The sequence below is a fragment of the Ammospiza nelsoni genome, chromosome W, assembly GCF_027579445.1.
Source record: "Ammospiza nelsoni isolate bAmmNel1 chromosome W, bAmmNel1.pri, whole genome shotgun sequence".
NCBI lineage: Eukaryota > Metazoa > Chordata > Aves > Passeriformes > Passerellidae > Ammospiza > Ammospiza nelsoni.
In genome coordinates, this window is record NC_080668.1 from 14,757,397 (window position 1) to 15,045,754 (window position 288,358).

The 288,358-nt window shown below is 44.2% G+C and overlaps 2 protein-coding genes and 1 long non-coding RNA gene across 7 annotated transcripts; 2 read left to right on the forward strand and 1 right to left on the reverse strand.

The window, feature by feature from the left end:
• Positions 1 to 53,624: 53,624 nt before the first annotated feature.
• Positions 53,625 to 104,293, reverse strand: LOC132086179 (DDB1- and CUL4-associated factor 12-like). 2 transcript variants are annotated; one of them, XM_059491651.1, is made up of 9 exons: positions 104,032 to 104,293; positions 103,047 to 103,301; positions 87,363 to 87,569; positions 86,120 to 86,180; positions 84,239 to 84,327; positions 83,531 to 83,596; positions 76,709 to 76,871; positions 55,584 to 55,768; positions 53,625 to 54,832 (listed from the first exon to the last, which is right to left on the reverse strand). In XM_059491651.1, exons 1-9 carry the CDS (start codon positions 104,101 to 104,103, stop codon positions 54,674 to 54,676), a joined length of 1,257 nt encoding a protein of 418 aa, XP_059347634.1. In that variant the 5' UTR covers positions 104,104 to 104,293; the 3' UTR covers positions 53,625 to 54,673. The 2 variants fall into 2 exon arrangements, with proteins under 2 accessions (XP_059347634.1, XP_059347633.1); XM_059491650.1 differs by having other exon boundaries at positions 84,239 to 84,432.
• A 3,167-nt stretch (positions 104,294 to 107,460) lies between these two features.
• On the forward strand, positions 107,461 to 194,415 carry LOC132086111 (ubiquitin-associated protein 1-like). 4 transcript variants are annotated; one of them, XM_059491565.1, is made up of 9 exons: positions 107,461 to 107,635; positions 124,373 to 124,413; positions 161,919 to 162,043; positions 176,579 to 176,638; positions 178,559 to 179,485; positions 187,709 to 187,744; positions 188,177 to 188,374; positions 189,817 to 189,918; positions 192,353 to 194,415. In XM_059491565.1, exons 2-9 carry the CDS (start codon positions 124,380 to 124,382, stop codon positions 192,491 to 192,493), a joined length of 1,623 nt encoding a protein of 540 aa, XP_059347548.1. In that variant the 5' UTR covers positions 107,461 to 107,635; positions 124,373 to 124,379; the 3' UTR covers positions 192,494 to 194,415. The 4 variants fall into 4 exon arrangements, with proteins under 4 accessions (XP_059347548.1, XP_059347550.1, XP_059347547.1 ...); XM_059491564.1 differs by lacking the exon at positions 107,461 to 107,635 and adding an exon at positions 107,667 to 107,758; XM_059491567.1 differs by lacking the exon at positions 176,579 to 176,638.
• Positions 126,283 to 133,526, forward strand: LOC132086113 (uncharacterized). Its single transcript, XR_009420360.1, has 2 exons — positions 126,283 to 128,474; positions 130,513 to 133,526. It is a non-coding gene; the product is annotated as an uncharacterized LOC132086113 (long non-coding RNA).
• Positions 194,416 to 288,358: the final 93,943 nt, after the last annotated feature.

The following is a 288,358-nucleotide window of genomic DNA, read 5'->3' on the forward strand; positions in this document are numbered from 1 at the left end:
CCGGGGGCCCCTCAATACATACCGTATCCTCCGCACACCAGCTGGTCCTTCTCTGTCTCCACAGGAGGCAAGCCGAGACAAGCGGAGCCCCTCCAGGAAAATCCCGGGGCGTGCCTAGGAGTCTGTTCTCCCCTGCCTCTGTGGGGACAGAGACCGTTCCTTCTGCCTGGCTCGCTAGAAAGTTTTGCGGAGATAACCAAAAACTCCACAACTTTGTAAAAGTTGTAAAGTCGTTATCTTTATTACAGCGCCGGACGCATGAGGAGGTTACTCTCCTTAAAAGACATGCGTACCTCTGGGAACTCCAGGTCCCTTTTTATCTCCCTCTCAAATACATATGCATACAGTTTCACAATAGGTTCATACATATTCATTTTTACTAATTTTGTGTGACATTTGCCACTAGTTCTTCTTTATCAGAAAGAATTCCTAGGTCAGGTTGACCTGCTCTCACAGCATTCTCTCTGTTTCTCTTTATCACCCTCTGTCTTCCCTCCCCCCTTATCTCTGTCCTTCACTGAAGCAGTTTCTCTGAGCCTAGGTTTTTGCAGTCAGGCTACATAGCTATGTTTTCTAACCACAGTCTCAAAGATGTACATTTCACCTAAATCAAAATGGATTTCTACTCTGTCTCATCTGGCCTCACTCGGCTGCTTCAGATGTGGGTAGAACTCCCCTCCCCCCCCCCGCACTGTAGGTATACTCACTCACTTGCTCTCTTTTATACACCACGCACTTTCACAATTACAAACACATTTACATTAACCACACAATGCATTGACCATACCATGTCCGGACACCACAAACACACACAGGTTCACTCGACCCACCGCCCAGGGTCACTGGTGGTTCGCTCTATCAAACAATGAACGCTCTACCGGCCAGGCTGCCTGCAGGCACAGGAATGAGGCTGTGCACTCAGACAACTCTGAATGACTTACTCAGCAGTCCTACCTCTCTTTCTCTCCCCCAGAGCCCCTCGATGCATACCGTATCCTCTGCACACCAGCAGGTCCTTGTCTGTCTCCGCAGGAGGCAAGCCAAGACGAGCAGAGCTCCTCCGTGAAAATCCCGGGGCGCGCCTCAGGAGGTCCATCTTCCCCTCCGCCCCTGCAGGGACAGAAATTCTCCTGCCTGGCCTCACCATAATGATTTGCGGAAGCAAAAAAACTCCACAACTTTTGTGAAAGTTCTAAAGCCAGTATGTTTATTACCGCACTGGACACATGTGGGATTTGTTCCACTTAAAATTACATGCGGTCTTCTGGGAACACCAGATCCTTTTTTATCTCCCTCTCAAATACATATGCATGCAATTTCACAGTAGGTTCATACATATTCATTCTACTGATTTCATGTGACATTTGCTGCTAATTTTTTTTTTATCAGAAAGAATTCCTGGGTCATTCTGCCCTGTTTCCCGCAGCAGCCTCTCTGTCTGTTTCAGAGTTCAAGCCCCCCCCCTTATCTCTGTCCTTCAGCTGAAGCATTTTCTTCGAGCATAGGCTTTTTGCGAGATCAGAGAGTCAGATTAAACAGCTATGTTTGCAAGCTACAGACTTAATTCAAAGATGTATATTTCACCTAAATCAAAATGGATTTCTACTCTGGAAAATTTCCTTTGTCTCAGTAGGGGGTCTTGGATTGTGCCAGAGGGTCACAGAGACCTGATGAAGACATTTCTGATTTCATCCCTGGGAACACTGACCTAATTCAAGACCACCGACTCAATTCAAGAGAAGAACTGCACACGTGTGAAGGACTAATAACCTCATTTTAATACAAAGCGGGAGGAGGTGCTGGAGTTATGCATATGTATTATTTTGGGAAATAAATAGCAGGCAAAAATACTTGTGTGGTTCAGTCCCACATTTCAGGGACGATCCCCATGGTACCACCCATCAGCATAATAAACATACCACCTTCTAACTTTCTCTAGTTAGAGAGTCTTTGTCCGTGATTTTTGGTTTTAATGATTCAGCACAACTCATCCTGGCACCCTGACTACCGGTGCTGGGGTGGATGCTTAAAGGAAAGGTTCCCACTACTCACCATACCACCGACACCACATGGAGCAAATGGACTGCCCTCATCACACAGCACAGCCGTAATGGAAACCTGAATCGCCCTGGGATTTTGGAGATAATTGCAAACTGTTCGGAAAGTGAAAACTTTGGTCTGACTGATGAAGAGGAACAAGAGAAAGTGACATGTGCTTAAGAAGCTTCACCATACAACCAACTACCAGCAGAAGAAACACGATATGCTCTTGTCACTGACGGTTCCTGTCACATCGCAAGGATGAAACGAAAGTGGAAAGCAGCCATATAGAGCCCAACATGACAGGTTGCACAAGCTACCGAAGGAGAAGGTGGATCAAGCCAACTTGCTGAACTCAAGGCCGTTCAACTGGCCCTGGACATTGCTGAAAGAGAGAAGTGGCCAAAACTATACCTTTATACTGATTCATGGATGGTAGCCAATGCTCTGTAGAGCTTACTGGAAAGGTGGAAAAAGGCTAACTGGCAGCGTAGAGGAAAATCAGTCTGGGCTGCTGCTGAGTAGAAAGACATTGTCTCCTGAATAGAGAAGCTACCTGTGAAAGTCCATCACCTAGATGCCCATGTCCCCAAGAGTCAAGCTAATGAGGAACACTGAAACAATGAGCAGGTAGATCAGGCTGCAAAGATATACGTGTCAAAGATAGACTGAGATTGGCAATGTAAGGGGGAGTTGTTCCTAGCTCGATGGGCCCATGATGCCTCAGGTCATCAGGGCAGAGATGCTGCCTATAAGTGAGCATGAGACCGAGGGGTGGATCTAACCATGGACAGTATTTCTCAGGTTATCCATGACTGTGAGACATGTGCTGCCATCAAGCAGGTCAAGTGGGTGAAGCCCCTATGGTATGGTGGGTGGTGGTCCAAATATAAGTATGGGGAGGCCTGGCAGATTGAGTATATCACATTACCCTATACGCGCCAAGGCAAGCGCTACGTGCTGACCATGGGGGAAGCCACCACTGAATGGTTGGAAACCAACCCTATGCCTCACGCTACCACCCAGAACAGCACCTGCACCTGGAAAAGCAAGTCCTGTAGAGACATGGCACTACTGAGAGAATCGAGTCACGCACCAGGACCCATTTCCAGAATGGCCTTATAAACACCTGTGCCAGACAACATGATATTGAATAGATACATCATATCCCTTATCATGCACCAGCTGCCGTGAAAGTTGAACGGTGGAACGGACTGCTTAAGACTACCCTGAAGGCACTTGGCAGGGCAACCTTTAGAAATTGGGAAATGAACATAGCAAAAACCACCTGGATGGTCAACATCCAAGAGTCTATCAATAGAGCTGGTCTTGCCCAGTCTGAACCCTTGCACACAATGAATGTAAGCAAAGCCCCTGTTGAACAGATGAAAGGTATTTTAGGAAAGAGTGTTTGGATTAGTTCTACCTCAGTCAAAGACAAACCCATCTTTGGGATTTTTTTTTTCTCAGGGACCTGGTTACACTTGATGGGTAATGCAGAGAGATGGAGAAGCCCATTGTGTACCACAGGCAAAATTGGTCTTAAGTGAGAACTGCATATAAAGTTTCATTGTGTAGAATTTATTGATTTGGGTATGATGCAGATAGTAATAGAATAAGGGGTGGATAATGTCTTAGGTTTGAAATAGGGGTATTCTATTCCTATCTGTTAGAGGTGGGGCAGTTATCTTCTGTTAATTGGGCAGTTTTCTTTATCTCTTCCACAACCAATCCTCCCTCCGGGACATAGCTTCTGTTAATGGACCACTGAGTCTCACTGCATGACTGATAAAAGTTGCATCATCCCATTGTGAAAAGCTCCCCCCTAGAGGGAGGAACCAAGCATTCCTACCTGGATATAATCAGAGAATTGGAAGACCACAAGGACCCTTTTTCCACTGGATTCCCAGCAGAGCAGCTATCTTTTCCACTGTATTCTGAGGAAGACCAGGCCTATCTACACCACCACCACACCTTCAGAGGAAAACTACACCCTTCTACAGGATCACTGCTTCAACAGAACTGCATCTGTCACTCCAGGAGGACTGCAGCCACCATTTAATCAGACTGCTACCAACACCCTGACCCACAGGGTGTCAGGTCATATTCTGACTCTGTCAGTAGGGGATTTTTTTGTTTGCACTATTGCATTTGTATTTTTTTTTTAGATTTCCTAATAAGGAACTGTTATTCTTATTCCCATATCTTTGCCTGAGACCCTTTTAATTTTGAAATTTTAATAATTGCGGTGGAGGGGGTTTGCATTTTCCATTTCAGGGGAGACTCTTACCTTCCATAAGCAGACACCTGTCTTTTCAAACCAAGACAGAAGCTTAGAGATTGTAAAACACAGCCTTGTGAAGAATTACACCTGTGCCAGACTTTTTTGATATGTCAACCAGGAATGGCCCAAGTGCTTTTTGCCCCCTCTAAAATGACATAAGTTCAGCAGTGTATGTCTCCCTGTTTTGTCAGTGAAATGATGGAATAAATCTTTTCTTCACACTTCAGCTGTGGATAGTGGCCATCTTGGTGTTACCTGCATATATTCTGTTCACATATTTAGCGTAGTCGGTGACTGCCAAGAACGGCCATGCCATGGCCATGGAAAACGCTGGGAACTGGGGAGGCTGTGACAGTGACTCCCCCCATTTTGGGATGGCCAAGCACAGAGCATTGGACTCCTGTGGCCACTTTCCTAGCGACAGTGGCTCTACTGGAGGCATGGCTTGAAGCTGATGATGCAGCAGCAGTTACTCTGCAGACAATCAGATTGGTTATGTGTGAATTACCATGGAAAGCACCATGGAATTCTACTTGCAAGTCAGCAGGGAGATTGGGATGATTGTTATTCACTGGTCTTAGAGCTCTCGACCATGAAGTTATAACCTTACAGTGGGAGAGCTGAAAGAGAACAGTGCTCTAAAGGATGCAAAGGAATTTGTGCAAGAAGCATTTACTGCTCAAAAGAAATGCTGTTTTAAGCAGCAATGTCTGGTGGCACACATTGCGAATGAACATAGGCAAAAATATGGGAAAAGTAAGGTCTCAGCTTCTCAGGTTTGTGCTCTTATTAAGAACCCTTCATGGGATCCCAAGGCTTGGAATGGAAATATTTGGGTGGGGTTCTCAGACTGTGAGATTGAGTGTGAGCCACACTCAGCAGATAAAGAGGTGGTAGAAGCATGACCCCTCGTATAAATGGAGGGGTAGCAGAATCTGCCAGACAGAGGAGCACAGGTCACTCGGACCTATACCGCAAAAGAGTTATGGGAATTTTTAGAGACTTATCAGCAGAAGAGTAGGGAGAACACACTGGCATGGATGTTATGAGCTTGGGGGGGTGGTGCTGCATCTCTTCACTTATTGGTGGGTGAAAAGGATCTATTAACTCCTATTGTCACTAAACATGTCACACTTCAGCTGTGGATCATGTGCACCTTGGTGTTACCTACATATATTCAGTTCACACATCCTTCTATCAAATCTAAACTTCCCCAGACAGTGTGAGGCCAATTCCTGTCATCCTTTCACTTGTTACCTGGGAGAAGAGATTGACCCACACCTGCCTACAACCTCCTTTCAGGTAGTTGAAAAGTGCTGGCTGGTTCCAGCAAGGACAGGGCTAATTTTCTGTAGTATCGGGAGGGGGGAAGCAGGGGAGGGGTGTCACAGACATTTTTTTCATAAAAATCCTCTCTTTGGGATTTTTCCTTTCTGGGAAGCTGAGGCCCCAGAAAGAGAATGTAAACAATAATTATCTGCTACTGTGGAATGCAATAGGTGCACCTGTGATTGGCTCATGTTCCATGTGTACAATTAAGGGCCAATCACAGGACCAAGCTCTCTGGGACAGATTCACAGAGAACTCTCTTGTTTTTAGATTCTATTCTATTCTATTCTATTCTTAGCTTAGCAGCTTCTGAACTTCGCTCTCTATTCCTATTAGTATAGTCATAATGTAACTTATAAATTAATAAATCCAGCCTTCTGATCATGAAGCAAGATTCTCGTCTATCTCTCTCACCCTGAGGAACCCTTGCAAAGCCATGTAACAGAGGGGGGTGTAGTGGCTAAGACATTGAGGTTAATGTATATCATCCCTCATCACTGCTGGCGGCAGGGGAAAGGGACTCTGTCTTCCAGGGAGAAGGGGTTCCTTCCAGTCAAGAAAACTGGAGGACTGAGCTGTCTGATATTGTTTATTGTTGGTAATGTTTGTCTGTGTGAATAATTTCTTTTCTTATATCCTTTGTTATTAATTTTGTTGCTGTTACTGCTTATTATCTTATCTCATTGCTGTTTCCAGTATATTGTTCTTATCTCAACCCATGATCTTTGCCTATTGTGCCTCCAATTGGAGCGAGAAGGAGAAGTGCCGTGTGGTTTGGAAAGTCTCAGTGGGAGCACTGAATTGGGGACTACCATACCTAAACCACGCCAGTCCCCCCTGACTCTCATTTTCTCGAGATGAAACAACCAGAACTCCCTCAGCCACTCCTCACAGAACTTGTGCTCCAGACCCTTCACCAGCTTCATCGCTGTTCTTTGAACACACTCCACCACCTCAATGACTTTTTTGCAGTGAGAGGCCCAGAACTGAACACAGGATTTGAGGTATGGTTTCACCAGCATCCAGTACAGATGGACAATCACTTGCCTGGTCCTGCAGGCTGGTCTATTTCTGATACAAGCCAGGATGCCATTGGCCTTGGCCACCTAGGCACACTGCTGGCTCATGTTCTGGCAATACCTCCAGGTCCTTTTCCACCAGGCTGCTTTCCAACCACTCTACTGCCAGCCTAGAGTGCTGTAGGCAGTTGTTGTGATCCAAGTGCAGGACCCAGCACTCTGCCTTATTGAACCTCATACAATTAGCCTTGGCCCATCGATCCAGCCTGTCCAGAGCCCTTTGCAGAGCCTTCCTACCCTCCAGCAGATCAACATTCCTGCCCAACTTGGGGTCATCAGTGTCGTAGGTTGACAAGGAAGTGAATTTTCTCGGGAAGTTATAGCCAAACCAATCAGTGGTCAGATTTGAATACTGACACCTGATGCAACCACTGAAGACATGGATATGCCTCTGAGAACACAGGAGGTTAAAAGCAGAGAACTCTCAGAGGACTTTCTCTTTTGTTCCAGTCAGTGAAGAGTTCAAACCTTCCCTGCCCAGCCACAGGCTGGGTGGGGGAGGGGAACCCATGAGGCCTTGGTTGAGGTAGGCCAGGAGCCCTGGATAGAGAGGAGGGGTGAAGAGAATGGAACCGGGCTGGCCCCTGCAGGACGGAGGGGTGGAGAAACAGTGGGATGTCCTGGGCAGCCCCCCTCAGAGAGAGAGAGAGCCTGTGCCACCTTGAAATTTGATGTCATCTGCTGGCAGCACAAAGGCAGAGGAGAAAGAAAGGTGGGGGGGGGGGAAGGTGCCTGAGGAAGTAAAGGGAGTTGACCACATCCTAATTGATCAGCATCGAACTCCGATTTATTGATCCCACTTACACACTTTTATAGTGGTGTTAATTAAGCTTATACATATTACAAAACCCGAGCTCATCATTGGCCACAGATTACACACCAACCCCTCCTTTGTTGCCGAAACCTGTGGTTTTCTTGTTGAGACTAATACTTGTTTTTCTCATCCTGTTATTGACTTTTTATTTATCATTCAAGGCCTCCATGTTTTCCACCATGCCTTTCTCACCACTTCCTCAAGGACATGGTGTTTACTGTTGTTAAGGGAAAAGCCTGAGAACTTGCTGCTTACAGCTGCCTTTTACTTTTTAACCAGCTGTATATGTTCATGGCCTTTTTTCCTTCAAGCCCGAGATTTTAACCCTTTCTTAGACAAAGAAAACCTTGTGAAACACTAATCCTCCTTGATCTTAAAGAGAAGAGAGACAGCCCAGGACCTGAGATGTCAGAAGAAGATGAGAAAGAATCCTAGGTGGGAAGAGATGATGGAGTGGCCTTTGGCTAGACTTTTTCTTGTATAGCCATAGACTGAACCAATTTTCCTGTGACACAGAGACTGCATTTAGGGGGATGCAGTGGTTTGAGCCAAGAGAGTGACCTGCTGTAGTGATTGCCAGGGCAGGAGAGAGAGTGACCTGCTGCAGTGACGTCATGTGCAGGAGTGAAGTGAACAGAGAAAGATGAGGAGGGTGTGGTTGTGCCCTCTGTCTTCAGGGAAGAAGAAGATCTCTGTTCTCAAGACCCTCGGCCCCAGGGGAAGTTAAAATGGGGGGACTGTTGTCCCAAAATGAGAAATTGTTGTTTCTTGATACTTGGCAAAGCATCCTTAATAAGAACCCTATAAGCAGTTTTGGTCCATGGATGGTGGTGAGAGCACTGTACATGGAAGGAGGATATAACAATGGCAGATGTTTTCTGCGCAGTGCCATGTGTGACATGGAAATGTTAGCGTTCAAAAACACATAATCACGGGGACTATATGCAGTGCTTTTTATTAAGAGCTCTGGGAATCGGGGTATATTCAACCCAAATCTGATTCCGACCATATATATCCGAAATGATCATGTTTTTATACTCTATCGTTATATAACTTTCATGGTAATTATTAAACTTATATTGTTCTATTGTATACATAAATTTAGCCCCTCTCTGAATTTCCAACATAGTTTCTCATTATTCTTCTTATGGTTATATAATAATTATATTTAATTACTAAACAATCATCACATCTAACAATTATATAATTTATCATACTGCTTACGCAGGTGCAGTTGATCTGGGAAAGCATGAAGCCTAACATTTTAGATTCTATCTTTAACTTTTTCCAGGGATCCACTACCAGAAACATAAGAGGTTTCAACTGTGTTTTCTGTGGAAGACTATGGTACAAGAGAAACTCCTCTCTCCCTTGATGAACTGAGAATTGATTATCTGAGAGGTGGTAACTTGACTGAGAATCCAAGGTTTTGTCTCACTGCTTTGGTGGAAATTGTGTGAGGGGAGGAAGAATGTTTTGGAAGGTTTTCATTCTGAATTTTGTGTGCTCCTTTTATTGTAGTGTAAGTTAATAAAGTTTTTTTCTTTATTTCTAAGCTTGAGCCTGCTCTGTTTCTGGTCACATCTCACAGCAGCTATTTGAGAAAAATATATTTTCATGGATGCACTGGCACTGCACCAGCACCAACCCATGACAATCTGCAAACTTACTGAGGGTGTACTTGATCCTCACAAACAGATCATTGATAAAGAATCTAGAAGTTTCCCTGGCCAACTCTTAAGGAACTTGAGGGTGTGTGGGTGTCCTGGGTTGACTATATGATGCTTTTATCCCCAATCATCTTGTTCTGTTTATGATGAATAATAAGTTTTGCACCTTTAAGAGTTGTTCCAGAGAGTGAAGGGTGGAGAGAAGAAGCGTGCAGTTTGTTTTCAGACACTGCACTCACTCCTCCACATTCCTGCTCCTGGACTGTGTTGTCTGCAGATGAACATACAGCTGGACAGAGCTCTCCTTTGCTTTTAGTTAGTTTCAGCTAGCTAAGACAAAGAAGTTCCCTGGACTGTGGGGGTTTTTTTCCCTTTTTTTCCCTTTTTTTTGGACCCATTTAAACCTACTCTGGACTGAACACCCAGAAGAGCACCGGCAGCTCACACCTGTGGCCCACTGGGCCGGGCCTGGGCCAGGGCATTTCCAGCACTGGAGGGACTGATAAGAGTCTGAGTGAGCTGAACTGCAACCCAGGGAAGAGACTTTCTGAGTTTGTCATCTCTTTTGGACCAGCAAGAGGTTTTATTGTTTAATATTGTTTAGGTTTTATTTTTAAATAAACAGGTTTTTTCCACCTTTCTACAAGGAGGTATTTTCTCCCGGATGGGTTGAGGAGAGGGGCCGATTGAATCTGCTTTCCTAGAGGAGCCCCTTTGGGGATTGTCTCCAAAATTTGCTCTGAACCAGGACAGTGGGATAGACCAGATAATTGTTAGTTAAAGGTCCCTTTTAACCCAAAGGTCCCTTCTGATCCAAACCATTCTATGGTTCTATGACTTCTTGGGTGTAGATGGCTCAGGGCTGATGATAAAAAACCATTTTTGACTGTCAAATGTTACTTTACACTAGTCAGTCCATAAGCTAACAATCAGCTATTTCTTCTCTTCCCATTGTGACACTACTAGAGCATCCTGCTTCTTAGTATGCCACTATAGGACACGAAACAACACGAGTACACACACTGCTGCTCTCAAGGTGAAGAAAAGGGAAGTTTATTTTCTGACTTTAACATTTATAGTTTTCGAAAAGTGACAGTGGATTGGAGGGTGAAAGTGCCACCTCTCCAATGACACTGGACAAACTAGCAGTTTATAAAATTTCTCTTCTTCTATAAAGGAATGCAAAACAATAAGTTATTTAAAGAAAGTGTGTGAGAAAGTTTGCTACAAGAATGTAAACATCAGAAGGCTTAGAAAATCTTTAAAAATCAAAACAACATTAGTGGAATACTAAGCAGATATTTTTGGAACACCTCTCCTTTTAAAATGATGCATTAGTGCTTTTAAAACTGTCTGCAAGTGGGCCAATACAATTGCTAGGAAATGTTCCTTAAGAGGTTGAAAGTTATTAGAAGCAAAAAAAAAAAAAAAATTCTTTTGCTGATATAGCTTATACCAGAATAAATGTAAAGCAATTAATCTGTTCCTTTTCTAATTTAAGTTACAAGCAACTCAAAATTTATTAGTCAGAGACACCAGATGTTAACACACAGAACTTGTTCATTCTGTTATAAATGAATAATGTGATGTTTGACTCACACAATTAAATGGCAAATATTCTGTATATGTTAAGAGAAGTTTTGTAGATGTATAATTATGTTTTTCCCACCTTGCATTGTTATCGTGGGATGGCCAGGGTAGTAGGGGCATTTGGGAGGGTCAGCTTGTTACTATGACAACACCTGACCTCCAATCAAGATACAACCCATAATACACCCATATTACCAGTAAAGATGTCAGACGGGACTTACAGGCTTGTCCAAGACTTGAGAGAAGTGAATAAAAGAACAGTGAATCGAAACCCAGTAGTACCTAACCCCTATACACTATTGAGTAATATCCCCCCACCACACCAGTGGTTTAGTGTGTGTCGTGGTTTGAGAGGAAGTGAGTTTTCTGGGATGCTGTGGTCAAGCCAATAGGTGTTCAGATTTGAATATTGGCACCTGGTATAGCCCCTGGGGACATGGATACGCCCCTAAGAACACAGGGGTTAAAAACAGAGGACTCCCAGGAAACCTTTCTCTCTTGGGTTCCGGTGGGGAAAGAGTTCGGATCTCTCCCCTGCCCAGCTGCCCGCTGCTGGGCAAGGGAGGGGAAGGCATGCAGCCGGGTTAGGTAGGCCTGGCCCCGAGGATGGAAGGGTGGAGAAGCACCAGGAGGCATCGGGCAGCCACCCCCCATCCCCCTCAGAGAGAGAGAGAGAGGGGGGGGGGGGAGCCTGGGCCTGTGCTTGTGCCACCTTGAAATTCAATAGCAGGCTGGCTGAGAAGGAGAAGGGAGGGGGTGCGGTGAGAAGGTGCCCACAGGGCAGCATGGGAGTCCATGGGCAGGAAGAGACTGAGATTTTTAACCCTGTTCTTGCATGATGGAAACCTTACAAATGCTAATCCTCCTGGATTTGAATGAGGAGAGATATAAGAGATGAGATAAGAGGAAAGAAGAGAGAAGTGGAAAAGAATCTTAGGTGGGAGGAGATGATGGAGTGGCTTTTGGCTGGACTGTTCTTGTATAGCCATGGACGGAACCATTTTTTTTCCTGTGACACAGAGACTGCATTTAGGGGGGAGGCAATGGCTTGGAACCGAGAGAGTGCAGTGACGTTATGGGAGTGCATGAACAGAGAGAGCGGATGAGGAGGGTGGTGGTTGGTGCCCTCGATCTTCAGTGGAGAAGATCTCTGTTCTTGAGACCCCTCGGCCCCAGGAGGTGAAATTTGGGGGGGACACAGTTGTCCCAAAAGTGAGAGGCTGTGCGGCTGTGCTCTTTTTGGAACTGGACAAAGCACCCTTAAAAGGAAAACCCTAGAAGCAGCCCTGGTCCATGCGCAGTGGTGAGAGCACTGAGCATGAAAGCAAGATGTCACAATGGCAATGATCTCCGAGCAGTGCCACACGTGACAGGAAACACAAGAGGTCTCAACTGTGTTTCCAGGGGAAGCCTATGGCACAAGGGGGACTCCTCACTCCTTGATGAACTGAGAATTGATTATCTAAAGGGTGGTGATGGACCGAGAGTTGGTGATCTGAGGGATGGATGTATTGGAAATTTGGTGGGGGGAGGAGGAAATGTTTTTGGAAGGTTTTCCGAATCCCCAAACCTATTCAGTCAAGCACTAGAAGTACTACAACTTTTCTCCATCAAACCTGAGATAAAACTCATCCAATATGTAGATTATTTGCTTCTCTCAGGACAGGAAGAAAAAGATGTTTAAGAATCTACCATAGCATAGTTAAATTTTCTGGGGGACCAAGGACTTCAGGTATTCAAAAGGGAAACTCCAATTTTTAGAGCGCAAAGTAAAGTACCTAGGACATGATTTGTCAAGGAAGCAGGTGACTGAACCGGGAGAGAATTACGGGGATAGTCTCACTTCCACAGCCAAATACTGAGAGAAGTTACAAGGTTTCTAGGTTTGTTGGGATATCGTAGGCTATGGATTGAAGGATACATGCAAGCCATCAAGTTCTTGTATGAAAAGTTAGTAGAAGAAGAGATTAGGCGGGAAAAAGTCGATGAACAAAAGTTTGAATCTTTAAAGCAAAACTTAGTCAGTGCACCAGCACTGAGCCTTCCTGCCTTAGACAAACCTTTCTATCTGATTGTCGATATAGAAAAAGGAGTAGCACATGGATTACTAGCCCAGGACTGGGGACAATCCAGGAAACCAGTGTCCTTTTAATCAAAACTGTTAGACCCTGTCAGCCAGGGCTGGCCAACCTGCATTTAGGCAGTGGCAGCGACCACAGTACTCATAGAGGAAAGCAAAAAATTAACTTTTGAGGGAAAATTGAAAATATATACCCCACACTCAGTTAGAAGTATCCTAAGCCAAAAGGCTGAGAAATGGCTCACCGACTCCTGAGTGCCGAAGTATGAAGCCATCTTAATAGATAATGATTTAGAGCTAATCCTGAATAATCAACTCAACCCTGCCCAGTTTTTGTATAAGGAACTGTCATGGTTTAGGCCTGGCACAGAGCCAGTGCCCCCATGAGTATACCCTCTCCCTGGTGTCTGCTGTGAGATGTGACCAGAAATAAGCAAAGCAGGCTCCAGCTTAGAAATAAAGAAAACTTTATTACCTAAACTACAAGAAAAGAAGGAAAAAAACTATAAGGGATAAAATTGAAAACCTTACAAAAAAACACTTTCCTCCTCCCCACCACCAAAATTTCCCAATCCTATACATTCCCCCAAATCACCAACTGCCCAGTCTGGCACCACCCTTTAGAATACTCAAACTTCAGTCCATGAAGAGGAGAGGAGTCCTTCTTGCACCATAGGCTTCCCCTGGAAACATGCTGAAACCTCGTGTGCTTCCATGTCACTCGGCACCGCCCGGAAAGTCCTTTTGCCGCTTGTGGCATCTTCCTTCCATGCTCAGTGCTCTCACCACTGTGCATGGACCAGAGCTGCTTTTAGGGTTGTCTTTTAAGGATGCCTTGTCTCACTCCAAAAAGGCACAGTCTCTGCTTTGGGACATCTATCCCCCCCATTTTTTTCCAACCCCCTGGGGCCGAGGGGTCCCCACAATGAACCCTCCTGGTTCTGAGGCACTGCCTCCCCCTAAATGCAGTCTCTGTGTCACAGGAATAAAACTGAGTCTATGTCGCAGACATTTCTCCACAGAAATCCTTTTCTTTCATATTTCTGTGTCTTCGGGAGCCAGAGGCCCCCGAAGAGAAGGTAAACAATTATTATCAGCTGCTGTGGAATGCAATAGGATTCACCTTGATTGGCTCATTTTCTATGTTTATAATTAAGGGCCAATCATCAGTGCAAGCCAGGGGACTGAGTCCCTGGACACAACTTTGTTGTGGATTCTTTTCTATCTATTCTTAGCTTAGCTAGCAGCTCTGCAAACCTCTCTCTATATTCTTTTTAGTATAATTATAATGTATTATATCATATATTAATAAATCCAGCCTTCTGATCAAGATACAAGATTCACCGTCTCTCTCTCACCAGCAGCGACCCACTCAGGCCGCTGTAATATCTGGTGACCCCTCGTGTCAGAGCAAAAATTAATCTGATAAGACCAGAGGAGCAAAATTGCTGCACTGGGTAAAAATCCTGTATGTGTAGCATTTGAGGGTTGCTTTGAAGTGACCTCAGAAAGTGGATTCAAGCCAGGAGCTGAAGAACCGAAGATCCTGATTTGGACAGAGTTCACAGCCAAGGCTGACCACAAAGAGAATCTTTCTTCTGGAAAATCATCAGGAAAGATGATGGAAAAGAGCAGCAGACCTGTGGAGCTGGCCAGAGCAAGCTGGACTCTTTCAAAAGGTACTGTTCACTTTTCTATCCCTGATGAACCAGCCCTTCGTAGCTTGTGGCTGTTTGTATGGCAGACCCATGCCTTGCCAGAAGAGATTCAATTCTCCCCTTCAGAGGAGAAAAAAATAGCCCTCTGGAAACATTGGTGCAGGGAAGATGGTTTCTTTTTGTCAAAAACAGATATCTATGAATTCTTTCGATGGGCAAAGCTTTTTGGGTTCTTTGCTGATGTCTTATATGCTTTAGATGCTTTTGTCTGGGAGTGCATGGACTCGATTATCCAGTGCGTCTACCTGGAGGGACGCGTGTTGCCTTCCATCTACCCAGCATTTATAAAGCTTTTCCCAGTCCTGAAGCGCAGAGCAGCTTGTTTTCAGTGGATCTCTAATTGTTATGGCCAAGCTCCGTTTCCACCACCTTTGGCAGAAGACGCGGTGGGGGAGGACATTTTTCTTCCCAGCCCCCCCTGCTTCACGGCGGGGGGGGGCGAAACTTCGCGGCGCGAAGAAGTTTTTTTTACTCTTGCTCCGGAGCATGCTCAGATGGAGTTTCCTCCTTACCCCCCTTCTCTCTCTCCGGGGGGATGGGAGCGGCCGCTCAAGCCAGCGCCGGCCTCTCAGACTCCGCCTTCAGAAACAGGGGCGGCACCGGTCTCCGAGATTTCCTCCACGGCCCTGCTAGAGCCGTCACTCCAGGAGATCCCGTCTCCGCCTCTCCAGGAGGTCCCGCCCGCGGTTGCACCGGCCTCCCTGCCCCCGCCAGAGCCTGTGTCGGAGAAGGCAGAAGAGACAGCACTTCCGTCGATTGACCTGTTGCTAAGCAACGGCGACGCTCCGCCGCTTCTCCAGGATCCGCTGGTGCCCGTGCCGTGTCTGCCGCCGCTTTCAGAGCCCAAGGATGCAGCACCAGCGTGTTCCCGCGTGTCCCCGCCGCCTCCACAGCAGACCCCAGAGTCAGCAGCAGAAAACGGAGTTGAGCCCGCGGGACCCTCGGAGCAGCCCGCGGCGGATCCCACGCTCAGCGCGGTTCCCCCCCCGGTTCCGGCTCCCTCCCCGATGCTTCCACCGGACGTCCCAGCAGTCGCTCCGGCGGGGGGTCTCTCCTTCCGTGGAGCTGGGGCTGCCCGCCAGCTCACTGTTGTGGCAGTCTGGCTGCCGGCTTTCAAGCTCGGCGGTTTGGGGGGTGGTTTTTCGGGGATTGTCCCATGGAGGCCGCCGCCTCTCTTGTGCCCCAGCGGCGAGGGGGAGGGGGCTCCCGAAAGTTTTGCCTTTGGTCCCCAGCCCAGTGGGGGTGGTGCCGTGATGCTGTGGGAAACAAACATTCCCAGACCCGAGATGAAGATTCTCGGGGCAGCTTCTATTTCCCTGCTGCTGGCATGCCTCAGTGGTTTAGGGGAAAGGAAGCGTCTCACTGCCCGTGCTGCCATTGTGCTGGCAGAAAGGTTCAGGCCTGCAGCAGGAATGCAGAGCCTTCCTTATGGGTTTGGCCTGGGATGCTGGGCTCAGGAAATTCCTGGGCCGGGCCCGCTGCGAGGCCTCTTGATGCTTCTAGGGGTTCTGGTTTGTCCTACCGGTCCGGGTCCCCCTGTGTGAGCCAGTTTTGGGGTTCCTGGTCCAGTATGGGCCAGGGCCCCCAGGGCCTTTCCTTCTCTGGCATTGCTCTGCTCTTTTGCTGCTCTTTTGCTTTAAAGGACATTCTAAAAATTGTTCAAATTGTTTCAAATTGTTTAAAATTGTGTTATGCTGTTTCAGGACCAAAAAGGACTCTCAGATGTCCAAAAGAAACAACTTCAGCTGATGGACTGTTCCTGAAACTCAGCTGCATGGACTTGAATTCTCTTTGCATTGTTTCTTGCAATTTTCTTATACTGTAGGATTGTTTTAGTGAATTATTAGTATTCTATATTTTATAGGTGAAGGAATTTCCTGTTCATTCCACATCAGCATTTTTCTTTTATTTTTATACAATTTAGAAAGGTGAGATGTCGCAGACATTTCTCCACAGAAATCCTTTTCTTTCATATTTCTGTGTCTTCGGGAGCCAGAGGCCCCCGAAGAGAAGGTAAACAATTATTATCAGCTGCTGTGGAATGCAATAGGATTCACCTTGATTGGCTCATTTTCTATGTTTATAATTAAGGGCCAATCATCAGTGCAAGCCAGGGGACTGAGTCCCTGGACACAACTTTGTTGTGGATTCTTTTCTATCTATTCTTAGCTTAGCTAGCAGCTCTGCAAACCTCTCTCTATATTCTTTTTAGTATAATTATAATGTATTATATCATATATTAATAAATTCAGCCTTCTGATCAAGATACAAGATTCACCGTCTCTCTCTCACCAGCAGCGACCCACTCAGGCCGCTGTAATAAGTCTATGGCCACACAAGAAAAGTCCAGCCAAAAGGCCACTCCAATCATCTCTCCCTCCACTCAGCCAGTCTTCTCCACGTCCTTCGGGCCTAGTTCTTGGTTATCTAATTTCCTATCTTTCTTCTTATTCAGCTCCGAGGAGGATCAGCATTTTTGCAAGGTCCCAATCATGTAAGAAAAAGGGTTAAACATTTCAGTCTCTGTCTGTCCCAGAGCTCCGGCACTCCCACACTCGCTGCTGCTCCGGCTGGCACCTCCTCACTGCATTCCCCCCCCTTTTCCTCCTGGGCCGGCCGCTATCAAATTCAGACGCCGGCTCTCCTCTCTCTCTCTCCTGGGGGGGGGATGGCTGCCCAATGGCTGTCTCTTGGGGCTCCTCCACCCTTCCATCCTCAAGGGCCTCCTCACCCCCCATCTCTGTCCAGGCCCAGGCCTACCACATGGCTGCCCCTTCCCTGCCCAGCAGCAGCAGCTGGACGGGGGAAGGGATATCCGACCTCTTCCTTCGAAGTCCCAAGAAGAACCTCCCAGGGCCGAAGCTCTGGTTTTAACCCCTGTGTGTTCTCGGAGGTGTGTCCAAACCCAACTGGCCACACCAGGTGCCAATATCAAAATCCGCGCACCCATTGGTTTGACCACAGCATCCCAGAATTCCCACTTCTTCCTGGTCTAACCACCACAGGAACCAGATGAGGAACTAATACATAATTGCCTAGAGGTTATAAACTATCAAACTAAAATAAGAGGGGACCTAACAGATCAGCCACTTCAAAGAGGGAAATGATTGTACATTGATGGATCTTCAAGGGTAATCCAGGGGTACCGGGTGTCAGGGTATGCTATAGTAGGTGAAGAGTTAGTAGCCATAGAAAAGGGAAAGTTACCTTCCAACTGGTCAGCCCAAGAATGTAAGTTATATGCCCTAAAACAAGCTCTGGAAATATTAGCACAGAAAAAGGGGACAATATATACAGACTCAAAATATGCTTTTGGAGTAGTGCATACCTTTGGAAAAATTTGGGAAGAGAGGGGGCTATTAAATTCAAAGGGAAAGGAACTGATTCACTAAAAACTTATTTTAGAAGTGTTAGAAACCTTACAATAACCAGAGGAAGTGGCAGTGGTATATGTTAAAGGACATAAAAAAGGGGTGATTCTAGAGGCACGAGGGAACAATTTAGCAGATTTAGAAACTAAAAATTCATCTGAATCAGGGACAAAAAAACTAATGATGGTATTAACCCCCATGAGAGAAATCCAAGAAGTTTCTGTGTTCATTGGGACAAAAGAGAAAAAATTCCTTAAAATAGGAGCCAAGAAAGATAATGAAGGGAAGTGGAGATTAGCAGATGGGAGGCAAATGTTGAATAAATGTCTTGCCAAGAAAATGCTAGAAGGCATGCATGGTAGAACATATTGGGGTGCTCAAACGCTAAGTGATCAATTTCTCAGGGACTGAGGCTGCATAGGAATTTTCAGAATATCTAAACAAGTAATTGAACAGTGTGTGATATGTCAAAAAGTCAATAAGAAAGTTGTCGGGAGTTTAGTTCAAGCATGGCTTAAAGAAAAAGGCCATGAAGCCATGCAATTGAGAGAAAAGTAACAGGTAGCTGTGAAGCAGTTCCCAGCCTGACTTCTATAAACAATTAGTCTCTCTCAGGCATCATTGTATAAACAATAAGGTTCTCAGGCAGTCTTCCCATAACAAATGTAACATCCTCTCTGGGAAAAGATGGCACCCTGGGAACAGATGTGGAAGTTTTGGGAACCGTTCATATCACAGTGGGAACACTGGTTTTATTTTGTGTAAACAATCAACGGTATTGTAAAACAAAAGGAGTGGTTAGAGTTTTCTCTGTTAGCCTATTGTAAACCTGGATTTTGGAATATGCATGAAGTTAATTAACACTGTTATTTAAAGTGACTGATCAATCAATAAATTCGGAGTTCGATGCATTATAGGATGGTCGTTCTCCCCCTCACTTCAACAGAAAGTCATGAGAAAAACACCCAGAAGAGGGCGAGAACTAGCCTTACGGCCCTTTCAAAACATCCAAGTAGACTTTACTGAGCTTCCCTGGGTACAATGGTGGAAATTTTTGCTAGTGATAGTAGATCACTTGACTCCTTGGGTAGAGGCGGTACCCACTGTGAAAGCCAATACCAGTGTCGTGAGTAAAACACTCCTAGAATCCATCATTCCCCGATATTGGATGGTAAACAGGATTGATTCAGACCAAGGAACTAATTTCACATCAAAGATATTGCAGAAAGTTGTTCAAGCCCTGGGAGTAAAATGGGACTTGCACACTCCATGGCATCCACAGACTTCTGGTCATGTGAAGAGGATGAATCAAACTCTTAAAAGAACTCTAGTTAAGCTGATAATTGAAATCCAGATGTCATGGATCAAATGTCTCCCTTTAGCCTTGTTAAGAATTAGAACCCAACACTGGTCAGATCTGGGGGTCTTGCCCTATGAAATGATGTTTGGGTTACCCTTCTTGACCTCACCCCAGAAAGTTGCCACCTATGAGGAAGGTGAAACAAATGCCAAGAAATAAGTTCTGTCTATAGAACAAACCTTAGAAGGGCTAAGACATAAAGAGGCAATTCCTCAAACTACCACCCTGGATTTCAGAATCCATAATATTAATCCTGGGGATTGGGTAATGATCAAGTCATGGAGAGATCAGCCTCTAACTCCTCAGTGGGAAGGTCCCTTTCAGGTACTGCTTACCACCGAATTGGCTGTGAGAACTGCAGAGCGGGGATGGACTCATGCCAACAGAGATAAAGGCCCAGTAGAAGAACCCAAAGAATGGACCATAACATCCAGATCGGATGAGACAAGATTGACTCTCAAACATAGACCGAGAGACAACCAGAGAAACAAGATGCCCAATAAGTAGAGTAAAGCTTCCACCAGCCAGCTTGAGAACTGTTTTCCTGTTTTAATGGGTGAGAATTACAAGCATCTGTTGAAGGGAAGTACACAAGGGATTGTAAGAAGTAACGGGGCAGCTTCCTTAAGAACCACAAGTAAAGTAAGACAAGGAATGGAGGGCAAGACGGGGTTGGCCCCTTTGTTCACCACCAAGAAGATTCCATAGCCCTGCTGCGGGTAGCAACCCTGTAGGCATGGTAAGGTAGGGGCAAAAAAAGGCCATACTGGACCTCTATTATTCCTCAATTGTCTTCTAATACAAAAGGGACTAGAGGGCAAGACCAAGTTAGCCTCTGTACTTGCCACTAAGATCAAACCTACTATGGCTAGCAACCCCATAGGCATTGTAATGGGAATCAAAGTCATACTGGACCTCTGTGATGCCCTTTTGTCCATTTCAAATAAGTGTGCCTAGGGAAAACCTGAGATTTTTTTCTCCGGTTCCCACTGTCCTTGCCCACATCAACAGATGCTAGTATGACTCATTCAAGAGAGAAAAATATTTTTGAGTTAATTGTTTGAGCCAGGTGACTTATAGAAAAGGAAAAGGGGGGGGTTTGTTATAGACAAGTAATGCAATGGTTGATTCTCACAATTAAAGGGCAAATATTAGGTATATGTTTAGAGAAGTTTTGTAGATGTATAGTTAAGTTGCTCTGTTATCATGGGATGGCCTGGGTAGTTGGGGCATTTGAGAGGGTCAGCTTGTTACTATGACAACACCTGACCTCCAATCAAGATGTAAGAAAGTGATCTCCACCACTGGACAGCGAAGAAAGAGTCGATTGACAAGACTTTGGGATGGGCTAAAGGGTTAAAAGGCAGAACATCCATTGTGTGAATGAGCACATGGTGATAAAATCTTTTGTTCCCAGCGCTGTAATATTTTCTCTATTCAGTCTTCCATTGTATTTTTAATAAGGTTTTAATAAACCTTCTACATTTTTTGAAAGTGAGTATCATTTCTCACAATTCTGGGATGACTAATTAGCTCAGCTGCAGTGATAGAGACTTTTAAACATCCTTGCACCATGTTGCACAGTGCCTCTTGCAGTGCTTACAGAGCATCTGCCTTTATCAGCTGGATTTTTATAGGCCTAGTGGAATCTCAAACAACCCTTACTCCATGTAAAATTCGTGCCTGGTGAGCTGTTCGGGTCCAATCCGGCTAGCTATGGACCCCAGCCCACACGATCTTACATAGGATGAAAGGCAAAAGACGAGAAGCGCTCTTCGCCACATGGGGACAAAGTCCTATTTTATTTCCTTGATAGGAGACACCAGATCATCCAGGTGACTCCCAAGGTGGAAAAAGAAGAGAGTGATGCCTCATGGTAGGAGACTTTTAAACCCAGGGGAATGGGGGACAGAGGAAGAGGACCACAGCCAATGGGATACAAGTGAAGAGGGGGTGAGGGGAGGAGTAAACAAACCATCACCACTGGGGCCTTTGGGGTGGGGGGGAAGACCATGTGATATAAGAGGGGAATCCCATGAGGATACAAACATACTATTCTGTGCAATAATACAGAACCCAGTGCAAAACAACTAAATAACTAGTGCAATACAACAACTCCAGATAATATCAATATTTCTGTAATTGATTGGTAATTAATAGCATCGTTAAGTAGAAGCTTGGATATTGTACCATTTGCTGCTTTCCTGCAAACTTCGTCTTAGGATAAATTACAAGCATTTTTAGCCTGTGATATTTTAGGAGAATGTTTTGAATAGCATGTCCATGGTATTTGCCAACTCTGGTTAAATGTCAGTCATCTGCTTTCAATTATAAAAAGGTTGTTTGTAGATGTAGCAACAGGCCATTGCAGGAACAAATCAGTGATCTTGAAAGACCTTGGGGAACTACATGCTGATCAGCCTCCCATCAGCTCTGTGAAGTTGATAGAACAAATAGTATTGAAAGCCATTTCCAAACATATTGAGAACAAGAAGGTGATTTCTAGTAGTGAGCATAGATTTACACCGGGGAAGTAATGTCTGACTGCCCTGATCACTTTCTTCTATGAAATGATGGCTTTGGTAGACGGGGAGGGGATGTTGTTCACTTTGACTTTAGCAAGGCTTTCAATGGCATTTCCTATAACAGCCTCATAGACAAAATTGATGAATTACAGATGTGGTGGTTTGACCTTGGCTGCATGCCAGATGCCCACCAAAGCCATTTTACAACTCCCCTCCTCATCTGGACAGGGGAGATAAAATATAACAAGATGCTCACAGCTTGAGATAAGGACAGGGAGAGATCACTCACCAATTACTGTCACTAGCAAAACAGACTTGATTTAGGGAAATTAACTGAATTTATTATTAATAACAGAGTAGGATAATGAGAAATTAAAAAAAAAACGCAGTCTTAAAAACATCTTCCTCCCACCCCTCCCTTCTTCCCAGGCTCAACTTCACTCCCTATTTTTTTTTACCTTGTCCTCGAGAAGCACAGGGGGATGGCAAACACAGGTTGTGGTCAGTTCATCTGTCACAGCCATCTTTTGTGAAAAATCCTTTCTTTAGGATTTTTCCCTCTTCTGGAAGGCTGAGGCCCCAGAAAGAGAACGTAAACAATGGTTATCTGCTGCTGTGGAATGCAACAGGTGCACCTGTGATTGGCCTATGTTGCATGTTTACAATTAAGGGCCAATCAGGGGCCAAGCTCTCTGGGACAGAATCAGAGAGAGCTCCTTTGTTGATTCATTTCTTTTCTATTCTTAGCATAGCAAGCTTCTGAACTTTTCTCTCTATTCCTTTTAGTATAGTCATAATGTAACATATATATCATAAAATAATAAATCCAGCCTTCTGATCATGGAGTCAAGATTCTCCTCTATCTCTTCACCCCTGAGGAACCCTTGCAAGCCCGGCAACATTCATTGCATGTTGTCTCTGCTGCTCCTTCCTCCTCATACTCTTCTCCTGCTCCAGTATGTCTTGGGAATGTGTTTTTATTCCATACCATTTTTGTTTTGTGTCTGGGGATGGTCACTGTCCGCCCCTTCCCCGGCTCTGGGAGTATGGGATGGGTGGAGGGGAGGGACAGTTTTCTCTTCCAGTGGGGTGATCGGACTGTGGGCCACATAGTGTGGTGTCTCTGACTGGACATACTTTTGCCTTGTACATTTTGCCTGTTTCTTTTTGTTGTTTTTTTTTCCTTCAACACTGACTGGGCTTACTGGCTTGCTTCTCTGCTTCTCTGCTGCTTTGGAGCCCAGAGCCAGTGTGTGCCATGCCGGGACCTGGGAGCACCCCAGAATTCACAGAATTCACAGAATGACTAGGTTGGAAGAGACCTTAAAGATCATTGAGTCTAACCCATGCCCTAACACCTCAACCTAACCATGGCCCCAAATGCCCCCTCCCCTGCTGGGGGCCGCCCCCTCTGCACAACCTGACCCAGGGACCAGCCATCCCTGGTGAGCTATCCAAGGGAGCGACTCCCTGCCCAGCCTCGTTGTTCTCTGCTTCTGCTTCAGGGCTTCTTAATACACTGTAACCCAACACATGGACAGCCCGTAGCTTCGGGCATGGCTCCGGAGTTTCTGCTACCTTTTGTTTGCTACTCCTGGTTGTGCCTGCCTCTGCCATTCCAGCTGCTGCTCCAAGGTTCCTGCTACAGCCCATTTGGCCACCTGGAGGTGAGACAGAGTAGAAATCCATTTTGATTTAGGTGAAATGTACATCTTTGAGTTAAGTCTGTATTTTGAAAACATAGCTATTTAGTCTGACTGCCTGTTCTCGTAAAAGCCTAGGCTCAGAGAAACTGCTTCAGTGAAGGACAGAGATAAGGGGGAGGAGACAGAGAGAGACAGAGACTGCTGTGAGAGCAGGTCAACCTGACCTAGGAATTCTTTCTGATAAAGAAGAACTAGTGGCAAATGTCATGTGAAATTTGTAAAAATGAATATGTATGAACCTATTGTGAAATTGCATGTATATGTATTTGAGAGGGAGATAAAAAGGGACCTGGAGTTCCCAGAGGTACGCATGTTTTTTAAGGAGAGTAATCTCCACATGCGTCCAGTGCTGTAATAAACATACCGGCTTCACGACTTTCACAAAGTTGTGGAGTTTTTGTTTATCTCCGCAAAACAGAGGGGCACTGAGATCGGCTGCTCCTGGGAGGTTGTATAGGAAGCCCCTTTTGCATCTCTTCAGTCTGCACATCCGCCATTGCCCACGTGGAGAGAGGCGGCTGAGCTTGCACCACAGCGCCCCTTGCAGCTGTGGGGGGAATCATGGCACCTGCCCTGCCCTGCCCAGCCTGGAGCCACCAATGCCTCTGCCAGCTGTGACCGCAACTGCACTGAAGGGGAAGTGCCTGCAGCCAAGAGAAGGCTGCTATTGGGTTTGTGGTTTTGTTTGTTGTTGCTGCTGTTGAGGTTTGTTTGCCTTGTTATACATATACATACTTGTAAAAAACTGTTCTTCCTTTTTCCCATATCTTTGCCTGAAAGCCCCTTAATTTCAAAGTTATAATAATTTGGAAGGAAGGGGGTCACATTTTCTATTCCAAGGCAGGTTCCTGCCTTCTTTGGCAGACACCTGTCTTTCAAACCAAAACATAGTGTGTGGTCAGTCCCATGCGAGACAGTCTTCCATGAACTTCTCCAACATGGGTCCTTCCCATGAGCTACAGTGCTTCATTAACTGCTTCAACACGGGTCCTTTCCATGGGATGCAGTCTTTCAGGAACAGGCTACTCCAACATGGGTCCCCCATGGGGTCAGAAGTCCTGCCAGCAAACCTTTTCCCAGTGTAGGCTTCTTTCTCCACAGGATCACAAAGTCCTGCCAGGACCCTGCTCCAAGATACTTCCCATGGGGTCATAGCCTCCTTTGGGCACATCCACCTGCTCTGGTGTGGGGTCCTCCATGGGCTGCAGGTGGATATCTCCTCCACCTTGGACCTCCATGGGCTGCAGGGGGACATCTCTGCTCTGGCACCTGGAGCACCTCCTCCCCCTCCTTCTTCACTGACCTTGGTGTCTGCAGAGCTTTTCTTCTCACTTATTTTCACTCCTCTCTTTTCTGGTTGCTGTTGTGCAGCAGTTTTTTTCCCTTCTTAAATATATTATCCCAGAGGCACTACCACTGTTGCTGATTATCTCAACCTTGGCCACTGGTGGATCCAAGTTGGAGCCAACTGGTATTGGCTCTTTTAGAAATGGAAGCTTCTATTAGCTTCTCACAGAAGCTACCTCTGTAATCTCCACTACCAAAACTGTCATGAAAACCCAATACAACAGACTAGGTGTACGGACAGTGAGGTGGATTGAAAACTGGCTGAACTGCTGGGTTCAAGGGGTTGTGATCAGCAGCACAGAGTCTAGATGGAGACCAGTCACTGGTGGTGTATTCTAGAGTTTGGTCTTGCCACCACTGCTGTTGAATATCTTTATGACTTGGACAGTGGAGCAGCGTTGCCTCAGGAAGTTCGCAGGTAACATAAACCCATAAGGAGTAGTTGATACACTAGATGATTATGGTGCCATTCAGAAGGACCTTAACAGGCTGGAGGAATGGGATAACAGGAATCTCATGAAGTTCAACAAAGGAAAATATAAAGTTATACACCTGGGAAGCAATACCCCCATATGCCAGTGTGGGCTGGATCCAACCATCTGGAAAGCAGCTTGGCAGAGAAGGACCTGGAAGTCCTGGTGGACAATGGAACATGAGCCAGCCATGTGCCCTTGCAGCAAAGGCCAAAAACATCCTGGGCTGTATTAGGAAGACTGCTGCTATCAGATTGAGGGAGGTGATCCTTCCCCTCCTCTCACCATTTTGGCACTGGTGAGACACATCTGGAGCACTGTGTCCTCTTCTGGGTTCCACAATACAAGAAAGACATGGGCATACTGGAGGAAGTCCAGTGAAGTGTTGCTGAGATGATTAAGGGACTGAAGCGCCTGACATACAGGTACAGGCTGAAAGCGAGAATTGTTTATCCTGGAGAAAAGAAGGCTCAGGGGGTTCTTATGAGTCCTTTATCTCATGGCAGTGACTAAAGAAGATGAAATCAGACTCAGTGTTCCTCAGTGATGACCCACAAATTGAAAAACAGAAAATTGCATTTAAACATAAAACTTTTCTTACTGTGAGAGTGGTTAAACACTGGCACGGGATGCCCACAGAGGTTATGGCATTTATATCCTTGGAGATATTCAAAACTTGACTGGACATGGTCCTGGGCAGCTTGCTCTAGTTGACCCTACTTTGAGCAGGGCATTGGACCAGGTGATTTCCAAAGGTCCCTTTCAACCTCAACTATTCTGTCATGCAGAAAATACAGGAACCAAGCATTAGGGGATATGACTTGACTTCTCTGACTATTTCTTATTCCAAGAGTGTGTTAGTAAATTGAGAAAGGTGACAGGAAAATCCATGTCATATGAGCCAGATTTTCCCCTGTAGTCACTTTCTATTGCTCTGTGCAGAATATTGAAGCTCTGGATGTTTCTCTTCCCCTAAGCTAAGTGGAGAAGCCTGGGTACAGGACTAAAAGTTTTCCCCAAAACTGTTGCAGTAATAAGCAGACGGGACTCAGTTTCTTCATGCAGAAAAGCTGAATCTTTATTGCATAGCTCATATTTTTATAGGATTATCAGAAGCCACCGTGTTAGATCTAATTGGTAAACAATACACTGACACTCAGTTCATTGGTCAGTAAATGGCATTTTGCATGTGTCACCCTGTTCTTCTAAGTTCTTCTAAGCCTTCTGATGTTTACATTTTTGTAATGGAGTTTCTCACACACTTTTCTGTAAATAATGATTGTTTTGCATTCCTTTCTGGAGGAGGAGAAATTTGATGGACTGTTGGTTTGACCACTGTGGCTGGAGAGGTGGCAATTTCATCCTCCAATCCATGGTCACTTTTGAAAGTCTATAAATATTGGAGTCAGAAATAAACTACCCTTTTTTGCCTTGGACATTTCGGCGTGTGTGTGTTGTTCATTTTGTGTCCTATTGCGACATGCATGCCCATAAAATTTTTCTGTTTCTAGATTGTTTACATATTTTCTTCACTGATTCTCATGGGACAAATTTCTTGGTTTTGCAGGCGCAACTTATTTTCAATCACAATAATAGATTGTTATGCAAACTGACTTTCATTCTTATGATTTTTTCACATGGGAAGTTACAAGCTAGCTGCTCACTTAGCCAGAGTAGCAGGGCCTAAACCATATTTTTACAAGGCCTTTCTTTTGTAAGGTATTACCTATATGCAACACAAAACCAAATGCACTCAAAGTACAACAGCAGCAGTCTACTGTATATACACCAATATCAGAGTCATAGAATGGTTTGGGTTGGTAAGGACCTCAAAGGTCATTTAGTTCCAACCCTCCTGTTATGAACTGGTTTAAACACAGAAGAGTAAGGAAAACGAAGTCTTTGTGAATAAAATGGATGAAACTCAGAAAGGTTCAAAATATACCCAAAAAACATGATTAAAACCAAATGAGGTTAGATTTTGGTGCCAAAAATTGATATATTTTATTTAATAGTAAAGAAGGCAAAGAAGAAAGAAAGAAAGAAAGAAAGAAAGAAAGAAAGAAAGAAAGAAAGAAAGAAAGAAAGAAAGAAAGAAAGAAAGAAAGAAAGAAAGAAAGAAAGAAAGAAAGAAAGAAAGAAAGAAAGAAAGAAAGAAAGAAAGAAAGAAAGAAAGAAAGAAAGAAAGAAAGAAAGAAAGAAAGAAAGAAAGAAAGAGATAAGGAGAAAAAGAGGTGTACATGGGGGGTAGGGGGACAGGGAGAGAGTGACAGGGGTTAGGTAGAAGCATATCACCCTTCCAAGTGTCCCAACAATGTCTTGTTGCTCCCCTCCATCTGGTCTTCTTGGTGGTGAGAGTCCCCCGCCACCCCGCAGCCGCCGCCAAAAAATATAGAAGCCAATGGATTAATATACATTTGGGCCAGGTGGGAACACCCAGGTGCTTTCCCTGGGGAGGCCAAGCTTGACACTGTCCCTTGCAACACTGTGGATCTGTTGCATCATGCTGCAGTGCTCTGGTGCAGGGTCTGGGGACCTTTTTGGGGGGTTGTTTGGTGGGCCATGACACCCCCTCTGCTGTCCTTCACATGGATGCAGCTTTTACCAGGGTGAAGGGGCCCCATAGCTGAGCTCCTTTGCACAGTGGAGGATGGGCCTTCACTGCCCCAACCAGAGGCTTTTTCACTACACACCCAAAGCCCCTCTCCCTCCCATCCTTTGGTGTGAGGGTCCGTGGGAACCTGGCAGGTCATAGCCCTGGGGCTGTGGTCTCCATCCCAAAGGTGCTAAGCTTGATCCCTCTGTGAATGTATTCTTCTCCTCCTGAGTTATTTTATCTTATCTCCATCAACAAGTAGTGCAGGGCCCCATTCAGGGTTTTGGTGGTTTTCTCTGCAGCTTTTGTGCAGTTTTGCTATAAAAGGCAAAAGTCCTTCATGAAGATGTTTAAGCCATAAATGATAACATTTCAGTTTCTGACACCCCCTGTCATGGGCAGGGACACCTTCCACTACACCAGGTTGATCCATACCCTGTCTAACCTGGCCTGAGCACTTTCAGGGATGGGGTATTGTCATGGTTTTGTATGAGAGACATTTAGGGAAGTGTGAAAAAAGCGTATTTTATGATTGGCTTTTCACAAATATTAAAATGAATATGTGTTGTGTTAGAAAGTATTAATTCTCTTAAGTAGTGTGTTAAATATAGTTTTAGGTTATAAAAAATGTTAAAATAGAAACTGTGCTATGTGGGATACTTTTTTAAAGAAAGACTTGCAGCAAGATAGTAGCCACAGGACACCTAAATCTTTCAGAGGAAAAGAATTTATTGCCCTCTTATCAGAAGAAATTAACTTCTTCCCACCTTGAAGGCGCCGTTAGGATTCAGAGGAAGAAAGTGATCAGACAGAATCCTGTATTTGAATGGAATTTATGCATCATGTATGAGATGTATGAATATGCAACAGGCTATTGTTTTTAAGGGTTAATCCTTTGTTAACGGGTGTCCTTTTCCAGGCTTATGCTGCCCAGAAAAAGGTACCCAGAAGTCCTTAACTCTTTGTTTCTATTGTCTCATATTGTCCTAATTCAAATTGTCCAAATTATTATTACTCTAATTGTATTCCTATTTTTATAACCATTTTATTATTATTATCAAACTTTTAACATTTTAAAAACAAGTGATTGGCGTTTTTCACAGGAAGTGATGCAAAGCTTCCAGCCACTAGAAAGCTGGACGCGCCTCTGTGAAAAACACATGTTAAACACAAAAGAATCCCAGAAACTTCCTCTTTTGCTTCCCGCCTTGGGACAGGTAACACAGCCTGCCAGACTCCCATCTCGCATCCAGGTCGAGCTGGGCGCCCGTGCCGGGGGAAAAGGGGGCACCGACCCCCTCTCCGGGGTTCCGGGGGACTCCGAGCCCTATCCTGGCCTGGCTGGGGCCTCAGCAGCTGCCAGGCAGGAAGGTGGGGGAGGCTGTGGAGCCCTGGCCGGAGCAGGGCTGGCCCTGGCTGTTAAGATCTTGCTGCCAGATCCCCTCCCCCCAGCATGGCTGAGACCAGAGGCAGCCCTGCAGCCTGTGCAGAGTGGTCCTGTGGCTGGAATTGAACGCAGAGAAAACCAAAGACCAACCATGAAGCCGATCCCGACACAGCCCAGCTGCAGCTCCCTGCGACAAGTTACCGGTGGGTCAGGTGACCATTTGCAGGGCCCAGGTGACATGTTAACCTTTTCAGTGACTTAATCCTCCCTCGAGTGAGAGAAAGGAACAAGATGCAAGCGTGTAAAGGAACAACATGAAGACACTGAGGTCAGTGAAGAAGAAGTCAAGTCCCAGATGGGAGGAATGAGGAGATGCCTTGATCTTGGGGCTGAAATCCTCTTGTAAGCTATGGAGAAAAGACTCTTTTTCCCTATAATGCATGAAACTATGGGGAGATGAAGGGTTCAAATTGATATTGAGCAAAGGCCTCCATGCTAAAGTAAGCAGATGTTGAAGTAGCTGTAATCCCATGAGAAGTTTAAACAGTGAAAGAGAGAAGAGTGCCTTCTCCTGTGCCCCCAGAAGAAGATCTCTGTTCCCAGGGATGAAGATTATTTTAGAGATAGATAATGAGAACTTTTGCCTTTGAACAGCTCATCTTTAAAACAATACCCCATAAGTCAACATGGCCCGTAAACAAGCTGTGAGAATGCTTATGGAAAATGGGAGGGACTTTACCAATGGCAGGTTTTCCCAGGTTGCTGTTAGTCGTGGAAATTGAGAGCCACAAGAGAACTGTTTTTTCCTCTTGTGGAGAAGTCTCCATAACATTAATAAGAGGGACTTCTCTCCCTAAGTGAACTGAAGAAAGACTATTTTACAGGTGGTAAACTGACTGGAAATTTTAGGTTTTGTTTCTTTACATTGTCAATGGAAAAGAAAAGGTTGTGGGGGGAGGAGAGGTATCCTGAAGGGTTTGTTTTGATTCTTATTACTTTTTTCTTTTAGTTACTGTTAATAAAATTTTATTTATATCCTTTTAAAGTGTTGAGCCTGCTCTGCCTTTCTCCTAATCCCACCTCACAGCAGGAAATGAGTGCACTGGTGATTGGCCAGCACTGAAACCCACCACACTAATTGGTGCACTGCCCGGGAAGTCTCAAAATTGGTGAAATCTCAAGTTGGTGAACCAAAACCACTACAGGTATCCACAACTTCTCTAGGCAACTTGTTCCAATGCCTCACCACCCTCACAGTAAAAAATTTCTTCCAAAGATTCCTAAGATCATTACTCCTACAATTTCTTTACTGGAAAAGTCTCTTATGAAGTGGTTTTATCAGAGAACAAGATCAGAAGTTTCTATAGCCAAATAGCTCTCTATTGGCATCCTTGCTGGCCTGGTTGCTGCATGGTGTCCAGCAGTAGGATGCAGTCTGCCATCATAGCACATGAAGAAATAGATTGTGCTTTCCCAGGTGTTTTTCTTAGCGCTGACCAACTGTTCCTCACCCTCTTGGCTCTGAGACCTCTTTTAGTGCTCATATACATTTAGAAATTAGCCACCATTGCTCCCTAGGTGAATATTTACCGAGACTACAGCAGCTATATGGGGAGGAGTTTTACAGCAACAGTGCCAGTCTGTGTCTCCCCAAAGGCAACCTTAAATCTAGTTACATCCTTTCCAGTTATCTAGAATTTCTGAAATTTCTATTGTAGATGAGTCCATGTACCTAATGTTGAACATGCGTGAGGCACTGAAGTGGGTCTGTAGAGAGAGGAAACCCCTGAAACAGGGAAACTTGATAACACAGGGAAAAAAACCACAGACACCAATTATAGGGGCCGAAAATCTTTCTGCTGAAACTTCAGCATCCCTGGAACACAACCTATGCTTTGTTTATGTTTTTGGCACAAACAGTCCAAGCAACTGTCAATCTGACCTTCTGACTGCAGTTCAGCACTTCAAGGCCTGTGGCTTCTTTCTTACCACTCCCAGCTCGTGGTACACCTTAATGAAGAGGGAATGGTAAGACCCTCTATGTAGGGTGGTACTTTGGAGCAGCTGATCAGTAGGTCCCAAATGCCATGTTGACTGCATGGTCCCTTGAGCCTTGCAGGGGGCTGAAGCCATCCTGTCATTTGTTTGCCAGATGTGAAGGCTTGGGACAGACAGAGGAGGTTGGGAGACAAAGCACAAAGGTACTTGTTTTTTAATATAGTCTGAATTTGCTCCCTTTCAGTGTCTGACAGAACGGGCTGCCCTTGTCGAAAGAACAGTTCAAGCACTGCATTCCTGGCATCTCTTCATTTATTAATCCATTTACTGAACCTTGAAAGAACCTCGAATTGAGAAAGACTATCCTGACCCTCCATTAAGAAGCAGACAGGATGAGTACAGCTATGGCTAGGAAGAACTAACAGAACAGTGTGAAACTATTCCCACAGTACTATCTTGTTTTGGCTTTCTTGTTCTGCCACAGTGGTGCCACCAGCTGGCAAGAGCTAAGATCTCATCACAAAGATCAGGAACAAAATACACCCAAGAAGAGAAGTGATGACATCCAAGCAAACCTGCAGAAGTTGGGCTGGGAGTTGGAGGCAGGCAGCAGTTTGAATGTTGAAAGGGATAATGTCCACTGCCACTGCATTTGTAGCATATGGGAAAAGAAGCTGTCGATAGCAGCAGCATGGAGATGCTGTAGGCTCCAGGCTATTATAAATTATGAAATCGAGAGCCAAACTTATAAGAAAATTTAACAAAGATTTAATAATTTGTCCGTGAGACCGAATTTCGGTCATCATAAACCACCACAGCCAAGGGCAGCGTTGAGCCTGGGTTCGGCGCTGGGTGAACACAGATCTGACCTCCGAATGTCAGAGTCTCCCCGTGTTCACAAATGCTGCTTCGCGCAGTGAGTTCTTATACAGTTTTTTTCTGCCCCAGGCAGAGATGACCGAATGTTCTTTGTGTCTCTTCACATGCAGAACCGGGGCTTTACATGTGCAGAGGTAGACAAAGGTCCAGTCCAGGTGTCTAGATGTTGTGAGAGAACTTCGGGGAAGTCAGTATTCACATGTAACAGGGTTTTTGTTCGCGGGAGAGTAAAGAACACCGGCCGGATCATGCCTAAGGTGCATGATCCCTTCACCCTTGGGGGTAACTCACTGTATGCCTTCTTTCCACAGATCCAATAAATTCCATCCAGGGCTTTCCATATAATATTTATTTTCCCTGGGTCTCCCCAGTATTCCCTCATGCCCTCCAAGGATTGGAAAGGGTTGGCTCCTGGATTTTTGATCCAACACAGTCCCATTCTTTTGTCCCATTCACAATTTGTTTAATTCCTCCAGCTCCAGTACCCCAAAGGAGGTGCTGGTTGCCAGACCTTGCTTTTTGTGTCTGAGTTCACCGTCAGGGTAGATACACAAGGAGTGTATCCCACCATCTCAGTGTACTCCCTTCCTTCCCAACTGATACAAATCGTTCAAATCACCCTTTGGTCCAAAATCCACCCCTCAGGTCTCTGTGCCAATTTTGAGACCCTCGGATTGTCCCATTTCAAGCGCTGTTTTGGAGCCAAACCTTCCCCTTTCCAAGGCCATTTTTCTGCAGACTTCAGCCCCCCCACAAATCTAACAATTTGACAATCCCAATTCAGTTGCAATCTCTTGCATCAAATCAATGAACAGGTTCCTGTCTGGGGAAGGTAGTTCCCCATCAGCATATTGTTTTTCCAGCATTTCATATTGTTCTCCCAGTGTTTTCAATCTTTCCGGTTCAACTCTTTTCTTCCTCAATTCTGACTCCCTTCGCCTCAGTTCCTGAGTTATCTCTCTCATTTTCTCCTCAGGATCCTCATAATTTTTATTTCTCGTGAAACAGACAACCCGATCATATTGCAGGCACACCCTGTTGTCATTCACCTGTGCCAAGTCCAATATGAGTGGGTCTTTGTTCAAAGTAAATTTGCTGTCAAATTTAGTATTTCTCACCATCCAGTACATTTTCCCGTTCATCATGCATACCCCCAGCCTCGCATTGTCGTAGCACAATGGATTCACCTGGTGATATGCGATAAAGATTGATTCCGTCTTTCCCTCAACCCACATGGTTCAGGTACATTGGTTACAAATGAGGATTAACATTGTTTCCACACTTCGTTTTCACATTTGATGCTTGTGTTTATCTGACTGCCCATTCCTTAGCCCTGCCTCGGGATTGATACACCAAATCCCGGTCTCCACACAATTTCACCCGAGTGCCATTCTTCCAACAGTACCTGCCAGGTTCCCTGAGACATTCCTTTGAGGCTTGGTATGATGAGTGTCCCCCATCCCCTGCGACTGGGACCACCTGAGTGCAATTTCCACACTCATCTGCGGAGCTCTCATTTCCGCCTCTCCTTGGGACCTCAGTGCGCAGACTCTGCGTCCCGCACACGACTAGGCTCAGGCCAATCAAGATTCCCACTAGGCGTGCTCCTCTGCCTTTGCCTCTGCCCCCTGGGGTGCCACCAGCGGCGAGGAAGACCATCTTCACAGCAGCAGGAGTATTCTTCGGGGAACACGCCCTCGGACCTAGCTGCATACCTCCTTTTAAAGGCGCCCCACCGTAACACTCTGATTGCATCGGAACTGCACGGTACCCTGATGGATTTCCGGCACTCCACATCCAAAACTTCTGCTTGTGATCTAAGCTTCTCGCTCACCCCGTTTTGAAAAATGTGAAACCACTCTTGTGAGTCCAATTCAATGATTCCCAAATTGGTGGCTAAGGTTAGGATATGGTCAGTCAACTCAAGCTCCTCCTCCAGACACTGAGTACACAGCCCCTTTGGCCTCTGTCCCCTTCTACAATGAATGACAAAAATCCCTTGACAATATTCACACCTAAAGTGTATAAACGGATAGCATACACAGTCAGACGGTATACAACTTATCCACTCGCCATCGGTCATTTACAAGGACGTTGGAGTCTGAGCTTCAAGTCACCTGGGGAAGAAGAGACCCTCCACTCAGGCGCTTCCTCCTGATGTTCGACTTTCTTCACCCTAGACGCGTGTGTCTAGCCTTTCTCCGCTGTCCGAATGGCTGTGTCTGTTGTCAGGAGCACAAGAAAAGGACCTTCCCAGCGAGGAGAGAGAAGCATCTCCTTCCACACTTTCACAAGCACTCTGTCACCCGGTTGGATTTTGTGAATAGTGAATCCCAGAGGAGCACTCTGGGCCACTATCCCCTGTTTTCTGATTTCTTGCAAATTCTTGTTGATTGCAACCAGATACGGTTGAATCTGACCATCCTCAAACCTGGGGTGTCCCACCGGCACTCCATGTCTATATGGCATCCCATATAACATTTCAAATGGTGAGAGCCCCATCTCTGAGTGATGCATGGTTCGGATATTAAGCAGTGCCAAAGGCAGGCATTTCAACCAGGACATCCACGTTTCTAAAATTAATTTAGATAACTGTGCTTTCAAAGTCTGAATAATTTTTTCCACTTGTCCTGAACTCTGGGGATGCCACAGAGTGTGGTATTCCCAGCGGATGCCTAGTGCATCAGCCATCTGCTTAATAACCTTCGATGTGAAATGTGTTCCTTGATCTGAATCAATGCAGTTCACCACCCCATATCGGGGCAAAATTTCTTCCAGTAATTTCCTCGTCACTGTCTGAGCCATTGCCCGTGAGCTGGGAAAGGCCTCCACTCAATGAGTCAATTTGTCCACAATTACAAGCACAAATTTGAACCTCTCCACTTTTGGCAGCTCTGTGAAATCAACTTGAACTCTTTCAAATGGTTGGTACGCAACGGGACAACTCCCCTGGGCAGCCTGTTTTGCTGTTGACTTGTTAACTTTCTGGCAAATCAGGCACCCTTGTACCTCTTGTTTGGCCAATTCGTAAATTCCCTTGCACCCGAAAAATTTCAAAAATTGTTCTACCAGGGCTTGTGCCTCCCAATGTGTTCGCTGGTGCAATTTTCGCAAAATCTTTCTGGTAATACCTCTGGAAACTAATTTTCTCCCATCAGGTAATCTCCACTTACCTTCCTTCAATTTTCCTCCGATCTTCTCATAGCATTCGATCTCCTTTTGGGAGGGCTGAGGAGGATCGTCAGGAACCTCAGCCCCTTTGATCTCTGGGGTACTCACCATCATCAATGCCACGGTTTTAGCCTCCTGGTCTGCCAAGTTGTTCCCCCTGGTCTGGAACTGAATTCCTGGTCTGGTGTCCCCTTACATGGACCACCACAATTTCCTCCGGCCCCCTTAAGGCTTCTAAGATTTGCCAGATTAATTCTCTGTGCATCAGTCCCTTTCCCCTCATGTTGATCAGTCCCCTTTCCTCCCAAATTTTCCCAAACCTGTGAACCACCCCAAAGGCATACCTTGAATCTGTAAAAATCGCTCCCTTTTTCCCTTTCAGCCCCTTCAATGCCCTCAGAACTGCGTACAGTTCGCATGCTTGTGCCGACCAACTCGCGCTCAGGGGACCCGCTTCAATCACCTTTGCCGTTCTCCCATCCACAACTGAGTATCCTGATTTCCTTTTTCCTTCGACTACTCTGCTCAATCCGTCCACAAACCACTTTTCTCCCTCGTCCAATTCCTCCTCCTCTAAATCCTCTCTGATTTTGGTTTGCAATTCAACCACTTCCACGCAATTGTGAATCAATTCCTCTGAAGCTTCCCCGAACAGAAACTGCACAGGGTGCTGTGCAGTCGTTGTTCTCAGTTCCAAGTCCTGCGAGTGAATCAAAATGGCCTCATACTTTAACAACCTTGCATCAGTGAGCCATTTGTCTGCTTTCTGCTGTAGTATGCCCTGCACGTTGTGCGATGCAAATACTACCAGAGGTGCGCCGAAGGTTACCTTCTTGGCCTCCTCCACCAGCAGAGCCACGGCCACAATCGCCTGCAAGCAGGTGGGCCAGCCCCTGCTCACCGGGTCCAAAAGCCGGGACAAGCAACCCACAGGTTTCCTGACCCCCACCCAGTCCTGCGTCAACACCCCATGTTCTGTGTGACTGCTCACATCCACGAACAACTGAAAGGGTTTTCTCACATCAGGGAGACTCAGCAGTGGTGCTGCTATGAGTGCCTCCTTGACTCCCCTGAATTCTTCGTCTGTCTTTGTCCATTTGATCCGGTCTGTGGTGAGTTTCTCATATAGAAACTTCACCTTTTCGCTGTACCCTTCAATCCACTGCCGGCAATATCCCAACAACCCCAAAAGCTGCCTGACCTCCCTTTTTGTCTGCGGGGCTGACAAGGCAATAATCCCTGCCACCCTTTCCGGGTCCAGTTTCTTTTTGCCCTTGGTTAACCAATGTCCCAAGTACCTGACCTCAGGCTCTGTGAATTGCAACTTTGACTTTGAAACTTTCAACCCCTTTTCCCCCAAAAAAGTTCACAAGCTCGATTGTGCTCATCCTTACAACCTCCTCCCTTGGACCTGCCACCAACAAATCATCTACATACTGTAGCAATTTTGTCCCTTCAGTTGGTACAAAATGACTTAAAACCTCTTCAAGTGCCTGTCCAAATAAGTTTGGAGAGTCCACAAAGCCCTGAGGCAACGAAGTCCACCTGAGCTGCTGCTTTCTGTTTGTCTCCATGTCTTCCCACTGAAACACGAAAAAATCGCAGCTGTCCTCAGCTAGAGGACAGGTCCAGAAAATGTCCTTTAAGTCAATTACACTGTACCAAGTGTCATCAGGAGAGATATTGCTCAACAAAGTGTAGGGATTTGAAACCGTGGGGAACAAAGTCTTAGTTCTCTGGTTCACAGCCCTTAAGTCCTGCACCAGACTGAAGCTGCCATCTGTTTTCCTCACCACCAGAATTGGGGTGTTGTGTCTGGACATGCACGGCTCCAGGGTACCTTTCTTTATTATTTTGTCAATCACTGGCTTCAAACCCCTTCTCCCTTCCATGGAGATGGGATATTGTTTGACCTGTATCGGGTCTTCTGGTCTCTCAATCTCAACCCGTATCGGCTCTATGTCCAGCCTCCCAGCCTCCCCCTGAACATACCACACCCTTGGGTCTATCTTTCCCTCGTCTTGGATGGTGAGTTTGTAAATTCTCACCTTGAGCCGGGATTTTTCCACTGCCAACCCAATTTCCAGAGCAACCATGATGTTCTGCCCTAGCAAATTGAAATCAGCATCCCTAACCAACAATATATTTCCTTTGCGCTTTTTATTTTCCGTTTCTATTTCTACATTTTTTATGATTGGAACCTCAAAAGGTTCCCCTTTTGCTCCCGTTACCATCATGGAGTCATTGCTCAGAGAGCACCCCTTTGGTATTTGTTGCACCGTTGTCCATTCCGCCCCCGAGTCTACCATAAACCACATCTCTTCCCTGTGGGGTCCCACTTTTATTTTTATCAAGGGCTCCCTCAGTGTTCCGGACCCCAAACTGAAAATCCCCTGACACCCCTAATCTTCCTGAAACATTGCTTGGTCCTTGGCTTTGTTGGGACAATTCCTTCGGATGTGTCCCTTCTGTTTGCAGTAAAAGCACTCAAAATCCCGCCTTTGTTTGCTCGGACCCTTCCCCTGTGACAACCCCTGTTTCTTCGCCGGTGCCTTTTTCGCCACGTCCTTACCTTGCTCCTGCTTTTGTGCTTCCCTTACTGCAGCCACCAAAAACGTGGCTTAGGATCTTATGTTTCTCCTCATCCCGTCTCACGTAGACTTTCTGGGCTTCCCGAAGCAGTTCCTGCAATCCCTGTTCCTGCCACCCGTCTATCTTTTCTAGTTTTTTCTGAATATCTTCCAGAGATTTTGCCACGAACTGTGTTTTCAACAACACCATCCCCACCGGAGAGTCGGGATCTGTTCCTGAATACATTCTCAGACCTTTGCGGAGCCTCTCCAGCCATTCCATGGGGGTCTCATCTTTCCCCTGGCACTCTCTGAGTACCTTGCTCATGTTTTGCCCCTTCAGTACTGCCTCCCGGATACCCTGAATGACCATATTTCTCAAATTTTTCATTTTCTGCCTTCCCTCCTCCGTCTGGGCTTCCTAAGATGGTTTCTGATTTGGCCACCTTTCCTCCCCAGCCCCCCCGTAGGGTTTCTCTTTTCCCAATCTTTGATCGCGGCTTGCCGGATCATGTCTCTCTCCTCGTTGTTAAACAAAGATCTTAGGATCGCTTGGAGATCCTCATAGGTGTAGATGCTGGTTCCCAAAAACTCATCCAACCTTTCCGCCACCCCCAAAGGATCATCCATCAATTTTCCCATCTCCTTTTTGAACACCCTCACGTCACTTGTGTCAATCGGGGTGTGTACATACCCAATCACCCCCGGAGCTGTCGGCACTTCCCGTAAAGGGTAGATGCCGGGCGTCTCCTACTGATCTCCACTGTCCCGCATGGTTGCCCTCCTTGTCCGCTGCCTCGTCTGATGGGCCGGGGGAGAGACATCCTTAGAGATGGTTACCTTTCCCTCCTTGGTTTTTGGAGAAGCCTGCGGCAGGGGCTGAGCCGCCACCGCTTGGCCATGTGGGAAAGCGGATGCTGCCGCCTGTTCTGGTGGTGGCGGCGGTGCCGTCGCCTGAGCCTGCTGAACCCTTGCCTTGGGAGGCATTCTCGGGCACTGCTTGTACCAGCACGGGTTCAGGCTGTTGCAGGGACACAAGGTAAGGGGGTGGAAGATTTTCCAACGGCTCCCATTCCTTTCTCGCTTTTGCTGCATGCCGGAGAGCTCGTATCGGGTATAGCCCCGTACAAGCGTGCCTCCACATTTTGGCATACTCAGTTTCCTCAGGATCCCGCAGGCGGCGATTGAACACGTGGTCATACAAAGACTCACAAGTCCACGCTTCAAACGTGCCAAAAATCGGCCAAACCACATATTTTCTGATCTCCCTCCCTCCCCATTTTTCCATGCAAAAATGGACCATTTTCTCCTAGGACTTCCCCACCCTCCTCGGGCTTTCATCCCAGTGTTCTAGCATCCATGCCAGGGGACTATCTGTTGGGATTTCTGGTAGAATTTTCCCGCGACCCTGGGGAGGTTTTTCCTGGGTTTTTCTCTGGAGTCTGCTCTTTCCCAACCCCATTTTCTCAAGGATTTCTATGATTTTTCTTACCTTCTCCCTTTCATTGGGATGTCTGTCGCGGGTCCTGTTTCTTTTTCCGATGTTGGTTTCTCCAGTTTGCGAAAAGCCACCAGCCTGACTCAGTTGAGCAGAGAACCATTCTGCTGACTTTTAGACTGATTTTTACCTGTTTCCTCCGGATCAGAAGGCAGACAGATTCCTAGAATTTTCTAGGCTCGTCTCTTCCCCCCTCCTGATCTCAACCGTGACTGGTTTTCCCCCTAGACTCTCCCCGAGCCTTGGGTCTCATGTATGTCAGGCAAAGCCTCCTGCTTCCCCCGTGACCAACCACGTCCCTCGCAGGATGGTGGAACTGCGATCGTGGGGTCCACACTCGCCCCGTGACAGAGTCATGTCTCACACATGCGTCTGGTCACACTTCACTCAACCACACGATATTTACGGTTCCTTTTCCCATGTGGATTTCTACATGCACGTCGATTTTTCCGAGTGAAAAAAAAAAACCTTGGGTCTTGAAGATCTCTCTGGATCATTCCGAGCTTGCTGAGAATTGGGCCCGTTTTATCCCCCTTGGCTGTGGCTCCAGTTTCAGTTCTTTGTGAATTTGATTGGTTTTTTGGACTCCAATCCCGCTTGGGCCGCTGAAATCAGCGGGGTGCCTCCTGGGTGGGAAGGGGCTCCCGAACCCCAATATCAAATCACATTGGGGTCACCAGATTGTTATAAATGATGAAATCGAGAGCCAAACTTATAAGAAAATTTAGCAAAGATTTAATAATTTGTCCGTGAGACCGAATTTCGGTCGTCATAAACCACCACAGCCAAGGGCAGCGTTGAGCCTGGGTTCGGTGCTGGGTGAACACAGATCTGACCTCCGAATGTCAGAGTCTCCCCGTGTTCACGAATGCTGCTTCACGCAGTGAGTTCTTATACAGTTTTTTTCTGCCCGAGGCAGAGATGACCGAATGTTCTTTGTGTCTCTTCACATGCAGAACCAGGGCTTTACATGTGCAGAGGTAGACAAAGGTCCAGTCCAGGTGTCTAGATGTTGTGAGAGAACTTTGGGGAAGTCAGTATTCACATGTAACAGGGTGGCGCCGTCAATCATCATGGTAGATGTAATCTTCGAGGCGATAATCACTCTTGTGTGGTCCTGGTGACCCAGGGAAGCCGGTGATTATCACCCTGGAAGTTTCTATTCTTACATTAAAGAACCCGATGTTTTCTCAACGTAGTCCAGGAACTAGATGCATATGAATAAGACACTGCTCCCAGCCAGGGTGGTCAAAAGACATAGTTTGGATCTTGCAATATTTTATACATTAATAGCACGAATTATCTCCATCATATACTACAAGGCCAAGGAGTACAATAGATCTTGGTTCCACAGCCAGAAATAACAATGGCCACACACATACATGCCAAGCATGGCCAGTGAGAAAACGCTGAGGGAATCTGGACTGTTCAGTATAAGAAGTGAAGACCATTGCCATGAAAGACTTAAAATCCCTTTCAACAAAAACAGATGAGTAGCCCCACAAACTGCTTCATCTACACAGTGAATAGGAAAGCAAGGGGATCTGCAAGACACAGGATGGTGAGGCAGAGTGGAAATTTTCCAGAGCAGAAATCCATTTTGGTTTAGGTGAAATGTACATCTTTGAGTTAAGTCTGTAGCTTGCTGTTTAGTCTGACTGCTTGTGCTCACAAAGGGCCTGTGCTTGGAAGGACTGCTTCAGCCAAAGGACAAGAGATAAGGGGGGAGGGAGGGGCAGACAGAACAGGGCAACCTGACCCAGGAGTTCTTTCTGATAAAGAAGAATTAGTGGCAAGTGTCACTCGAAATCAGTGGAATGAATATGTATGAATTTATTCTGAAATTACATGCATATGTATTTGACAGGGAGATAAAAGGGGATCTGGAGTTCCCAGAGGTATGCATGTCATTTTAGGGGAACGATTCCCACATGCATCCAGCGCTGTAATAAACATATCGGCTTTACAACTTTCATAAAAGTTGTGGAGTTTGTTTCTACAAATCAATGGAACAATATAAATGAATGCAAGAATTAGCTTCTGGGGGAAAATTTGGACTCTTTACTGCTGAGATTTAAGCTAGACACACATCTAGGAGGAGCTTGAGGAGTACTGACTGTCTTGATACTTCCTGAGGCCCTCACCCATCCCCAATCCGTTTTGGTCCCACAAGACAGTTGACAGGCCTCACATCATCTGAATGCTGTACTTAATGGATCATCCGATGCAACTGGAGAGTTAGTAACCCTGATTGCCAGGGCCTTTTCTATAGCTTAAACTATCCCTTCACCATCTTCTTATTTTCCTATGAGGTATAGGGGTATAAACAAAAGCATCAGCCTGACAGGGGCCTTGTTCTGTGTTAAAGGGAAGCAGCACCAAGAATAACCCTCTAGGAATAGAGCACAGTTCAAGCAGTTCAGATACAGCTTCTGCATTGAGGGGTTGGCACAAGCTCATCCAAATCCATGGCTGTGACATGATGCAAGTCAGGAACCACTACTACCAACACCTTCTATCTTCCTTCCACCATACATCTAACCCATCATCTCCTGCCTGTCTCCAGGGCCATGAGTGTTTCTTTTTTTGCATCTCTCAGTTTTGGTATAAGGCCAGTAGGATGACAGGATAACATTCACATGCTTTTTAGACTCTCCTTTGTAATGCCTACTACAATACTACAGAGCGGATATGGCAAATCAAGACACATCGTCTCCCATAGCTTGCATACAAAGCTGCAGTTTGTCCATGACGATGAAAATTAGCACCGTGGGGTGAAGTCAAGTGTGAAGATGGGGATGCAGAAGTTGCTTTTAGGCACATGATTTTAACCTTCAACATAAAGCTTCGATGTTTTATGGACATTCCTCCTCTCCAAAAAATAACCTTCCCAATTCTAGGCAGACAAGAGGAGACAGGGAAATAGGACAGTTGGACAGAGGCCTCACTCTCCTAGGCAATTAAAATATGGTGAAAGATCTAGTGCAACAGCTGCATTTTCAGTACATAAGGTCTCCCCTAAAACCCTTAGTCCTAGACCTAACTGTCCACCTACAGGTATCTGTGCTGTACAATATTTTTTAGAAAAAATAACATGGTTAAAAGGAAACTCTTGCCTCAGAACAAATTAGGTACCAGAAGAAGAGAACAGAAAGGACATGCTTTGAAAAGCGTAACAGTCCCAACTCTGCCATTAGATACATTTACTATAGAAGCAAGGAGTGTTATTGCAGCTATACAGAGAACAGGACTGATGTATAAGCTATGAAAAACAGGAATATGTTGAGAACGTACCCTTGGGATATCAATCCACTCAATGGTGAAGGAAAAACAACAGTTTACTTTGTTTCCTTTGAATCTGTCATGTCAACAGAGAAGCTGGACTGTTACAAGGAGAAACCCAACTGCCCTGGTTTTACTTGCAGTGGGATAATTACAAAATCAAGGAAACCATCAGCCAAGCCAACAAACTATTCAAATACATTTTATTTAGAGATACACATACTAAGATGCACAAATACTTTTTGTTCACCAATTTTCAGATCACGCAACCTCAAGTAGTAGAAAAAATCAAACTGCAGTTAATTACAATTATCTATGTAACAGGGCAGCAGTAAAAGACCTGTATGCCAGACTACAGCATGTTTAACAATACTCAGACGAGAATGTACAGATCTAGGTATTTAAGAAGCACATGGGGCATTGCCACATACACTAACATGCTTTTTCAAAGAGCAACATCTTTCTGGTATGTGAACACAGTAACTTGGTCAATGCAAGATGGAAAATTAGGCTCTTAATAGATACATAGAATCATAGTATGTCATGGGGTTGGGATGGACCTTAAAAATCATCTTGTCCCAACCCCCCTGCCAGGTATCCCTGCAGGGATACCTCCCACTAGACCAGGTTGCTTAAGGCCTTATCCAACCTGGCATTGAAAACTGCCAGGATTCGGGCATCCATAACCTCTCTGGGCCACCTGTTGCAGTATCTTACCACCCTCACAGTAAAAAATTTCTTCCCAATATCTAGCCTAAATTTCCTAATTTCTTTCAATTTTTACTCATTACTACTTGTCCTGTCTGCAGTTCCTGATGAGGAGTCCCTCTCAATCATCCCTATAGTCCCTTCAGATACTGGAAGGTTGCTAAGAGATCTCCACACAACCTTCTCTTCTCCAGGTTGAACAGCCCCAACTTTCTCAGCCTGTCTTGGTAGGGGAGGTGCTCCAGTCCTCTTATCAATTTTGTGGCCCTCCTCTGGACTTGCTCCAACCGTTCCATGTCCTTTTTATGTTGGGGACCCCAGAGCTGGACACAGTACTCCAGGTGGAGTCTCACAAGAGCAAAGCAGAGGGGGAGAATCTCCTCCCTTGACTTGCTGGCCACGCTCCTTTTGATGCAGCCAAGAATTTTGTTGGTTTCTGGGCTGTGAGTTCACACTGTCGGCTCATGGTGAGTTTTTCATCAACCATCACCCCCAAGTCTTTCTCCCAGGGCTGCTCTCAATCACTTCTCCACCCAACCTGTTGGTGTGTCTGGGACTGACATGACCCAGTAGTAGGACCTTGCACTTTGCTTTCTTGAACTTCATGAGGTTCGCACAGACCCACCTCTCAAGTGTGCCAAGGTTCCTGTGGATGGCATCTCTTCCCTCCAGCATATTGACTGCACCACACAGCTCAGTGTCATCAGTAAATTTGCTGAGGGTGCCCTCAATCCCACTGCCCATGTTGTGTCCACGTCCACATTTCCAGATCAAATTAACAATTTTCCTCCACATGGTAAATTATGAGTTGTGACTGACATGTGGAAAGTAAGCTGTAAAAATCACTGTTACATTGTCCATGTGGTCAAGCAATACACAGATGACCTAAAATGATCAGTTCTTCAGAAGAGTCCAGAGTACTTAATTGCATTTAGCAAGCTGGCAGAACTGTAATCCAAGATCCAAGCTCTTTGCACCCACAGAGTTCTTCCACGTAAGAAATTTCAATTCTCAAATTTCAAGAACCCCATGTTCCACTTGCAAGCACACAACCAGATCATGTATTGTTGAATTTACTTTTTAATTTCCATCTAAATGGAGGGAAAGGTAGGAAGTGGTGCTGATCTGAGAGTATAGCTGCATTAGTTTAAAGTTATATTTAAAACACATGGAACTTGGACTCTTCTCTCCTGTGTATCTCTCAAATCTAGGAAATTCAGCAGGTTTCACTGCTCAGTGCAATCCCTATTTTGGTTTTATATAGGGATAGTGCTGAACAGTGCTTGGGAAAGACTGGCAAGGACTGTTGTGGAACTCTCAAGGCTTCCATTGCTCAAACACTATTACCAGCCCATCTCTGAGCATAGCCAGCCTTTGGCATTACTGCTGGCCAAAGCTAATAACTTTTGCCTTTTGAGCACAGTTAATCTCATAGTCCTACAATAGCAAAGTTTTTTCATCATCCATGAAATATGTAAAAGACAAAATGTCTGTGGAGAAAGCCTTTAAATGGGACCAAGTCGGCAAAAAAGTCACCAATGCACCCTCAATTTTGCCTTCAGTTTAGTTATAACACCGAGTAGCAGCCAAAGATGCCAGTTCTTTAGTTGACTAAAGCACCACTGATCAGTCTAACAAACTGGATGCAGATGCAGAGCACATCCACTTCCTGATCTGCTGACATCCACTTTATAATATGAATGCAAGAGAATTTCAGCTTCTGTAGAGTATGCAGGAATGGAGTCTCCTCTTCCAAGGTAGGCAGCCAGACACTGAAGTTTATGGTAAAAGCACAGAGCGATCTTTCTACACAGGGCAACAGGTTTTCTTTTTATTATGACTCAATATTTTTCAGACTAGGCCAGCAACTTTGAAATTACTGTTAAAGGTGAACTAAGAAGAAATGGGAGGAAAGTGCTAAAGATTAGAAAACAAAGTTAAACCAATCTGTTCTACTCTTAAAAGGAACTGTGGTAAAAGCAGGACCTTGCTGAATTTGAAGAAACTCCAAAGTTAGCAAGAACTAAAAAGAGAACTCCAGATTAAGTCTGCATTGGGGTACAGGGAAAACAGATGCAGTTAGCACAGGAAATACACATACATTAGAGCTCTGTGACCATTTATTAATGTCAATACACTGATGACTAATGATGCTGATTCTAAATACAAAGGTAGTCTCACGAATCAACAGAGCGTGGTAATGTACTTCAGTTAATAATGGATATGCATGTCCATGGAAGGCCACAGTAAGTGAAGAAGTGTTCCTGTTTCTATGTTCTTATGAACGAATTACCCTTAAAGCTGGGAAGGGACATTCTGTATCAATCACTGCATCCTCTATCTGCATAAGAGACAGAAACCTAGCCCAAACTCCAGATGTCAGATTAAGAACAAATATATCCTTTTCCAATTTAGAAAACAAAGCCAAATGTGTAATGTCTTTGTATGAAAAATAAAAACTAAAAATACCAACCCCCGCTTTTCAGAGAGAAGAAACAATTTACAAGGTAACTGAACACTGAGCCCCATGTGCAGAGACTGGTTTTACATATCTGCAATTTCCCACTGTTCCATTTGCAAGTTGCATCAATAATTTTGAACAGTTTTACCTGACAATTAAAAATGCACACTGTAATATTTGAAGAGAGTTGTTACTATTTCACTTGACAGCTTCTGTGATAGTTCAGGATCCAGTGCTGTTTCTGACACAGCTCATGAAAGAAACAACAAGCGGAGAAAAGCTGTTAGATGGGTGGATTTTCAGGGGTTGTTAATAAACATCAGACTCTGGATTCAGAACAAAAGCCAACAAGTGTCAGCAAGCCCTGATTTTTTTTTCCAAAGGCTTTGGATCTTATTAAATATATTTGGAAAAAAACCATTAGAAACAGTTCACTGTAAGACATCATACCCTCAGGCAAGAAGTTGTGACCCCTGCACTTTTTAAAACATCTTGTGTAGTTCGTGCATCATATACATCATAGGCCATGGGTAAGAGCCAGTATTTGTGTACACATTAACATACAAGTGTAAGAGACGGTCTGAAGTTTCCCTCATTTGCCTCACAATCGTCACAAGGACAGAGACTAAGACCCTGAAGACCCTGACTGGAGTTCTGGCCTGGTTGAGGTGGATGCTTGCTAAGTGATTGTTTGCAGGTGTGCTTGCTGTGCTGCCACTGTACACTGCTTTGAGCAGGGCCTAGCAATTACCGGCCTGCTCTGTATGCTTACACCTGCTTCATGATACCTGCTCATCACAATAGCCCATGAATTTCCCCACCTCTCAGCCAGATACCACCTGCTTTAGAGAAAGTCTAACTTTCTGAGGTAACTTTGGTGATCCCCCACAGAAAATTCCTCATCTACCTCATGACCATTCTCAAGGATGGAGATTGAAGCCCCTCCCCCAAGGACTGAGACCCTTAAAATTCTAACATGGGGGTACTGGGCTGATTGAAGTGGGATGTCTGCCAAGTGTTACCTGCAGATGTGTTCGCTGGACCACGACTGGTTTCCCATGGAAACCAGTCCTGAAACAATGGGTCCTGAACTGGACTGTCTGTACTTGCTCTCAACTGACTTATTCTCCATTGTCCTGTACCTGTTCCCCTCCTGGCAGAGGACTATAAAAGACCCCTGAGCTAACCAAAGACTCCAAGATTCTCCCCAACGTGACAAGACGGATCTATTGGCTGGACCACGAGGATTTAGTCTCTCCGTTGGTAGCTATAGCCCCCCCCCCCCCCCCCCTTTTCTCTCTCTATCCTTTATTTCCTTTCTAATCCTTCTATCGCATTTGCTGTGGGCACTCAATAAAAGGTGCATTTGTTTTGATTAATACTGAAATCCCCTTCCTGTGTTGTTTTTGCACTCTGAGATCAGTTAATGAACCATCACAACCCCTGCTTGTACTAGCAGATTGTGACAACAAGCACGCACTGATAGATGTCACAGGTAAGACTGATACCAAGAAAAAACAGTGTATTGATTTGTGTCAACACCACATCCTAACACAAATGGAACAAGCCACAAGTAACAGTACAAACCTGTTGCAACTTCAACACATGCATCTTAGAAAAAGACAGTGCATGTACCCAACCCTAAGAGAGTGATGAGTTTGAGATAACTTTACAAAGATCAAGGTACTAGAAGAGGAAGGCACATTAACCTCTAGTTAGACTGTTTTGGCATAATTCGGATGAGTCATAGTAATATACATATACCTTGAGACTGTGGGAGGCCTTGAAAAGGAAAGGAGACCAGGTAAATGGGCAAATAAAAAATATAAGTTTAATGAGATTTTAAGATTCAGCACCTGAATTTTCCCTTTTAATAAGGGGATCTGGAAAAGCAGTTCCTAAGAAAACAACATATTGATGCCTTCATTTTTGTTCTGAGGTCAAAGAATCAATTTCTAGGACTACAGAGACCTCACACTATGTTGCAAGGGTTGTATACACCCTCTCAGTTTCAGTCCAATGACTAGAATTTGTATACAATCAAGTATTTTACTTGGTGGTTTTTTAAGTACAGAAATGGTCAGGCAGACCAGATTTTCTTAACTCTGCCAACCCTGGCACTCCATTTTAGATCTGTCTGTGCTTTCTTAGACCACAACACTCCCAGCAGGATACTAGAGGGAAAGGCCATTAGAAAATGGCACTTAATTTTAATTGGGAAGATTCCTTTCTGTCAAAAGCATTCTCCTAATTAGCCAAGTACCACAAGTACCACATTAAGAAACCCAGCATCACAAACAAAAAGATACTTCCCAATTTAAATCCTTGAAAGTTAACATGAAGAAACAAGAATTATGGGGATATCTACTTGATTTCTCTGAAAATGTTTCTGATTAAGCCTTTTTACAAGTACCTCCTGAGCAATGAATAAGTATCCCCTCTATATTTTTTAATTCCTTAGGAGTTCTGAGAGCAATATCAAACACTCTTGGACTTTTACCATTTTTCTTGTGCCCCTTGCCCATCCTCAACATGCACTGAAGTGTCCACTTGCAGAAGCAAGGGAGAGCATAAACAGGAGATTCCTTCAGATAAGATGTGGCTATATTCTCATTTCCATTCTCCCTTGTCTGCAACACAGACAAATTCCTGGTGCTTGTGCTTCAGAGACTAAGTTACTGAAGGTACTGCAACACTCAGAAATGCATTTTAAGTTGAGGTTCTGGCTGAAGGGTGGCCAGAGAGGCACACAGGGATTTTCACTTGGCTTTAAGCTAGAGAGCATATGCCTGGCTAGCAAAGGAGTCCAGAGCTCAGCATGGGCTGGCCAGAGGATCAGCTTGACCTGCATCACACATAGCTCTGCAATGGTGCTCCTAGGAACAAGCTGTACTTCAGTTCAGTAATTTAGTCACAGTAGCAATTGCAATAGAAGCTAAGAACTTCTCATACACCTTGAAAATGTAGATTTATGGAAAATAAAGTTATCAGACCACCAGAAATAGATCTCAGAGCTCCCACCTGGCTGCTGAAAGATGCTGCTGCTTTGCCAAGATGCAGTGACAGTTCATCTGTTCTTGGTTTCTTACAAGCAAAGAAAACAGATGATCTCTATCAAAGACTGCTTTATTTCACATTTGCACCAGGTAAGGGATATTAATTCACAAGGTCCATAAGTGCCTCTCATCTGAGGGGCAGAAATTAAGACACCAAACCACCACTTGACATAGCTGGATCATAACTGTAATCTGTTAATTTTGCAGCTGCAAGGTATATACAAAGCAAGTGCTCAGGTGAAGGAAGAGGATTAAATTCTGGAGAAGAGTAACTGAACATAAATATCTTAAGGATTAAGATACAAAAAGCAGCCAAAGACTTAAAATAGAGGCAGCAAATATAGCCCCATAATGCAGTTCAGGAGTTCCCCTCATTAAAGAAGTCACAAGTTGCCCACAATGTGAATGTAACCTTTGTGGACAGACTAAGTCAAGTAAGATCACTAGGTACTCTTGCTATGATCTTAAAAATGGATCTATGTAGAAAATGAACAACTGAGACTAGGATCCAACACCTATTAACTGTTATTTGGTAATTTATTCACCTTGGACTAACACAAGCAGCACAGATGAGGGGAACCAAACAAATGGACTCACTTCATTATCGCAATCCCAGAAAGCACCCAAGGAGAGCACTACCAATTCTCCCTATCAGACTTGACTGTAAAAGGGAAAAAAATGGAGGAATTATCAGAAATAAGGTGAAGAGGGTGAACACCACCCTCATTTCTCTGCTCAAGCCAGTACTGCAAAGTAGCTTCTGCTTCCTTAGGAAGGTCTATCACATAACACCCAATTGTTACTGAGACATTGCTACCCAGTAGAATCTATGATTTTATTCGTCACCTCATTCCTGGTAATTTCTCCATCTTTCTCCCTTGTACAGTCAAGTCAACCAGGGATAATTTTACTACGGAACCCACAGTTAAGTCACTGGGTTTGATTACCTGTGATTATGAATACTGAAAATGCAATACCCAAAGATACCCAAATTAGCATGGTAGTTCACTGAAAAGAGCTGAGCAATAAAATTAACTAGTTTCTACACTCATTGGCAGCACAGAAGATCTTTTCTCTGCTTCAAGTGCCTAATGTGAGATAAACTAGAGTCTGTTCCCCCCCAGAAATAGACTGTTACTGTGTAATCCTCCCATTAGTGAAACATGTACTAGGGCAATTACCCAGTTCTCCAGTCTGAGCAAGCCTCAAAGGTCTGCCCAGTTAAAAAAAACCCCAACAAATTAAAGGTCTCAAGCATGGCTTGACAAAATGCCAGCAAGCCCATTTCTGCTTAACAGAGGTCACCTCTGCAAGTACAATATTGTAGGAATGTGCCCCCTGTTGACGGAGTGACCAAATTATTCTTTGTCTGCTTAAAAAGGCAAAAAGCCCAGGAGTTTCTCTCCCAAATTAAGTACAAAGACACCTCATAGGACCTTTGGGACTTTGCCTCAGACCTGGGGCTGTTGGACTGGACAGAGGCCAAGAGGTCCCGCCTAGGTAATTCACTAGAAAAGGAAGAGAACAAAGGAAATAATCACTTTTGTGGGGTGTTTTAGCAGGAGCAAGGACCTCTTGCCCCTGCCTCGGTTTTTCTCCATAAGAGCTTTGTTATTTTGCCTTTTATTAAACCTTTTCCTGTTTCCAACACTGCCTCAGAAGCCATCCTGCTAATTTTATACCCTTCTGGGTAGCTGAGCTATCTCGGGTGTGATGGGTTTCGCTGAAAGCTCATAAGACCTGGCTCGAAGAGTAACACATCACAATATTGCTACAGTAAAAAGCTGGGATGATTTGGGGTGGAGGAGGCAACCCCAAACAGAACATTCAGATGGGCGGGAAAGAGCAAGGGTGGGAACTTGTTAAGAAACATTCAAAAAGACAGCCTGAAAATGCAAATGCCAATGGGTCTCAGCAAAGCACAGCAAGACACAGTGAGCACAACTCAGTCACCAGACTGCATTTCATGTCATCTGCTATTTGAACACCAGGGTGCACTCAACTTGCCTCCATGAAGAGATGAGAGATAGTACAGTCATTCCTGCACTTCAATGGAAAACCACTGCTTCTCACACCATGATCCTGGATTTCAACTGATTTCTAAACCAGTAGGGCAAAAAAATCAATTCAAATAAGAAAACCTGTCTTTTCATCCCATTTCTCCTATGACTTCTATTTGGACAGCTGGCATATCATCACCTTTCTCTGCCTCTTTTTCTAACCTTGACTAGACCAAAAGTGACATATGATCAACCACAAAATACTCTGAAACGTAACATCTATAATTCTATATTGCTACAAGCATTTAAAACCACTGAAAGAGTATTATGGCAGGGGGTTCTCAGGGTCTATCCAACCCTGGCTGCTGTAGGTGTCTGGATAGCAAAGTCCTGCTAAGCACAACCTGTCCAGGTCCCTCAGGCAGGCCCCCAGCCGCAGGCAATCTTAGCAAGCAGCTCATCTCTTAAGTGAGATCAGCTCTTTGGTGAATTCAGCTCTTTAGTGATTTCAGCTCTTTGCTTGCTAAGTGCCTCAGCAGACATGGGGAGAGAGAGGAGAAGGCTGTATGAGGTTCCACAGATGTGTCTTTATTGGCAGCTTCTGCGAAGGGTGACAGTGACAGCTCTTCTGCTGACCAGCGCAGAAATAGGGGTTTATATAGGGTATAGGGGTTTTGGGAAACAATCCAATAGTAAGGGTCAAGGCGAATATGACCTATGGTCTTATAGAGAGATAACAAGGGTCTGAAGGTGGAAGAGGGGCTTCTTTGGTCCAGTCATCATGACTAGGCATTTCTTATCTTAGGCAACTGACAACCAGGGAGGCCTTGCAGGCCCTGTGGCTGCTACAAAACAGGCTAGAAATTAAGTTCTCTCTGGCCCAATTTGTGTTCTTGCAGCACTTTATCTAGTTTGCTCCCAGTTTTTTGGGGGGGATTGTCATACAGCAACAAGGATGGCTCCCTCCCCATGAGAAGTTATCTTTGCAAGAAAACACCATGAAAGCAGAATACACAGAAGCATATGAAACTTCAGAAATTTTACATCATTGTCCAGATTCTTCTGAGAATTGTCCAAAGCTTCTTATGCAGAAAAAAAGTGAGGAAAAGGGCACTCACACTACCAAGCTTTAGGACCACACACTGAGGTATTTGTAATCAGTTGGCAGAGAGGGACATGTTCCAGGGGTGCCACGGTGACCTCTTCAATAACCTAGAGACTCTGCTGACTCTGCAGAAAGATCAGCCTCCATGTTTAGAGGCTAGAGCTTAGTTCATAAAAATACCCTTTTTGCCTCTTCACCCAGACCTGGAATATGCGTCAGATTTATAGATCAACATCAGGGCTAGGGTTACCAGATCAGTAGTTTTCCTTTGGCACTGGTGACACTAAGCACCTAACTAGTTGTTTCAGCAGAATTAGAGAACACTCAGAGTCAAGTGTCTAGTTTCTTTTGAAAAGAGGGGGGAAAAAAGGCACCTCAAACCAAGCCAAACAAAACAACTAACCAGAAATTGTTCCCTGTGACAGCATGATCTTACATGGTAGCCGGAGGAATAATCCCAGAAATACACATCCTGCCATACTTCACCAAGATTTGTTTTTCTCTGTATACTTCCACTTTTCAAAACCCCTAAAATAACCAGAGGTAAATTGCCATCACAGAACAACACAGGCACCATTACATCTTTAAAAAATAACCAACAGTTCTAAATAAAATAGTAGCTCCTTTGCTACTCCATAGTTTATAATTTCACCATGAACTGATTCAGTTTAAGCAACCAACCCACAAGGGAAGTAGAATTATGAAACACCATAAAAAAGATCTGTTTGTGAAGTACCCATGTCAGTGCTCAGTGTGAGTAAATTATACTTCTGAGACAGGTGAATGTCTGGGAGACAACAGGATTTTTCATCAGGATGGGAGGGAACTGCATTCCTTGCAGGATTTTCATCCAAGTGTCCACTACCAACCAGAAATTAAGCCCAAGTCTCACTGCTTGGCATTACTGATGAAAATATAGAGTACAAAGATGAGAGGGACCACAACGACACATGCGGACTAGTTCTAGGCAATCTGGCAGGAACTGCACATTGGGGATTAGAGCTACTCTACAGTGGTGGCTGTGATCTCCAGCAGACAGAAGAACAGAGCATGTCCCAGCTTTGTCATTCTTCTCAGCTTCAGCCAACTACCTATTTGGTACCACAGCAGTGAGATACAGGCACGCTCTGCTCCACTGGTGACAAGGGCATGGGAAAGGCATTCATCCCAGCAGAGGACAGAGGTATCAGTGACAAGCCAAGCTTGGTGCCTGCCAAAAGGCTAGGAGGAGTACCCTTGAGTCCTGCATTTTAGTGAGTATTAGGTAAGACCATCACCCTGGAATGCACATGCTTCATGGTTGGACCTGAAGGGCATTGGACCTATTCTCCCCACCCAGTCCCACATGAAGTTTGTGGGAGTTTGATCGCAGAAGGCAGCAGGGGATTCAAGGAAACCTGAGCCTCTCCTACAGCAAGCAAGATGACAACAGATGCTGCTAGCTCAATGTGAGCTAACAGCAAGTTATCTTGCTACATGGAAAGATTCCAGCTAGCATTAGACAAGTCCAAGATGCACTCTTTACCCTCAGAGAAAAAAACCCAGTTTATTTATTCCATTGGCATATTAGAGGAGATGGCCAAACAGAACAGCTAAAATGGGAAAAGCTTCCACAACCTGGGACAAAAAGAGGTCCCGGGTTTTAGGCAGTTTATGAAGAACCCATGAGCTACCACAGCAGCATACTAAGGAATCTTGACTCATCTGAAAAATTGATCAATTTAGTTCATTTTGAAGGACAAGAATACTCATGTCCCTAGCCCTCATTTCCTCTCAACACCTCTGCAGGCCCTCAATGTAATGTCATCATGCAATAGCCCCACCGCAGAACAGCCTATACAAACTCCAGTTGTGCAAGCTGATTACTGGGAGAAGCAGAAAAGGAACGATAGATAAATTTTCTTTTGGCACTGCTGAAAACTGCAATTCAAATACAGATGCATTTTTTAAAACTCCTGCACTTTGGGCTTGATGGGCAATACCCCAGAGGAATCTATCCCTGGGCTCCAATGAGTACATATTAAAATGACCATACTCCTCTATGTATAAACTGTGTCATTAGACTTGTACTTTTAAAAAATAAGATTAACCCAGACTAGGGCCAGGCTCTATAGATAAGCTACTACTTTATCTCTTACAAATATTTTTAATATTTTTAAATTACAAGCAGTCCTCACTTCGGGTAATGGAACTGACAAAATATCTGAAGACACACAGCCCCTAGACTTTCACAGAAAGTCCAGCAGCAACCATGCTATAAGAAGGAATCCTATGTCACAGCAAAGAGGAGGAGGCAAGGAGGCACGTGGCTAAGACAGCCTAAATGTGGGAGAAGAATCGTTTGGAGTAAATACAATAAAAAAGGATTTAAAAATGCCTTCATATAAAAGACTAAGCAGGTTAAAGCAAAAATAATGGTTCAAAAACATGTACAAGACTGTTGGAGACCAACAGAAAATTGCCTAAAAATAACTTGCATTTAAACCAGAAGTCAATGGCATCACACAATTTTGTTTTTAAAATGGTAAAGAAAAGTAGAAATCTGTGTCAAGACCAGCATTTATGAAGAGTTATCATTAGCTCCAGAGACCAGCATAATTCCCATGAAGTCCTGATGGAAGGGGGCCTCCTGCCACAAAGAGTTTCGTTCCAGATGAGTCGTAGCAGTGGGTATAAACAGCATTTGGGAAGAAATGTATGTCAGAAAAATAATTTCTCCAGGTTTCATCGTGATTCTGTTAAAGGAAAGTTTAGATTATTACTGCTGCCAAACAAACCCAAAAACCTTGTTTCACAAAAGCAGGTTGTTTCCAGAGCCTAAAAAGGGATCTTCTCTGTTAATACTCCTGAAGCTTCAGACAGATCAATAACAATGTTGTCCTGAAGATTTTTCTGGGGACATTGGAGCCAAACATTGGAGAGGGGAGATGAAGGGTAGGGAAGATATTTTCATCAGTTTTTAAAGTTACATCACAGTGATGCAAAGGATAATGGAGAAAAGTTAGACAAAGCCATTAACTGCTTTATGATAACATACAGGAAACTGAACTCAAGTGCCTGCCATGGCATTACCTCAGGAGGACAGTTTCTAATACTGCACACAATTAAATCTCTCTTGCTTTGAGTACCACATTAGAGTAGCACATTTTTAAAGGAAGACAATGAATTTTGTGTTTGAGGTTCTGAAAACTAGAAGTTAGATTGCATTAGAAAATATGAAGATATAAAATCTAGTTCATTTATGAATCAGTGCATAAGAAAAGTACTCAGTATGCCTTACACTTGAGCAACCAATCATTCAATACCCTTTCATAAAGCTTTTATAGAGAGCAATACTGCAGCACTTCTTGCTTTTCAAGATTACCGTTATTAGCTACATGATCACTGTTTGACTGGGACAAATTTCATATAATAGCTTCCATTACTACAAAAAGAACCAGTGTAAACTCCTGTGTAAAGGGTTTCCTACAACTCCAAGATACTCACCAGCCAACCTTTCCCAGTAGTCAACTTTAAAATTTCACTTCCTCCTAATTTTTGCTTCTGTCCATAGCAGGCATGTGAGGGCTTTTCATTCAAGAACCTCTGGGCTCGAATATCGTAAAACAATAGGGAACCTTGCCCCGTTCCCACTGTGATGATGTGCTCGTAAAAGCTCACTGATCGAATACCTGTCAAAAAGAGAAGGGACATACAATGCAGTAATGAAAATGGATGCTTTGGCTCTGCGGTGTTGCTTCTTGATGTCTAAAATTTTCTTTAAGAGGAGCTACCTACTAATAGTATTCTCCATAACACACAAGTTTGGGCCACACACTGCTATGGAGCAGTGCAGACAAATCTCATTGATGCTATTGAAACAGCAGCTTCAATTACATATACTACTTCTTTTCTGATGCCATCAGATACACTGATGATGTATAGTAAGAAGCTTAATTCTCAGCAGGCCCCAGCTCTGACAGATAAACAAATATCACAAGCCATTTAGGATCAAAAGTAGTTTTGTTTTGCTCACAAGCCTCTAAGTGAACACACCATGAGTATGTGAGCAGCAGACAGAGGAAAGAACACACTGGTTCCCTCCACAAGCTCACACCCTATCTAGCTATCTGCCAAGATGTGATAAGTGACTATGTGAGAAAAATTACTGTTCCAGCTGCTATCAAGTGCATTTTGCTGGTCAAGAGGCTAGCTGTAAGCAAGTATAAGCACTTGTCACTTTGCTGCTAAGACAGATCAGGATTTTAAATAATTTTGAGGCTGTCCCTGCTCAAACAATCTCATACCAGCACACCTTACTTCGTAGCTAGTACTTTTAGCACTTTACCCAGCAATAAAAACAGACTAAGAATACTACAAGCAAAGCACCACCATGTTACACCAGCACATGGGAAGCTACAAGTTTCCAATCCAAACAAAACATTCTAACACAATTCAGTTATGCTATTAAATTGAGCAAAATAATACATTTTGTTTCCACAAAATCTTAATCTGAAGCCTCATCTTCAGATTAAGATTCAGATTAAGCTTCCTTCCCTTGGAAATAGTCTTGAGGAGATTCTGTATGTAGGAAAATGTATTTGCGAAATGTCCTGTCATCTCTATTGTGCAAAAGGTTTGTTCAGTATAAGTACTCTAACACAAACAACTCTTCTATGCAGATTAAACCCCACATCTATGCTACTCTTTGTTGTACAACATAAAGGCAGGTTATAAACCCTACAGCTTTTTAAGCCCTCTTTAAAGTTCCACTGAATTACAGCCTAAACAAGCATTCAAACAGGAAGGGAAAAAAGTGAGTTAGGCCAGATACATCCATGTGTCAACTGCTGTCACTGTACCAAGTGAGGCTAGATGTCACAAAACTTGTGACATACTGGAATATAACCAGCAGTACATGTGACAGCAGACATCCAAGGGGTGTAGATGTAGTTTACCCTTCCCCTCTGTACAGAGTCCTAACTAGAAACACATCCTCATTCTTCCATCTCCACAACCTAATGTTACATCCACAGCCACCAGCATCTGTTAAACACACTTAGAACAGGCAAGGTCACATTGTTGTGTTCTAGATATGAGGTGAAGTCTTGGCTGCAGGCTTAATAGGTGGGAAACCATTGTGCAAGTCTCACACCTGCTGAATCTCTAATTCAGAGAACTAAAAATGCATCTGAGCAAGTTGGGAGACATCTCTTCCTCTTCATTGTTGTCCTGAACCAGGTTCTTTCCCCTGGTGTGCAAGAAGCCAATCCTCACAGAGTCAATGTATTTGATTTATTTACAGCTCTGACCAGAAAGGGGTACTGGGTTGTAGATCCACAAAACCAGCACACTGAGGCACACAAAGGCCTACTTAAAAAGTTACAACATTAGGCTATTAGCACATCTTACTTAAGTCACTACTTGCCTAAGTTTCTATTGGCTTATCCTTTCTCTGTTGCGATTTAAAGGCATAGTGTCCCAAGAAATCATGGCACATGCTCGATGAGTAGTGGTCTTTTTGTGAGTAGAGGGTGCCTGAGCTAGGGATGTGTTTTTTATTATTATAATGAGCAAAGTTCATCATTAGGGCAAGTTCTCACCACAGAACCAGTCAAAACAGGGGGTTGATTGTCTCATCATTAAACATCCTGTATAAGAAAGGTATTATCTTCTTTGTTTTGCCTCCTCTTCAAGGACTTAGACCATCAATTTTCTGTCTTCTATATTCCCATGGTTATTGCTTCTATTGCTTAACTGCTTTGGATGGAATATGAAAGAGATGGCATATACTTTTCAATGCAATTAATTAATAAAGCTATAAAATACAAACCAACTGTGAATCTTTCTCTAACAAAAAAAAAAATTGAAGGAAAACTGAAGGAATCCATTTTGTACTCACTACTAAGTGGATGTTTAGGACAGGCCTTCAAGAACAGCACTTCAAATTGGCTCCTAAGGGGCTGAAGTACCTCAGACTAATCATTCCCATCAAACTAAAAGCACCACCTGTGCCTAGAACTTATCACAGTAAGCTCTTCTACATTTCCAGCACTCTACCACCTGTAGGCCTGGACTATTTGGGTCAACAAATTGAGTCTTACTCCTCAGAGGCAGGGAGCTCTAAAAATCCCAGAAGGAAATGAAGATGCAGTAGCACGTCCTACACAAAGAGTAGACACAGTCTGTGCTGTGAAAACTTTGTCCACCGCATTAACATTGCTGCCTTCAGGATTATAAAGTCACAGGCACACAACATTGCTCTGCAGGCCAATCAAGCAGAAAGAAGTCACTCTCACAGATCAAGAACTACAGTCCAGGGCCTGCACTTTCCTGTATAACTGCTAAGAAAAGCAACTCTTACAAGATGCACTAAAAAACATTCGCTACCTTCTCACATAGAGGAGACAGGGTTATGCTAGGTAAAAAACACCCTCAGTTTCAGTCTTACTAAGTGACATTTCTCTGATCTGCTTTTGTATACAACATTAATGAACTGAAGTTAATATGGACTTACCATGTCCAGCAGTTGCATTTAGAAGCTGAAAGCACATTCAAGTAACACTTCAAAGCACTTTAAAAGTTAACCCAGATTTTAGTCTGCAAATCAATAAACAGCCTACTTTCTAGAGGTGTTGCACCATTTCAAGTCCCAGTGAGATCAACAGAAAGTTGAAACACTCAGTATTTTGGGAATTAATATTACTTAAGTGCCTCCACCACTACCCACACACACCAAAAAAATCTACTTTGCAGAATAGAAAACAGTATTGAACAAAGGTTTTCTCTAGATATGAACTAGCACCCCAGAGATACTCTCTACACATAGGTCATCCTCTCAGCAGGGATGATCACATAATTAAAGACAGAAGTTTTTAGCCACCAGTCACCACTGGGCACCACACTCCCTTGTCCTGGTATTTCTTCCTTATGATATTAAAGGGTGACTGTTGGAACCCTGGATGCTGAGACTTTCTGTGTTGACAGGCACTGATCCCCAGGAGAGCACTGCATTTGACCTGAGGCCATGGAACTGGCTTCCAAAATTGATTGATAGCACTGAGACTACGGGTGTGTAGTTGGTTAGAAGTGTGTAATATCACAGGGTGGAAAACTTAGAGTTTTGGGTTTTTAGTATGGAGGTAGATAGAAGACAAGATGGGGGATTTTGGGCATTGTCTGATCTCCTTCTTGTTCTTCATCTACTCCATTTTCTGCAGTGTTGGTGGCACAGAGTGGTTAGAAAGAACTGCAATGCAGATGTTGCGTGGACAGACAAGTAATTAGTAATTGGTAGAAAGGTAGAAATAAAGTACGTTTTAAGAGTTAATTGGACAAAATAGCTTTAAAAGACCTTGAACCTGTGAAAAATGTTTTTGTGATTTGTGTCAATTGGCAATGGAATCAGCAAATGCTTGTATCTGCTGTGTCGAAAGTGTATGTGTTCCCTGGGATAACTAAAAAGAACAGTTTTGAAACTTTTTGACCGAATAGCCAAATAAAGCATTGAAATAGAAGTATAGTAGAGTAAAGAGATGAGGTAGCAAGATGACTGATGCTTAGAATAAAATAGAGGAAGTTGTGGTAAAGCTAAGGGATATTGTAACAAAGCAACTAAATGCGTATGTATAATAAAAACCTTGATGCACTTGACAAAAATCATGTAGCAGACACCAGTAAGACCTCCCTCCAGACAACCACAAGAATGACAGGAAGCCATCGACCACCTGGAAAGATTATGAAATTGCTGACCGCAGCTTATTAATATTTGTTGATTTGGACTAATACAAGCACACTGGAAAATGCTTTGTAGGCTTAAAAACAGTATATATACTCTGGTGAACTTGTAGTGGTGTGTGCTGTGAGTGGAGCAGTGACTCCTCAGCCACCCAGCGCTGCTTGCTTGCTTTCTTTAAAATAAAAGATGTTATGAACAAAAATTCAGTTGATTTTTTTCTGTGAGAAAAAGGTTACCACTACTGCTGGGCTGCTGCCTGTGTTATGGTAATTACGGGTCATTGTTGTTAATGGTTGTTTTTGTATTAGTAAAAGCCCTGGCTGGGGCGAGGTAATGGCCCTTCTCCGAGACAGTAAAGGGTGGGGACCTTCCCGAACAGTGAGGAGAAGAGACCTGGGGGGGGGGGTTATGCAAAGTGACTCCAGGACCAGCATGCTGTGGGGGACTACGGCTCCAAACGTACTTAGAAAACCCCAAAAACAACGAGCCAAATAAGAGTTGAGAGACTGGAGTGATGTCGGGACATGAGGAGCCGAGTGCTGAGCCTGCAGAGATGCAGAACACCTTCGGAGTCCCTCTCGCCCTGACCATGGGAGTCGTCCCCAGCGCCGAGACTGAGAGGGACGGCGCCGGGAAAGTAACATCGGATGCGATCACCACGCCCTAAAGGCTCCCATGAGGACGTGATTCCCCAGCTCTGCACCTAGTGGACAGAGCTGCGCTTTGTCCTCGTCCTCTGGGTCGCCCTGGGAGAGACGACGGGAGACTGCAGCCCCGCCGAGCTGCCCAATCCTGAGCTGATCACTTTTTCATAAAGGCATTAAAAAGGAGAAGAAGTCTCCTGGCCCTGTTTATTTCAGCTGGGGCGCTTGTCCGGGATAGCCACGCCGCAAGAGGACTCAGGACTGGCCATCTTGGACCTTCAGGATAGCTGGCTACCAGGACCAGAGGGATCGGCTCAGGAGCAGCGACACAGAGGAGCACCGGAGCACCGGACTGGTGAGAAATCCGGTGGCGGGAGTGGGAGACGAGCGTGTGTGTGTGTGTGAATGAGACGAGAGCCGGCAGCCGGACCTTCGAAGTGAGAGGGGACCCCTTAGTACTGAGTTTTCGGCCTTTCGCGAGAAAGCCAGCCAGGAACAGGGGGCGGTGCTTGGAATTAGTGTGAGTGAGTCGTCTCCTAAGGGGGAAAAAAGGGCCCCCTCCCTCCGGGCGTGCGGAGGGAATATTTGTATGAATGGCACGCACCCAAAGTAAGTCCTGACAGACGGAAGTCAGGCAGATTTGTCAGTCTCGAGAAGGATTCGAGTAAGATTTGTAAGTCCCGAGAAGGATTCGGGTAGCTCACAAGCCCTGCAGGCAAAGTAAGTCCTGACAAAGGGAGTCAGGCACAAACCCCAGAGAAGGAGGCTGTGGTTTGCTTTTAAGTCCTGATACGGTGAAGCATAAAAATTGGCGGGTTAGGCAAACTAAAAATCAGGCAGTTGTTTTTCCTGACTGAGGGAGTCAGGCACGACCCGGATTCTTGGGCCGAGGTTTCGTGTGTTCAAGTCCCGATAGATGTAAGACCTGACGTTGGGAAAGTTGGGCAATCAAGAGATCGGGCAGTTGTTTCAGTATAAAGTCCTGAGCATCAGGCAGAAATTTGAAGTTCAGTGGAGGAGGCTGAAGCTCCTCAAACAAGGTTTTTTTTTGAAATTCCCGGTCAGTAGAGGTACCTTTGGGACTTTTTTTATTGAGACCTGGAAAATGGGAGGGTGTAATAGTAAAAAGACTGGCAAGAGACTGAGGGATATACCTCCCAGTAGTCCCTTAGGAGAACTGTTAGTAAAATGGGATTCTATAGAGGCCACGGAGGGATTAGATAAAGTGAAAATGATCCATTATTTTATGGAAGTGTGGCCGGAATTAGAGGTGCAAGGAGGATGGCCTTGGTGTGGGACAAAGGATAAGTGGATGTGCCAACAATTAAATAATTATCTGACAGCTCGAGGAGATACTGATCCTGAGCAATTACTGTATGTATCTTGCTGGGTAAAGAGCGCTGTTGAGGATGAAGGCGTACGAATTTGTAAGGTACAGAGGAAGAAAGAGGGGAATGAAGGAGGGGATGATAGGACTAGTAAAAGATGGGACCCCCAGGATTATTTGCCTCCTTCTGCCCCTCCACCTTATAATCCTCTTCTTCAAGCACCTCAAATGGCAAGTCCTGTTCTTCCCCCGGCTGCCATCTCATTACCACCTGCTAAAATTCCTCCTTCTACCTCTTCAGCTTCTGCTATGATAAACCCAGTATCTCCTCCAGTAACCACTCCCTCACCACCCCCTTCAGCTCCTCCAGTTCCTTCTGCACCACCACAAGTGCCTACTCCACCTGCTGCATTCTCCACCCCTTCTCCAGCTCCACTTAATCTCCACTCAGGCTCTTCTCCCCCTCCTATTGCTGTCCCTTTACCTCCTCCTATATGGGACACAAATGCCTCCTCGCCCAGTAAACAGCTATCAGCAAACACACCTGCTGATGGGCAGAACGTTCAGGGTAACCCAGATATCCCTCAAAGTAGTTTGGCATCTGAAGATGGGCCATACTGTAGCACCAGATCCAAGACCTCCAAGACAGAGAGACTCTTTCCCCTCAGAGAGGTTCCTATGGGAGGAGTGGCGGGAGGTGTTGGCTTTGTGAATGCTCCCCTAACTGCTTCTGAGGTGAGAGGATTCAAGAAAGAGTTGGGGCATTTAGTTGAGGACCCAGTGGGCATAGCCAACCAAGTGGATCAATTTCTAGGTCCAAATATCTACACTTGGGGGGAGATGAATTCCATCCTGAGTATATTATTTTCCCCAGAAGAGGTCCAGATGATTGGGGCGGCTGGCATAAGAATTTGGGAGAAAGATAACCATCCAGGACCCCAGGTGCCATCAGGTGAACAGAAATTGCCACTAACGGATCCCAGCTGGAACCCTAACCAGGAGGAGGGGAGGAAGGCCATGAGGGAACATAGGTCTTTGATAATACGAGGGATCAAAGAGTCAGTTCCCAAAGGAACTAATACCCAATTGGCATGAGGGTACACAGGAGAAGGATGAAGCTCCTGCTGCCTGGCTTAACCGCCTAAGACGGAACTTTCAGTTGTACTCTAGAATAGACCCAGGCACCCCAGAAGGTCAAATGCTACTTAAAGTCCAATTTGTTACCAAATCTTGGCCTGATATAAGGAGAAAATTGGAAAAGATGGAAGATTGGCAAGAGAAGGACATAAATGAGTTATTAAGAGAGGCATTGAAGGTGTATTTAAGGAGGGAGGAAGATAAAGCAAGGGCCAAGGCTAAGATCATGGTTGCTGTAGCTAGGGAAGGTGCAGGGGCAAGCAATTCTATACCACAATCCAAGGTAACCAGAGAATGGGCGAATCCACCACCAGGAGGAGGCAGAGATAGGCCAGTACTGACAGGTGCACGAAGGATTGAGAGACCTCAAGTCCCTTTGAGAGAACGACAGTGCTATTACTGTGGGGAGGCAGGACACATCAGGAGGTTTTGTAGAAAGCTCAGTCTCGATGAGGCAATAGCCAAGGAACAGGATAATTTAGGAAGGATTCTTAGGGGTGATGACTAGGGGTGTCAGGGGCTTTTTACTATAAGGGACCTGATGCAACATCTAGAAGAGCCCTTGGTAAACTTTGAAGTGGGATCCCTAAATGAAGAATTTAAATTTTTGGTTGATACAGGGGCAGATAAGTCCTGTCTCAACAAAATACCAAAAGGTATGGAAATTGGGAGAAAATTTTGTGAAGTATTGGGTGCGGAGGGGAAACCATTTAGAGCATCAGTGATTGAAGAAGTGAAAATAATTGGAAACTCAAGGCAATGTGAAGCTAATTTTCTTTATCTGCCTAACTTGGAAAAAAGTTTGTTAGGAAGGGATCTGCAAGTTCATTTGGGGGTTGGGATTGTTCCAAGGGAAGGGAGGATGGTAGTACAAGTGATGAAGCTATCTCAAGGAGATGTTGCAGAGATAAATCCTGAGGTATGGGCTGAGGGGGGAAAGAGAGGCTTATTAGACATTCCACCGATAACAATAAAAATGCAGGATGATACCTCACCCATATGGGTTAAACAGTATCCGATTTCCCTAGAAGGAAAGAAGGGGCTTGCTATAGTCATTGAACAACTGTTGCAAGAGGGAATTTTAGAACCCTGCATGTCACCACATAATACCCCTATACTGGCAGTTAAGAAAGCTGAAGGGAAATATAGGCTGGTACAAGATTTGAGGGAAGTCAACAAAAGAACCATTGCCAGACATCCAGTTGTGCCCAACCCATATAGTCTCCTAAGCAGAATTCCAAGAGAACATGCTTGGTTCACTGTCATAGATTTGAAGGATGCTTTCTGGGCGTGTCCTCTGGCAACAGAATGTAGAGATTGGTTTGCCTTTGAATGGGAGGACCCGAGTACAAAAAGGAGACAACAGCTAAGGTGGACCCGATTACCACAGGGGTTCACTGAATCCCCCAGTCTCTTTGGACAAGCTTTAGAGAGTTTGTTGGAACAATTTGTCCCTGAAGAAGTGCAGATCCTGCAGTATGTTGATGACCTGATGGTGTCAGGAAAGGAAAAAGATCAGGTCAGACAAACTAGTATTAAGCTTTTGAATTTTCTAGGGGAGAAAGGACTAAAGGTTTCCCAAGGGAAACTACAATTTGTGCAATCAGAAGTAACATACTTGGGGCACATAATAGGGGGAAGGTATAAGAAATTAAGCCCTGACAAATTTCAGGTATTTTAGCTCTCCTGGCCCCAAAAATGAAAAGAGATGTGAGAAAACTCCTGGGCTTGTTCGGATATTGTAAGTTATGGTTGGATCAATACACACAGAGTGTGAAATTTCTGTACAATAAACTAGTGGATCCAGAACCCCTAATTTGGACAGCTGAAGATGATCAACAATTGGAAAACTTAAAAAATAAATTGTCTTCTGCCCTGGTCCTAAGCTTACCAGATCTCAGAAAGGGCTTTGACCTGTTTGTGAGTGCAGAAGGAGGTATAGCCTATGGAGTATTAACTCAAGAGTGGGGAGGGTGCAGGAAACCTGTGGCGTACATATCCAAATTGTTAGATCCAGTGGCTAGAGGCTGGCCAGTTTGTATACAAGCAGTAGCAGCAACCGCAATCCTGATAGAGGAGACCCAAAAATTGACCTTACAAGGAAAAATTTAAGTGCATACTCCTCATGATCTTAAGGCAGTACTGAGACAGAGGGCTCAGCAGTGGTTAACTGATACCAGAATATTAAAATATGAGATAATACTAATGAACACAGAGGACTTAGAATTTATCACATCAAATGCCCTCAATCCAGCACAATTCCTAATGGGAGAGTCTATAGAGAATTTAGAACATGATTGTCTTGAATTGGTTTACCTCCAAACAAAAGTAAGAGAAGATTTGGAAGATCAGCCTCTAGCAACTGGAAGAAGTTTATTCATAGATGGCTCTTCGAGAGTAGTAAATGGAAAAAGAGCTTCAGGTTATGCCATTATAGATGGAGAAACATTACAAATTGCAGACAAAGGGAAATTATCCCCAAACTGGTCAGCCCAAAGTTGTGAAATATATGCCCTGAAAAGGGGACTGGACTTACTGGAGGGGGACCGGGGAACCATTTATACGGACTCCCAATATGTCTATGGGACAGTTCATACATTTGGGAAAATATGGGAGGAACGTGGGTATTTAAGTTCGAAGGGAAAAAGCTTAGCCCATGAGAACCCAGTTAGATCAGTATTAGAAGCTCTACAGAAACCTACAGAAATAGCAGTGGTCCATATAAAGGGGCACCAAAGAGGAGACAGTTTTGAAGTTAGAGGAAACCGACTGGCTGATCAGAAAGCCAAAGAAGCAGCTTTAGAACCAGGGGATCCAGTAAAAATTTTAAAGGCAAAAATTACACCTGAAGAAGGGGAAAAAGGGGAAGAACCTGTATTTAGTGAAGAAGAATTAGAAGCTATAAAAGATTTAAAGTTACATCAAGGACAACGGGGAGAGTGGTTAACCTCAGATGGACGGGTGTTTTTGAATAAAGCACTGGCTCGGACAGTGCTAACAGAACGACATAAATTAACTCACTGGGGAGTCCAAGGACTATGTGATCATTTCTTAAGAAATAACCTATGCATCGGTGTATATAGCCTGGCTAAAGCTGTTACAAGAGGGTGTGTCATTTGTCAAAAAGTGAAACAGAAAGTTATGAGAAAAGTAGCACCTGGAGGAAGGGAATTAGCTTTGAGACCCTTCCAAAGCATACAGATAGATTTCACTGAGATGCCCCCAGTGCAAGCGTACAGATATTTACTGGTTATAGTTGATCATCTCACACACTGGGTAGAAGCCTTCCCAACCAGAAGGGAAACAGCTCAAGTCGTAGCAAAAGCAATCCTAGAGAACATTATCCCCAGATATGGAATGGTGAACACCATAGATTCAGACCGAGGTCCACATTTTGTGTCCCAAACATTGCAAAATATAATTGGGGCTTTAGGAATGAAATGGAGGTTGCATACTCCGTGGCACCCCCAGAGTTCTGGGAGGGTGGAGCGAATGAACAAAACTATCAAATATGTGTTAACTAAATTGATTGAAGAAACAAAAATGAATTGGCTGAAGTGTTTGCCCCTAGCGCTATTGCGCATCAGAACAAGACCTCGGTCTGACATAAGAATTTCACCTTATGAAATGATGTTTGGGCTGCCATCCTTGTTAACACCTTATAGCACAGGAGACTATCTGGAAGGGGAAGAAGCTACCAGAAAGTATTTAGAAATAATTGGAAGAACTCTGGAAGGACTTAGAAAGAAAGGATACCTTCCCCAAACTTCCCCTCTCGACACAAAAGTTCATAACATTAGCCCAGGAGATTGGGTTTTGATAAAATCATGGAATACGGGAACATTAATGCCTAAATTTGAAGGCCCCTTCCAGGTGCTCCTAATCACTAATTCAGCTGTGCGGACCAAAGAAAAAGGTTGGACTCATATTACAAGAATAAAAGGGCCAGTCTCACCCCCAGGTACGGGACCAGATCCAACATCAGCTTCTCCTTCTGGCATTGGGCCAGACTCCCAGTTTTTCCCTCTGGCATTGGGGCAGAGTCCACACCACTCACCTCCGGGCACTGGATAAGGATTCATCCACATCACAAGTTAATTCACCTGAGTATACTGTGATTTAAAGTTGACTCTCAGAAGGAAGAGTCAAAAAGACTGAACTGTGTGGAGAAAAAAAATTGGTACCAAGAGTTCTAACATTGCTTAAAATGTTTCAAGACTGTTCTGTGTAAACTATGTTGGTAAAAAGTTTAAGACTGTAAATAAGTAATTCTGGTTTAAGTTTCCCAATTTAATTCTAAAGACTCCAGGTTAATCCTCTACAGAACACTCCCTGCGGGGGGAAACCAAAATTGGTAGGGAACAGACCAAGAGAGGTTTAACCAGAGAAGCGGGTGGAAGGGACTCTAAAGAGCTTGGAAGCTTCTTCTCACTAAAATTCCCAAGGAGGCAAGGCCGGGTGGGCAGGCTGTGCAAGATGACCCATACCAGACTCTTGAGAAGGGTAGTAATGATGGCTCTGATTGCTGGTGGTGCTCTGGGAAGCCCAGCTGAGCCGTGCAGTGAATGCTACCAACCCTGCTATGAGGAGGAAGTGAGCTCCTTGTCGAGAGTCCACATCAGTTCTAACCCTGATTGTGTTAACCTCTCCCAATTGGTCCTTTATAAGAAAAATAAGAGAGTGTATTGGAGAGCATACAATACTGCCACTTTTAGGCAGCCACTCCTAGGAGAGTGCCCCATAAAGGGGAAGCCTGGTTGTGCTTTGAATGTGATGCTGCTGAAACAAGCTCAGCAGATCTAGTAAAAAGAAAAGAAATGGTGAAAACGGTAAGAAGAATTGTTTGTAACAAGTATTTAGCAGTGGAGTATTCAGTCACCCAGTGGATCCCAAGAGATCCAAATAAATTAGAGTCTGTTGAAAAAAAGGAAAGAGACAAGTGTACTCACCATGAAGTTTATGAATGTTATGAGTGTACTGAAAAAGAGATAAACCCCTTTTGGAATGCATTTCAGGGGAGCTCTTAACCCCTAGATTTGATCTCTGATACCACAACACACACCAAATTGTCAGGAGACTGGTCTGGCAGTTGCATGGCTATAGTGATAAAACCAATTTTCTTCTTATTACCCAAAGAAACTGGATCAAGTTTGGGAGTTCCTATATATAATGATTTGGGAGAAATTAAACAATACAGGCAAAGTGAAATAGAAATTGAGAAAATCCAAAATTGTAAAAGCCAAGTTCGGATCCCAATATCTATGTTAAACAAAGTCATCTGGCTCCAGGCAGTATTAAAAATAAAGAATTCAATGATTAGGAACATTTCAAACGAAATAAAAAGATTAGCATGTGTAAATAATCAAGAACAAACTCCTACACTTGATCCCAGTTGGTGGGAGAACCTGGAGATTTTCAGAAAAGATGTATGGGAAAAGGTAGTTTTTCTCGCTGTGTGTGTACTTGGAGGATTGTTCTTTTTACTATGCTTATTTATCTGTTTCAGTAAAATAGTATTTGCCGTGCAGACCAACCTGAAGAAACCAAGGAAAGTAACAAGGTTAAGTAACCATGATTACCAAAGTGCACAAGAAATTTATAGTCGATTCAAAACAAAAAATTGTAAGTTGATGTGAGCTTAAAATCTAAGCTCGATCAAAGAAAAAGAGGGGGGACTGTTATGAACAAAACTTCAGTTGATTTTTTTCTGTGAGAAAAAGGTTACCACTACTGCTGGGCTGCTGCCTGTGTTATGGTAATTACGGGTCGTTGTTGTTAATGGTTGTTTTTGTATTAGTAAAAGCCCTGGCTGTGGCAAGGTAATGGCCCTTCTCCGAGACAGTAAAGGGTGGGGACCTTCCCGAACAGTGAGGAGAAGAGACCTGGGGGGGGGGGTTATGCAAAGTGACTCCAGGACCAGCATGCTGTGGGGGACTACGGCTCCAAACGTACGGAGAAAACCCCAAAAACAACGAGCCAAATAAGAGTTGAGAGACTGGAGTGATGTCGGGACATGAGGAGCTGAGTGCTGAGCCTGCAGAGATGCGGAACACCTTCGGAGTCCCTCTCGCCCTGACCATGGGAGTCGTCCCCAGCGCCGAGACTGAGAGGGATGGCGCCGGGAAAAGTAACATCGGATGCGATCACCACGCCCTAAAGGCTCCCATGAGGACATGATTCCCCAGCTCTGCCCCTAGTGGACAGAGCTGCGCTTTATCCTCCTCCTCTGGGTCGCCCTGGGAGAGACGACGGGAGACTGCAGCCCCGCCGAGCTGCCCAATCCTGAGCTGATCACTTTTTCATAAAGGCATTAAAAAGGAGAAGAAGTCTCCTGGCCCTGTTTATTTCAAAAGATATATAGAAATAAAATTCGGTTCAGCTATCAAAATTTTATATCAAACCTGTGTGTCTTGTGATTTTTGGTGCCTTTTTTTTGTATGCTAAGTCTGAGATGCAGACAGCGTGCTGAACTTCTGATAAGAGAAAAATAAACAACAACCTGAAGACTGAAAAAAACAGAAGTCCCATCTGTCTCAATACTGGCACAGAATTTTGAAGGGGTCTCTCCATCAGGAGGATCCTCGGGGAGGGTTTCCACAAACTGGTGCCCCTGTGTAAAAGTGCGAACTCGGCAGGAAGAGATTGTGCCAGGACTCTCCTTGATGAAAGCCAGGAGCCAGAAAAATTCCTCCAGAGGTGAATATCTCGGCGTCTTGGACACTTGGAAAACCCGGTACAAGGGAGCCATATTTCTGTGAGTTGCTGGTTGGAGCACGGACAGATACCCAAGGATGACAGACCCATTAGGGTCGGCTAAGCTGTCAAGGAGCCAATATGGGGGGTAACGTCTCGAAAACAGAGGCAGATGTCGTTAATTGTAGTATATGGTAGAGATAATTAATGCTGTAGAAGTAGATATATATGTGTATAAAATATTGTGAAGATTCAGAGTTATGCCTCTGACCACTCTGGCTGGGAACAGAGTTCTATTCTTATTGTAACCAGTTCCAGGACAGTGTTAAGATAATATCAGGTCTGTTACCATATGAATGGGACGATCCCGGGCTATTACAGACGATTTCCTCTGGCACCTACACCTGGGAGATAGCATCTGGACCTTCCTGGAATGGAATGTCTCGAGGAGCTCACGTGACCTGCACCTGGACATGATTTCATCGCAGTACTCAGGAACTGGTATCATCCTAGTACATGTGAAGGCAGCTTCTGCCTGGATACTCAGACATTCGTCTGCATCTCTGGATTGGCCTTTGTCTGTTCCTACACCTGTATGGATCCAACTCTACATGTGAAGGGACACAAAGAAATATGTGGTCATCCCTGCCCCAGGCAGAATAAACTGTATATAAGCTGGCCACTGGAAGCACTCAGGAGTACCTCTGGGGAAATGCTGTCTCTCTGTCAGCCGCAACCCTAGGTCACCCAGCGCCTGTACCCGGGGCTGATGCTGTCTTGGCTGTTGTGTTTTTTTTTCTTTTTTCGAAATTTCTGTTATTGATCTAATAAATCTTTGTTAAATTTTTCATAAATTTGGCTACCGATTTGATAATTTATAACATTAATGATCTAGAGATAATGATGAGGTAGCATCCAGTCCGGGTCTCTAGACAGGAACTGGAAACTGTGTTCTCCTGGGTGAGGGAGGAATTCCCCAATGTTACAGTTACAGATTTATTTGACCCAGATCTATGGGAGGATGTTAATATGGAACTCTATCATTCTGCGACACGCAAAGACCAGAAGGCTGCGAGCCTTCTGTCAATCTGCAGAGTTGTTTATGAGGTAATTCATGAGGCAAAATGCCAAAAACCTCTTGCAAAAAGTACTTTGCAAACACCCCAGGGGCTGCAGGGTGTTCCCTTGCAGGCGGGAGTGCCAGGGCCCGCAGCCCCTTCCTCCGAAGCTGCAAAGACTCTCCAGGAGACTCCACAGCCCCCCCCTCCTCCCTCCCCCCCCTTAGTCCTGGGCAAAACTGTCCCCCCTGAATCACAAGAGGAAGGCGTTATGCGTTATCCCTGTGAATGCAGGCACGGAGTCGTCCCGATGGATAAGGTGGAGTTCTACCTGTTAATTATTGTAATCACCAGTTGTTTTCGTTAACTACTCCTTTTGTATCAGTACTGTCCTGCCTAAAAGCCAGGTTGATAGCCCTTCTCGGACAGTGAAAGGAGGGGACATGAGGGAGGGACATCAGAGGGCATACAAAATAACCTCGGAACCAGCATGCCACGGGAAAGCCACCCCACCAAACTTACCAAAAGACCCCAAAAACAACGAGCCAACACAGAATTAAGTGATCAAAGTGATGTCTGGACGCGAGGAACAAAGTACCGAGCCTGCAGAGATGCTGAGAACCTTTGTTGCCCCTCGCCCTGAGCAAAGACCTCAGCTGGAGCCAGGACCATAGGACAGCAAACCCGAAAGTTGTAAGACGGAGTATACCCTCACTGCTCTTGTGAGGATGGGACCCCCAGCTCTGCCCCCTAGTGGACAAAGCTGCACACTCCTCCTCCTCCTCCGAGTCGCCCTCAGAGCGACGACGGAGAGACCACGGATCCATCGAGCCTCCCAATCTTGAGCTGATCACTTTTAATAAAGGCTTTAGAAAGGAGAAAAAGTCTTCTGCCCTGTTTATTTCAGGAGGGACCTCGGGGCCGTTTAAAACTCAAATTGCTCTTGGGACCATCGGATCAGGCAGATATGGCATTTTTTGAATCATTTACAACTGCGCATGTCTCAGGAGCAGCGGGATCCAGAACACACGTTTCTCCACCCCCCTCCCCACCTTGGGGGATGTTCCAGGCAGCTAAGCCTGCCTCCGGAGCTTCTGTGGCAACGCCCCTGCCACTTCGCGGTCCACCCACAGCTCCTGCCCCCTCCCATGCCCTGAAAATGACGTCAGAGGCGTCTTTCCAGTCCCCCCGTTCAGCAGGGGCGGGCTCGGAGCCCGATGACATCATCTTAGTTCCATCCCCATTTGCTTCTGAGCCCCAACCCACGGCACAATGGGCAGGATCGAGTGGGTCCGACGTCATCCCCCCCTCGCCCCCCCTTCCCGCCAGACTGCGCAGCCTCTGAGTGTGCCCGGGGCCTCTCCTTCCTTCGTCCAAGCGGCAGCTGCGCTGTGGGGGCTGCCAGAACCTACAGCTATGGCTGTGCCCCTGGACTCGTCACTGCTCACTGCAGATTCGGGACTGCCTGCTGCAGCCCGAACACAGCTCTGGCACGGCTCAGCAGCACCGGCACCGGCAGCGACTGCAGCTGCAACAACCAGTCCCTCTGCAATCCAGGGAGCAGAGGCTGGACCCAGATCGGGATCCTCGCAACCAAACTATGCAGCAACAGTGCCACCAAGTGGAACAACAGTACCACTGCAGCAAGTTCAACCACACTACAGACTAAATATCATAGTCTCAGAACCTCTGCTTGAAACACAGTTAGGCCCAGCCCCATAAGTACCTTTTCCAGTTCCCTTCTCAGGTGAACAGAATATGATGAATATATTCCCAGGTAAATGGGAAGTGTCGGGACAAGACACAACAGCTGCAGCATACGTTCCAAAGACTGGTCAGGAGAACAGAGATCAAGCCATGAGTGATTTAGGAGCACAAAACCCACCAGCTCAAGATATCAGCAGCGAAAATATAACCATCACAGCCTCACGAGGCATTCCTGTACCATCACAGGCCCCATCCGACTTTTGGACCACAACAGGCAGCACTCCAGTACTTCACATGCCTGCCCCAACAGCTTGGTTTCCAGGGCAACAGTCCAGCTCCATGACTCGCCCTCACCTTTTCCCATTTTCAAAAGACTTCATGTGGCAGCTCTTCCTCCAGGTCAGGGAATGTGCTCAGGAATTCCTACCACAACATGGTGCACACTTTCCTCAAACCTCCTTTCCAGGGCAAGATGGCAACACCCTTTCTGCATCCTTTGTAAATACTTGCTACATATCTATATCGGTACCATCTGCAATGCCACCAATGGCAGGTTCAGCCATTGCACCCTCTTTTCCCCTGTGTGCACCACCACAAATGTCCCTCCCCATGCCTCAAACAGGAGGGTGAGGGATGCATGGAATGCATGCAACCTTCAGGCCAGAAGGTACATCCTGGCAGATTACAAATCCACAGAATACGGGCATGGATATGGTTCCATTTAACAGAAATGTCTCAAGAAATACGTCCGGTTCAACAAACTGGGCAGACATCAGGAAGAAAGCACTGAAAGAAAGAGACTTTGATATAGCAGACACAGATAGCATCACATTGCCAGTGAGATACGCAAGATGAAATGAAAATCCTAGATGGGAACCTCTGGATCATGATGTTGTCAAAGATTTGATGGAAGCAGTGAAAAATAATGGTTTGGGATCCCCATACTTCAAACAGCTTTTGAGAGGCGCATTCAACAATTATGACTTGATACATTTTTTCATTGTAGGTGCATTGCCTCGACAATGTTTACAGATTCACAACTCCTGCTGTGGAATGCAAGATGGCAGAGGGCTCTCCTTCAACTGAGAAATAGTTATGCGGGAGGATCACATGCAGCTCTCACACTGGCTCAATTAGCAAGAGATGAATCCCATGACAAACATGAAGATCAGTCAGCCGTGTTGCCTCGAGATGCGATTGCGGACATTAAAGAGGCGGCATGAAAGGCAATTTTGCAAATTCAACCAGTTAGAACTCCAGAAGGCATTTACACAGAAATAAAGCAAGGTCTTTCTGAGCCCTTCACTTCATTCATCTATCATCTCATGCAAGCAGTGGACAGACAAGTAAGTGATGAAGCGGCAAAGCCACATCTACTTCGAAGCCTCGCTTTCGCAAATGCCAATGCAGAATGCAAACATATAATTAGTGCCATGCCTGGTCAACTAACCATGACTGAAATGATAGAGGCATGCAGTAAGGTGGGCACACCTCAGTACATCGCAAAAGGCCATGTTTCAAGAGTGGGAAATTTGGACATATAACAAAATATTGCCCAGTCTGTAGGAAATGCGACAGCACTGAATCATTGCCCAAGATGCAGAAAAGGGAGACACTATGCAAATCAGTGGTATTCCAAATATGACATAGATGGACATATTTTACCGTGAAAAGTGTTTCCCAGCAAGTGAAACCACTGTGTAAAGATACACATTCATTAGTAATGATTCAACTACCCAAAATTTCTCTGAAGACAGAACATTTGGGAAACTTCAATCACATCCTATCTGCGGGGTCATCAGCTGATTCCCCAATGATTTGATGTTTGGGGATTGCTGGTAGTGAACTTGTAACCTCTGTTATTTCTGTTTTCTATAGGTAATACTGATAAATAGAGATTGTTGTTAATATTACGTGAATGCTTCAAAAAGGGTTGTCTTAACCCCTTTGAACATTTGCTGCTAATATATTGACTATGTAATATGAATTTACTGATTTTTGTAATAAGAATTATTATTAAGGTATTGTTGTGGTATTTACAGCCAGCTTTCATATGTTTTACCATCCCTTTGTGTGATCACCTACAAGACACATGTCTCTTCAGGATCCTGCTTTTTGTTTTCTAACAGCTTATACATTTTCTTTATCCAGACTGCTAGTCTCGTGGCTTTCTTCAGTTATTATTACAGAAGTACTCCAGCAGAGAGTCCAGCTGTAACATTAACTTCTTTCTTTGGGTTTTGGTTTCGTACTAGGTAATCAGTCTCTCATTCAGCTGCACTTCCTCCACCTTCACACTCTCAGTGTCCAGATCCAGGCTCATAATCCTGCTTGTGACCACTTTCAAATCTTTGAAGAACAGGTTTGCTGTGTTTGAAGAACCTCTATCCTGAAGGAAACTTGGGAGGGATTCAATTACTTGATGGTTTGATTGGTTTTTAACCCTAAGGTTTTTTACTCATAACTGCTATTTTTAAGAGCCTTGTTTTAAAATGTTTTAAGTGACACTCACCAATTAGAGTTCGGGCTCTGGCCAAGCTCTAGCTCTACTCAGATGGGATGATTGACAATAAACTCAGATGTTTTCTGCATAAAAAAGTATTCAAGTCGTTTTGGCTTGGAAATTTGACCCTCTATATGACAGCTGAACTTACTTTTAAAGTGAGCTTGGAGAATCATTATCTGGACATGATGTTCCAATTCTCTACTGATCTGAGGTTTATCAGCTGCTGCAGACTCTGAGATGACAGTTCAGTGTTGCAGTGCTTAGTAATTATATCATTTCACATGTGTTATTGATTATGTGCATTATCTGATTGATTCCTAATTACTGTTAGTGTCTTCTTTACTACATGCATTGTTTTGCTCTGTTTCCTCATTCTCATAACCAAAGAGTGTTAGTAATAGCAACTTATGTCATTATCTTACATGTCTCTATGCAATTTTGCAAAACAGAACTGATCAATACTTTATTTCTCATAGCATGGCCTGTTCTGCACTTCCAGGATTTTGAGAAAATCCTCCAGTCCCTGCAGGGACACGTGTTTGCTTGTGTTTTAACAGGTGCAGAGTCCAGGTGGATTTCAGTGAAGAATGTGAAACTCTATCAAGTGCAAGGCAACTATGACCACTCCACAAGCAGAGAAGAAGTCACACAGATGTGGCTTGCACAGATTCCAACCCTTGTGTTTCGCCCACAGAAGATTGTGGACTTTGGGTTTCTTTATGGGTGTGGAAATCAGTGGTACTGTAGAATTTTTGTTAGATGATAGAGGAGTGATGAAGGATTCCCAAACTAGAGTTCCAACAGGAGTGTTGCTGGCAAGATGTTCAAGTGACAAACATGAGCTGGTAAATGACCTTTTCTCATATTATAGAAACTTCTGTATCTAAAAGAAGCAGATCCTGACATTTATCTAGACAGCACTGTTCAAAGTCCAGTAACTACATAAATAAAAATTTCCTAATCCTTGCCTACATGCATTTTTTAAAATAAACTTGCCCAATGAAGAGATGAATGCCTAGAGTTAGGTTAAATAAGGACTAGCAACTTATTACTCTGAGATTAATATGGTTTCAAATGGGCATCACAACACAGTGCCTTCTCATGCTTGAAAATAAAGGGTATGGGAAGAAGCATATGTGGCCATGTACCCTACAAACCTCCAGGCTTGACCCAGGTGTAAGGTTCAATTGGACATGCTATATTCACATCAGAAAAGGAAAACAGCACTAAAATCTGCAAACTTTTTTTTTAAGAGTAAGCTTTTGTATATTTAAAGCAAATAAACACACACACTGACAATTAAGTGCCTTACTCATGACTTTAAAATGACAAAGCAAGCATTCACTCACAGCACTGACTCCCAATATGATAGGACAGAGCAGACAACATGGGTTTTTTTCTGTCCCCAGAGAAAAATGTGAGAATAGACAGTATAAGGTGGTGCAAAGACTGGATTTGCTTTGAAATTAAGTAAAACAGAATAAGACGCAGTAAAAAATAAGCAGAAGTAAAATGCACAGTGAAGTTCAGTAATAAGTAAAATGCATACTTTTAGAAGTTCAGTAATATTTAGATGGTGTGCAATTTAGTTGATCATAAAAACACTGATGTTGTCCTTCATTAGATTTCAGAGTTGATTTTACATTTGGTTTGTTGGTTGCTCAAGGAATAATGTCATAAAAACAAAACCTATATATGGTATTAATAATTTAGTCTATCACATGAAAAAGCCTTCATATTTATTGGAAGCTTATCTTACTGCAGTCTTAAAAGCTACTTCTGCAAGCAAACCATTTGAAGCACCCTTTGACAATTTTCTTACCACTGCCTCGTTCTTTGGAACAGATGGATTTTACATTGTGAGAAGGCTGCCTTGGATCCAAAAAGGAGACATGTGCCTGTGATCCTACTGCATACACTGACCACTCCGGACCATAAGCCAAACACACATTCTCCCTGCAGTATGGCAACTTTGTGGAAAGTAACTAGAAACAAAGGAAAGACAAATCAACAAATTATGATAAGAGAAAAAAAAAAACCACTAATAAAACAATTCTGTAATTCTGTAAACTATGTTCAAGGAAGTTGCAGTGAAAAAACCCAAAATGCAGCTATAAATAAGTTCATCACAACTATAGAAGTTTAAGAGAAAAGCAACCTGACTCAGAGAAAAAACAACCCCTGAAGATTAGATGCCTTATCTGAACAAAACTGAGATGATAAAGGCTGAACCATGTATTATGCAAAGAACAATGGACATTTTGGCATATTGTTTTACATCTTTCTAAGCTGGTATTTCTTCAGCAGGTGTACAGAGACATGATCTCAGCTGAAAAAGCTTACTTCATACAGTAGTATAGATATTTGTGGGTTTGATCTATAATTACACTTAAATAAGTGCAACTTCCTTTATGAAGGCTACTAATTAAGTATCAATTATACTCTCTATGGAACAGCTCACTTCAGCTCACCCAGAACTGGCAGAAAGTTAAGAGCACTTCTCACCCTTAAAAATAAGGTGAGTGGGAAGTTTCTTTCCCCAAGTTCTAATATTTAGGACATTGCATTTTACTTAAAGATTTATGTGTTTGTCATGGTTTAGGAATGGTATTCCCCAATTTAGTGTTCCCACTGAATCACCCCAGACCACACACCGCTTACACACTTCCCCCCCACCTCCCCCTGCAGTGGGCTGAAGAGGAGAATTGGAGGCAAAAAAAGGTAAAGGTCATGGGATGTGATAAGAACAATTTACTAGAAACAGCAATGAAATAAGAAAATGAACAGTAACAACAACAATACTAAAAGCAGAGTGTACAAGACAGGTGAACGATTCACATGCGGTTGCTCACTACACGGAATCCAGCACAACCTGACCATACACCCCAGAAAAACCAAAAAAATGCCACCCTCCGCTGTCCCCTCTGCCCATGACATGAGGTGGTATTAAATAATCTCAGGGTCTGGACTGTGCCCCTCCCAACTGCTGCAAAAATTAACCCTGTCCTGGACAGAACCAGGACTTCATCCAACCCTTATTCTATACCATCTAAATCACACACAGATCCTACAACTTATAGATATATACACACACACAAGTGTCACAGACATCTTTTGTGAAAAATCCTTTCTTTAGGATTTTTCCCCTTTCTGAGAAGCTGTGGCCTCAGCAACAAAATGTAAACAATGGTTATCTGCTGCTGTGGAATGCAACAGGTGGATGCGTGATTGGTCTTGGGTGAATGTTTGGATTTACCGACCACTCACGGCAGAGCTGGGTCTCACTCTGTGCTGAGACACAGACCTTTGTTTATTCATTCCTTTTCTATTCTTAGCTTAGCTAGCATTCTGAGAACTTTCTCTCTTTTTCTTTTTAGTATAGTTATAATGTAATATATATCATAACCTAATAAATCCAGCCTTCTGAACATGAGGTCAACATTCTCGTCTCTCTCTTCACCCTGAAAAACCCTTGCAAGCCCTGTAACACACAAGCATGGGTACCATTCCCTTAGTCAATGGCTGTCCATTCAAAATGTCTTCCAAGACAGGAGGACTGGTGTGCTGTTGGCTGTTTGCTGCATCAGGAGCTCATGACTGGTGTATCTAGAGCAATCGATCCTCATTGTCCATGGTAGTTATGGCACACAGTGACAGTGGCATTCAGCAACCAATATTAAACAATTCAACATTACAGGCTGTTCTCACCCAAAAATCAAATCTCCTTGAGGTACACATTGCATTCCCCCATCTCTTTGCATTACGTGCCAAATGCACCCAGGTCCTTGAGCAAAAACAATCCCACAGATGGATTTGCCTTTCCTTGAGGCAGGACTGATCCAAACTGTCTTCCCCAACACATTTCTCATATGCACCACAGGGACTTTATCCCCTTCTATGGTATATGAAGGTTTTGATAGGGCAGAGCCAGCTTGATTGGTAGAGGCTCTAGTTAACTAACCAGGTGGACTTCACTAAATGTGTATACCAATGTTTGAAAAGCCAACTTCTACCTGAACAGTGATGTCTTGCTACAATTCAGCAGACCAGATAAGTTTCCCTTTATGCTGCCAATTGGTCTTTTTCCATTGGTCCAGCCACCCCCACAGAGTATTTTCTACCATCCACGAGTCAGTGTAGAGGTAGAGTGTTGGCCACTTCTCTCATTCAGTGATACCTAAAGCCAGCTGGATGACTTTCAGCTCTGCAACCTGACTTGATCCAACTTGTTGCTTGGTAGCTTCTGCAACTCGCCATGTACGGCTCTAGATGGCTGCTTTCCATGTTTGATGTATCCCTACAATATGGCAGAAAGCATCAGTAAAGACAGCACATTGCTTTTCATTTTCTGATATCTGATTATATGGTGGGGCCTCTTCAGCATGCCACCTTCTTCTCTGAAATTTTTGCCTTCAGGTGAGTTTGTAATGACTTTCAAGATTGCTGGATGATTGCGGTTTTCTATTTGAGTTCATTGTGTGATCAGAGCAATCTACTAGCTCCACATGGCATCAGTGGCATGATGTGCGGAAGGGACTTTTCCTTTGAACATCCAGCCCAGCACTGGCAGTCAAGGTGCCAGGAGGAGCTGTGCTTCAGTGCCAATCACTTCTGAAGCAGCTCAAACCCATTCATAAGCTGCCAGTATCTCTTTTTCAGTTGGGGTGTAACAGACCTTGGATCCTTTGTATCCCCCAGGGATCGTCCTCGAGTCTTTCTGGGTACTTTTTGCCAGAGGCTCCAGGAAGGATGATTCTCCCCAGTTGTGGTATAGAGCACATTTTTCACATCTTGTCCTGTCCTGACTGGCCCAAGGGCTACTGCATGAACACTCTCCTGGTTTAATTTGTTCAAAAGCTTGTTCTTGTTCAGGACCCCACTTGAAATCATTCTTCTTCCAGGTCATGCAATAGAGAAGGTTTACAATCAATCTGACTGTAATCTGGAATATGCATTCTCCAAAAACCCACAGTGCTAGGAAAGCTTGTTTCCTTTCTGCTGGTTGGTGAGGACATAGCTGCTATTTTGCTTATCATATCTATTGGAATCTGATATTGTCCATCTTGCCATTTTACTCCTAAAAGCTTAATTTTCTGGGCAAGTCTCTTGACCTTACTTTGCTTTATGACAAAACGTGCTTTTATGAGAATCCAGATTATCTTCTCCCCTTTCTCAAAAACTTCCTCTGCTGTGTTGCCCCATATGATGATGTCATCAACATATTGCAAGTGTTCTGGAGTCTGACCCTTTTCCAATGCAGTCTGGATCAGTCCAGGCAAATAGTGGGGCTGTGCTTCCACCCCTGGAGTAGGTGGTTCCAGGTGTACTGGATGCCCCTTCAGGTAAAAGCAAACTGCAGCCTGCATTCTGCTGCTAAAGGAATGTAGAAAAAACACATTGGCAATATTGATGGCGGCACTACTTTGCTGCCTTGGATTCCAGTTCATACTGAAGTTCCAGCATGCCTGGCACAGAAGCACTCAGTGATGGTGTGACATCGTTCAGGCCATGATTATCCACTGTCAGTCTCCACTCTCCATTGGACTTATGTACTGGACACATGGGGCTATTAAAGGGTAAGTGGGTCTTGCTGACCACTCCCTGGTGCTCCAGTTCATGAATCATCTTGTGGATGAGGGTCACAGAATCCTGGTTGGTGCAGTATTGTCAACAGTGCACTGTTGTGATAGTGATCAGTACCCTGTTCTTTGACCCTCAGCAGTCCCATAGCAGAAGGATCCTCTGAGAGACCAAGCAAGGCATTCAGCTGCCTAATTTCCTCTGTCTTCACAGCAGCTATCCCAAAAACCCAGCAATGTCCTTTTGGGTCCTTGAAATACCCTCTCCTGAGGTAATCTATGTCAAGGATACACGGGGCCACTGGGCCAGTCACAATGGGGTGTTTTTGCCATTCATTCCCACCCAGGCTCAGTTCAGCTTCAAGTATAGTCAGGTTTTGGGATCCCCCTGTCACCCCAGAAATAGAGATAGATTCTGACCCTACATATCTCAATGCCATCAGGGTACATTGTGCACCAGTGTAAATTAAAGCATTGTACTCCTGTGGGTCTGATGGGTCAGGCCATTATATCCAAATAGTCCAGTAGATCTGATTATCCCTTTCCTCCAATGGGCTGGAGGCAGGGCCCCTCTAGTTCTGGTCATGGTACTCATTGCTCACTTCTTATAAATATGATCAACCACAGGTCCCTTCAAGAGGTTTGGAAGTAACATCAGCACCTTCCCTTCTGTCTGAGGGAGGACCTGCTCACTGGAAACTGAAGCAGAATTTTCCTTGAAGAATTACCCATGGTGGTTGTACTTCCTCTCAACTCACGTACCCATAGCTCCTAGGGCAGAGGTGGGTTTTCCATCCCACTTCTTCATGTCCTCTCTGTGGTCATGCAGGTAAAACCAGAGGTTACCTACCTTGTGGTGTATTCCCTCTCTCTCTTGAGAAGGGGCATGCTTGCTCTTAATAGCAGAGACTCTGGCCTGTATTGGCAGGGCACAGGACATTTTCTCTTTAAATTGCTGGAAGTCCTTGGACAGCTGAGATGCAGGCCCAAAGGGAGGAAGAGAGACTTTCCTTATATTGCCAGAGTTGGGCAACCAAATTATCCACTGTTTGTTCTTGTTCTGTCCATGACATCACTGCCAATGAGTTGGCATATGACAATGGCATGCTCCCATATGAACTTGTGTCACATGGGTTGTGTGCCCTAAACTTCATCTGGATCTACAGGGGACTGCTTGTTATTTGAATCTCTATAGAGTACCTCCAGCACAGCTAATTCTCTCAGGTACTGGATACCTTGCTCCATGGTGTTCCACTTGTCTTGGTGCACTGACAGATCCTCCTTGAAAAGATATCTTTCCCTCACACTTGACAGGAGTCACCTCCAGAGGCTGAGGATTTCTGTCCTTTTTCCAAAGCTGTTGTCAATGCCTGCATCCCTGGAAAGGGATCCCAGTTGCTTGGCTTCACTATCCTCTAATTTCCAACTGTGGGTTGTGCTATCCCAGCATCAGAGCAGCCGGGTCACCAGGGGCTCACCCTACTGGTGGCTGAAATATTTTCATATATCGTGCAGCTCACCTGGGGATAGGGATTGGGTGATTACCTCTGTCCCTGCTTCTTCCTCCTGTTCTGAGGGCCCTACTTCCTCTTCATCCTTCACTATGCAAACTGATTTGGTCTTGCATTTCTTTTTCTGTATAGGTATGACTGCTACTGGCATGTGTTGTTCCTCTGGTTCAGTTGCAGTTTGAGTGGCCACAGTGGCAGTTGCTCTGCTTTTCTCCTCCTCCTCCCCCTGAGGGTGCTGTCTAGTGACGAGTGGTATCTGGTAAACAGTAGCCAGGGCCCAGCACATTGCATTACTTTGTGCCTCTCTGGAATCACCACAGCATTTTCCTTTCAGATATTCTGCCACTTTATCAGGGTCCTGTTAAGGGGTGAACTTCCAAACCATTGGAGAACAGAAGTCCTCCGAAACCGTCCCATTTTCTCCCACATTCCATGCCACTCATGACTATCCACCCTCCGGGTAGATCTCTGAATGACCATACAAGAAGTCTCTTTCATAATTCTAAACATGTACTGAGTAGACATAGCAACAAGAACATGCGCCTTCCTTAACATCCAAAGGAAATTCAAAATTCTCACAAGCTGTTGTAACAAACCTGAAGGAGGAAAAGGGTGTGAAAAGCTGGGGCAAATCATCCTCCCCTGTTCTCCCTACAGACAGTACAATTATTAATGAAATCCCAGAGGTAGCACCCAAGGCAAATGCAGGAGAGCAGCACTCAAGACACATCCTAAATGACCCTCATTGCCCTTGATGTTATCATGTCATAAACTGATATCCCACAGTACAGCAATAAAGCAATTCTGATCCCTCTCCCTGCTCTGAAAAAGAGCACCATGAGGAGTACATGGGGGAATATATACAGGGTTAGGTACCATAATGTGAACAGACCAAGCAAAAGTTGTGACCAGTGGCTCTGTACCTAATACAAATGCTTAGATTGAATTTGTTTCCAACCTGCTCTGGTCACATGTGTTGTTATCTCAGTGCTTCATGCCTCACATTGGGTGCCAAATTGACTGTCATAGTTTAGGAATGGTATTTCCCAATTTAGTGTTCCCATTGAATCACCCCAGACCACGCACTACTCATTCACTTCCCCCTGCGGTGGGATGGGGAGGAGAATTTGAGGCAAAAAAAGGTAAAGATTGCAGGTTGAGATAAGAACAATTTACTAAAAACAGCAACAAAATAAAAAAAAAAACAAATAAGAATAATACTGATAGCAGTGTGTACAACACAAGCGAACGATTCACAAGCGATTGCTCACTCTGTAGAACCTGGTACCACCCAACCATACACCCCAGCAAAACTGGAAAAATGCCACCCCCTTCCATTCCCTCTACACTTGGTGTGAGGTGGTAGTTAATAACCCCAGGGTCCAGGCTGTGCCCCTCCTGGCTGCTGCAAAAATTAACCCTGTCTTGACCAGAACCAGGACAGTGTTTTACAAACACTGCTGCTCTTTCATCAAGCATTTATAGGAAATTAAGAATAGTGAATAACCTTCAATGCAAAGCAATGTTTTAAGTTTTACACCAACAGAAAAGCACCTTTGATAGTGTGTGCTCTGCTTTCCAAAGATGAAAATACCCATCCAAGGACACAGCTCCCAGTTCCTATTATGAAAAAAAGAAATAAAAAAGAAGAAAAAAAGTAAGAGTTAGTTTTTGTATTATAGATATCCTTACAAACTCACACTCCAGGTTGCTTCTCTAGTATATTTTATTTATATGACTTTTTTTTCAAATACATATGGACAGTTTTAGTGATAGTAAAAGATTTTAAAATCACAGAAAATTCGGGGAGCTAGAAAGAAAGGCTTAGTAGGCTCTGGGAAAATATTAAAGGTAGGGCCTGGGAAATGTTAGGCCTTGTATTTGCTAGATCATATGAAACTGCATCTGTCTAGTCAGTATATGATAAATGATATAATTGTTAGATGTGATTAGATATAATTATTGTTTAAAGAATCATGAGAAACTATGTTAGAGGTTTGAGGGGGATCACGAGAAATCCATGCTTAGATGAAATCAATGTATACAAGAGAATCATGTAAGTTTAATAATTAATATGTACATTATATAATGATAGAATATAAAACATGTTCGGCCCGAAACCATGTCAGAGTCAGATTTGGGTCTGTGTACCCCTGACACCCAGAGCTCTAAATAAAAGCATCTGCATATAATCATTCCATGATTATGTGTTCCTGAACGCTAACATTAGGACTACTCAACTGTCTTGCTTATCTTACTGACCTTGTTCTTATTGTTGAAAGCCAATGCTCGGACTTTGCAGTTGTCAGGATTGGTGTTCTCCTTAGGAATATCCTTCAGAGCCCTGTACGCTATGTGGGCATAGACAGGAACTTGAGAGAGATTATGCCTGGCATCAGTTTTGGACAACACATCCTCTGTAACTTCCCAGAGACCCATCGAACCATCCCGGGAACCTGAATAAGTAGTCCATAACAGCACTTCAAATATACATAATTATCCTTTTTAGAAAATGAACTGCAATAAACAATGAAGTCTTAAAAAGAAGATACTTTAGATTTATTTAATCTAACTGAACACACTGTTGGTGCCTATGTATTAATTATTATTAGCAAAATCATGATTTTACTGAGGTGTTAAGTTCATAACATTGTGAACTTATTGTCAACTGGTTTGTCTACATGGTTTCCATTCAGCTAGATCACCTCATCTGTTTTCAATCTGATTGAGATGCATCAAAAAACCATGATCCTGTACAACAATCACCATTAGAGATTCACATGTAGAATAAACTCAGAGGCAATTGAATAGCCTATGTGTTCAGCCTGAGCCTGGCTTACTGAGGCTGAGATTGACAGTCTGTTAAACCAATACAAAAACCTACAAGAAAACTCAGTGGGGTTTATACCAATTCTAGACAGTTTGATTTCTGACAGTATGCTTATGGATATGTACACATACATTAGTGAACTGAACAGAAACATATATTTAAAACCACAATTTGCATCAATTTAAATAAAATATACTGTTAATTCAACTCATTCAACCTCTTGTTTAAAGAATGTAACACAGGAACTGAGGCCAAACAAGCAAGAATTCGTTTTATTTTTTGACTGAATTTGAAGATAATGATACAAAACATGAATCAGTAAGACCAACAATACTGGATGAAGAAAGTTAAATGTCTTTGGTTCAAAGATCAATACAGATTTAATCCAAGGTCCTATACCCATCCCTTCTGGTGTTTAGGCAACTCACTTCCATTTAAGTCAGCTCTGATAGATTTGACATGTACCTCCATTTCTTCCCTACACAATGTCACTTAGTGGGTTTTTTTAATGCGGATATTTGGGTTAGAGAATTGCAAGGATCAACTCAAGGGTTAGCTTTTGTTTTTTTTTATATTACTGAATCATCAGTTGGAGCATTTGATTTTTATATGAGACTGTTAGGATTTTCTGTCACCTGCAGTTTGACACCTCCTTGAATGGAATACAAAACCCTCTCAGCACAGAAAGACCGTAAACTAATACATTAATTCAATGGCATATTGCTGCCTTTACTCAAGGTAAGTAATACTTTATGAAGTTACACTGATTATCCAACTACACTGACTAAAAAGTCAGTAATTGACCTTTTCTATTAGAACCTTCTGTATTAGTTCCCACAGTATGTGTGCCTATATATGTACACACACACACACACACACACACACACACACACACACACACACACACACACAACTTTGCTGATAGCTTGATAAAACAAACTGAGTTTTCATTAATCAGTCTTCCATAGAATTTCAGGAAACTAGTACTGTTCAGCTGTATCTTGAAATTATTCTGGTGTAGAATCCTTGCCTTGAACTTACTGTGTTAAGACACCCTCTCATGTCAACACCTACTGTAAAGACAACAGCATTCCCTCCAATACTAGGGAAAAAAAGTACAATCTAGACCAGGGCTCAACAAATGAAAAAAAAATTAAAAAAGCTAAGTTCTGTACTAAGACCAAGAATGGTTTAAATAGGCAAAGTAGCTCCAAATGGTTTCAAATCCCTTCTAAAGGTGCTTCCCTAAGACCTATCAAGTGCTGTACATCAGTATAAAATTCTGGGAAAAAAAAATTAAAAATTAACATTACCAGAAACAGCCATAGTGTCACTTATCCATGCAATTGAAAATATCCAGTCCTTATGTCCATCCTAAAAGAAAAAAAAAAAAAGACGGATTTTCTGTGCCATTATATTCTGCAGTGGTCTCAAGGCAGACAAAAAAATATCAAGAATACTTAAGTGCAAACTCAGAAAGAGAAGACCTATGCTAAAAACATATAAATAATATTCCACTATCCAGCTGTAGCAGTTTAAGTACCTAACAGTAATTTTAACTTTTATTGATTTTGACATGTATAATTAATAGAGAGCAATTAGGCAATAGAAAAACAGATCTCTGACCAAGGAAAAATTAATCTCAGTTCTAAGGACTTGGATTTTTTCCATTTTGAAAGCAGTGTTCTTTACTTCTATAAAGTAGCTGCTTACTTTTATTTCCTCAAAGGCACATCCCTAAAAAGAAACAAAAAAATTATGTTTGAAATATATGACCTACTGATTAAATTTTCAAGAATCTTTTACTCAGAAGGTGAGAAGCCTGTGTATAAAAAAAAGACCATAAGGGTCCAGTTCTGCTTGAAAAACTGCAGTCACAGTGGCACACGAATAACAAGTCATGCAGATCTTCAGATTCAAGCCTTTCTGCAGCTGGTTATCTGCTACTGCAGAAAGTCTGACCTGAGCTCTGCTGTTGTAGTTAATGTCTATGCGAAGTCCTGAATCAAAAAGGAAAAATAAGAGTGAAGTACTTACAGGACACCACTATACCCATTTCAGCCGTTTTCTTTTTAAGATTGGCTGTTTTAAAAAGGCCTCATGATGTTTCAAAAATAAAACTAGTATCAAAGTCTATCAAAGTGCCACAAGCCACTGGGTTAGAACTACTCCTCAAAGCCAAGTTCCACCTGTGAAATAATACATATATAAGCTGCACTGGAGAAGAGAAAGCCTTGAATCATCTTTACAACTTCTCAAATGAGCTTTTTCACTAAAGCTAAGTTTCAGAGATCATCATCACCCCAATTAGACTTTGACAGTAAAGATTTTGTTACATTTTCAGTGCTTAAAAGTAATCTGAAGTAGACCTGAATGAGGATAAGAAAGAAATCTGACTTAGAACCCTGAGAATCCTCTCATATATTTATGTACTCATTCATATTTAATTCACTCTCCACTACAAAACTCCCAAATTTTACACTTGCTTTGACCTTACGCACTTCAAAGTAGCAATTCTTGGGACAGAATAAAATTTCCCCAAATACTCCCACTTACATCTCCCACACACACAGGATCAAGTGTAGGCAGACGATAAATTGCAAGACTGTTGGGGTTGTCTCCACCTGTGGCCAGAAAGGTCCTTGAGGGGTTGAGCTCAATGGCATGAATACCACATCCCTGCTGGTTCACCATGGCAGGTTCACGATCTTTCAGAATAGGAATCTTGGTAATTTGACCAGTCTGGACATCTATTACAAATAACTGGAGGAAAAAAGCAGATACAAATCATTATCACACAGATAAGAAAACCAAGGTGGTCAAATATCCTTTCTATTTTGAACTAACATTCTTTTAAATGTAGAATCCACAAATGTTGCAAATATGGTTGAAAAATGTATACATTCCTTCTTAAAACAACTAAATTAAATAATTGTGGGTTTTACTTTAATCATTCATCCTTGTTTTGGCTAGGATAACATTAACTTCCTTCTTAGTAGCTGGTATAGTCCCGTATTTTGGATTTAGTATGAGAATAATGTTGATAACACACTGATGTTTAGTTGCTGCTCCATAGTGCTTACTTTAAATCAAGGACTTCTCAGTTTTCCATTCTGTATAAGCGAGCAGGTGCACAAGAGGCTGTGAGGGAACATAGCCAGGACAGTTAACCCAAACTGGCCAAAGGGATATTCCATACCATAGAACATTATGCTCACTATATAAAGCAGGGGGTTGGGATTGGCTAGGAGCTGCCAATCACTGTTGGGGGATGGGCTGGTGTGAGAGTCTGTCCGAAATATCCCTCATCTGCCTCACAATCATCATTGGGGGACCACTGAAGAAAAGACTCCCCTGTCTAGCCCTGTAGGAGAAAGTCACATGTCAAGCAGGGCCCTGAGACCTGAGAGCATTGCTAAGTTATTGTTTTCACAGGTGTATTTATTGTATGCTACACTGAGCTCAACAAGAAGAAGGACATTCTGACCTTTTTGCAACAATAGCTCTAGGATTTTTCCCCACCTCTCGGCCTGGCTGGACTTCTCCTGAGTTTCGGGGTGGTCCCCCAAAGAAGACCCCTCTTGCTTGTTTGCAACCACCGTGACAGCCAAACTGAGATGTAAGAAGCCTTTTCACCAGAGAAAAACCGAGACATGAAATCCCTATGTGAGAAGGCCCCCTCCAATGCTTTCCAAGAACTGGGACTGAAACCCCCAACCCAGGGGAGGTGTGCGGGGGGAGGCAAGCTGACCAAAGCAAGATGGATGTTGCAGGTGTGAGCAGTGGACCACAAAGACAATGGCTCTCGCTCACTGCTGAGAACATGGACTGTGTACCCTTTCCAAATACCATTTCCTCCGAAGATACAATAGACTACCTTTGATTCGGTTTCAAGATCTATTCCCCTTCCCCCATCAAAAAAGAGTATAATTAGAGTCCAGATGAACTGCAACCCTGAGATCTCCTCGGACGCGACCTGGTGAACTCCATCGGCTAGACACCAAAGGACTTCGCCGTTCTACATTTGGTAGCTATTCACCCTTTTCTTTTTCCTCCCTCTTTTCCCTTATTTTTCCCCAATTCCTCCCCAACACATTTTGGCTGTGGTTATTTCAATTAAGGTGCATTTGTTTTGATTATCTCTGCAAACCCCCCTTGTACTGTGTCGGTTCTTTTTGCACCCTGAGATCACAAACCGCCACGAAACCCATCCGTGAGGATGGCTCGTGACAGCTGGGCATGGGTCAGTGGGTGGTAAGCAAATGTATTGTATGTCACTTCTGTTTCTTGGATTTTATTTCTTTTTTTCCTATTATAACAATAATATTTTACTTTATTTCAATTACTAAACTGTTCTTATTTTAACCCACAGGTTTTATATTTTTTCCAATTTTCCTCCCCAACCATCCAAGGAAGGGGAGGGGAAGTAAGTGAACAGCTGTGTGGTACTTAGCTGCCACCAGTTGGAGTTAAACCACAACAGTCCATTTTGGCACCCAAAATGGGGCTCAAAGCATTGAGACAATGACAGATCTGACCAGAGCATGTTAAAACAAATTTCTTATAAGCATTCATTATGTTAGTTTAATAGTCATGGGTCACAATGTTGATTTATTTACTCTCACAGTTGTTGCACTTTTTCTCAGAGTTGTGTTGTGTGACACTTTACTTCCAATATGTCTTCCTGTGGTGATGTTTATCATCCTTGAGGCCTGGACCAAGGCTATAATTTTGTTGTACTTCGTAATACTTGCCTATGATATGATAGGAACCACTGATCATGAAACTAACCTGGTATGTGTCCTCACCATTGCCATCCTATCTGTACCTCAGGAGCCATCTATTGGGAACTATTAACAGTTACATCTTCTTCCTTTTCTCCTCGAATACATCTTCCAACATCCATCCTGCCTTCCTGCTTTCCTTCTCCTCCAGGATGATTACAGTAGTATTTGAGAATGTGTAAGATTTTAAATAACCTTTCAATACACTTGCAACCAACCTGGCCCTTTTGCTAGGAGCCAGCATGTTGCTGCATATAGTTCAGGTCTTCTTTCAGATTAAACAAATATTTAAGAACATCACCCAGAGATTTGCCCTGAGGCTGAATAGTTCTGAGTGATGGGGTATGCAGGATAATATGGGCAAGTGCCTAGGACAGTGAGCACCTCCAATGTTTTTGAACCTCACCCCTGAACAAGTGCATAATCGGGAAGATGTGTGTTAATGTCGTTATAAACAATTCTGTGGGTGAAGGTGTGGGTGCTAGTGTCTTTGAAATGTGTCTTAATGTCTCTACTGACTTAGGGCAGCAGGTTTGTTACAGAGCCCAGACAGCTTGGCTCCTGAAACAGACAAGTGGGGTCTGCACAAGGCTGAACTTCTGAACTTTGGGGTAAAACACTAGGTTCAAGGGGGAATATGAGGTAGGCAGTTCGGGAAGGCTGTACCTTCCTAGTACCTCCGCCAGTGGGGAAAGGAAGAGGGGGCAACATGCAGCTGGTAGTTTAGCATAAAAGGAGGCTGTGTCCATCGAAATCCCGAGAGAGAAAACCCTGCAGGCATGTGCCCCAGTGGACTCTCTTCCTTTATTTGAATAAAGTTGCAGGACTCCTTTGTCTCCTTTATGGACACTAGCTTTTCATAGTGTGAGAAACAACTGCTCGCTTTTTAAAATTTTAAAGGTTTATAAAACCTTAACAAAAAATACAACAAAAAGACGAAATAAGGAAAAATTACAGCTCTGGGAGCCCCCGTGACTATCAGCCTCATGCTTCCCTACAAAATGGATGCTCTGCCGTTTATACTGCTACCCCCTCCTAGTGTCTTGTCAGTCGGCTCCTTCCTTGCCATCTAGTGGTGGAGATCACTTTCTTACATCTTGATTGGAGGTCAGGTATTACTATAGTAACAAGCCAACCTTCCCCAAATGCCCCAACTACCAAGGCCATTAACAATCTGGGGGGGGGGGGGGGGAATGACATATTAAAGTAACATAACTATACATCTACAAACCTTCTTTTAACATACATCTAATGTTCACCCCTTAATTGTGAGAGCCAACCATCTCATTACTCCTCTGTAACGATAGAGTGATTTTCTGTACACAGTCTTTGTGAAAAATGCTTTTTTATGATTGGCTTTTTGCAAATATTAAAATTAATATTATATGTGTTATGTTAAAAAGTTATACTGTATTAATCTGTGGAAGGGGCTAACAGCGGGCCTGTTAGCTAAAGGAGCGAAAAGAAGCTGATAAGGAGCTCTCTCCAAGGCTGTATCCAAGGAGACCAAGAGAAGTGATTAATTGAAGAAAGATAAGAAGACAACTTTGCAGCTGGACGAAGTATTTTTAGAAAGTTAGTTGAAGTCCCTGTAACTTTTCACCAATAGTGTTATGTTGATTTATTGTAGCCAATAGTTAGGGTAGAAGAAGCATAAACAATTGGAAAGTGTATAAAAGGTCAGCCATGTTCAATAATAGAGTGGCCATCTGAGACTGCTTGTGGTCTCTGCTTTGTGTCGTGACCGCCTCAACAACGACATGAATCCTTTTCAGTAGTGTGTTAAATATAGTTTTAGGCTATAACATAATGTTAAAATAGAAACTATGCTATGCAATATACTTTTTTTAACTAGTTCAAGAAAGGAATGAGATAATCCAGAAATTCTTCACACAGAGATAACAGCAAAAAGACACTAAAATCCCAAAGAGAAGAATTATTGTCTCCTTATCATAAAGAACTAGTCGCCTTCTACCTCCTTCCAGACACTGAGGAGCCAACAAGATGAAGGGGGGGAAAGTTGACAATAACCAGAGAAATCCCTAGTTTGAAAGGAATGTATGTATCTTGTATGAGATATAGGAATATGCAACAGGCTATTGCTTTTAAAAGTTAATGCTTTGTTAGCAAGCTATGCTTTCAAGAGGAAAGCATCTGAATGTTTGTAATTCTTTGCTTTTATTGTCCTTTATTTTAAGATTGTCCAAATTCTTATTGCTCTAATTTGTATTACTATTTTTATAACCATTTTATTACTATTAAACTTTTAAAATTTTAAAACAAGTGATTGGCGTTTTTCACAGTCTTGTTTAAAGCGGTGGTTCTATGGAAAGTCTGGTCCTCCTGTGGAAGTTCGGGTTCTCCTCTGGATCTGTCCAGTGGTGGTGGTGGTGTCCCAAACCCCTAGACCTTGAGATTACATTGTGGTCAGGTTCAGGTGGTACCTCCCCTAGGGCGGGGAGTTTCACAACGGATTGATGTAGTCCTATGAGTCATCGGATATTTTTGGAGTCCCTGATGGTCATTCCAGCTGCCTATTCTGCTGTTTCTCAGGCAACCCCCTCTCCTCACAGGGTCCCCCTTTGAGATGGGAAAAAAATTCCCTGAAGAACCCAAATCCATGACACCAGCTCTGGGAATACAAAGACAATCTCTCCCTCTCTCATGTCAGCTGTGGAAAAACTGTCCTGGGAGTTCCACCAACTCAAAGAGGTTATGCCCTACTCTACACCTGTAGGGACCAGCATCTCAACTATTACCATTAAGCATCCTCTTACTCAAAAGAGAGGATATAGAAGGTACACACCATGGGGTACCTTGTGGTTTTGCCTGTGGGACCACAGAGAGGGCATGAGGAAGTAGAATGGAAAACCTACCTCAATCCTAGAGGCACAGGTAGAGGAATTGCAGGGAAAAACAATCACAAAAGAGGGTTCTTGCAGGAAAGCTGCTGCTTCAAGCTACAGTGGGCAGTTTCTCAGGCAGAATGGAAGGACTGATCTTACTCCCGATCCTACAGAAGAAAATTCCAATCCATTTCTACAAGAAGTAAGTAGAGAATCCTATGATCAGAACTAGAGGGGCCCTGCCTCCAGCCAGGTGGAAGAGAAGGAAAACTGGGTTTACTGGACTTGTAGATGCAATGGCCCAGCACATCAGACCCACAGGGGTACAAGACTGTAGTACATACCAGTGCACAGTGTATCCTAATGAAATCAAGCTATAGAGGGGCAGAACCCATTTGCATTTCTGGAGTGACAGAGGGATCATAACATCTGACTGTATTGGAGGCTGAAATCATCCTGACTGGGAATGAATGGCAAAAGCAGCCCACTGTGACCAGCCCAGTGGCTCTCTGCATCCTTAGCATAGATTACCTCAGGAGAGGGTATTTCAAGGATCTAAAAGGGTACCAGTGGGCTTTTGGTATAGATGCCCTGGAGACAGAGGAAAGTTATCAGCTGTCTACCCTGCCCAGTCTCTCTGAGAACTTTTTAGTGGTGGGGTTACTGAAGGTTGAAGAACAGCAGGTGCAGATCGCTACCACAACAGTGAACTAGCAGTAATATTGCAATAACTGACACCCTGATTCCAACCCATAAGCTGATTTCTTAACTGGAGAGCCAAAGAGTGATGAGCAGGACCCACTCACCCTTTATTAGCCCCATTTAGCCAGTGCAAAAGTCTAATGGAGAATGAAGACTGACAGTGGATATTCGTGGCCTGAACAATGTCACACAATCACTGAGTGCTGCCATGCTGGACATGCTGGAACTTCAGTAAGAGCTGGAGTCAAAGGCAGCCAAGTGGTGTCTCAACTGATATCACCAGTGGGTTTTTCTCAATCCCTCTGGCAGCAGAATGCAAGCCACAGTTTGCTTCCAGTACACCTGTAACCAACTGCCCAGGGGTGGAAACAGCAATACCATCTGCCATGGACTGATCCAGACTGCACTGGAAAAGGATGAAGCTCCAGAACTCCTGTAATACATTGATGAAGTCATTGTGTGGGGAAATACAGTAGAAGTTTTTGAGACAGGTAAAAAAATAGTCCAAATCCTTCTGAAAGACTATTCTGCTATAAAACAAAGTAAGGTCAAGGGACCTGCCCAAGAGATACAGGTTTTAGGAATAAAATAGCAAGATGGGCATTGCCAGATACCAGTAGATGTGCTCAACAAAATAACAGTAATGTCTCCACCAACTCACAAGAAAGAAACACAAGCTTTCTTAGGCATTGCGAGATTTTGGAGAATGTATATTCCAAATTATAATAAGATTTCTCTATCAAGGGACCAGGAAGAAGAATTATTTCCAATGGGGCCCTGAGCAACAAAAAACCTTTGAGCAAATCAAACAGGAGACAGTTCATGCTGTAGTCTCTCAGGGCAGTCAGAACAGGGAAAGATGTAAAAAAAATGTGCTCTACACCACAGCTGGAGAGAATGAGCCTTACTGGAGCCATTGGCAGAAAGCACTGGGGAGACTCAAGGTTGACCCCTGGGATTTTAGAGTTGGAGATGCAGAGGATCTGAAGACCACTGTGTTGGTTTTGCTTGGCCTGGTTTTTGGTAGCGGGAGGGCCATAGAGATGGCTTCTGTGAAAAGCTGCTGGAAGCTTCCACTATGTCCAGCAGAGTAAATCCCTGATGGCTCTGAAGATGGATGAGCCACTGGCCAAAGCTGGGCCAATTAGAGAGGTTGGTAATGGCTCTGTGATAACATATTTAAGAAGAAAGCCAAAACAAAGTGGGCACAATAGTTTTTTTCTTCTAGTCAGAGAAGAGGAGGAGGTGAGAACATGCGAGGGAAAACAGCATGGAGATTCCAAGGTCAGTGAAAAAGGAGGGGGAGGAGGTGCTCCAGGCACCGGAGCGGAGATTCCTCTGCAGGCCGTGGTGAAGACCATGGTGAAGCAGGCTGTCCCCCTGCAGCCCATGGGTCCACAGGGGATGCAGAGATCCACCCATAGCCCATGGAGGAGGCGCCCATGCTGGAGCGGGTAGATGTCTGGAGGAGGCTGTGATCCAGTGGAAGACCTGGTGGAGAGAGGGGGCCCCTGCTTCCAAGCTGGAGCAGCCTGTCCTTGGAGGACTACACCCTGTGGAAGAGTGCCCCATGTCGCAGCAGTTTTGGGAGGACTGTCTGCCCGCAGGGGACAATTTATGTTGCAGTAGGTGCGGTACGGCTGCTATTCAGGATAGTGGGCTCACGCTGAAGAAGGTTGTTGCCCTGTTCTAAGTTCTTCTAAGCCTTCTGATGTTTACATTCTTGTAATGAACTTTCTCACGCAATTTTCTGTAAATAATTATTGGTTTACATTCTTTTCTGGAGGAGGAGAAATTTGATGGACTTGGTTTGTCCAGTGTCATTGGAGAGGTTGCACTTGCATCCTCCAATCCACTGTCATTTTTGAAAAGTCTATAAATGTTGGAGTCAGAAAATAAACTTCCCTTCTGTAATATATGTTATGAAATAATTCATGCTTCAAGAGAGAATGTATTTTATAAGACTGTAAAATCCAAACGAGTCCACAAACAGCCCAGAGACAGATAGATACTTCGGAATGTTGAAATTCCTGAAGGCAGCAGAACAGCACCCCCCCCCCCCCCCATTTACCCATGAATAGATGTATAGATGTGGCCAACGCGATGATCGTCATCCTCCAGAGTAATCAGGAGACACTCAAGAGTGATCATCGCTCAACTGATACCATTGATCGAGATGATCGAAATAACAGAAGTCACCAGAAAGATACACCGGAATACCCGACTTCCACTGACACGATCAATGCCTGTCACTACTCAGGAAATCGTGATTGTCCAGCCCTGCACAGTGAAAGAAACTCTCATGCATATGCAGGATTACAAAAGAAATCGGGGCGCCTCTGCCTCAGGCATAAAAAACTGTATAAAACAGCCCCGCTGGAAATGGCATTTGTGAACAGAGGGAGGTCCGGTGCAATAGATGTCATACCTATGCTCACCCAGTACCGATCCCGGGATCGATGCTGTCTCTTTGACTGCGGGTTTTTGAGGACGGTATTTTGGTTGTGGAAAACAAAATATTTCGTAATTTGATAATTTGGCTTTTCGATGGATCATTTATAAGACTTATGAACAAAAATTCAGTTGATTTTTTTCTGTGAGAAAAAAAAGATACCACTACTGCTGGGCTGCTGCCTGTGTTATGGTAATTACGCGTCGTTGTCGTTAATGGTTGTTTTTGTATTAGTAAAAGCCCTGGCTAGGGCAAGGTAATGGCCCTTCTCTGAGACAGTGAAGGGTGGGGACCTTCCCAAACAGTGAGGAGAAGAGACCTAGAGGGGAGGGGTTATGCAAAGTGACTCCAAGACCAGCATTCTTTGTGGGACCCCCGACTCCAAACCCACGGAGAAAACCCCAAAAACAACGAGCCAAATAAGAGTTGAGAGACTGGAGTGATGTCTGGACGTGAGGAGCTGAGTGCTGAGCCTGCAGAGATGCGGAACACCTTCGGAGCCTCTCGCCCTGACCAAGGGAGTAATCCCCGGAGATGAGGGCCTGCTAAGACAGCCAGCAAAAGCAGGAAGACCTGTCGGGGTCCACCGCGCCCTAAAGGCTCCCACGAGGACGTGATCCCCCAGCTCTGCCCCTAGTGGACAGAGCTGTGCTTATCCTCCTCCTCTGAGTCGCCCTGGGAGAGACGACGGATGCTGCAGACCCGTCGAGCCGCCAAATCCTGAGCTGATCACTTTTAATAAAGGCATTAAAAAGGAGAAGAAGTCTCCTGGCCCTGTTTATTTCAAGACTTTTTTTTACCTTGGAGGTTCCAGCATGCGTGTCGTTTTATTTCATGTCCTATAGCGACAGAAGGTCACGGAGAACTGTCTCCAGTGGGAGGGACCCCATGGCCTTACAGAGGAAGGACTCCTCTCAGAGCAGTGGAAGAAAATCTTCAGGTGACGAACTGACCAAAACCCCTATGCCCTGTCTCCCTGCACTGTTGGTAGGAAGGAGGGAGGGGCTGGAGGGAAAAGGTGTTTTAAGGGCTCATTTTACTTCTCATTATCCTCCTCTGATTTTGTTAGTAATAAATTCACTTTGCAAGTTTAAGTTGAGCCTGTTTTTCCCTTGAATTGTTTTCTCCGGGTCCTTATCTCAATTCATGAACCCTTCATTAAATTTTCTCTCCTTTGCCCAGATGTGGCAGGGGAGGGTGAACAAGTGACTTTCATGGGTGCCTGTGTCAAACCACGACAGATCCCCATCCAATTACTCTGCTGATGCTGTTTGGGTTTTACCCTTTTTTTTTATATGTTTTCTGTATTCTTCACAGATATATTTGTAGCCTATTGTATTAGTGACTTGTTTTCCCAGTACTTTCCTATGGCCTTTCCCTAAGCAGAAAGACAAAACAAATTCCAGAGCTCCAAGCCCCAGGGGGGACAAGGCCCCATTGATATCTTGGTTCTTCCTGGGAATCAAGGCCAAGAACAACTCTCAGAGATACATTTTCATGAACAAAGTACAGCTAGTGCTGAGGGGGGAACTCCAGAGAAGAGGCTTAACCTGGGGGGAAACTGAATCACCACTTTGTTGTATTCATATTGTTATTATCATATTTTTAGAGTCCCATACCTTCTGAGTGGTTTTCTCACCAGCAGCTCTTCACAGCATGTCAAAGGAAGGGGACCAGGACACCAGATGGTTCATCACAGGTCCAGTTTATTGAAGAAAGCATCAAACACTTATACAGCAAATAATAAGCTTATGAATATTCTGTAAGCCAAGCAATCTATTGGTTAAACTATACCATTAACTCTTCCTCATTCTTTTGGGCCTATGTTCTCTACTTCTCACATCTCGCTGTCCATTTCTTTATCATACTCAGCTAGGCCCAAGGACACATTATCTTGCAGGTGCAGGATTTGGAATTAGCCACGGCTTTGTACTTTTCCAGCCTCTAGTCAGCTAAATTCCCAACAACAGCAGTGTTGCTCCTGCTTCTTCATCAGGGCTCCTCCAAGGCTCTCCCTGACCGCCCCACCCCCTTTTATCCCAGCTACCTCCATGGGCTACAGCTGCCGCCCAATTAAGGACATCACAGCTGCAGCCCATTTACAATAACTAGAATCGGGGCAGGGTCACTTATACAATACAGAGATCTTTTACTGCAATACATATATTTACTCAGGCCCCTATACCACTTGCCCTCCTAATTGGTGCTTTTTATCAATTATGCTAATTTCCTAAAACGTATAAATAGGTACTCACCCCTGGGAGGGGTGGGCTTTTGTGGACATCTTTCCATAACTGCCTCTGAAGGCCTTCAAATAAAGATCCCCTTTTATATTTCCCCCTTACTAAAATTATCTTGAGTTTCATTTCCAGGTTGGGAAAAAGGCAACACTGCAGCTATGCCCTGTTCAAACTGCTTACAGTCAAGTTAGAAACTGCCCTGCTTCATTAACTAAGGAACTTCCTTAATCAGCTTGCTAAAAGTAAAGACTGTAGCAAGGAATCAAGTATCTATAAACCAGAGTGTGAACTGGAAAATCCATACTTAATTTATATACAATACTGCGATCAGAACAGTTTGCCAGGCTCTTTCATCAAGTATAATTCCATTTTATGACCTGCCTTTTGGAGACAACAGTTTGGGGGAGGGGAGAAACAGGAACCCAACAAAGTTACCAATTAATTAAATATAAGCGCCTTTCCCATGCATCTTTAACTGAAAGCATTGACTTTATACAGCAAAATTAAACCCTAGCCCTACTAAATGTCGTTTCAAGGCAGCACTTAGACTCTTGTGTCCTCTGTTGCTGCCCCTGCATACAGAAGAGCAGATGAACAGGCAGCCCTATGTTTTAGTTGATCATACAAATCAACCAAACAAAGGGTGTCACCTTGAGCTACAGCATTTTTTATAATGCAAGCAGGATGGACATAGATTTACAAAACATAAAGAACATGCATGAAAAAGACTGCTTAGTCCTCATACAGGAAGTACTTTACATGCTCTGTGTCCCAGCTCTCACATACAGCTCTCAGAAATCACAGGCACATTCTTGTAATTCATATTACCATTTGAAAGAAACCCAAGAATAACACATTGCCCTGCTAAAAATTGAGTCACTAAGAGAAAATCAACTGTGATGAAGTTTCACAATTGGCTTAAGCCAATCTTTGAGAATCCACTTGCCTCTTCATCCACCCAAACAGTTTCATGACAGCAACTAGCCCTCAGATAGCTACAAGATCAGCTGCATATCTGTCTCAGTAAAACTAACCCTACAAGAAAGTCCATCTGCACAAAGCAGGAAGCTGATCCAGCTGATTCCCCAGCCATACACACATTGGTGCCAGCAAGAACTAGCATGTGGGAACATCCTATTCTGCAAAAGTACAACTTCAGACAAAAATTTCACCCTCAGCCAAGCTGGAAAATGATGTTATTGTTTTCCTTCAGATTTGCTTTTTGCTAACAGAAACAAGACAACGCTTACAGTGTCATTATATCAATACCCCCACTGGTCACACTGAGTAGCACTTTTTGATTTTTCCTAGTCTTTACTTTTATTTAGATTATAAATGTAATATATGGTAGGGATAATTCATGCTAATAATGTATAAAATTTTGTGAAATCCAAACCATGTCTTTTGACCACCTCGGCTGGGAGCAGCTGTCTTATTCAGATTCAACTAGTTCCCAGAAGCACGTTGAGATAACAATCGACACCTTAATGTAAGAATAGAGGCTCCCAGGAGGATGATCGATGATGATCGTTGGTTTCCCGAGTTGTTGGGAGCCAGTGGAAAGCGATTATCGCCTTGCCGATTGCATCTATCAAGATAGTCAGCGACTCCACCCTGATACATCTGAATACATGGCTTCCCGGAGCCTATTGTCACTGAATATACACCTGGACCTGGCTTTTGTCCAGCTCTGCACATGGAAAAAAACAGCTATGCATGTGAAGAGATACAAAGGAAATTTGGTCATCTTTGCCTCGGGCAAAATAAACTGTATAAAACCTCGCTGCAAGAGGCAGCATTTGTGAACCGAGGGGGAGACTGACACTCTGGAGGTCAGATCCAGGTTCACCTGGTGTCGACCCCGGGCTCGATGCTGTCTCTTTGGCTGTGGTGGTTTCGAAGACCAAACTTTGGTCTCACAGACAAATTAATAAATCTTTGCTAAATTTTTGATAATTTTGGCTCACAATTTGATCATTTATAACAATAAATACCTCTTTTTTCTACGTTAACAGAATGATTGGCTTCTGTTCTGTGCAGCAATACATATTTACTGATAAAATGCCAAGCCCAAAAGAAACATGGACTCTTTAAACACTAAGATATCAAACGTATGCCTGCTTTCTGGTGGAGATCAGAACGTGCACTGATCTTAGCACAAAACCTACTCACAGGTTGTGCTGTACAGGCAATGCAAGTGGGTAATGGCCTCACATGTTGTACTTGAAAGAGTGCAGAGAAACAATTCATGATATAAAGAAACGTCTGAGAAGTGGGCAGTGGTAAAAGAAGCCAGTGAATTTGATACCAAGAAGGTTAATTCAATTTCTACTGTAACTGTGAGCTTTTAGTAGAAAGACACTGTGACTGTTAACTTTTAGCAGAGAAGACAGTCTGTGGATCTTTAGAAGAGAAGCAAGGAATGCAGAAATTGTTCTCCAAGCAAGGACCTTAGAAGATAAAGAGGAGACATCTGGTTTAAGAATACAGCTACAGCCAAAACAAGGACTGAGTTTGGGAACTTGGGGAGGATTTTTATGGTAATGGGCAAATTATAATATGCATGTAGTGACTGTATATTAGCAACACATTTGTAGAAATCAGGGGGGCATGTTAGGAAGGAGTGATCCTCCATGCCCTTCCAGGCGCATGAATAAATGATGCCCTCTTTAACACAAAAAGCTGGTGTTAAGGAATCTCATTCCGGTTTTCAGACATTTGGTAACAAATTGACTGACTGAACTACATTTCTGGAGACAAGATCACACAATCAGACAATCCATCTTGATGTGAAACTCTGAAGCACTATCTAATGGGCACACACTTTGATATAATTGAATTTGTTCAGTGCCAAAATCACATTTGTCAGTTTTTGTGTCTTGCCCTCCACATTTAATTTCAGGAGGTTGGGAGACAGCACATGTTGGCAGATGACAAAGGATGGAGAAGTGAGAGACTTTGCTTGCTAAAGGGCATCTCTACCACCCACACTATACTTGGCACAGAAACTACCAGATTATGAAGATAGACATGGGTATCACATGCAGTTCACAGAAAACCAAATACTCTTGAGACCGAGGCAATGAACACACATGGAAACTGAAGGCAGAGATTCTATTTCAGACTTAATTCCTGTCAAAAGACTGTTTTGTTTATACAGCTAGGCCTTGCTTCTCAAGACCTACTGCATGAAAGCCTCCTGCTATGTAACTATGAATAATAACAGAACATCTGAAATGAAAAAACAAAACCAAAAAACACTGTCCCTTGCAGGTCAGATCATTGAGTGTGGCTTTCAAAAAAAAATCAACAAAAAAACCCCAAAAAACCAAAACTTTAGGCAAAGAAATAATCACACCTAGTTATATACTTTGAGATTTTAGAGCTGCTTGATCTATACATTCTCTACAATGCTCAATTCATTTTTGTGGCACTAATGAACCTGCAAAGAACAGGTTTGGGATTTTGCACTTAGTCAATTAGAATTTCATATATGACATTGAAACCTCAGCCAATGAAGTTGGGCCACTAACTCCAGCAGAGAGAGCATTACCTAAGGAGCATGATGTCCTCCATTTATTAATCACATACTACATTATTTTAATATTTTCCTATAAAGGGATGCTTTGGAAATATGAAATCTGAAACATGACAGTGTGGCCATAGTGCTCTTCACAGAGAGCAGCAGGCACAACTTTCCCAGGATTTTTCCCGGGGAAGGCTGTGAGAAAGCTCAGAGAAAAACAATTCTTATCTTAATCTCTGCACCTGTTGTTGTGCACATGTGGAATGTGTTATGGAGATTGTTTACCAAAAGGAAGCTTCTTAATCCGACTCTGGTGATGGTGGTTTTGATTGATTAACCAATTAGGTCAAAGCTGTGTTGTGACTGTTTGTAAGGGTCACGGGTTTCTCTTTAGTATAGTAGTAGTATAGTATTAGTGTAGTATGTAGTATAGTATAGTATAGTATAGTATAGTATAGTATAGTATAGTATAGTATAGTATAGTATAGCTTAGCTTAATAAAGCATTTGTTCAGCCTTCTGCAATCACGGAGTCAAGGCTCTTTATTCCCCGTGTTGAGGATGCCCTGCCACAATAACAGAGTCCGAACAGATTTCCAATTTTGCTAAAGCATGTAAAGATACATCAGCAAGGGAAGTTATTTAAACACTAAAAACAGATTTAGAGTGGGAAAAAAAATTACAAACTGGAAAAGCAGAAGAATATTCCTGAAGATCTAATTTTTTTTTTTTCTTTTTCAGTTTGGAACATTTCTAGCTACTTTGAAGAATATCTGGAGTTTAACCATAGTTTTTAGTTTTGTAGCAACTTTTTGAAGTCACAGAATCATTAGGGATGGAAGGAACTTCTGGAGATCATCCAGTCCAACCCCCTGCTAAGGCACAGCCACCCAGAGCAGGTGACACAGGAACATGTCCAGGTGGGTCTTGAATGTCTCCAGAGGGGGAGACTTTGTGACCTCCCTGGGCAGCCTGTTCCAGTGCTCTGCAACCCTCAACATAAAGAAGTTCTTCCTCATGTTGAGGTAAAACTTTTTGTGTTGTAGTTTATGGCCATTGCTCCTCATCCTGTTACTGGGCATCACTGAAAAGAGTCTGGCACCATCCTCTTGGCACCTGCCTTTGAGATATTTATATGCATTAATTGAGATCTCCTCTCGGTCTTCTCTTCTCTAGACTAAACAGGCCCAGCTCCCACAGTCTCTCCTCATAAGAGAGATGCTCCAGACCCAAGTCAGAAGCACAGAACCATACATAAAACCAAATGGTAAAAGACTGAGCACAATAAAAATAGAGTCTTACTAGCAAGTTTTTCCAGGCATGTTAGCTACCATTTAGCAAAGCTAACATCATTCATTAACTTTACATTTGCAGGACAGGAAGAAAGATCAAACCCTACTGTTGCTTGCCATGCTGCAAAGAGATGTAAATCGCTCTATGTGGATTAGACAGATCCTGCATGAGATATAGGCCTCATGTTCAGGTTTCAGACCATACGCATAGTGCCATGTTTTCAGATGAGAATGGGTGATCATTAAGCATTACCTTTATTCAAAATTAATTGTGCACAAATTGGAATCCACACCTAATTATTTCCTAATATATTCCTTGGCTATCTACATACTTCAGTTATGGTGTCATTTGGGGGTAGAATAATTAACAGCAAGAAGCAAAAGGTAGGTGGCACTTACTGTGTTGCATTTTGTCCCACACACCACTTGCCGATGGTTCAGCCACTGGGAGGCAAATACTTTATTAAGGATTCCAAGGTGAAATTCTCTCTCCTTCAAGAGGCTGGGAAGCTGCTGGGCTGCATATCCATGCAACAAGCGGTGATAGCTGGACTCATTCTGCATCCTGACCTCTCTACCTTTCAGGTAGTACACCACAGACCTTTTCACCCGGTGGAGTCTTTTCCTTTTGTGAACCGAGTGATCCCACCCATACTGTGGAAAAGAAGCATTAAACTTAGATAAAGCGACTAGAACAAACTTAAGACACAAGCCATCTAAATTCAAATATATTCTCAGCAAAATACTAAAGCCTTCCAAACTACCCATATAATACCATACACGAAGATTAACTCATAAATTGTGATTAAGCCTTCAGCAACATAAAATCAAGCATAAATATTTGCTAAAGAAGTAACACTGCCATAATACTGAAAACAATCCACCCCGGCTCGGCACCGTTGGGACACCAAAAGCTTATAGAAACAAGAGGAAGCCAAGAAGCACTTTAAACGGAAAAGCCCCGACAGCCTCCTGGCGTGAGCTCGGCAGGTTTAGAGGTGACACCGCGGGGGCCATCTGATACTGACCGCGCCGTTCATCGGCCTCATCCGGCCCGGCCTAGGGTGGCCTCGCAGTAACGCTCAGCTCTGGGGCGGCGGGGACTCGGCGGTTACGGGCCGAACAGAGAGCTCCCGGAGCTACCGGGGCAGAGAGCAGCGATGGGGGGAGGCTGCCCGCTGTATCGCACCGACAGCCACCGTGGCCGGGACTACTCCTTCCCACCATCTCCCCCCGAGGACACCTTCCCAAGGCACCGAAAGACCCCGCCCTTTGCCCCTACCTCAACCGGGCACCGGGACACGGCGACCCCCAGTCAGGGTCACCCCAGGCACCGCCATATAGGCTTCTGCCCTCATACACCCATTCCCGCCCCCCAGCCTACCTGCTCCCCCTGGAGCCCCCCGGCGGCAGCCGTCCCCGCTTTCCGCTTCCTGCTAACTGTTTTCCGGGCCATAGGAGAAGAAGAAGGAGGAGGAGGAGGAGAAGAAGAAGAAGAAGAAGAAGAAGAAGAAGTCGAGAGCCCAACCTGGGCACCACATGGAGCAAGAGGAGGAGGGGGCCACCGGGGTACGGGGCAAATAAGTGCCGGGAGCCAGGCCCGGTCACTCTCTTCGTCACAAACCGTCCCGACTGCGTTTCACGACATTTTCTCCGAGATGTTTTTACGACAGTCACACCGTGCCTCTGCGACGGCTGTCCCACCCCTCCCGAGTCTCGTTTCCTAGCAACCGTAGGAAGGATAGCGGCGAGCTTGCCCACCCTCTGTGGCTGCCAGGCAGCGTGGCCCCGTCGGGGGCGGGGCGGCGCCCACAGCGGAGCTCGGAGCGAAGCTTCCCAGCTTCGCCACTTGTCCGTTCCCCGCTGCCCTGCACGAATCGGTGGCTCTCGCTGGCGGCCTCCCCGGGCCCCGTCAATTTAAGCATAGGAGAGGCCCTGTATAATAAACACTGTTTCTAGCTACTGTGTCGCAGATTAATTCTACCCCAGCCCAAACCAGCACAGTGATCTTTTACTGAAACAGCCTGTGAGCATATTCCTGTTGATTGTAACATGCACAATCTGAAGTTCTACATATCTCCTGTGGGAAAATCTGACCACAGTGATCGGGAAGATGTGTGCCAATGTCTTTACAAACAATTCTGTGGGTGAAGGTGTGGGTGTTAACGTCTTTGAAATGGGTCTTTAAGTCTCTACTAACTTAGGGCAGCAGGTTTGTTACAGGGCCCAGAGAGCTTGGCTCCTGAAACAGACAAGTGGGGTCTACACAAGGCTGAACTTCTGAACTTTGGGGTAAAACAGTAGGTTCAAGGGGGGATATGCGGTAGGTGGTTCGGGAAGGCTCTACTGATTTGCAGAAAGAAAAAATCTAACTCCACGACTTTGTAAAAGTTGTAAAGCCGGTATGTTTATTACAGTGCTGGACGGAACTGGGGATCGTTGTTCCCCCTAAAGGACATGAACACCCCTGAGAACTCCCAATCCTTTTTTATGTCCCTTACTCTGATTCATATGCATAGAATTTCACAATAGGTTTATACATATTCATTTTACTGATTTCACGTTACACTTGCAGCTAGTTTTTTTTTTCAGAAAGTACAGAAAGAACTCCTGGGTCATCCTGCCCAGTCTCCTGCAGCCTCAGCCCTGGTCTCCGTCTGTTTCAAAGTTCATGGGGTCCCCCTCTTATCTCAGTCCTTCGGCTGAAGCAGTTTTTCAAGCATAATTTTTTTGCGAGAACAGGCAGTCTTGAACGCAGACCAAACAGCTATGATACAGACTTAATAATTCAAAGAGGCACATTTCACCTAAATCTGAAATGGATTTCTACTCTGAAAAATTTCCACTCTGCTTCAGTACCTTCCTAGTACCTCAGCCAGTTGGGAAAGGAAGAGGGGGCAACATGCAGCCAGGAATTTAGGATAAAAGGAGGCTGTGCCCACCAAAACCCGGAGAGAGAAAACCCCACGGGCATGTGAAAATCTAAAAAGTTTAATAAAGGACAATTGGAGACAAGGACCACAGAGCAAAGGGTATTAGGTTGGCTGAGTGCATCTTGGCACTTAGCCAAGACCACACCTGCTAGCTTGGAAACACCCTTTATATATTCTAATTTCTAATTACATCAGCCTGTTACATATTCATAGACCCTTATGCATAGTAAACTTTTTCCCCAAACTAGTTTACATGTTCCAAGAACTGTTCAGCATGACTCCTCCTTGGGTCTGCCCTTTTAGAGCATGCATATTCCTTGGTTGGGGTTTTTAGTCCCTTCTTATCATCTCCAGTTTTTGGGCCTTGGTCCACACTGTCTTCAGACAGTGAGTGCTGATAGTTGGCATATCTGTAGCAGGTGTCTTCTTCATATGTTCATTGGATGTTATCCCATCCAAGCAGTCATTTTAACACAAGCATACTTATATCAGCTATTTCATTAAGCTTAATTAACAACAGAAATAAAAAATAGATCTTTATAACAAAGTTACTTTAACACCACACACATAGAATCCATTTTAATATTTGCAAAAAGCAAATTTGCAAATATTTGCAAATATTATAACTTGTATCTATAACAGGCATGTGCTCCAGTGGACTCTCTCTCTTTATTCAAATAAAGTTGCAAGACTCCTCTGTCTCCTTTATGGACACTGGCTTTTCATAGCATGATTTTCCATACAACAATCATAAAACACCTCCTCCTCCCCTTCCACAGCTAGACCAGAGGAAATAATGCCTGGCACTGGCTTCACTTTGCAAAACTTCATCCCAGGTTTTCCTTAAAGAGACCCTTTTAAGTAGTTTGGCTTTATCATCTGGCTTCGCTGAGTGAATACAAGAGCCCAGTGCACAATGAGGTGCTTAGTCAAACTTTGAGGTACTCTTCTCCACCAAGAAACTCCCTTATTATAGGGGAAATAAAGGGCATACAAATATTTGTATGATTATGCTGCCTTAAAACTGATGTGGATGGATGTGTGCTTTTCCTTATGTTCACATGGATCATTAACTTTTTCCTATGCTTATAGAGGCAAAAATTAAGAGTAACCCAAACCAAATGATCACCAATGAGCAACACTGTGGAGAAAAGAAAAACAGGGAAATAAAGTGTGATGTACAGGCAGACTGAAAAGCAAGCCAGCTCCTGACCACCTGAAACCCTCTGGTGTCTCAAGTCACACAAAATCAGTAAACATACTATTTTCCTGAAAAATATGGCATTTCTTTTATGCCTTTTTTTGGTGTCTTTTCACTTAACAAAAGTCAAAGACAAGGGTGCTGCAAAAAGTCAAATTGAAAAAAAAAAAAAAAAACAACCTAGAAAAGAACCTATCAGGCTTTCTAGCTTTTCTAGCTTTCCCTGAGGATAAACCACGTAAGGGATAATAGTCTTTAGCTGTTTTCAGTCGTGATTTACCATGATTAGTGCTCCTCTCTACATCCTCCCTCGCACACATAACTACCGCCTCCATTTTGAACAAAAAACCTTAATTTTGTACCAAGGCCCTCTCAAAAGACTGAACACCTGCTGCCAAAGCTGCTCTTGGGGGAAAGTGCTATGCTCCAGGGCATCCAGCAGGAGTGCCTCTTCAGCTCTGCCGGGCGGGCATGCAGCCCCTCGTGACGGGACCAAGGGCAGGTGTCGAGGCAGCCATTTCTGCTTAAGAAAGAGGCTGAGACGCATGGAGCAAAATGTCCCCTTAGGGCCCGGCTCGCCACCTTCATCCATCCTGGAGGAGTCTGTCGCTGTGCCCAGCTAGGAGAGGGACAGGAAGTGCTAGAGGAACGCCCGGACAGGGCCAGGGCCGGAAACAGACAGAAACAGACACAAAAACCTCCACACCGCTCTAGGCAGAAGGAAATAAAAGTAACCTCGTCCCACCCCTCTTCCGCTGAGGTGATGTCACCGTGAGCACCTCCTGATTGGCTGGGAAGGAGTAGGTGACCTCGTGGTGTGACGTCAGCGTGTCGTTGAGGAGGCGAGGTGGAGGGTAGGTAGACAACATGGCCTCTCCTGGTTGAGGGGTTGGGGGTGGTGATGCGGTGCGCGTTTCGTACTGGCGGGTGGTGGGCAGTGACCGCAGGGACAGCTGGAACCGCCAGGTGCCGCGCAGGTAACGAGCGGGCCGGTAGGGAATGGAAATGCAGATGCTGGTCTGGGTGAGGGGCGCAGCCGGCCGCTCCTCGGGCCCTCCGTCCCGCTGCCGGGTTAAATGTCGCTACCGCTTCTCCTTGTCCGGGGCGAGGGGCCATCCGCGACCCCACCGTGATTTAGCTGATGTGACGTGCAGGCGGGGCGGCTGCGGGGCCGTTGGCCTCTCAGGACCGGGGTTTGCATGTTTGGGGGCTGCTCCCCTGGCTGTGGAGGGGGGCGAGCCTGTGAGCGCTGCGTTACTGCATGGTCTTGCTCCGCCCTCACGGCCTCTCGGTATTGCTTTTGAAGTTACTCTTTAATGGAAGTGCTGTACTAGCTACGGGGAAGGGAATGAGACTGAGATGGTATGTGTGGTAACAACACCGTTGGACCGATTTCTTCAAGGCCGTGTGCCAGGATGGCGTTACGTTACAGTACCACCAACTGTACTGACTTCAGGTTTTTGTACATGCAGAGCTGTGATTCAAAAGTGTCACTGATACTTTAGATCACCATTGCAATTGGGTGATTTAAACTTTTTAGACTGTCCTAGTTTCAGCTGGGATAAAGTTAATTTTCTTCTCAGTAGCTGGTAGAGTGCTGGGTTTTGGATTCAGTATGGGAATAATGCTGATAGCACACTGATGTTTTGGTTGTTGCTAAGTGGTGCTTACCCTGAGTCAAGGGCTTTTCAGTGTCTCAGGCTCTGCCAGTGGGTGGGTGCACAAGGAGCTGGGAGGGAGCATGGCCAAAACAGCTGACCTGAACTGGCCAAAGGGATATTCCATTCCATAGAATGTCATGCTCATTATATAAACTGAGGGAGTTGGCTGGGAGCTACCAATCGCTTCTCGGGGACTGGCTGGATATGGGTCAGTGGGTGGTAATTGAACCGTGCAGTTTCTCTTGGATTTTATTCCCCTTTCTCTTTTTCTTCATCATTATTATAATACTTGAAACTTCAAAAGGAAAACCAAGGAAATCTTATGTATAAGATATGTGAATGAATAAATGTTAGTTTCTCTTTAGTGAATTAAACTTCAATTTTCAGACTACTGTAAGAGTACACTGATTAGGTGGGAGACTTACCGTATAGTTTATGTTGATGGATTAAAAAATTAATGCTAAAAAATCATCAAAACCACGTGGAAAAGTTCAATCTCCATTGTTTACATGGTGTTTTGCAGTGCCTGGTACTTATCCTAGAGACAAAAATCTCTAACAGAATAGGAGTCGGGTTTCTGAACCAATCCAGCAGACTACATCTAATTCTGTCACACTGGCAGCCATAGCTGTTTTGGCTGGTGCTGGTGGCAAATGTCCTATAATGTCACAGAACTTATCATCTTAGTTATTCTCTTTTTTAATTGTATAAGGTTATGATTTTGTGTTGTTTTCAGAAACTTTAGGGATTGATAATTCAGGACATTCAATATTGTTGTCAATTTCCAGTCTATATCATAAGTTTTTGACATCAACTTGTTCTCGTATTTTACACTTAGTGCTGGGTTAAATATTTTGATAAATTAATCTGTTAGAAATTTAGTTTTACTTATTAGACAAAACTGCTATCCAGCCTTCTCTGGCATTTTGTTTCTAACATAATAACTCCCAGTCTTTTCAATCATAAATTCCAAAGCTTCAGCTGTTGTTTTACAATGATGCCTAAAGGCATGACTATCTATTTAAAATTGATCTGTGCAATTCAGATCAATGTCAGTGTAAAGAAGGTCTAATGGAGCTGTAATTGAAAAGCTCTGAAGGAGGTTTTTAAAAACGATTTTTTGAAGAAAAGGTAAAGAAGGGTGAGCCCACAGTTGTTGTGTGTTAACTACTTAGGTAGGTAATCTTCTCGAGTAAGCAAGTTCATTGCTTCATGCTTTGACCCCATGACTTGGTTTGAATAACCTTGGGTTCTGTGTCCCTAATGACCTTTTGCAGTCAGTATAGTCTTGTATGAGGTCTCCTAAGAGAAACTGAACGTTGGGACTTTTCCCTCGCTTAAATGATCAGATTTATTCCAAATCCTTGCTTGCATAGGGAAGGCATTTTCTTTAATGTGAAGAAATACTGTCTTTCCTGTGGTTGGGAAATTTTGAAAGAACAGCTTTAATGTCCAGACTTGATAACGATGGGGGGGTTTTTTGTGTGTTTTCCCTTTTTTGTAAGGCTACAAGGTCTTTTTGGAATCCTTTAAGCTTGCAATGTACTTGAAACACAGAAGTGTTTAGAAGGGGAAGCAGAATATAATTTCTCTGACATTGGTTTAAATCTTTTCTGGAGGGGAAAGCAGAATTGGTTCAAAATGCCAGTGTTGTGTTAGTAGTGCTACAGTTTTTAACTAACTGAGTTAAAATGGAAATTCTGAGCTTATGTTTTCTCAACTACATTTTGTATCAGAAATTCTTACACCAGAGTAACATTTTAAGTGGGCATATCAGAAGAACATGAGTCCTATACAAGAAGCAGTCAGTTCTTCGGCTGGAAGATGGTCTGAATATACTTAAGCTGCTTAGCTATTAGTAGATGTTTTCATGGAAGCTAGTAAAGAGTTATGAGCTCCTGGTTAGTCTGGTTTATGTTGCTGAAGATCAGCATTCATGATAACTATCTACTAGATTATGTGAAAGATTTGATTTAAGCCCTTTCCTAATGTATATGTTTGTGCTTGCACCATATGGCATATCTAGGCTAGCAGCAGATGAAGTCATGACTGAAATGACTGGTGAAGTTTGTTCCCTGAGTTTGTGAGGTTGGATTTCTAAGAGTATCCATATGAATAATGTTATGGTTTTGGCCTGGCAAAGCCAGAGCCCTCATAAGTACACCTTCTCCCCGGTGTCTGCTGTGAGATGTGACCAGGAATAAGCAAAGCAGGCTCCAACTTAAACATAAAGAAAAGTTTATTAACTAAGCTACACACAAACAATTACTAAACTACACACAAAAGAAGAAAGAAAGAAAAAAAAGAAAACACGAGGAAAATGAAAACCTCACAAAAAACACTCTCCCCCTCCTCCCCCCTAAATTCCCAATACAATACATCCTCCAAAATCACCAGTTCTGGGTCCAACACCACCCTTTAGATTGCTCAAACTTTCAGTTCCTCAAGAGGAGAGGGAGTCCTTCCGTGTGTCGTGGTGGCCTTTTCCATCCTTGTTCCGGTGCTCTCACCACCGAACAGGGATCAGGACTGCTTCCAGGGTTGTCTTTTTAAGGATGCTTTGTCCAGTTCCAGAAAAGCACAGTATCTCACCTTCTCACCTTTGGGACATCTATCCCCCCCATATTTTATATACCCCCTGGGGCCGAGGGGTACCCACACTGAATCTTCTTTGGCACTGGGACATTTCTCCCCCTGGACTCAGTCTCTGTATCACACGGAAACATGGCTCTGTCCATGGCTACACGAAAGAGTCCAGCATAAAATGCCACTCCATCTTCTCCATTCTTTCAACATCTCTCACTCTCTCTCTCTGGTCCAGACCCCCATCACTCGTTCATTTCCTTCGTCCTCCTCCACTCTTATCACTCGTATAGGAAGGGTTAATGTTCTGTAAGGTTTTCATTGTCCAAAAAAGGGTTAAAAACTCCTCCAGGTGGCTGGACTCCTGGCTGCACCCCCCCCATCTCCTCAGCCGGGCTGCCTGCTGCCAGCACATGTTTACTGAGTTTCAAGATAACGACACAGGCTGCACTCTCTCTCTCTCTGTCTGTCTCCAAGGGGGGGGGGGGGAATGGCTGCCCGATGTCTCTTGGGGCTCCTCCACCCTTCCATCCTCCAGGGCCTCCTCACTCCCATCTCTGTCCAGGCCCAGGCCCAGGCCCAGGCCTACCACATGGCTGCCCCTCCCCTGCCCAGCAGCAGCAGCTGGACGGGGGAAGGGAGATCCAACCTCTGTCCCTCGAAGTCCCAAGAGAGCCTCCCAGGGCCGAAGCTCTGCTTTTAACCCCTGGGTGTTCTCGGAGGTGTGTCCTAAAACCCACTGGCTACACCAGGTGCCAATATCAAAATCCAAGCACCCATTGGTTTGACCACAACATCCCAGAATTCCCACTTCTTCCTGGTCAAACCACCACAACCAGTTATGCTAAGTGTTAGCAGCATGCTTAATCTAGACATAGAGATTGTGCTTGTTTAACTTGATTTGTTTCATCAATTCTGAACTCTAAATTAAAACTAGATTCCTAGTTTATAAACACTCTGTAAATTGTTAAAGCATTGTTAAATATTTTACTCATTCAGAGCAGTATTAAGTCTTATGCTAATTAAGTTGAAGTAGCTAAATTTGTTTATAATTACTAAATGCTTTCCATCTGATTATTTTAAGCTCTCAGAACTGGTAAGCATTTGCTATTCAAGACTTAGGATATAGGAAAATAGTAGTTAAAAGCAGTTGCTGTCCTCATCAAATTTAGGACTTGTTTCATTACTGCATTGTTAGATTATTATAGCCCTCACTAGTAGTACGAGTGCTAGATCATATTTTCTTCCTTTTTTTTTCCCTAAAATGTAAGAATTGCACAACATATTTATATTTTCTGGCATGGTTTATCATGCAAATGTCTGTGTTGCTGCCATTGTATTTCAAGGAGGGGGAAATGGTCTAGTTTACCACCCTGTCCTGGTTTCAGTCAGGATAGAGTTCCTTTTTTCTTCTTAGCTGGTACAGTGCTGTGCTTTGGATTCAGTATGGGAATAATACTGATAACACACTGATGTTCTGGCTGTTGCTGAGCAGGGCTTACCCTGAGTCAAGGGCTTTTCAGTGCCTCATGCTCTGTCAGAGTGGAGCTGTGCAAAGAGCTGGAAGGGAGCACAGCTGGGACAGCGGTGGTACCACCTCCGTGATAACATTTAAGATGAAAGAAAAAAAGTGATTGTGCAGTTCTAATTGCAGACAAATAAGAATGGGGTGAGAACATGTGAGAAGAACAACTCTGCAGACACCAAGGTCAGTGGAGAAGGAGGGGCAGGAGCTGCTCCAGGTGCTAGAGCTGAGATTCCTCTGCAGCCCATGGTGAAGACCATGGTGAAGCAGCTGTCCCCCTGCAGCCCATGGAGATACATGGGAATGCAGAGATCCATCTGCAACCCATGGAGGAGACCCACGGCCAGAGCGGGGGGATGCCTGAGAGAGGGCTGTGACCCTGTGGGAGGCCTGTGGAGAGTGTGGCCCATGATAGAGCAGCCTGTCCTTGAAGGATTGTATCCCATGGAAGAGTGACCCATGCTGCAGCAGTTTGGGGAGGACTGTTGCCTGTGGTATGGGCTCATGCTGGAGAAGTTTGTGGAGAACTGTCTCCTGTGGGAGGGACTCCACAGTGGAGCCAAGGAAGGACTCATCTCCCTGAGCAGTGGGAGAAACAATGGGTGATGAAATGACCATAACCCCCATTCCCTGTCTCCCTGTGCTGCTTGGGGAGGAGGTAGAGCTGGGAAGGAGGGAGGGATAGGGAGGAGGTGTTCTTAAAAGTTTATTTTACTTCTCATTATCCTGCCCTGTTTTTGGTAGCAATAAATTCAATTAATATCTCTAATTAGGGCCTTTTTTGCCCATGATGGTATTTAGGGACCTCCTGGTCCCTGCCTCAACTCATGAACCCTTCATTATATTTTCTCTCCCCTGTCCCAGTGTGGAGGGGAGTGGGAGAGCAGCTTTGGTGGGTGCCTGGCATCCAGCAAGGGTTAACCCACTACAAGGATTTACCCAAAGGTTGATTGATGTTCAGGGATGGGCTGTGTATCAGTCAGCGGATAGAGAGCAATTGCGCATCAGTCATTTTTCTTGGGGTTTATCTTTCACTTTCCTCTCCATTTTAATGAATATAATTATAATTTTAAACTTTGTTTCAGTTATTACACTGTTCTTATCTCAACCTATGAGTTTGTTTTTTGTTTCTTTTTCTCATTCCCCTCCCGTTCCCACAAGGGTGGGGTAGAAGTGAGCAAGCAGCTGTGTGGTACTTTTGTTGCCAGTTGGGCTTAAACCATGACACCCATTTCTTGGTGGTGATGTATCTTCTACATTAGTGAAGCTGATCTCGAGGCCAAAACAAGATGTAAACTCTTTTTTCTTTTCTGCTTATCTATTTAGATGATCTTTAAATTGCTTGGGTAGCAGTCAATAGTAGGAACTACACTAAATCCACATCTGTTCTTGGAGTTGTCAGAACCTGTGTTATCTCCTTATATGTTGTGTTTGGAAGTCAGGCCAGCCTTAGATATTAGTTGCAGATTCTTTTCTCTTGTGACAGGGCTCTCTTTTTGGAAAGGGTCCATTTTAACAAAGTCACCCATTTGCTGCAACAGTTAAATGGGAATTTAGAATAGGTGCATCTTCTAGACTCTTGTTCGACACATCAGTCTCTGGCCAAAGAAAAAGCTTGCACTTATCTGCTTTGACCATGAGGCTGTCTATAAGTATATTTTAATTTTCTTATGTTCTTGTCTCTGAAACTTGTAGTTCTAGAGGTTTGTGTGGTATAAAAGCTTCAGCTTCATTGGAAACTTATATGGCTGGCAAGTCATTTGGTGATTGAAAATTGATGCATTAGTGTACTGTGTTTTCTTACCCTTGTAGCATTTTCCCTTATTTTTGGGTGAAATGTATGGCAAATGAACTTATGTCCCAAATATGCCATCAGGATCTTGAAGGAGGAATAGAGCTGTCTATTATCAGTTAAGAGCCTTAAATCCTTAAACAGCCCAAATAGCATGTGCTTTTAGCAAGTGCAGTGTCTTTAATCACAGAATATGCTAAGTTTGAAGGGACCCAAAAGGATCATCAAATCCAACTCCCAGTCCTACACAGGACCATCCCCGAGAGTCACACCCTGTACCTGAGAATATTGTCCAAACACTTCTTGAAGTCTGTCAGGCTTGATGCTGTGACCACTTCTCTGGGGAGCCTGTTTTAGTGCCCAACCACACTCTGGGTCAAGAACCTTTTTCTAATATCCAACCTAAACCTTCCCTGACACAACTTCAGGCCACTCCCTCAGGTCCTGTCACCGGGCACCAGAGAGAAGAGATCAGTGTCTGCCCTTCTTCTTCCCCTTACAAGGAAGTTGTAGACTGCAATGATGTTGTATTCTTGTTGTATTCATATTTCTCAAGTCCCATACTGTACCAAGCTGTTCCTCTCTGCAGCACAGTCCCTCATGTGTTTTCTCAAGGGCTCCTCCTAGGCTCTCGACCCACCCCTATTTATTCCAGTTACTTTTACAAGCCACAGCTGCTGCCCAACTAAGGACTTTGCAGCTGTAGCTCATTTGGAGTAACTAGGACCCACACATAGATCTTACAATACATAGATCTTAACAGGGACTCTCTCCATAACTATACATATATTCAGGCCCCCACACAATGAGGTCTCCCCTCAGCCCCTCCTCGTACATCTTCCTCTCAAGGCCCTTCACCATCTTCACAGCCCTCCTTTGGATGCTCTCCAATAGTTTAATACCTTTCTTATATTGTGGTGGCTAAAACTGCTCATGATATTCAAGGTTAGGCCACACCAATGCAGAGCAGAGCAGGGCAATCACCTCCCTTGACCAGCTGGTGATACTGTGCCTGATGCACCCCAAGGACATGGTTGGCCCTTCTGGCTGCCAGGGCACTGCTGATTCATTTTCAACTTGCCATCAATCAGGACCCTCAGGTCCCTCTTCATGGCTCTGCTTTCCAGCGTCTCATTCCCCAGGGTTGTCTCATCCCAGGTACAGAATTCAGCACTTTTCCTTGTTGATCTTCATATAGGTGGTGATTGCTCAGACCTCTAATTTGTCATGGTCTCTCTGCAGGGCCTCCCTGCCTTTGAGGGAGTCAACAGCTCCTCCCAGTTTTGTATCGTATGCAAACTTGCTTAGTACCCCTTCCAATCCTGTGTCCAAGTCATTTATGAAGATGTTGAAGAGGACAGGGCCTAAAATTGAGCCCTGTGGAACCCCACTAGTGACAGGTCACAAGTCTAATGTCACCTCATTCACTAAAACCCTTTGTTCCTGACCTGTGAGCCAGTTGCTCACCCATCACATGGTGTGTTTATCCAGCTGTGTGCTGGACAGTTTGTCCAGAAGGATTCTGTGAGAGACGATATGACCAAAGTGGGACATGACATGAAGATAGCTGCATAACTACAGGTGTCTAACGTTAATGTAATGAAGCCATATGGAACAAGAGAGTGAGAGATGCCATGCTTCTCTGAGAGTGTATGGAAGGGCTGCCTTCTGCTTTAACTTCCCATTGACCGATATGTACTGAAGCAGAAGATCTAGTTGCCCATTATGTCATGCTAAGCAATGGCACAATTTGAAGAATTGATTTCTCCTAATGTTTGTCACTGCTAGGAAGATGCTATCCAACATCTGCATGTGAAGTCCTATATATGGATGTTATTGCCCTCACTAGAGTGTCGTCTTGTAATCCAATAATGTGATCTGCATGCAGACCTACTCTTCAGTGGCTCTCTTCTCCATGTCTTTCCTACTCATGTATTCTGGAAACATTTTTAAAAGTGCTATTTTACTGATTCCTGTGCTTCTGCTCCTCAGTCATTGCACTGGAAATAACTGAATTAGTTTGATGTTATGGACTGTCCTTCAAACTTAGATCTCTTGTTACAGTTGCTTGGGTTTTTGATCCATGGAGTGTGTATGCCACAGAGATCTAATCCCTTCCCTACTCCACTGTTGTCAGTGTAACCCCTACTCTGCATTCGGTTAAATGTAAGGTGACCACTTGTATCCCATAAGATGGAGACGTCATTAAATTTGCTTCAACCAGCATGTAGCAGCCTGAATTGCTGCTAGTAAAGTCCAAGGTAAAGAAGCAAAAAGGGCCTTTGCATAATATCCACAGATGTTTAATTTCAGCCACACGGTGAGATGTTCGGGTCCAAGGCACACACATTCAGGGTCCAGCTCTCTCCCTCGAGGGGCCGGGAGCTGACCCTGGTCTGGGGGCAGTACAAAGATAAGGGCCAATCAGGGAATAGGGAGGAGTGGCTCAGGGACATAGGAACAGGGGAAGGATCCAATGGGATGTAACAGCTTTGAGGGAAGCTTCTTGTGTCTCCCTAACTTAGGGGATGCCCCCTAGGGCCTCCACACTAGCAAATAGTGAAAATTGAATGGAAACTTCCTACCAGCATTTACTTCAAGGACGGCCTGGTTTGTTCTTGTTGATCTTAAAATAGACCAAGAACCTTAATGTACTTTATCTCTTGGATTGCAGTAAATGAATTTTAAACTTTTTTTTTTCTGTTAAGACTGGTCATAGTGATGTTTGCTTTTTTTTTTCTGCAGGAGGTGTAGTTGCAATGTGTCAAATATACCTGTACAATTACTTTATCCAAAGAGCTATTATCAGTGGCTCAATATCACTGCTTTATGAAAGGGGAGTATCTCCATGTAGATGACTCTGCTTGTTTGCAGAATTGTAAGAGGTACAAAGTAGAAGCAGTTGCTGCAGATTTTGGGCTGATGTCATCCATTTGGAGACTGCAATAAATGAAAACAGAATCCGTTTTGCACTGTAGTAGACTGATCAGCTTTTTACTGTCGGTTTTAGAGACTTCAATTGTGTAGCAATAATGGAATGCTTACGTAGGTGGAAAGCTTTGATAGAACCTTGACTTTTGTTTTATCTTAGCAACAGGCACTGTCTACTTCTGGTTTTGTTGTATATACAGCAAACAGAATTTTTAAGCATTGCACACAGTAACACTAGAACAGGCTGCCAGCCACATTTCATCACCTCCTTTTCAAAAAACTTAATTAGTGTCTTGCAACTAATCAGATTTGAAAGGCTATTCAGGGACCACTGTTACAAACGTCTTGTTGCTCTGTCTTGCATTATATACAGAATGCTGATGTTGGTTTAGCCTTTCACTTGCACTGAAACAAGTAGTTGCAGTAAAAACTTAAACCACTGTCTAAATCTGAAATACCTGTGGTGCATTAGAAATCAATCACTGGAATTAAAGTGCTTTTCACTGTACAATCAGTAATAGTTAATTAATGTAATATAGGCAGCAAAAAATAATCTCTTTAAAGTTGGGGTTTTTTGGGTATTTTTGTAGTTTTCAGAGTGAATGGTGCATCCTCAGTTGTGTGTTCTTAGGCTACACAATGAGTATCAGAAGGCAAAATGGAAATTGCAAGATTTTTTTCTCTGAAAATCACAGATGTGCTACATTGATTATAGTTGATAACTTGGGGCACTTTGATTTCCTCTGACCCATAATACTTTCCTCAGAAGGTGGGAGTTACTTCAGAAAATTCATGTGGTCTGGAATCTAGACACAGTTGCACCCCAAAATGAAGGATATAGCAACAAAAGACCAATTCTTCTCAACAAATAGTTAAATTGGCTTGAGTTATCACTGAGAAAGGTGTTTCAGGTACCATTATCAATAGGATGCTTCCAATTTGACCAGTCAGAGCTCTTTCAGTAGGAAAGGAATGTAGATATAAACTTCAAGGAAAACACCAGTAGAAAGAACATCAAAATAAAATTATAATTGAAAAATACCCCAACTTCCTAGCAGCTTCTCGTGGTAGTAAATTTTTTCTTCATCTGTTTATGAGACTCTCCCTTTGATACCTTGCCTGTACCAAGTCACACTTCTCTATGTTCTCCTTGTTATCTGGCAGCACAAGTAAATAGTCATTCGGGTTTAAGTGGTGACATGTCAGGTGGGCTGTCTTGGTTACCTGTGTTGTCCCTTCAAGCCTTTCCAACTTGTCATCTCTCTCTTTGTGCCAGTTGTTTCTGTCATCAGTTCTGTCTTGTCACTTCTCTGTTTCTGCATCTGTATGTTTTTTGTTTGTTTTTGTGGTTGCTTCCCTGTATGAGTCCCCCTCCTCCCCTTTTATCATCATAACTCTGAGATCCTCTGCTCTCATCTTGGGCTTTGGTATGCCATGTTCCTCTGATTGTCTGGTTTTAAAAATGTTGCCCTGTTGACTCAGTGTTAAGTGGAAAATGAACATACAGGAAGGGAAGAGGTTGCCTTGGTGGCTGCTGACATTAAAGTTGCTTATAATTTTAGGCACCTGTAGTCCTGATCTCCTCTTCAGATAATTAGCCAGAACCGAGAATGAGGCTAAGGATGTCTACATTTATAGGAGTGAGCTTGTAGGTGGCTTTAAGAAAACCTTGTAGTACTATGCAGCTAACTTGTTTCCCTAGATCAGGAAAGGTGTTTTATGTTCTTTGTCAACTTAAAACATGCAGTAAAGCATCAGACCAAAATTTGTTCCTCTATGTGCCATTCCCACAGATGCCCTTCAGCATCCTGTTCTGGACTTTGTTCTCCAGAGGCAACAATGATAGGGCTGCAGTCTTCCGTTAACTCATTTGGAGTAAGGCTTTGGGAGCAAGTCCTTTAAATTTCTAAAGGAGCAGTAACAAATGTAAACAAACCTTTACTGCACAGTATAGCAACTTTGACTAAAGCAAATATAGTTCAGACCCAGAAGCATAGTAGCAACATCAGTAACTTTCTAACTGGCTGCAATTTTAAATTTTTTTTTTCCCTCCAAGCCAGCAAGACAGAGCAACAGCAAGATGCTTATGATAGTGGTCTCTGAATAGCCTATCAAATCTGATTAGTTGTAAGACACTATTTTAACTAAAAGTTTTTTGGAAATGTGATGAAATGTGGCTGGCAGCCTGTTCTAGTGTTACTGTGTGCAGTGTTTAACAATTTTGACAGTACCTTCTGCAGTAATGGTCTCTTAAGAAGTACACACACAGCGCATCAGGAAGAGCTAGCGTGATATAAACTCAAATGTTACTTGAATCTACAGTGTGATTGTCTCTCTAGAAATGGTGCATTTCATGATTAGTTTGCTATTTATGTGCCTTATCTAGTTCTGTAGTTAAAATAAAGTGTTGAATATGGCAGAGGAATAATTTTTTCCCACTGTGCCTTAAACTTAATGCAGATGCCTGGTCCGCACTAGGATTTTACTACAAGATTGCTGACAAAAGCAAGATACTTATTGTTTATGTGGGATATTTTGACACTGAGGATGCATCCAAGGATTTATGCAGCTCCAGATTGATATACTACTTAAAACCTCCCTGGATGCTAGATGTGCACATCTTTATCTTTGCAGGATTTTTATGCATTGCTACTAGTGTCCCTGGAGTAAATTGATTTTGTCATGGTGACTTAATGTTCTGTTGCCCAAGATCAGTGTGTGAGATGGTAAACTGAAAATGTCCTTGCAATGGCCTACTGGAGAAGGGTTATAAATTACCATTGTAAAAATTATCTCTTTGAATTTTCTTTTCAATGTCCTTTATGTAGGTACAGTCTGGAGTAAGAGACTTCTGGTAAATGAGGTAGACAGCATAAACCCTATTGCCCGTAGATAACTGGTTCTGCATTGAAAAAACTTCCTTGTCAATTGAGTTGCCAAAGTGAGTAGGTTACTTTCATTAAAAAAATGAAATCCTTTAGAAAAGTAGCACTTGCTTTTCAGTCTGAGGTAAAAACTAGAAGCAAGACAAACATGGAGAAATTAAAGAAAGTGTGTAGAGGCCTTCTCCCAAGTTCAACTCTGCTATAATAGTAGTGAACGATTGGCAACCATAGTACATGCTTGCAGACAGTGCCTCACAGTCTCCAATGACATACAGAAGACCAGTGAGGTACATGGAGTCTGTATGATTTCACGTGGCCTGGCTTTTTTGATAATAACATATCAAGTTGGCATCTTAATTGCTACTCTCATACAGAGGAACGAGCAATGTAGCAGCTTGTCTGACAGTGTGATCTGTGTCTGAAAGGTGAAGCCTATTTCATGTGTAGGTAGTATTCAAGGTATTCAGGGTGCTGTAGTCTGCAGTCTGATCTCCCCCTCTGTGGCACTGGGACTAATAAAGCCCATTCATCTCTAGTGGTTGACATGCAACTGTACTGGGTGGTCTTGTGGCTTTGCCCTTAACATCCTTCCTGAGGTGGCAGGCTCAGCACTGTTTCACCACCTTTTTCTTCTGCCTTTGAAACTGCTATGTTTTGTTTGCTTCTGAGAAGCAGTTGCCAGCTAGTGCTGAAACCAGTTCTCTGGCTTTAGTGGATTGGTTTTGGACATAACGCCAATGTTGACCGAGATGGTGAGATGTGCTGAGAGGAACCTGACAAATGTTGAGCAGAATGACACTTATGTACAAGGTACACCTGGAGCTGCCCAGCATGACTCACTTGACCATGGCCCAGCTCCTGCTCACTGTGTTTCACAGTCTGGTTGCACCCAGGTAATCTCCATACAGCTTTGGCTTTAGCTGTGTGTTGAAATTCCATTAGCCAATATGGTTGGTTCACCTATTGATTTCAACAAAATGTTGAAAGGGACTTGAGCACTGTTGCAGAGTGGCAGGGTGGTAGAAATGCTGCAACCTTCTTTGAAGCGTCTCCTTCAGAAGCCGCTCAGAGTAAGACCACCAGAACAGCCATTTCAAGTCCATGCACACACACACGCCACAGATGGCTCAGCAGAGGAAAGACAAGAAGAATCTTTGTATAATGTATTCCAGTGAAGGTTTATTCCAAAGCGTGCTGAAGGGATCAGGGGCAAAGACAAAACCATGTGGTTTGCACAGACTTAAGTATGGGGTCAGTGACCAATGACCTGAGGGTACAGGGCAGTGCAAAGGGCAGGGTAAAGGGCAGCAACCTGCAGGGGGAATGAGGGATGAATAATTGGGGTGGGCAGTGTCGACTGGCCAATGAGGGAAGAAATCTAATGTAGATCTGCAGTAGTGCTGCAGAGCACCATGGGCTAGGTCCTCTCTTTAGCCTAGGTGAGGAAAACTATGGTATATTATTCCAAGGCAAGGCCCTGGGGATTTCCCTGAGGGGGAGGGATTCAGAGGATTCCACAGAGCACAGCAAAAGGGGCTTTCCTAAAGTACTTGAAACTGGCTCTTCCTGCCTCCAGATATGTCAGCAGCTATCAGGAGGAATAGCTAAGATGTCTGTATAATCCTCACCTTATGACACCCTTTAAGGTAACATAAGTAGTTAGAATCAGCAATGGAAACAATGAGGCTAAGAGTAAGATCTTGGTAGGGGAATGATGGATGTGAATGTTAGATCTGCTCCACGTTGTGCTTTGAGTGCTGTCTGCTGCTGGTGGGGTGTACCAGTGTAGTGGGTCTAGCACTGGCCAAACGCCAGTGCACCCACTAGAATTATTTACTAATTTTCTGCTGCGAGATAAGGATTAGGAAGAGAGCAAAGCAGGCTCAAAACTTTAAAGGGTATAAAGAAAACTTTATTAACAGAACTAAAAGAAAAATAATAAATCAGAATAAACCTTCAGAACACTTCTTCTCCCCCCAACTCCTCTTTCTTTTCCCACTGACAACATAAAGAGACAAAATTTGGTATTTTCAGTCAGTTTACCACTTCTAAAATAATCTTTCTTCAGTTTACTTAGGGAGAGCAGCCTCTCATGCCATACCATGGAGACTTTTCCACAAGAAACAGTTCTCTCATGGTTTTAATTTTCACGAATAGCAGCCGGCCAGAAATCTGCAGTCGTGAAGTCCCTCCCATGGTTTGGTAGTCTTCCCGCAAATACCACCATGGGTTATCTCAGCTTATTGGGGTGCAATTTTAAGGATGAGCTGTTCTAGTATAGAAACAAAAGTTTTTTTGTTTTATCTCTGGGAACAGAGGTTTTCTTCTCCCATCCCTGAGGCCAGGTTTCTCATCTCTCTCTGTTCAAGCTTTTCATTAGATCACAGCTACTTCAACATCTGCTTGCTTCAACACTGGTGCTTCTGCTCACGGCTATGACTAGAATGCTACATCCCCCCAATGCATTTCATGAGTTACAGGAAAAAAGTGTTGTGTATTAATTATATCTTCACCAAAGCCTTACAAGAGAATTTCAGCCCAAGACTAAGGCATCTCCTCATTCTCCTACCATCTGGGATTTGACTCCTTTTTCACTGACCTCGGTGTCTCCATTTTGTTTTCTTTACGTGTCTTCCCCATGTCCTTTTTCTCTCACTCGAGAGAGGATTGATGTCTGCAAGTTTCATCTGTGCACTGAATGAGTTAATGTCTCACCCAGCCCTGTGGGTGGTCATGTGATCTCTGCCGGGCAGCGGCTGCTTTGACTGCATGGCTGTTTTCCGGCCCCTGCCGCGTTCAGTTCCAGCCGCGGGGCTGCTTTCTGCGTGGGGCTGCTGGGCCGCCTCTGTTCTTAGCCGCATGATTTTCCACGGTGCCAGCAGGATAGCTCGGCAGCTCACGGCTGGAACAGGGCCCGGTTTGGTTCCACCCGAAGCCGAGCAGAGCCGGCCTGGCCCATCACCCGTGGTTGGAACTTGCTCGTGGCAGAATCTCAGCTGAGCTGTGACACGGGCTGAGCTGGCCAGGCTGTGCCGCGGAGCAGAGCCTAGCTCGGCCAGCGTCCAGTTACCTGTTCAAAAGCTGGAAGCAAGAGAGTTTTTCCCGGCGTTTGTTCATTTTTAAATGTGATTTCACAGAACCATATTCAGCTCTCTTAAGTGATTTAACAGGGTGTCAATATTCAAAACTAGCTGTCTGGTTGGTTCTTTCAGGTCTGAAGGAAGCTGCCAAGGTCCTTACAGGGAATCACTTCTGTAGCTCATGGATTTTTTCCTTAACTAAAAACCAAACTACGTTAAACCACAACAACCAGATAATGTTTTGGAAAAATGGCTGTTGGATATTTCATATAGCTGGAAGGCTTCAGAAACAAAGGGAAACTCTGATTCTTTGTTACGTATAATGCCACAAGGAGGACTTTAAAAATAATTTATTTGAAGAATTATGCTGTGGTATCTTAAGAAAGGTATTGTGATGTATTTCTAATCTAGCAAAAGAACCAATTATGTTATTGAACACACCATGAGCATGCTGGATCAGCTCTTTCGCAGGACAGGCTGACTGTTAAAAGCTGGCTAGGCGCTTCTGTGTTTAACATCTTGACCATGTAGGATTTGCATCCAAATTTTAAGCTGCTAATAAAATTCTGTGGGCAGTGAATGAGGCCTCTTGTTAACATTGTTTTCTTGTGTGTATCCAAAAATATCTTCCTAATGGTACCATTTATTATATAGCTCTGTTGTGCATTATCCACTGTGTCAAGACAAGTGCCATGCTGGCTGACTGCATACCTAGTATGATAGTATCCCTTTTTAGAGCAGTGAGGATTAAACTGAAGAGAATAAGTGTGGTATTTCCAGTAGGAAGGGCTAGTCTTAATGCTAGGGGAGGCAGGGTGTGCTTTATGGTGCTGGGACAGAGCAGCCTCTGAGCACTGTGATCTGGAAAACTGCCTTTCTGATCAACCTAGCTGCTTCTTGGCTCTGTTTTGACCTTTCTTCTTCATTTTGCCAGTTAGATTGTCATACCCTGGGCTAAGTTATTTGCCTAATTAATTTTCAGAGCTATAAAATATTTTTTCTTATCTGTCTTGGGAACAGGATAAACAGCAAGTGTCTGCAACATGTCCCTTAATCTAGAGATAAGACAGTGTAGAATTGCATAGACTTATGCTGTACTACATGTTGTTAAAGCTGTTTTAAAATGTTTTTCAGGTTCTAAATGGCTTCTAAGAAGTTGGGATCTGAGTCTCATGGTAAGTAAAATTTGGTATTCCTGTCTCTTCAATAAGATGAATCCTACTATTGCTGCTGACTCATGTCTCAGCCTAGATAGTCCATAGAAACTAATCTGTTCAGCTCATGACAGAATAATACCTTCTCCTTCCCCTCACTTCCCCCTTCAAAATCAAAGCTGAACTGCAGTTGTGATACTGATTTGATGTTTACTGAAGTGGACACTAGATTTGTAGCTCCTTTCTATGGAAGTCATGTGAACAGCTGGATTGAAAGTGAAGCTTTTAATATATCATAGAACTATGCTTTTTGCTCAGCAGTGAATTTTTTTCCTAAATTAGACTAATCTGGTTCAGCAGGCAAGGGAAGAGAATATTTTCTTCCACATTTGAGATGCATAGTGTCATGAAGATGATTGGTATAATAAAAATTATTTACCTGTATATGTGCTTATCTCTTGAGGATTAATATTTCTGTGGAACATTAAAGTCCAGTTTGTTGTATGTCATGTATCTTCTTCAAATCAGCAATCATTCAATGCAGTACAGGGCAGTTCATGTGAAATTTCTAACACAATTTTTCATGCTATAGAAACTTAGCATTGATCTTTCTGGGTAATTTTTCTGATAAGAGAGTCCTGGGGAATTCCATTTTTCTTTCAGCTTTTTATTCAATCTTGCAAGTAAAAAGTTGAACTACAGAATAAGAAATGCCTCACTTAAATACGTGGTTAAGGATTAATAAAAATGACCAATCAAAACTCAATTTTTATATGGTCTCCTTTGTGGCCCGGTGATCCTGCTGCAAGATAATGAATTTATTTATTTACTATCTGCCGGCTTTTTACCACTTGTTCTCTTGTATCTATGAACATTCTGATCTGCTTGTCTTCTGAGTCTATTTTTACTTCTCTTTTGCTTCCTAAACCAGACTAGCAAAGACACCTCTCAGAGCTAGAATTCAATCTGTCTTAAATATTTCTCAAAACAGTATGCTGTGGTGGAACATGTTCCTGGCTTCAAAATAACAAAATCAAAATAAATGGTACTGTAAGCTGGCTGCTTAACTTGTCTACTCTTCTGTGTACTTTCTGTTCCTAATGATACCAGTGACACTGCCATGGTATTGTTTCTGAGGAGTAGTAGAGCAACTTCCTTGGCTTATTATGTCTAAAGTAATTAGCAAGGCAATTCTTTTCAGTTTTCTCCAGGGTTGTTAAGAATTATTTTGACCGAGTGAATTTTGGCTTGCTGTAAAGCATCTAGTTGAACAGCTACCTGTTTTTTATCAGTTCAGTGTCTCTGGCAGGCTGATAGAATCAGTCAATATAGTTGATGTATCTCTTATACTTATTATTGAGCTGCTTATTGGAGGTTAGAGGACTGTTGTTGAATCACAGAATGATTGAGGCTGGAAGGGACCTCTGGAGATGGTCATGTCCAAAACCCTGCTCAAGCAGAGCCACCTAAAGCACCTACTCAGGACTGTGTTCAGATGGAGATGAAGATGGGAACATAGGGTATGGATGGAGAGGAAGGAACACTTTTCCTGTTTTGGAAGGTATTCTTAGCATACACCTATAACTATGCCTAAGCGTGTAACTTCAAATGCTCTTGTCATTTGAATAATTGGAAATTCAAGCTTAAGTTTCAGTAATAGGTACCATCTAGAAATACAGCTCTCATCTATTGCACAAAAGGTTTGTTATATCAAGTGCAGTATGTTAATATAGTTGTATTCTCACTGTCACTATATAACTTGAAAGCTCCTACTTGCAATTTCTGAGAATTATGTGTGTTTTGTGACCACGAAAACTAAGTTCCACTTGGTTTCAAAACTGTTCCCCATTTATAACTAGTAACTGGTTTTATCTGAAATGTTTCAATTCTGCTACTTTAAGACAACAAAATTGTCACTTGATGAGGCACTTAAAAGGGCTTATGTTTTTTTTTCATGTACTCTGAGTTACATGCATGGGAGAAATACCAACAAGATAGTCTCAAGAGGTCAAAACAAGAAGAAAAACTTTATTGGCAACTTCAGAAAATCAGAGAACTGTGGCAAAAGGTTTAGAGCAGCTGTCTTAGGTTGCAAAATGTAGCTGGGGGTGTGTATTCTATTACCACTGTTAGAGGTGGGGCAGTTATCTTCTGTTAATTGGGCAGTTTTCTTTATTCCACAACCAATCCTTCCTCCAGGAAATATCTTCTGTTAATGGGCCATTGAGTCTCATTGCATTTCTGATAAAATTACATCATCCCATTGTGAGATGCTCTGCCCAGAGGGAGGAACCAAGCATTCCTACCTGGATATAATCTGGGATTTAGAACACCAGAGCCAGCCTTTTCCCACTGGATTCCCAGAAGAGCAGCTTTCTTCTCCACTGGATTCCCAGACCCATCTATATACCACCACTGGGTCTCCAGAGGAAAACAACACCCTTCTATAGGATCACTGCTTCAACAGAACCACATCTGTCACTCCAGGAGGACTGCAGCCACCATTTAATCGGACTGCTACCAATACTCTGACCAACAACAGGATGTCAGGTCGTATTCTCACTCTGTCAGCATTTTTTTGAGGGTTTTTGTACTATTGCATTTGTATTTTTAATTTTCCTAATAAAGAACTGTTATTCCTATTCCCATATCTTTGCCTGAGAGCCCCTTAATTTCAAAATTATAATAATTTGGAGGGAGAGGGTTTAAATTTTCCATTTCAAGGAAGGCTTCTTCCTTCCTTAGCAGACACCTGTCTTTTCAAACCAAGACAGATTTTGGCACCTAATGTGGGGCTCGAGGGCATAGAAACAAAAAGGGAATAACAGTTCTTAAATAATCTATTTTTTTGTGCTGATATAGAAACCTCGTTAAGTGTCACCATGTGGTCTAGCTTACCCTGGTTTGGGTGGCACGTGGTTGTGGCTATATTTCTCCCATTTGCAGGCCCTTATCTAAACATGGGTCCTATAACTAAGACTGCTGTGGCTGTTATCCACTTTGCTTTATGCGTTACTAAGGTGAGGAACTAATGGATTTGTAACTTCCTCTGGAAGGCGGGCACATGGATTCAGCGCTATCACACACTAACTGTATTTTTTGGGGGTTACTTTAATAATCGTACTTACTGGGAGGAAATGGCACTGGGTGAAAATTTCTCCCAACCCTTCACCCAGCTCTTTGCATCTGCCCCACCAGTTTTTGAAGGGTTCAAATCTTCTCTAAATGCTAATGATATACAATGGCTAGTGTTGCTGATAGGCCTGTTCTATTTAGCATTCAGAGATAAGTGAAGATTGACTTGAATAACCACCCTGACACCTACCCCAGAAAACAGGGATGCTGCCCCAGAACCTGACACTGCCCTGGGGACTAGGGATGCTGCTGTCCCAGAGCCCTACCCTGCCCCACAGCCCACCTCAGAAATGAACCACCCAGATTGAGTGGGGGTTCTGGTGAAGGAGATACGTGAAATGAGCCAAATGCTGAAGGAGTACATTTCCCCAGCTGGTTAGAAACACTTCCCCTACCTCAAAGAAGGAGAGTCTAATGGTGCAGCAGTAGAACCCACAGATGTTACAACCATCCAGGTTCCAGCTGAACCGCAAGGGCAGTCACAGCCAGCAGTAGTTGCCCCTGTGGAAATGAGGAAGTCCAAGATGAAATCAAAGCACCCAGATAAGGATAACAAAAGAGGGCCCTCACAACCCACAGGGGAGCCAACAGTTGAGATCATCACCAAGTCCCTGATGTATGAAAGTCTCCATAATCTGCACCAAGATACTGTACGACAGGGATGTGAGGCTTATACAACTGGCTTACTCCAGCTCTGGGACCTTATGGGTGCAAGTGTGCAACTGGATGGTGGTGAGGCAAGGAATTTGGGACCCTTGACCCCAGACTCATGTATTAATCAGATTTTTGTAAGGGAACCAGGGTCCCTTTCCCTCTGGGAGCGGCTTTTAATGAGTGTAAGAGAAAGGTTTTTCCACAGGGAGAGAATGCAGGAGCACCACCATAGAATGTGCTGGAAGACCCTGGAGGAAGGGATCCAACAGCTGAGAGAAGTGGCAGTATTGGAGGTATGCTTTGGGAGAGATGGACAGCATGATAATGACCCTGACAAGGCCAGGTGCACAGGACAAATCTTGTGGAATATGGCAAATCTAGGGCCATCTCAATACACCACCTTCATTGCAATGATTGATGCCAATACCAACTGAGAGACAGTAGGTTCTGTTGCCAACAAGCTTGGAAATTATGAGAGTATGATCAATGGCCCAATGCAGACTCATGTTTCTGACATGGTTAAGGACCTCAAAAAGGAGGAGAGAGGTGGTGAGGGAGGAGGTGAGGAGGAACAGTTCCCATATGGCACCAGTGCGAGTCACAGGCCCCAAAGTCAGAGCCCAACATCCCCCAGCTAGAGAGAGAGGATACACCCCACAAGCTGACCTGTGGTTCTTCCTGTGTGACCATGGGGAGGTGGGATGGGAAACCTACTTCTGTCCTGGCAGTATGGGTGCGTCAACTCACAGAGGGAAACACTAATCGAAGGAGTTCCACTAAAGTAAAGGTAGCCTCAAACTCCCATGACTGAGCTGCTGGGTATGATCTGTCAGATTCCCTTGAAGGAACCTCTAGTATGTACACCCAGGAAAGAAATAATAACCAGGATTAGAGGGGCCCTGCCTCTAGCCAGGAAGAGGCATGGGAAAACCAGGTCTTTTGGACTGTGTTGATCTGATGGCCTGGCACACCAGAGCCAGAAAAATATGAAGTCATAGTTGATGCTGGTGCGCATAGTAACCTAATGCCATCAGGACATGTTGGGGCAGAACCTGTTTCCATTGCTGGGGTGATAGGGAGATCACAGCAATTGACCCTGTTGGAAGCTGAGGTGAGCCTGACTGGGAAGGAGTGGCAAAAACATCCTATTGTGGCCGGCCCAGAGGCCCCGTGTATTCTGGGCATAGTCTTCCTTCAGACTGGCTATTGCAAAGACCCAAAGGGACTCAGGTGGGCTTTTGGAAGAGCTACTGTAGAGGCAGAGTATTGGAATAATACCAATATAGCCGGATGGGATGTGCCTGAGCTTGTCTGACCCTTGGTGCTTAACCAAATAGTGGTAACTGTGGTGTTTCACCCCAGAGACACCTTTGGATAGCTCTGTACTGCAGCTGGGTGTTTGGAGACAAGTCCAGGCATGCAGGAACTCCGGTGGCTGCGGGATGGAGCTTCCCCCGTAACAGGGTCTGCTCCTCAAGTTTACCTCTGACAGAGAAGCTTTAAGGTGATAGCAAAGGAAAGGAGTTGGTTCTGATGGAGGGTTTTGATCCAGAGTTTTATTCAGACCCACAGGCCTCGGAATCCAGCAACAGCTCCAACAGAACTCTCCGAACCACATGGTTGCTGGCTCTTTTAACCCCAGGGAGATGGGGAGGGAAGGGGTAGGAAGCCCACCAACCAGGTACATGAGAGGAGGTCTTAAAGGACAAAGGACACCTGGATGGCCCAATGTCCCCCCAGGGGTAGAGGGCATCTTTTGAATCTGCCAATCACTTGACGCCTTTCTGGAATGCCAAGATTGACAGACAGTACTCAGCAGGGGAAAGGAGAGGTGACTGACACACCTGGCAGGGAATTATCAGGGGAGAGACCCAAGGTTCCGAGGTAAACCCTGAAATCACAATGCAACAGCACAGGACGTTAAGCAGTTCAACACCTTGCCTAGACTATCAGAAAACCCATCTGCAGTAGGACTCCTGAGGGTGGAAGAGCAATGAGTACCAATTGCCACCTTGACGGCGCACTGCCGGCAGTATCGGAGGAATTGAGATGCTGTGATCCCCATCCACAAAATGCTCCGTGAGCTGGAGAGCCAAGGAGTGGTCAGTAAGGCCCACTCACCCTTCAACAGCCTTATTTGGCCTATGCAGAAATCTGAAGGAGAATGGAGATTGACTCTAGACTATCGTGCATTGAATGAAGTGACTCCGCGGCTGAGCGCTGCTGTGCTAGACATGCTGGAACTCCAGTACGATCTGAATTCCAAGGCAGCAAAGTGGTATGCCACTATTGACATTGCTAATACATTTTTCTCCATTCCTATGGCCACAGAATGCAGACCTCAAATTGCTTTCATCTGGAGGGATGTGCAGTACACTTGGAACCAGCTGCCCCAGGAGTGAAAACACAGTCCCACCGTCTGCCATGGACTGACCCAGACTGCACTGGAAAAGGGTGAAGCTCCCAAATGTCTGCAGTGTATCGATGACATCATTGTGTGGGGGAACACATCAATGGAAATATTTGAGAAAGGAGAGAGGATCATCCAGATTCTACTGGAAGCCGGCCACGCCATTAAGAAGAGGAAAGTCAAAGGACCTGCCTGAGAGATCCAGTTCTTGAGGGTAAAGTTGCAAGATGGATGGTGTTAGATTCCCACTGAGGTCATCAATAAGATCACAGCAATGTCTCCACTGACCAGCAGGAAGGAAACACAGGCTTTTGTAGGCATCATAAGTTTTTGGAGAATGCACATTCCTGAATACAGCCAGATTGTGAGCCCTCTCTACCTGGTTACCTGCAAGAAGAATGATTTCCACTGGGGCCCTGAGCAGCAACAAGCTTTTGCCCAGATCAAGCGGGAGATCGCTCATGCAGTAGTGCTTGGCCCAGTGAGGACGGGACCAGAGGTGAAGAATGTGCTCTACTCTGCAGCCAGGAACAGTGACTTGTCCTGGAGCCTGTGGCAGAAGGTGCGTGGGGAGACTCCAGGCTGACCATTGGGATTCTGGAGCTGAAGTTAGAGAGGAGCCGAAGCCAACTACACTCCCACAGGGAAGGAAGTCTTAGCAGCCTATGAAGGAGTTCAAGCTACCTCGGAGGTGATTGGCATGGAAGCACAACTCCTCCTGCTACCTCGACTACCGGTGCTGGGGTAGATGTTCAAAGCAAAGGTTCCCTCTACCCACTATGGCACCAATGCCACCTGAAGCAAGTGGATTGCTCTCATCATACAGCACACCTGTATTGGAAAACTGAATTGCCCTGAGATTATGGAGGTAATTACAAATTGGCCTGAAGGTGAAAACTTTGGTCTCACTGATGACGAAGAGCAGGGACAAGTGATATGGGCTGAAGAAGCTCCACCATACAACCTACTACCAGCAGAAGAAACACAATACGCTCTTTCCACTGACGATTGCTGTCACATCGTACAGGTAAAATGAAAATGGAAAGCAGCCGTATGGGGTCAAACACAACAGGTTGCACAAGCTACTGAAGGAGAAGGTGGATCTAGTCAACTTGCTGAACTCAACGCTGATCAGCTGGCTCTGGACATTGCAGAAAGAGAGAAATGGCCAAAGCTATACCTTTATACCAATTTATGAATGGTAGCCAATGTTCTTTGGGGCTGGCTGGAGAGGTGAAAAAAGGCCAACTGGCAGTGTAGAGGAAAACCAATCTGGGCTGCTGATGACTGGAAAGACATCGTTACCAGGGTAGAGAAACTACCTGTGAAAGTCCGTCATGTAGATGCCCATGTCCCCAAGAGTTGGGCTAACGAGGAACACCGAAACAACAAGCAGGTAGATCAGGTTGCAAAGATATAGATGTCAAAGATAGACTTAGATTGGTAACACAAGGGAGAGTTGTTCCTAGCTCAATGGGCCCATGATGCCTCAGGTCATCAGGGCAGAGATGCTACCTGTAAGTGGGCATGAGACCGAGGGGGGAATCTAAACATGGACAGTATTTCTCAGGTTTTCCATGACTGTGAGACATGTGCTGAGATCAAGCAGGCCAAGTAGGTGAAGCCCCTATGGTATGGTGGGGTGGTGGTCCAAATATATGTATGGGGAAGCCTGAGAGAGTGACTACATCACACTGCCCCACATACGCTGAGGCAAGCGCTATGTGCTGACCATGTTGGAAGTCACTACTGGATGGCTGGAGACCTACTCTGTGTCTCATACTACTGCTCAGAACAGCATCTGCACCTGGAAAAGCAAGTCCTGTGGAGACATGGCACCCCTGAGAGAACTGAGTCAGACAACAGGACCCATTTCAAGAATGGCCTTATAAACACCTGGGCCAGAGAACATGGTATTGAATGGGTATATCATATCCCTTATGCACCAGCTGCTGGGAAAGTTGAACGGTGGAATGGACTACTTAAGACTATCCTGAAGGCACTTGGCAGGGGTACCTTTAGGAATTGGGAAATTAACTTAGCAAAAGCTACCTGAATGGTCAACACCCAAGGGTCCATCAATTGAGCTGGTCCTGTCCTGTCTGAACCCTTGCACACAGTCGATGGAGATGAAGTCCATGTACTAGTGAATGGTATTTTAGGAAAGACTGTTTGGATTAGTCCCACCTCAAGCAAATGTAAACCCATCCATGGCATTGTTTTTGCTCAAGGACCTAGTTACACTTGGTGGGTAATGCAGAAAGATGGAGAAGCCCGTTGTGTACCACAGGGAAACCTAGTCTTAAGTGAGAACTGTGTATAAGGTTTCATTGTGTAGAGTTTATTGATTTGGGTATGATGCAGATATTAATAGAATAAGGGGTGGATAATGTCTTAGGTTGCAAGATGTGGCCGGGGGTGTGTAACCTATTGCCATCTGATAGAGGTGGGGCATTTATCTTCTGTTAATTCAGCAGTTTTCTTTATCTCTTCCACAACCAATCCTCTCTCTGGGGAAATATCCTCTGTTAATGGGCCATTGAGTCTCACTGCATGACTGATAAAATTACATAGTCCCATTGTGAGATGCTCTGCCCAGGGGGAGGAGCCAAGCATTCCTACCTGGATATAATCTGAGATTTAGAACACCACAGACAGCCTTATCCCACTGGATTCCCAGAGGAAGACGAGGGCCATCTACACCACCGGACTTTCAGAGGAAAACTACACACTTCTACAAGATCAGTGCTTCAACAGAACCACATCTGTCACTCCAGGAGGACTGCAGCCACCATTTAATTGGACTGCTACCAACATCCTGACCAACAGCATGTTAGGTTGTATTCTGACTCTGTCAGTTGTTTTTCTTTTGTTTGTACAATTGCATTTGTATTTTTAATTTTCCTAATAAACAGCTGTTATTCCTATTCCCATATTTTTTCCTGAGTGCTCCCTAATTTCAAAATCATATTTCGGAAGGAGGGGTTTTACATTTTCCATTTCAAGGGAGGCTCCTGCCTTCCTTAACAGACACCTGTCAACTAGTTGAATTAGTTAGTTAGTTGAAAAGGACTGTGCACATCTTTTTCCTTCTTAAATATGTCATCACAGAGGCTTTATCAACTTCTCTAATTGGGCCAGCAACATGTCTATTGTCAGAGCCTTCAGGGATTGGCTCTACTGGACATAGTAGAAGTTTCGAGCATCTCTCTCAGAAGGTGCCTCTGTGGCTTCCCCTGTCCACTAAAAAAACCCCAGATTGTTTTAAACTAACACAAAAGATGAAGTGGGTAACAGCCATATTAAATAACAGTTAAAAAAACCCCATTTCATTGCTCCACTTTAAGATGTGACTATACAACTGTAGCTTGTATAATACTTCCTCTACATAGGTTTTTCTAATTGCTTTAGAATCTTTCATTAAAAACAATTTGCGCTCTTACCCATCAGTGTGTTCAAGCAGAAGGGTCATCGGTTTACAAAAATAAAAGGATTCTTGTCTTTCTAGGTCAGATTTTAACTTCATGTAGTGGATTGATGCAGTCCAGATGCCTGGCATGCACCAAAGCCGCTCGCTCACTCCCCTACCCAGTTGCATAGGGGAGAGAAAATCTAACAAAGGATTTGTGGGTTGAGATAAAGACTGGGAGAAATCACTCCCCAAATTCTGTCACAGACAAAACAGACAAAAATTAAAGATATTAATTGAATTTATTGCTAACAAAATCAGAGCAGGGTAATGAGAAGTAAAATAAACCCTTAAAAACGCCTTCCCTCCACCATTCCTCCTTCCCCAGCCAGGCAAGAAGACAGGGAATGGGGGTTATGGTCCATTTATCACCTGTGGTTTCTCCCACTGCTCAGGGAGAGGAGTCATTCCCCTGCTGCACTGTGGGGTCTCTCCCATAGGAGACAGTTCTCCGCAAACTTCTTCAGTGTGAGTCCATTTCTGTACCAAAACAGTGTTGCTATGTAAGTACCACAATGTGTGTTTGTATTCTCAGTGGCTAGTATCAATTTCAGACAAACAAGAAGTCTCTTCAAGGGGAGATGTCTTATAAGGGGAGGTGTTGTTTTGAACAGCACCACTTAGTATGTCAGTAGGCCTAATAAGATGAGTATTTGCAACACTTGAGTAATTTGGGCTGTGAGATGAGTGCATAGAGGTGATCCTGTATTGCAGTGCATTGCAACTTGGTTCATCATGTCCAGGGAGAGTGCAGCTGCCGGCGCTGGGCATGGGAACAAACGAGATGGGTCCTCATTTCAGAAAGCTTGAGAATCCATTTATTACCCCCAGAGAGGAAGAGCGGGATCTAGATGAAAAGATGGGGCAAAGGAAGGGTCGTGGGGTTTTCTTAGGGTATCACAGGGGTAGACTCAGAGTTTGGGTCAAGGGAGGAGTTACTAGCAACACAAGAAGGGTAAGATCAAATTCCCGTCTCTTAGGAACAGGGGCATTCCACAATTCCCCCATTTTTAAACTGATTAATGCATGCTGAATAACTTATCATAAGGGGATTCTCGGGAATATGGCTTAATAGTTTACACAACCAAACTGAATATTATTAAACTAAATTAACAAGGAATAGAAAAGCATTTGAGACTTAATCATAAAGGATAAAGTAACAGAAATGATTATTAAATGAAGGCATTTTTACTTAATGAGTTAACAGTTTAATCTCTTCTAGCTTTTGATCTTCTCACCAGAAGGGGTGCATTTCTTTGATCTTCTCTTTATGAGGGGCACAGTCTTTAGTGTTTGGTCTCGGCTTTAGTACTGGTGTTATGGGTGTTGTTATCTTGAATGATGATGATTGCAAAGCGAGGGAAGCGGCGAGGGTCCCAGACGTAGGGCTTGGAGCGGGGCCAGCGCTGGGGGTGCGGTGGCAAGGCTGGCTGATTTCTTCACAGGGTTGAGCAGCCCTGCCATGCGGGCCTGGGGCGGGGCCAACTGCAGAGGGGTGGCACAAAGAGGGAGGAGGTAGGTAGGGGGGAAGGGGAAGTTCAGGATTGGAAAAGAAGGACTTAGGTGGGAAAAAGGGAACTCTTAAACAGCGTACTAAGCGCCATTTTTAGAAAGAGGGCCCGGGACAGCGCAGCCATCACCTTCCAGAGTAGGGAACAGGGGATATGGAAAGACAGTGGGCGAAGGAGGACACAGGACAGCGAAAGGACGGTAGCACTTTTGTGTCACTTCTGGACGGATTCCGTCCCTTGTTCTGCCTTCAGGGAAAGGGGGATAGGGTGGCAGAGAGGGACACAGAATGACAGAGAGACGGTAGCAACTCCATGCCATCCTGGCAGTTTTCACTCCTTGCCGCACTCTTAGGAACAAAAGGGTACGGAAAGATATGTATGAGAAATGGCTACTCGCTTTTCACAATTTTAGAAAGGTTTATTAAACCTTATCAAAAATACAACAGAAGACTGAATAGAGAAAAAGTTACGGTGCCAGGAGCAAAGGATTTTCCTGACTGTGTGCTCACCCACACAATGGAGGTTTCACCTTTTAACCCTTTAACCCCTCCCAAAGTTCTGTCCATCAACCCCTTCTTCGCTGTCCAGTGGTGGAGTTCTCTTCCTCAAATCCTGATTGGAGGTCAGCTGTCACCATAGTGACAAGCTGACCTTCCCAGATGTCCCAACCCTGGCTGTCTCTTGATAACAACATGAAGGGGTAAAACATAACTATAAATCTATAAAACCTTTCTTAACCTATACAGATGATATTTGTCTGTTAATTGTGAGAGTCAATCATCACATTACTCACCTATCACATATGGGCAGCTTCACAGAAACTGAAAAACATGGGGGTTACAGGAGGGGGGACTACAGATTCAGAGCATTACCACGCTGTATGCAATCATCCATACCTGTCCATAAGTACCCTCCAGGGCTTTTACCATCCATAAGATGCGGCTGATGTGTCGGGAAAGTTGACAAGAGTCCACGGAATGCTCCTTTTTGCAGGCAGACTAGCCGCTTGTAGCTCTTAAAAACTCCCTCCCATGAAAAACGAAAAAACTTAAACCGTTCATAAGCATCTCGCTGAGTGACGGTAGATGTTAGTCCCATTGCCCGGTCCCAGTAAGCTGGTGCCCTTACTGGGGATTCCCCTCCCCATAAGTTTTTTAGCTTCATGTTCCTTTTAAGATGGGAGTCCTGCAAGACTTACGGGGTGCCGGTAGTTCTGTTCTCACTGGCTGCCCGCATTCTCCACCATTTGTTGCAGTGCGTTGCAACTGGGTTCGTCGTGTCCAGGGAGGGTGCAGCTGCTGGCGCCAGGCATGGGAACAAACGAGACAGGTCCTCATTTCAGAAAGCTCAAGAATCCATTTATTACCCCCAGGGAGGAAGGGCGGGATGTAGACAGAAAGATGGGGCAAAGGAAGGGTGGTGGGGTTTTTATAGGGTATCACAGGGGTAGACTCAGAGTTTGGGTCAAGGGAGGAGTTATTAGCAACACAAGAAGGGTAAGATCAAATTCCTGTCTTTTAGGAACAGGGACATTCCACAATAGTGCTTCACTTGAATCATCCTGCTTAGAGCATGACTTGTGCCAGGGGGACTAAGCAGAGCATAGTAGCAGCAGTCGCACCAGACTCTGAGCAGATGAGAGATCTAGTGGTCTGTGGCCTGGTCATGATTTATCAGTCTCAATGCAAAGGCTGTCAGAGTTGTTATTTCTACATAAGCAAATGCTTTGGCATATCCAGGTTCTCAAATTGCCAGTTCAAAGGCAATTTGGATGCCATGCTTCAAATAACTATGTTGGTGTGATGCCTAAAGAGGCTGATCTAGAACAGAGACTAGACAGAGTTAATATGGTAGGTATTTATCAAAAAGCCTTAAAGGATAGACCTTGGGCAGTACAAGACCCTGGCCAGGGCTAACACCCAAGATGGACTCAAGATGGTCACAAGATGGACAAAGAGTCACGAGTTTTCACACTTTTATAAGTTTTGGTCCATTTACATATTGGGGTTAATTGTCCAATTACAGCTTCATGTTATGAAGTCCCATCTTCCTGGTTTGATCTCTTCAATTTGCCATTGTTTATGTTTTTGTGCCTGAGGCTGTAACAGTTGTCCTTTATTCTCAAGCTGGAAAAGGATTGTTTAGTCTAACTACCCTGTGAAGAGAACTTACTAACACTTAATATGAAGTTCAGAGTTACACACCAAGGCAGCACAGAATCTGAAAAATATGAAAGCTAAAACTTAAGGCATCAGGTGGCTAGTGAGGTGCCATCTGGATGCTGTGTTGTGCAATGCTTGAATACGTGCTTCTCACTAAGGATCAGTGAAAATACTACTATATTCTTGCTGGAACACTTTTTCATCCTGATGGTGTAGATAGGATATAGGTTATTTGGCCTGATGGTTTCAAAGCTGGAAGAAATAATACTTTTGTCCAACAGGACTCTGGGACCAGACACTGGTGCATAGTATGGGAGTTTAAGTGATGATAGCACATAATGACAGGACCTGGCGGTCCTGGTCAACAGAAAGCTGAATATGAGTCAGCACTGCCCTGGCAGCCAGGAGAGCCAACTGTGTCCTGGGGGGCACCAAGACAGCCAATCAAGGAAGGGGATTGTCACGCTCTGCTCTGCACTGGTGCAGCCTCACATTGAATATTGTTAGCAGTTTTGGTCACCACAATAAAAGAAAGATAATAAACTATTAGACAGTGTTATGAATGGAGACAAGAGCTTTTACACAAATCCTGCCTTAGGCTTAGATTTCTGGCAGTGGCTCTGAGGCGGCCTGCACCTCAAATTGATCTCACTCACAAGTTCTTAAGAATGGCCAATTAATGCTATTGTAAAATGAATTATTTATTGAATAGACACAAGATTAGCAGACAGAAGACTTTAAACAGACTTACTACACAGAATAAAACAAAGAACTTCTAGTAGATACAAATAACAGTGCATTATAAAACGTACCTATATTACAGCTAGCAAAGAATTAGTATAGATTAGGAGTTAATGTAACTTACCACCAAATTGATAATGGAGTACACATAAAGTCCTTTCACTCAGTTCCTGGAAAAGTAACCATGGAGTTTGCATCCAAACTTTGGGAAGCAGCCCTACATATTACTGTGCAGAAAACTTCTGCTTTGTGAAAGTTTTGTGTAGCTTTTATAGTTTGTAAAATTATATGTCTGTCAGTCAGAAATTCCAGCAGCTTATCTTCCTACATCTTTGTACTACTTTGAAAACAAACCAGCAGAGGATTCCAAGTCAGAACTGCAATTTAATAGGAAAATTAAAATAAAGGCAAAGAACACTGGCTTAAACTGAGTCAGGATACAACCTGACACCCTGTTGGTCAGGGTGGTGGTAGCAGTCCTGTTGAAGGGATAGATGTGGTTCTGTTGAAGCGGTGATACTGTAGAAGGGTCTGCTCTTCCTTTGAAGGTCCAGTGGTGATTATGGAGCTCTTCTCCTCTGGGAATCCTGTGGATAAGGCTGCTCATGGTGTTCCAAATATCAAATTATATCCAGGTAGGAATGCTTGGTTCCTCCCCCTGAGTGGAACATCTCACAATGGGGTGATGTAATTTTATCAGTCATGCAGTGAGACTTGATGGTCCATTAGCAGAAGATATCCCCTGGTGTCGTGGTGCATGGGGACGGAGAGATGACACACATCGGGGTTTTCATGAAGCAGAGAGACTTTATTGGTGTACACAGCCCTTTTTATAGGCTATTCAAAAGAATCTGAGTTTGACTCATTGGTTACCACACAGCTATTGACCAATAGCTACCTGCTTGCATTCATATCTGGGACTGGCTCTCTGTAGCCAAACCTCTCTTCCTCTTATAAGGCATACAGTCCATCTTATGTCGTGATAATTTTGCCTTTTCTGTTTTAAAATATAAAACTTTTTGCTACACTCAATCTTTCTAGCTATTGGTGTGTTCCATAAGTTTTTTACTATCATGTCTAGGAGCTATTAAAGTACAATGTTACTAGGTGGCACGCTGCAGGTTAATTACTTGAAACTTATAACTAGAGCATTGCAAACAAAACTTTAAAACTATCAGAGGTAACATTAAAAACTGCTAAGGGTAGTATTTAATGTTTTTTAAGTGTCTGATTTTTGAGGTCTAGGTGAAATCACAGGTGAGCTGTTATTCCTAAGGTTTCTAGCCGGTACAGAGTGTTGTTACCCATTGAATACTGGCATTTGTGGAAATATATGCATCTCCCCCTCTCTGTTTGTCAAAGGCACACTTTACCTGTGTTAGTACATCTGGTTATGGTGAGTTGGTGATAGCAGGGACAGACTTGGAATATTTAGAAACTTGCTATTAATTTCAACAGAAGTTGGTATGAACGATTTAGCTATGCAAAAATATGAAAAGTAGTAGTTAGTGTTGTTTGGTTTGAAAATTATTTTATAGACATTGTAAACAGAAGTGACGAGAGTCAGGTACTTAGAAAACTCTGCAACTGAAACTTGTTAATTTAAAGCTGTGGAGTGTATGGAGACTTTTAGGTTATTATATTTTAAGGATAGCATGTTTAACAGAAGAATTTAGGCATTTTTAGTGTTTTGCTTTAAGATGAGAGAGGGTTAAGGTTTTTATGTCAGTGGTAACCTTTTCTATATAAAGGAAGTGGTTACAGAATCACAGAATCACTAGGTTGGAAGAGACCTTCAAGATCATCGAGTCGAACCCATTCCCTGACAAAGCAACTAAACCATGGCACCAAATGCCACAAACAGTCTTTTTTTAAACACTTCCAGGGATGGTGACTCCACCACCTCCCCGGGCAGACCATTCCAGTACTTTATCATCCTTTCTGTAAAAAACTTTTTCCTAATGTCCAACCTAAATTTCCCTTGGTGCAGCTTGAGACTGTGTCCTCTCATTCTGTCAGTTGCAGCCTGGAGAGAGAGACCAACCCCCACCTGACTACAACCATCTTTCAGGAAGCTGTAGAGAGTGATAAGGTCGCCTCTGAGTCTCCTTTTCTCCAGGCTAAACAACCTCAGCTCCCTCAGTTGTTCCTCATAGGGCTTCTGTTCCAAGCCCCTCACCAACCTCATAGCCCTCCTCTGGTTGTGCTCAAGCCTCTCAAAATCCTTCCGAAACTGAGGGGCCCAGAACTGGACACAGTACTCAAGGTGCGGCCTCACCAGTGCCGAGTACAGGGGAAGGATGACCTCCCTGCTCCTGCTGGCCACACTATTCCTGATACAGGCCAGGATGCCGTTGGCCTTCTTGGCCACCAGGGCACAATGCTGGCTCATGTTCAGTTGGCTGTCGACCAGTACCCCCAGGTCCCTTTCTGCCTGGGCACTGTCCAGCCACACTGTCCCCAGCCTATAACACTGCAGGGGGTTATTGTGGCCAAAATGCAGGACTCGCCACTTGGACTTATTAAACGTCATCTTATTGGATTCCATCCATCCATCCATCCATCCATCCATCCAACCATTCCAGATCTCTCTGGAGAGCCCTCCTACCTTCCAACAGATTGACACATGCTCCCAGCTTAGTGTCGTCTGCAAATTTACTAATGAAAGACTCAATGCCCTCATCTATGTCATCAATAAAAATATTGAACAGAACTGGCCCCAGCACAGACTCCTGACGGCCACCACTGGTGACTGGCCACCAGCTGGATGCAGCACTGTTCACCATCACTCTCTGGGCCCAGCCATCCAGACAGTTCTTAACCCAGCAAACAGTGCTCCTGTCCAAGCTGCGGGCTGCCAGCTTCTCCAGGAGTATGCTGTGGGAGACCATGTCAAAGGCCTTGCTGAATTCCAAACAGACAACAGCCACAGCCTTTTCTGCATCCACCAGGTGGGTCACCTGGTCATAAAAGGAGACCAGGTTGGTCAAACATGACCTACCCCTCCTAAACCCATGCTGGCTGGGTCTGATACCCTGGCCATCCTGTAAGTGCTACATGATGATACTCAATATAAACTGTTCCATTACCTTACTGGGTACTGAGGTCAGGCTAACTGGCCTATAATTACCAGGATCCTCCTTCTCACCCTTTTTGTGAATGGGTGTCACATTGGCCAGCTTCCAGTCATCTGGAACCTCACCAGTGAGCCAGGACTGCTGGTAAATGATGGAGAGCAGCTTTGCAAGCTCATCTGCCAACTCCTTCATCACCCTGGGATGGATCCCATCTGGTCCCATAGATTTATGAACATCCAAGCAGCTCAGCAGTTCTCTAACTGCCTCCTCCTGGATAATGGGGGAACCATTCTGTTCCCTGGCACCATCAACCAACCCAAGAGGACAGTTGTCCTGGGGACAAGCTGTCTTCCCACTAAAGACTGAGGCAAAGAAGGCGTTAAGCACTTCTGCCTTCTCTGCATCTGAAGTTACCAAGTTCCCTCCCTCATCCAGTAGAGAACAAAGGTTGGTCTTACCCTTCTTTTTACCATTAATATATTTGTAAAAACATTTTTTATTATCCTTTACCAATTTGCCAAATTAAGTTTGAACTGAGCTTTGGCCTCCCTGATTTTTTTCTACATGCTCTAGCAGCCCCCTTAAATACTTCCTGAGAGACCTGACCCTCCTTCCAAAGATGATACATCCGTTTTTTATTCTTAAGTTCCTTTGAAACCTCCTTGCCCATCCAGGCTGGATGTTGGCCCCATCGACTCATCTTTCGGCACACAGGGACAGTCTGTTCCTGTGCCCTCAACATCTCTGTTTTGAAGCACGCCCACCTTTCCTGGACTCCTTTGTTTTTAAGGATTACTTCCCAAGGAACCCTCTGAATAAGTCTCCTAAAGTGGCCAAAGTCTGCCCTCCATAACTCTAATGAATGTAAAAGTCTTATTAACGTTCATCCTGATTTCATCAAATATCGACAACTCTATAACTATATGATCACTGTGCCCCAAGCAGCCTCCAACCACCATATCTCCCACCAGCCCATCTCTATTTGCAAACAACAGGTCTAGCATAGTCCCTCCCCTGGTGGGCTCACTCACCAGCTGTGACAGTAAGTTATCCTCCATACACTCTAAAAATTTACTGGACTGCCCCTTTTCTGCTGTATTAAGTTCCCAGCAGGTGTCTGGTAGGTTGAAGTCACCTACAAGAACAAGGGCTGGTGATCCTGAAACATTCTCCAGCTGCTTATAGAGTAAGTTGTCCACCTCTTCTTCCTGGTTGGGTGGACGATAACAGACTCCCAGTAGGATATCAGCCTTCTTGGTCTTCCCCTTAATTCTTACCCATAGGCATTCAACTCCATATTTGTAAGTTTCAATACCTATGGCATCAAAAGCCTCCTTAGTATAAAGGGCCACCCCTCCACCTCTTCTCCCTTTCCCGTCTCTTCTGAAGAGCTTGTAGCCCTCCAGTGCGGTGCTCCAACTATGTGAGTCATTCCACCATGTTTCTGTGATGGTGACTACATCATAGTTCTGCTGTTGCATCATGGCTTCCAGCGCTTCTTGTTTGTTACCCATGCTGCATGCATTGGTATACATGCACCTCAGCTGGGCTACTGATTTCTCTCCTAACTCAGGCTTACCACCCTTGGGCCTGCTTCCAGACAGCCCAGATGCATCCCCTTCCCCCTTCAGACCTAGTTAAAAGCCCTCTCAACAAGGTCTGCCAGTTCATGAGCTAAAAACCTTCTTCCCTTAACAGAGAGATGTATCCCATCTGGTTCCAGTAGAGCAGGTGCCGTAAAAGTTGCCCCATGATCAAAGAATCCGAAATTTTGCTGATGACACCAAGCCTCGAGCCACTTGTTAATGATGTGAGTTTTCCTATTTCTTTCATCATTTTTCTCTGCCATCAAAGGGACTGACCAGAACACTACCTGTGCCCCTGTCCTATTGACCACTTGACCCAGTGCCCTAAAGTCCCTTTTAATCGCCTTGGCACTCCTCTTTGCAATCTCATCACTGCCAGCCTGGAGTATCAGCAGTGGGTAATAATCAGAGGGCTGAATCAGGCCAGGAAGTCTCTGAGTGATATTTCATACCTGGGCCCCAGGGAGGCAGCAGGCCTCCCTGTGGGATGGGTCCAGTCGACATATGGGGCCCTCTGTTCCCCTCAGAAGGGAATCACCCACTATGATTACCCTTCTTATCTTCTTGATGTTAGAGGTAGTGATCCATCTTACAGATGAGTCATAATTGGGAGACTCACTGGGCAGATAATTTTCTTCTAAATCATCTGACTGGCTCTCTAGATCCAGGGCCTCATACCTCTTCTGAAGTGGCACCTGGCATGGGGATGGGGGTCAGGAGGAATTTTTTATTATTACCTCCCTGAGCAGGGACCCATTTTCACTCCCCTTCATCCACCAGGTGCCCTTCTATTTCCTGAGAGTGTGAGGCATATGAGTCCTCTTACTCTTGGTGGGCCTCACTTAAAGATGTAAGGGCTGAACTACACCAGTCTATTTCCTTTTCACTTTCCCTGATACTTCTTAATCTTTCAGCTTCCACCCTAAGCTCAGTTACCAGCGAAAGGAGGTCGTTCACCTGTTCACATCATAGGCAGGCCTCCTCCACAACACCCCCCGAAACCACCGATAAGCTCAAACACTCCAGGCAGGAATAGGTCTGTACAGACAGATCCGTTTTGGAGGGCTCCACTTGGTCACATACACTTGTACCAGCCACAGTTTTTGACCGTGTTAAAACCATTACTAGCAGAAAGCCCAAAATTAAGCAGCCAACAGAAACACCTCAAACAACACACAGCACACCTTATTAGCAAGAAAACCTGCAACCCTGCCTGCTTGCCCTACCTGCGCGAACTGCTGCGCAAACTGCTATGACCACGCCCCAGAGCCATGCCACGCCCCTGTTTGCCCACTCCTGCTTGCTGTGCTCCCCAGAGGCCTCTTATAATCAGTCACTCAGGAATAAAAGAAGCTCCTCCTCCCATTCCTGAATGGCTCTCAATGCAAGCAACTCCAAGCAAGTTACCTGTCCAGCTAGGTTTTAGTGTTAGTTTACGAGGGTCATATGAAAAACATGTTCACTCTCCTGTGAAAATTTAAAAAGTTTAATAAAGGACAATAGGAGACAAGGATGATAGAGCAAAGGTTATTACGGCCGGGTGCATCTTGGCACTGAGTCAAGACCATGCTGTCACCTTAGGGGATACCCCTTAAATACCTTTTCCATTACATAATCCTGTTGCATATTCATAGACGTTTATGCATATGCAAAAACTAATTTACATTTTCCAGGAACTATTTTACATGGCCCATCCTTGGATCTGTCTTTTTAGAGCATGTGTGTTTCTTGGCTGTGGTTTTGGTTCTTCCTTATCACTTCCAGTTTGGGCCTTGGTCCACACTGTCTTCAGACGGTGAGTGCTGATAGTTGGCATATCTGTAGCAGGTGTCCTCTATTACAGCGCCCTGCATGGGGTCGCTGCTGGTGAGAGAGAGACGGTGAATCTTGTTTCTAGATCAGAAGGCTGGATTTATTGATATGTCATATATAATACATTATAACTATACTAAATAGAATAAAGAGAGAGATTTGCAGAGGCTGCTAGCTAGGCTAAGAATAGAAAGAAAGAATCTATAACAAAGTTGTGTCCAAGGACTCAGTCCCTAGCTTGCACCCGTGATTGGCCTCCAATTACAAACATGGGAACATGAGCCAATCAAGGTGCCCCTGTTGCATTCCACAGCAGCTGATAACAATTGTTTACATTCTCTTCTGAGGCCTCTGCCTTCCAGAAGACGCAGAAATCTGAAAGAAAGGATTTCTGTGAAAAAATGTCTGCGACAGTCCTCATCCTGTGTTCATTGAATGTTATCCCATCAAAGCAGGCATTTTAACACAAGCATAGCTATTTCACTACCATGTCTAAGCTTAAGTAACAGCAGAAATACAAACTATATCTTTATAACAAAGTTACTTAACAGCACACATATAAAATCCATTTTAATATCTATGAAAAGACAATATTATAATATGTATTGTTTTGCGGAGAAAAGAAGAAACCTCACAACTTTATAAAAATTGTAAAGCCCGGTATGTTTATTTTACGACACGCGCCGGACGCAAGTCCCCCAACAAGGCATGCGTGCCTCTGAAGACCTCAGGTCGTCTTTTATCCCCCTCCCAAATGCATATGCATACAGTTTCACAATAAGTTCATACATATTCATTCCGCGTGACATTTAGCACTAGTTCTTCTTTATCAGAGGAATTCCTAGGTCTGGGGCAGATCGACCTTGCGGTAATTTCTGTTTTTCTTTCTCTGTCTCCTTGCTGTCTCTGGAATGCGGCCTTTCCTTCAGCTTTGGCCCTACAGACCTCTCACCTCTTCCAGGCACTTCACCTAATTCAGAATGGATCCCCACTCCATCTCATTCCCCCCTTTCCTAGGAAATAAGTAAATTCTTTTACTTAATGAAAACTTTCACAACAGTAAGTGTCTTTTAGTGCTTCACCGTGTGCTTTTGACAAAGATGTTAGTACAGCTATTTGTTGTAGCATTCTCCAGTACCAAATTAACAATATAATAGATAGTCCTAAACTTATCCCAACTAATATTAGTAAGACTACAATGGGGTGACACAACTTATTAAAGATTCTATTCGCAGTTGGTGACCACCCAAAGATCACATCCAATAATCTTAACAAAATTACATATACAGAGATTAGAGAGGTTTCTACTAGACAGAATAACATCATTGCTATCAATTTGTACAGCCGCACAAGCAGTTCTCAAGCATACCCCCTTTTCCAGTATATACGAGCACAGTTTTCTGGTCAGTGACTGGATGGACTTTGAAGGGACAAATACTCTGTTCAGTGTCCAAACACACATCCTGAGCATTAATAGTATTGCTTTCGCAAATGAATCCCATCTGTTCTCTAGTAATGCAGGATTCTAAGTTTACTGTCTGCCACTTTCCATTCATCTTTCGTGCCCATACTCTATGTTCTGAAGGACAGAGTATTGTTTTTTCATGGTTTGATCCTAGAGCAATGATGGGATGGACAACATAAACAGTGGCATTATGTATGGTAAGCACAAAGGCAGTTGCCACATTAGAAACAGGATCATAGGTGAAATTCACCATAGTCTGCCAGGATTGAAACTTCCTTTCAATATCAATTGCATTATCCCACACAATTTCTTGAATTTTAGCTGGAAAATTACCTTCACCCCTTTCCCATATGATCAGAGCTGCTGTTGCTTGTATCCATAACTGTGCTTATATACAACTGAAAGCTAAAGACACATTATCTTGTACTATACTAAGTGTTTCTACTATCAACTTGTGGTCTTGGTCCCCGGCCTTTTCATACTTCCTTACTTCAGCAGTACTTTTGAAATCTGTCACTGGCTAGCTCCTAATGCCAATAGAGATTACTATAAAGGCTGCTTCAATTTTGTTAGGCTACCTGCTGCAGTGGCCAGTTTATTCACCAGTATTTCTGAATCAATTCCATTTAAAACTCCTAATTTTGTCCCTAATATACCAGTTAGATGTTTGTTATGGGGAACAGGAACTGCTTTCTGTTTATGACCATCCCTCCCTGCCAGAGGGATGTGCTGGGCTCACACTGCAAATTCAGACACACTTCACAAGTGTATCTGACAGAGGTTTAGGTCATATTTGAGGCAATGTTTGTTCTGAAATGTAGAGACCTCAGGAATCTCCTTCCCCCTCCAGAGCACCTGATTTCCCAGATGTGTGGCAAGCAGGAATGTCTCTCCTGGTCTACGAAACTTCACCCACCTTGCCCCTAGCTTCAGGTCCAAGCCTCAAGTAAATAATGAAGGGGAAGTCTAAGAGAAGAGCCTAAATTCATTTGCAGTGCCTCAGAAGAAACTGGGACCAGGTTTCTGCTACTTGAAACACTCAGCACAAAAGTGATTCTCAAAATCCTACAGCCTGCTGCTGAGCTCTGAGGGGGAGTCTCTCTCTACCTCTTTTAAGCAGAATCCAACTGCCTCAGACTGGGACAATCACTGATCCAAATCTCAGTAGGAAAAGGGATAGCTATAAATAAAGAAAATCACCTTCCTTGCTTGGGTTAATTTACCACCTGCAGTTCAGCACCCTTTACCAGTCATTGCCTGAGTGTTCAGCCAACCGGCTTGGAAAATGACCTAAGGAAACTGATTTCTTGGTGTTCCTGGTTTTAGGCACCAGGAGAGCTGGCTCCTTCCTTTCTTGTTCTGCTCCTGAGATATGCCTGTTTTAGTCTGAACTAGTATGGGGTGTATAAGGCCCTGCTGTGGTAAAAAGTGCAGTGTCCAGCCCTCAAAGGGAGTTTTTAGGAAGGAGGAGCAGGCTGGTTGGATTTTTGAGATGTTAATTTGCATTATCAACTCCACACATTTGAGAGACCATTCTGGATTGAATAATAGCTGTTGTTCAGTCACATCCACTTTGAATTCAAATGAAAGTCTGATAGTAATTCGAGCTCAAAGGCAGGTCACTTCTACAGGCTGCATCAAGGTGAAATTATACCAACAGTCTGATTCACTTAGGTTATCACAGACTTCCTGGTGTTCATATACACCAGGAGAGGTTCAGACACTAATTACATCTGGTCTCTCATAAGCTACCCTATTGATGACCTGGCACCCTACTTTGATTTCTTCTCCTCTGATTCCTTGAAGAGTCCACAGTTCCTGTTCTTGCCATTCTTGCTCCTCACATATCTGATTCTCGTGGATGACTACAGTAGATATGTTTAAATCTTTTATCTCAGAAGGTTTTCCTATGATCCAGTATACTGATTAAATGCCAGGGACCAAGGCCATTTAGCATTACTTTGAACAGAGGTACTCTCAAGTTCTGAAACTTCAGTTATGATTACACACAATACAATTCTACAAACTAAGATATGAGCTACTCCCGACCGCAATATACTCATTTTGCCCGAGTAAGTTTTAATCGCAGTTCATTGTCTCCTGGCGTCACTCCTTAAGGGGTTTCTGGGCCTTCTTCGCCCGAGAGTGATGGATCCAGGCATTCTGCTCCTTGATTTTGATTGCAGTGAAGGTGGTGAGAAGTACTCGCAATGGTCTGTCCCACTGTGGTTCCGAAGTCTTCTCTGTAAGAGACTTAACATATACATCATCCCCAGGCTATCTAACTCCCTGCTCCAAGTTCCAGCCACATGTTTCTCAATTACTCTGAGCTGTTTGCTTAATGCCACCATGTATTCTGGACATTCCCTTTGTGTTCTATATGGTCTTCTATAAGGCATTCCAAAAGGACTCAGCATTCCTTTAGCTCAAGGTTTTAGTTTGAATTTGCAATATTGCTAGTGGAAGAGCTTGGGCTAGGGTAGATTAACTTCTTGCCCCAGTCTTATGATTTGCTGCTTAATCAAATGATTCATTCTCTCCACCTGGCCGCTTGATTGGGGGTGGTATGGGGTGTGAAGTTCCTAATCTGTGCCCAGATGGCTACTAATCTGTTGCACTATTTTGGAAATGAAATGTGATTCTTTATCTGAGGATATCGTGGCTGGAACTCTGAAGCGTGGTATTATTCCTTATAAAAATAATCTGGTCACCTCTTGAGCTTTGACAGTTCTGGTGGGGAATGTTTCTAGCCACCCTGAAAATGTATCTATCAATACCAGTAAATACTGATACCCCCCTTTCCTTGGGAGTTCTGAAAAGTTAATTTGCCACTGCTGTACAGGCCCATGGCCCCTCCCAGTATGACCGAGTTTTGGCCAGGGGTGTATTTTGGGGTTAGTCTGGAGGCAAGGATCACATTGTCGGCTTACCTGAGTGATAGTGGCATATAAATTCCTGACAACGATACAACGATTGTTTCAATCAGATTTGTGTAATGCACTCTGTATCACTCGCAGCCTTGGTCATTTCGGAAAAGTAGCCACACTCTATAAAAGGCTTCTAAGTAGTTAGGCCCTAGTGTGTTTTCTAGTGCCCTTCCTTCACTAGTAACCACGAAAATGGGAAGGGATTCCTAGCTCTCTTTCAATGGTAGCCCACCCCTTGCAGTTGTACGTCTCTTTTGGTTAGTATTATTGTATTATGGCTTACCTTCGAGGAAAATCTGTACCTCACCCTTTGCTGCTTTCTTTGCCTCTCCATCCGCCAGCTCATTTCTTCCCTCCAATTTTAAGCTCACTCTCTAGTGTGCCTTAATATGCCTTTTCAGGTAGCTGAACTGCTTCCAGCAGCTGGATTGTCTCTTCTTTCCCTGTGAGGTCAGCAGTCCCCTCTCTTTCCAGATGGCTCCATGTGCATATATGACTCCAAATGCATTCCTTGGGTCTGTGTAGATGGTTATTCTCCTCCCTTTTGCCCTTTCCAGGGCACGGGTCAGGGCAATTATCTCAGCCTTCTGCGCAGAGGTCCCTGTTGGTAAGGGTCCAGACTCGATTACCTCTCTGCAGGTAGTCACCGTGAACTTTGCAATGTCGCTTTCCTGTCAGTGAACCAGGTCTCTACATCGTCCGGAGGAATGTCCCTTAAGCCTGGGCGGCGGGAGTATGTAGCTTCGGTGGTCTCTAGGCAACTATGGTGTCCACTGAGAAAAGAAGCTGAGTTGACAATATTAGTCACCACTATCTCTGCATCGTCTTGCTCTACCATGATGGCCTGGCATTTCAGAAACCTCTGTGGTGAGAGCCAGTGGCCACCCTTTACTTCCAGTGCTACGGACACTCTGTGGGACACTAGCACAGTCATTTTTGTCCCAGGGTAAACTTGCATGCCTCTTGAATATTCAGCACGACTGCTGCTACAGCTCTGAGGCAACCTGGCCATCCTTTGGCTGTTGCATCTAGTTGCTTAGAGAAGTAAGCAACTGCCCTTCAGTAAGGGTCCAAGTCCTGAGCCAGTATTCCCTGGGCAATTCCTTGTGTGGAAAAATAGAAAGAATGGTTTACTTACATCTGGAAGTTTCAAAGCTGGAGCCGACATGAGGGCACTCTCTGTAGCTGGCGAAAGGCCCATGTGGTGTCTTGTGTCCACTGGAGATCTCTGTTTCCATTGGCAATAAGAGCATAGAGGGGTCTGGCGAACAGTCCATAATTATAAACCCACAGCTGGCACTACCCTACCATACCTAAGAGGGTTCGGAGTTCTTTCATTGTCTGGGGTTTCAGGGTTTGGCATAAGGCTTCCCTGCCTTAAAGTCTGCTGCTCAGCACTCACTTCTTACCCCAGGTAGATTACCTTCTGTTTCACTACCTGTGCCTTTTCTTTGAGACTCTGCGTCCTTGGAGTCCTAGGAAATTCAAAAGGCTTACCGTCCAGGCTTCTCCTGCTTCCCTCATCCGAGTGGCTACTAGAAGATCGTCCACATACTGCAACAGCCTCCTTTCCTCTTGTGGAGCTTCCCGGGACTCTGGGTCTTTGCAAGCTGTTCTCCAATTGGAGTGGGGAATCTTGAAGCCTTCAGGCACATGGACTATGTGAGCTTGAGTTTGAATGCAAAAATTTCCTGGCTGGCTTCGTGGATAGGGAGGCAAAAGAAGGCATCTCTTAGGCTTAAAACAGTGGACCAGGTTAGCTCAGGTGTTAAACAAGTTAGTAAGGTATATGGATTTGCTACCACAGGGTATAAATTCTGTGTTATCTTATTGACAGCCCTTAGTCCAGTACTATCAATTATTGGGCTGATTCCTTCCTTATCTTCCTTTTGAGGGTACTACTCAGTTCTCACTAGTTGTGTTCTTTCCTTAAACTTGATGCTCATGGGGGAGCATCTTTCACTCTCCCTGGTACAGCAGAGGCCCATACCCTTGAAAACATTTATTTACTTATTCTAATATCTCCTTACTAATGTCTCTCTTAATTTCAGTGTCTGTTAATGTTAAGCCAAACATCTTTATATCATTTGCCTCCAGAGTAACCTTTCTCATTTGAGAATGTTTAGCAAATTGAGCGAATTGTACAAAAGCTTTTAGGTACACATAGTACACATGTTACTTTAAAGGTTTGCACAAGTATGCCTTCTCAGACTGGCCAGTTGTTCATTCCCCTCACTACAACATAAACATTCTCCACAGGTACTAAAGTTTTATTTAAAACTGAATATATGGCCCTTGTGTAGACAAAAATTCTTCCCTTTTGGGGAGGTCATCTTTACCCTTCCTCCCTTACCTTGGGAGGAGCCTTTAGCAAATCATATGTACTCATTTTGTGAACTGTGATTGCTTTGCATTTCAGCATGATGATCCTTGCCTGGTTTCATACGTTGCTATCTTATGCTGCATGCTGAACAACATGTTTGATTTGCTTTCTCTTTGCCTTGTTTTCCCTTTTCAAGAAATCTGGGTGATTTCTTAAAACACAAAGACATTTCAGCATACAAAACTCTATCCCATTTATCCTCCTACTTTAAAACAGTACTAACAGCAATGAAGTATTATAAATCTTTTTATTTTCTGAGCTGCTCCTACTGGCAGCCTTCTCCCAGTGAGCCCCTCCCAAAAGGGGCTAATTTAGGAACCTCTTTGCTCTGGTCAGTTCTCATTATTTATTTCTCCTTGCCCTGTCTCGCTTCCACTCAAACCTTTTTACAGACCTTCACAGTAGTTTCTCAACTTTCCTCCTATACACACAGCTCCAGGTGGCAGGTATCAGATGTGGTTCCCACACACAAGTTCTAAGACCTTAGGTTCTGAATCCGCTTGACCAGAAACTTCTAATTTACATGTGCCCTGACACTTATTAGAACAGCAAAACCAGTGTTTCTCATAAACACCGCACTGCAATAATAACTGCACATCCAGCTTTTGCTCACAGGCCATTCCCGTGTTCCCTGGGGAGACGGGGCAGCCAGAGCTGTCCCTGTGCCCAGGAGACAGCCACTGTCACCCCACACAGCATGCTAATCAAAAACGTGATATAGACACTATATTCTGATCAAACAAAATATCAGTCTTTTCTAGTTATCTTCTTACACAATCTAATTAAGCCCTGTGTCTACTTACACTTCTTTTACTGCTTTGCAAAAAGGCTGTGCTAGTCACAGCCGAAACTCTGATATGCCCACAGACACAAACACTCGCACCCGCACCCCCCCTTTATCTCAAATTCGCTAGAGCCAAGGCTTGAATTGCTGTGAGAGGGGGGAATTCTTGGAATTCCTTTAACTCTATCGTAATTAAGCATAAATCACCGTACTATAATTCTCCTATGTAAAATGCCACTCTTGTTGCAACAAAATCTTAAAATCTCCACAAACACTACTATACAATCTGAGAATCAAATTACCACAATGCAGCGGAAGAAAATCACCACACAAAACCACTGGGAAAGGGCATATCTCTCAAAGTGCTCACTTTTCTCAACACAACATAGCATACCATAATTCAGCATTTACTCACATCAATTTTCTTGGACACAATCAAAATCAAACATCCAAGGCAAAGGAACTCTCTGAGCTCACACTCATACTCACGGTTAAAATGTACCAGTCTACACAAATCACTACATTTAAACACGATAAGTACCATCACTGACATTCTTCCACTCGCTTCTCTGCGAGGCACTTCTGTCCCTGCCCCCACAGCCTGCTGCAGCCGGCGCCTCAGGCCTCACTCGGCTGCTTCAAACACGGGTAGTACTGACCCCCCCGCACTGTAGATTTATTCTCTTTTATACACCATTCACTTATACACTTGCACGATTAGAAACACAGTGCACCGACCACACAATGCACACATTAACCATACAGCAACACAGTGTCCGGACATCACACACATGCAAACAAAACACACACGGGCTCAACACTTCTGCTCTATCAGAACTATGAACCCCTAACACACATACACGGGTTCACCCGGCTCACCCCCAGAGCCTCTAGCGGTTCTGCTCTATCAGAACTATGAACCCTCAACACACATACACGGGTTCACCCGGCTCACCCCCAGAGCCACTAGCGGTCTGCTCTATCAGAACGATGAACCCCATCTCTAATACAGCTGCTCTATCAGCTGAACCCAGACGTCTCCGGGTGGTTTACTCCCTTGCTCTCCTTTCCCTCCCCCGGGGCCCCTCAGTACATACCGTATCTTCCTCCGCAGGCCAGCAGGTCCTTGTCTGTCCTCGCAGGTGGCAAGTTGAGACGAGCGGAGCCCCACCAGGAAAAAATCCTAGGGCGCGCCTTGGAGGTCCGTCTATCCCCCCTGCCCCTGCAGGGACAGAGAACTCCTGGCTTGGCTCGCCATAATGTTTTGCGGAGAAAAGAAGAAACCTCACAACTTTATAAAAGTTGTAAAGCCCGGTATGTTTATTTTACGACACGCGCCGGACGCAAGTCCCCCAACAAGGCATGCGTGCCTCTGAAGACCTCAGGTCGTCTTTTATCCCCCTCCCAAATGCATATGCATACAGTTTCACAATAAGTTCATACATATTCATTCCGCGTGACATTTAGCACTAGTTCTTCTTTATCAGAGGAATTCCTAGGTCTGGGGCAGATCGACCTTGCGGTAATTTCTGTTTTTCTTTCTCTGTCTCCTTGCTGTCTCTGGAATGCGGCCTTTCCTTCAGCTTTGGCCCTACAGACCTCTCACCTCTTCCAGGCACTTCACCTAATTCAGAATGGATCCCCACTCCGTCTCAGTATCTATAACAGTCTGCAGGAGATGGAGCTTGGGCTGTTGCAGGAGTGGTGGGAGCGGCACACATCCGGGCCACCCTCGCAGCACCGTGCCCCCACATGTCTCCTCCCCCTGCCCTCACCACTGCTTTCAGCCCATATGGGCTTTTCCCATGCCCTGATCCCTGTCCCCAGGGTAGGAGAAGGGCACTTGGGAGACCCCCCCCCCCCCCTCCAGGGTGGATGGCGACTTTCGGTGCAGTCAGGGTTGGTTCAGGGCGTTGTGTTAGGCTCTGGGGTTTTTGGGTCACTGCTGGGAGTGAGTGCTGGTGCTGGGGCTGCTGGTGCCTCTGGACCTGCTGAGAAAGTGGCTCACCGCTCACCATTGTCCTGCAGCGTCGCCACGTGGTCGCAGCCATGCACTTGGTACTGGGCTCTTGCTGCAGCGATTATGCAGGTTCCGTCTCTTGCCGCTTTTGCTGCCGTCTCACTCATCTTTGCAGTTTCCTGTCGCCTCTGTCGCTGCTGCTCCGCTTTCACAGAGGACAGGCAAAGGGGGAAAAACAGTGTTAGGAGGGGCCCTCCTGCATTGGGGGACCAGGGGCCACCCTCTGGCCCTCCTCCCCTAGTCCCGGCAAACTCACGGTTGTCCACTGATGGTGCAGAAGGCATCCACACGGCCAGTGCTATGGTTGCCAGGAGACAGGGTTTTCCGGTGGTGGGGCTGCTGGCTTCTCTTCTGGTTTCTGGTGCTGTGATGATGCTTCTGGGGTCTGGTGAGTGCATGGGGTGGATTCCTGGATGCCATGACAGAGGCGATCCTGGCTGCTGCCTCCACGTGTTCAGCGTGCTATCTCTTTTCCCATGGGATGCTGTCTGTGCTCTGCTATTTTGAGATGATTTGGCTGTCAGGTCCTGCGGCACGTGGCGACGGCCATCTTGGGTGAGTGACTCACGCGCCATGTGCTGAACGCCATCTTGGGTGATCTGTGTTCAAAGCGCATGGTGTCTGCCATGTTGAGGTTTTTCTGCAGGCTGTGTCCACAGTGCATTACTGGTGGTAAGGGGCGTGGAGCCTAAAGATGGCTTTTTCAGCTGTGGTATGGGCAGCATCTCTCCTGCTGTTTCTGCATCCCATTCGGCATCTAAGTGCCCCAGCCAGTTTGAGATAAACATCAGGAGTTTTAAAATGTCCATAGTGGCTTTCAGAGCTTATTGTTCATATTTTACTCCTCATTGAAGTAAGGGAAAAGTTCATATCTTAATGACTTCTTGTTCTTTTATAGAGATAAATCTGCCTGTTTCTTTGGTGGGATTTTCCTTCTATTTTTCAGCTTTTTTGTTTCTTTGGCTCTTACACCATCTGGATTTCTAGCTTTACCAGCTTTTCTGTCTTTTGTTTCACACAGCTCTTTAGCTGTCCTTTTCTCACAGTTCTGGCTGTTGCTAGCTCTGGTTGCATTTTCTCATAGCTCTCTGCTGTGGCTCTCTGCTGTTTTGTCTCATTCCTTTTCTCATGGCTTAGTATTACAGCGACCTGTGTGGGCCGCTGCTGGTGAGAGAGAGACGGTGAATCTTGTATCTTGATCAGAAGGCTTGATTTATTAATATATGATATAATACATTATTACTATACTAAATAGAATATAGAGAGAGGTTTGCAGAGCTGCTAGCTAAGCTAAGAATAGATAGAAAAGAACCCACAACAAAGTTGTGGCCAAGGACTCAGTCCCCTGGCTTGAACTGGTGATTGGCTCTTAATTATAAACATAGAAAATGAGCCAATCAAGGTGAATCCTATTGCATTCCACAGCAGCTGATAATAATTGTTTACCTTCTCTTCGGGGGCCTCTGGCCTCCCGAAGACACAGAAATCCAAAAGGAAAGGATTTCTGTGGAGAAATGTCTGCGACATCTCACCTTTCTAAATTGTATAAAAATAAAAGAAAAATGCTGATGTGGAATGAACAGGAAATTCCTTCACCTGCAAAATATAGAATACTAACAATTCACTAAAACAATCCTACAATATAAGAAAATTGCAAAATACAATGTAAAGAGAATTCAAGTCCATGCAGCTGAGTTTCAGGAACAGTCCATCAGCTGAAGTTGTTTCTTTTGGACATCTGAGAGTCCTTAGAGTCCTTTTTGTCCTGAAACAGCATAACACAATTTTAAACAATTTGAAACAATTTTGAAATGTCCTTTCTGGCCCTTCCGTGTTTTCAGTGCTTCAGAGCTGCTGCCCTCTATTTTCAATCTTTTTTATTTAATTTTTAAATTTTTTTTTTTTTTTTTTTTTTTTTTTTTTGATCGAAAAGCAAAAGAGCAGCAGCCGAGCAGAGCAATGCCAGAGAAGGAAAGGCCCTGGGGGCTCTGGCCCATACTGGACCAGGAACCCCAAAACTGGCTCACACAGGGGGACCCGGACCGGTAGGACAAACCAGAACCCCTAGAAACATAAGGAGGCCTCGCAGTGGGCCCGGCCCAGAAATTTCCTGAGCCAAACGGCCCAGGCCAAACCCATGAGGAAGGCTCTGCATATCCACAGGCCTGAACCCTGCTGCCAGCACAATGACAGCACGGGTAGTGAGACGCTTCCTTTCCCCTAAACCACTGAGGCATGCCAGCAGCAGGGAAATAGAAGCCTTCCCCAGAAATCCCATCTGGGGTCTGGAGATGTTTGTTTCCCACAGCAAACCAGCTATGGTCTCCTCCAATTGTGCCCTCTCCCTCGGCAATGCATCGGGTTTGTCTCTCATCCGCCCCCTGGCTTCATCCCCATCCCCTCCGGGCTGGGGATCAGAGGCAGAACTCTCTGGATGCACCTGCCCCCCCATGCCACTAGGGCACAAGAGAGGCGGCGGCCTCCATGGGACAATCCCCGAAAAACCACCCCCCAAACCGCCGAGAATGCTGATCTTAAAAACAGGCAGCTGGACTGCCACAACACTGAGCTGGCGGGCAGCCCCTGCTCCACGGAAGGAGAGACCCCCCGCCGGAGCGACTGCTGGGACGTTCGGTGGAAGCATCAGGGAGGGAGCCGGAACCGGGGGGGGAACCGCGCTGAGCGTGGGATCCGCTGCGGGCTGCTCCGAGGGTCCCGCAGGTTCAGCGGCGTTTTCTGCTGCTGACTCCGGGGTCCGCTGGGGAGGCGCAGTCGCAGTCGCCGTCGCAGTGCAAACAGGCAGCAGCGGAGCTGGGAGAGACGGCGGAGCGTCGCTGTTGCTTAGCAACAGGTCAATCGTCGAAAGTGCTGTCTCTTCTGCCTTCTCCGACACAGGCTCTTGCGGGGGCAGGGAGGCCGGTGAAACCGCGGGCGGGACCTCCTGGAGAGGCGGAGACGGGATCTCCTGGAGTGACGGCTCTAGCAGGGCCATGGAGGAAACCTCAGAGACCGGTGCTGCCCACCTGTCTGAAGGCGGAGTCTGAGAACCCGGCACTGGCTTGAGCGGCCGCTCCCATCCCCCCGGAGAGAGAGAAGCGGGGGGAGGAGAAGGCTCCATCTGAGCATGCTCCGGAGCAAGAGTAAAAAAAACTTCTTCGCGCCGCGAAGTTTCAGCCCCCCCCCGCCGCGAAGCAGGGGGGGGGAAAAAACCCAAAGTCGTCACCCACAGGGTCTTCTGCCAAGGGCGGTGGAAACGGAGCTTGGCCATAACAATTAGAGATCCACTGAAAACAAGCTGCTCTGCGCTTCAGGACAGGGAAAAGCTTTATAAATGCTGGGTAGATGGAAGGCAACACGCGTCCCTTACTGAAGACACGCTGGATAATCGAGTCCATGCACTCCCAGACAAAAGCATCTAAAGCATATAAGACATCAGCAAAGAACCCAAAAAGCTTTGCCCATCGAAAGAATTCATAGATATCTGTTTTTGACAAAAAGAAACCGTCTTCCCTGCACCAATATTTCCAGAGAGCCATGATTTTATCCTCTGAAGGGGAGAATTGAATCTCTTCTGGCAAGGCATGGGTCTGCCATACAAACAGCCACAAGCTACGAAGGGCTGGTTCATCAGGGATAGAAAAGTGAACAGTACCTTTTGAAAGAGTCCAGCTTGCTCTGGCCAGCTCCACAGGTCTGCTGCTCTTTTCCATCATCTTTCCTGATGGTTTTCCAGAAGAAGGATTCTCTTTGTGGTCAGCCTTGGCTGTGAACTCTGTCCAAATCAGGATCTTCGGTTCTTCAGCTCCTGGCTTGAATCCACTTTCTGAGGTCACTTCAAAGCAACCATCAAATGCCACACATACAGGATTTTTACCCAGTGCAGCAATTTTGCTCCTCTGGTCTTATCAGATTAATCTTTGCTCTGACACGAGGGGTCACCAGATATTACAGCGACCTGTGTGGGCCGCTGCTGGTGAGAGAGAGACGGTGAATCTTGTATCTTGATCAGAAGGCTTGATTTATTAATATATGATATAATACATTATTACTATACTAAATAGAATATAGAGAGAGGTTTGCAGAGCTGCTAGCTAAGCTAAGAATAGATAGAAAAGAACCCACAACAAAGTTGTGGCCAAGGACTCAGTCCCTTGGCTTGAACTGGTGATTGGCTCTTAATTATAAACATAGAAAATGAGCCAATCAAGGTGAATCCTATTGCATTCCACAGCAGCTGATAATAATTGTTTACCTTCTCTTCGGGGGCCTCTGGCCTCCCGAAGACACAGAAATCCAAAAGGAAAGGATTTCTGTGGAGAAATGTCTGCGACAGCTTAGTTCCTTTCCTCACATGGGGTCACCAATTGTCGCAGTGTTTGGGGACGGAGAGATGACAAACATCGGGGTTTTCATGCAGCAGAGAGACTTTATTGGTGTACATAGCCCTTTTTATAGGCTATCCAAAAGACTCTGTGTTCGAGTCTTAATTGTTAGCACCCAGCTATTGACCAATAGCTACCTGTTTTCATTCATATCTGGGACTAGGCTCTGTAGCCAACCCCCTCCTCCTCTTATAAGGCATACAGTCCATCTTATGCCCTAATACCCTGGAGGATGTTATCAGGGATAAGTCATGGAAGAAATAAAGAACACTGCCCCACTTGTTTTTAACAGCTTATGAAGATGGTGATTGAATACATACTTTTGGTTACATCTTACATTGTAACCTAAGACAATCTTGCTCTCAAGGTGAGATGTTTATTGTTAGGTCAGGATCTCACCTCTCTGGATAACTCCAGAGAAAACTGGCTACCAGACAGATGTCTGGCCTAGGTTATCTCACCAATTCATGTGAGGGGGAAAATGCCCTGAGTTATGCACCAGCAGATAGACAGAACAGATAAACTCTTCTGTGGCAGACTGCAAGTCCTTCTACAGAGAGTATCCAGAGGAGAGCTGTGAAGATGGTGAAGGGCCTTGAGGGGAAACTGAGGAGTGGCCAAGGTCACTTGGTCTGTTCAGCCTGGAGGAGACTGAGGGGAGACCTCATTGCAGTCTACAACTTCCTTGTGAGGGGAAGAAGGGCAGACACTGATCTCTTCTCTCTGGTGCCCAGTGACAAGACCTGAGGGAGTGGCCTGAAGTTGTGTCAGGGAAGGTTTAGGTTGGATATTAGAAAAAGGTTCTTCCCCCACATGGTGGTTGGGCATTGGAACAGGGTCCCTAGGGAAGTGGTCACAGCACCAGTCCTGACAGACTTCAAGAAGCGTTTGGACAATACTCTCAGGCACATGGTGGGATTCTTGAGGCTGCCCTGTGCCAAACCAGAAGTTGGACTTTGATGATCCTTGTGGGTTCCTTCCAACTCAGAGAATTATTCTATGATTCTATGAATTCCAAATTAATGAGATGTTCCTCATTTTAACAGCTTCTTATCCTTTTGGAGCCTTTGATTGCCTTGTCAATTGTGAAGGAACACAAACAGTACCTTAACTGCCATCTGAGTATGAAAATGGGTCAGTGTCATGAGTGGAGTGGAAGCTTCAGACAAAGTTTATTAAAGAAGCCCTGCCACTGAGTCACAACGTGCCAAGAAGACCCCCCTTTGCTTTCAAAACTCCTCAGACAGAGGAGCCTGAGCATGGCATCTTAGCCTCAGACTATCAACAGTTTGGGTTTTGCAACTTTTTCCTGCTAGTTCTAATGATGGCAAATCAGATATATTTGTATAAAAATTAATTATTTATTAAGACAAATGAACAGACAAAAGATAACTGATGAAAGATCTTAATCAGAATTACTGCACAGTATAAAACTAAAAGAACTACTAGTAGATTATAGTATAACATAAAATAGTGCACTATATCAAAGTACCTATATTAAAGCTAGCAAAATAAATAGTATTGATTAGGAGCTGAACATAACTTACCACTGAAATGACAATAATGTAAACAGATTCCTTCACTTGATCTCTTGGAAAGTTACCATGAAATAGGTGTCCCCACTCATGGGAGAAACTCCATCCATTTCCAGGAAAATGTATAGAACATTTCTGCTTTGTTGAAGTTTGGTGTGGCTTTTACAGTTGTAAAGTGAGTGTCTGTCAGCCAGAAATTCAACTTATCTTGTCAAATCTCACTTCAAAAGTAAGATGCTTATCGGCAGTTGGGAGAGGCCAGACCAGTCTTAACCCCATGGTGCCAAAATAACTCACTACAAGACAGCTTGTCCTGTTCGAGTTATCTGCCTGGTTAACAAACAATAGATAAGCTCATGTGGGTAGTGAGATGCCTTGCTACAGTCAGATAAAAATGGTGAGTCACAGCTCACTGAACAAGAGGGTTAGTCACTGAACACCATCATAGTGATGCCACTCATGTCTCTTTGGATCTGCATCACTCAAAGCAAAGTTACAAATGAGTGTTAGAGGAATGCTTCAGATTGTTATACACAACTGGAAACCTTACTTGTAATTCCAAAAACTTAGACTGGAGATCCAAGAAAGTGAGTGCAATTTATTTTGTGTGTTTTCTAATACTTCTTCACGGCAGCTCGAGGAAAGCAAACCTGTAGTCTGGCTGCTTGGAGGTGGTTGAGCTTTAAGTAATTCTGCCTTATGAGTTTGCAGGATGCCTGAAGAAAGAGTTTAATCCTAAAATACTTTTTAAATACCACCTGAGTGACAAATATAAAGAACAGATGGAGGACCACGAAATAAGTCTGAGGCTTCTCATTGGAGTGATCACAAATCAGACAGCTAATTAAGTTATAGTGCCTTGTTTCAGAAATCAAACTTGCTATGCTAAATAATCTTGAGCTATTTCACTGTTTTGGTTCAAGTGGAGTGTCTAGACTTTAGGCCACTTTGCCCTTGTGACCACTAGTGTATAATTGTGGCTTCCCACTTGTATGCCAATACTTGGATTTAACTTCAGCTTAGCTGCTCTAAAGCTGGGCTATTTTAAAAGCTGTTTTGAATATGATAAAAAAGATGGATCTTTTTAGAGAAATAACAGAATACAATGTTCAGGAGAGAGCTTCAACTTCCAATTGTGTAGCGATAGTCTTGTCACATGGAGAGCTAAAACATTGGGTGTATTGACTTCAAAATCTATTCAGTTGTTGGATTGTTGTGTTTGGGGTTTTCTTTAGTAGTTATGAGCTAAAACATTAAAAAAAAAAACAAAACAAAACACCACCAAAAAACCAAAAGTGAGGCAATGAAGTCCAAACAGATTCAATGTGTGATCAAGCAACTTCCTTTTTATTGAGTCACCTGGTATAGTTTGGGCATCAGAGATAAATAGCTCCCAAATACAGAAATGTGAGTCTGAATTGAATGCATTAAGCTTGTAAGGTTTTTTTATACAATTTCTACTTTTGATCTTAGGTCCTTTCAGTTATCTTGATGATGTCCCATTTAAGATAGGAAACAAATTCAAAACCCCAGCAAAGGTTGGATTACCCATTGGTTTCAGCCTGCCTGATTCTTCTCAGCTTGTCAGAGAAGCCCAGGTAAGTGATGTGTTCTGCCTTTCTGCTCTCTTCCCCCTGGTGCTGTAAACTGAAAGTAGTCACAGTTTACACATGTTTAAATGCTAGTCTTGACGGTCCTGTAGTGTCATTTTGTATGCCAGGCAGTAGCTGCAGAAGATCTGTTAGAATGTATAGAAAAATTAAAATATGATAGGCTGTGCAAAAAGCTTCTACTTTTAAAAGAACCTAATAACATTTATTTTAGCATATCTACTTCAAAAAAGTACAGCATTTTTGTTGTGGAGTCCTGGTTTAAAAGACAGGTGTTTGCCAAGGAAGGTGGGAACCTTCCCGGAATGGAAAATATGACTCCCTTCCCTCCAAATTATAACTTTGAAATTACGTCACTTTCAGGCAAGGATATGCAAAAAGGAATAACATTTCTTTACTAGAATATATTTAACAAGATAAACAAACAACAGCAGCAACAACAAACAGAAACAGAAACCAAATAACAGCCTTCCCTCATCCATCAAACAATTTCCTCTTTTGTGTAGTGATGACCACAACCAGCAGGAGTGCTGATGGGCCCTGGCGAGGTGACGGTTTCAGTGACTTTCTTGCAGCCAGCAGAGAACACTACCGGGTCCTGGTGAGGCAGGACAGGTGCAATGATTCCCCCCGCCGCTGCAGGGGGTGCTGTGGCGCGAGCACAGCATCCTCATGGCAATGGCAGCTTGGGCAAGGGGGTAGACGGGAGATGACTCCCATTGCAAAACTCACAAGGAGCAGCCAGTCTCAGTACCCCTCTGGGTGGTGAGCTGAACTGGAGCACTAGCCTCAGAGCAGTGGGCTGGAATAGCAGAGGCAAGCAGACCTGGGGCAGCAAATCAAAGTGTAGCAATAACCCTGTCGCGGTGGCAGAAACAGTGAGGGCTGGGTGGATCTGTGGGGGGGAGGTCGAGTTCAAGTGTAGCAAAAACCCCAGAGCAGCGGGAGGCAGGCAGGTCTGATCAGGCAGCAGTCAATGTCAGCAGCCATTACAAACAGCAAAAAACCCCCCCCAGATTCCGGCAGCAAACCACAACGCAGCCCCATCTAGGGAAAGAGAGATGCCCACTCCCCACACCACATGCTCTCCCCTCTGATTGCCAAGAGAGCAGGGGCTGAACCCAGCCTCTGACCCCCAGCCAAGTTTCATCTTCCCAACAGAAACCCCCCAGTCAGAGCGGTCACTCCCCAGCTAAGAGACTGCAACAACTACACCCCTTCCTCTCTCCTCCCCCAGGACCATTTCAATGTTATTCCAAGATGTCCAGCTAGGCCTTTTGTCTCTTAAATACCATTCATTCATCATCTCTGGGGCAACAAATGGGAAGAAAATTTCCTGAGAGAAAGAAAAGGAAAAAAAAAGGCCTAACCTCTAACAGGTGTAAATGTTGCCCCGACTAAATCTGAATAGCATTTTTAAGAGGCAAAGGCTAAGAACTGATACACCCATGCTATGGTATATTTACAGAATCTTGTTTGAGGGTATCAAGTGTTTATATAACCATATTTTATTGTTTTCACAATTGTAGAATGAAGAAATAAATTTTCAGTTCTTGTTTTTTGTGGAGTTCTGAGTGGGAATTCTTTTCCAGCTTTAGGGTAAACAGGTTACAGCATGGTACACAGATGGCTTCCAGGTCTTTGAGAAGCAGGTCTTTCTTACTATAAACTCATAGTAGCATAAATTCAATGGCTTTAAAGCAAATGTTGAAAATCTAATCTCCAAATGCAGGTTATGATACAAGAAGTCTAATTGAACTATATTTTCTCATTTTGGATTCATGATTTTCCTTGGCAGTCCAAACTGATGTTTGTTTTCATTTCAGTTGGGACAGATAGTTCTGCTTTTTTTCTTCCCTTTTTTCTTTTTTTAATTTTTTTTTCTGCCCTGCAACTCATCCACTGGAGAACAGACTATCTCAATTACCCTACATCATGGCTTTTTCATTATAACCATTAAATGAGTACCTGATTATCTTAATATACATATTTCCACCCAGTTAAAGTGGTGTGGAAGAGCCAAAGGCAACTAGTGTCATATTGCCGGCTTCATTGTGCTATGTTTCTATTTTCCTGCCATGCTGAGGCTCAAGTATAATATGTCCAATTGGACTGAAGTATCCTGCGTAATAGGATGCAACTATGTAGAATATGCATATTGCAGTGCAATTTGACTTTTTTTACAGCTGTAGTGAGAGCTGTTAAAAAAATAAAAGTGCAAGGAAGCAAAATTACCCAGAACTATATATTTTTATATAAATACACCCTTTTTTAATATTTAAAAAAATGGTCAGTTTTAGTCCATGTATATAGTCATACACACACACACACACACACACACACACATACACACAAAACCCTGATAGCTCTGCTCAGATATCAAAGAATGTATAATGAGTAGTCCTCGGTACTTCTGCCAGTGATTTGTTTTTCAAAGTTGCCTTGCTGATAAATTATGTATCACGTCTCTTGGAGTCTTAGAGCTAAGGAAATGGAAAACTGTTATGCAGTTAAGACAACAGGTCTCCAGGATCTCACTGGAGCCTGCTATAGGATAAGATGTGGTGCAAGACATAGCAAGTCCCAGAAAAACTTAGTAGAAGCCTAGCAAGCCTTGCTGGTTTGTTGCTCTTTAGAGACAGGAATTTATATGACCTAGCAGTCCCATGGCAAAAGCACTCCAGTTATGTACCATTATCCTGGCAAGGGTATCCTATAACTTCTTGTGAGTCATGGGTTATATCTTGGACTTAACTTGTAGGCTGTGTTTTCTGAACATTTTTTGGTTATTTAAAGAGCATTTGAGGTTGTTCATTCTTACTAAGATATTAAAGCTTTAAGTAAATTTAGTCTGTTGTCCTTTCAACCAGGCCACTACTATAACCAGTAAACTGATAGTGAATAGTTTATAAATGCCTTCCTGTGCTAACTTGGCCCTGAAGGAGCTGATGTTAAATGGGAAAAGCTTGTGAGATCTTGTCATGCCAGTAACTGCATCAAAATCTGCTACTGCAGTTAGTTGTCATCATCGGTGTAGCCAGTATATGCCCTTTGCTGGTGAGCCACTGGCACTGAACTTATACCAATACCTCTTAAACTAGTGAGTATAAAACTATAATATGAAGTCCCTTAGAAATATATTAGGGAGAACTGAGTAATGCTGTATTGGTCTTCGGATGAAAAAAAATACTCTGCTGTACTCTTGAATGACTTGTGGAACTTGTGGACAGGAGGTAGTTCAGTGATGCTAAATCTGGGTATGGCTATCTAGTAGGCTTGCTACATCTGTAGTCTTGGTGGGAAAGGGTGGGAGAGCTGTGAAACTGATAAACAGATCTTGGGATGATGTCCTGGTTTAAAGGACAGGTGACTGCCAAGGAAGGCAGGAACCTCCCTTGGAATGGAAAAAGTGACCTCCCCCCCCGCTCCAAATTATTATAACTTTGAAATTAAGGGACTTTCAGACAAAGATATGGGAAAAAGAATACAGTTTTTACTAATATATCATACACAGAATCACACACAGAATCACTAGGTTGGAAGAGACCTTCAAGATCATCGAGTCGAACCCATTCCCTGACAAAGCAACTAAACCATGGCACCAAATGCCACAAACAGTCTTTTTTTAAACACTTCCAGGGATGGTGACTCCACCACCTCCCCGGGCAGACCATTCCAGTACTTTATCATCCTTTCTGTAAAAAACTTTTTCCTAATGTCCAACCTAAATTTCCCTTGGTGCAGCTTGAGACTGTGTCCTCTCATTCTGTCAGTTGCAGCCTGGAGAGAGAGACCAACCCCCACCTGACTACAACCATCTTTCAGGAAGCTGTAGAGAGTGATAAGGTCGCCTCTGAGTCTCCTTTTCTCCAGGCTAAACAACCTCAGCTCCCTCAGTTGTTCCTCATAGGGCTTCTGTTCCAAGCCCCTCACCAACCTCATAGCCCTCCTCTGGTTGTGCTCAAGCCTCTCAAAATCCTTCCGAAACTGAGGGGCCCAGAACTGGACACAGTACTCAAGGTGCGGCCTCACCAGTGCCGAGTACAGGGGAAGGATGACCTCCCTGCTCCTGCTGGCCACACTATTCCTGATACAGGCCAGGATGCCGTTGGCCTTCTTGGCCACCAGGGCACAATGCTGGCTCATGTTCAGTTGGCTGTCGACCAGTACCCCCAGGTCCCTTTCTGCCTGGGCACTGTCCAGCCACACTGTCCCCAGCCTATAACACTGCAGGGGGTTATTGTGGCCAAAATGCAGGACTCGCCACTTGGACTTATTAAACGTCATCTTATTGGATTCCATCCATCCATCCATCCATCCATCCATCCAACCATTCCAGATCTCTCTGGAGAGCCCTCCTACCTTCCAACAGATTGACACATGCTCCCAGCTTAGTGTCGTCTGCAAATTTACTAATGAAAGACTCAATGCCCTCATCTATGTCATCAATAAAAATATTGAACAGAACTGGCCCCAGCACAGACTCCTGACGGCCACCACTGGTGACTGGCCACCAGCTGGATGCAGCACTGTTCACCATCACTCTCTGGGCCCAGCCATCCAGACAGTTCTTAACCCAGCAAACAGTGCTCCTGTCCAAGCTGCGGGCTGCCAGCTTCTCCAGGAGTATGCTGTGGGAGACCATGTCAAAGGCCTTGCTGAATTCCAAACAGACAACAGCCACAGCCTTTTCTGCATCCACCAGGTGGGTCACCTGGTCATAAAAGGAGACCAGGTTGGTCAAACATGACCTACCCCTCCTAAACCCATGCTGGCTGGGTCTGATACCCTGGCCATCCTGTAAGTGCTACATGATGATACTCAATATAAACTGTTCCATTACCTTACTGGGTACTGAGGTCAGGCTAACTGGCCTATAATTACCAGGATCCTCCTTCTCACCCTTTTTGTGAATGGGTGTCACATTGGCCAGCTTCCAGTCATCTGGAACCTCACCAGTGAGCCAGGACTGCTGGTAAATGATGGAGAGCAGCTTTGCAAGCTCATCTGCCAACTCCTTCATCACCCTGGGATGGATCCCATCTGGTCCCATAGATTTATGAACATCCAAGCAGCTCAGCAGTTCTCTAACTGCCTCCTCCTGGATAATGGGGGAACCATTCTGTTCCCTGGCACCATCAACCAACCCAAGAGGACAGTTGTCCTGGGGACAAGCTGTCTTCCCACTAAAGACTGAGGCAAAGAAGGCGTTAAGCACTTCTGCCTTCTCTGCATCTGAAGTTACCAAGTTCCCTCCCTCATCCAGTAGAGAACAAAGGTTGGTCTTACCCTTCTTTTTACCATTAATATATTTGTAAAAACATTTTTTATTATCCTTTACCAATTTGCCAAATTAAGTTTGAACTGAGCTTTGGCCTCCCTGATTTTTTTCTACATGCTCTAGCAGCCCCCTTAAATACTTCCTGAGAGACCTGACCCTCCTTCCAAAGATGATACATCCGTTTTTTATTCTTAAGTTCCTTTGAAACCTCCTTGCCCATCCAGGCTGGATGTTGGCCCCATCGACTCATCTTTCGGCACACAGGGACAGTCTGTTCCTGTGCCCTCAACATCTCTGTTTTGAAGCACGCCCACCTTTCCTGGACTCCTTTGTTTTTAAGGATTACTTCCCAAGGAACCCTCTGAATAAGTCTCCTAAAGTGGCCAAAGTCTGCCCTCCATAACTCTAATGAATGTAAAAGTCTTATTAACGTTCATCCTGATTTCATCAAATATCGACAACTCTATAACTATATGATCACTGTGCCCCAAGCAGCCTCCAACCACCATATCTCCCACCAGCCCATCTCTATTTGCAAACAACAGGTCTAGCATAGTCCCTCCCCTGGTGGGCTCACTCACCAGCTGTGACAGTAAGTTATCCTCCATACACTCTAAAAACTTCCTGGACTGTATACATATCTGTATAATAAGGACCAAAAAACGACCACAACGTCAGCAATAAGAAACAAAAACATAACCCCACTAACAGCTTTATCTTGGCTGCAGGCACTTCCCCTTCAGTGCATTTATGCTCACAACCAGCAGGGATGCTGGTGGCTCCCAGCTGAGCAGGGCAGGACAGGTGCGATGATTTCCCCCCAGCTCCAGGGGTCGCTGTGGAGCGAGCTCAGCTGCCTCTCTCCATGTGGGCAATGGCGGACGCACAAGTGGGAGAGATAGAAAAGGGGTTTCCTTTACAAACTCACCACAGGCCTGGTGCCCCTCCAGATAGAGAAAGGAGCTGTAGCAGGAACCTCTGAGCAGCGGCTAGAACAGCAAAGGAAGGCACACCTCAGGGTGGCAAACAAAATATAATAGAAAACTCCACAGCCTTAGCAGGAGCCATGGCGGTCAGGTGGACATGGGGTGCTGGGTTAGCGTGTACTGGAAAATTCTGGCAGCACACATTTCACAGTCATGGATAACCTGAGAAATACTGTCCGTGGTTAAATTCACCCCTCAGTCTCATGCCCACTTATAGGTGGCATCCCTACCATGATGGCCTGAGGCATCATGGGCCCCATCGAGCTAGGAATAACTCATCCTTGTGTTACCAGTCTATCTTTGACATCTGTATCTTTGCAGCCTGGTCTACCTGCTCATTATTTTGGTGCTCCTCATTATCTCTACTCTTGGGGACATGGGCATCTACGTGGTGGACTTTCACAGGTAGCCTCCCTACCCTGGTAGCAATGTCTTTCCACTCTGCAGCAGCCCAAATTGGTTTTCCTCTACACTGCAAATTAGCCTCTTTTCACCTCTCCAGCCATCCCCACAGAGTGTTGGCTACCATCCATGAATCTGTAGAGGTACAGCTTTGGCCGCTTCTCTCTTTCTCCAATGTCCAGGGCCAGTTGAACGGCTTTGAATTCTGCAAGTTGGCTTGATCCACCTACTCCTTCAGTGTCCTCTGTGACCTATCGTGTGGGGCTCCATATGGCTGCTTTCTACTTCCGATTCATCCCTAATATGCGAGAGGAACCATAAGTGAAAAGAGCATAGCGTGTTTCCTCTGATGGCAGTTGGTTGTATGCTGGAGCTTCTTCAGCCCATGTCACTTGTTCTTTTTCTTCATCCATGACAGCAAAATTTGCACCTTTGAGCCAATTTGTAATTACTTCCAAAATCCCAGGGTGATTCACTTTACCTATACGGGCGCACTGTGTGATAAAATCAATCCACTTGCTCCATGTAGCATTGGTGGCATGGTGGGTAGAGGGAACCTTTCCTTTGAACATCCATCCCAGCACCAGTAGTCAGGGTGCCAGGAGGAGTTGCGCTTCTGTACCAGTCACCTCTCAGGTGGCTCTGACTCCTTCATAGGCAGCCAAGATTTCCTTCTCCGTTGGGGTGTAGTTGGCTTCAGACCCTCTATAGGTTTGACTCCAAAATCCTAGTGATCGGCCTCGAGTCTCCCCAGGCACCTTCTGCTAAAGGCTCCAGGACAAACCATGGTTCCTGGCTGCAGAGCAGAGCATGCTCTTCGCCTCTGGTCCTGTCCTGACTGGGCCAAGGGCTACTGCATGAGCAATCTCCTGCTTAATCTGGGCAAAAGCTTTTTGCTGCTCAGAGCCCCAATGGAAATTATTCTTCTTAAGGGTGACCAAGTAAAGAGGGCTCACAATCTGACTGTACTAAGGAATATGCATTCTCCAAAAACCTATGGCGCCTAGGAAAGCTTGTGTTTTCTTCTTATTGGTTGGTGGAGACATTGCTATGATCTTGTTGATGACATCTGTAGGAATCTGACGCTGTCCATCTTGCCACTTTACTCCCAGGAACTAGATCTCATGAGCTGGTCCCTTAACTTTACTCTTTTTGATGGCAAAACCAGCTCTCAGAAGGATTTGGATGATTTTCTCTCCTTTCTTAAACACTTCTGCTCCTGTGTTCCCCCACACAATGATGTCATCAATATACTGTAGATGTTCTAGAGCTTCACCCTTTTCTAGTGCAGTCTGGATCGGTCCATGGCAGATGGTAGGGCTGTGCTTCCACCCCTGGGGCAGTTGGTTCCAGGTATACTGCACTCCCCTCCACATGAAAGGAAACTGAGGCCTGCATTCTGCTGCCAGAGGAATGGAGAAAAATGCATTGGCAATGTCTATAGTGGCATACCACTTTGCTGCCTTGGACTCAAGCTCATACTGGAGCTCTAATATATCTGGCACAGCAGCGCTCAATGGTGGAGTCACTTCATTCAATGCACGGTAATCCACAGTCAATCTCCATTCTCCTTCAGATTTTTGCACAGGCCAAATGGGGCTGTTGAAGGGTGAGTGGATTTTGCTGACCACCCCTTGGTTCTCCACCTCTTGGATCATCTTATGGATGGGAATCACAGCATCTCGAGTGGTTCTATACTGTCGACGATGCACTGTGGAAGTGGCAATTGGTACCTGTTGCTCTTCCCCCTTCAGAAGTCCTACTGTAGATGAATTCTCGGACAGTCCAGGCAAGGTGTTCAATTGCTGGATGCCCTCTGTCACTACAGCTGCTATCCCAAATGCCCACCTGAGTCCTTTTGGGTCTTTGAAATACCCACTTCGGAGGTAATCTGTGCCCAAAATGCATGAGGTCTCTGGGCTAGTGTTGTTTTTGCGGGGTCCCTTGTGTCAGGAAGGAATGATGGATCTGACTCCATGTTATTAGAAGGCTTGTCGCAGACACCTTTTCATTAAAAATCTTTCCTTAAGATTTTTTCTTCCTGAGAAGCTGAGAGGCTTCAGGAACAAAATGTAAACAATGGTTATCTGCTGCTGTGAAATGCAACAGGTGCATCTGTGATTGGTCTCCTGTGCTTGTTTGTAATTAATGGCCAATCACAGCAGAGCTGGCTTGGACAGAGAGTCTGAGGCAGCTGCCTTTGTTATCATTCTTTCTATTCTATTCTTAGCTTGGCTAGCCTTCTGAGATGAAACTTTTCCTTCTATTCTTTTTAGTATAGTTTTAATGTAATGTATATCATAAAATAATAAATCAAGCCTTCTGAACATGGAGTCAACATTCTCATCTCGTCCCTCACCTGAAAACCCCTGTGAACACCGTCACAAAGGCTAATTTAATTTTTTATGATACTGTATTATTTTAAAGAAAACTATACTAAAGAATACAGAAAGGATACTTACAGAAGGCTAAAAAGATGATAATGAAAACTTGTGACTCTTTCTAGAGCCTTGACACAGCTTGACCCTGATTGGTCAGTAAGTCAAAACAATTCACATGAAACCAGTGAAATAATCACCTGTTCGATAAACAATCTCCAAACACATTCCACATGTGAGCACAACACAGGAGAAGCAAATGAGATAAGAAATTGTTTTCCTTTTTCTCTGAGGCTTCTCAGCTTCCCAGGAGAAAATCCTAGGTGAAGGGATTTTTCAGAAAATATGACTGTGACATGTCACCCTTTTTAGTATAAAGAAAATAAAAAGAGACTGCATTTGCAATTCTTCTGCTGGGCCCATGCAGAACAGAGAACAGACACATGTCGAGAGGTTTATCCGTTGCCAATCAAAACGTCAGTCAAGTGCTTCCATATAATGATCAAGCAGATTCTTTTCCTGTAGAACATCTACTTCTATCATAACACTAAAACAAGGGTTACAATATAAGGAAATGCAAAAAAAAATGCAAAAAATCTTCATTGTTTCAAGTCCAAACAGCTGAGTTTCAGGAAAAGGTCCATTGACTGGAGATGTTGATCTTTGACATCTCTGAAGGTCCTTCTTGGTCCTGAAACAGCTTTGCAGAATCCTGAAACAAAGAACTGCCAAGGAATGTCACCAACAATTATCAAAAATCCATTGATATTTATCAAACAATATTGAAACCTTTAATTGAACCACCTGGGCTGAGGCTGACTCGTGGCTTTCCAGCACTTTGATCTTGCAGCTCTTTCCATCTTTTTTTTTTTTTTCTTTTTTCCCTTTTTTTTTTTTCTTTTTTCCCTTTTTTTTTTTTTTTCCAGAAAGAACAGCAGCAGCAGAGGGTGTTTTGGACCCTGCGCCACTGGGCAGGATGGCGTCCCTGGCCCTGATCCGGGTGGGTGGACCAAGGACCCCAGACCTGGCTCACAGAACGGTGGCCTGGGCCTGGGGATCAAAGCCCCCAAACCTGGCAGTGAGTGGGCCAAATGGCCCAGACCCAGCCCGCAGGGCAGAGTTTTTGTTCTCACAGCCTGCTCCCACCACGCTGACAGTGCCTTGGCAACAGAAGTGACCTAACGCCTCCTCCCTCTCCCCCCAGAACCACTGGCGCATGCTGGCAGCTGGGAAGGAGAAGCTTTCCCGGGGATCTCCATCCCAGATCTGGGGGTCTTCTTTCCCCAGAACAAGTGAGCAACGCCTGTTGTCTACTGAGCCTCTCGCCTTCGCGGTACAAACAACAGTGTTCCCGCTTTCTGCTTCCCGGCACCATCTCCACCCCCTCCAGGTTTGAGGCCAGAGGCAGCACCTCTGGGAGCCACCTCCCCCACACTGCTGACGCGCGCAGGGGGAATCAGGCGTTCCGAGCCCCAATGAGAAGCCCCCAACCACACGAAAATCGGCCTGCAAAAAATCGTGTCCCAGAAAAACAGTGAGTTTCAAAGTGTTCAGCTGGGAGGCGCCTGCATACTGCTGTCGAGCTGTGCTGCCTCCACTGAGGGACAGGCCAGTGGCAGGCTCCGACACAGACGCTGATGCGAAGGACAGAGTCCCTGAAGGCAGCGGAACCGCGGCTGGGTGCGGCAGGGGCGCGCGAGGAAGCGCTGCCGCGCTCTCTCTTGGTTCCGGGCGGGGCAGCACTGGTGCGATCTCTATCGCTGCGGGAGGGGTTGTCAGGCTGGGCGCCGGCACCAAATCGGATCGCGGAGCAGCTGCCGTGGCTTCCCCTGGATGCGAGGGGGACAGGGCAGGTGCACTCTGCAGCACCACTAAATCATTGCTTAGCAAGACACTGGAATTTGCGAGGAGCATTTCCGGATGCAGTGGGAGCGGCGGAGGCGGCAGGGCAGGCGAGGTCTGCATCGCCGCTGAACTGTTGCTTAGCAACACACTGGAATCCACGAGGGGCAGTTCCAGAGATGGTTGGGAGAGGCGCTCGGGTCGGCGTGGGAGGTGGCGGGGCCACGGGCAGCTCTCTCATACCTGCCGGAGCGTTTTCGGGACCACACACAGCGACGGAGGACGCCCCATCTTGATGACAGGCTGCCGTTGCTCACCGCTGCTGGCGATTGCCTGGCAACCCGGGCGAAACAGCAAGAGACGGTGCTGCCAGCTGGAGGCCGGCGGCCGCCTCCCTCCGCGGGCGGGGCGAGACCAGCAAAGATGGCTCACACGCCCCACGAGGGAAGGGAGCAGGGAGGGGAAACAGCTCCTTTTGCCCATTCTCCAGAGAGGCAGAAAATATCTTCTGAGACGCGGGCAAAACGGCACCCCCCCCCACCGTGCGGGGAAGCTGGAACCAGCAGTTCCTGTCCTTGGATGGATTCTTCTCCTATTGGCTCTGGCGAGGGGGCTGGTAGCTCCCCGCATAAGACGAGGTGCCCCCCCCAAGGGGGTTCTCTTCCTCAGAACAGAGAAAAGAGCTGCATACGCTGGAAAAATTCGACACATGCCCTCATCCCGCTCATATTTCTCCCCAAAATAGAGATCCAGTGTCTGCCAGGCTCTCAGGTTCAGTGAGGACCTCCTATCTGTGAAAAACCCATTAAATTTTGCCCATCTGAAAAACTCATAGATATGTCTCTTCACCATATGAATTCTGTCCTGCAAAGCTCAAAATCTCCACATCCAAATAATGTTCTCCTCTGACTGAGAAAATTGAATTTCTGTTTCTGAAGGTACCTCTTCCCAACTGTGCCCCCACATTTTGTGTAGGACAGTATTGTCAGGAGGGGAAGAGTGAACAGTACCTTGCGACAGTGTCCAGTTTCAGCAAGCTGGTCAGCATAGGAATTCTGTGAAGGTCTCCTGACATGCTGTATGGGAAAATTCAGTAGATCTTCTGCGTGTTTAGCCTCGGCTGTGAACTCTGCCCGATATCAGGGTCTTGGTTCTTCAGCTCCAGGCTACAGCCAACGTCTGGGGTCACCATTTGCAGGGTGCCCAGATGAAGGAGGGAATGATGAATCTGACTCCATGTTCTTAGAAGGCTAATGTATTGTTTTATGATACTATATTATTTTAAAGATTACTTAACTAAACTGTACTAAACAATACAGAAAGGATACTTACAGAAGGCTAAAAGGATGATAATGAAAACTCATGACTCTGGAGCCTTGACACAGCTTGACCCTGATTGGTCAATAAGTCAAAACAATTCACATGAAACCAATTAAATAATCACCTGTTCGATAAACAATCTCCAAACACATTCCACGTGTGAGCAAAACACAGGAGAAGCAAATGAGATAAGAAATTGTTTTTCTTTTTCTCGGAGGTTTCTCAGCTTCCCAGGAAAAAATCCTGGGCGAAGGGATTTTTCAGAAAATATGACTGTGACAGGCCAGTCACAATAGGATGTTTCTTCCACTCATTTCCAGTCAGGCTCACATCAGCTTCCACCAAAGTAAAATCCTGTGATCCTCCTATCATGCCAGTGATAGAGACAGATTCTGCCCCCACGTCTTGATGGGATTAATGTGCATTGCGCATCAGTATTGACCAAGGCTTTTTATTTTTGTGGTTCTGATGTGCCATACCAATGAATCCACACAGTCCAGAAAACACGGTTTTCCCTAGCCTCTACCTGGCCAGAGGCAGGGCCCCTCTAAGCCTGGTTATCCCTCTTTTCTTGGGCATATGTCTTGGAGGTTCCTTCAAGGGGATTGGACATGTCATCATCATACCTGGCAGTTCAGCTATGGGCAACTGGAGCTGCTTTCCTTTTGCTGAACTTCCTCTCTGAGTTTTGCCTTCCTTCAATTCATGCACCTGTTGGGCCAGAGCAGCAGTAGATTTTCCATCCCATCCCATCTCATCTCTTCATATTTTCTCCGCAATCACGCAGGAAGAACCACAGCTCAGCTCGTGGGGTGTACCTTCTCTCTCCATCTGGGAAACGTCTGCATTGCATACCAGAACCTCTGATCTGTACTGCTGAGATTTGGAGAAGGTCTTCTTTAATCTCATCTCTGAGCTACTTATGATTCACCACTATCCTGTCTTCTAATTTCTGCAGACATATTTCCACCGCTGCGATTCTGGCATGTGTTGGGCCATGTACATCATCTGCATATGCTTGGAGCTTCTTTGCCACATCAAGTACAGTCTCATCCCTGTCATGCCACTTCATTATTTCTAAAGCAGAAGCATATTCATGTGGCCCAAGTCATACAAGTTTTCACCACATCACAGATGTACATGGTACCAAGTCTGGATTCCTAGTTGTTATGTCACCTGAGAAGATAATCTCTGCCACTCCATTTCTCTCAGGTGTTGGATCCCTTGTTCGATAGCCTTCTGTGGCATCCATATTCTCTGAAAAAATTCCTTCGCCCAGGATTTTTCTCTTGGGAAGCTGAGAAGCCTCAGAGAAAAGGAAAACAATTCCTATCTCATTTGCTTCTCCTCTGTTTTGCTCATGTGGAATGTGTTTGCAGTTTGTTTACCCACAGGTGATTGTTTCATTGGATTCTGGTGTGAGTTGTTTTGACTCTTCGGCCAATCGGAGACAAGCTGTGTCAAGATTCTGGAAAGAGTAACGAGTTTTCATTATTATCTTTTTAGCATTTAGTAAGTATCCTTTCTGTATTCTTTAGTATAGTATAGTATTTTTAATATAACATAGTATTGTAAAATAATAAATTAGCCTTCTGAGAACATGGAGTCAGATGCATCATTCCTGCCTTCGTCGGGGCAATCCCAGCAAATACAATAGTCTTCCACTGGGTTTGCTGCATATAGAGATCGTCTGCACACAGGTATCTTTGTGTTACACTTTCCAAGACCCGTGCCCAGAGGCTGTGAGGATTAGCCCTCCTCATCATTCCTTGGTCAATGATGGGATCATGGGACAGGGATCCCAAATGCCTCGCTTCAGTGACATCCAGAATTGTAGCCTCGCCTGCAACATCCCAAAGACGGACTAGCCAACTAATTATGGATTCATCAGGTCGTCGAGTGTAATCCTTCCTTAGGCCCCGAAGGTCCTTCAGGGAAAAGGAATCAATATTAGCTTCTGATCTTTTGCCAGTTGCTTTGACTCCTGATTTTATGTCAGGATTGTTAAGGATCCTTCTCCTGCATCATCATCATCATCCACTGGTCAATCGGTCTTGCCTGTGCACTTTCTGCTTCTCATGCTAGTAGCAACAGCCATTGGTTTAGGCTTATTGTCTGGTTTAGCTACTGGCTTCGTAACTGGGGTGTTGGCTGCACCTTGAGTGACTGGGATAGCTGCTGATTTATCTCCCTGCCCCCCTTCCTCTGTCTGCTGCCCTACAGTATCTAGAATTGTGCAATAAGCATAGGCCAGGGCCCAGCTTATTGCAATGATCTTTTTCTCCTTAGGGTCATCATGGCACTTCTCTTTCAGGTATTTCCCCACCTCAGCTGGGTTCTGAATTTGTTCATGTGGAAAGTCCCAGACTATAAGGTCAGAAAATTCCTTCAGGATTTTGCCCATATCCTCCCATTTCCCACACCACCCAGGATTTTCCACACCTGGGTCTACTCCTGGGTCAGGGGTCTCATCAGCCTGTCTAGAATCTCAGCCCTCATTGTTGAGAAGCTGCAGACTGTATAGAAGAAGCTTACCAGATTAAATACCAGAAAGATGGAGTCTTTAACAGTTAGGGGAAACTGAACATTCTCCAATAGGGAGGTAACAGATTCAGAGGAGAAGAAGGAAAGCAAAGGCTGAAAAGCCTCATCCCCTGCTCCTCCTCTAACCAAATGGGTGCATAACCATAGCTATGAACCATTCATACCTGGAACAGACCCTAGCACCTTTATAAACTTCCTACAAGTCATTACCTCCAAGCCCAGCCCATTAACTATTCAAATCAGTGCTCCTCTACTGCAGAAACTATGTATTGGGGACAATACCGGAGCTATTTCTGGATAAGAAAATAAACCTAGGGACCATAGACACATTAAGAACTCAAAAAAACCTAGGGACCAGGAACACGTGCAAGCCTTCACCCCAAGAGACATTATGAATTCAAACAACATGGCTACTAACTGCTCTATACCAACAGAGAATAATTGCAACCAAAATACAATTAGAAAAGGTTTTTTTCCACTCTCTCGAGCCACGTGTTAGGCGCCAAAAATTTTTCCTAGTTTGAGGCAAATGTGGGAGAAAACCTCCAAAAGAGGCCCATCCAAGAAAGCAAACCCACATGACCCCTCCCCCCAACTGGTTCGGGAAGGATTTCCTCAGAGAGAAGTTGAAAAAAACCTGTTTATTTAACAGGCAAAGCACTCTCTAGCACAACAAAATGAACAATAGCAGATGACAAAACTCATTTGCTGCTCTGAAGAGATGACAAATTCAGAAAATCTCTCCGGTGTGTGGTCACTCTCTTATCAGTCACTCCGGCACTGGGAAAGGCTGCTGACCAGAGTAGGCCCTGGTAGGCTACAAAGTGCAAGCTCTCAGTGTTTCCCCGGGTCTCAGTCCGGAGCAGGTTTGAACAGTTCCAAAAAAAGGGAAAGAAAAACAGTCCAGGGAACTTCTGTGCCTCAGCTAGTTAAACTAACTAAACACCAACAGAGTGCCGTGTTCTGCCCCATCCATGCCCAGACACCACAGTGAAGGAGTGAGAACAGACTGATAACAAAACTGTGCTTCTTCTTCTCCCTGCCTTCACTCTCAGAGCCAGTCTTGAAGGCACAGAATATAATATCCAGCATAAACAGAACATACGATTGGGGATACAAGCATCATAACGTCACTCCAGGACATGGTGGCAGCAAATTCTTCCTGCGGTAGGAGCAACTTGACCATTTCCCTCTAATCCTAAGAGCAGGAGAGAGAGAAGAGCTGAGCCTAGCCCCTCACCCCTCAGCCAAAACCTCCTGGTATCTCTCCCCTTCCCAAAGAAAGCCCCTCATCTAAGAGGCTGAAGCTAGCTGCACCCCTTCCCCCCACTATGGCCACTTATTTTGTCTCTCTTAAGTACCAGTCATTATTTTCTCTTAGGCAACAGATGAGAGAAAATTCCCTGAGAGAAAGGAAAAAACCCCCCAAACTTTTAACTTCCAACAGATGATCAGTAGCTCTACAGTAAAACTAAGTGTAAGAAGGAGGCAAAATATGATACTTTAATCTAGACTATAGACAGATTTTAGTGCTAGAGACAAAATGAACTATTTCTGAGGTCTTTTGGTTTTGTCAGTCTCTAAACCTACAGACAAGATATTCTGGGAAACAAGAGGTGCTGGGAAAAATTTGTTTGTCCATGGTAATTCATGTAGCTCTTATTCTCTTACTTATGTTGCTGTTAGAAGTAGTGGCTATGATCATGATATAATTTATCTTTTTTCTCCTTTCCCTTCCACCCCTGGCCAGTATGACTTCTCACTGGAAAAGAAAACAATTGAATGGGCTGAAGATATCAAAAGAATTGAAGCTGCCCAGAGAGAAGCTGCACACAAGGCAGAAGAAGCACTAGCAAAATCAAAAGCAGCTTCAGAGGACATCACCAAAATGGGGTTCTCAGAGGGACCTTGCCCTGAAGTCACACCTATTCCTATTAACCCCATCCTTGCTAGCCTGCAGCACAATAATATTCTTACTCCCACACCAGCAAACAGCAGTGCTGTGAAACAAAAGGTTCTCAGTCCACCTCATCCAAAAGCAGACTTCAACCCAGCTGATTTTGAATGTGAAGAAGACCCTTTTGATAAACTGGAATTAAAAACTATCAATGATAAGGAAGAATTAAAAAATATCCTGGAAATTCATGTTGGTACTACTAGGCCTATTATTGCCCAGGTATTTGATAATACATTTCCCAAAGTAGAGTCTGAGTCTGTGTTGCAAGATGAGAAAGTTCTGACATCCATAGAAAGGGCTACATTGGACTTCAAACCCCTTCACAAACCAAATGGCTTTATCACTTTACCACAGTTGGGAAACTGTGAAAAGATGTCTTTGTCTTCCAAGGTGTCACTGTCCCCTATCACTTCAGTGAGCAACATCAAATCCCTGTCCTTTCCTAAACTTGACTCTGATGAGAGTGATCAAAAATCATCAAAGCTTATGAGCACTTTCCACAGCACTACCTGTCTCCACAACGACACTTTTCTCAGCTCTTTGCAGACCTGTGCTCAGAGTAAAACCAGTGAACTGAATGGACACCATATGGTGGGTCTTTCTGCTCTAAATGAGGACAGTGGCATGGAGACATCAACATTATCCTCTTCATCCAGACTGCCTTCCCTGGCTGCATCAACAGTTTGTACAGAAGAATCATCTCAAAGCACAGCGATTATGGTAAACACAGTGGATTAGAGTTGGGGTTGCTGGGGAGATGTGGAGTTTTGAAGGTGCAGAGACAGATGTTGCTTCTAAAATGTCCTGTGGTTTTACGTTCATTTAATGGGAGAGATGTGTAGATCATGTGCAGTAGTTCTTCTTCATTTATGTTGCAAATTGATCAATTAAACAGCTCTTCATGCTGGCAGTTCTGAACCTCAGATTATTACTTCACACGTTCCCCTAAATCTGATATTTTTAGACCAGTTTTGGTGATTTTGCTTTCATCTTTTTGGTACTTGTTCATAGTTGCACACCACTGAGATAAGCATATGAGATCTTTGTACAATCTTGTGTTTTGTCTTATCCAACTGAGATATATAAGATTCTGAACTGCTCTTAGGTTTTGAATTAAATCTCTTCTAGATTTGTTCTTCAGTTTGCTTATATATTAGCTGGAAATAATGGACATGCCAGCTTTTCAAGGAATAGATGCAATCACAAATTGAAAAACTCATGTGCTTTGTCACTTGAGAGAAAAAGTGCTTGCAGTTAACCTGGAGTGAAAGAATTGTCTTTTTTTTAACGTTTAATTTATTTATTTTCTTTGTGAGATAATTTTTTTAATTTACCGTCTTCCTTGTAAAGGAGGGGGCAAGGATTGCTTTCTGAATACTAAAAGCAGTCTGGAGGAAAATCTTGGATCACTTACGTTACAGTTGGTTGCTGTACAGCTCTGAGACAGGAATTTTATGTTTCATTTCTTCAAACTGGTAGCAAGTTCCAAAATTATTTTGGGGACACAACTTCACACCAGTTATTGTCTAGGAATAAGAGCAGAAATTTGAGTAAGTTTTGAGGTTAGACCCCAGCTAGCAACAAAGCTCCAGGCAGCCACTCGCATCATTCCCTTGCCAGCAGGAATGGAGAGACAATCAGAAGCAGACAAGCAAAAAAGGCCTTGATGCTGTACAAATGCTATTCAGCAATAACAAAAATATTTCTATGCTATCAACATTGTTTTCTGCACAAATCCAAAACATACTAGTCCATACTAGCTCCTGTGAAGAAAATTAACTCTACCTCAGTCAAAACCAGTACATTCCACCCCTTATTCCTGTTTTGGTGTGAAAACACAGGTGTCTGTTAAGGAAGGCAGGAGACTTCCTTAAAATAGAGAATGTAAATCCCCTCCATCCGAATTATTATAATTTTGAAATTAAGAAGCTCTCAGGCAAAGATATGGGCGTAGGAATAACACTTCTTCATTAGGAAAGAAAATTAAAATAAAATAAAATAAAATAAAATAAAAATGCAGTAATACGAAACAATACTGACAGAGTCAGAATATGACCTGACACCCTGTTGGTCAGGGTGTTGGTAGCAGTCCAATTAAGTGGTGGCTGCAGTCCTCTTGGAGTGACAGATGTGGTTCTGTTGAAGCAGTGATCTTGGAGAAGGGTGTAGTTTTCCTCTGGAGATCCAGTGGTGGTGTAGATGGGCCTGGTCTTCCTCTGGGAATCCAGTAGGAAATGGCTTCCTGTGGTGTTCCAAATCTCAGATTATATCCAGGTAGGAATGCTTGGCTCTTCCCCCTGAACAGAGCATCATACAATGGGATGATGTAATTTTATCAGTCATGCAGTGAGACTCAATGGCCCATTAACAGAGGATATTTCCCCAGAGAGAGGATTGGTTGTGGAAGAGATAAAGAAAACTGCCCCACCTGGTTTTAACAGGCGGCCCAATTAACAGAAGATAACTGCCCCACATCTAACAGAAGGCAATAGAATACACACTCCCAGCCATATCTTCCATTTCTATCCTAAGACAATTCCACGGTGTTTACATAATGTGCAGGTCCTACACTATCCAATACAAGCTCATTAACCACCCCACTCCTTCCCATTCTTTGATATAATACACAGATATCATTCCCTTATTCTGCACATCAGGACACTGCTGCTTTTAAGGCTTCTCTCCTCCATTGGTTCATTTGGTTTCTGTTTGTCCTGGTTTCAGCTGGAGTAAATTTCTTCTCAGTAGCTGTTACAGTGCTGTGTTTTGGATTCAGAATGAGAATGGTGTTGATAACACAGCAGTGTTTCAGTTTTTTGCTAAGTCATGTTTATCCTTAGTCAAGGACTTCTTTTTTCCTTGTCTCATGCTCTGCCAATAAGGAGATTCGCAAAAGAAACTGGGAGGGGGCATAGCTGGGACAGGTAACTCAAACTGACCAAAGGGATATTCCAAACCTTAGAACGTCATGCTCAGTATATAAACTGTTGGGAGTTACCCAGAAGGGCAGCCAATCTGGGTTCGGGAAGGAAGGAGGAAGGGGGTATCTGGCATTGGTCAGCAGGTGTTGAGTAATTGCATTTTGCATCACTTGTTTTTTCCCTTTTTATTATCATTATCATCATTTGCCATTATCGCTGTATTTTACTTTATTTTCAATAATTAAACTGCTCTTTTCTCAAGTTGCAAATTTTACTTTGATTCTTTTCCCCATTCCACGGGGGCGGAATAGGAGAGGGGGGGTTGAGCGAGTGGCTGCATGGTGTTTAATCTCCAGCTGGGCTTAAACCATGACACTGTTATAGTAATTCCTGTAACATACAATTCAAATAATGTCTGGCAACAATTTAAAGGTATATCCATTACAATCTCCACCCCTGGTCCTTTTGGGCCAGGTTATAGCGTTCAACACTGCAATGAACTCCCCTTGTTTCCAGCCTGGCTGCAACAAGGGGTTTCCTGCTAGAGTCCACCATTATTAGTCCCCATCATAGTCCTCTATGGCTGCAGGGAGACAGCTTCCTCACCATGGTCTGCACCACAGACTGCAAGGAATCCTTGTTTCCCCTGCTCCAGCATGGGGTCCCTCCCATGGGAGACAGTCCTCCACAAACTTCTCCAATATGGGTCCTTCCCATGGGCTGCAGTTCTTCACAAACTGCTCCAGTGTGGGTCCCTCATGGGCTCACAAATCCTGCCAGCAAACCTGCTCCAGTATGGGCTATTCTCTCCACAGGTCCTGCCAGGAGCCTGCTTCAGTGCTGGCTTCTCATGGGATCACAGTCTCCTTTGGGTATCCACATGCTCCTCTGTGAGGCTCCTCCACAGGCTGCAGGTGGATCTCTGCTCCTGTGTGGACTCATCCATAGGTCACAGTCCCTTCAACTTGAGTTCACACTGGAGTTCCAGCCTGTCCATTACAGCAGCAGTGCCCTGGCAATCTGCCAGCCCAGGCATATCACCATTGCTGTTATCTAAACACTCCCAGGCACAATACAGTGAGGTGATGAGTAGCACAGCACTACAGAAAGCAGAGGAAGCAAAAACCAGCCACTAGTGAGCACTAGACTCTAAAACAGTCAGGCAAGCAAGCCCATGGCAAGCGCAGGACCCTGCCAATTAATAAACAGCACTAACAGCTATAAATTTGTCCTAGCACATTCCAATAAAATCTGTTATCTTGAACCCTTTGATCCCCATGTTGAGTGCCAAAAAGGACTGTTGTGGTTTAACTCCAACCAGTAACCAAGCCCCACACAGCCATTTGCTCATTCCCCTGCCAGTGGGATTGTGGAGAGAACTGGAAGGGTAAAAGATAGAAAACTTGTGAGTTGAGATAGACAGTTTACTAGGGAAAGCAAAAGCTGTGTGCACAAGCCAAGCAACACAAGGAATTAATTCACTACTTCCCATGTGTTCAGCTATTTTACAGCTGTGAAATGACACATAACAGTTACTTGGGAATATAAATGCCATCACTCCAAATGTCTCCCCCTTTTCTCCTTCTTCCCCTGTCTTTATATACTGAGTATGATGTCATAGGGTATGGAATATCCCTTTTGTCGGTTGTGGTTAGATGTCCTAGCTGTGTCTCCTCACAACTTCTTGTGCATCCCCATCCTTTACACTGGCAGGGTGGTACAAGAAGCAGAAAAGGCCTTGACACTGTGCAAACCCTACTCAACAGTAATAATAAAAACCCCCTCTATGTTATCAACAGTCTTTCCAGCACACAACCTTATATTAGGTACTGTGAAGAAAGCTAACAACCCCAGCCAAAACCAGCACATCAGTAAGCTTGTTATTTTTTTTCCCCAAAGAACCTAAGATCTGAACACCAGTACTCACGAAGCCTAGTGAAAGCTGTATGGTGAAATCCTCTAGCTGGCTCTAAAATAATCTGACTATTTCTCTCCAATATAAATGATGTTTCAGTGGTTCTGTGGCCTTATTGACATACTACAGGGTTTTGTGACACCATGTGCTCTGAAACAAGTGACACTGCTACTCTCCTGCTCTCTCATCTCTTTTCAGACTTAGGTGAATGCATTATTGATTGTGAATTACAGTATTCTGACAACTAGTGTATTTTTCAGCACAAGAGAACAACTGTTTATTGATTACTAGAACAAATTTAATACAGTAAACTTTGGAAGAAACAGCAGCATGCTGAGCAACTGCCCACTGTTACAGATCACAGGTTTGAGAGGTGACTATCCTCGTATGTAGCTCAGAGGTGAAAACTTGAAGTATGACACATCTCTAGTGGTTAATATCAAAGATCACTTACAACTAGATGGCCACATTTTCACTCTTGACTATTCAAATCTCTGTGCTGGATTACAACTTATTAAAGACTAGGAGCAAAGGTATATTCTCAAGAATGCTGTAAGGAAAGATACAAACTGATAAACAAAAAATAGTTTTATTAGGAGAAGTAATCAAGATCTTAATTTGAAACTGTTTCTATTTTGGAAGTAGCAAACCAAGAAATAGGTATGCCAACAGAACTAGACTTCAGAATGTACTTGTTTCATATTTCCACAATATGGTCCCAATGGCTGGAAAAGGACAGCTGAGTTGCAGGAAATTGAATCACAGAATCATTTAGGTTGGAAAAGACCTTTACTATCATTGAGTCCAACCTTTGACCAATCACCACCTTGTCAACTAGACCAGAGCACTGAGTGCCATGTCCAGTTCTTCCTTGGACATGATTTTTAAATGTAACAAAATTTTGAAATTGTAATTGAAGTAAATGTAACAAAATTCCTCAGAATGTGAAAATGATAGAAGGAAGTCACAGTCATCTCTGTTACTGGTAGTAGAAGGGGCATGTTTCCCTTCAAGATTACACAAGAATAAGCCTGTCCTTTTTAGAAAGCCTCAGAACAATTACATGTCCCAGTGTATTTCCCAGTGGCTTTGAAATATAATTATTTTTTTTTCTCACAAGACTAGAAATTGTAACTTTGGATTTGGAGTTTCCACTGGAGTTTATACTTTACCAGTGAATTTGATCTAGAGTTCTTTGGATAGAAATAAACTTGTGATTTCTCTGAGACTGCATTGATTCTGTTCTGAGTGGTCCTTTCTCCTCAGCGTGTTTATGGTGGGGTTTTTTTTGTCATGGTTGTTTGGTTTTGTTTGGGTTTTTTTTTTTTTTTGAAGCTCACTAGTTTGCTTTTTGCAGCATTGGCAGAGGGGAGAAATGATTAGTGAAGTCAGCAGATTGGAATTAAACAAAGCTGATCAGAGATCTGATTAGTATGATGCATTTAAAGAAATCAGGTTGCTGGAGAATGGGGCGTTCCTGGTAGACCATTCAGAATATATATTGCTGCAGTAGCATGATGTTTGCAGTCACACCAGCTGCAGACAGGGCTCTTGGCCTATAAAGTCCCTAAAAGTAGGCACAGTGTACAAGTTCATACTGAAAGCAATGTATGTTTGCTTCTTGAAAGGCACTGAAATGCAAATTTGAGATGTAAGGGGGCATGACTGATGAATGACCAGTCCTAGCTTTTTCCCCCAAAATTCCTTTAGCTGTTTCCCTCCTCCACTGGAAATCACTGACCTCAAACACAGGTTGTTAAGCTCAAATACATTGAGAAAGAGGAGTTGGTCCTGGAGTCTTGAATGTCTAGTCTAAGAAGCAGTCTTGGTTTTCCTGGCTGCAGCATTTATAACAAAGCATCATCCTTCAGTTTGATAACCAGCTGATTTCAGGGCTACTCTAGAACCCCACTTCAGTGTATCCCATATTCTAGTGCTTTTTGCTTTGGCAAAAGTATCTGGAGGAAGGGTGTGTGTGAAGAGCTTTGAACCCCTCTACCACCATGAGGACAGTTTCTTGCACAAACCAGTCCATCAGACCAAACATGATTTCTCAGGCTTTGTGTCCTAGAAGATAAATTATTACCCTGGAGATGAAAATGGGTAGAAATGCAGAACAAGGCTTCCCCCTCCCCCCTTTTTATTCTCTCCTTCCCTCCCCCAATAGATAGAATTTGCCAAAATCCTAACATATAGTCTCAAAATTGTTTTTCTGTGAATAGAGGTTTTTTTGTTGTGGTTTTTTGGTTTGTTTGGGGTTTTTGTTTGTTTGTTTGCTTTTTTCAGTTTGGGCCCAAAGAAGGCCTTTCTGAAAGATGTAGACAAACTTTCAAGCAACCTATGTTGGCTTTAAAAGATATTAAGGAAAGGCAATAAACATAGGCCCTTGGTCCAAAGTAATTTCTTGCAGTCTTTTAAAATTTGATTTAAAATGCAGGAAGACTTTGAAATGGATTAATTGAAAAGGGCAGAGTTCTGATTTTGCACTGCTGTTATCTTGAGTAAAGTAATATAAAGTGGAGGGTTGATTCTGCCCTCTGGCAGCCTGGTTCTGCAGAAATGGAGGAGGTGTACAGCAAGGAACATTATCCAGCCTTGTTGGTGTACTGAGAATGGGACCAAGTTTTGGGCACTGGTAGAAAAATTGCATATTCTTTTTAGCCAGTGTACCATTTTGCTCGTATATGGTGGTGGTGTGGATAAGTGATTTAGGTCACTTAAAGAATCACCATCAAAAGTATTAGCAAAAGTGGTTTTAATATGAATTTATAAAAGTGCGATTTAACAAAGTTTGATGGCAAGGTTCGCTCTATTACTTACTACATGGATGAAATATACAAAAGAAAATCAAATTAAAATTGATTTAGAATCATTTACACAGAGACCAAAGATGCAAAAGGGTAAGAGAGACCCTCCTGTTGAATCACAAGGTTCATAGTGGACCCCCTTGGTTTCTCAACTCCTGACAGAGCTTAGGTGCAGCTAGGTCCAATTTTAGTATCAGGCTTGGACAATGGTTTATGTCTAATGGAATTAGCTACATGGATTTCATTAGTATTAATTCAGCATGCTAACAGTCACTTGCCAAGGATCTGTTGTGAAATAAAGGGTATCTCCACCTCAGGCAAAGAATATCAAAAACTGAGAGACATCCCAGCTCAAGGGGAAAGTCACTGGTGTGCAGTCCAGTTGCAATTTAGAGAGAACTCAAATTGGACTCATCAAACGATCTGTTGTTGATAAAAAGTGTCTTTGCCTCCAGGAGCAACCTTGAGAGGCATCCCATCTCAAGAAGAGACAATTGCCCTGCAGCCACACTGCCTAACAGGGAGAGATCAAAGGTGGCTCACTTAGATTGTCATATATATGGGATAAAGTGTTTGGCTGGTTGTCAAATTGCATATGATGGGAAAAGCATGCATGAGACTTCTTAAACCCACAACTTTCTTTGGTCCTTGATAAATGCATCTTGGAAAAGTCACACACAATTCATGTATTAATTGCAAAATCATGTTCCAAGCTCATATGCATCAATGCTCTCTGCTCCTGTGTTTCATAGAACTGAAGCTCAGACCTTTACTTCCTTTGGAGCCTGTATCAAACTACTGCAGGTTTAGTTAAGGGGGTTGAGTGCATCCATCACAGGTGTATGAAATGAAGTGCTTTGAGAGTAGAAAAGACGTACGTGTTTCTCTTACTCCTCATGGTCAAAAAAAATTAAGGAAAGTCTCTAGGCAATGATTTTAAAATTATCACTATCATTCAGCCAGCATGTTACACTGAGCTTTGTGAACACGTAGAAGTCACAGTGACAGAATAAAAAAGCTTACAATTATTATGAGAGGGGACACATCCTTCTTGACATATAATCTGTTTTTATAGAGTGCTGAAAGAAGAAATTATCCTTATGATGTCTATTCTATAACTTCACATAACTGTGTAATGTCTGCATCTCACATGTGGAAACCTGATCAGACCACAAGTCTCCCTAGTATAGTAGACTTATTCCCAGATCTCTCCCATAAAACCCTTCCTCCACAGCTGTAGCAAATTCTGTTCACTGGTGCATAATGTTCATAGTCATCTTATTTGTGTGTTGTCCAACAGGTGCACCCAGACTACAAGGAAACAAAAATACTTATGGTAAGTTCCCAAATACCTGTGTGCTTGCATTGGATCATGTTTCTGAAAATCTCCAGAAGTAGTGTGCCTTTGAGTACAGAAAATCATAGGTGATGAGTAAACTGGGGGTAAAGGAAGCAATCTGCATGCTTCTGCTGAGGTACAGGGTTGACTATAGCATATGGTTGGGCACTGAAAGGTTTTCATCCACTGGTGGGAAAGGATATATTGGCAAGAATCTGAGTTGCTGGTTGCTGTTTTGAGGGTTAAAAAAGTATGGTGGGAATCAGACTGTGCACTGTTGGTTTCATCCAAACAGTGAGTAACTTCCCAAGGGCAGTCTAGAAAGCCTCTTGGATTAATTATATGGGGTATCCTGGTTCTGCACTAGCCAGAAACAGGATGAAGGGATGCAGATGGCCATCACCTCAGCCTCTGGATTTTCCCCTTTAGGTAACACACCAAAATTTCCCAGTGTCTAAAGTGCCCAATAATATCAGCTGCACAAAACTGTCAGGTGACCCTGCTCCTGAACTACAGCAGGCCCTCTCTGCTAGTGAGAGGCAGTGCATAGAGACAGTTGTCAACATGGGATATGCACCTGAGGACGTCCTGAAAGCCATGAAGAAGAAGGGGCAGAACATAGACCAGGTAAGAGCTTGTGCAGTGGGAAGAAACCCTTGATTGGATGCTGATTCTGCTGAGAAACAAACCTAGGTTTACAAAATGTATAGGGGGAATATATTTATTCTAACAAGGGGTTGCAGCCTGTAACTGCCATGGTGTTAACCACTAGAGAAGTTGTCAGCTAGTAATAAAGGCTCCCAAAACCAAAGAAAAGAGTGTCCACACTTGTTTCTGATGAGAAACTGAGTCAACCACACCTGTGGGTGCTGGGTAAGAGCTGCACTGAGCTTGGGATGGGCCCTTTGCTCCATGTTAAGCTGGGAGAGGTACTGGGCCTTCCCAGAAGCCACAAAACCATCCAAAGGAAGCTTAGCATGGCTCTATGCCATGCTTTGTGCCATGTGACAAAAAAACAGCCAACTTCCCTTGTTCTGAGCATGGGTTGCAATGCTCATGTCTATACTTGTAGAGAGGGATTTTGCCCCTGCAGGCTTACATCCCTGAAAGCCTCTTGCAAGGCACGACTGACCAACTTTCTTTAAGTGTGCTGTGTTGCTTCCTGCCTCATTGTGTTGCCTCAAACACTTGCTAAAACCAGGTCATTGAACATTAAATGCGACAGGGTGAAGTGTGGCTCTGTGTCTTGGATCTGCTTCAAACATTTTAAAGCAGGAAGAGTGTGGCCAAACTTTCTGTGTGGGAAACCCTTGGTAAACTGTGTTCAGAGCATTTCCTGGCAGGACTGTGCCTGTTGCCTGGGGAGGAGGAGCGTCCCAGTGACTCCTTGCGGAGCTGATCTGCTTGCCCACCACCTACATATCAAAAGTGATTTAAGCTGTGTGCTGGAGTGAACTGTAGTATCAAATTTAAAAAATGTCCCTTAGGATGGTGGTTTTAAATCCTGCTGTATTTGCAAGCTGTCTTATTTTGTGGACCTAGCATTACCTATCAGACATTTCCCCCACCTCTCAAAATTGGGGACAGATAAGAAATTTGGCAGTGGTTTCTGTGCATGTGAGCTGGGATTTGCAGCTCACTCACTAGTATGCTGAGTTGATCTTTAAAGACTGAATGCTTTCAGATTGCATTAGCTCTTGTGACTGACTGAGAGAAAGCTAAAAGCTGAGACATCTTGACTGTTGAATCTACAGTTTCATCTTAAAAACTTGTAGTATAAAAAGCACAGTTAAACTTCTAAAAATTGGCTTGTGAGACTGTTTTGACTGGAGCAGATGATGTTCAGAGCTGGTGGGAGAATACAGGAGGACAAAAGAGCTCATCTGCTTTCTCTGAACAAGTTCTTGCATAAAGACTATCTCAGATCTACTAGGAAGAATTTTATCTGAGTTCCTGGTAAAGCCTGGGGTAAAGTCATGCTGAGCACCTCTGCATGTACAAAGACGGTATTCAGCCATGTGTTGCAGATGCTGCTCTGCAAGCTTAGTTTCTTCTCTTCATTCCCACAGGTTTTGGATTACCTGTTTGTACATGGACAGCTTTGTGAGAAGGGCTTTGATCCACTTCTTGTTGAAGCAGCTTTGGAAATGTACCAGTGTTCAGAGGAGAAGGTGAGGACACAATGTGTACAGGAATAGAGACAATGTGCAGTTCCTCTGGCTGATGTAATTCTGGCTTTTGTGGTAATGCCACCTTGCTTCCAAAACTGACTGCTGAAGGGCATTCCGGATGTGATAAAGTGACTATGTGTTAAAGCATTAGAATTATACCATGTTCCTTTATCATTCTCACTTGTGTGCATTTTTATGGAGACAGGATTTTTTCAAGACCCTGCTTATTCTGGTTGCAATGTTTTGAACCCATAGTTCTCTTGTGAACGAGGTGCTTGGTACAGAAACCGTCAATTTCAGAAGCAGCAAATTATCTTTTAAAACCTGCCAGCCTCCCCTGGCTGTGAAATTTTTTAGTTGTTTGGCTGTTTTACAAACACCAAAAGTACAGAGACAGGAGCAAGTAGCCAGCTCAGAAGACAGCAGGATCTTTTAAAGTTTGGCTGTCTGTTATGTGCCCAGTTATTTTATGAAATCTTTAGATGTGCAACCCAACCCCCCAGACATAGAATGGTTTGAGTTGGAAGGGACCATAAAGATCATCTAGTTCAAACCACTCCCCCTTCCCCCATAGGCAGGGACATCTGAAAGGTGCTCAAAGCCCTAACTTTTCTTGGCAACCTGTTCCAGTGTCTGACCACCTTCACAGTAAAACATTTCTTCCTAATATCTAACACAAATCTACCCTCTTTCAGCTGAAAGCCATCCCCCCTTGTCCTATCACTCCATGCCCTTGTAAATAATAATTTTCCAGCTCTCTTGTAGCCCCTTTAGGTATTTGAAGGCCGCTACAAAGTCTTCCTAGAGCCTTGTCTTTTCAATGCTGAGCAATCCCAACTCTCTCAGCCTGTCTTCATTGGAGAGATGCTCCACCGCTCTGATTATTTTCATGGCCTCCTCTGGACTCGTTCCAACAGGTCCACATCTTTCTTGTGCTTGGGACCCTAGATCTGAATGCAGTACTCTGGATGGAGTCTCACCAGAGCAGAGTGGGAGAATCACCTCCCTTGACCTGCTGCTCACACTGCTTTTGATGCAACCAGGATACACTTGGCTTTCTGGGGTGCAAGTGCGCACAGCTGGGTTATGTCCAGCCTCTCATATACTAGCACCCCCAAGTCCTTCTCAGCAGAGCAGCTCTCAATATATTTATCCCCCAGCCTGTATTGATCCCAGTGTTTACCCTGACCCAGGTTCAAGACCTTGCACTTGGACTTGTTGAACTTCATGAAGTTTGTACATGCCCACCTGTCAAGGTCACTCTAGATGGCATCCCTTCCCTCTAGTGTGTCAACTGCACCACACAGATTGGTCTCATCTACTGAGGGTGCGCTCAATCCCTGTCCATGCCACCAAAAAAGATGTTAAACATCACCGGTCCCAATACCAACCCCTGAAGAACACCACTCATCACTGGTCTCCACTTGGACATTGAGCCCTTGACTGCAACTCTTTGAGTGCGACCGTCCAGCCAATTCCTTATGCACCGTGTGGTGCACCCTTTAAATCCATGTCTCTCCAGTTTAGAGACAAGGATGTCATGTGGGACAGTGTCAAATGCTTTGCACAAGTCCAGGTAGATGTTGTCAGCTGCTACTGATGTCATATATATGCCTTCTTGCCTTTCTTGGACTTTGTGATGTGCTTGCAAACAAAGGAACAACAGTGTGAAGACGGGAGCAGTGATGTAGTTCAGTAAATGAATTTGCTACTGGCTTAACCCCAAAACTGGAAATGGCTAATCTCCTGATCGTCCATCTCAACCAATTTGATTTTGGTTTGATTTTATCATCATTTGGCATCCCTTCCCCCAAAGTGGAACAGAGGTCCTGTAAATCACAGAGGATTCATAAAAGTCTGATCAGTCATTCACTTCTTGTTACTTTATTTTTTTTTTTTTAATTCAGGGAGGCTATGTGGTTTGTGTTGGTAGTATTGTAAACAGTGTGTCCAATAGGATTTGTGCTAATTCCACAAGTTTGTCCTAGATCTGAAGAGCCTTTTGATATCAAGGGCTACTGTGCTGTTCTCAAAGTCAACGTAACTTTAAAAAAATTCAGATGCAACAGTAGTTAGTAGATGTGGGGGAGCATGGTGACATTAATATGAGTCTGTTAAGCCAGGCTGATAAATTTCCTACTGGGAGAGACACCCCCGCAGACTGAACTTTGGTGCCCTTTGATGAAGAGGTGTTTGGAAATGCAGGCCTGCAAACCCAGGGAAGTGAAGGTGAGGCTCCTTGGGCTACTGCACCCAGAGCTCGGCCAACTGTGGTGTGAGCAGACTTTCTCCAACCATTGGAATGGGCTGTACTTGGGGTGTAGAAATCCACCCTATGGGGTGCCCAGTCACTGAAGACTGGCTGTGTGCTAAACTTCCACTGAGCACTGATCCTCTTTTCTCTTGCAAATAATGGACTGTCTGTGTCTTTCAGATGACAGAACTTCTCCAACTAATGAGTCGATTTAAAGAAATGGGCTTTGAACTAAAAGACATTAATGAGGTCTTATTACTACATAACAATGACCAACAGAAGGCTTTGGAAGATTTGATGGCCCGTGCAGGAGCCAGCTGAAAACATAGTCCGGGATTCTCATCGTGCAGCAGAGCAAGACCAGGGTGACCTAATCTCAGCAAGGAGTTTGGCTTTTTGCATATAAGGGAGAATGTCTGAGCAAGCCCACCCATGTGCATCACTCCAGAATTTCTCTTTCCACTGAAAGCCAACTTTCTTTCTTAAATTAAAATTTTAAAGTGTCCTTTCCTAAGTTTCCTTTTTTCCAGCTTGGCCACAGAGAGTTTAGACTGTCCAGTCTCTACTGGAATTGTACGTAGGTAGAGATGGGGTGGTTTCTCCCACTCACCTTTGCACAGGAGTTGAACAGAACATTTTTGGTTCTGAAATTAGGATTCTTTGGTTCTTTGAAGCTGCTTTCATGGTGTCTACTTGTACTGAATTACTTGATTGTGTCATAGTCCAGATTAACTGGTTACATTTGACCTTTAGTGCAATGGAGTTTTATTTTTGGGGGGGGAAAAATAGTCGGCAACTTAGTAAAATACTGTTTCAGAAACTGTTGCTATGCATAGAGAGCCTGTTCCTCTTGGGTTTTTTTACCCATGCATCCAACACTTCTGCCAGACATGAGCGTTCAATGCTGAGTGGTCTGTAAATTCCCTTGAAACGGGTAAGTTGTGAATTCTGTCTGGACCTGCAACTTATGTTGGTTTTTGAACCTGAAGGCAGATAGCTGGAGCTTAGTATTCTTAAGCCTCCATGTTTGTAGGATATTTAAGGCAATGCTCTGCTAGGAAATCAGTTCTCTTTTTGTTTTAAATAATACTCAGTGTGATGCAGGAGGTTCCTTTCAAGCACTTTCTTTAAAAGAGATATACTCACTGCATTAGTTCCATTTCTCACACTGCTATAGAATTGCATAATAGCATCTAGTACTAGAAATCAGGTTTTTGGTTGGTTTTGATAGTTTAAGTTCTAAATACTTAAAATATCAACAGTCTTGAGGAATCTTTAAAGTAATTCACTAAATATTTTGATTCTGTTGAAGAAAAACAAACAAAATCCTCAATATAACTCCCAGTGTCGTGGTTCCCATCTCTCATGCTCTTTGGCTTCAAAAAATGAACAATTTGATGGATCCTGCCTGCTCCTGTAGGCACACATGCGCACTGTGTGTTGGGCAGAACAACTAGAGGTCTCCAGGCAGACAGCTGCAGTGGTACAACAACCACATCTAGGGATCCAAACTAGTGTTACGGCATGGAGCTGGGAGCATTGAGAACTTAGGCGGGGAAAAATTACTTGCCTCATTTCCTCAGTTTAAGTTTTTCAGTAGGAGGTTTTAGCTCATCAGGACCCTGAAGGAGATGACATTTGTCTCTATTATGTTGTTAACTTTATATGACCAAAACATGTAATTTGGGTCCAGTGTTAACGCCTGGAGTTGTCAGTGTGGTTCTCAACTACATTAATTACCTTTTCTTAAAACAAAATGATGCTAAGAAAATATGTACCTGGTAAGTATCTAGGAAGTGTGGAGATGAATGATTAATAGGACCAGGACAGATTGCCTTGCACGTATCCCATAGTATTGAGCTTCACCAGCTTCTATTAGTGGGACTGAAATTAAAACTTATCTAAGAAGGACATTCATCGACTGGTGGATCAGTAGCTGCTGCCTCTGTGGGTGCAGGTAAAGCAGTTGTCCAGCTTTCCTTCCCAGGTGAGAAATGTGACAGTTTGAAATGAAGAAATGGGGTTCCTGATTAATCAGAAAAGCTGGAAAACAAAACTTGAACTTCTTTACTGTCACTGCTGAGAGCATTCAGTTGTGTTGCTTGTTTCAATTTTCTCACAATTAATATCCAAACAAATCTGTCTGGTACTAGACAATCTTGAAAGGGCAAGAAGTGTTGCCAGCAAATAAACAATTATTTAGACCAAACTTCTGAATAAAATCATCTCTTCAGTTGTGTTAATGTGTGTTGTTTTTCTGGTCTCCCCACTACAGTAACCACTCTGCTTATGGAGACTGTTGTAGAGGTGAGAGCAGAGAGGTGAAGATGGAAACTGATACCTGTAAAGCTGGTGGTCTCCTTCCAAAAAGATGGATGTACCCCTCTGTGTCTTCCCTGGTGACACAGCTCTTCCTTTGTCAGTGAGATTTTTTTATTTACATCTGTATTAGGTTTGCATGGCCAGCTTTTGGTAGAAGAGGGGCTATGAGCACGGCTTCTGTGAGAAGATGCCAGAATCTTACCTCATGTCCCATAGAGCCAATGACAGCTGGTTCCAAGATGTGCCCATTACTGTCCAAAGCTAAGTCAATTTGGAATGGTGATAACCTGTGATATTTGGAAAGGGGAAAAAACTGGAACAACAGCCAAAAAAGAGTTGAGAATATTTGTGCAAACTGCAGACACCAAGGTCAGTAAAGAAGGTGGGGGAGGAGGTCCACTAGAGACTGGAGCAAAGAGCCTGCTTCAGCCTGTGGTGAAGACCATGGTGAAACAGGTTGTCCCCCTGCAGCCACAGTGAAGGAGATATCCACCCTGCAGCCTGTGGAATACCCCATGCCAGAGCAGGTGCCCCAAGGAGGCTGGGACCCTGTGGGAAGCCCATGCTGGAGCTGGCTCCTGGCAGGACCTGTGGCCCCATGGAGAGGACTTCACACTGGATCAGGTTTTCTGGCAGGATTTTGACCCTATGGGGGACCCAGGCTGGAGCAGCCTGTTCCTGAATGACTACACCCCGTGGAAAGGACCCCATGCTGGAGAAGTTTGTGGAGGACTGTCTCCCATGAGTGGGACCCCATGCTAGAGCAGGGGAAGAGTGAAGAGAAAGGAGCAGCAGAGATGATGTGATGAACTCCCATCCTCCCTGAGCTGACTGGAGGGGAGGAGGTAGAGAATTTGAGAGTGAAATTGAGCCTGAGAAAAAGGAAAGGGTGTTTTAAGGGTTGTTTTTTATTTATCACTAGTCTACTATGATTTGATTGGCAATAAATTAAATAATCTCTTCAAGTCAAGTCTGTTTTGCCTGTGACTGTAATTGCTGAGTGATCTCACAGTCCTTATTTATTCCCTTGAGACTTTTGTTGTATTTTCTCCTGCCCTGTTCCATTGAAGAGGGGTAATGATAGAGCAGCTTGGGGGTGATTAACCTGGTGGATTAGGGGAGAGGCAGTTCTGAAGAAACATGTAACAAATGACACAATGTAATGAGACTTGAATGTTGTTCTGGGCACTATGCATCATTAGTTACTTGGGTACTATTGTTCTCTCCTGCCAAGTTATGAACAAAATTCAGCCTGGATGTGGGGAGGTCCTGCTGATAACTGGTGTGAGACTGGACTCTGCCCTGCTGCTAGCTCGTGAGATCACAGAATCACAGATGATGACTGCATCCCCAGTGACACTTGAAGCCTTAGAGCTTTTCCGTAGGTTCTTGGACCAGATTGATTTATGTACCTGATTTATGTACCTAGCACTACTTATGTTTTTCAGTTTGTCTTGGTTTGAAAAGACAGGCATCTGCTAAGGAAGGCAGGAGACTCCCCTGAAATGGAAAATGTAAACCCCCTCCCTCCGAATTATTATAATTTTGAAATTAAGAAGCTCTCAGGCAAAGATATGGGCGTAGGAATAACACTTCTTCATTAGGAAGGAAAATTAAAATAAAATAAAATAAAAATGCAGTAATACAAAACAATACTGACAGAGTCAGAATATGACCTGACACCCTGTTGGTCAGGGTGTTGGTAGCAGTCCAATTAAGTGGTGGCTGCAGTCCTCTTGGAGTGACAGATGTGGTTCTGTTGAAGCAGTGATCTTGGAGAAGGGTGTAGTTTTCCTCTGGAGATCCAGTGGTGGTGTAGATGGGCCTGGTCTTCCTCTGGGAATCTAGTAGGAAATGGCTTCCTGTGGTGTTCCAAATCTCAGATTATATCCAGGTAGGAATGCTTGGCTCCTCCCCCTGAACAGAGCATCATACAATGGGATGATGTAATTTTATCAGTCATGCAGTGAGACTCAGTGGCCCATTAACAGAGGATATTTTCCAGGAGAGAGGATTGGTTGTGGAAGAGATAAAGTAAACTGCCCAATTAACAGAAGATAACTGCCCCACCTCTAACGGGAAATAGAATAAACACCCCCAAAACATATCTTTTACAACCCAGGACACAGTTGCACTTATCTTTTACTACAAAATATTAATTGTTTAATTAATATTAGAATTTTCTCTATTCCAATTTCATTTTATGAATTTATGCTTCTCTAGTAAGTTCAGAAGTTGAAGGCTAATAACTTTCCAGATTTCTAGTGATTTATAAGAAATGGGCTGATGCAGAAATTTCACACCATACTGCTCAAATTCTAGAAGTCAATATGAAACCTGCATATGAGGATCAGGAAACATTAAGATTCTGCAAAAGAGTATATGTTAATTATATTCATAGAATATCCTGAGTTTGAAGGGACCCACAGGGATCACTGAAGTCCAAGTCCTGGCCCTGCGCAGCACCATCTCCAAGAATCACACCATGTGCCGGAGAGTATTGTCCAAATGCTTCTTGAACTCTGTCAGGCTTGGTGCTTTGACCACTTCCCTGGGAAGCCTGTTACAGTGCCCAACCACCCTTGGGGATGAATAACTTTTTTCTGATCATAGAATCATAGAATGGTTTGGGTTGAAAAGGACCTTGAACACCATCTAGTTCCAGCCCCCCTGCCATGGGCAGGTGTAAGAACGTCTGTGGGAGTGTCTGTAGGAGTGATGGGGGTCACGCACAGTCGGGACGGACAGAGACGAGAGATCTCTGCAGCCAAGTCGTGAAATTATCGGTTTATTACAAAGGGTGTGGGTGCAGGGCCCTGTTGCGAGCTGCCAGCCGCAGCTCGGAGCAGGGCCGAGAGAAGAGAGGCTTAAAGTGTAAGAGAATTAAAGGTTTAAGAGCGGAGAGCATGTAGAAAGGAGGGGGTGAAGAAGTGCAGAGGTGAGCGCGAAAAGAGAAGAGAAGAGGAAGAGGAAGAGCGGAGGAAGGGCAGTGGAAGAGCGAGGAAAGAGGGAAGTGGAGAGAAGTGGAAGAGAGCGAAGTTCCCGTTACAATACAATAAATCATCTTCAGTGTTGAATATTCAGATTCTCACTAACCAATCTACTACAGCATGCATATCCTATAACATTTCCATACAACTTATAAGAATCACTACATTACCATACTGTGTTACATTTTAAACCCTAAATCTTACTCTTTGGGCCCCTTCTGCCAAGCTGCAGGGTCTGCTCTGACCCTTGGACCTGCCTGCTTGCAGAGGGTATTTTTTCATCAAGAGGGGATTACCTTCGGCTGGCCACACCATTGTTTTCCAGTTGTTCAGTAACTAAGGGATCTCAAAACTTGCTTTCATTTCAATCTCGCTTATAGTTTCTACATTCTCAAAATCTTTTGCCAAGCAATCATATTTATAAGGCTTTCCTGTTCCATCCTCACCAACAGGCAGGATCACCTTCCACGAGACCAGGTTGCTCAAAGCACTGTCCAACCTGGCCTTCAACACTTTCAGGGATGGGGCAGCCACAGCTTCTCTGGTCAACCTGTGCCAGTATCTCATCATCCTCACAGTAAAGAATTTCTTCCTAACATTTAATCTAAACCTACTCTTTCAGTTTGAAGCCATTCTCCCTTGTCCTGTTGTTGCCTATAATCAAAAGAGAAAAAACCCTTGCAACAGCGTTAGAATAGTAAAGTAAAAAGCAGACCTTTATTTGGAAGCTTCCAGGTATTCTGGTAGTGATGGGCACACCTGGCACAAGATTTCTACAATTTTATAAGGTTAATTAATTAGAATATCTAACAGGTACAAGCAATAGGAGATTCAATTGCTCCAGTAACTCGCCCCTGGGTCAACCCCTTGGAGTTGGTCCAAGGGCTTCTTTGCCCCACTTCTTGTTGTATCTTATTTTAGATCCATGTCATAGTTTTACATGAGAAACATTTAAAGAAGTGATACAAAACTTCCAGCCACTGGAAGGCTGAACACACCTCTGTGAAAAAACACATGTTAAAAGATGAAAGAAACCTGGGAAATTCCTCTTCTACTTCCAGCCAGGAGTGAAGTAACACAGCTGGGCGGCCCCTGCCATGGGGCTGGGCCAGCCAGCCTTACTGGGCTGGGCCCCCTTCCCCCCGGGCTGCCTGCTGCCCCCTGCTTCCCCATCAGCTGCTGGGCAGTAAAAGGGGGGTGCTCCAGGGCCTAATAGAGCTGGCATTACTAACATGTAGCTGCTTTCTACACCCCTCCCCCCCTCAGCGTGGGGCCCAGCCAAACCCGCCGGGACGACACTGAGATTTTTACCCCAGTGGAATTTGCCCACAACCATTGGGCAGGGGTGTTATAAATGATCAATCGAAAAGCCAAATTTATCAAAATGCAAAAAAGATATTTTTTGTTTTCCCACGACCAAAATACAGTCCTTAAAAATCCCACAGACAAAGAGACAGCGTCGAGCCTGGGATTGGTGCTGGGTAAACCTAGCTCTGACCTCTATCACATCAGACCTTCCCCTGTTCACCAGTACCACTTCTTGCAGGGCTATTTTATGCAATTTTTTATGACTGATGCAGAGGAGTCCCAATTTCTTTTGTAATTCTGCATATTCAAGACAGTTTCTTTCACTGTGCAGAGCTGGACAATCACTGTTTCCTGAGCAGTAGCCGGTGTTAATCGTGTCAGGGGAAGTAGCGTATTCAGATGTATTTTTCTGGCGACTTCTGTTATCTTAATCGATGGTATCAGTAGGGTGATGATCATCCTTGGGCATCTTCTGATCACTTGGGAGAGTGACATTCATCGCGCTGGCCACGTCTATTCATAAGTTAACTGGATATTGTTCTCCTGCCGCCTTCAGGAACCTCGAGATTCCAAGTAGACATCTGCCTCTGGGCTGCTTGCAGTCAGAGACTCGTTTGGATTTCAAAATCTTATAAAATACATTCTCTCTACAAGCATTAATTATTTCATAACATATATTGCAATCCCTCCCCTTCAATATAAACACATTAATTCATGCTCCAAATACAATCCATATGACTATTATTTATATATTTTTCTACATCTACCCTGCACCTCCAAGTATCTCCTACAAAGAGAAGGGCTTATTTAGACTCTCGGAATGCCCTGTTCTCCTTGTGGGATTCCTTGATAGCCATTGTCACTATTCTCATTACTTCTGACTTGTTTTTCAAATTTTGCAAGGACTTCAGCAGCACTGCTCGTACATCCGCCCTCCCCCAGGCTCATGATCCTGGATACGTTTTTTCCGGAAGCCAAATCTGGGTCCACGGGCACAACTGCTATTTGCATACCCTGTACCACGGAGTGTATCAGTCTAATAAAACAAGGTATTAGACATGGGTGGAATATGACCCCATCTACTGAACACATTACGAAAAATATTATTTTGCTCCACCAGGCTCCATCGAATAGTCTGTCCCACCAGGTTGGCTGTAAAATAGAACTCCATTTCTGAACTGGGACATGAGCCGCCTTCTTTATTTCTGCTGCCAAACCTCTTATGGTTTCCCCATAATCATCAATCTCTAATGTAGCATTCTGGCTCATTGAATTTTCCACACACTCCCCCTTCCTTGGCCAACAAATAGTCTAACGCTATTTGATTTTGGTACACAAAAGCCCGCACCTGAGTGTGCTGCTGGATTAACAAGTCAAGGGCCTCTGAGGTGTGATTTGACACTATTTCTACCACTTCCTGCAGCCTGATTAGTCGTCTCAGTAGATAAACTGGGGTCCTATATCCCTGGCTTCTGTCCTGAGCCCAAGTGGCCGGTCCATAATAATCAATTATTCTTGCCGCCAGCCACTCTTCCTCTCCCCAAGTCTGCCTGCCACTTATGACAGGGATCATTTTCTTCAGACTCCTCTTCTCCCTGTTTAGGGACTCATATAATGGGGCCCCTGGCAGGTTGCTTTTTGTTTGGGGGAGAGTGAAGAATATGGGTCGGATCATGCCCAAAGTGCATGATCCTTTCCATCTGCAAGGTAACTCGCTGTACACCATTTTCCGACAAATCCAATAAATTCCATCTGGGGCTTTCCATTTTATATTTGTTTTCCCTGGTTCTCTCCAGTATTCTCTCAGTTCCCCCAATGATTGGTAAGGGTTAACTCCGGAGCTCCTGACCCAGCAGAGTCCAATCTGACCATTCCATTGGCAATTTGATTAGTTTTTCTGACTCCAATATCCTGTAGGAAGTTCTGGTTGTGAGATTTTGCTCCTACTACTTGAATTTACTGCTAGAGTGGATATACACGGGGTATATCCCACCATTTCAGTATATTCCTTTCCGTCTCAGCTGATGCAAACAGTTCCAATCACTCGCTGGTCTAACACCCATCCCTCTAGGTCTCTGCGCCAATTTTGAGACCCGTGGATTGTCCCACTTAAAAGTTGGTCTGGAGCTAAACTCTCACCTTTCCAATGCCATTTTTCAGCAGACTTCAGCCCCCCACAAATCCAACAATTTGACAATCCCAATTCTGTTGCAATTTCTTGGACCAAATCAATGAATAGGTTCCTATCAGGGGCAGGTAGCCCCCTGTTGGCATACTGTTTCTCAAGTTGTTTGTACTGTTCACTTAACATCTTCAGTCTTTCTTGCTCCACCCTCTTTCTCAACTCCAACTCCCTTCTTTTCAGTTCCTGAGTAATCTGTTTCATCTTGCCCTCAGGATCTATCCCTTCTTTATTCCTCGCGAAACAGATAGCCCTATCATACTGCAGACAAACTCTATCATCGTTTGCCTGGACAAGATCCAGCATGACAGGCTCCCTATTTAGGGTGAGCTTTCTATCATACTTCAGATTTCTCCCAACCCAGTACGCTCTCCCATTCATTATACACATTTCTAATTTTGAATTATCATAACACAATGGATTGATTTGATGGTACACTACAAAAATCGATTCCGTCTTTTCCCCGACCCACATTGTCTGATTACATTGGTTACAAATGGGGATTGACATTGGTTCTTCAGTTCTTTTCAGTATTCTGTGGCTGAGCTTGCCTGACCGCCAGTTCCCAACTCCAGTCTCTGAATCAAAACACAACACCTCTTTGCCCACTCTGCATAATTTCACCCGAGTGCCGTTTATCTCACAGTACCTGCCTGGCTCCCTGATGCAATCCTCCAGGGCTCAGTATGCTGAGATCCCCCCTTTTCCTTGTCCGACCGGGACAATCTGGGTACACTCACTTCACTCATCCACGGGGTTCCATTCCCCAGTGTGGAGTGGGGTCTCAATGTGCAGACTCAGCGTCCCACACACATCTAGGCTCAGGCCAATCAGGATTCCCACTAGGTGTACTCCTCTGCTTTTGTCTGCGCCCCCTGGAGTGCCACCAGCGGCAAGGAAGACCATCTTCGCGGCAGCAAGAGTTCTCTTCAGGGAATACATTCACTGACCGTGCCGCATACCTCCTTTTAAAGGCGCCCCACCTCGATATCTTGACTGCATCTGAACTTAACGGTACCTTGATCGATTTCCAGCACTCGACATCAAGGATTTCTGCCTTTGAACTGAGTTTTCCATGCACCCCGTTCTGGAAAATGTGGAACCATTCCTGTGAATCTAATTCAATAATACCGAAATTTGTGGCCAGAGTTAAGATGCTCAAGCTCTTCCTCCAAACACTGAGTGCACAACCCCTTCGGTCTCTGTCCCATTCTACAATGTACAACAAAGACTTCCTGACAATATTCACACTTGAAGTGCGCAAACGGATAGCATACACAATTTGACAGTATACAACCTATCCATTCACCATCGGTCATTTATGTGGACAACATTAGCTTTATCTTTAGGTCGCCTGGGGAAGAGGCGAGCCTCCATTCGGGAGCCTCCTCCTGATGCTTGACCTTTTTCACCCTGGACACATGTGTCCAACCTTTCTCCGCTGTCCAAATGGCCGTGTCTGTTGTCAGAAGGACAAGAAAGGGATCTTCCCAATGAGGGGAGAGGGGTACAACTTTCCACACTTTCACAAGCACTCTGTCACCCGGTTGAATTTTGTGCATAGCAAATCCCAGAGGAGCGCTCTGGGATACTATCCCGTTTCCTTAGTTCCTGTAAATTATTATTTATCGCTATCAAGTAAGGTTGAATCTGACTATCCTCCAGCCTGGGGTGTACCTACTGGCATCCCATGCTTATATGGCATTCCATACAGCATTTCAAACGCTGAAAGCCCAGTCTCTGAGTGAGGCATAGTCCTGATATTAAGCAAGGCAGGAGGGAGGCACTTCAACCAGGACATCCGGGTTTCCAATATCAATTTAGATAATTGCGCCTTCAAGGTCTAATTCATCCTTTCAACTGGTCCTGAACTCTGGGGATGCCACAGGGTGTGGTATTCCTACCGAATGCCTAGCGCCTCTGCCAATTGCTTAATAATCTTTGAGGTAAAATGAGTTGCCTGGTCTGAATCTATGTAATTCACCACCCCATATCAGGGTACAATCTCCTCCAACAGTTTTCTGGACACAGTTTGAGCTGTCGCCCTTGGGCTCAGAAAAGCTTCCACCCAGTGAGTCAGTTTGTCAACTATCACAAGCACAAATTTGTACCTTTCCATCCTGGGCAGTTTGGTAAAATCAACTTGAATCCTTTTGAAAGGTCGGTACGCAATGGGAAGACTTCCCAGGATTGCCTGTTGTGCCTTAGTCTTGTTAACTTTCTGGCAGATCAGACATACCTGTACCTCCTGTTTTGCCAATTCGTAAATTCCTCTGCATCTGAAAAACTTCAGAAATCGTTCTGCCAGGGCCTTAGTCCCCCAATGTGTTCGCTGGTGCAGCCTCCTCAAGATTCTCCTGGTAAAGCCTTTTGAAACTAATTCTCTCCCATCCGGTAATTTCCACTTACCTTCCTCCAATTTCCCCCCTATGTTCTAATAGCTCTCAATTTCCTTTTGGGAGGGCGGAGGAGGGTGGTCTGGGACCTCAATTCCTTCGATCTCCGGGGTACTTACCGTCATCAATGCTGTGCTTTTGGCCTCTTTGTCTGCCAAGTTGTTCCCCTGGATCCGAAACTGCATCCCTGCCGGATGCCATTTCACATGAACAACCAAAATTTCCTCTGGTTCCCTTATCGCTTCCAAAATTTGCCTAATCAATTCTCCATGCATCAGTCCCCATCCTCGAGTGTTGATCAGCACCCTTTCTTCCCAAATTTTTCCAAAGGTGTGAACTACCCCAAAGGCATTCCTAGAATCTGTGAAAATAATTTCCTTTCTTCCTTTCAGCCCTTTCAAAGCCCTCAAAACTGCGTACAGTTCGGAAGCCTGTGCTGACCATCCTGCATTCAGAGGACCCGCTTCTGTCGCAGACATTTTTTCACAGAAATCCTTTCTTTCAGATTTATGTGTCTTCTGGAAGGCAGAGGCCTCAGAAGTGAATGTAAACAATTGTTATCAGCTGCTGTGGAATGCAACAGGGGCACCTTGATTGGCTCATGTTCCCATGTTTGTAATTGGAGGCCAATCACGGGTGCAAGCTAGGGACTGAGTCCTTGGACACAACTTTGTTGCTATTCTTAGCCCAGCTAGCAGCTCTGCAACTTCTCTCTTTATTCTATTTAGTATAGTTATAATGTATTATATATCACATATCAATAAATCCAGCCTTCTGATCTAGAAACAAGATTCTCGTCTCTCTCTCACCCTCAGCAACCCCATGCAGGGCGCTGTAATACGCTTCTATCACTTTTCCTGTTCTCCTGTCCACAACCACGTATCCTGATTTCCTTTTTCCCTTGATCACTCTGCTCGATCCATCCACAAACCACTTTTCTCCCTCTTCCAATTCCTCCTCTTCTAAATCTGGTCTTATTTTGGTTTGCAATTCCAGTTTCCATACAGTCATGAACAAACCTTTCCAAGGCTTCCCTGAACAAAACTGGGCAGGATTTTGCGCTGTCATTGTTCGCAATTCCAAATCTGGTGAGTGGATCAAAATGGCTTCACACTTCAGCAATCTAGCATCCGTAAGCCATTTATCTGCCTTTTGTTCTAGTATACCCAGCATGTTATGCGGTGCGAATACTACCAAAGGTGCCCCAAAAGTTACTTTCTTTGCCTCCTCCACCAACAATGCCACAGCTATGATAGCTTGCAAGCACGTGGGCCAACCCCTGCTTACAGGGTCCAGAAGCTTAGACAAGTAACCGACTGGTTTCCTGGCCCCAGCCCAGTCATGCATTAGCACGCCGTGGGCTGTGTGACTGCTGACATCCACAAACAGCTGAAATGGCCGTTTCACATCAGGGAGGCTCAGCACTGGTGCTGCCACGAGTGTTTCCTTCACTCCCTTAAATTCATCCTCGTCCTTTTCTGTCCATTTGATTTTGTCCATGGTGAGTTTTTCGTATAAAAACTTCACCTTTTCACTGTATCCTTCAATCCATTGCCAGCAATATCCCAACAACCCCAGTAATTGTCTCACCTCTCTCTTTGTCTGTGGGGGAGGCAGAGCAATAATCCCTGCCACCCTTTCAGGATCTAGTTTCTTCTTTCCCTTGGTTAGCCAATGTCCCAAATACCTGACCTCAGGTTCTGTGAACTGCAGCTTTGACTTTGACACTTTTAATCCTTTTTCCCCCAGGAAATTCTAGAGCTCTATAGTGCTCATCCTTACATCCTTCTCCCTCGGACCTGCAATCAACAAATCGCCTACATATTGTAACAATTTAGTTCCTTCCACTGGTACAAAGTGACTCAGCACTTGTTCAAGTGCCTGCCCAAACAAGTTCGGGGAATCTACGAAGCCTTGAGGCAACGACGTCCACCTAAATTGCTGCTTTCTGTTCGTTTCTGGGTCTTCTCACTGAAACGCAAAGTATTCTCTGCTGTCCTTCGCTAAAGGACAAGTCCAGAAAGCAACTTTCACGTCAATCACACTGTACCACGTGTCCTCGGGAGAGATGTTATTCCAACATTCAACAAATTGTAAGGATTTGAAACTGTGGGGAACAGTGTCTTAGTTCTCTGATTCACAGCCCTTAAATCTTGCACTAGCCTGTAGCTACCATCTGTTTTTCGCACTGCCAAAATTGGGGTGTTGTGTCTAGACATGCACGGTTCCAACGGTCCCTTTCTCACAAGTTCATCAATCACCGGTTTCAGTCCCCTTCTTCCCTCCATAGGGATAGGGTACTGTTTGACCCGAATGGGGTCTTCTGGCCTCTCGATTTCAATGTGAATTGGCTCTATGTCCAATCTCCTGGCCTCCCCTTGGATATACCAAACCTTTGGGTCAATTTTCTCCTTGTCCTGGGCAGTGAGTTGATACAACTTCACCATGAGCTGGGAATCCTGCACCGCTAGACTGATTTCCAGTGCCACTATCAAATCCCTTCCAGGTAGATTGAATTCTGCCTCTTCTATTAACAACATATTTCCAATGCATTGCTTGTTTTCTGATTCTATTTCAACATCTTTTATGATCGGAACCTTAAATGGTTCACCCTTTGCCCCGACTACCATCACTGCGTCATTGCTCATAGAGCAGCCTTGTGGTAATTGTTTCACTGTGGTCCGTTCAGCTCCAGAATCTACTAAAAAAAATACCTCCTGCCAGTGGGGTCCTACTCTCAATTTTATCAAGGGCTCCTTTGGTGTTCCGGACCCCAAACTAAAAAGCCCCTGACACTTCTAAAATTCCTGAAACATTTTCTCATCTTTGTCCTTCTTGGGACAATTCCGCTGAATGTGTCCCTTCTGCGTGCAGTAATAACACTCAAAGTCCTTTTTCTGGTTGTTTGAGCCCTTACCTTGGGAAGGGTTCTGTTTCTTCACTGGCGCTGATTTTGCCGAGTCTCGGACCTGTTCCTGTTTTTGTGCCTCCCTTACTGCAGCCACTAACACTTTTGCCTGAATTTTCTGCCTTTCTTCATCTCTCCTCATGTAGATTTTCTGGGCTTTCCGGAGCAATTCCTGCAATTCCCTATCCTGCCATCCATTTATCTTTTCCAATTTCTTCCTTATGTCTTCCCATGATTTTGCCACAAATTGGGTTTTCAACAGGACCTTGCCAATCGGGGATTCAGGGTCTGTCCCGGAATACGTTCTGAGGCTTTTCTGGACCCTTTCCAGCCACTCTGTGGGTGTCTCATTCTTTCCCTGGCATTCTCTAAGCACGTTACTCATATTTTGCCCTTTTGGCACTGCCTTCTGAATACCTTGTATCATCATATTTCTAAGATTTATCATTTTCTGTCTACCTTCTTCCGTCTGGGCATTCCAGGACGGCTTCTGGTGCGGCCGCCTCTGATCCCCTCGCTCCCCCTGCAGGTTCCTGTGTTCCCAGTCACTGATCACGGCTTGTCTGATCATCTCCCTTTCCTCATTGTTGAGCAATGATCTCAAAATCGCATTGAGATCCTCGTAAGTGTAGATGCTGGTCCCCAGGAACTTGTCTAATCTCTCTGCCACCCCCAATGGATCGTCCATCAGGTTTTCCATTTCTTTCTTGAAAGCCCTCATATCTCCGGTGTTGATCAGAGCGTGTACGAAGCCAATGATTCCCAGAGCTGTCGGTACCTCCCATAAAGGGAGGAGATTGGGCTTTTCCTCCTTGTCTCCACTTTTGCCAGTGGTCACTTTCCTCGTCCTTTGCCTTGTTCAGTGGGCCGGAGGAGAGCTAGCTTGGTTCATGGGAAGGATCGGTTTCTCCTCAGCTTTGAGTGGTGGCAGGGGCTGGGGCTGCTCCCATGGGAACAGAGGTGCCGATGCCTGTTCACGTGGGAGGTGTGTTGGAAAAGAAATGAAATTTAGCAAAATGTTTAATTATAGTGAGTTGTGTGTGAATTGGTTTGTTAAAAGCAGGTTTGTAGCTGTTGAAAGTGTGTGTTGGGTTTTGTGTGTAACCTAGCAGGTAGTCTTAGGGATTTAATAAATATTTAAACTAGTGCAGGAAAGTAAGAATACTAACCTGTCTGGAGGCAGCATACAATGCTCTTAGAATAAGATAAACAGAAGATTTATGATTTTGTTTGTGAGCCAAGGAATGTATCACAAGGGGTCTGTGGCTAGGTAAGGGAAACTGTTTCTTGGAGACCTTGTTATGAATCGCACGTATAAAAAGGGAAGCACCCATACGTGAAATTGGGGGCTCGGGCTTGGGACGCTAGTCCACCGGCTCGCCGGGCCCTTAATAAAGCACCGCACAAAACTTGAAACTTATCCGAGTTTTGTGTCATTTATCAATCGGGCAACAGTTTTCTGGCGACCGCGGCAGGACTCCGAGGGTTGCCGGGGCGGTTCGCGTCTCGATCCACTCCAAGCCGGCACCGAGCACTTCTCGGGGAGACATCGGTCGTGCCCAACCCCACGCCTGTCGGACAACTGCCAAGGTAAGCCCGAAGGTGCTTTATATTGGAAAAAGGTGATAATTGGATTTGGATTTGGTGGTTGGTAGAAAAGCCTAGGCTCCGGCCATAAGACGTCTAAGGACGCAGGACTGGAACTCGCCTCCTGTTTTTTTTTAGGGAAGGACGGCGAGAAGGTATATTGGTTTAAGGTATATTGGTTTATTGGGATTAAAGGTGGAATTAAAGGCTGTAATATGATGTCTTTTAAAACTTTTAAAACCTTAGTGCAAGCCAATGGTAAAATACCTGGAAATACGCCATTAGGTTGTATATTGAAACGATGGAAAAGTGAGGGGTATTATCAAGAATTGGATAAAAGTAAAATGATAGATTATTGTAATCATTGGTGGCCTGAATATGAGATTGGGGAAGCGGGATGGCCAGTGAATGGTACACTGGAATTGGGGATAATGGAATCTTTGATGCAATTTTTAAGGAGAAATGAGAAATGGGATGAAATACCATATTTAGATTTGTTTTTCGTTTTATACCGGAAAGCGGAATGGCAAAAGGAGTGCGGTATCTTGGTTTTAGAAGTGAATGATGAGAGGGAGTGTGTGGGATGTAAAGAAAGAAAGGAGCGTAATTTGTATCCTTCAATCGAGGAAGATTTGTCCTATTGTATAGCACCCTCGAGGGTTCCGGTTGCTCCTAATGTTCCCCCTGCTCCCCCTGCGGATATAGCTATAAAAATGGGATCTAGTGAGAGTGATAGTGATGGTGATGATGGTGAAAAGAATGAGAGTGTTAAAAGAACTCCGTTAGCAGGGCGGACTCGCCAGGGAAGGAAGGTGCAGAAGGGGCCACAGTTAATTGCACCGTTAAGGGAAGCTGTGGGACCACAGGGAGAAAGGATACTTATAAAGGTGCCTTTCTCCCCAGGGGATTTGGTAATATGGAAGCAATCAGCGGGGAGTTATCGGGAGGATCCTGAAAGGGTGGCAAGGGTGGTTAAAATGGTAATAAAGACTCAGAATCCGGACTGGAATGATTTACAGGTATTATTAGATACTGGAGCCACATATTCTGTACTCAATAGACGATTAGGACCTTTGAGTGACACAACGGTACAGGTGGTGGGGGCAACAGGGAAGCTAGAGGAACAACCATTTTTACAACCTTTAAATCTTAGGTTTGGGGGGAAGGAATTAGATCACCAATTTTTGTATATGCCAAACTGCCCCACACCCCTTCTTGGCAGAGACCTGTTGTCCCGACTTAATGTGAAAATAATATTTGAGGGGGGAAGGGTGAAATTGGAAATACCTGAGGAACAAATAGCAGGCATTTTTGTGATCAAGGAAGTGGATGCCTCTCCTATTCCAGAAGAAATTGAGCAGGCTGTAGTACCCTGGGTATGGGAGTTAGGGGTCCCCGGAAAATCTAAAGCTGCACAGCCAGTAAAGGTGGAACTAAAGGAAGGGGCCTAACCAGTGAGGGTAAAGCAATACCCCTTGAAGCTTGAGGCAAGGAGGGGAGTAGCCCCATTAATTAAACAATTTTTGGTTCAAGGAATATTACAGGAATGTGAATCGGAGTATAATACTCCAATTTTTCCAGTGAAGAAACCTAATGGTAAGTACCGTTTGGTACAGGACTTGAGGGCTATTAATGAAATAGTGAAAGACATACATCCAGTTGTTGTTAATCCTTACACCTTGTTAACATCTGTATCGGAGGAGTTTAAATGGTTCTCAGTGACTGACCTTAAAGATGCCTTCTTCTGCATCCCACTGGCAATAGAGAGTAGGAAATATTTTGCCTTTGAGTGGCAGAGTCCTGATTTTGGGAGAAAGAAGCAGCTTACGTGGACGAGACTCCCACAGAGATTTAAAACTCCCCTACTATTTTTGGAAACCAACTGGCCAAGGAGCTAGAGGAATGGAAGATAACCCAGGTAACAATATCCCCATCCTTGTATGTAGTCCTGCAGTACGTGAATGACATTTTTCTGGCTACTAAGGAAAGGGAAATGTGTGTGGAATTAACAATTAAATTACTCAACATGCTTGGCCAAGCAGGGTATCGGGTTTCTAAGGAAAAAGCTCAATTGCTCAAAAATAGTGTTATTTATCTCGGTTGTGAGATCACACAAGGGCAGAGACATTTGGGAGTAAACCGAATAGAGGCAATATGTGCTATTCCTTTGCCTTGTAACCATCAGGAATTGAGATCTTTTCTAGGAATGGTGGGATGGTGTCGACTGTGGATCATGAATTTCGGTCTCCTAGCTAAGCCACTGTATGAGGCCTTGAAGCAGCATCGGTTGGAGTGGACGACACAGCAAAAGAAGGCCTTCCAGGAATTGAAGCAGGCACAAAAAGAGGCCCCAGCTCTAGGACTCCCTGACCTGACCAAGGAATTCCAGTTGTACGTGAATGAGAGGCAAAAACTGGCATTGGGGGTCCTCACCCAGAAGGTGGGATCCTGGAAGAGGCCAGTGGGATACTTCTCTAAACAACTGGATTCGGTAAGTTCCGGGTGGCCCTCGTGTTTACGAGCCGTGGCGGCAACAATAATTCTTATTCAAGAGGCCCGGAAATTGACTTTGGGGGCAAAAATGGAAGTGTTTGTTCCCCATATGGTCATGGCCGTTTTGGAGCAAAAGGGGGGTCACTGGCTATCATCCAGTCGAATGTTGCAATACCAGGCTATCCTGAGAGAACAGGATGATATTGAAATAAAGACTACTAATCATGTTAATCCAGCAGAGTTTCTACGCAGTGACCAGGAGGCTGGGGGACTGGTGCACGATTGCGTAGAGGTAATTGAACAAGTATATGCCAGCAGACCCAACCTAAAGGATGAACCATTGGAAGAACCTGAATGGGAACTATACACTGATGGATCCAGTTTTGTCGAGAATGGGACTCGCTATGCCGGGTATGCAGTGGTGACATTGGATCAGGTAATAGAGGCAAAGGCTTTGTTACCTGGAACTTCGGCCCAGAAGGCAGAAGTGATTGGACTCACCAGAGCCCTGTATTTGAGCAAGGACAAAAGGGTTAATATCTGGACAGATTATAAATATGCCTTTGGTGTGGTTCATGTACATGGGGCGTTATGGAAGGAAAGGGGACTTTTGAATTCACAGGGAACCAACATCAAGCACCGGGAAGAAGTGCTACAGCTACTGGATGCGGTACATAGTCCCAAAGCAGTTGCAGTAATGCATGTTAGAGGACATCAGACTGCGGAAGGAGACGTTTACAGAGGAAATCGATTTGCTGATGTTACAGCACAGCAAGTGGCACGGGAAGTATGGACTCAAATGGCATTGGTACCGGTAAGAACAAATCCGGCTACCCCATACCTGAATCAGGAGCCCAAATATTCAGTAGAAGATGGAAAACTAATAAACTTGCTAGGGGCACAGAGGAATCAACTTGGGTGGTACGTTACACCAATGGGACAAATAGTGGTACCTACCCGCATAATGAAATTTATTTTGGAATCAGAACATAATAAATGTCATTGGGGGGCAGAAGTATTGGTAAAATTTTTGAAGAATGAGATAATCTCAAATCAGATGTTAACAATGGCAAAAAGAGTTAATGCAATATGCCCGGTATGTTTGAAAAATAATCCAGTAGTTAGGAGACAAATACAAATAGGAAAGTTGCAAGTCGGGCCACAACCAGGAGATTACTGGCAAGTTGATTTTTCCAAATTGCCTAGGGCACAGGGATACAGATACTTGTTAAGTGTACATATGTACATTCTCAGGGTGGCCGGAAGCTTTTCCATGTAGAACTAATCAGGCTAAGGAGGTGGTAAAAATCTTGTTAAAAGAAATAATACCAAGATTTGGAGTACCTTTAGGATTGTCATCAGATAGGGGTCCGCATTTTATAGCCGGGGTAGTGCAGGAATTAGCACGACTGTTAGATATAACCTGGAATTTGCATACCCCCTGGAGACCTCAGTCTAGTGGGCAGGTGGAAAGGATGAATCAAACCCTGAAAGGACAAATCAAAAAGATTTGCCAGGAAGCTAAACTGCACTGGCCTCAAGCTTTGCCTTTGGCCCTACTCAGGATTCGAATTAAACCAAGGGAAAAGGTAGGCGTAAGTCCATATAAGATATTATATGGCAAACCATATCATGCAACTGTATTAAAAGGGGAGGTACATGTGAGTGGGGACCAGGCAATTGCAGAGTATGTTATGTCACTTAATAAGATCTTGAATTCTTTAAGAAATACGTTACAGTGGACTAGACCGCTCACGCTGGAGAATTCTGTCCACGACATTCAGCCTGGGGACCAGGTGTACGTCAAGAAGTGGATCACGGATCCGCTACGGGAATCATGGTGCGGGCCCCACCAGGTGATGATGACAACCTACATGGCGATGAAGGTCCAGGGGATGGATGCTTGGATCCATTACACCAGGGTAAAGAAGGCACTGTTCCAATGGGAAACCCAGATAGTGTCTCCAACCCGGATGATCTTTTGTGCAAAGCCACCTTCTTAATTATATTACTGCTAGTAATCATGAGACTAGTACCGGTTCAAGGGTCTACTCTAGTACAGGTTGAAGAAACAAAGGTTACAGTCATGGAAGGGATGGATGTTCAATTAACTTGTGTTATATTTGACAGCCAGAAAGTTGAGGCTGGTGAAGTTATTGCAATATGGCAACGGGGGGCTGAGAGAAGCTGAGGCAAGATAGGAGTTGGTTGGGATCAGGATAAACAACATGGAAACATGGTACTGAATCTTACCAAGGTAACCACAAACGATACAGGGGAATATACATGTTTGGTCAAAATACGGGATAGTTTTGATTACAAAAGAGTGAGTATGAGGGTTTTGCCATGGACAGGGGATCGTGCTGAAAACATAAAGGTTAATCCAGTATCAATGGCAGTGGACATGTGGGATGGGCCACCCCTCAGAATAAATTGTTCCTTCCTAGTAAGATCAAGATATCAAAGGAACCTTCGGGTCAAATGGTGGAAGCAAAATAGGGAACTGACCTGGGACAGAATAGAGGATGGGACCAGTTGGTGGGGGAAGGAAGGCAAAGGTTGTGGGTGGTCGAATGTCACTAATCCTAGAATAGGAAATGCATGGTGGAGGCATGACAGAATGATGTTATCCTTACAGAGACACGGTAGAAGAAGTAGACGGGAGGTTAATGATACAATAGAACTAAATACTGAGCAGGAAAACTTAGTGGTAGGATTAATCAGAGATTTTGGGATCATGCAGAACATGACTAAAATAACAGCTTGTCTGCCATTACCACAGGCTGCAGGTGAACCAATTCCCTGGGGAATAATACCGGTAACCAAAATGCCTGAAACATTCAAGAATGTTTCATGGTCCTGCCAGTCAGTTCCCAAACCAGTAGATGTATGGAGGGATTTGTGTATGACCATTCGGGCTATGACTAAAGAGGAATGTGAAAAGAAACCAAATCATTATGGTTGGATTCAAAATACCAGGAGGTGTTTAATTGCAACCCCAATAGATGAGCCATGCAATACAGTACGAATAAGAACGAAATCCCACCGAAATGAGATGAGTTGTCAGAATGTCACACAAAATTTTGACACCTGGAATAGTTGGAAGACATTATGGGGACCCAGTGTTTTGGAACACTATAATTACCTTGGGGAAGTACAATGGTGCATCCAATGGTCAGGAGTAAAGAATCAGTCACATTATAGGGCCCTTATCACGTCTACATCTTCCCGAGAGTTCAGACCACAGAAAGAGGATTGGAATTGTACTGAGGTTTTTACATGTGATACACCGGAAGACCGAATTGGATTGGTACCGGTGAAAATGGCATTCAAGTGGGGATGCGAGTGTAGGGGGTATGATCACACAGTTAGCAGAGAGTCCATGGATGGACATATAGATTGCAGATATACTACTGTGCACAGTTCTGGAAATCTAGTCTGGGTGTTGGGACACGGACAGTGGACCACACATTTACCTCTAGATGGATCAGTAACACAAATCACCCTAGAGGTTCCCACATTGTGTCCATACTGGAAACAGAATAGATTGATCCAAAGGAAAGGACTCAGAAAGAGGGAAGAATCCCTAGGGGAGCAATGGCATGCACCTGGCTCAGGAGTACAATTTGGATGGATATTGGAGTCATTATTCCCTCTGGTAGCGACATATCGAAACAGGGAAATGCTCAACGATTTGTTAGGACAGACAGAAAGGTTGGCAGCAGCTACTAAGAAGGGATTTAAAGAGCTAAATTTGCAATTGCAAGCTACATCAAGAATGACCCTACAAAACAGAATGGCATTGGATTTGCTACTGTTAAAGGAACATGAAGTTTGTGGTTACCTGAGTAGGAGAATAGATCATTGCTGTGTACACATTCCAAATGTTACACTTGAAGTTGAGAAAGATATTTCTCAACTGGCAGAAGTGGAAACTAAAACCAAGGAAATTGAAAAGGAAGCACAGCATAACTGGATAGGAGCAGTATTTGATTCTTTGGGGCTTCACCTGTCTGGCTGGATTACGTCTGCTATACAGTATGTACTAATGTTTTCAGTATTTTTAGTGACTATATGGATTGTATATAGATGCCTCTTAGGTGTGATCGAAAAGGAAAAGAAGCGATCTCTCCGGTTGCTGAAGGCGATGATCCGCGGGCGGCAGAATGAAGAACACTCCCCACCTCGTTATGAAGATGTTACTGTCAATACTGTTGATTGAGCATCCTTGCATCAGGACTGAAGGATGCTCAAAAGGGGGGAAATGTTGGAAAAGAAATGAAATTTAGCAAAATGTTTAATTATAGTGAGTTGTGTGTGAATTGGTTTGTTAAAAGCAGGTTTGTAGCCGTTGAAAGTGTGTGTTGGGTTTTGTGTGTAACCTAGCAGGTAGTCTTAGGGATTTAATAAATATTTAAACTAGTGCAGGAAAGTAAGAATGCTAACCTGTCTGGAGGCAGCATACAATGCTCTTAGAATAAGATAAGCAGAAGATTTATGATTTTGTTTGTGAGCCAAGGAATGTATCACAAGGGGTCTGTGGCTAGGTAAGGGAAACTGTTTCTTGGAGACCTTGTTATGAATTGCACGTATAAAAAGGGAAGCACCCATACGTGAAATTGGGGGCTCGGGCTTGGGACGCTAGTCCACCAGCTCCCCGGGCCCTTAATAAAGCACCGCACAAAACTTGAAACTTATCCGAGTTTTGTGTCATTTATCAATCGGGCAACAGGTGAGGCACTGTCACCTGCTCCGGCAGAGTCAGAGGAGCCGTGGCCAACTCCGGTGGGAGCGGTGGCACCGAAGCCTGACCCTGCGGGAGCGATGTCTCTGGAAGCAGTGTGGGTACCAGAGGTACCTGGGCTTGTGCGGGCTGGGGTGGAGGGACTAGATAGGGAGGTGGAAGGTTCTCCAGCAGCTCCCATTCCCTGCACCGGGTTGCCGAGTGCCTGTGGGCTCTTATCGGGAACAATCCCAAGAAAGCAAATTTCCACATCTCAGCAAAATTCCAAATCTCTTCAAAATTCTATGGGTACTGATCGACTACATCGTTGTACAGGGTCTCGCACATCCATATTTTGAAGGTGCCGAAAACAGGCCAGACCACATACTTTGCGATCTCCTTTCCACCCCACTTTTCCATACAAAAATGCATCATCTTTCCCTTGGATTTCCCCATCCGCCTGGGGCTGTCTTCCCAATGTTCTAACATCCACCCCAATGGGCTTCCCCTTGGGATTTCAGGCAAAACCTTCTCGGGAACCTGGGGAGGGTTTCCCTGGGGCTTTCTCTGGCACTTACTCTTTTTCAGTCCCATTTTTCGAAAAAAAAACAACAAAAAACCTTTCGCTATTTTTCTTACCTCAAGTCCTTTTTGGCTGGGATTCTCAGCGCGAATCCCGAGTCTCTGTCCGGTACCGGTTTCTTAGTTTTTGAATAACTACCAGTTTACTTGGCCACACGGAGAACTGTTCCGTGGGTTTTTCAACTGGTAAAGATCTCTCTTACCTGATTTTTCCAGATCAGAAGGTTTACCAGCTCCCAAAACTTTTGGGAACGTCCCTACCCTCCTGGTCCAAACCGTGATCGACTTCCCTGAACTCCCTACGAGTCTCAGGTCCCACATGTGTGGTAAGCAAAGGCACACGCTTTCCCTGCGACTGACCACTTCCCTTGTGGGAGAGTGGAACTGCGATCTTGGGCCCCACACTTGCTTCATGATAGATTCACGTCTCATTCACACACGCTCGATCACACCCCACTCAACCACATGGCACTCATGGTTCCTTTTCCCGTGTGGATTCTTCATGCACGTCGATTTTCAGAGTGAAAAAGCACCGTGGCCTTGGAGATCCCTCTCTGGATCGCTCCAAGTTTCCCGAGAGCTCTGGGTCCATTTTATCCCTCTTTGGCTGTGGTTCTGGCTTTGGTTCCGTGTCTGATTAGTTTCACTGACTCCCAATCCTGTCAGGCTGCTGAAATCAGTGGGGCGCCTCCTGACCGGAGAGGGGTCCCGGAACCCCAAATTCAGATCATGTCAGGGTCACCAGAATTGTTATAAATGATCAATCGAAAAGCCAAATTTATCAAAATACGAAAAAGATATTTTTTTTTTTACGTGACCAAAATACAGTCCTCAAAAACCCCACAGACAAAGAGACAGCGTTGAGCCCGGGATCGGTGCTGGGTGAACCTAGCTCTGACCTCTATCACATCAGACCTTCCCCTGTTCACCAGTACCACTTCTTGTGGGGCTATTTTATGCAATTTTTTATGTCTGACGCAGAGGAGTCCCAATTTCTTTTGTAATTCTGCATATTCAAGACAGTTTCTTTCACTGTGCAGAGCTGGACAATCACTGTTTCCTGAGCAGTAGCCGGTGTTAATCGTGTCAGGGGAAGTAGCATATTCAGATGTATTTTTCTGGCGACTTCTGTTATCTTGATCGATAGTATCAGTAGGGTGATGATCATCCTTGGGCATCTTCTGATCACTTGGGAGAGCGGCAATCATTGCGCTGGCCACATCTATTCATTAGTTAACTGTGTATTGTTCTCCTGCCGACTTCAGGAATCTCAAGATTCCAAGTAGACATCTGCCTCTGGGCTGCTTGCAGTCAGAGACTCGTTTGGATTTCAAAATCTTATAAAATACATTCTCTCTACAAGCATTAATTATTTCATAAAATATATTACAGGGGGAAAGAGAAAGCACACCCCCCCCCCCCCCGGGGGTGTGCTACTACTACTACTAAGTTCCAACCTAATTCCATCCGAACCGCTTCCCCAACCACAATTCCTGCCATCCATAGCACCCAGCCCGACCAACCAGGGTCAAGTTGATCATTTACATGCTCCTAGCGGGAGCTGAAATCCTCCTATGAACTATGGAGAAAGGACTCTTTTTCCCTGTAACACATGAAACAATAAGGAGATCAAGAGTTCAAATTGATATTGAACAAAGACCTCCATGTTAAAGTAGCTGTAATCCCATGAGAAGTTTAAACAGAGAAAAAGAGAGAAGGATAGTCCTGTACCCCCAGGAGGAGATCTCTGTTCCCAGAGATAAAGATGATTTTAGACACAGATAATGAGAACTTTTACCTTTAAACAACTCATCTTTAAAAGAATATCCCATAAGTTAACATGACCCATCATCAAACTTTTAGAAGGCTTGTAGAAAGTAAAAAGGACTTCACGATGGCAAGGTTCCCCCGGTGGCTGTTATCAGTGAAGAAATCAAAAACCAGAAGAAAACTGGGGTTTTTTTCATCTTGTAAAAAACTCTCCATAACATTTACAAGAGAAAAATCCTCTCCCTGAATAAACTAAATGAAAACTATTTTAGAGGTAGTAAATTAAATAAACAAGGGCCAGGAGACTTCTTCTCCTGTTTAATGCCTTTATTAAAAGTGATCAGCTCAGGATTGGGCAGCTCGGCGGGGCTGCAGTCTCCCGTCGTCTCACCCAAGGCGACTCGGAGGAGGAGGATATGCACAGCTCTGTCTGCAAGGGGCAGAGCTGGGGGAATCCAGTCCTCGCTGGGAGCCTTAAGGGCGTGGTATTCCCGTCAGATCGTGCCCCTCCCATTCCGTCAGCTTGGTCTCACCGCCGGGGTAAACTCCCATGGTCAGGGCGAGAGGGTCCGAAGGTGTTCCGCGCCTCTGCAGGCTCAGCACTCGGCTCCTCACGTCCAGACATCACTCCAGTCTCTCAACTCTTAGGTGGCTCGTTGTTTTTGGGGTTTCTCCGTGGGTTTGGAGTCGGGGGTTCCACAAAGCATTCTGGTCTTGGGAGTCACTTTGCATAACCCCCCCCCACCTCTCAGGTGTCTTCACTATTCTGGGAAAGGTACAACTTAGCCTTGGGAAGGTCCCCACCCGTTACAGTCTCGGGAGAAGGGCCATTAACTCGCCCCAGCCAGGGCTTTTACTAATACAAAAACAACTATTAACGACAACGACCCGTGATTACAATAACAAAGGCAGCAGCCCAGCAGTAGTGGTAACTTTTTCTCACAGAAAAAAATATTAACCGAATTTTTGTTCATAACAGTAAACTAACTAGAAATTTTAGGTTTTGTTTCTTTACATTATCAATAGAAAAGAAAAAGTTGTGGAGAGAGGAAAAGTGTTCTGAAAGGTTTCTTTTAATTCTTACTACTTTCTTCTACTTTTAATTACAATTAATAAAATTTTCTTTATACCCTTTTAAGGTTTTAAACCTACTTTACCTTTCTCCTAATCCTATCTCGCAACAAGAAGTGAATACATTAGTAATTAAACAACACCAAACCCACCACACTCTTTAATGCATTTACCAAGAAATCACAAAATTAATAAAATCTCAAACTAATGAACCAAAACCACAACAGTCCCCTACTTGGAATAAGACTAAACAATATTTCAGGAATTTATTAAAGGTTAGCTTATTGTTCTAAAATCTAGGGGGAAAGGGTAGTGTGAAAAACGCCAATCACTTGTTTTTAAAATTTTAAAAGTTTAATAGAAATAAAATGGCTATAAAAATAGTAATATAATTAGAGTAATAAAAATTTGAACAATTCAGATTAGGACGAGACAATAAAAACAAAGAGTTACAGACAGTCCAGATACCTCTTTCTGGGCACAATAAGCCTGAAAAAGGACACACGTTAACAGAGGATTAACCCTTAAAAACAATAGCCTGTTGCACATTCATACACCTCATAGATGATGCATAAATTCCATTCAAACAAAGGATTCTGACTGGTCAGTGTCAGCTTCTTCCTCTTAATCCTAATGGGGTCTTCAGGGCTGAGTGAGGTGGGAAGAAGTTAGTTTCTTCTGATAATTAAGCAATAAATTCTCTTTCTCTGAAAGATTTAGGTGTCCTGTGGCTGCTATCTCAGTGAGAGTACCTCATTCCTTTCTTAAAAAAAGTCTCACATACATAGTTTCTATTTTAACATTATGTTATAGCCTAAAACTATATTTAACACACTACTTAAAAAATTAATGCAGCATAACTTTCTAACATAGCACATATAATATTAATTTTAATATATGAGAAAAGCCAATCATAAAATATGCATTTTTCATAGGTAGGAAAAGTACTGGAGTTACAGCCATGCATTAGCAATCTAAAAATGTACAAATATATGAAAAAATATAAAAAGCTTAGGCATCACTGTCACTAGAGTTTCTGATGAAGAATCCCTCTCTAGCTTCCTTGTAGGCCCCCTTCAGATACTAGGTTTCTATGAAGTCTTCACATAGCCTTCTCCAGTCTGAACAGCCCCAACTTTCTCAGCCTGTCTTCATAGGGAAGGTGCCCTAGTTCCCTTATCAATTTCATGGCCTTCCTCTGGACTTGCTCCAACAGTTCCATGTCCTTCTTATGTTGGGAGCACCAGAACTATATGCAGTATTCCAGGTGGGGTCTCACAAGAACAGAGTGCAGGGAGAGAATCACCTCCCTCGACCTGCTGGCCACACTGCTTTTGATACAGCCCAGGGTAGGGATGGGTTTCCTCCCCTGACACAGCTTCATGTCATTATCTTATGGTAAGAGGACAAATTGCTAAATGCTACTTTGGTTTAATTTTCTAGTACCCCCTGTTGGTTAATAAAAAGGAGCAGCATTTTGTTTCACAGTGAATGGCATATGTATCTGTCCTGGTTTAGGGCAAATTTTGGAGGAAACCTCCAAATGGGGTCCCTCTAGAAAGCAGATTCCATGGCCCCTCCCCCTACTGGTTTGGGAAAAGACTTCCTTGGAGAAAAGTGGAAAAAATCTGTTTATTTAACAAGCAAAGTACCCACAAGCATAAAAAAAAATTACAATAAGACCTCTCGCTGTTCTGAAGAGATGGCAAATTCAGAAAGTCCTTTTTGTGGGTTGTAGCTCAGCTCCCTCAGTCTCTTATCAGTCCCTCTGGTGCTGGAAAATGCTGTGTCCCAGGCACCAGTGGGCCACAGGCATGAGCCACTGGTGTTTTGCTGGGTTTCCAGTCCAGAGCAGGGCCGATCAGTTCCAAGAATAAGAAAAGCCACAGTCTGGGGAACTTTTCTGCCTCAGCTAGCTAAAAAACTAACTAGAAGCAAAAGAGAGCTCTCTCCCACTGTCTGTGCTGAAGACAATGCAATCTGGGAGCAGGAATGCAAGGGGGCAAGTGCAGTTTCCGAAAACAAACTGTACACTTCTTTTCCCCCTCTTTGCTCTTGGAATCAGTCTTAAAGGTGCAGAATTTAATATCCAGCATAAACAGAACAGACAATTGGGGATACAAGCATCATAAAGTCACCCTGGCTAATTAAAATGAAAATAAGACTAAAGGAATGTAATGTTGTTATTAGTATTTAACAAAATATTTCTAAGCTTTTGTGTGAAGTGAATTCCAAAGAGAGTTGTGACTGAATTTCAACCATCTCCTAAACTTCAGGAAATTATAGCATCTTGTTCACACTACCATGATCCCTACTATTAGTATCTTTTTCAACAGGAGGTGTGCTGTCTTTGAGGAGATGTGCATAATTTGATGGCATCAAAGTACCTTGTGCATTAGAATTTACTAGAGTGATATACTCCTCTGGGTCTGACATGGCAAGCCATTGGATCCACACAGTCCAGTAAACCCAGTTGTCCCTCTCCTCCACCTGGCAGGAGGAGTCAGGGCCCCTCTAGTACTGATCACAGGATTCTCCACTTCTCCACTTACTTCTTGTAGAAATGAATGAAACTGATCAGAACTTATTTCCCAAGGATTAGGAGTAAAATCAGCCCCTCCACTCTGCCTAGAAAAATCCCCACTGGAAACTGGATCAGCAGCAACTTTCCTGGAAGAATCCTCATTGGTGATTGACCTACCCTTCAATTCCTGTAACCGTTCCCCTAGGGTTTTCCATCCCATGGAAATGGAATTGGTTCAGAAACACTGATGAATAAACTGGCCACTGCAGCAGGTAGCCTAACAAAATTGAAGTAGCCTTTACAGTCATCTCTATTGGAATTAGGAACTAGCCAGTGGCAGATTTCAAAAGTACTGCCAAAGTAAGGAAGTATGGAAAGGCCAGGGACCAAGACCACAAGTTAATAGTAGAAGCACTTAGTACAGTTCAAGATAATGTGTCTTTAGCTTTCAGTTGTATACAAGCACAGTTATAGATGCAAGCAACAGCAGCTCTGATCATATGGGAAAGGGGTGAAGGTAATTTTCCAGCTGAAATTCGGAGAATTGTTTGGGATAATGCAATTGATTTTGAAAGGAAGTTTCAATCCTGGTAGACTATGGTGAATTTCACCTATGATCCTGCTTCTAATATGGCCACTGCCTTTGTGCTTACCATACGTAATGCCACTGTTTATGTTTTCCATCCCATCATTGCACTAAGATTAAACCATGAAAAAACAATACTCTGTCCTTCAGAACATAGAGTGTGGGCACGAAAGATGAATGAAAAGTGGCAGACAGTAAACTTAGAATCCTGCATTACTAGAGAGCAGATGGGATTCATTTGTGAAAGCAATACTATTAATGCCCAAGATGTGTGTCTAGACACTGAACAGAGTATTTGCCACTTTGAAATTCATCCAGTCACTGACCAGAAAACTGTGCTCGTATATACTGGAAAAGGGTGTGTATGCCTGAGAACTGCCTGTGCTGCTGTAAAAATTGATAGCAATGATGTTATTCTGACTAGTAGAAATCATTCTAATTTCTGTATTTGTGATTTTGTTAAGATTATCAGGTGTGATTTTTCTTACTCGGCACCAGTGACATCCCACCAGCTGGTTAAAACCAATTATACAATGTATCACAGACTATCACCTACCCCTATTGGGATGAACCTTACATTAGTAAAACAATTAATTAAGCACCAAGACCTACTGGAAATCTTGAAGGAAATCCAAGAAAGTGGAAAGAAAACCTTAATTACTGTCCAACATTATACAAAAGAAATAACTAGAATTCTGCAAAGAACAGAACAAAATGCAGATCATCACTGGTGGGATGTGGTCTTTAGGTGGTCACCAACTGCAAATAGAATCTTTAATAAGTTGTGTCATCGTACTGTAGTTTTGTTAATATTAGTTAGAATAACTTCAGGATCATCCATTATCAAACATACATGGTAAAGCACTAAAGTACACTTGTTGTCATAGGAATTTGTACGAAGTAAAAGAATTTACTTCCTCCTTTTAGGAAAGGGGGGAATGAAGCAAAGTGAAAATTTTCCAGGATAGAAATCCATTTTAATTTAGGTGAAATGTACATTTTTGAGTTGAGTCTGTGGTTAGAAACCATAGTTATTTAGCCAAACTGCAAGGCCTAAGCTCAGTGAAGTTACTTCAACGAAGGACAGAGATAAAGGGGGGGAGACAGAAGATGATAAAGAGAGACAGGGACTGCTGTAAGGGCAAGTCAGCCTGACCTAGGAATTCTTTCTGATAAAAAGGAACTAGTGGTAAAAGTCACACAAAACCCATAAAAATGAATATGTATGAACTTATTGTGAAACTGTATGCATATGTATTTGAGAGAGAGATAAAAAGAGACCTGAAGTTCTCAGAGGTAAGTATGCCTTTTTTGAGGAGAGCAATCTCTGCATGCGTCCAGCGCTGTAATAAACATACCAAGCTTTACAACTTTTACAAAGTTGTGAGGTTTCTTCTTTTCTCCGCAAAACACTAGACATCGCTTTGATCTCTTAATTCCGTGGTGGCTTGTTGTTTTAGGGTTTTTTCCTGCTAGATTTGGTGAGGTGTTTCCACATTTGCATACCAGCCCCGATGTCACTTCCTCCTCACAGTCCCAGGTGCCATTTTCCAGGAAGCAGCAGGGTGATACTTGACAAAGAGGGATTTCTAGCCATCAACAACAGGTAATAAAAAAAAAACTATTAACAACAGGTGATTACAACGTGAAATTGTTAATAACAAATAGCTAAAACTCCAACTTAGCAGCAACTGGTTTAACCTGTTAACTATGCAACTTTAAAAAAAAAAGGACAACTTTCCTACTCATAACATTTATATTTCCATCACAGATTACTGCATTCTGTTAACTGCAATGCAAGTTTAGCTTAAAATCTAAAATTTCTTTGGGAGTTCATTTGTTTTTAACGAAAATACATTTACAATTTTAGCATTTAAACCCTAAACTGCATAAAAGAAATATGTTTACATCAAATTCTAGCTTCAGAATAAGTAATTTCAATTATTGTAATTTCATTTTATCACTGAAGTATTTGCAAATATAGAAAGCTAAAGCAGAATGAAGAGTAATTGTTTTGTGAATGCTTTTAAGTGAAACAGGTTACTCTACTTGCAGTATACTTTAAAAATATTTTTAAACAATAGCACAATCTAAACATTAGGAATTCTATTTTCTAACTATATGAGGTCATAATTCCAAAGTTAGGCAAGCACTGCTGCCACAAAAACATAATACATAGATAGTGTATGTAAATACACACATCTAAGTAACCTTAATGTAGCGTTAGCAATTAGGTTTGTATAGTGCTCCTTCTTGCTTTGTGAAGTTCTTTATGCCAAGAGGAAATTACAATTTCTGTTGTTATTCACATACAAATGATGGCTTATCCTTAAATCACCCTAGTGAATATTACACAGAGAAGTGTCACATCATATTTATACTTTGCCACTAACTCTTAAATCTACAAAGTACAGATGTATGAGATGCATAGATCTACACATCAATTAAATCAATAGGTGTAGTATATTAAAAACAATTACTTGCCACAGCAATTTGCCAAACTGAAGCTTTAAAGTGCAAAAATAACAACTTTTTATGTCCTCCTTTGCCCAATAGCACAATGGCTTTTCTTCAAATAATACTGACAGTCTGCTTCAAAATGTGAACTGCAACGATTGCAAATAAAAGTCTTCAAATATATAATTGTGCTGGTTTTGCAATAATTAATTTTTGGTGAAGAGGGAAGAAGTCAGCCATGGAAGTGATTCTCAGTGAGGAGCTACTAGCAGCTTCCTCAGTGCCTGACAAAACCAATTGCTGGCTAGCTCTGAGAATTGGCACACTGCTAAGCCAATTAGAAAAGCTGGAAACTCCTCCAGGATAACATATTTAGGAACTAAAGAACTGCAGGAAGCTCTCTTGCTCCCTGCTCTCCCTGCTCTCTACAGAGGAGTGGAGGGAGGGGCGCAGCTCGGGACCCTTTCCTGGAGGGGGCCACTGGACCCCAGCGTGGCTGTAGCTCTCTCGGCATGACTCGTAATGGACTTTATTTACTCAGCTGCTTTTAGCCAGCCATGCTGCAGACAGAAAGACAAAAGCGGCAGCAGCAGCTTTTCTTGTTTTGGCGTTTTGGCGTCCCTCATGAAGAAAAGGTGAGGAGTGGAGCCAGCAGCCAGGGTGGCTTGCGCAGCGCTGGTGTAGACCACATGACCAATAGAGAGAGAGGCACAGCAAACTATTCCCCGATTGCAGAGCCTGGACAAGTTCAACTTTTCAGTGCTACTGATTTGCGGAAGCAAAGAAACTCTACAACTTTGTGAAAGTTATAAAGCTGGTATGTTTATTACAGCACTGGACGCATGTGGAGATTACTCTCTGTGAAAAACGCCAATCACTTGTTTTTAAAATTTTTAGAAGTTTAATAGTAATAAAATGGTTAAAAAGAATAGTAACGCAATTAGAGTAATAACAATTTGGACAAATTGAATTAGGACAATATGAGACAATAAAAGCAAAGAGTTATGGACGTCCGGGTGCCTTTTTCTGGGCATCACGAGCCCGAAAAAGGACCCCTGCTAACAAAGGATTAACCCTTAAGAACAATAGTCCATTGCATATTCATACACTTCATACATGATGCATAAATTCTATTCAAACACAGGATTCTATCTGGTCATTGTCAACTTCTTCCTTCTAATCCTAACAGCGCCTCTAAAGCGGGAAGCAGTTAGTTTCTTCTGATAAGAAGGCAATAAATTCCCTTTCTCTGAAAGATTTAGGTGTCCTGTGGTTGGTATCTCGCTGCAAGCCCTTTCTGTTAAGCAAAGCATCTTACATAGCATAGTTTCTATTTTAACAATTTTTATAACCTAAAACTATATTTAACACAGTACTTAAGAGAATTAATACAGCATTACTTTCTAACACAACACATATAATGTTCATTTTAATATTTGCGAAAAGCCAATCATAAAATACGTGCATTTTTCACAATCCCCACTCTTATTCTTTGTAAATCATTTGGCTTGAGCATCTATTTGCATCTTCTGGACTATGCTGGCAAAATAAAACAAGGCATTACACAAGGAAGAAACATAAAAACAGTTGTAACACAAAATGAAAAATCTTAATTTCTTCTAATACATTACCCCACCAGCTAGATTTTAACATTGTTTTCTAATTTTTGGTCTGGTACCTGGGTTATTTTATGCATATATATTTTTTCTTCTTTGATTTCTTTTGCTTTTGCTAGAATGACTTTTCTGTGGTCATCAATTTTCAACAATCTGATATATTGAAATTTCCACAAACACCCCCTTCTTTGGCCAATAACCAGTCTAAAGCCAGCCTATTCTGATACCCTACAGTTTTTGTTTGGCTTAGCTGACTTGATATTAACTCTAATGCCTGGGCAGCCTTATTTGTTATAATTTCTATAACTGCTTGGAGTCTTGTAATACGACTCAACAGAAAATTTGGAGTCAATACAGAGTTAGATTGCTGTGCTGGTTTTACTTTTTCGTTTACTATTTGGGTTTTTTTGTTGTTGTTTTTTTTTTTTTTTTTTACCAAATCTTGAACCGTATCTTCAAGATTAAATTTAAAACAAATCCATCTCTCTCCTTTTGGACATTCAATTCCAAATTTATTACTACTTTTCCCTAAGTTTCTTGTAATCTAATAATTTACTCCATTTTGCCTACAGGTTCTTAATTTGGATGGGTTATAACAGTGGCTGTTGACATAGGTGTGTGTAATAAAGGAGGAACTTTGGTTTCCTTCCATATGATGCTTTCTGTAACATTTGTGACACAATCTTGCTGGTATCTTGAAAGGGAAAAGACAACAAATGAGTGCCAGAAACAGGAATAACAGAGGTCTAGTATGGCTTATACTCCCACCTCCCATGCCTGTGAGGTTGCAACCCGCAGCAGGTATATTTGATCTTCTCAGTGGCAAATACAGAGCCCAATCTGATCTTGCCCTCTATTTTCTTGTTACTTTCTCTTAATTAATTTCTAGGCAAATTGTTTTTGACACCCTTTAACTGTGATCTCCTACCGTTCCTCAGGTATCTCTCATTCAACAGGCACTAATAATTCCCATCCACAAAAAAAGTTATTACTTTAACACTTTTTTGCAATAAGAGCATAAATTTTGTGAACTACAATACTAATTACTCTCACAATTTAAGCATTTACTTATAACCCAGCTAGCATGTCCAGTATTTGAATTAATCAAATAAAGTTTACTAATGGAAATGGCAATTCCCCTTCTCCCCTGTACAATTCTCAGGCTAAGGTCAGAATACAAAAAAAACCAGTTTTGATCTTTCTATCTGAAGCATTCCTCCCCCAGGGAGATGTTTTATTCACACAGTGCTTGAAACCAGTGATATAAGCATTATCTTATTTCTTAATTCAGTGTTATTCTTTGTACATTTCTTGGATCATTTGGGTTTTCCCAAACTATTACCACTCAGTCTCCATTGGAAAGTCAGTTCGGTATCACCCAGTTTAAATGTGATAGTCCATTTTTCAGGTTTCTTCACAAGTCCTTTGATTCTGCTGGCGTGAATCCACCCTCTTTCCTTCTGATTGTTGCTTCAGTAGTACCTGGAAAGGACTTCTTAATAGCATAGTAATAAAAGAAAGATAATACTGCATTAACTTTTACCATTCGCTTTTCTTCCAAACTTTCTGGGTTTAGCTAAAAGCTTTCTCTACAGCAGCCCCTTCTTCTTCAGGAAAAAAACCTTCACGTTAACAGCAAACAAAACACACAAAAGAAAAAAAACCAAAACACTTCTTACTTAAGAAAAACAAACCGCTTTATGAGGTTTGGAGAGTCATCAATCTTTGCTTTGATTTTATTTTTTTAGTGCTAGTCCCCCCTCCCCCTCTCTTCACGGCCTTGCTATCAGTGCTGTTCTTCGCCCTTCCCCCACTGCTGCCACTTGGCTGCAGGGCCGGAGCAGGGGAGAACAGCCACGGGCATGGGGACCCTGGGGATATGCCTTGGGTCTCTTTTGCCCTCTCTCTCTCTCTCTCCTTTCTCTCTTTTTCTCTCTCTTTCCTTCTTTCTCTCGGCCAACTTACCGGGCCGACATTGCCATCTTGGACTCGGGACCTCGACAGTCTGAGAGCCCCCCCGGCAGTTCTGCCACGGAGCCAGCCCGCTCCTGGACGGCAAACCTGTGTCCTCTCCTACCGGCACCGCCGCCGGGTCACCTCCATGGATCGGTCCCTGCTGCAGCCCCCGAGACCCCGCCGCTCGTAGGGAGCGGTCAGACACCTCCCAACCTTGACAACCCCAAACTTGGCGTCCCCAGGTGCTCCTGACATTCTTTTACTTTCTCTAGTCAACTTATCCTCTTTTTCCCTTCAGGCAGGGCTCGTTCTGCTAAGGCCTTTCTGGACCCCAGTGTGGCATTGAATTACCTCTTAACAACCATGTGTTAAGACACTTCCCTGCCTTTCATGCAAAAAAACCCCCCGCATTCACACTTCTGCTCTCTTCTAGCACCAAGATGTCACCACTTCACATTCTAACATCTCAGAGTTTCCTAACTACCTCTCTACTTCAACTTCTCTCTTTCTTCTCTCTTAATTGTAACCCTTATGGGGTCGATATTTAATCCTCCCCTATTTCCTTCTCCAGCCCAAACTTCTTTGTTGATTTTTTTTTCTTCATCCTCTTGGCCTAATTTCAAAACTCTAGCTGTCATTTTCCTATTTTCTGATATGACTCTTATTCTTAATTGCACTTGTAAGACTCTTCCCAATAAATTGCTACCTGCCCCTGGGACCAATAACACATCTCCCATCTAAATTTTAGTTTCTTCCTTCAATTACCACATCTTTAATGACTAGAAATGTAAAACTTTCTCTTTTTGCCCGTTACTTTCACTATATGTTTGCTCACACTATAACTTTTTGGAACGTTTAACAGGCAGGTTCTCTCTGCCCCTGTGTCTATTACAAATTTCAATTCTTCTTCTTGGGGACTCACTTTTAAAGTTATCACAGGCTCCAGATGGTATTTGTCCCCCCAAAAAAAATTAGAGTTTATGACTTTTTAAATTTTTTTTTTATGTGCCCATTTCTTTAAAGATTTTCAGATCTTCCACTTACTTAGGACCATTTTCCTTTTTCTCTTAAGTTTGTATATCTATTTAGTTGGAGTTTCTTCCTTCTCTTCTAAAAGCTGTCCCTCAAAAACTTTTTGTTTTCGCATTTCGCCTTTGATATGCTGTCTCATTTATTCTCTTGGTTATGTAATTACGATAACTATTCATGTGTTTACTCCCCTCCTCATTATTTTAACCCCACTCAGGAGGTACAGTTGGCATTTTGTCTTCTCTGGGGGTCCCCGCGGATTATCTTTTTCCTAGGCTTTTATTTCAGTTGCTCTGATTAATTGCTTTTCTTCTTGAGAAAAATATTATTTTCACTACCGACCGCATGTCTTCTCAAGTATAAATGTTTGGACCTAAAAATTGGTCTAATTGTTCAGCTACGCCTATGGGATCTTCTAAATATCCCTTTTTTTATTTCTTAAAATTTCAGACCTCAGACGAAGTCAAAGGAGCATTTACAAACTCTGATCCGTCCCCTCCTATGAGAACCTCTCTTAATGGAAATAGACCAATCTCTTTATCCCATTCTTTTTGGATTTTTATCTTCTATAGCCTCTCTCTTGTATTTTTAGGAAGAATCAGGAGAGGGCTTTCTTCTAATTGAACTTTTAGTGTTTCGATAAGGTGATTCCTTTAGAGAGCTTCCCTGAGCAGCCGGAGCTGTGATTACCAAGGGAACGGAGCTCAGGGCAAGACGGGGAGACTCGGCATGACTCCGAGTCTTGGTCTTCCAAAGGCGGGGTCTGCAGCCGGGATCGCCCGAGGGGGTGTTGCGGTGCAGGCTGAGCTGGAGCGTGGATAGCCCCCACATGGCTCACGGTGGCTGATCTAGCGGAGACAAAGCAGCCGACTGGCTCCGGCTGCAGCGGCGGGAGGGGACAGAGTCAAGGCAGCCGGGCATGGGACAGACGGGACTTTCCTTCGGTGCGGTCAGCGCTGTAACCACGGTCTACACGGCCTGACAGACCCCCACCCCCTGGCACGAACTGCGGAGCGGCCGCGGGCCAGGCGGCCGGGACTGAGGCAGACGGACTGTGCCGGAACCGGCACAGGGGCTGGGAGGTGTGGTGCGAACGAGTGGGGGAACGAACGGGAATGGATGAGGTAATTTGTTCTCAGCTTTATACTTAACCCGTTTTTCTTTTATTGCCTTTCAAAAATGTTATTTTCTTACAGCTTCCTCCCTCCCCAGCATGTGGTATACTCTTTTTCTTCTGGATTAAACAGTTTTTGAAATAAACAGGGCCAGGAGACTTCTTCTCCTTTTTAATGCCTTTATTAAAAGTGATCAGCTCAGGATTGGGCAGCTCGGCAGGGCTGCAGTCCCCGTCCTGTCTTCCAGGGCGACTCAGAAGAGTAGGATATGTGCAGCTTTGTCCACTAGGGGCAGAGCTGGGGATCAGGTACTCGTGGGAGCCTTGAGGGCGTGGTGATCCCTTCCAGATGTTGATTTTGCTGGCTGTCTTAGCAGGCCCTCATCTCTGGGGACGACTCCCTTGGTCAGGGCGAGAGGGACTCTAAAGGTGTTCAGCATCTCTGCAGGCTCAGCACTTGGCTCCTCACGTCCAGACATCACTCCAGTCTCTCAACTCTTATTTGGCTCGTTGTTTTTGGGGTTTTCTCAGTACATTCGGAGTGGGGGACCCACAGAGTATGCTGGTCCTGGAGTCACTTTGCATAACCCCCCCCTCCAGGTCTCTTCTCCTCACTGTTTGGGAAGGTCCCCACCCTTTACTGTCTCCTGTCTCGGAGAAGGGCCATTACCTCGCCCCAGCCAGGGCTTTTACTAATACAAAAACAACCATTAACAACAACGACCCGTAATTACCATAATACAGCCAGCAGCCCAGCAGTAGTGGTAACTTTTTTTCTCACAGAAAAAAAATCAACTGAATTTTTGTTCATAACAGTTTTTACAAATAAATCCAGAGCTTAACAAATCTAAACTTCTGCTTGGATACTTTGAAATCGTCGACGAGCTAACTCACGACCATCTCATATTTTTTTTCTCATCACCCTTTTATTTATCCTTTGGCAAATTATACATCTTTCAGATACTTGTTTTTCTACTCTAAAAATCTCAGTGCACCCATAGTTCCTTAAAAAAATGATCACTCAAAGCCTGAGTATCCCACTGGGCTTTTTGATACATGTCCTCTGCTATTCCCTAGTAAGCGTTTTATTATCTAATTGTCTTCTATCAAGATTGAAATAAACAAGGGCCAGGAGAATTCTTCTCCTGTTTAATGCCTTTATTAAAAGTGATCAGCTCAGGATTGGGCAGCTCGACGGTCTGCAGCGTCCGTCGTCTCACCCAAGGCGACTCGGAGGAGGATATGCACAGCTCTGTCCACCAGGGGCAGAGCTGGGGATCAGATCCTCTTGGAAGCCTTAAGGGCCTGCTGATCCCGTCAGATGGTGCCCCGCCCATTCCGTCAGCTTGGTCTCACCGCCGGGGGTAAACTCCCATGGTCAGGGCGAGAGGGTCCGAAGGTGTTCCGCGCCTCTGCAGGCTCAGCACTCGGCTCCTCACGTCCAGACATCACTCCAGTCTCTCAACTCTTAGGTGGCTCGTTGTTTTTGGGGTTTCTCCGTGGGTTTGCAGTCGGGGGTTCCACAAAGCATTCTGGTCTTGGGAGTCACTTTGCATAACCCCCCCCACCTCTCAGGTGTCTTCACTATTCTGGGAAAGGTACAACTTAGCCTTGGGAAGGTCCCCACCCGTTACAGTCTCAGGAGAAGGGCCATTAACTCGCCCCAGCCAGGGCTTTTACTAATACAAAAACAACTATTAACGACAACGACCCGTGATTACAATAACAAAGGCAGCAGCCCAGCAGTAGTGGTAATTTTTTCTCACAGAAAAAAATATTAACCGAATTTTTGTTCATAACAAAGATGTTTCTATTTCCCCGATTTATATTGTTCGCCACCCATCTTGTTTTAATTCCCCTTTTTTGCTTCTCTGAACTTTGGAATTTCCAATTTTTCTTCATTTGGAGTTAATATTAACTCTTTCAGCTCTATTTTCTGCTGCATCTTTAGCTTCCTGATCTGCCAAATTATTTCTTCTTATTTTTGGGTCTTTACCTTTTGGTGTGCTTTAATATGTACTATTGCTATCTCTCTTACGTAATTTTAATGCCTCTAAAACCTCGAAAATAAGTTTCTCATGTACTAATCATTTTCTTTTTTAATTAAGTAATCCCCTTTTTAAAATTTTTCTTAAGGTATGTGCTACTCTAAAGGCATACCTTGAATAAATATATAACTCCTTTCTTTTGTGTTAAATTTTCTAATGCTCTTTTTAAGTATATAATTCACAAGTTTGCATGTTTTTTCTCATCAACTTCTGCATACCCTGTATTTTGCAAGGAGTTGTATTTCTGTTTGTTAACATAACTCTCAAAGTGCTATCTTGGGGTATTTCTGTTGGTAATTTTTTTCCTGCTTTTCTTTTCGTGTATCCACCTTACTGGATTTCTGTCTTATTTTTCAATATTCTATCTATTCCTCTCCTGCTTCCGTTTTTCACTTTTTACTAAAAACTTAAATACCACTTTTCTTTCAACTACTTACACCCAAAAAACCCCCCCTTTTTCTCACACTGCTTTTCAATACAATCCACCTCCCTCCAAGGAGATATGGTAAGGCTTAATATGCACAATCTACATTACCTATACTTTGATTCATCTACATTCACTCACTTTTGTTTCTCATTCACTTTCACACATTCTTTCACACTCTCAAGACACAAAGTGGATCCTTATTGCTAGAAAATCACAGGTCCTTGTGGCCCCCTCTTTTGCCTTGGGGTTGACCTCCAGGTCTCAGTCTCACCAGGCTCCCTAGAAGGGCCCTGACTCTGGCTGCCTCCGGTGCCCATTCATCTGTGAGGCTGTCTGCATGTCTTTCACATTTTTCAGCTATGGCCCCCTCACACACCCAGGGATCGATAGCTTGGTTCGCAGGTCACTTACTCCTCTTCGGCCCAGAAGCCCCAACCTACCCGGGAACTACGGCCTGGTGTGCAGGTCACTCATACCCTTCGGCCCAGAAGAGCCTGGTGTGCAGGTCACTCACTCCTCTTTCTACTGCCTCCCCCTTCCCACCCGCCTGGGAAGTTGAGGCTGACTTTGTGTGTGTCTCACTCTCGCACACCACAAAACAATAAGGTACCTTTTACTTTCACATCACCTATTACAAGTTTAGGTGTTACTGGCCAGTCCCGGTGCTATTGGATATCCCTCAACCCAGCTGTGTTGTCCAACCCTAGATGTTCTCAGGTAATTTTCCCTCAGTCCTGCCGTGTTGTCCAACCTCAGATGCTTTTGGGTATTTTTCCCTCAATCCAGCTGTGTGGTACAACTGCAGATGCTCTTGGGCATTTAATTTGTTTTGCTGAGTTGTCCAACCCCGGATGCTGTTGGGCAAAATTGTCATCCCTCAATCTAGCTGTGTTGTCCCACTTGGAGTGTTCTTGGGCATATCCTCACTCCGACAGAATTCTGCTCAACCCTGCTCTTGGATGCTGGTATCTCACTGCAAGCCCTTTCTGTTAAACAAAGCATCTTACATAGCATAGTTTCTATTTTAACAATTTTTATAACCTTAAACTATATTTAACACAGTACTTAAGAGAATTAATACAGCATTACTTTCTAACACAACACATATAATATTCATTTTAATATTTGTGAAAAGCCAATCATAAAATACATGCATTTTTCACGCTCTCCTTAAAAGACATGTGTACCTCTGGGAACTCCAGATCCTTTTTATCTCCCTCTCAAATACATATGCATGCAATTTCACAATAGGTTCATACATATTCAGTTTTACCTATTTCGCTTGACATTTGCTGCTAATTTTCTTGACCAGAAAGAATTCCTGGGTCAGGTTGACCTGCTCTCACAGCAGTCTCTCAGTCTCTCTGTCTCTCTGTCTCTCTGTCTGGCCCCCCCTTATCTCTGTCCTTTGGCTAAAGCAGTTTCTCCGAGCATAGGCTTTTTACGAGAACAGGCAGTCAGATTAAACAGCTATGTTTTCAAACTACAGACTTAATTCAAAGATGGACATTTCACCTAAATCAAAATGGATTTCTACTCTGGAAAATTTCCACTCTGACTCATTTCCCCCCTTTCCTAGAAAATAAGTAAATTCTTTTACATAATGCAAATTTCTACGACAATAAGTGCCTTTTAATGCTTTACTATGTACATTTGATAAAGAGGTTAACACAGCTACTTGCTGTAGTATTCTCTAATTTTAAATGAGCATTATAATGGATAACCTGAAACTTACTTTAACTAATATTAACATTACAAGGGGATGACACAACTTATTGAGGATTCTATTTGCAGTTGGTGACTACTTAAAGATCACATTTTGTTAGTGATGATTTGCATTTTGTTTTATTCTTTGCAGAATTCTAGTTAATTCTTTTGTATCATGTTGGACAGTAATTAAGGTTTTCTCTCTGCTTTCTTGGATTTCTTTCAAGATTTCTAGTAGGTCTTGGTGCTTAATTAGTTGTTTTACTAATGTAAGGTCTATTCTGATAGGAGTAGCTGATAGTCTGTGATACATTGTGTAATTTAATCAACTGGTGGGATGTCACTGGGGCCAAGTACGAAAAATCACACTCGATAATCTTAACAAAATTACAAATACAAAAATTAGAATGATTTCTACTAGACAAAAAACATAGTATCAATTTTTACAATACCACAAGCAGTTCTCAAGCACACACAACTTTTACCATATATACAAGTACAGTTTTCCGATCAGTGACTGGATGAATTTTGAAGTGGCAAATACTCTGTTCAGTGTCTAGACACACATCTTGGGCATTAATAGTATTGCTTTCACAAATGAATCTTAGTTGTTCTCTAGTAATGCAGGATTTTAAGTTTACTGTTTGCTACTTTTCATTGACTTTTTGTGCCTACACTCTATGTTCTGAAGGGTAGAGCACTGTCGAAATAAACAGGGCAAGGAGATCTTTCTCCTTTTTAATGCTTTTATTAAAAGTGATCAGCTCGGGTGGGGAGAACCGACAGGTCCACACTCACGCCGCCACTGCTCCCAGGAATGGCACGGAGGAGGAGGAAGAGTGCATCTTTGTCCACTGGTTTGCAGGCAGAGCTGGGGGTTCTGTCCTCAGGAGGGCATCAGGAGATTCCCTCTTTTTCTATTTAACATTCAAGGTCCTCTGTCTAGCTGACATCTTTTAGGTTAGGGTGAGGGGTAAAAAGGGTCTTAGTGGATACTGGATTCTGTTCCTCATGTCTAGACATCACTGATTCGTCAGATTTGTGTTGGCTCGTGTTTTTTAGGGGTTTTTGGCTAGGTTTGGTGAGGGGCTTCCCCCGTTGCATGCTGGATCCGATGTCATTTGCATGCCAACTCGATGTCCCCTCTTCTTCACCGTCTGGGTGCCATCCTCCAGGAAGCAGCTGGGCGACGCCTGGAAAAGGGAGCCGGCCAGAGGCTGCCCCTGCGGGACACGGTGACCTGGGCCGGTCCCGGCGGGGCTCCCCCGGCACGGCCAGGACCCGCGCCGAGGCGGGGGGGGCACCCCGCCACTCCCGAGGCGGGTCCCCGCTCTCGGGACACTTTCGGCTACTCCCCGCGAGGCCTCACCGGCACGGCCGGGACCCACGTTGAGGGAGGTGCGCCCCGCTGGTCCCGGGGCGGGTCTCTGCTCCTGGGATACTCCCGGGTCACCCCTGGCACGGGCGAGGCCCGTGCCAAAAGGTGGGGGAGAGCGCCCCGCTGCTCCCGGGCGGGCAGGCAGCGGCCGGCTGGCTGGAGGCACTATTGAGAACAGGTAACCAAAAGGAAACTGTTAAGAGGAGATTGCAACATGAAATTATTAACAATAAATAGTCCAACTTGGCAGCAATTGGTTTAACTTGTGAACTCTGCAACTTTTAAAAATTTGGACAACTTTTTACTCATAACACTGTTTTTTCATTATTTAATCTTAGTGCAATGATGGGGTGGATAATGTAAACAGTGGCATTACATATGGTAAGCACAAAGGCAGTGGCCACATTAGAAGCAGGATCATAGGTGAAATTTACTATAGTCTACTAGGATTGAAACTTTTTTTCCAAAATCAATCACATTATCTCAGACAAGCTTTGGAATATCAGCTGGAAAATCACTTTCACTCTCTTCTCGTATGATCAAAGATGCTGTTCCTTGCATCGATAACTGTGCTTGTATACAACTGAAAGCTAAAGACACATTATCTTGAACTGTATTAAGTGCTTCTACTTTTAACTTGTGGTCTTGGTCTCTTTCTTGTTCTCACTTTGGCAGTACTTTTGAAATCTGCCACTGTCTAGTTCTTAATGCTAATAGAGATAACTGTAAAGGTTGCTTCAGTTTTGCTAGGCTACCCTCCGCAGTGGCCATCTTATTAATCCGTATTTCTGAATCAATTCTATTTAAAACTCCCAATCCTGTCTTTAATATTTCAGTTAGATCTTTTCTTATTCTGCTCCTGAGGTATACCTGTCTTTGTAACTACATTGTCCAGCCCTCAAAGGATGTTCTTAGGAAAGAGGAGCAAACTGGTTGGGTTTTTGAGATGTTAATTTGCATTAGCAACTCAACACTTTTAGAGACCATTCTGGATTGAACAACAGTTGTTCACCCACATTCCTCACTACGTGTGGGCTTATTTCATACACTTCAGGTTCAAGTTTGGGTTGGGTCTGAACTATTTGAGTACTAGTGTGAGTTGTATAAGGTCTTGCCGTTGTAAAAAGTGTAGTATCTATTTTAAATTTACATGAGAGCTTAATCTTGATAGTATCATGAGCCTAAAGGCAAGTCACTTCTACAGGTTGTATTAAGGTGAAATTACACCAAAAGTCTGATTCACTTGGGCTATCACAAACTTCTTAGTGTTTGTATACAGGAGTGTTGGGATTTTAGCTGACTAGAGATTGGAAAAGTACAAGGCCGTGGCTAATTCCAAGTCCTGCACCTGCAATATAGCGTGTCCTTGGGCCTAGCTGTAGTATGATAACAAATTGTGAAAGAGACATGAGAAAAGAGAGATGTAACCCCTGAGGAATGGGGAAGAGCTGATGCTGTGGTGTGGCCAATGGACGGTGTAAATTACAGAATATTCATGAGCTTATTACTTGCTGTATAAGTGTCTGATGCTCTCTTCAATAAACGGAACTTGCTGATGACTCATATTGAGCCCCGAGTTTTCCCTGCACCCGACAATTGGCTCATTCTGCAACACAGGAGAGGTTGAGACATTATTTTATCTGCTCTCTCATGAGCCGTCTCATTGACTATCTGGCACTTTACCTTGATTTCTTCTCTTCTGATTCTTTGCAGTGTCTACAGTTCCCATTCTTGCTACTCCTGCTCCTCATACTTGATCTCTGTGGATTACTACAGTGGATAGGTTTAAATCTTTTACCTCAGAAGGTTCTTTCATGGACCTAGTATACTGATTAAAAGCCTGGGACTAAGGCTATTCAGCGTCACTTTGGATAGAGGTACTATCTAATTTTAAGACTCTAGTTATAATTATATACAAAACAATTCTGTAAATGAAATTACAAACTACTGGCCACGATATACTCTTATTTTGCTTGAGTAAGTTTTAGTCTCAGTTCATTGTCTCTTGGTGTCACTCTCTAAGGGGATTCTGGGGCCTTCTTCACTCAAGAGTGATGGATCTAGGCATTTTGCTCCTTGATCTTGATTGCAGTGAAGGTGGTGAGAAGCACCTGGAATGGTCTCTCTCACTGTGGTTCTAGAGTCTTTTCTGTAAGACACTTAACATATACATAATCTCCAGGCTGTATGTTATGTTCTGGCCTATCTAGCTCTTTGCTCCGAGTTCTAGCCACATGTTTCTCAATTTCTCTGAGCTGTTTGCTTAAAGCTACCATGTAGGTGGCCAGTGTTGCTTCTCTAATGTTGGTGGACATTCTTTTTTGTATTCTATATGGTCTTCCATAAAGCATTTCAAAGGGACTTAGCTTTTCTTTAGCTCGAGGTTTAGTTCGAATTTGCAATAGTGTCAGTGGAAGAGCTTGAGGCCAGGGTAGATTAACTTCTTGCTTCATTCTTACAATCTGCTGCTTAATTAAATGATTCATTTTCTCTACTTGGCTGCTTGATTGGGGGCAGTATGGAGTGTGAAGTTTTCAGTCCATGCTCAGATGGCTACTAATCTGTTGCACTATTTTGGAAATGAAATGTGATCTTTTGTCTGAGGATATTGTGGCTGGAACTCTGAAGCATGGTATTATTTCTTGTAATAATACCCTGGTCACTTCTCGAGCTTTGATAGTTCTGGTGGGGAACGCTTTTGGCTACTCTGAAAACGTATCAGTCAATACTAATAAATACTGATACCTCCCTTTCTTTGGGAGTTCTGGAAAGTCAATTTGCCACTGCTGTCTAGGCCCATGGCCTCTCCCAGGCTGACTGAGTTTCAACTTATGGGTATTTTTGGGGTTAGTTTGGAGGCAAAGATCACACTGTCAGGTCACTTGAGTAATAGCGGCATATAAATTCTTGGACACGATTCTTTTAATCAAGTAGGTGTTTAGGGCATCTATTCTTTAGTGTGCTATTTGGTGTTTTTCTGTTACTAGTGACAACAATTAATGGGAAGGGATTACTAGCTTCTCTTCAATGGCAGCTCACTTTTCTTGGTTATACATCTTTTTTGATCTTCAATTAGTTTTCTATCTTTCTTATTATATTCTGGCTTACTTTCAAGGGAAATTTGTCTCTCTGGAATTAGGGCTCTTTCAATAGTTATTTCACCTTTTGCTGCTTCTTTTGCCACTTTATTTGCTAGCTTATGTCTTTCTTCTAATTTTGAGCTCACTCTTTGGTGTGTCTTAATATGCATAATTGCTACATTTTAAGCAGCTGAACTGCTTCCAGCAGCTGGATTATTTCTTGTCCATGTTTGATGTTCTTTCTTTGTGAGGTCAGCAGTCTTTTCTTTTTTTCAGATGGCTCTATGTGCATGCACGACTCTGAATGTATACTTTGAGTCTGTATAGATGTTTATTCTCTCTCTTTTTGCTATTCCTAAGGCACGGGTCAATGCAATTATCTCAACCTTCTGTGCAGAGGTGCCTGTTGGTAAGGGTCTGGATTCTATTACTTTTCTGCAGGTAGTCACTGTGTACTCAGCATGTCGCTTTCCATTGGTAACATAGCTACTTCTGTCAGTGAACTAGGTCTTTGCATTGTATAAAGGAGTGTCTTTTAAGTTTGGGCAGCTGGAGTAGGTAGCTTCAATGGTGTCCAGGCAATCATGGTGTATTGCTTCTCTTTGATTTCTACTGAGAAAAGAAGCTGGGTTGACAATATTAGTCCCTACTAGCTCTATATCATCTTGCTGTACTATGATGGCTTGGTATTTCAGGAACTTCTGTGGTGAAAGCTAGTGGCTGGCTGCTCTTTACTTCTAGTACTGCAGACACTGTGTGGGACACTAACACAGTCATTTTTTGTCCCAAGGTAAACTTGGGTGCCTCTTTAATATTCAGCAAAACTGCTGCTACAGCTCTGAGGCAACCTGGCCATCCTTTGGCTGTTGCATCTAGTTGCTTGGAGATGTAAGGAACTGCCCTCTGGTATGGACTCAAGTCTTGAGCCAATATTCCTAGGGCAATTCCCTGTCTTTCATGGGAAAATAGAAAGAATGGTTTACTTACATCTAGAAGTCCCAAAGCTGGAACTGACATGAGGGCACTCTTTAGCTGGTGAAAGGCCCATGTAGCTTCTTTTGTCTACTGGAGATCTCTATTTCTATTGGCAATAAGAGCATAAAGGGGTCTGATGAGCAGTCTATAATTATAAACCCACAGCCAGAACTACTCTGCCATGCCTAAGAAGGTTGGGAGTTCTTTTCTTGTCTGGAGTTTCAGGGTTTGGCATATGGCTTCCTTGCGAGCCTGCCCTAAAGTCCCTTGCCCAGCACTGACCTCGTACCTCAGGTAGATTATTTTCTGTTTCACTACTTGTGCCTTTTTCTTTGATACTCTGTATCTTTGGAGTTTTAGGAAATTCAAAAGGCTTACCGTCCAGGCCACACATGCTTCCCTCGTCCGAGTGGCTACTAGAAGATCATCCACGTACTGCAACAGCCTTCTTTCTTTCTGTGGAGCTTCCCAGGACTCCAGATTTTTTCTAAGTTGTTCCCTAAACAGAGTGGGGAATTTTTGAAGCTTAGAGGAAGCACGGACCATGTGAGCTGTGTTTTGTGCTCACTTTTAGGGCTTTCTAATTCGAATGCAAAAATTTTCTGGCTGGCTTCCTGGATAGGGAGGCAAAAGAAGGCATCTTTTAGGTCTAAAACAGTTAAGCAGGTTAGCTCAGGTGTTAGACAAGTTAATAAATTATATGGATTTGCTATCACAGGATATAAATCTTCTGTTACTTTATTGACAGCCCTCAAATCCTGTACTATCTGGTATGACTTATCAGATTTCTGAACAGGTAAAATGGGAGTATTGAAATTAGATTGGAATTCTTTCAATAACCTTAACTGCAGAAAATTTTCAATTATTGGGTTGATTCTTTCTTTGTCTTCTTGTTTTAGGGGATACTGCTTAATTCTCATTGCTTGTGTCCCTTCCTTAAGCTTAATTACTATGGGAGAGGTATTTTTCACCCTCCCTGGTACATCAGAGGCCCATACCCCGGGAAATACTTGACTTAATATCTCTTCATCAATTTCCTCTTCAACTTTGATAGCTGCTAAAGTTAAACTTAATACCTCTATGTACTTTTGATCATTCATCTCCAGAGTAACCTCCTCATTTTTGAATTTAATGGTTGCTTGTAACTGCTCCAATAAATCTCTCCCTAAAAGTACCTTTGGCGAATTGGGCATCAACAAAACTTATGAATACCTTCTTGTTTTCCTAATTTATACCTCAAAGGTTTGCAAAAATATGCCTTTTCAGAGTCGCTAGTTGCCCCCTGCACTACAACATAATAATTTTCTAGAGGTACTAAAGCTTTATGTAAAACTGAATATGTGGCTCCTGTATCAACCAAAAAATTCTACTTTTTTCCCTTCTTCCTCCAGCTTCATTGTTATAACCAGTGGATTCGCTGGGGTAGAATCTTCCGGTCTTCCTCAATTGTTGTGTACCGTGTGCAGCCACTTGTTGGTCACTTTGTCTCCATTCTGGGCATTTTTTTTTTCCAGTGACTAGTTCTTTTACAGATCATACACTGGTTTCTGCCCAGCCGAGGTGGTCCTTGTCTGGGTGGTCTTCGATTGCATTTTCTTTGCTTTTCTTTTTATACTACTGCTACTAACTTTTTCATTTTTTGTTTTTATCTTTCTTTCTGGTTACTAAATACTCTCTATGTCTCTTCTAGCAGGACTTCAAGGTTTCTCCCTTCTGGACACAAATTTTCTGAAGTTTGCATCTAATATCTCCAGCAGACTGCCCCAAAAATGAAGTAGCTTATTCATCTCTATCTCAGACCCAGGATCCAATGATGTATGACAACGCATAGCTCTAGAAACTCGGACGGAGTCTCGGAAGGCCCCTGCTTAAGGGAATATAAGGCAGACCAATTTATGGTTTTTGGAATAGCTCTTTCTACTCCTGTTGCTATCTACTCTTAATAATCTGCTAATATTTTACTTCTGCTGATACATTAGGATCCTATTCTGGGTCTTGGAGGGGGAAATATTCTTTTACATCTAATTGCTTGCTCTTGCAGTAATCTTCTGCCAAAGTCTCTGCTGTCTTTAAGATCAGCTGTTTTTCTGTTTCAGTGAAAGCATCTAGTAGTAACTGGATGTCATCCCAATCTGGATTGTGTTGCTTGATAACATATTGTAGACGTTTGGCAGTAAGTATTGGATCAATACGATAATTCTTAGCAATCTTTTCCCATGCTTCTAAATCAAGAGTGGTAAATGGCACCTTAATAATTAATCTCTTTCCTTCTGGTCCCACTGCCTCTCGCAGAGGGGCCTGTAATACTGCTTGCCTCCTAGTTCTAGGTGCAACTGGACTGTCAGGAGTGGGGTGGGTTCTAGTGGATGTGCCTTCTTAGCCTGAGTCTTCCTCTATTTTGGGGAAGTCTTTGTCCTCTTCATCTTCAACCTCCCTTCTCCTAGGAGGAGCTTTAATAAAATCAAATGCATTTCGTTCTTGCCCCTCAGAATTATAAACTTTGATCTCATACACCGTTGTCCTATACTGCATGCTGAACAACAACGTTTGATTTGCCCCCTCTTTGCTTTGTTTTCCTTTTCAAGAGCTAACACTAGTGGGTCAGAGGGAGCTCTGAGCCCACAGTCTCTTTGCCATTCTTGGTGATTTCTTAAAACAAAAAACATATCAGCATACGAAACCTCATCCCATTTACCTTCCCATCTTAAAAACAACATTAACTGCAATAAGGTATTATAATCTAAAGTTCCAGGGAGTGGCTACTTTGCTCTATCCTCTAACCTGTATAATGGCCACCAGCGCGTGCAATATTGGATCAGATCTCTTTTATTCTCAGAGCCCCCCCTGCTGGTGACTTCTTTCCAGTGGGCCAAGATACACCCCAAGGGGCTAGCCCGAGGAACATCTTTGCTCTGTTTAGTTCTGGTTAGTTCTCATTATCTCCTTCTCTTTGTCCTATCTCGCTTCCACCTAAACCTCTCTTCACAGAGCTTCATAGTAGTTTCCCAGTTTTCCTCCCACACACAACCCCAGGTGGCAGGTATCAGATGTGATCTCTCACACACAAGCTTTAAGATCTTAGGTTCTGAATCAGCTTCATCAGGAAACTTCAATCTATACTTGGGGCATATGCCCTGACACCTATTAGAACAGTAATACCAGCGTCTCTCACAAACTCCACACTGCAATAGTACTCACGCAGGATGCCAGCCTCTCAATGCACTAAAGGCTCTCAGGAACTGCCCGCAGAGGCAGGCTATTTCGCTTATCACTCTAGGGAACTCTAAATCCTCTATGGCAGGTTGTTCTGTCTAGACTTACTATAGTACTAGCCGAAGTTTGATAATGCCCCTCTAAATGAACTAGTTCGTCTCCTCTACCTGTTGAAGTGAGGGGGAGAACGACCATCCTATAATGCATCGAACTCCGACTTTATTGATCGATCCGTCACCTTAAATAATAGTGTTAACGAACTTCATGCATATTCCAAAATACAGCTTTATGATAGGCTAACAGAGAAAACTCTAACCACTCCTTTTGTTTTACAATACCGTAGATTGTTTACATCAAACAAAATCAGTGTTCTCACTGTGATACGAACGGTTCCCAAAACTTCCATAACTGTTCCCAGGGTGCCATCTTTTCCCAGAGAGGATGTTACCTTTGTTATGGGAAGACTGCCTGAGAACTTTGTTGTTTATGCAAGGATGCCTGAGAGAGACTAATTGTTTATAGAAGTCAGGCTGGAAGCTGCTTTGAAACTGCTTCACAGCTACCTGTTACTTTTCTCTCAGCTGCATGGCTTCGTGGCCTTTTTCCTCAAGCCATGCCTGAACTAAACTCCCGACATTTCCCCCGTCTTTTTCTTTAAAAGAAAGGAGGTTAGTTTGCCACATTTTCTCTATCATCCTACTAACCATCTTTTGGATACAGCTACAGAAACAAGGTAATATAAGTAAAAGCAATAAGAGTACTCCTAATATCCCTATAGCATATGTTATAAGGTTTCTTAGCCAGGGTCCCAATCCGAAACTTTTAAGCCACCCATCAATACCTAATCCTTCTTCTTCCTTAAGCTTATTAAGTCCTAGCCGTAGCTCTTTTATCTTAGCATGAATAGATACAGAATGATCAGATAAATTCATGCAACACATTCCTTCAAACTCTTCACACCCATGGCCTTGAGCTAATAATAAGAAATCTATAGCAGCTCTATTTTGTAGAACAGCGTGATTAACACTTTGTACATCTGAAGTTAACATATCTAATATCTGTGAAGTTTTATTTAGTTCACCCTTAGCCCAACACCCTATTTGTTTTGCTAGAGTCAATGCTTTGCTTGCAGCACCCCAGGGTAGGAAAGCTGAAACCATCACTTGTTTAAATTTACTCCAGAACCACGGATCTCCTATTTGACTACAGTCCAAATTGTGTAAGCTACGCTTTTGCCTGCTTACCTGATGACTTAATTGCATCAGCACAGATATATTAGGGTGAAATAGTGATAACTTGCCTAAATAACAAGGTCCACCCTGAGGTTGAGCAGGTATACCATTCCAGGCTCTATCTCCGCAAATTAGAAATATTCCTGTAGGTAATTTCTTAGGTGTCATGATGCTAGAGCCTTTACAATGGCTGAAGAGTTGTTTAGATACTATGTTTGGCTTTAGGACTGAATCCAAAGTTGCCCATGTTTGTTTATATGGATTCATCTTTTGAGGATTAAAATAATCAAAGTTAAACCATCCACCATCAGAAGTGCTGGTCATGCTAGCATTTGCACTTCCAAAAAGCTCTAACTCCTCAGGTGGAGAATGCAAAGGAATATTAAGAGATTGAACTAACAGGCATTGACGGTAGCCATCACTCTGACTGGCAGTATACCCTTTAGGCAATTTAATATTTACCATACTGTGCATACATAAGGCACGGTTATTAATAAAATTGCAGAATTCTTGAGGAGACCATACTGGGAGTCCTACCAAACAGGTTCGAAAGGGGTTGGTAACTCCTCCAATGCTGAGACAAAGCGAAGTCTGATTAATCTGCCTAGCAAGTGTTAGCCATACATTATTTCTAGGTTGACTAAAATGTGTTAACTTAAATTCTTCAGCTACCACTACACTAAATAGTATAATAAAAGGAAACCTCATTTTTCTGGTTTTACTTTGACCTTCTTCTTCTTGTCAGTTTTTAACCTTACTGTTCCCGAGACCTGAAGACCACACCTTTGTAACTTTTTAATGCAGTTGTCTAATGCCTGATTGGGATCTCCTTTTATAGGCCCTACAATGGAATGTTGTGTTAAAGGCACCAGTTTTCTACACCTTACAGAGGCTATATATGATGCACTTTGAGCTTTAACCCTTTTTAAAATACACTGTACCTCCCATCGATAATAAGCCAAGATTTTCTGCTCATGTGACTCATAAAGACCTAAAGCTGAGGCAGTGTTGAGTCCTGTTGCATTTCGTAGAGCCCACTCCCAATTATATTCCCAGTTATGTCTATGATTACAGGTATCACACCATAAACGAGAAAGTGACAACTGATCCACCCAAAAGGTCCTGTCACAACCCCCACAACACAGTGCCACCCAAGCAGCACAATTTGGGCTGTGACATTCAAGACAGTTCTCTTTTGCCGGTCCTTTTATATGGAAAGATGATAATGATTCAATAATGTCAATCAGTTCCCTGGTTGTCCGGCAACGGTGTGTTATGGCCCTGTCGATCGCCTTCGAGTGACCCTTCAGCTGAAGCAGTAGTGGTCTCAGGATCAGGAGCAGCTTCTTCTCCAGACGGTCCTTGTCCACTTCTGTGAGCTGGTCCACCAGCCGCTGCATCAAGAACAGGTTTAGTCCACTTGGCAGGTACCCACAATGCTCCTGTAGGGGTGGAAATACAAACATATCCCCTTCCCCAGAACAGGACCTTAGCAGGATCTTTCCATAGCCCTGTCTTGGGATCTCGGTATTTTACCCATACCTCTTTTTCTTGCTCACCAGTTTCTTGTGGCTTATAGTGTAATTCTGCTGGGGGCTGCCCTACATCACCAAACACACATAAATGATTGATCACAAATAAGCTTTTTAGTAATCTAGAGTGGGGGTCAGTTACCTCTTCCTGCTTGGCTAAATACTTCTTTAAGGTACCATGTGCCCTTTCAATGATGGCCTGCCCTGTTGGGGAATTAGGAATACCTGTAACATGTTCAATTCCCCACTTCCTAAAAAATTTCCCTATTCTATGACTGGTATAGGCAGAACCATTATCTGTTTTAATTCTTTTTGGTGTACCCATCACTGCAAAGCAACTATACAGATGTCTTTCTACATGAATAGCTTTCTCTCCTGACTGAGCTGTTGCCCATATATATTTGCTGTAAGTATCAATGGACACATGTACATACTTTAAGTTGCCAAAACTAGGAACATGTGTAACATCCATTTGCCACAATTCATTTGTTTCCAGGCCTCGTGGATTTACTCCTAGGCCTAAACCACTTCCCCCATTATGATGGCTACAAATAGGACAAGCCCTCACAATGGCTTTTGCCTCAGAGATTGTTATCTTAAATTCTCTGCTTAAGCCTTTTGCATTCTGGTGAAACATTGAGTGAGCTTCTCGAGCCAATTGGTGACTTGACAGAGGTGTACTTTGGGTAATAGTAACCAATCTATCTGCTCTATCATTTCCTTCACCTAAACCAACCTTCCATTTATGACTTCTAATATGAATTACGGCATAAGCATGTTCCCTGGATCTTGTAGCTCTCTTTAGCTGCAATAGTAGTTCATATAGTCTTTGATTTTGCACCTCTTTTATGGAAGCATCTTCAATTCTTGCTACAACTCCTGCTACATACAGAGAGTCTGTAACAACATTCAAAGGTTCCTTAAATTGTACCATTGCCCAAACCACTGCTAACAGTTCCATGGTTTGTAGGCTGTCCACTGCTTCTGCTTGCAGAATATGATGCTTCCGTACTCCCTTTTCTTGCCAGGTTATTGCAGCAGTTCTTGATTTCCTGCCAGCGTCTGTAAATGCAGTAATGGCACCTGAGATAGGAGAATTCTCTCGCTTTGGACGAGTTATCCAGTCCCAGTCCCCTATCCATTGAATGGGCGCTGGTCGAAGCTGGTGTGTTTCAATAGGGCAACATGCTCCCAAAAGGGCTTCCTGCATTTCCTCTGAATGAGTCAAATACCAGTCCAAGGTATCCTTCTTCATAGGTATCTTGATGGCAGCTGGTTCTAACCCAGCTACCTGCAGCATCCTCTCTCTGCCCTTCTTTATCAAATTCGCTAACATTTCAATTTTTTGCAGAAGAGTCTTGCTTTGCTGCAGTGGGGGGGAGATCCATTCTAATATCCGTGTTTCCCCTGTTTCTTTTTTACATTGTGTAAGCGCTCCCAGAAGATATTGTGGGCCTTTCCAGATGGTAAGATCTATGGGTACATCAGGATCCCTTCGATGAACATGTCCATGCATAACATAGTCCATAATTTGCTGAATGGCCCGCTGTTGCTTATCAGTGATGCACACCGGATGAGCTGGATCAGTTCCTTTTAACAGTGGACGCAGCTCATCAAGCAGTTCATTAGGTATTCCCACCATCGGTTTTAACCACTGTAAATCACCTAAGAATCTTTGAGCTTCATTTAAGTTGGTTATCTTTGTTTTTAATTGCAGCTTTTGAGGTTTAACAATTTGTTCTGTCATAGACCATCCCAGATATTTCCAGGGAGCAGTTGTCTGAATTTTCTCAGGAGCTACTACCAAAGAGTATTGTGCCAGTGTTGTTCTTATTTCCTGGACTTGTTGTTGGGTGAAAGGCACCGGCTGAGCAAACAATACATCGTCCATGTAATGATATATGACTGTATTAGGCCATAGCTTTCTGAGAGGTTGTAAAGCTGCACTGACATAAAGCTGACACAAGGTGGGGCTGTTCCGCATGCCCTGCGGAAGAACCGTCCATTCAAACCTCTGATCGGGTGCTTCTTTGTTAATCGCAGGTAATGTAAATGCAAATCGTCGCATATCCTGCGGGTGCAGGGCGATAGTAAAAAAGCAGTCCTTAAGATCAATAATTAGCAAAGGCCAATCCATCGGGATCATGGCTGGGTTCGGTAATCCAGGTTGTAATGAGCCCATAGGTTCCATCTGATCATTAACAGCACGCAAGTCATGAAGCAGTCTGTATTTCCCTGACTTCTTTTTAATTACAAAAATTGGAGTATTCCAGGGGCTGGTAGACAAACGTAAATGTCCCTGTTGAAACTGTTCTGACACAAGCTGATGTGCGTGTTGCAAACTTTCCCCTTTCAAAGGCCATTGCTTAACCCACACCGGGGTGTCATCGACCCAGGTAATGGGAATTGGGAAAGTCCAAGCAATGGCTTTTACTCCAAAGGGTGTTCATTTGTCAGAACAACCCCTAGCTGAGCCATTATGTCTCGGCCTATAAGGCATTGAACAGTAGGAGGTAACTGCACCACTGAAAAAATCGCCGTCAGCTGCTTCCCGTCGATATGAACTTGAAGGGGGGGCGAACGGCTTGCCAGGGTGAATCCTCCTACTCCAGATACAGCCGTGGCTGCCGGCTGTAAGGGCCAATGATGAGGCCAGCAGCTAGGACTAATAATGCTGGCATCTGCTCCGGTATCTAGCAGACCTGAAAGTGACCTTTTCTGTCCGTTATATTCTATGTCAACCTTTTTCTTTGGTCTCTCGGCAAGATTTAAAGTTAGCAAAGTAAGTCCTCCTGTAGAACCAAAAGCGCTGTCTCTCCTCTCTTGGGTTTTAATGGGTTGTATTCCTTTCGTCATTTGCTCAAGCGGCACTAGCTGAGCAATCCTTTGTCCCTTGTTAATTTGGAGAGGAGGAAAAGGAGTATAAACCATGACCATAATTTCTCCCGTGTAATCCGCATCAATGACGCCAGGTAACACAAACAGTCCTATCATAGAAGCAGAAGATCTCCCAACAAGTAGCGCACTCATCGCCTTGTTTTGTATAATAATAGGTCCTTGAGCCCCTGTAGGGATTTTCTGCGGGTGCGGAGTCATGAGCGTTACGTCTACTGCAGCTGCCAGGTCCATGCCGAGGCTCCCTGCGGTGGCGGGTTGGAGGCTCCCGGCTGCGGCGGGCTGGAAACTGCCTGCTGCGGAGGGATGGAGGCTCCCTGCTGTGGAGGGTTGAAGGCGCGGGGGGGTTGAATCTCTGCAGCGGCAACTTGTGTCTGGGCGCGGCTGCTGCGGGAATACGCGCTCCTGGAGAAGTTTCCCGACCTCCGCTTACAAGCGCTTGTATGATGGTTATCCATACGACATTTCTGGCACCAGACCCCAGCAGTCTGGCACTCCCGGCGCGTATGGCCAAAGCCTCCGCAGCGATAACATTTCATGCGACCCTTTTTATTTGATGCTGCAAATGCGGCTGACGCTTGAAGGGGTGCAAGTGCGGCTAAAACCTGATTCTGAGATGACTTTGCCTGTTCTTGCAACCCTACTCCTAGCTGTTTAATTGCGTCTACCACTAAAGCCTGCTGCCCGGTTGGCACAAGAGCCATCCTCTCTAATGCTTCCTCTATAGTCCAATTTGCTCCTAAGGTATTAAGTATGTTTCTAGTGGTAGAATTACAATTTTGGATCGCACACTGCTTGAGAAGGGCCCCGCGCATAAATTCTGCCACTCCAGCCCTCTCAATTGCAGCAGCAGCTCTATCAATAAAAGCGCCAAATGATTCGTCTCTACCTTGCTTAATTCCCATATATGCTGGTATTCCTCCTGGTTCCTTTACTCTTTCTATTGCTAGTCTGACTAACCTCATTGCCTCCCGGCACTTTTCCTGACCTATTAAAGCTTGTGCCTCAGTGCGAAGAAAAGGTCCCAGACCCATAAGCTCGTTAACAGTAACGCCATAGAGGGGGTCACCCTGCTGTCTTTGTACTGCCACGCATTCATTTACTAATGCCTGCCAATGGGCGTTAAAAAGCAATTGCTGATGTTGGGTAAAGATTAATTTAACTATGCCTCGACAATCATTAATAAGAAGAATACTGGTGTCAAAAATATAGTCGAGCATTTGCTTGGCTGGTTCGCTTTTAAAGCCAAACTGGCTAACAGTAGCTCGCAACTGAGATAACATCTTCCAATCTAAAGCACTAATTGTCGCTTGCATACCTCCGCCAGCCTGGGGGGTGAAAATAACCGGACAAGCCAGTTCGCTCGCTAAGCTTATCAACTCCTGGTCTCCCTTCTCCATTGCATCTTTGGCAAGAGCTGCCCACGCATCCCGTCTTTCCCGTGCAATCATCACCGCTCGATCGTTTTCCAACCCAGGGCTCTGATTACTTTTCGGGAACGGGACACACGTTTGTGGCCCTGGCTGCTGCGATGCAAGCAATACGGGAGACTCAGAAGTGCTATGCGTAGCCTGCGGCAAAGCGGGCAATAAAGCACCCTGCGGAGCACCCTGCAGAGCTTGGCTCGTCAGGGGGGGCTGGCTCGTTAAAGGAGGCGGTAGAAGCGGCGCGGAGGGTAGTAAAGCGCCCTGTGGAGCTTGGCTTGGAGCCTGGCATGTAGCTGGACTCACAGCCTGGCTCGCCGCCTGGCTTGCCGAGGGAGGAGGCGAGGTCGGTAATGAAACCGTCCTCATTGCAGGGCCGAGAGGAGTCCCCGACTCTTTATCAAACTCCCTCTCTTGATCGTATTCTTTATTACGATCGTGAGCGGCAGTAGCCTGATAGGCAGCCCTCTTTTCCGCCTGAAACTGCAACAGTTCGTTGTTAATAACCCGCCATAATTTACCCATTTTCCTAGCAGTTTTATCATCGTCTAACGTAGCCTGCCATAATATATCACCAAATTTACGCCACTCCGACAACTCGTGAACCGTGTGGGGATTCACAAAGACTCCCCTTTCCAGACCATAAGCCAAAAGACCTTGCAATTCTTTCTGTAAGTCTATACCCTTAATTTGCCTTTTTTGCAAAAATGTAATAAAAAGTTCATATGCGGCTTGTCTTTCCATACCTCTTTTTAAGTGCGCACTTTCACCTAGCAGCGTATTCCAAGACTTCTATGCCGCACGTATCAGCTGGCCCATCTAATTATGGTCGCCAGGGCACGGCGCGTATCGGCGGTTTTCTTTTTCCTCCGCTTTAATTTCGCACTTATTGCCGCTCCCGCTGCTTCGGAGCCTGAACCATTCCTCACTTATCCTTTGATGTTCGCAATCCCCGTGATGGCCGCGATCGTCGTGGTGTCCGCTATCACGTCGGGGTCACCAATTTGTTGAAGTGAGGGGGAGAACGACCATCCTATAATGCATCGAACTCCGACTTTATTGATCGATCCGTCACCTTAAATAATAGTGTTAACGAACTTCATGCATATTCCAAAATACAGCTTTATGATAGGCTAACAGAGAAAACTCTAACCACTCCTTTTGTTTTACAATACCGTAGATTGTTTACATCAAACAAAATCAGTGTTCTCACTGTGATACGAACGGTTCCCAAAACTTCCATAACTGTTCCCAGGGTGCCATCTTTTCCCAGAGAGGATGTTACCTTTGTTATGGGAAGACTGCCTGAGAACTTTGTTGTTTATGCAAGGATGCCTGAGAGAGACTAATTGTTTATAGAAGTCAGGCTGGAAGCTGCTTTGAAACTGCTTCACAGCTACCTGTTACTTTTCTCTCAGCTGCATGGCTTCGTGGCCTTTTTCCTCAAGCCATGCCTGAACTAAACTCCCGACATCTACCTATCCAATAATTCACAGGATTCACAAACTCTCAGGGGTTGAATCTAAACCACCGGGGCAGAGGAACCCCTTGAGTTCATCTAGCCATGGTAAAAGTGTGCACAGTCTACACAAATCACCACCTTTACACAATAAATGTCCTCACCCACACTTCTTTACTTGCTCCACTTCTCTGCAGGGTATTCTCTGTCCCCACAGACTGCCTCAGCCCGTGCCTCAGGCCTCACTCGGCCACTTCAGTAGCAGGTAGAAACCCCCCCTGCACTGTAGGTATACTCACTCGCTCACTTGCTTTTGTACATCATGCACTCTCACAATTACAAACACACTAACATTAACAACGCAATGCATTAACCATACAATGATACAATGTTCAGACACCACACACACACACACACACACGCGCACAGGTTCACTCCACTCACCCCTAGAGTCGCTAGCGGTTCGCTCTAACGAACGGTGAACCCCCATCTCTAGTGTAGTCGCTCTATCGACTGGTCTGCCTGCAGGCACAGGAATGAGGCTGAGCACTCAGACATCTCTGAGTGACTTATTCAGCCGTCCTATCTCTCTCTTCCCCCTGGAGCCCCTCAGTACATATCGTGTTTATCTCTGCACACCAGCAGGTCCTTGTCTGTCTCTGCAGGAGGCAAGCCGAGACGAGCAGAGCTCCTCTGGGAAAATCTCAGGGCGTGCCTCAGGAGGTCTGTCTTCCCCTCTGCCCCTGTGAGAACAGAGACGGTCTCCTGCCTAACTTACCAAAATGATTTGCAGAAGCAAACAAACTCTACAACTTTGTGAAAGTTATAAAGCTGGTATGTTTATTACAGCACTGGACGCATGTGGAGATTACTCTCCTTAAAATACATGCGTGCCTCTGGGAACTCCAGATCCTTTTTTATCTCCCTCTCAAATACATATGCATACAGTTTCACAATAGGTTCATAGATATTCATTTTTTACCGATTTCGCGTGACATTTGCCTCTAATTTTTTTTTTTATCAGAAAGAATTCCTGGGTCAGGTTGACCTGCTTTCGTAGCAGTCTCTCTGTCTGCCCCCCCTCCCCCCCTTATCTCTGTTCTTCAGCTGAAGCAGTGTCTCCTAGCATAGGTTTTTACGAGAACAGGCAGTCAGATTAAACAGCTATGTTTTCAAACTACAGACTTAACTCAAAGATGTACATTTCACCTAAATCAAAATGGATTTCTACTCTGGAAAATTTCCACTCTATCTCACTACAGAGCTCTATAAAAACTGTTTCAATTGATAGAAACTGAGAACAAACCTATGAACACCAATTCTCTACTGAGAGAAAAGGAAAAAGTTAAGACGTGAGGAGAACAACTTGGTGACACTAAAGTCAGTGAAAAGAAGGGAGGGGGGAAGGAGGTGCTCTAAGCATCAGAGCTGAGATTCTTCTGCAAGCTGTGGTGAGGACTGTAATACAACAAACTGTTTCCCTGTAATCCATGAAGTGCATGCAGGGGATGTAGTATTCACCTGCAGCCCATTAGAAAAAGGCACTCATGCTAAAGCATGCGGATGCTAAAGAGCTGTGATCTGGTGAGAGGCTTAAACAGAAGGAGAGAGAACCCTTACTTTCAGAGGTAGAGAACCCTTGCGTTTATACTAGAACTGCTCATCCTTAAAAACTGCACCCCATAAACTAAATGGCCCACGAAAAGCAGTTGTGGGAAGACTGCAAGCCATGGGAGGGACTTCACATTGCAAGCAAGTTCTGGGAAGACTGTGAGCCGTGAAAATGAAAACCAGGTTTAGAAAATTTCACAGAAAACTGTTTCCTGTAAGAAAGACCCCATGGCACAGCAAGAGACTCCTCTCCCTAAGTGAACTGAAGAAAGATCTTAAAAAGTACAAACAAACTATGGGTCTGCTGGTAAATAGAATTGAATACTGAGAGATAAAAGAAAAAATGGGAAGGATTCCATTGATTCATTGTGAGAAACAACTGTTCACTTTAAAGTTTTCAAAGGTTTATTAAACCTTAGCAAATACAACAAAGGACTGAAAAAGGAAAAAGGGCAGGGCTAGGAGTGTGACCAACTGCCATAAGGTCCTCCACAAAATGGCTCCTCTGCCTTTTATGCCCCTGGTGTTGCATTAGCCAACCCTGCCCCCTCCCAAAGTCTGCCAGTCAACTCTTCTTTGCCGTCCATTGGTGGAGACTTTCTTGCAAATTGATTGGAGGTGAGATGTTGTCATGCCACACCTCCCTAGCAACAAGCTTTCCCCATTCCCAACTGCTCCATGCAAAGGGCACATGTACATGCCTTCCCTCCTCATGTCCCTGACAACCATGACAACCAAGGCTGTCCAGTGGCAACAATACAGGGGAGGAAAGGGGACTATGGGGAGAACAGAGCTTGTCCAAACAACAAACTACAATAACATAACCATACATCAGTAAAACTTCTCTTAACATACACACAGTATTCATCCCTTAATTGCGAGAGCCAATAATCACATTACCCATTTATAACAACGATAAATGGAATGAGAGATTTCTCTTTACAAACAAACTGTAGGTCTGCTGATAAATAAAATTGCTTCCTGAGAGATGAAAGAAACAATGGGAAGAACCATAAATTCCATAAGGAATTCCACTGAGTGACACAAGGAAAAGACAAAGGCAGGGGGTATACATTAGAAGGGGATTATAGGTATTAGGTGTTTCGGGAAGTCTGTACTTCTCAAGTACCTCAGCCAATGAGGAAAGAGAAGGACATAGGGCCAGGAAATTAGGATAAAAAGGAGGGTGTGTCCTCCAAAAATTTGAAAAACCTCATGGGAAATGCCCTATGGCCTCTCCCTTTATTCGAATATTTACAGGACTCCTCTGTCTCCTTTTTGGACATAAAACTCTGATGTTTGTGGATTAATTTTCCTGACAGTGGGAAAGAAAAAAGGGCTGGGATGGGGGGGGGGAGAGAAAGGTGTTCTAAAGGTTTGTTTTAGTTCTCATTATCCTCTTTTAATTCTGTCAATTAATTTTTTTTCCTTTATACCTTTTAAAGTTTTGAGCCTGTTTTGCCCTAAAGTGTTTTTTCCTAATCCTTATCTCACCCCATGCGTTTTCTTTTCCCTTCCTCTGCTTAACTATAGCCAAAGAGAATGAATAAATGATTTTTGTAACTGCACTGGCATTTGCCCACTGTCAACCCATCACAATAATAAAGAAATTTCAACTGGAAAACTGAAAAAATTTCAACAAATCCTGACTAATAAACAATCTTTTCTCCTAAGCAGAGAACTGCCTTTGAGTCTCCTTAAAAACCTTCAATGCTGAAAGGTTTTCATTTTAACATACATACATTTTACTGTCCTCTCTAAAGCTGTGATATGATAATATTCTCCAAAACTCTGTAATGTAACTGTAGACAAAAAATATATAATAATTGTTAAGGATATGGAGACCTCTCCACAAGAGGAAAAAACCCAGTTCTCTTGTGGCTTTCTCAGGACTAGCAGCCACCCAGGGGAGAAAATCTGTTATCGTGAAGGCCCTCCCATTTTCCACAAGCCTTCCCATAGCTTGTTGATGGGCCATTATTACCGCGCCTGAGTGGGTGCAGCTGGTGAGAGAGAGACGGTGAATCTTGTTTCTTGAATCAGAAGGCTTGATTTATTAAGATATTATATATAATACATTATGACTATACTAAAAGAATATAGAGAGAGGTTTGCAGAGCTGCTAGCTAAGCTAAGAATAGAATAGAAAAGAATCCACAACAAAGCTGTGGCCAAGGACTCAGTCCCCTGGCTTGCACTGGTGATTGGCTCTTAATTATAAACATAGAAAATGAGCCAATCAAGGTGTTCCTGTTGCATTCCCCAGCAGCTGATAATAATTGTTTACCTTCTCTTCGGGGGCCTGTGGCCTCCCAAAGATGCAGAAATCTGAAAGAAAAGGATTTCTGTGGAGAAATGTCTGCGACATCTCACCTTTCTAAATTGTATAAAATAAAAGAAAAATGCTGATGTGGAATGAACAGGAAATTCCTTCACCTATAAAATATAGAATACTAATAATTCACTACAACAATCCTACAATATAAGAAAATTGCAAGAAACAATGCAAAGAGAATTCAAGTCCATGCAGCTGAGTTTCAGGAACAGTCCATCAGCTGAAGTTGTTTCTTTTGGACATCTGAGAGTCCTTTTGGTCCTGAAACAGACTTCTGCAAAAGAGTTCCATCAATAGTTATCAAAAACCATTGACAGTCTTAATACAATTTTAAACAATTTAAAACAATTTGTACAATTTTGCAATGTCCTTTCTGGCCTTTCAGTGCTTCAGTGCTTCAGAGCTGCTGCCCTCTATTTTCAATCTTTTTTTTTTTTTTTTTTTTTTTGATCGAAAAGCAAAAGAGCAGCAGCCGGGCAGAGCAGTGCCAGAGAAGGAAAGGCCCTGGGGGCCCTGGCCCATGCTGGACCAGGAACCCCAAAACTGGCTCACAAAGGGGGACCCGGACCGGTGGGACAAACCAGAATCCCCATAAACATAAGGAGGCCAAGTGATGGCCCTGGCCCAGGAACTCCCTGAGCCAAACAGCCCAGGCCAAACCCATGAGGAAGACTCTGCATATCCACAGGCCTGAACCCTGCTGCCAGCACAATGGCAGCATGGGTAGTGAGACGCTTCCTTTCCCCTAAACCACTGAGGCATGCCAGCAGCAGGGAAATAGAAGCCTTCCCCAGCAATCCCATCTGGGGTCTGGAGATGTTTGTTTCCCACAGCAAACCAGCTATGGTCTCCTCCAACTGTGCCCTCTCCCTCTGCAATGCATCGGGTTTGTCTCTCATCCGCCCCGTGGCATCATCCCCATCCCCTCCGGGCTGGGGATCAGAGGCAGAACTCTCTGGATGCACCTGCCCCCCCATGCCACTAGGACACAAGAGAGGCGGCGGCCTCCATGGGACAATCCCCAAAAAACCACCCCCCAAACCGCCGAGAATGCTGATCTTAAAAACAGGCAGCTGGACTGCCGCAACAGTGAGCTGGCGGGCAGCCCCCGTTCCACGGAAGGAGAGACCCTCCGCCGGGGCGACTGCTGGGACGTCCGGTGGAAGCAGCGGGGAGGGAGCCGAAACTGGGGAGGGAACCGCACTGAGAGTGGGATCAGCCGCGGGCTGCTCCGAGGGTCCCGCAGGTTCAACTCCGTTTTCAGCCCCATCCTGAACAGGAACTGTCTCGGCTGGAGGTGGCGGGGACGCGTGAGAACACGCTGTTGCTGCGTCCCTTGGCTCTGAAAGCGGCGGCAGGCACGCCACGGGCAGCAGCAGAGCTTGGAGAAGCGGCGGAGTGTCGCTGTTGCTTAGCAACAGGTCAATCGCCGAAAGTGCTGTCTCTTCTGCCTTCTCTGACACAGGCTCTTGCGGGGGCAGGGAGGCCGGTGAAACCGCGGGCGGGACCTCCTGGAGAGGCGGAGACGGGATCTCCTGGTGTGACAGCTCTAGCAGGGCCATGGAGGAAACCTCAGAGACCGGTGCCGCCCCCATGTCTGAAGGCGGAGTCTGAGACGCCGGCGCTGGCTTGAGCGGCCGCTCCCATCCCCCCGGAGAGAGAGAAGGGGGGGGGAGGAGAAGGCTCCATCTGAGCATGCTCCGGAGCAAGAGTAAAAAAAACTTCTTCGCACCGTGAAGTTTCAGCCCCCCGCGCTGCGAAGCAGGGGGGGGGGAAAGCCCAAAGTCATCTCCCACGGGGTCTTCTGCCAAGGGTGGTGGAAACGGAGCTTGGCCATAACAGTTAGAGATCCATTGAAAACAAGCTGCTCTGCGTTTCAGGACAGGGAAAAGCTTTATAAATGCTGGGTAGATAGAAGGCAACACGCGTCTCTCAATGTAGACGTGCTAGATAATGGAGTCCATGCACTCCCAGACAAAAACATCTAAAGCATATAGGACATCGGTAAAGAACCCAAAAAGCTTTTCCCATCTAAAGAACCCATAGATATCTGTTTCTGACAAAAAGCAACCATCTTCTCTGCACCAATATTTCCAGAGGGCAATAAGCTTTTCCTCTGAAGGGGAGAATTGAATCTCTTCTGGCAAGGCATGTGTCTGCCAAACGAACAGCCACAAGCTACGAAGGGCTGGTTCATCAGGGATAGAAAAATGAACAGTACCTTTTGAAAGAGTCCAGCTTGCTCTGGCCAGCTCCACAGGTCTGCTGCTCTTTTCCATCATCTTTCCTGATCGTTTTCCAGAAGAAGGTTCTCTTTGTGGTCAGCCTTGGCTGTGAACTCTGTCCAAATCAGGATCTTCAGTTCTTCAGCTCCTGGCTTGAATCCATTTTCTGTGGTCACTTCAGAGCAACCATCAAATGCCGCACATACAGGATTTTTACCCAGTGCAGCAATTTTGCTCCTCTGGTCTTATCAGATTAATTTTTGCTCTTACACGAGAGGTCACCAGATATTACCGCGCCTGAGTGGGCGCAGCTGGTGAGAGAGAGACGGTGAATCTTGTTTCTTGAATCAGAAGGCTTGATTTATTAATATATGATATAATACATTATAGTTATACTAAAAAGAATATAGAGAGAGGTTTGCAGAGCTGCTAGCTAAGCTAAGAATAGATAGAAAAGAATCCACAACAAAGCTGTGGCCAAGGACTCAGTCCCCTGGCTTGCACTGGTGATTGGCTCTTAATTATAAACATAGAAAATGAGCCAATCAAGGTGAATCCTGTTGCATTCCCCAGCAGCTGATAATAATTGTTTACCTTCTCTTCGGGGGCCTGTGGCCTCCCAAAGACGCAGAAATCTGAAAGAAAGGATTTCTGTGGAGAAATGTCTGCGACAGGCCATGGTGACTTATGGGGTATTGTTTTAAAGATGAGCTGTTCAAAGGCAAAAGTTCTCATTATCTATCTCTAAAATAATCTTCATCCCTGGGAACAGAGATCTTCTTCTGGGGGCACAGGAGAAGTCATTCTTCTCTCTTTCGCTGTTTAAACTTCTCATGGGATTACAGCTACTTCAACATCTGCTTACTTCAGCATGGAGGCCTTTGCTCAATATCAATTTGAACCCTTCCATCTCCCCATATTTTCATGCATTATAGGGAAAAAGAGTCTTTTCTCCATAGCTTACAAGACAATTTCAGCCCTAAGGTAAAGGCATCTCCTCACCCCTCCTATCTGGGACATAACTTCTACTTCAGTGACCTCGATGTCTTCACGTTGTTCCTTTACATGCTTGCATCTTGTTCCTTTCTCTCATTCAAGGGAGGACTGAAGCACTTGTAGTATATGGTAGAGATAATTCATGCTGTTTATGTATAAAATATTGTAAAATCCAAGCTATGTCTTTTGACCACCCCAGCCGGGAGCAGAGTCTTATTTTTATTCAATTAGTTTCCAGACGATGTTAAGACAATATCAAGTCTGTTAACATATGAATGGAACCTTCCTGAGGGTTGATCAACGACTTCCCTGGAATGTAGGAGTGATCTGAACCTCGAAGATTGCATCTACTACACTTAGTACCGGTGCCACCCTGTTACACATGAATGAGGACTTCTCCGAAGTGTTCTGACAACATCTAGACACCTGGAACCACTTTTGTCTATCCCTGCACATGTATGGCCCCAGTTCTGCATGTGAAGGGACACAAAGGAACATTCCATCATCTCTGCCCCAGGCAGAATAAACGGTATATAAGCTCGCAGCAGTCGGGGTGAACCGAGGGGGAGACTGACATTTTGGCAGTCAGATCCAGGTTCACCCAGTGCCGATCCCGGGGTTGACGCTGCCCTTGGCTGTGGTGGTTTTTTTTACTGAACAAAATTCTGTTTCGCTGACAATCTAATAAGTCATTGCTAAATTTTCTTACAAATTTGGCTCTCGATTTGATCCTTTATAACACACTGAAAGGGTTAACATCACGCCTTGGGCCTGCCAATGGTCACCTGACCTGCTGGTAACTTGTGGCAGGGAGCTGCAGCTGGGCTGTGTCAGGATCGGTTTCATGGTTTGTCTTTGGTTTTCTCTGTGTTCAATTCCAGCCACAGGACCACTCTGCACGGGCTGCAGGGCTGCCACTGATCTCAGCCACGCTAGGGGGAAGGGGCCTGATGGCAAGATCTCAACAACCGTGGCCAGCCCTGCTCCAGCCAGGGCTCCGCAGCCTCCCCTCCTCCTTCCTGCCTGGCCCTGCCCGGGACAGGCCCGGTGGGCTTCTGGGAACGGGGCCGGCTCCACAGCACTCCTCTTGATGCCAGCCTCTTGATGCACCAAAGGCTCCCCAAAATTGCCCGCAAAGGCAGGCTATTCTGTTTGTTACAGAGAACTTTAAATCCCTACAGATTGTTTCCAGTCCAGACTTACTGCAGTACCAACTGAAGTCTCATAAATCTCATAAGTCTCATTAACTAATTCATCTCATTCATCTCTTCTATATAAACTCTGTTTTACAAAATATCAGTCTTTTCTAGTTCTCTTCTTGCACAATCTAATTAAGCACTGTGTCTACTTACACTTGTTTCACTGCTTTGCAAAAAGGCTGTGCTAGTCACAGCCAAAACTCTGATATGCCCACAGACACAGACACACGCACCCCCCCCCACCCTTTATCTCAAATTCACTACAGCCAAGGCTTGAATTGCTGTGAGGGGGAGAATTCTTGGAATTCCTTTAACTTGCTTTATCGTAGTTAAACATAAATCACCGTACTATAGTTCTCCCGTGTAAAATGCTGCTCTTGTTGCAACAAAATCTTAAAATCTCCACAAACACTACTATACAATCTGAGAATCAAATTACCACAATGCAGCGGAAGAAAATCACCACACAAAATCACTGGGAAAGGGCATATTTCTCAAAGTGCTCACTTTTCTCAACACAACACAGCATACCATAATTCGGCATTTACTCACATCAATTTTTCCTGGACACAATCAAAATAGCAGCACACAGTCTAGAGATCAAGTCCAAACATCCAAGGCAAAGGAACTCTCTGAGCTCATACACATGGTTAAAATGTACCAAATCTACACAAATCACTACATTTAAACACGATAAATACCATCACTGACATTCCTCCACTCGCTTCTCCGCAGGGCACTTCTCTCCCTGCCCCCGCAGCCTGCTGCAGCCGGCACCTCAGGCCTCACTCGGCTGCTTCAAACACAGGTAGTACTGACCCCCCCGCACTGTAGATTTACTCTCTTTTATACACCATACACTTATCACTTGCACGATTACAAACACAGTGCACTGACCACACAATGCACACATTAACCATACAGCAACACAGTGTCCGGACATCACACACACACACAGACAAAACACACACGGGCTCAGCAGTTCTGCTCTATCAGAACAATGAACCCCGAACACACACATACGCAGGTTCATCCGGCTCACCCCAGAGCCTCTAGCGGTTCCGCTCTATCAGAACAATGAACCCCCAACACACACATACGCAGGTTCATCCGGCTCACCCCAGAGCCTCTAGCGGTTCCGCTCTATCAGAACGATGAACCCCATCTCTAATACAGCTGCTCCATCAGCTGAACCCAGACGTCTCTGGGTGGTTTACTCCCTTGCTCTCCTTTCCCTCCCCCGGGGGCCCCTCAGGATATACTGTATCTTCCTCCACAGGCCAGCAGGTCATTGTCTGTCTCCGCAGGTGGCAAGCGAGACGAGCGGAGCCCCACCAGGAAAAAAAATCCTAGGGCGCACCTTGGAGGTCCGTCTATCCCCCCTGCCCCTGCGGGGACAGAGAACTCCTGGCTGGCTCGCCATAATGTTTTGCTGAGAAAAGAAGAAACCTCACAACTTTATAAAAGTTGTAAAGCCCGATATGTTTATTTACGGTGCCGGACGCATATGGAGAAAATTCTCCTCAAAAGGCATGCGTGCCCCTGAAGATCTCAGGTCTCCTTTTATCCCCCCCTTCCAAATGCATATGCATACAATTTCACAATAGGTTCATACATATTCATTCCATGTGACATTTATCGCCAGTTCTCCTTTATCAAAGGAATTCTTAGGTCGGGGGCAAATTGACCTTGTGGTCATTTCTGTTTTTCTTTCTCTGTCATCTTGCTGTCTCCGGCATCTGACTTTTCCTTCGGCTTTGGCCTCACAGACTTTTCACCTCTCTTAGACACTTCACCTAATTCAGAATGGATCTCTACTCTGTCTCAATGCTTATATATAGTTTTTATTTAATAATTAATTTTTTCAGGTATATATTGTGTGGGGGGGATTGTATTATTTACTATGTGCAATTTGGTTTTTGAGTAAAAATAATTTTATGAATGGATTTGTTTGTATTTGAGGTAAAATTGATTTAAATTGTTTTTTAAATAAATTATTATATGTATTATTGGGATTTCATTTTTATTTATTTTATGTAAAGGTTTATATTGGGTAGGGCTTATTTGGTTAGTCGAGTTTTGGGTGTTAATTAGGTGGTTTTTGTTATATGTTTTGAATTTTTGAAAGATTTTTTATTTAATGTTTTTAAGGTGGTTATTAATAGTTTGTTGTATTTTTTTATTTTGTTTGTAGTTAATGTATGGTAGGGGATATAGTATATTTATTTAATGTTATGTTTTTTAGATTAGGTGTTAATAAGGTTGTTTTTGAAATGAGTTTTGTTGTTTGATTAAATTTTTTTTAGAGGTATTATGTTTTTATAGGATTTGTTTTTCAAGGTTTAGGATGGTGTTATGGGTTGTAGCATGAAGCACAGGGTAGTTCCTTAATTATTTTGTGGTGGCTTGGAGTATCCATGGATCTCTGGGCTTATATGAGTCCAAACCCGGCTCACTCAGGAGCCAAGCCCACACAGAACCGCATGAACGAGATAAGAGACAAGAAGCGCTCCCTGCCACGTGGGTCAAAGTGTCCAGTTTATTCATGTGGGACAGATCACCTCTGGTGTTGGCGACCACCCAGGCAGTAAAGAGGGCATGCCTCACCTGTGGTGAGGGTTTATGCCTCTGGTGGTGGGGGCGGGGAAAGAGGACCACATCTGGGAGGGACCATCCGTGGGACAGACCACAAGGCATACAAAACCAGGGGGTTATATGAGGGGAACCCATGTGAAAGGGGGAACATGCCATTCACGTGACCCAAAAACGTTTTTCCCCAACACCCAGTGTAACTAAATTCCTATTTAGTGCAATACAACAGTGGCTTTTATTATGGTTAACATACAGTGTTTGCTTTGGCATGTTTGGGGCAGTGTGATGTAGTTAATTTGTTAGGCTTTTTGTATTTGTATTTGGATTGTTGTTGATTATATTATAGGAGTTTTATTTGTTTGGTTTGTTTGATGGTAGCATACGTTTTACAGTTGTGGATCATTTGAGAAATATTGTTTATGGTTAAATTTATTTTTTGGTTTTCTGTTTATTTATAGGCGGTATTTTTATTTTGACGATTTGAGGCATTATGGGCTTATTGAGTTAAGAATAACTTTTTCTGTGTTGCTAATTTAAGATTATTCTTGATATTTTTATTTTTGTAGTTTAGTTTTTTGTTTATTGTGACAGTGCTCACAGGGGTCTTCAGGTGAGGGGAGAGACGAGAATGTTGACTCCATGTTCAGAAGGCTTGATTTATTATTTTATTATATATATATTTCATTATAACTATACTAAAAATAATAGAAGGAAGGTTTCCTCAGAAGGCTAGCTAAGAATAGAATAGAAAAGAATGATAAAAAAGGCAGCTGACTTGGACAGTGAGCAAGAGTCAGCTCTGCCGTGACTGGTCACCAAATCCAAACATCCACAGGAGACCAATCACGGATCCACCTGTTGCATTCCACAGCAGCAGATAACCATTGTTTACATTTTGTTTCTGAGGCCTCAGCTCCTCAGAAGGGAAAAAATCCTAAGAAAGGATTTTTAGTGAAAAGATGTCTGCGGCAGTTTATTGTTTTGGTGGTTTTTACTGGCTTTATTTTTGGGGATATGGGTATTTATATGGTGGAATTGTATAGGTATTTTTTTATTTTGGTACTAATGTTTTTTTTAATTTATTAGTAGTTTAAATTGGGTTTTTTATGTTGTTAATTAGCTTTTTAAAAAAATTTTAGTCGTTTTTATGGAGTATTGGCTATCATTTAGGAATTAGTGGAGAGGTAGAGTTTTGGTTATTTATTTTTTAGCAATGTTTAAGGTTAGTTGAATAGGTTTGAGTTTAGTAAGCTGGTTTGAATTATTTTTTTTTTCAGTGCTTTTTGTGACTTGTGTGGGGTTTTATATGGTTGCTTTTATTTTGTTTTATTTTTACAATGTGGTAAGAACTATTAGTAAAAAGAGTGTATTGTGGTTTTTCTTGTTGGCAGTTGGTTATATGGTGGCGTTTTTTTAGCAGGTGTTATTTTTTGGTTTATTTTATTAGTGTGATTAAAGTTTTTACTTTTTTGTTAGTTTGCAATTATTTTAAGAATTTTAGGGCAATTTAGTTTTTTAATATGGGTGTGTAGTGTGATGAGAATAATTTATTTGTTTTATGTAGTATTGACGGCATGTGGGTAGAGGGAACTTTTGCTTTGAATATTTACTTTAGTATTGGTAGTTGGGGTGTTAGGAGGAGTTGTGTTTTAGTGCTTATTACTTTTGAGGTGGTTTGGATTTTTTAGAGGTTGCTAAATTTTTTTTTTGTTGTTGTTGAAGTACAGTTGGTTTTAGATTTTTTCGAAGTTTTGATTTTAAAATTTTAGTGATTGGTCTTGAGCTTTTTTAGGCACTTTTTGTTAAAGATTTTAGGATAAACTATGGTTTTTGGTTGTAGAATAGTGTATGTTTTTTACATTTGGTTTTGTTTTGATTGGGTTAAGGGCTATCGTATGAGCGATTTTTTGTTTAACTTGGGTAAAGGTTTGTTGTTGCTCAGGGCCCCAGTGAAAAGTGGATTTTTTACAGGTGACTAGGTAGAGAGGGCTTACAATTTGATTGTACTTAGGAATATGCATTTTTTAAAAAATTTCTTGCATTTAGGAAAGTTTGTGGGGTTTTTTTTGCTAGATGGTTGTCCTAGGGTGACATTATGATGCTTGTATCCCTATTTGTGTGTTCTCTTGATGCTGGATATTACGTTCTGTGCCTTCAAGACTGGCTCATGAAGAGTGAAAGTTTTGTTTTCGTTTCTTATCAGCCACTCCCCCACGGCTGGCGGGACACAGAGACAGGACAGTACATAGTGCTGCTTTTACTTTTTGCTTGGCTTTTCACCTTGCTCTTGCTTCTGCTTTGCTCCTGCTTTGTTCTTGCTTTTTTGCTTCTGCTCATTAGTTAGTAGCTAAGCAGTCCAAATTTTTTCCTGGACTGTTTATCCTTTCCCTTTTTTTGGACCTACTCGAACCTGCTCTGGACTGGGACCTGGGAAACACCAAGAAAACATCCAGATTCTCCTAAAAGCTGGCTTCGTCATCAAGAAGAGCAAAGTCAAGGGACCTGCTCAAGAGATCCAGTTTCTGGGAGTGAAGTGGTAAGACGGACGGTGTCAGATTCCCACCGATGTCATCAACAAGATCACAGCAATGTCTCCACCATCCAGCAAGAAAGAAACGTAAGCTTTTCTAGGCACCATAAGTTTTTGGAGGATGCATATTCCCGAATACAGTCAGATCGTGAGCCCTCTCTACCTGGTCACCCGTAAGAAGAACACTTTCCACTGGGGCCCTGAGCAGCAACAAGCCTTTGCACAGATCAAGCAGGAGATTGCTCATGTAGTAGCACTTGGCCCAGTCAGGACAGGACCAGAGGTTAAGTATGTGCTCTACTCTGCAGCCAGGAACCATGGCTTGTCCTGGAGCCTTTGGCAGAGGATGCCTGGGGAGACTCGAGGCCGACCACTAGGATTTTGGAGTCGTAGCTACAGAGGGTCTGACGCCAACTATACTCCAACAGAGAAAGAAATCTTGGCTGCCTATGAAGGAGTCCAGGCTGCCTCAGAGGTAATAGGCACTGAAGCACAACTCCTCCTGGCACCCTGACTACCAGTATTGGGGTGGATGTTCAAAGCAAAAGTTCCCTCTACACACCATGCCACCAATGCTACATGGAGCAAATGGATTGCTGCTATCACACAGCGCACCCGTATTGGAAAACTGAATCGCCCTGGGATTCTGGAAATAATTACAAACTGGCTGGAAGGTGAAAACTTTGGTCTCACTGATGAAGGGGAACAAGAAGTGACACGGGCTGAAGAAGCTCCACCATACAACCAACTGCCAGCAGAAGATACACGATATGCTCTCTTTACTGATGGTTCTTGCCGCACTGTGGGAATGAACCGAAAGTGGAAAGCAGCAGTATGGAGCCCCACACGACAGGTGGCAGAGGCCACTGACAGAGAAGGTGGATCAAGCCAACTTGCTGAACTCAAAGCTGTTTAACTGGCCCTGGACATTGCTGAGAGAGAGAAGTGGCCAAAGCTCTACCTTTATACTGATTCATGGATGGTAGCCAATCCTCTGTGGGGATGGCTGGAGAGGTGGAAAGAGGCTAACTGGCAGCATAGAGGAAAACCAATTTGGGCTGCTGAAGAGTGGAAAGACATTGCTACCACGGTAGGGAAACTGCCTGTGAAGGTCCGCCATGTGGATGCTCATGTTCCCAAGAGTAGAGCTAATGAGGAGCACCAAAACAATGAGCAAGTAGACCAGGCTGCAAAGATAGATGTGTCAAAGATAGACTTAGATTGGCAACATAAAGGAGAGTTATTCCTAGCTCGATGGGCCCACGATGCCTCAGGCCACCAGGGCAGGGATGCCACCTATAAGTGGGCACGAGACTGAGGGGTGGATTTAACCATGGACAGTATTTCTCAGGTTATCCATGACTGTGAGACGTGTGCTGCCATCAAGCAGGCCAAGTGAGTGAAGCCCCTATGGTACAGTGGGCGGTGATCCAAGTACAAGTATGGGGAGGCCTGGCAGATTGACTATATCACACTGCCCCAGACATGCCAGGGCAACTGCTAAGTGCTGACCATGGTGGAAGCCACCACTGGATGGTTGGAAACCCACCCTGTGTCTCATGCTATGGCCCGGAACACCATCCTAGGCCTGGAAAAGCAAGTCCTGTGGAGACATGGTACCCCTGAGAGGATTGAGTCAGACAATGGGACTCATTTCTGTCGCAGACATTTTTTCACAGAAATCCTTTCTTTCAGATTTCTGTGTCTTCTGGAAGGCAGAGGCCTCAGAAGAGAACATAAACAATTATTATCAGCTGCTGTGGAATGCAACAGGGGCACCTATTTTGATTGGTGATTGGTTCATGTTCCCATGTTTATAATTAAGGGCCAATCACAAGGAACAAGCTAGGGACAGAGTCCTTGGACGCAACTTTGTTATAGATTCTTTTCTTTCTATTCTTAGCCTAGCTCAGCAGCAGCCTCTGCAAATCTCTCTCTTTATTCTATTTAGTATAGTTATAATGTATTATATATGATATATCAATAAATCCAGCCTTCTGATCAAGAAACAAGATTCACCGTCTCTCTCTCACCAGCAGCGACCCACTCAGGGCGCCGTAATACATTTCAAGAACAGCCTTATCAACACCTGGGCTAGGGAACATGGTGTTGAGTGGGTGTACCATATCCCCTACCATGCACCAGCTGCAGGCAAAGTGGAGAGGTACAATGGACTGTTAAAAACCACATTGAAAGCATTAGGTGGAGGATCTTTCAAGAACTGGGAGCAGCATCTGGCAAAAGCCACCTGGTTAGTTAACACCCAAGACTCTACTAACTGAGTGGGCCCTGCCCAATCTGAGCCTTTGCAGAGAGCAGATGGAGACAAAGTCCCAGTGGTACATGTCAGAGGTTTATTAAGGAAGACAGTTTGGATTAATCCTGCCTCGAATATAGACAAACCCATTTGTGGGGTTGTTTTTGCTCAGGGACCAGGTTGCACATGGTGGATAATGCAAAAAGATGGAAGAACACGATGTGTACCTCAGGGAGATCTGATTGTTGGATAAAACCTGTGTAAATATCACTGTTTGCTGAATGTTATTACCATTGTCTGTGTATTGCTGTATAGTGGACGTATCATGTATGTACTTGTAGAGTTAGAATTTATATTAGTTTTAGTGGTAAGCAGACGGTATGGGGATAAGGGGTGGAATGTCCTGGGTTGACTATATGATGCTTTTATCCCCAATGGTCTCATTCTGTTTATGTTGAATAATAAGTTTTGTACCTTTAAGAGTGTTCCAGAGAGTGAAGGGGGGAAGAGAAGAAGCGTGCAGTTTGATTTCAGACACTGTACTCCACTCCTCCACATTCCTGCTCCTGACTGTGTTGTCTGCGGACAGACAGTGGGACAGAGCTCTTCTTTTGCTTTTTAGTTAGTGTTAGCTAGCTGAGGCAAAGAAGTTCCCTGGACTGTTTTTTTTTCCCTTTTCTTTGGACCTCTTGAAACTGCTCTGGACTGAACACCTAAGAGAGCACCGGCAGCTGCAGCTGTGGCCCACCAGGCCGGGCCTGGCCTGCGCCAATTCCAGCACCGGAGGGACTGATCAGAGACTGAGTGAGCTTCAACCCGAGGACGGGGTTTTCTCAGTTTGTCATCTCTTTTAGAGTGGCAAGGGGTCTCATTGTTTGATATTGTTTTGGTTTTATTGTTTAATAAACAGGTTTTTTCCACCTTTCTCCAAGGAGGTATTTTTTCCTCCCAGACCAGTTGGGGGGAGGGGCCGATTGGATCTGCTTTTCCCAACGGAGCTCCTTTGGGGAATTCTTCCCCAAATTTACTCTAAACCTGGACAGCCTCCATCATGGCACCTAGGAATCCACCCAGTGCGTCCACCAGACTCCAGAAGCATCACAGAACCAGAAATCAGAAGAGAAGCCAGCGGCCCAGCTGCCAGAAGAGCTTCAGCAGCTTGCGCACCCATATCATGCATAGAGCTGTCAACGCCTGGGGCTGCAGACTGCTGCATACCACCGCACCCGCAGTTGGGACTCAAAAAATCTGGGAAACACTGAGGCAGCCAGAGCCGCATCAATGCCCAAGAAGCTGGAAGACCCAGACAAAGTAGGCAGGGCCCAGGACCTCCGGACATCTCATCATGCCTACTAAGAATGGCCCTGGAATCCAGCAGAGCAGAGTGGGGCCCCTGCCACCACCAGAAAATCTTGTCGCCTGGCAACCACAGTGCTAGCCGTGTGGATGCCTTCTACACCATCAATAGACAACTGTGAGTTCACCGAGACTAGGGGAGGAAAACCACCTAACAGTCCCTGGTTCCCCAATCCATATAGCCCTAAAGAGGACCCAGACAGTATCACAAAAGAAACCAAGAAAGATACATCTGAATATGCGACTTCCCCTGACATGATCAGCGCTTGCCACTACTCAGGAAACAGCAATTGTCCATCCCTGCACAGTAAAAGAAGCTTTCATACATATGCAGGGTTACAAAAGAAATGGGGGCAACTCTGCCTCAGGCATAAAAATCTGTATAAAACAGCCCTGCTGGAAACGGCATTCGTGAACAGAGGGATATCCGATGTGATAGAGGTTGGATATAGGTTCACCCAGCACCGATCCCGGGCTCGACACTGTCTCTTTGGCTATGGGTTTTTGAGGACTGTATTTTGGCCACGTGTAGAGAGCTTTGTGCAGATGTGGCTTGAAGGGAAAGGCCATGATCATATACAGCTGGTTAAGCAGTAAAAATGCAGCTGTAAGCAGTAAGTTCTCAGCCTTCTGATTACAAGGCAAGGACACTGTGCCCTTGAGCGAGTAACTGTAAGACAACAACAAGATGTAAAAACAAGAACTAGTCTCAAGACAAAACCACAAGCATCCTGAGAATGTAGCCACAAAGGAGGAGCTGACATTTAATCTGTAGCCAATGATGAGCTTAGCTTTTGCAATATGTATGAGCTTGATTAACGCTATTATAAAAGCATGTAAGCTGGATCAATAAATTTGAGACTGGTTGATCATCATCGGATGTGCTTGTCTCCCTTCACTCCGTCAGCCGCGAAAATAAAATCTTTCGCATTTTTTGATTTGGCTTTCTTGTTGATCATTTGTAACAATTCCTTTGATTATTCATAAGTTCTTTATGATAAGGTACTTTTCCAGTAAATATTAATGATAGTTTGTTTTTAAGATGGTGTTAGGGAAATCCCTCCAGTCAAGTTCCTGGCTCTGGCCAAGCCTTAGACTTGGCTGGCAGGGAAGCATGCCATAAATCCCAGGTGGTTTTGTCCTAAAAATGAAATCAAGTCACTTTGACTTGTAAATTTGGCCTTATAAAAGCTGAACCCGCTTTTTGAGGTAAACTTGGAAGCCTTGTTCTGGAAAAAGCTATCCAAGTCTAGCTATGACAGACCCTGGGTCGAAGGTAAAGCATTTAGGCATCCATCACTATTTTTGTTCAGTAGTGTTTACTATTTACTAGATGTGTGTGAAGGTCCGCCCGAAATAAACGGGTGACGAATGATTTTTGGGTGCAAAAATAACCAACACAAGGCACAGGGGTTTTGCAGTAACAAATCAACAAGGTGCAATTTATTGATTATAACCACAGCTAAATATGCGTTTGGTTAAGGGATCCGGGGAAGAGAAGGGTAAGACAAGGAAAAAGGGAGGAAAGAAGGTCAGGGAATGGGGTATAGCTACCAAAACGTGATGTCTTCGGGGTCCCGCCGCCGAAACTCGCTGGTACACGTCTTGGGGAGATCTCAAAGGACAGTCGGTCCGAACCCCAATATATATACTGTTCTTGGTTGGGGGAAGGTAACTGAAATTAAGTTTCCATGGAGGGGAGAAGTCCATTGTTTTCATGGCCGAATGCTCACATGTACGTTAAGTTTTCCCCCTCCCTGAGTTGGGAGGGAGTGCAGTCCCAGTCTCTGGACGGAGGTTGCCAGGGGGGTGCCATGGGGGTGCCATGGGGGTGACAATAGGGTGCCAGAGAGGTTCTTGGTTCCTTGATGAGGGGATTCTCATCTCAGTTGGTCTGTCACGGTGGTTGAAGACAGGCAAGAGGGGTTTTCTCATGGAGCGGGGGGGAGCCACCCCAGAGCTCAGTCCAGCCAGCTCAGGAGTTTGGAAGAAAGTCCAGTTCAATTGTCCAGAAAAGGGCAGCATGCCCCCTTCGAGTACAGCATGGCGTGTTCTGCAAGCATCACTTGTGAACACACTAGATAAGCAGGAGACTTTCTTTCCCAACCGGCTCAGCAGTTTTAACTCTTCGGTAGTCTTTTCTCATGACAATTGTGAGGCAAAAAATGAAGGATTTTCAGATGGACTTCTACAATGTGTTGCTTTACTCTTCATAATAAGTGCATATTATACTAAATACCCTTCTGAATTTATCAGATTAAATTATGATCATATTATAGTTGTTAAGGCTAAAACAGAAGTGAGTACTGTTAACCTATTCAGATATCACAGCAAACAGAACTTATTTGCCTTGATGCAAATACACAGAATTGAAATCTTTTAAATGATCCTGTTTAAAAAACTATTGTATCCCAATCGGACAGCCAACATTCATAAACTTAAGGATTCTTAAAGAATTGTCAAAAATACCATGATCCACTCACTTTTTATCAGTAAAGCGAACTAACAATTTTTTTCTCTCAAGTCGTGTATTAATTTCAGCAGCCCAAAATATTTACAGAATTGTAGGCTGCTATCACCAAATCACAACAACCAGACATACTGACACATGTAAAACATGCCTTTAAAAAAACAGAGGGGGGGGGGGGGGGAATGCATATATTTCCACAGATGCCAGTAATTGATGGGTAACAACCCTCTGCACCAGCTAGATAGAAATCTGAAACTTTTGGAATGACAACTCACATGTGACTTTACCTGGACCTCAAGAATCAAGCACTTTATGGACATTAAATGCTACCTCTGACAATTTTAAATGTTACTTCTTATAGTTTTTAAGTTAGTTTGTTTGTAATGTTCAAGTTGTAAGTTGTAATATTTAAGTAAGTAACCTGCAGCATGCCACCCAGTAACATTGTACCTTTGATAGCTCCTGAACATGATCGTAAAAAATTGAAGGGACACACCAATAGCTGGGAAGATTTGCTTTGTCAGTTTTGTGAGGCGTTTTATTCTTCTTGTACCGTGTTTGTTGTCCTTCTTGCAAGGGCCCCAGCAAAAAGATGATAAACACGACTTTTATATTTTAAAACTGAAAGGGGGAACTATGACAGCATACAGCTGCAACTGTATGCTTCATAAGAGGAGGAGGGGTTTGGCTACAGAGACCCAATCCCTGACATGAACGTAAGCAGGTAGCTATTAGTCAATGAGCTGGGTGGTAACCAATCATAACCAATCAGGTTCAAACGTGGAGTCTTTTGAATAGCCTATATCAAGATCTATGCACACCAATAAATGCTCTCTCTGCTGCATGAAACCCTCATGTGTGTCGTCTCTCCATCTCCATCATCTGCAAGAGTAGCCCTCCTTTGGACTCTTTCTAATAGGTTTATATATTTGGTATATATTATATCTTTCCTGTTCTGTGTAACCAGCATGACTACATAATGTATTTTTTCTGATTGCACATTGTTATGGTCCAGTTGCTATTTTTCTTTAATGATGATAAGTCCTTTGGTAGTTAAAAATCAGCATCACTAAAGTAAGAAACCAAATCTGAAATGTCAGTGTAGCTGCTGCCACCAAAGAACCCTTTTTGAAACTTAATCCCCCATCACTAACAAAAAAACATAGAGTTCATCATGTTATATACATTCAAATTAGCATGGGAAAACCTAGATCCCTCCCCAGGGAGGGAATTTGAGTCTGATGCAACACTATGGGGCATGCACAGTCTTCCAATGAAGAATTCCTGAAAAGAGTCAGGGGGTGCTTTTGGGGTCCTTGGTAGTCCATAGCCCACTCTAGGGATATGACCGCTGTTTGACCCTGCTTCTTGTGACTGCACAGTTGTGTCTTATGGTAAAAAGAGGCAAGTTGGCATCAAAAAAGCATTACCCCACCTCTTAGCATCTGCTTCTTACCAGCCTGAGTTGGTTTGAAAACAACTTGTTTGAGACATCACATTCCCAATTGTCCTGGATGCAATCAACCATGCAGCAATCTAGACAATGGTTAGATTGCCACATACTACAAACCTGGCTTCTGTCTGTCACAAGCAGGACTGAAAAGCTATATTCATTTATTTTTACCAAAAACAGAACACTGAATAACTCCTGAAAGCTACTGGTTCATGGTGTATATGCCCCAAGCTGATAAGTCATTACCCAAAATTCAGCCTCCTCAAAAGGCTGCAGCACTGTGTAGAAGCTCAGAAGATAAGGGGCTAATGTGTATGTTTCAAACACTGATAGCCAAGGATGTTGGTAATAACAGCCAAGAATTGCTGGTAATAACATGCCATGAGAAAGAACAAGATGTGGCTGGAGAAGGGGCCTGTCCTGGTTTAGGGCAAATTTGGTAGACAATCTCCAAAGGAGGGCCCCTCCAGAAAGCAAACCCACACAGCCCCTCACCCCAACCGGTTCAGGAAGAATTCCTCAGAGAGAAGTGGAAAGAACCTGTTTATTTAACAGGCACAGCACCCCCCAGCACACAAAATGAACAATACCGGATGACACCGCTCTGAAAAGATGACAAAATCAGAAAGCCTCTTTCGGGGGTGGTTGCTCTGTTAGTCCCTCTGGCGCTGGGGCAGCTGCTGCAGGCCAAACGGTGCAAACCCTCGGTGTTCCCAGATCCCAGTCTGGAGCAGGTTCGAGATGGTAGAAGAAAAAGGAGAGGAGAAACAGTCCAGGAAGGAATTCGGACTGTTTAGCTAGAACTAGCTAATAAGCAGAAGCAAAAGCAAGCAGAAGTGAGAGCAGAGAGAGAGAGCAAAGTAGAAAGCCAAAAGCAAAAAGCGAAAACAGCCCTATGTACTGCCCATCTCTGTGTCCCTGATAAGAGAAACCCAAACAAAACTTTCACTCTTCAGAGACAGTCTTAAAGGCACAGAACATATGAATGGGGATACAAGCATCATAACGTCACCCCAGGACATTCCACCCCTTCTCCCCATATCATCAACATACTACCACACATCATGCATTATTCATACTAAATTTCTATCTGTTCCCCCAAAATTTACAAGCAATACCCATCATGCCCTCATCACATCCCCACACTGGACCACTGAATCCAGGCCCTATACTACAGAGCTGCAGGATTCCCCCCTTTCACTTTACTCACTTAAAGCTCCATCTATCACTTGCTCAGACCTTGGACACTTGCACATTTCCTTCTCCATCTTCCACTTGCCCAGACCTTCAACACTTACACATTTCCTTCTATCTCATGTCTGTATGGTTTAATGTACAGGCCATGGCAGTAACATCCAATGAACAGTGATATTGCATATCATTCTTACCCCACAATCAGATCTCCCTGAGGAATTCAGAGGTAGGGCAGCTTTTTTCCAGGACAAACATCTAATTGTACCTGGAGATAAGCACATGTGGTACAGTGCAAGCACAGGACGGAGATCAAGACATGGGCAGGGGCTGTAGGGGGAGATAAAGACCACTCAAGACCCTCAAAGCCTCTGACTCATTTCCAGAAAGGTCTGAAAGAACAGACTGTGCATGAGGACTAATTTGCATAGGAATTGAGAAACAGATCTCCAGAGCAGGTAAAAATTATATATAAAAAGGTACTATTACAGCGACCTGTGGGTCGCTGCTGGTGAGAGAGAGATGGTGAATCTTGTTTCTTGAATCAGAAGGCTTGATTTATTAATATATGATATAATACATTATAATTATACTAAATAGAATATAGAGAGAGGTTTGCAGAGCTGCTAGCTAAGCTAAGAAGAGATAGAAAAGAACCCACAACAAAGTTGTGGCCAAGGACTCAGTCCCCTGGCTTGAACTGGTGATTGGCTCTTAATTATAAACATAGAAAATGAGCCAATCAAGGTGTTCCTGTTGCATTCCCCAGCAGCTGATAATAATTGTTTACCTTCTTTTCGGGGGCCTCTGGCCTCCCGAAGACGCAGAAATCTGAAAGAAAGGATTTCTGTGGAGAAATGTCTGCGACAGGTACCACCACCAAGCTCGGGCAGTGCCTCCAGCATCCTGGAAATCCCATCAGCTGGATCGATGCTGGAAAAAAACCTGGAAAACTAGTGGTCTTCCTTCCTTCCTTCCTTCCTTCCTGGTTGCCTTCGGAATCACGGCACCAATTAATGTAGTGGGTTGAGTGCTGGCCAAACGCCAGTGCATGCACTAAAATTATTTACTCATTTTCTGCTGTGAGATAAGGATTAGGAGAAGAGCAAAGCAGGCTCATAACTTTAAAGGGTACAAAGAAAGCTTTATTAACAAAACTAAAAGAAGAATAATAAGAATCAGAAAAAAACCTTTAGGACACTTTTCCTCCCCCCAACTCCTCTTTCTCTCCAACAATGTAAAGACACAAAACCTGGGATTTTCAGTCAGTTTGCAATGTCTAAAATAAATATTTTCTTCAGTTCACTGCCATGCCATGGAGACTTTTCCACAAGAAATAATTCTCTCGTGGCTTTAATTTCATAGCAAAGCAGTTTGCCTGGGAAAAGGAAATCTGTTTGCTATGTGAAAGTGCCTCCCATCAACTTACAGTTTTTCCCACAATTGTTTTCGAGGGCTGTTGTATTGCATTAAGTGGTTTCTTTAGTTATTGTTTTGCACTGGGTGGTCTTGTTATTTTGCACTGAATAGTTCACATGGTTTGCTCCACACACACCCCTCCTCTCAAAGCCCCATGGTAGTTTGTCCCAAGTTCCTTGTCCCCTCACCCCCCCTCTCCTCACTTGTATCCCATTGGATGTGGTTCCTTTCCTCCACCCCCCCATTCCCCCAGGTTTAAAATCTCCCGCTATCAGGCATTCCCTTTCTTTCCCTGCAGGCACATTACCTTGATTGCCAGGCGGCTCCTATCTAGGACTAAAGTGGGACTTTGGTCCTGAGAGGAAAAAGTGCCTTGAGTCTTTTACTTTTGTCCTTGTAAAGCTGCGAGGGGCCAGGGTCCAAAGCTAGCCAGATTGGACCTGAAGAGCCTCTGCGATCAACTTTTACAGAGGGCCATCTCAGCTTATGGGGTGCAATTTTAAGGATGAGCTGTTCTAGAATAGAAGCAAAGGGTCTTTTCTTCTATCCCTGGGGCAACTATTGTTCTCTCTCTGTTCAAGCTTCTCAATAGATCACAGCTGCTTCAACATCTACTTGCTTCAGCACCAGTGCCTTTGATCATGGACTGAGGTTTGAATGCTCCATCCTCCCATGCATTTCATATATTACAGGGGAATAGTTAGATGGATCATGTCTTCACCATGGCCTTATGCAGGAAACAGGACTCCTGTACGACCAACCAATATGATTAAGCAGAAGCCATCTACTGTTGTTATGGTTTGGGCCTGGCAAAGCCAGAGCCCCATGGGTACAACCTCCTCCCCGGTGTCTGCTGTGAGATGTGACCAGGAATAAGCAAAGCAGGCTCCAAACTTAACATAAAGAAAATTTTATTAACTAAGCTACACACAAACAATTACCAAACTACACACAAAAGAAAAAAAAAACAAACAAGGAAAATGAAAACCTCACAAAAACACTCTCCTCCTCCTCCCCCCTAAATTCCCAATACAATACATCCCTCCAAAATCACCAATTCTAAGTCCAACACCATCCTTCAGATTAGACTTTCAGCTCCTCAAGAGGAGAGGGAGTCCTTCCGTGTGTCGTGGTGGCCTCTTCCGTCCTTGTTCCGGTGCTCTCACCACCAAACAGGGATCAGGGCTGCTTCCAGGGTTGTCTTTTTTTAAGGATGCTTTGTCCAGTTCCAGAAAACCACAGTATCTCACACTCTCACCTTTGGGACATCCGTCCCCCCCATATTTTATATACCCCCTGGGGCCGAGGGGTACCCACACTGAATCTTCTCTGGCACTGGGACATTTCTCCCCCTGGACTCAGTCTCTGTATCTCACGGAAAGATAGCTCTGTCCATGGCTACACAAAAGAGTCCAGCATAAAATGCCACTCCATCTTCTCCCTTCTTTCAACATCTCTCACTCTCTCTCTCTCTCTGGTCCAGGCCTTCATCACTCACTCATTTCCTTCGTCCTCCTCCACTGTTATCACACGTCTAGGAAGGGTTAATGTTCTGTAGGGTTTTCATTGTCCAAAGGGGGTTAAAAACTCCTCCAGGCGGCTGGACTCCTGGCTGCACCCCCCCCCATCTCCTCAGCCGGGCTGCCTGCTGCCAGCACATATTTACTGAATTTCAAGGTAACACAGGCTGCACTCTCTCTCTCTCTGTCTCTCTGTCTCCAAAGGGGGGGGGGGGGGGGGAAGGATGGCTGCCCGATGTCTCTTGTTGCTCTCCACCCTTCCATCCTCCAAGGCCTCCTTACTCCCATCTCTGTCCAGGCCCAGGCCTACCGCATGGCTGCCCCTCCCCCGCCCAGCGGCAGCGGCTGGACGGGGGAGAGCTCCAACCTCGCTCCCTCGAAGTCCCAAGAGAGCCTCCCAGGGCCGAAGCTCTGCTTTTAACCCCTGGGTGTTCTCGGAGGTGTGTCCTAAAGCCCACTGGCTACCCCAGGTGCCAATATCAAAATCCAAGCACCCATTGGTTTGACCAGAACATCCCAGAATTCCAACTTCTTTCTGGTCAAACCACCACAACTGTTTACATTGCGCACTTGTTTATAGATTGCAAAACTACTGCACACACTAGTCACGCATTTCTTCCTTGATTCCTCTATCTTGTCCACACATTCTGCACACACTTCTCAGAATATGTGATTGGTTACAGTCCAGGTTATTCACCATCCTCTGTTATCTAGTTCTTGCGGTCTTGGTATTCTATTTCTCAGCCTCTTCTTTCTTAATTTAGCATAGTTTATGCCTTAGTAACCTGACCGGTCCGGCTGTTTGTCTCTGCACGGTCAAGCGTAGGATGGCCTTGGGACAGCCCGCGCTTCAAAGGATGAGTCTGGACTCTTCAGATTTTCAGTCTTTGATATTGTTTATTATTTCTTATCTACAAAATTTTCTTCCAGCCTGACAGAGGTCTGACCAGCAAGGCAGCCAAGGGCACTCTGATCTCCCACTGGGCAGTCGTCTATTTTTATACTAAAAACTACGTACATCATATTTACCTTTATTTCCCAATACCTTTCACCCATATTAGCAAGTGCACCTTCACCAAGAACCAATCCCAAAGTGCCAACATCACCACAGAAAATGGATGACAAGAAGAAGAAAGAAGGACAAGACACGCCCTGATCCCTCCATCTTCTCTCCATAACCCCCCTGTACCAAAATCTTAAAATCTGTATTTCCACCCTGTAAATACTTAATTCTTACACCATTCATCCCCAAGTGATTCTCTTGTCCTCAAACAGGTGGCACATCCCTTGCAGGGTCAAAATCCAACCACCAGGCACTTCTGGCAACATTCCAGGATTTCCGAGCCCCCCCCCCCAAGGGTTGTCTCGGTAGCTCTGGACATCCGGAGTGATGTGCTGAGTTCCCACAGTAACCCTGATGAATTCCAGAGGGCTCTAATAAGAATAACTAGAAGCAGCCTGGCTGGTGACCCCTCGTGAAATTGCAGGACAGACGGACGCTTTCTCCTGGCTGGGAGACATTGTGGCGTTCCATCCATCCCATCACGATCAGACACTTCTCTGTCCTCTTGGAGAGGTAACAGTGACTTTTCTCCGTGTTTTCCTGGAGAAGGTTTGTCCCTTTGGGACTGTGGGTTTAGCCCAAATAGCCTAAGAGCTAGGGCGAGGAACGGCTTTCCCAACATAGAAGCTGCCTACAGGCTTGCAGGCTGTTGGGGACAGTTGCCTTCATCATGGGCAACAAGTTTTCTGTAGAAGAAAATGTAATTCTTTCTGTGTAGAGTGATATGATACCTCATAATGAGGCAGAGCGGAAATTTTCCAGGGTAGAAATCCATTTTGATTTAGGTGGAATGTACGTCTTTGAGTTAAGTCAAGTCTGTGGCTTGCTGTTTAGTCTGACTGCCTGTTCTCTCGAAGGGCCTGTGCTTGGAAGGACTGCTTCAGCCGAAGGACAAGAGATAAGGGGGGAGGAGGGGGGCAGACAGAGCAGGGCAACCTGACCCAGGAGTTCTTTCTGAAGAATTAGGGGCAAGTGTGGAATGAGTATGTATGAACCTATTGTGAAATTGCATGCATATGTATTTGAGAGGGAGATAAAAGGAGATCTGGAGTTCCCAGAAGTACGCATGTCATTTTAGGGAAACGATTCCACATGCTTCCAGCCCTGTAATAAACATACTGGCTTTAGAACTTTCACAAAAGTTGTGGAGTTTTGTTTATCTCCGCAAAAGAGTATGGGGATTGCTGTTTCGGATGACGCCCTTCGCAGTCTATTGGATTGGGCTAAGGCTCATGTCTTCCCTGTAGATGTGAAAACTGTCCTTACTCTACAGCCTTGGGACACACTCGGGGATTGTCTGTGGAATGACGTCATCGAGGGAGGTATGACCGCACCCTGTTTAGTAACCCCTTGGGGAGTCCTTTCCAGGGCTATACGGGGCTGGACCACAAGGGAAAGCGAATAAGAGATGGAGGCTTTGGAGTGTGAAGATACTGTCTGTGTGGGCACTGCCTCCCCGGGTGCCGGGGAGGCGAGCCGGGCAGCTGCCGGCTCTTCTCCAGCTCTGCATGGACCTGCAGGAGACATGGGGGTCCGCCACGGAATCGATCCCTCACCTAGAGATTATGTTCCACCAAAATATCCCCATCCCCATGATTATGTAAAGTGGAAATGTCCCTCTCCGGCAATGCCACCACCGCCAACCTTGGCAGCCATGTGCCCAGCAGACTTGGAGGAGCGCCTTCTGCCTCCCCAGCGCCGCAGACAGTGGCAGGAATGTCCCTGCTGAAATCAGCAGTTTGGCCTTTCCCTGCTCGGCATGTAGCAGCTGGGGGGGCCTTTTGCCACACTTGGCTCTGCTCCAGCCACCAGCGATACCTGTCTCTGTTCAGCAAGCAGAAGCAGGCGTCTTTTTCTTGGCCATCCTCACCTTGATTGCCAGTGCTGGCTTTCCCTGCTAAGCAAGCTGCTTGGACCGCCTGCCGACTCTGCTCTCTTCTCCACTGTGGTGAGTCAGGAAACCATCCCTTTATGGCCAGCCAGCCCCATGTTACCCGCCTCTGGTTCCTTCACCTCCCACACTGCAGGTGTGTCAGCAATACCAGCACCACCGCCTGCAGTGCTTGCCATCGTCCCCCCTCCTGCCTTTGCAGTGCAGGCGCAAGAAGCATCGCTTTTACTGTCAGAAAATGCCGTGATCGGAATCAGGGTTGCTTCTGCCCCTCTGCTTTTATCAGCACAGACTGGACAACTGACTCCTCCTCCCTCCCTTCCCCCCATGCAGCATGTAGATCTGCTGACTTCATGTCTTTTGCAGTTCTACCACCACAGCCCCATGCCACTCACCGTGGGCAGGGCCATGCTGCAGGCAGCCTCTGTGCCCCCTGCTGCCCCGGCAGTGGCAGCTGGTTTCTCCACGGTGCAGCCAGTGGCTGCACCCCCAGATGCTGCCCCACCAGTGGCTGGCTTCTCTGCCCGAGGCTTGTAACTAGCCCCTCTGCTCCACAGCTTGCAGACGATTCTTTGGCTTTGCTGTCCTGCCCGTCCCCATTCCAGGATGCAGTGACAGCCACGAACACCAATAGTCTGGCCCCCAACAGGGACATGCCCTGTCAGCAGACTGCCAGCACTGACAAGCAGCAACACCATCCCAGAGCCATCTCTGGATGTTGCCTCCTTGTGAGGGACTGTGCAACTGATGAACTCTCACCGGTTTTGGGAATTAGTTAAGTTGCGAGCTTTAGAGAATGGAGATTGGAATTGATAGAAAGAGTGGGGATGCCTGGGGGTGGATTTACTAGCACAGCAAATCTGGGGGAAGGAGCCACAAATGACAGCCAAGTAGTTAATCCGGCACCTCAGGAGGGAACCCAGGTAGATTAGGGTGGCAGTGCTCCACCAGAAGGGGGAGTCCAAGCCTTTCCCTTTATAAAGCTGTCCCAAATACAGGACAAGCTGACAGGCACAATGGCATTGCCTGCCGGGTCATCCAAGATTTGCAAGATAAGGTAGTGAAATACGGCCTTGGTTCTACATAAGTTATGCAAATTATCAGTGTTAAACACTTACCTGCTTGCTCCATTTGACATTAGACATATAGCTCAAGTATTGTTCCAACCTGTGCAATTTAAAGTTTTTCAGGACAATTGGAGACAGATCGCTCAAAGGGTTGCAGCAGAGAATACGCAATTGCCTCAGACTGATCCTAGATGCTACATGGGGGTGGATGCTCTTATGAGGGAAAATGCCTTTTCTAATCCTGATCTTCAGGCTGCCTGGGACCCTATCATTCTTGAAGAGTCAAAAGGTAGGCTTCGTAGCATTGTTAAAAATTATAGAGACAGCCACTCCCAAGCCACAGTATGTGAAAATAATTCAAGGAACAAAAGAACCATTTGTATCATTTGTTGAGAAAATTGCAGCAGCTCTGGAGAAGCAGGTTGAGGATGATCATTTGAGGCAAGTTTTATGCAACAGTGAGAGACAACGCAAATGACGACTGCTGGAAGATCATAGATGCTCTTCCAGGCGACCCAGCACTAACAGACATGGTCCAAGCATGTTCTAAAGTAAGTTCTGTAGACTACAAAATGTCTGTTCTGGTGGCTGCCTTACAGCCAGGCCGAACATCCTCAGGGGATGGATAACAGAAAAAGGGAAAAAATAAGGGCAAACAAAAACAGGGAACACAGAAGTGGAAAGGAACGAATACTAATTTCTTGTGTTCTAGGTGTACAAAGGCAAGTCATTTTGCAAACCAATGTAAGTCTACATACCATGCCAATGCTCAGCTCTTGGTAGGTCTGGGAAATAGGAAGACGAGCACACAGGGGAACTGCGCTCTGACACAAGTGATTCCTCAGGGCATGGTACTGGCACAGGCTTACTCAGCCAGCTTAGGGCCAGTACCCAAGGAGCAGCCAAGGTGGATGTACACACCACAGCAACAGTTATCTTAGAATCTTGCTGTGTACATAAGGTTCCTCTGGATGCATTTGGACCTTTGGGACAAGGACTGAGTGTACTGCTTCTGCGAAGATCTAGTGCCACCCACCAAGGAATCTTTGTGCACCCAGGTGTCATTGACTCTGACTTTACAGGTCAAATTTGTGCCATGGTTTCCATGCCCACCCTCCCGTCACAATTCTGGCAGGGACTTATATTGCTCAACTTGTGCCTTTTCAGTCATGTGTCCCCAGGACTGACCAGCGGACTCATGGAGATGGCCTCTTCCGATCCACAGGACCACCACAACTCTTCTGATCTGCAGATATTTCTTCTCAGCAACCACAGATGACATGTACTGTGATTCTACCAGGTGCCAGCCCACCTCAGATGCAGCTTCGAGGTTTGATTGACACAGGGGCTGATGAGACACTCATCTCCTCTGCGTGGCCTCCTACGTGGCCCTTGGATTCTATGGGTCCGGCCATCAAAGGGATGGGGGGTGTGATGCAGAGCTTTATTAGTAAACGGTCTGTGTTGATCAAAAACAGATGGGCAGACGGGTACAGTTCGACCCTATGTCACTGCAGCTCCAATCAATCTCTGGGGGCAGGATGTAATGGCTGCCTGGGGGGTACAAATTGGGACGCATTTTTAATTGGATCCACTGCACTGAAGAGCAAAAAATATCGAACTCTATGGTGGCTAGTGGAGACCCATCTGGGAACATCAGTGGCCCCTGGCAAAAGAGAAATTGGTCGCCCTTTGTGAATTAGTTCAGGAACAACTTCAACAGGGACACATTGAGCCTTCTACTAGCCCCTGGAATACTCCTATTTTTGTGATAAAGAAAAAATCTGGGAAATGGAGGCTGTTACAGTACCTCCGAAAAATTAATGCAGTGATGGAAAGCATGAGGGCATTGCAGCCTGGTATGCCCTCACCCACCATGCTCCCTATGGGATGAGAAATCTTGATAATTGATTTGAAGGATTGTTTTTTCACAATTCCTTTGCATCCTGATAACAAACCAAAATTTGCCTACTGTGCCTGCAATTAACAGTGATGAGCCTGTGAAGAGATATCAATGGAAATTTTTGCCACAGGGCGGTCGCAATAGCCCAACTATTTGTCAGTGATATGTGGCTCAGGCCTTGTCCAGAGTCTGTGAGCTGTTTCCTGACACATATTGCTATCACTGCATGGATGACATCCTGGTGGCAGCATCGACCCAGTATGAGTTGCTGAGGATACAGCCTCAGCTATTTGCTGGTCTGCATTCTTATGGGCTGCAAGTGGCTCCAGAAAAGGTTCAGCAGCATTCTCCTTGGAAATATTTAGGAGTCAAAATTCTGGATCAAACCATTCATCATCAGGAGGTGCAATTTATGGATTCTATTAAGACTCTGAATGATGCCCAGAAATTGCTGGGTGTCATCACTTGTTTGTATCCTTATTTGAGGCTAACCATGAAACAATTTTCCCCACTGAATAATATTCCAAGAGGGAACTCTGACCTGAGATCACCTCGGAAATTGACTCCTGAGGCACAATGAGTGCTGGAGGAAGTTCAACAAGCTGTTTCTGCTAGTCCGGTTTATCGAGTAGATCCTTCCATTGATATCACTGTTTTCATTACCAACCCAGATCTTCATCTTACAGGTATCATTGGCCAATGGAGTGACAAATGGTCTGATCCCTTGCACATTTTAGAATGGGCCTTCTTGCCCCATCAACCAAAAAATACAGTTTGAATTCATTGTTTGAATTAATCGCTCATTTAATAATCAAATGCCATCAGCAGTGTTTGCAATTAATGGCAGCCGATACTGCAAAAATTATTCTACTGGTAGAGCAGGATGCCTTTGAATGGAGCTTTATTAACAGCGCTCGTTTGCAAAGTGCGATGCAAAACTTTTCAGGGCAGATTGTTTGTCATCTGCCCAATTATTGCATTAGAATCCATGATGTTCGTATGTCTGAGACGTAACACACAACAAACTCCCTTTGGTCATCAGCAAACAGCACGATTATTGTTCAGGGCTGTCTTTTATAGTCCATTCAAAACTTCCAGGTCGAGACAGGTCATTGGTCTATTCCTGTGCCCCCAGACTCTGAACCAATAATATGCCTACATCTTAGGAGAGCTCTCACTGGCTGTGAGCTTCTGCCAGTCAGCCTAGCGGCTGCTTCATGGAGCTGATCTGGGCTCCTTATTATAACTTGATTAATGCTAATGCAACACCTTACTGTTTTGTTTTTACTAAAAATTGTGATCTGTTGTCTGTCATCTATTTGCAGGAGTCCCTAGCATACAGGGTGACAGAAACAGCATGGTTTTAATTTGCATGACTTATGTATTACTGAAGGTGCAGCATATTGGTTTAGAGTCTGTAGGTAAGAATTTCTTAATGTTTAGGTTACAAATCATAGCTTATTTTAGCAACAACAAGCCCCTTAACTCCTAACACTGTTGAAGAAATTTTAACTACTAAACAATTTGTAAACAAAAAGCTAGTAAGACAATTTGTAAATATAAAACAGTCTGTAAAAATGAAAAATAGTTTGTAAACAAAGCTCTATCTTATCTCTGAACTGAAATTAGAGAACTTTGAAACATTCAACTTTGGTACTGTAATAAAAAACAAGCTTAACAGATAGGGCAATTCGTAAATGAAGAGTCCTTATGTTTTGCGGAGAAAAGAAGAAACCTCACAACTTCATAAAAGTTGTAAAGCCCGGTATGCTTTTATTACGACGCATCGGACGCAAGCAGAGGAAATCTTCCTCAAAAGGCATGCGTACCCCTGGAGACCTCAGGTCTCCTTTTATCCCCCTTCCAAATGCATATGCATACAGTTTCACAATAGGTTCATACATATTCATTCCGCGTGACATTTATCGCCAGTTCTTCTTTATCAAAGGAATTCCTAGGTCGGGGGCAAATTTACCTTGTGGTACTTTCTGTTTTTCTTTCTCTGTCTCCTTGCTGTCTCCGGTATGCGAGTTTTTCCTTCAGCTTTGGCCTCACAGGCTTTTCACCTCTCCTAGACACTTCACCTAATTCAGAATGGATCTCTACTCTGTCTCACTTATATGAACTGTTATTTCAAAAGTCCCAGATTTCTATGAGGCAGTTATCAGTTGTTTTGGTTACATGGCTTCATGATGTCTGATGAAGGGACATCAGCTGGTGTCTATGGTTTTCAGTGTTCATTGTAATGCATTTATCTTGGTTTTAGGCAGCTGAATTATCATAGGATCATTGTATTGTCACATGATTCATTGTAAAACATGAGAACATGATATTACTTAAGACTTAAAAGGGGGTATGCATTCACCCCAACCTTTTCCCTCTTTTTTCTTTGTATAGCAAATAAGAATAGGAATAAAGCATTGGTTTTGAACAGTATTCTAGTGCAAGAAAATTGTGTTAACATGAATAACAGTGTAAGCAATCTACTTTTTTCCTTTTGTTAGGAGTTAGAGATTTTGTTGTTTAATCTGGTTATGAAGTTAGTAAATTAATATTCTGTGTATGTGTCAGTGGACCTCGAATGTTAAGATTATTAAATTCTTTGAATCTTCAGGTTTGATCTAGAAATAATGCAAGCAGGGCTATTAGGAATACTAAGAGATTAATTATTAATATACATCCTACAATCTCCTAGATATACAGCAACTCATGCCTGAGAGAGGAATGTAATATCTTCTTAATAACTTTAGTAAAGTCAGCTACCATAGGCTTAACAATTTTGGTTTTAATAAATGTAAGTAGTAATGACAGATTTTGTACTATGAACTTTAAGGCATATTTAACAAACAGTTGTACAATTTTGTAATTCATTTTTGGTACCTTTTCAATATTTTTACCTTCACCATATGTTATCAGTTTATAATAGTTATTTTGAATATGGAACCTTTCCTTTTGTTGAAATATCAGAGTGCAAGGTGTCTTTGAAGTTTTGTTGTGGTTTGATTAGCAGAAGCTTCCTGTCTGGGCTGGAGCTGTTAGGATTTTTTGTTTGCTTCTTCATTGCTAAATCCTCTGCTTGGGCTAGAATAAAGGGGCTCAAACGTGCTTGGGTTTGTGGATCTTCTATGGGGGTTTATTCACTAGCAGTATTAAATCTAAGCATATTTGCAACAGCAGGTGATCCTGGTCCATGTTTAGTAGCTAATTGGTGTAGCTCTGAGAGGATTTGCCAATTAAAGGGTGTATATTTATCAGGTGTTGTCCCATTACCTCTCACCACTGGGAATGCTGTAACTGTTCCCTCACCCTGTTGCCAGTTCTCTGATGATAGGGAATGCATGGGTGCTGAAATTAGTTCAGCCCCTTTTATATCTTTACAAACTATAGCCTTTTGTTTTACCTCCATTACCAGGTCTTGAGTGGGAATGTTTCTTGCTCGGGACATCAAAGGGGTGAGCTGGTGTCGGCAGGGTTGCAGGGACTTTGTCAGCTTGTTGGGACTTTGACTGTAGATGCCATGGGGCTGCGGCAGTGACAGCTGGGTGTCTGGGTCTGGTGCCGGGAACAGGGCTCTGCCTCATGGTGTTGGAGCTTCCTGGTTCTGGAGTGATTCTAGGTGTGACGTAGTGACATCCAGGCATTTGTAGCCATGTCATCTCGGGTTTCCCCCCCCCTTCCCCCGGGTTGCAGTGGTTTGCAGAGGCAGGGCCATGGGGACCGTTTGTGGGCTGAGCCAACCAGCTCCAGGCAGGGGTGGTCCGGGTGTTTCCATGGTGATGAGGGGCATGATGGCTAGCCCCGGTGGCAGGGGAGTGGTCCCGGGGACAGCACCGAGCTGCGTCATGTTCACTGGCTGCCCAGCCAAAATGGTGGAGCCTTCTGAGCTCCTGCAGCAGCTGCACCGGGCAGGCACTGGGTGGCATTTTCGGGGTGCCAGCACAGGGCGCCCTGGCATCCCTGGGACGCCGCTGGTCCACCCTGTCTCTCTGCGCACCGGGGCTGCTCCTTGCTGGAGAGCTGTGAGGCATGGCTCTCCCGGGAACAGTGCCAATTTGGCGGGGGGGGGGGGTAGTTCAAAGCAGCTCTACCACGTGGGGCGCCATTGTGGGACCATGTGTCCTGCCACATGCTTTGAGTGCTTAGAGAGGTGTCCATCCCCCCGTGAAAACTTCTCCGGTGTGTTTTCCTCCCCATAGAGTTCAGTATTTAATAGTCTTACTAAATCTAAAACAAGCCTACATGGTTTTATAACTCTTATTGCATTTTCCTCCCCTTTCGAGGCTGCCTTTAATATAAATTGACCACTTTGTTCCCAGATCACAGAATCACAGAAATTCTAGGTTGGAAGAGACCTTTAAGATCATCGAGTCCAACCCATGTTCTAACACCTCAACTAGATCATGGCACCAAGTGCCACATCCAGTCTTTTTTTAAACTCTTCGAGGGATGGTGACTCTACCACCTCCCTTGGTAGATGATTCCAGTATTTGACCACTCTTTCTGTAAAATACTTCCTCCTTAATTCTAGCCTCTGTCTCCCTTGGCGCAGCTTGAGACTGTGTCCTCTTGTTCTGTCTGTTGTTGCCTGGAGAAAGAGACCGACACCCAGCTCACCACAGCCACCCTTCAGGAAGTTGAAGAGAGTGATAAGGTCACCCCTGAGTGTCCTTTTCTCCAGGCTGAACAACCCCAGCTCCCTCAGTCGTTCTTCATATGGCTTGTGTTCCAAGCCCCTCACCAGCCTCGTTGCTCTCCTTTGGACACTCTCAAGCATCTCAACATCCCTCCTAAAGTGAGGGGCCCAGAACTGGACGCAATACTCCAGGTGAGGCCTCCCCAGTGCTGAGTACAGGGGAAGAATGACCTCCCTGCTCCTGCTGGCCACACCATTCCTGATACTGGCCAGGATGCCATTGGCCTTCTTGGCCACCTGGGCACACTGCTGGCTCATGTTCAGCCGACTGTCAACCAGCACCCCCAGGTCCCTTTCCACCTGAACACTGTCCAGCCACACCGTTCCTAGCTTATATCGTTGCAGGGGGTTATTGTGGCCAAAGTGCAGGACTCGGCACTTGAACTTATTGAACTTCATCCCATTAGATTCTGCCCATCCATCCAACCGTTCCAAGTCCCTCTGCAAAGCCCTCTGTCCCTCTAACAGATCAACACACATTCCCAGCTTAGTGTCATCTGCAAATTTGCTAATAAAGGACTCTAAACCCTCATCCATGTCATCAATAAAAATATTAAACAGAACTGGCCCCAGCACAGACCCCTGAGGGACACCACTGGTGACTGGTCGCCAGCTGGATGCAGCACCATTCACCACCACTCTCTGGGCCCGGCCTTCCAGCCAGTTCTGAACCCAGCAAAGAGTGCTCCTGTCCAAGCCACGGCCTGCGAGTTTGTCTAGGAGTATGCTATTAAGGTCAAAAGCAGTTTCTTTTGTTGTGTCAAATCCATGGGGGTTTGCCCATGTAATTAATCTAAATAACTCTTCTTTAATCATAGTCTATGTCCTATTCCTTATAGGAAATTTTCCATACCTGTATTGTGGGGTTTTCTGATGTTGAAAACCAAGTGCCCAGGATCTCCAGTGGGGTTGCTCTTCTATTTTTCAGCTTGTCCGGTTTCTTTTTTCAAACAGCCCTTTGGCTGAGTCTTCTTGAAACCTTTCTTGCCTACTTTGGGCTCTTCCAGCCTCTTTACAGCTTTTTTCAGCTTCTCTGCTTCCTTTTTCTACACGGACCCTTTGGCTGTGATTTCCTGCAATGCTTATCACAAAGCTAGCTCCTGCAGCCTTTGATGCTTATTTTTGGGCTCTTTCCAGCCCTCTTTTCTAGCTCTTTTCTAGCTTTTCGCTCCATCTCTCTCCACAATTTCTGTGGGTCCTTGGACTGCTTGTCATCACATTGGGGTCACCACATATTACATGAGAATCCGTGATGTTCGTATGTCTGACATGTAACACACAGCAAACTCCCTTGGGTCATCAGCAAACAGCACGATTTATTGTTCAGGGCTGTCTTTTATAGTCGATTCAAAACTCCCAGGTCGAGACAGGTCATTGGTCTATTCCTGTTTTGCACTTGTGGGGAGCCTCACACAACCTTGGTATTCCACA

Coding starts and splice junctions, on each gene's coding strand:
- LOC132086179 (XM_059491650.1), bottom strand. CDS start 104,103: ATGGCCCGGAAAACAGTTAGCAGGAAGCGGAAAGCGGGGACGGCTGCC. Junction 76,872..83,530: donor CAGAGCACACACTATCAAAG/GTGCTTTTCTGT, acceptor CTTTGTTTCTAG/TTACTTTCCACAAAGTTGCC. Junction 55,769..76,708: donor TTCCAAAGAACGAGGCAGTG/GTAAGAAAATTG, acceptor TCTTTTTGACAG/GTATTCGATCAGTGAGCTTT.
- LOC132086111 (XM_059491565.1), top strand. CDS start 124,380: ATGGCTTCTAAGAAGTTGGGATCTGAGTCTCATG. Junction 176,639..178,558: donor GGAAAGTCCCAGACTATAAG/GTCAGAAAATTC, acceptor ACCCCTGGCCAG/TATGACTTCTCACTGGAAAA. Junction 188,375..189,816: donor AGGGGCAGAACATAGACCAG/GTAAGAGCTTGT, acceptor TCATTCCCACAG/GTTTTGGATTACCTGTTTGT.